At 41.6% G+C, this 260593-nt stretch overlaps 15 protein-coding genes and 1 long non-coding RNA gene across 33 annotated transcripts; 6 read left to right on the top strand and 10 right to left on the bottom strand.

The window, feature by feature from the left end:
• Positions 1-1596: 1596 nt before the first annotated feature.
• nbr1a (NBR1 autophagy cargo receptor a) lies at positions 1597-14905 on the bottom strand. 2 transcript variants are annotated; one of them, XM_079372046.1, is made up of 22 exons: positions 14675-14905; positions 14297-14359; positions 14176-14194; positions 13935-13957; positions 13202-13384; positions 11789-11866; positions 11482-11705; positions 11224-11343; positions 10648-10947; positions 10129-10288; positions 9483-9731; positions 8273-8401; positions 8102-8177; positions 7894-8004; positions 7394-7564; positions 7097-7264; positions 6745-6881; positions 6092-6546; positions 5720-5805; positions 4888-4978; positions 4529-4628; positions 1597-3343 (listed from the first exon to the last, which is right to left on the bottom strand). In XM_079372046.1, the coding sequence occupies exons 1-22, from the start codon at positions 14774-14776 to the stop codon at positions 3155-3157; spliced, it is 3234 nt and encodes a 1077-aa protein (XP_079228172.1). In that variant the 5' UTR covers positions 14777-14905; the 3' UTR covers positions 1597-3154. The 2 variants fall into 2 exon arrangements, with proteins under 2 accessions (XP_079228172.1, XP_079228173.1); XM_079372047.1 differs by lacking the exon at positions 4888-4978 and having other exon boundaries at positions 4529-4626.
• A 647-nt stretch (positions 14906-15552) lies between these two features.
• On the top strand, positions 15553-19695 carry psme3 (proteasome activator subunit 3). The gene is made up of 10 exons (XM_079334417.1): positions 15553-15724; positions 16650-16682; positions 16785-16847; positions 17339-17443; positions 17551-17596; positions 17861-17979; positions 18106-18242; positions 18334-18388; positions 19094-19180; positions 19285-19695. The coding sequence occupies exons 1-10, from the start codon at positions 15683-15685 to the stop codon at positions 19363-19365; spliced, it is 768 nt and encodes a 255-aa protein (XP_079190543.1). The 5' UTR covers positions 15553-15682; the 3' UTR covers positions 19366-19695.
• A 1979-nt stretch (positions 19696-21674) lies between these two features.
• g6pc1a.1 (glucose-6-phosphatase catalytic subunit 1a, tandem duplicate 1) lies at positions 21675-26774 on the bottom strand. 2 transcript variants are annotated; one of them, XM_079334402.1, is made up of 6 exons: positions 26713-26774; positions 24725-25254; positions 24518-24627; positions 23879-23984; positions 23653-23768; positions 21675-23421 (listed from the first exon to the last, which is right to left on the bottom strand). In XM_079334402.1, exons 2-6 carry the CDS (start codon positions 24940-24942, stop codon positions 22916-22918), a joined length of 1056 nt encoding a protein of 351 aa, XP_079190528.1. In that variant the 5' UTR covers positions 24943-25254; positions 26713-26774; the 3' UTR covers positions 21675-22915. The 2 variants fall into 2 exon arrangements, with proteins under 2 accessions (XP_079190528.1, XP_079190529.1); XM_079334403.1 differs by having other exon boundaries at positions 24725-24925; positions 26713-26769.
• g6pc1a.2 (glucose-6-phosphatase catalytic subunit 1a, tandem duplicate 2) lies at positions 25749-29436 on the top strand. The gene is made up of 5 exons (XM_079334401.1): positions 25749-26888; positions 27014-27123; positions 27810-27930; positions 28242-28357; positions 28462-29436. Exons 1-5 carry the CDS (start codon positions 26650-26652, stop codon positions 28962-28964), a joined length of 1089 nt encoding a protein of 362 aa, XP_079190527.1. The 5' UTR covers positions 25749-26649; the 3' UTR covers positions 28965-29436.
• LOC306817491 lies at positions 26796-27832 on the bottom strand. 2 transcript variants are annotated; one of them, XR_013778033.1, is made up of 3 exons: positions 27653-27832; positions 26982-27106; positions 26796-26864 (listed from the first exon to the last, which is right to left on the bottom strand). It is a non-coding gene; the product is annotated as an uncharacterized lncRNA (long non-coding RNA). The 2 variants fall into 2 exon arrangements; XR_013778034.1 differs by having other exon boundaries at positions 27666-27832.
• A 2119-nt stretch (positions 29437-31555) lies between the features above and the next one.
• On the bottom strand, positions 31556-149003 carry LOC306817478 (ankyrin-3-like). Of its 8 annotated transcripts, none has more exons than XM_079334387.1 (51): positions 148517-149000; positions 102269-102370; positions 101766-101864; positions 99934-100032; positions 98147-98245; positions 93820-94005; positions 92788-92811; positions 89118-89216; positions 88204-88302; positions 87837-87935; positions 87487-87684; positions 85989-86087; positions 85033-85131; positions 84355-84453; positions 84058-84255; positions 82562-82660; positions 82054-82152; positions 81216-81413; positions 80448-80546; positions 80228-80326; positions 80028-80126; positions 79504-79599; positions 78830-78902; positions 78369-78428; positions 76992-77027; positions 73314-73437; positions 68534-68636; positions 67541-67585; positions 66848-66954; positions 65815-65847; positions 64058-64282; positions 60686-60840; positions 60280-60491; positions 59950-60157; positions 59668-59764; positions 59341-59569; positions 58516-58641; positions 57557-57679; positions 56991-57017; positions 56367-56448; positions 48808-55119; positions 44270-44344; positions 43001-43132; positions 42655-42798; positions 36462-37167; positions 36172-36355; positions 35741-35824; positions 35081-35164; positions 34680-34922; positions 33976-34047; positions 31556-32985 (listed from the first exon to the last, which is right to left on the bottom strand). In XM_079334387.1, exons 1-50 carry the CDS (start codon positions 148580-148582, stop codon positions 34000-34002), a joined length of 12531 nt encoding a protein of 4176 aa, XP_079190513.1. In that variant the 5' UTR covers positions 148583-149000; the 3' UTR covers positions 31556-32985; positions 33976-33999. The 8 variants fall into 8 exon arrangements, with proteins under 8 accessions (XP_079190513.1, XP_079190512.1, XP_079190510.1 ...); XM_079334386.1 differs by lacking the exon at positions 148517-149000 and adding an exon at positions 124540-125723; XM_079334384.1 differs by lacking the exon at positions 76992-77027 and having other exon boundaries at positions 47278-55119; positions 148517-149003.
• Positions 149004-161445: 12442 nt separating this feature from the next.
• acsl5 (acyl-CoA synthetase long chain family member 5) lies at positions 161446-171768 on the bottom strand. Of its 5 annotated transcripts, none has more exons than XM_079372721.1 (23): positions 171751-171768; positions 171578-171628; positions 169817-169996; positions 168971-169139; positions 168083-168194; positions 167316-167380; positions 167124-167225; positions 166935-167034; positions 166328-166506; positions 166149-166181; positions 165992-166043; positions 165500-165573; positions 165340-165417; positions 165127-165261; positions 164899-165033; positions 164721-164816; positions 164321-164393; positions 164117-164205; positions 163560-163676; positions 162923-163066; positions 162564-162665; positions 162383-162454; positions 161446-161607 (listed from the first exon to the last, which is right to left on the bottom strand). In XM_079372721.1, the coding sequence occupies exons 4-23, from the start codon at positions 169124-169126 to the stop codon at positions 161470-161472; spliced, it is 2052 nt and encodes a 683-aa protein (XP_079228847.1). In that variant the 5' UTR covers positions 169127-169139; positions 169817-169996; positions 171578-171628; positions 171751-171768; the 3' UTR covers positions 161446-161469. The 5 variants fall into 5 exon arrangements, with proteins under 5 accessions (XP_079228847.1, XP_079228848.1, XP_079228846.1 ...); XM_079372722.1 differs by having other exon boundaries at positions 169817-169897; XM_079372720.1 differs by lacking the exon at positions 171751-171768 and having other exon boundaries at positions 171578-171670.
• A 1233-nt stretch (positions 171769-173001) lies between these two features.
• On the top strand, positions 173002-183054 carry gucy2g (guanylate cyclase 2g). Its single transcript, XM_079334031.1, has 22 exons — positions 173002-173237; positions 173411-173759; positions 173859-173983; positions 174997-175179; positions 175257-175401; positions 175615-175750; positions 175835-175938; positions 176107-176273; positions 176385-176525; positions 176830-176913; positions 177141-177245; positions 177591-177662; positions 178126-178291; positions 178639-178791; positions 179555-179732; positions 180092-180232; positions 180381-180573; positions 180905-181079; positions 181308-181406; positions 181790-181881; positions 181968-182075; positions 182188-183054. The coding sequence occupies exons 1-22, from the start codon at positions 173040-173042 to the stop codon at positions 182281-182283; spliced, it is 3210 nt and encodes a 1069-aa protein (XP_079190157.1). The 5' UTR covers positions 173002-173039; the 3' UTR covers positions 182284-183054.
• Positions 183055-183147: 93 nt separating this feature from the next.
• tectb (tectorin beta) lies at positions 183148-187393 on the bottom strand. The gene is made up of 11 exons (XM_079334030.1): positions 186890-187393; positions 186548-186623; positions 186150-186340; positions 185852-186003; positions 185671-185743; positions 185380-185483; positions 184870-184953; positions 184484-184646; positions 183734-183812; positions 183513-183545; positions 183148-183412 (listed from the first exon to the last, which is right to left on the bottom strand). Exons 2-11 carry the CDS (start codon positions 186612-186614, stop codon positions 183336-183338), a joined length of 1023 nt encoding a protein of 340 aa, XP_079190156.1. The 5' UTR covers positions 186615-186623; positions 186890-187393; the 3' UTR covers positions 183148-183335.
• Positions 187394-189641: 2248 nt separating this feature from the next.
• Positions 189642-217009, bottom strand: LOC306842447 (dickkopf-related protein 3-like). Of its 4 annotated transcripts, XM_079372727.1 has the most exons (5): positions 216908-217009; positions 190894-190991; positions 190470-190644; positions 190172-190373; positions 189642-189987 (listed from the first exon to the last, which is right to left on the bottom strand). In XM_079372727.1, the coding sequence occupies exons 1-5, from the start codon at positions 216912-216914 to the stop codon at positions 189927-189929; spliced, it is 543 nt and encodes a 180-aa protein (XP_079228853.1). In that variant the 5' UTR covers positions 216915-217009; the 3' UTR covers positions 189642-189926. The 4 variants fall into 4 exon arrangements, 3 of the variants coding, with proteins under 3 accessions (XP_079228853.1, XP_079228852.1, XP_079228851.1); XR_013781735.1 differs by lacking the exon at positions 190894-190991; XM_079372726.1 differs by lacking the exons at positions 190894-190991; positions 216908-217009 and adding an exon at positions 196558-196812.
• Positions 200990-216047, top strand: LOC306842494 (plexin domain-containing protein 1-like). The gene is made up of 13 exons (XM_079372800.1): positions 200990-201580; positions 208130-208284; positions 212096-212239; positions 212319-212388; positions 212550-212672; positions 212757-212875; positions 212964-213063; positions 213383-213481; positions 213575-213656; positions 213745-213805; positions 213885-214008; positions 215020-215180; positions 215283-216047. The coding sequence occupies exons 1-13, from the start codon at positions 201481-201483 to the stop codon at positions 215406-215408; spliced, it is 1464 nt and encodes a 487-aa protein (XP_079228926.1). The 5' UTR covers positions 200990-201480; the 3' UTR covers positions 215409-216047.
• Positions 217010-218036: 1027 nt separating the features above from the next.
• Positions 218037-226494, top strand: LOC306842193 (LIM zinc-binding domain-containing Nebulette-like). The gene is made up of 8 exons (XM_079372314.1): positions 218037-218365; positions 219153-219247; positions 219966-220050; positions 222051-222158; positions 223289-223396; positions 225103-225172; positions 225251-225342; positions 225820-226494. Exons 1-8 carry the CDS (start codon positions 218297-218299, stop codon positions 225991-225993), a joined length of 801 nt encoding a protein of 266 aa, XP_079228440.1. The 5' UTR covers positions 218037-218296; the 3' UTR covers positions 225994-226494.
• A 67-nt stretch (positions 226495-226561) lies between these two features.
• Positions 226562-234619, bottom strand: LOC306842145 (kelch domain-containing protein 1-like). Its single transcript, XM_079372246.1, has 13 exons — positions 234263-234619; positions 233300-233370; positions 232931-233048; positions 231885-231997; positions 231261-231351; positions 230937-231035; positions 230784-230858; positions 229960-230018; positions 229714-229826; positions 229151-229223; positions 228899-228983; positions 228032-228111; positions 226562-226978 (listed from the first exon to the last, which is right to left on the bottom strand). The coding sequence occupies exons 1-13, from the start codon at positions 234380-234382 to the stop codon at positions 226843-226845; spliced, it is 1233 nt and encodes a 410-aa protein (XP_079228372.1). The 5' UTR covers positions 234383-234619; the 3' UTR covers positions 226562-226842.
• A 4690-nt stretch (positions 234620-239309) lies between these two features.
• Positions 239310-251279, bottom strand: plekhm1 (pleckstrin homology domain containing, family M (with RUN domain) member 1). The gene is made up of 12 exons (XM_079334374.1): positions 251048-251279; positions 249317-249406; positions 247790-248031; positions 246980-247654; positions 245934-246387; positions 245277-245427; positions 243054-244025; positions 242687-242832; positions 242338-242531; positions 242198-242261; positions 241955-242112; positions 239310-241111 (listed from the first exon to the last, which is right to left on the bottom strand). The coding sequence occupies exons 2-12, from the start codon at positions 249368-249370 to the stop codon at positions 241003-241005; spliced, it is 3219 nt and encodes a 1072-aa protein (XP_079190500.1). The 5' UTR covers positions 249371-249406; positions 251048-251279; the 3' UTR covers positions 239310-241002.
• A 2266-nt stretch (positions 251280-253545) lies between these two features.
• Positions 253546-254699, top strand: LOC306842258 (interferon a3-like; the record flags this gene model as incomplete). Its single annotated transcript, XM_079372385.1, has 5 exons — positions 253546-253677; positions 253792-253884; positions 254061-254210; positions 254364-254444; positions 254601-254699. 5 exons carry the CDS (start codon positions 253546-253548, stop codon positions 254697-254699), a joined length of 555 nt encoding a protein of 184 aa, XP_079228511.1.
• Positions 254700-255054: 355 nt separating this feature from the next.
• Positions 255055-259548, bottom strand: cd79b (CD79b molecule, immunoglobulin-associated beta). The gene is made up of 5 exons (XM_079334470.1): positions 259313-259548; positions 257574-257858; positions 257356-257474; positions 256588-256641; positions 255055-255914 (listed from the first exon to the last, which is right to left on the bottom strand). Exons 1-5 carry the CDS (start codon positions 259365-259367, stop codon positions 255825-255827), a joined length of 603 nt encoding a protein of 200 aa, XP_079190596.1. The 5' UTR covers positions 259368-259548; the 3' UTR covers positions 255055-255824.
• Positions 259549-260593: the final 1045 nt, after the last annotated feature.

Here is a 260593-nt window from a genome sequence, read left to right as displayed (position 1 = left end):
ACTAAGTTTTATATGGACTAATTAAGCCTATGTTAATATAGGAACATACATCAGTACAATATTTCAAACTTAATTTTTCCATGATAATGAGTAAGCTGCTGTTGTTTTTTTCTGTCGATTTTTTTTTTTTTAGAAAACAATGTAATTTCTCGAGATCTCAAGAAAATGATGGGTCTAGTTTACATGTTGTTTTGTGTAACACAGAGAAGCATTTGGATGTCTATCTAATGAGCAAACTAATCTTCTCTTATTCTAATGTTAAATAGTATATTTTGATTACAGTTTTAATCTGAATAGTTGAGCACGAGTGAAATACTAAAGAATAAGGAGTATAAGTAAGGTACCCGAAAATGGAAACACTCAAATAAAATACAAGCCCCTCAAATTGTACAAAAGTTTGCTACTTGAGTAAATGTGCAGACTTTATTTCCACCAGAAATGGTCTGAACATACCCTCACATGGAAACCTTCAGTGTAATTTTAGACATCAAATATCTAATTAAAACAACTAATTATGTGCATGAATCATGTGAGAGCCTTATGACACAGTAAAAAATATTTAACAAATTAGGAACAAAGCAGAATTAGACTAAGATGTTAAAGTCATCAATTTGCAAAAAGCAGGAAGTTCAAATGATTAAATAAGAAATACATCTAAAGGATTATGTGACCAGAACAACACAATTGTAAAGTTAGTTTAATATAGAGACAATCAGATATAAAACTGGCTCTCTATGAATCAAAATTACATCTTTTAAACTGAAATGAACAGATTTAATGTTTCTGCAACTCAGGCCAAATGTTTCCGACCTTCCCGCCTTTTTGCTTACACAAGCTACCCGGCTGCTAGCAAGAGAAGGAAGAACAACAAGCTAACACCTTGCTAACATTGCTAAAGCTCACTAAATAAACACATTGAATAATGTAGTTGATGGTTTTGGCTTTGAACCATTTCTACAAGTTCCAACAACACTAAACTCATTTATTAACATACTGTATTCGATTTTATTTATACCAACTTAAAACAGGACCAGCTAGGTGTTTCCATTCCCTGCCTGTGTTAACATTAAGCTAACCAACTGTTCACAAAAGGAGGAGAAAAAAAACTAACACACTTTAAACATGACTAAAGCTCAATAAACACAATGAATCACAGATGGTTTTTTTAATCAAGCTAACACATTCCCCTTGTTCAGCTTTCGTGATTAGCTATGCCAGTTGGCTGTGGCACTAGCTTCACATTATAAAGAGATAAACACGACATCTTGAGAAACCATAAAAGGAAAACGACGTAAAATATGGATAATTGTCCGCTTAGGGTTTTCATTTGTTTGCTCTTCTTGAGATCAATTACACAGACAGAGTTGATATTAAACTTTTCGGACCTTCTCAAATGCATAAAACCAACATACATAATTCTGTTAAACCTGCAGCATTGTCAGAGTAACCTTTGCAGCTTCTGTACCTTTTGTTACATCTAGTTAACCTAGTACAGAAAGCATTGCAGGCCTTTATGAAGGATATACAATTGTGCAGCGTTGCATGACCTACATTCAGACGCTTCTCATTTACAGAGAGCAAAGAGACAAAAGGAGAGATGTGCAAATAGTTTATTGGCGGATTGACAGTTGAGAGGATTTAATGTATACACTGTGGCAGAAGAATAATTCGACAAGCATACAGTAGTAGATATATTCACAATTATTCTCTGGAGAAAGTTTTTTTTTGTTTGTTTTGCTTTTTTAAACACGAACAATCATCAACGTAAGAAAACATGGTTTGAAAAGTCGTCAACCCGGCGCACGCACGCTAAGAAAGAATAAATGAAAAGAACAGAGGTGTACATCTAAAATCCGCACACTCACACCACAAATGTCAAATCAGCACATGTACATGTCAGTAAACTAAGAATCATCTCTCCAAAAAGGCAATGTAATTAAATAAAAACATACTTGGTTCCACTATGAGATTAAAGGAATGTGTTTTCAGAGACATCTCAGCTTGGATTAGTGGTAAATGACTGTTGCTAGGTTTATTTTAACTTTTTTTTTTGGGTGGGGGGGTGCGGGTGGGGGGTGGCTGAATGAGGACAAAATGCAGGCAGGGGAGATAAATGATGATGCAAGGCGGACATTCCCGCCCCCCCCTGCTGTGACTGTGCTAAGACCACAAGAACACGACTCTTTTCTACAGCCTCTACCTGTCATGCAGGTGTCTCCTAAAAAGCGGTAGAAAACATCTGAGTCCGAACGGGCGAATGCGCTCGGACTGTTTTGAATACATTCCACATGTCAACGTCTAAAATAACAGTACTCTGATACAGAAAAAGATTGCATTGTTTAGGCAGATTTCACTACGATAATCAAGAAACGTCTTAGATATCTTTTTTTTCTTACTACTGCAATGCCGACCCTTAACACCAAGAACACCCATGAAAGCTTCAGTAGCATCATCTCGAACGAGAGCAGGCCTTTTCTCCGAAATATTTTTATGACATTCAAAAATACTACCTTTCACTGCTCTATTTGTGGAGAAGAATCTAGCCAAAGAAGCCCTTTCCAAAGACGTTTATTTTCAGCGCCGAGGAAGCAGCTACGACAGCCACACAAACACGAAGATGAAGAGCTGGAATACACACTTTTACGTCCTGTCCGAACTACAGCTCCTGCAGTGTTACATCGACACACAAGGCTCTATGGTCCAAGTAAACAAGGCATGGCAAAGGTTCACCGCTATTCAGTCATTTACAGGTGTATATGGTTCATTTCAACTGAATGTTGAAGCTAAAGTAAAGGCAAAGGCAGGAAAGCCATTCTTTCTAATTTTATGTTAAAGAAATGTATGCTAATTTTTTTATAGCAGATTTTTTGTGTGCGTAATTATTATTCATTTTGGTCCAAATAAATGATCCACCAATTTGGAAAAAACAATAAATCACACACAGAAAGGTTTTTCTTTGTCTTGACTTTACAGAATTCGATATAAAGCTAGACGCTGTAAAGGGTGAGCGATATGCAGGACATAATCTAAATATTCTTTTTTTACATCATATTTTCAAATAAATTCCTTCTTTTACATTTTTTTTTTTTTTAAATCCATAAACAAAAGTAGCTTCTCCCTGCGGTCCCCCCTCCCCTCCCTTCCCTCCCTCCCCTCAGTGCAGAGAGTTGACAGCTTTGTTCTGGCTGTCCTCGGCCATCTGCACCAGCTCGTTGACGGTGTGCAGCAGGCTGTAGCCGTGCTTCCTCAGCAGCCGCTGGTTGAGCCGCTGGTCTCCAAAGCCCATCTCCAGCAGCATCGCCATCATGGAAGGGTCCTGTCTGGTGGCTGGGTCGATGCCTCGCTACAGAGGAGGAAGAAAAACAACACGTAGGAGATAAATTGATGCTGTCAGGAGCTTTTAGCTAGACTGAAATTAATACTGATGCCTCTCTATGAGTTAGCAAAGTAAAACCAGACAGTCAGCCACAAGACTGATATGTAATGGATGATGTACAGTGAGCAGTTTCCTATCGCCTAATGGAAACCTGACACAGTGAACAGAGGCAGGCTAACTGGCTTCTGTTTAGCTGGAGGCTTCTGTGCAAACTGGAGAAGTAAGGCCGTATGAAATCCTGATGAGAATAAGAAATTAATCGAATCTAAAACTAATATTTGAAGGTGAAGAAGTTACATAATGTTGCTCCGATCCATCTATTTGAACTCTTGTCTCTGATGTTTTGTCTTTATTCTTTTAATGGGGGGTTACATGGTTGACGTATTTTGATTATATGCAGAAATAGCTGCGCTGAAGATCCACAAACTCAGTACTCAGTTTAACCCCGGCTGGATTCATTTGACAGCTGCGTGTGTTTTACAGGCGAGGGTATTAAGCCATGGAAACAGAACACGCTCCCACTTTATCACCTTATAAACTTGTTATGATGAAACGGTTACCTATTGAGACATCCAGCTGACGCAGCGACAAACTAGCACTCACTTGAACCCTAAGTCACTCTCCTGAGCGCTGTGTTGGTAACCACGGTAACTCCTAAGGGACAAATCTGACTGGATATGTTGTCCAAGAATTTGTATGATTTATTGGTTGCAGTTTGGAGAGGTGTAGCACAAAGGTTTATCAGTGTGTTTCGCTGGAAGCGGCTGCTTGTGTTTGTCTTGAAACGACATCATTGAGGCCAAGACAAAAACAGAAATAATAAGCTGAAAGATACTTTAAAGCTCTTTAGAGCGATGGAGGAATTGCAGAGTCAAATGAGTCAAAGTCCCTGCTGGCATTTCAACAGATACAGAAGATATTTGATGTTCTGTAAATGTAAAAATAACGAATGAAGTTCTGTTGATTTTCATTAGATGTTCTCCGTAAATGCCACAAAGTTTTGTTTTTTTCATCGTCTTTTTAAAGGGGAGAAACTGTTCGGGATGTTGACGAGTTCTTACAAATCAACTTTTACCTTTGACTGTGTGACATCAGTATAAACATGTTTGCAGTCCTAGATTTTGAGAAATAGAGGGTGTCTGTGTGACTTACCTGTATGGAACAGTTTGGTCCAGTGAAGAGGGCTTTATAAGCAGACGCTGCCACAGAAAGGGCCCCCTTGACGAATCCCTCTGTGATGCCTCCTTGGCCTCTTGCGTAAAAAGAAGGATGTGGTTACTTTGGGTCAGATCACAGAACTGCAGAGGACACTGTGTTCCACTTAAGGCTCGTTTGTACTCGTCGGAGATAATTACGAGAGGAGCGTCACAGGTTTTAGTATCCATACAGACAATTAAGTCAACTGATTAAAGCTATTCGAGGTGCCAATGTTGAAAACAGATCAATACTAAATGAATCAATAATGTCTTCACATAGTAAGCATGACAAGTTCTACTCTTTTGTTGTTGCACCTTGGCTGCAGAGCGTATCTGGGTCTGGGGTTATATGTCTCAAAGGCACTGGATGCTGAGCCTGCTGATCTCGACAGACCACCAGATGATACTGCAGAGCGAATAAAAGAAGGAAACACACACACACAGACACACACACACACACACACACACACACACAGAGACACACACACACACAATATTAAAGGAGGAACAGAGCATTTTTGCTGAAGCAATAAATCCTGAAAGCCTGAGCGTGTTCCCACAAAGGTCAAGATCTGTTTCCTCTATTTCAATGACAAAACTGCAAACTCCTGTCAACAAAGTGAGTGAGCAAGTCTGTTGTCTAACTCTATTAAATGACGCGGCTAGTTTATGTAAGTTCAGTTTGAGAACAGGCTGTTTCTGTGTCAGTAGCTTTAAATATGTAAATGAGCTGTGTCTGACCACGCCCCCTCTCTGGAAGGGCTCGGTGGCTCGGTGCTTTCGCACTCCATGTCTTATAACAGTGGAAAAGCAGACTCAGAGGGCAGAACAAACACCTAGCTGTGGGAGTGTCACCCACCTGGGGGAGGGGCTACTGCCCTTTGTGATGTCATAAAGGGAACATCTCCAAACGGCCTGTTTGAGCACCCATTTTCTAATAAAACAGAGCTGGACATGAAAGAACAGAGGTAGAGACGGGCAATTGAAAGGGGATGGATAATGATGCGTGTCAAGTGTGAGAGAAGCGAAGCTCGAGTTTCCTGGCTAACCTCGTGTTGCTTTATTAGTTTAGTGAATTAGTAAGATCCGGTTTTAAAAGTGTAAAACACCTATAACGGATGCTTAAAAAGGGAAAAATAAAAATCACCATTTAGGTGGACCCTCGGTTGGGTCGGTTCATATGGGTCACAGGCCGGAGGGCTGGGGTCCTCAGCCAGGTACAGTGCCTCAGACCTGAAACATACAGAAAAAAAAAAAATGAAAAAAAAAGAATGAAACCATAAATTGCGAAAACAAGATGATAAATGTTTTACGCTGTTAAGGAAGTTTCATTAAGCTTGATCAAAACACAACAAGGACTCAGGAGACTGATGACTGAGGCGGAAGTGGTTTGGATGGCGGTTTAAAGTCACATGACCATATAAGGCTATACTACATGCTACATAGTCTAAACTTATGTCTAATGGACTCACTCTCAGCTCTGCAACTCGTATGGAAAGAAAAGTTCTTCCTGTCTTACCTCGGTGAGTAGAGGGCGGGTGGGGGCAGCAGGGGGTCTGGCAGCACGGGTGGTGGTACGACTTCAGGGGTGAGCGTGGTGGCGTCGAGCGTTTGGGAGGCACACAGCATCTGGTTCACACTGCTGTGGATGGAAGGAGGGAGAATTGGAAGCCAGGTGTTCGCAGGTTCCTCATCTTCAGCCACCTCCATCTTCTCCTGCTTCTCTCTGAGCGGCGCAGCCTCGTTGGCGTCGGACTCTTCCTCTTTCTCCTCGTCCACGTCTGGATCCGCCGTGGTCACATCAGCATCATCATCATCAGCAGCAGCAGCAGCAGCCGTGGCGTCAGCAGTGTCTGGCTGCGACATGGCAGAGCTGTACATGGACTCACCCAGAGGCCGGCTGGTGTCGAAGCAGTCTGGGAGGACGATGATGTAATCGTCGCAAGAGGAGACCGAGGAGGTCTGGCTGCTGACCTGAGACACAGACGGAGAAGACGGTAAACAACTACAGGAACAACTCTCCACCTTAACTGATCAGAATGACACTTTTATGAAACTTTTTGAGGCTGCTGCAGCAATATAACATTTTGAATTCGAACACAGATGGATGAAAAGGAAACGAAGCTAAAGTCCCCTTTGTTACATGTTTTGGTTATTAGAATAAAACTTCACCTCCTCCCAGTCTTCTCCTTTGTTGCCGCCCTCCTCTCTCTCCTCTTCGGTGTCTCTCATGTCCTGCAGATCATCTAACACCATGACCTCCTCGTCCTCTCTGTCAGGAGGTGAGCCGATCGGTGCGTTTTCTTCCGCTGGTTTCAGGAACAGAAGCAAAAACACAAAATAAGTAAATGAGCAACTCAAACGTGCAAAGTTAGGCTGAATTTGTTGACGACCATCAAGTCACGACAGGGAAGTGAAAGCACTAAATGATGTGTGTTTTACAGACAGAAAGGAGAGGTTATAAAGACATTTTCAGAAAAATAGGAAAAGCTCGACTTGTCCGAGTCCTGGAAGGTGTCCTGACCTGGTCTCGTCTCCTCTTCCACGCTGATCAGGTTGAGTCCCGTGTTCGGAGGCAGAGCTGGACTCTCAAATCTGACAGCACAGATCTCCTCTTTTCCTTCTGGCGCTCTCTCTGCCTTCTCAACATCCACAGGCTTCTCAAAGGGAAAATTTGGACCACGAGAGACAACTGGAATTATAAGGAATAAATAAAAAACAAAGGACAGGGTCGTTTTTTAGAAAGCAATTTAAATACGAAGCGAACAAACAGCTCTTTAAGACTTTAAACTTTTATTAACTGGGTAGATTTTGAACTCACTGTTTGGTTTGAGGCTGCTGTGCTGGGATCTGCGCAGGGGTCTGTGATCGGGGGCTTCCTCTAAGGTGAGGGAGCGGATGACTGTCTCACAGAGGAACTGAGCTCCACTGATCTCCTCCTCCCGGTCCTCCTCCTGGGCCACAGGCTCCGGCTGCTGCCTCAGCTTCACTCCTGGTGAAAACACACACACACACACACACAAAGAGTTAGTATTAACATAAAGGCCTACATTACCCACAATTACTTGGGATGACTGACAGTTCTTAGTCAGGATTTCACCCTCACGAGATTCTCCACACAAATGAGTAACCATAGCAACATAACCCTAACACCTAGCCTTCGTCTTCTCTGGCTGCAAACTGCAAAAAAATAGTTAAATTGGAAAAAAGAAACATCTTGTATTAGCAGGAATCTCTAGTTGCTTCTCCTTCACTAACATCTTCCATACTACTGCTCCAAAATGATTCAGGAGGTTTTATTTCAGTGCACAATCATCTTACCGAAAAGTTTTCTGACCCCTGAGACCTCCGAGTCATCTTTGATCTGGGAGGCGACGGGCTTCTCGAACACTGGAGCATCATGGGGCAGCGGGGATATGCAGGGTGTCAAAGCTGCACGTCAGGATAGACAAACACCACCGAGGTTACACTCTTCAGATGTAAAGCAAAAAGAAGGAAGGAAGGAAGGAGCATATCCCGTCTTGCTTACCCACGGGGGTGTTGTTAGGAACCTTCTCCAACTCCTGCACGATATTTATATCCAGCAACTCAAACGACAGAAGATCCTACGAAAACAGAAGACACACGTGTGACTTCCTGCCGCCTTTCAACACTCAAACTGAAGCACGTTATTCTGCAGCTGATGGAGGAGTGTGTGCACCTGTGCAGTCAGCAGGTCGACCGATGGGAAGTACAAGTCCTCATGGCTCAGGTCAATAGCGAAGCCAGGACCAGGACTGTCCTGAGACTGGGCCTCCCTCCTCTTCTCTGCTGGCTTAACGTCCTCCTTCTGAAGCAAACACAGAGTCATCAAAGTGAGCACACAAAGCTAACTTTTGATATCAAAGTTACGAGCGTCACTTGTTGTTATTCCTCAATCTTAATCACAAACATCCCTGCTTACTTTTCTTTGATAACTAACCTGGCGCCCGGATGTTCACAGACTTATCCAGTCTAAACTCCACTGACTATTTGGAAGGGAAATGTGTTGAAGTTAAGGACTCGTATATTTCAGTTCAATAAATTCAAAATGTTAAGTTAAAGCATGACAAGTTAAAGCTGTGTGCTAAATATCCTGTCCAAACAAACAAAGTGAAATCTTATCTATGAAATGAACGTTAAAGTTTTGAAGGTAAAGCAGCATCAGTAGTGAAGACTCATTCGGATGTTCGTGTGGTTTGGCAACATTTGCTTTTGAAACCAGAGTTCATTTATTAATGACTTTAAATATGTTTACGTGTACTGTCCACTGGTTTTCCAAACTTGGCGTGCTGCTCCTTTAAGAGGTCATGAGACGATCCGCGGAGGAGAAAAGACGCTCCGACATAGAAATATCACTTTTTGTGAACTCTTACAAACTTGTGTATCTTTGACCCTCAAACATCAGGTCCACACCAGGGTGCTGTTTCCTGTTTACATTTTAAATGCCACATGTCACAGTAGGCCTTCTGTTTTATGTCATTCAGTTTCCTTTCACTTATGTGTGTGTGAAAATGTGTATTTTGTCTTAATGTTAATTGATAACAAGAAAATTAATGCCACGTTTGGAGTCAAAATCCTGGCTGGTAGAACAACAACAGGCTCACACTGTTGATTTTAATCTTAAAATTTAAAACAAGATATTGTCTTTCATCAACTCATCCTATGTTTATTTTTATTTTTTCAATCTTAATCTGTCGTCATTCAAGCTCAAACAATGTAGCAAATAAAAGCTGTTCATATTTCCCTCGAATAAAGTGGAAGAGTGAAAATCAAGATCATAAAAATGATCAAATCAAATGAGGACTTGAGTTCTGCATCCCAAATAAAACCATCAAACAGGTGTTAAGCAGATGTTTTCAGTGCGGGGATTCAGTAGATTTCAGACTTGCCGGTCGTTTGCTCTGATGAGCGAGTGTGCTGCGGCCGTCGCCGGGTTCGACCACGATGCTGCACCAGACACGCGGGCCGAACTGACACCCGCAGTGCGCCAGCCTCCAGTGGGAGGTGTACGTCCCCTCCATCACAGGAGCCACAAAGGCCACACTGACCACTCCCACCTGTCCGGGCAGCAACAGGGGGACCGGCACCTCCCTCCTCTCCTCTGACGCCAGGCCGAGGTTCCCCCACATGAACACTAGCTGGGTGCACGTACACACATACACAGAACACAAAATAGGAATACACATGCGAAAAGGCACAAAGACAAAAGCATGCAACCAGAAAAAAAAAAAAAAAACAACACACACACTCAAGTGAAGGAAAAAGGCTTTCACTCACTCACACACATTCGAACAAGGACGAAGACTCGAGAACTTAAAACGAGGACACAGATTCAAATGAATCAAATCATAAAAATCTCAGACAGAAGGGGCATTAGTGGTATTAGGCTGGATGAGAAATCTTAGCAGGTGTTAGAAAATCAGAAGTAGGGAATGAGCTGAGTGGGGGCTCAGAGTGGAAGTAAAGCAGGAGGAGGGGGTGGGGGGGGGGCAAAGAGAGAGTGGGGCCTGCCCTCTCGACGGGTGGGAGGGGTACCTTGGTCTCTGAGGTCCAGCTGATAGTGCCCGAGTTCCTCATCTTCCAGTATTTGATGAACTTGGTTCCAGGCTCCAGACGGGTGCCATCCGGCAGATTTTCATCCAGAAACAACGCGGCCATAGTTGGCACCAAGGACGTGTGCGAGACCCCAGGACCCCTAGTTTCAAGTGTACAGAGCATTGTTGAAAATAGCCCTGGTTTCTTAAAACACCCATCTCTTTTGTTCTCTACGAATCAAAAAAGCAGGACCCCCAGATTTTTTTTTTTTTTCAGCTCAAAAGCAACTTTTCTTAGAAAATCTATGAAGCAGCAGCAGCAGTTTTCACATTGAGGTAGTTCCAACATTTTCCACCACCCCAGAGCAGCCAGCGATACACTCATACATACTAGATTACAAAGATGGCATATTTTGATTTCTTTTCTTGAAAAAAAAAAAAAAAAAAAGATTTTATTGCATCCATGCTGGGTTTCGAGGTACCCAGCACTGGCGGACGCCCCTTCCGAGATGGCGCTTACTCTGGACTGGAGGCCTGGGGGTCAGGGACCGGGGCAGGGATGGGACCTTGGGCTGGGGCAGGACCTGAGGCTGTTTCTGAGGCAGCAGGGGGGGGCAGAGCCGGGACCTGGGTGGACGCGGAGGCCGTGTTTGTCAGGTTGGCTCTGCCTGAGGTAGAGGGCCCGCTCCACTGCAGCCCCCTCTTCTCCAGTCTCAGTTTCTTCTTGATTTCCTTCACTTCAGCTCTGAGCTGCCTCCTTTCAGCTTTGAGGCGCTGTCGTTCGGCCTTGCGCACTGTCCTGTCTCCTCGCCTTGGGAACCTGGTTTGAAATGTCATCAGGAACACCTATTTGTTGACTATCAAATGTTTATTTGCCAAGAACAAAACACACATCCACACAATTCATGAATGACAGTTAGGTAGCTGCTAAAACACTATTTAAGTCCTGCCTTGCATCTACTCTTATTTACGTTTTCCTCCATTAATACAGACGAAGAGACAACACAGAAGAAGCTCTAACACTGGAGTAAGTAAAAATGTCTTTTCGCTTCAAGAAGTGGGGAGTTTATCCTCAGCCTTGGGGGAGGGGGTTTACCTCAACTCTCCCGACATGCCATGCTCGGGGATGGAGAGAGGAGTCTTGGTTCTCACAAGGTTGTGGCTGGGGTCATGGCTATGTCTGCACATCTCACACAGGATGCAGGACGGGCACACACTGGCGGGAAAAAGAAAAAAAAAAAAAAAAGAGGAGAAAACGCAATGACAGCATGTCACAGACATTTCAAGAATGAAAAAAAAAAAAAAAAAAAAGTCAGCAGGGTTTTTTAGGCTCCAGTTCCGTTTCCATGCCTACCTGCACTTATAGGCCCCTTCAGAGGTGAGTTTGTGGCAGCTGCTGCAGTTTGGGGTGTAGCCAAGGGATCCATTGGAGGTGGAGGGGCCTGGTCTGGGCCCAATGGGACCTCCAATAGCACCGGCAGCCTCGAGGGGCCCGTCAGAGGCTTTGTGTGTGCAACACTGGCCAGAAAAGTCGTTGCACATCCTTTCCACCACCTCTTTCACGACTTCATCTTTAAACTGTGAACAAAAAAAGGGATTGTTTGTGTGAGAACAAGGGAACCTAAAATTGTGAGGACATCTTCGGTCTGTTGACATCGTACCTTCTCCATGTAAGAGCGGAACCACATGGGAGGAGGCTCGTCTTCTGGTTTGTTCCCCTTGTTGTCCTTCACCGTCACCTGCATCCAAAAGACATCACAACAACAGTCGTGCAGACGGTGTGAGATTGTTGCACGCTACTGATTTTATAATGAAGGTGTGTTTGTGCTCAGCCGAGCTGTGGGCCACTGGATCATTCTCTGATCATTTGTTTTCTATGTCGGATGAAGACAGATTTCATAAAGTGCTTCAGCTCGCTCGATTTCTGATTGATGCCTTCAAACGGCGCAGGACGACACTTTATGTAAGCTTCATCGCAGTCAGAGTCGGAGCTTGATGAGTGTTGAATGTGTTTTGTGTTCATATTTGGCCTGTCACTTTTTGACGTGTACTGCATGTACAGTGCATCTTATTCTCTTCTTTCATTGAGAAGAGCTCCTGTTTGTTATGTTTGTCAGTGTCTTGTACGCCCATGTGGGCCGGCCCCCCCTGGGGTGTAAGACACATTGAAAAAAATTATTTATTAAAATAAAGTGTATAATTCTATTTAGAACTGAAACTGAAGAAGTTGCTTTTATTCTCTACATTTTTATTTATTTATATATATTTTTTAGGGTTAGGGTTTTTGTGAGGAGTTCCCTGAGAACGAAACACCATAGCGACTTTTTTCATGTCTGCGTTTAGAGGAACTGCCATGGTTCCTTTAAAGGGGGTTCTAGGAACTAAAATATTTCTCAGTTCACGCGGTCCAGAAAAAAAAAAAAAAACGGTTCCAACTATTCCAAGAATTATGAAAAAGTTCCTGAGGTCCAAAAACACCTCTTGTCTCAGTCAGCTTTGTACATATTAATATTTGTACATAGAGAACTATGAGCGACAAATCTGATTCTCTAAAATGTTTTCCCGGGCACTGAATCAACAAGGACATTTGTAGTTATTATTTTTGGAGAAGGGACTCTGTTTAGGATTTATTTCTTCGTGTAATTTAGATTTGAGTACATCTATGTGGAATACCCTCGGCTGGTTCTGGGATCTTTCGATAGTTACAGAAAATAAATAGCCCACAGACAGATCTGCTAAGTGATTAGTCACCCTCTAAACAAATAAAGCGCTGAGTCATGCCCCTGACACTAACTTTAATATTGGATTTCCAGATGATTTAAATGATTTAAACACAAAGCGAACTTTTGTTCACCCTGCAGGCTTCAAGCTGCATAAACCCAGTTTGATATACGATGCATAAATATAGAAGTATTGTGATCTGACCCAGAGATAAATAACAGCTGCTCACATGTACACAGACAGTTTGAATCTGTGGGTTAATTTAAATGTATACGAGATAATGTGAATTCAGCACGTTTGACAAAGAGTGAGAAAAAGGAAGGTGGTGTTTGGGAGAGGAGGATTGTCCTTACAGCCTCTCGCTCTGGAGTGACCTGGGTGCCCTTGTCCACTGTTTTGACCCTGGATGGATACGGAGGAGCAGGTCGGAGGTCTCCTTTCAGCTCCTTCACCTCCGTCTTCAGAGGACCTCCACACGCCTGCCCCTTCATCTTGTACACGTTCATGTGCAACTGGTTCCCCTGCTTCTCTGCACTCTGTATACACGTACACACGTACACACGTACACACACACACACTCAGAAAACATGTCCTCTGTGGCGTTTTCATAACGGTGACTGTGTGAATGCTGCTACACTGGAACAGTCACATGTTTGTGTTGTCATTGTTTTTCAGTCCAGTCATGCGGGACAACGCCTCTGTTATAGCGCTCTCTGTTGTTAGCATGAACTAGCCCACACTTTTTTAACCAAGTCTCAATCTGTAACCTTGAATATAACCTTGACTAAAATGTGGTTAGAGAGGTTTGCAGATCTTTGTTGTGAACATTCATCTCCATTAAGCAGTAAATAATCAGATCTAAAACTGGCACTATTTTTCCCACTACAGCTCTCACATTTGATCACATATCTTAACAGGTTGTTTCTTAATTACTTAATTACTACATTTCTTGACTTCATTAAACTTCTTCTGCGATGTTTAGTCTCCCAACACCTGGATGAGTTCGCATCACCATGACTTTTCCAATATGCTATTGAAACAAAACCTCTCCTCCTTATTACTCAATAACAACAAATGCCTTGTTACCTTGATGGCTTCCTCATATTCATCTGAAATCAAACAGACAAACAAATAAAGAAATTAGTTAGTTATTTGCTCGTTCAGCATCATTTCTGAGTTTTGCTTTTAAGGGTTATAAAGCTTATTTCAATCCTGAACCAACACATTTGTCTTAGCGTCTATTTTATGTCAAATAAACCACAATAAATAAGTTATAATAAGTCTTGAGTACTGTAGTAACAATTTTAAAAAAACGTGATTTTCTCACCTTGACTGTTGATGCAAATCTGAAAAAGAGTAAAACAGATACAAATGAGTGAATTATCTGACACACACAGCCAATCAACACATCACCACAACCCTTTGTAAAGAATGTAAACAGCACTAACCTCTTCGTTTTCCTCATCAAAGTACTTGACCTGGAAGTGGTTGATCCCAAATGATGCTTTTATCTGAAATACGATTTAAATATTAAAACTGAATATTTTTATTAAATCCAGAGCTGTTTGTGTCCCATAATCACACGTAATGTATAAACATCAATAATCAACCTCTACAGTGCAACTGTGCAAAGACTTTAAAGCAAACACAGCCTATCCTTTTTTTTTTTACTTTTAATAATTAGTAATGAACATGTTATTAATTCTGCACATATTCTACCGGCTGTCCTTCAGGTTCTGATTGTTTACGTGCCTAGGCCATGTCTGGGCCTGCTTTCCACCAAACTGCGCCAGCATTTAGCCAAGCACGCATTGCTAACAGCTCACCCAAGCCTCCACGGATTCCCACTCCAATTTGTCCAAATCCTGCGCCAGGAATCTCTTCACATTCCCCCGAAAATTCACTTTAATGGTAACAGGCAGCCCCATGTCAGCCGTTCACGACCACACGACGGCTATCATTTGCGTTGACGCCGGCCTATTTGATCCCCCTGTTGCCCTCGACTGTCTTCTCTTGTTTACATCGTCAGCTGCGTCGAGGAAGAAAAAAAATATAATAATATGGTGACGTCCACGCGCATGCGCAGTCTCCAAAGGCATCCGCTTCCGTCCGTCCGTTTTTTTTATTTCAGACTCTTTTTTTTTTTAATTTTGCGAATTTACAGACAAGAAAAAATACATACCCATAGACATTCTTACATACAGACATAAAACAAAAAATAAAACAATACATAGCTACTTATAGACATTCTTACATACAGACATAAAACAAAAAATAAAACAATACATAGCTACTTATAGACATTCTTACATACAGACATAAAACAAAACAAAATATAACAATACAGCAAACAACAAGGGAACAACCAGAAACAAAAAAAAGGAAATTATTTCACAGATCAATTCCACTAAATGTCTCCATGATAGTTTATGTTTTGCCAGCCTTGTTATCTTTGATTGAGGCAGCATAACAGAGAATTTCTTTTCTAAAAAATGTTTGGATTATTTTAGGCCCATTTGTTTGTCATGAAGATAAAATTTCCCTCAAGCTCAAAATCCACTCACAAAAGAACACCAAAAAAAAAATCTTTTTCGATAATCTAGTCACCAAAATACCGAAATAAATTACAAAATGTGTTTTTTGTTTTTTCCCTGGAAACTAATCTTTCGTACGTGCGCGTGCCCTTGCACGTGTGCGCGTGCCCCGAGCCGTCGCGCTCCAATCAACGTCATCATCGCGCTCACAACAAGTGTGGCTGACAAGTGAAAAAGCCACACGCTTCACAAGTGAATTGAATGCTGTTGGCACAATCTTCGCCTATTTGATCCCGTAAGATGTCTTCACTCCTCAAGGTGGACAATGAAATCAAGACCAAGGTGCACTTTAACTTCTTCTCTTTTTTAACAAACCGCCGTTAACGGTTAATCGGCGTGTTGTTGTTGCCATTTGATAGCTAAGACAGTTAGCCACGTTTTTTATGTAGCATGATGTGATCAGGCTAATAGCGGCTAACCGGCTTGTTTCCCGCCTGCTACATTACACCTGTCGGACGTTTACACACTCAGGTAGTGTGTCATACTGATGCTGAAATGAAACTACCACAACAACGTGTGCTTCAGTATTAAACGTAGAAGATCACATGCACTGAAAAAAAAGGCCTGAGCTAACATGTTAGCACAGTCAAACCTGCGTCATATTACCCTATTTAAAGAATAACCTTTCAGCTGATCAAATGATCAATAGAGATCATTGATCTGGTGAAGGTGCATTTAATCAGCATGGGGCATCTTTGTGGAGTGAAGTAGCTGCTGATCTGAGGTGCATAGAAACTTTAAGTTCTTTTAAAAAGTGCTTTTCTCTCCTGCCTTTGGTTGCTAGTTTATCTCTGTTTTGTTTTATTTATTATTTTTAATGAGTTTGTCTGCTGTAAAATACATGAAGTGTATGTTTGAATGAAATGTGCAACACAGATAAAATTGAACTGAATTGAGACAACCTACTTGGCTTCAGCTTCTTTAACCTCATTCAAAGGGATGGTTTGCTTTTGTAAATTATTTATCTGTGTTTTGTTATTATTGCACAGTTTTAATTTGTTTACTTGTCGTCATATAGGGGGGCCTCCTAAATCTTGTTTCAGGTTTATTATATACAGAGGGTGGGGAGGGACAGACAGAGGTTGTTTATTGTAACTAATGTCTTGTGTCCTGCATGTCTTGTATACTGCTACTGGATGCTTTGACTTTCCCTCGGAATCAATCAAATCTATCTTAACGTTTGTCTTTTTTTTTTTTTTTTTTGCAGGTTGATGCTTTTAGGGAACGAATCACTTCAGAAGTAAGTATTGGATGTCACGTGTAGGGAAATGTTTTGTGATCAACACTTAAAGCTGTTTTTAAAAAGAATAATGAATAAGTCATTTTGTTTTTGTTTTTTCAGGCAGAGAACCTAGTTGCTAGTTTTTTCCCAAAGAAGTTACTGGAACTTGATCACTTCCTTAAGGTCAGTTGTGTGTGTGTGTGTGTGTGTGTGTGTGTGTGTGTGTGTGTGTGTGTGTGTGTGTGTGTGTGTGTGTGTACTACATTGCGTGCACAAGAAAATCAAAAGACGAGCGAGCTGACCCGATCCTCCACTTGGTGTCAATCATACACTTTTATTATTTATTTAGTAGTGTGGAGTTTTTGAAAAGGCTCAATCAATATCAATAGTTTGGAGATTTTCCATAGTTGATTTAAAGCCTTAAAATCTGTTATTGCGATGATCAATACTGAAGAAAAAAAAAGCTTCTTCAGATCTTCATCTTTTAATTAGAAGACGGAGACGACTGCTTCATGCCGGCCTTACACCAAACATTAATAGTGATTTGGAAGTCACAGACACATTTTTATAGTTTGATTAAAATCAGGAGAGTTTTGCTTGAATTCGTGTACGCTCCTATAGTGTCAGTGTTATCGTGTATGTTTTTAATTCACAGAGAATATTTATTTTGTCAGGATCCAATCATAAACATCTGTGACCTGAAGGAGATCCACTCTGACATCAACCTCACGGTGCCAGACCCCATCCTGCTCCCAAACCTGCATGACGGACTGGAAGCGGTGAGAGGGTTACATGAAATCCACAAGATTTGATTTAAAAAAAAAAAAAAAAAAAATACTACTGTGTGGAGAGGAGATGTGAGCGTCTGCTGTTTTATCTTTTACAGCAAAATGCAAAGAAGAGGAAGCTGGAGGACGGAGGGGAGGACATGGGTGAGTACAAAAATGTCAAGTAGGTCAACAAATCGTCGCCATTTTTTTTCAAAACGGCAAAAAAGGATCATTAAGAAAAATCCAGTGAAATATTTTTTTTTAATGCTTGTTGAACAAAAGTCAATAATAATGACGGAATAAAATGTGCATATAGTGCTGAGGACGTTTTACATGGAGGGACCAAACACTGATTAAACTACCTTCAGGTTTGAAGTGTCTGTAGACATTCCCTTTGTTTATTTTTCTTTCTTCCTGTGTTTCCAGTCACCGGCACCAAGGTCTTCGTCATGCCCGGTGGGATGATGAAGAGCAATGGGAATCTTGTGGATCTCATTGAAAAGGTCAAACCAGAGATCAGGACACTCATAGAGAAATGTAACACGGTAAGTCGTTGCTCTTCTCGTCATTATTGCGTTAAATAAGAATTTGGGGGGTGTCAGGCGTTACGTATTTTCACAAGAAGAATATTGTGTGAATGCTCAACTTCCCGCTCTCCTTCTAATCTGCAGGTCAAAATGTGGGTTCAGCTGCTCATCCCAAGGATAGAGGATGGCAACAACTTTGGAGTGTCCATCCAGGAGGAGACGGTAGCTGAGCTCAGAACAGTGGAAGGGGAGGCGGCATCCTACCTCGATCAGATTTCAAGGTTCCTAGACATCCTCGTCATAATTTACTTGGAGCTGCTTGTTTCTTTACTTGTCATTTACACGATTGGTTCTGCCTTTCTTTTCTTGTAGATACTACATCACAAGGGCAAAGCTGGTTTCTAAAATAGCTAAATATCCACACGTGGTAAGTGAATATAACGCAGCATTTCAAACTGTGTATTTTCACTGTGATGTTTGAAGTCTGAAAGTTTGGGTTTTGTGACATTAGAACTGGAAACCACAGTGACCTCTGGTGGCTTGAAAAGCGTACAGCAGTCGCTCCGTTGAAGCTGAAGTCTTTTAAACAAATGAACAGATAAAAAAATAAATAAAAATGTACTGTTAGTGCAAATTTTTGGTTCATTAAGAATTTTTTTCCCCGCTCAAACTGCTTCAGTGAAAATCCGCCCTGTGTTTCCTCACTTCAAAGCTGTTAATGTGAGTCAGCAACAGTAGGAAACGTCTGATTAGAAGCAGCTAATAACAGCTCTGATAACAGCAGAGGGGCCAGTGAAGGCTCGGTGAGCGTGACAACGATTTAAGGCGGATTTTACCACTGACAGTAAAAACGACTTTGGAGAGAATTTTAACACACAAATTGGCTTTTACTGAATTATATCAACCAATTAAACTTTATGTATGAAGCACCTTTTAGACAAATTCAGCTGCAGTTTAAAGAGTTTTACAAAGCAGTGCAAGAATGATGGGGTTACATTCAAAGAACAGTATTGTAATTTCGGACTGGAAATTGGCAAGAAAAAAAGGGACTTTGTTGATCGGTGTGATCGTATGGTGTGCTAATTTATTCAAGCAATAATGCAAATAAATGTAACATGTATTTTTCTCATAGGAGGACTATCGGCGTACAGTAACCGAGATTGATGAGAAGGAATACATCAGTCTGAAGATCATAGTTTCTGAGCTTCGAAATCAATACGTATGTCACGATCTCTGTTTGTCTTCACCTCCTCGTGTCGTTTATTTAAAGGAAATGCTCTCTCCTGTCTTCATTTGACACGGCTGTGTTTATCTACTGTGAAGGTCACGCTACACGACATGATCCTGAAGAACATCGAGAAGATCAAGAAGCCTCGAAGCAGTAATGCCGATGCGTTATACTGATGTTCAATCCAGCCATCTCAAGTCTCCACCTCCCATTTCCAGCCCTCGTTCCTCGTCGCCACGCCATGTCGAGCTACAGACGCCCGGCCCCGGTCCACTGGACTACATCGAGACATTCACACATTTCAGTACAATCAACCCGGCCCAGTACAGAAACATAGCTTCCATAAATGGACACGACGCACACGTTTTTCTTTTAATTGTAAAATATTTGTCTTGTTTTAAATCCTTTGAAGACATAAATATTCTCTCAGAAAGTGGAGAAATAGTTCACAGACAACATGAAGCGCTATGTATTTTTTAATTTTAATTAAACATTTTGTCCTCATATCTTTGTGTTACGGCCTCATTCATAGCTCTGAAGTGGTTTCTTTCATTACTCACTGAATAAAACTCTTGATTTATTTTTCTTTCAATTTTAGTTTTTAAATTTTATAGTGCTCGGATGTTTTGTTTTTTAGTTTTAGAAAAAAACATTGAAGTTAACAAAAACAGATTTGACACACACAATAACAATAAAAAAAAAAAGGAAGAGATTAATGCTGACGGTGTATCAGCCATCCCTACTTGTTTTGGGTTTACGGATTTTAAAGGATGTTATGATGTCCATTTTGACAGCATGGTGTACTGAGAAACAGCAACTCGAACCGTAGAAGAATTATGAAGCTTTGTTTCCTCTTGACCTGCAGGTGTCAGTATGGCCTGCACCCAACTATATACCTATACATCAGCACCTAGGCTGTAATGAGAGGAAATACACATGATGCTGTTTTGTTGCATCATGTGTATTAAGAATGTATTCTTTTATAATACGGATATGATATAAAGTTTATTTAGATAATCTCTTAAGAGCAGACTTCACAAAGTGCTTCACATTAAATGACAAAAATACATAAGAACAGAATCAATGCAACTGAACAAATGGTTCTTCAACAACGTCCACAGCTCTAAAGTTTCAGGAGCAACAACTTGAAAAGTCTCCACAGTTTCCTTCAGTTTCAAGTGTTGTGCAGTAGAGAGCTAAATGCTTTTTGAGCTTCTGACCCTTTTGAACCATTCTGGCTGTTTAGCTTTTCAGCCCAAACCATCTACTCTGCCATGCACGACTTCACAAATAGAAAATGCAGGAACTTCAGCAGTAGGGCTAAATCTACTTCTTTGAAAAAATTGGAAATACTGTTCTATTACTGCTATTCAGGCCCGCCTACAGAAATGGCCTGGGCCCCTGAAAGGCAGGGGAACGGGCACTCTGCAGAGGTCATTTAACATCAATAAATGCCTGTTGGAAGTCTGGATCTGACTGAATAACATTTTTTAAAAAAGGGAACAATGCATGAAATGTGTATTTTATTTGTTTGAGAAATTATTACAATGATTATGTAGGCTCATGCAGTAAGGCCCACAGAAAGCGTTCGCTCTTTTCCTCCCTTATGTACAGCCCTGCTGCTATCTGCTGAGGCTGGTGTTTTCACCGACCAAAACAATTCAACCTATGAGAAAAACAACCAATCTGAGCTGGCTCCTGCATTTAAGGTGAGTCATTTTTCAGTGGTTGCTCCCTCCGTCTGTCTTACACACCCATAATGCCAGGGCAGCTCATATAGACCAGCAGCAATATAGATATACGGTGTTATGGGATAAGCAGCGTAAAATGAGGTCCCCTGAGATAAGATACACGAAAAGGAGAGTTGCAACCATTATGTCATCCAAAGGGGGTTTCACGTTTTCTGTTTCACCTTTACCGTGTCAGTAAATGTTGACCAAGTTTTCATTTATAGAGTAATATGAAAATATGTCAAAGTACAGGAACTTCTTTTATTTAAATTTAATGAAACATAATCTTGTAAAAATAGCAATCAGGATCACACATCAATGCATAATTATTTTTCTTCTGTCAGTAGTTTCTGGTGATTGCACACAGCTACATTACATAAAAGGTATGTAAGACTATTTAATTGGCTGGGTTGCAGAGGTGTGTCTGTTCCTGCAATCCTGCTGATCTCAGTCCCACATACTGTACCTGGCCCTGTGATATTTCACTGAGCAATGTACTATGTATGGAGGTTAAAGGAGCACGCGTGTTGTCTGCAACACTTTCTGCCCCTTGACCCTCCGTGTCTCTTTTGAAATGCTTGTGACAATGGTGAAAGGTAGTGTCACTATGTCGGACTGCCGAGTGAAGGGAGCATGCTTGGGTTAATATTTAATGTGTGTTCCAACTGGGGAATTAATCAGTCTGAGACATTCTGAGAAACCCGATAGCGGGGTACGTCACTTTTAAAATAAAAACAAGTCCTTGGGGGACATAATTGGACAATGAAAATAGGTTTTATTTAAGTTGCTTACAATTGCTTTTAGTTGCAAACAACATTTTCATAAAAATCTATTCTTACATTTGTATACTAAAGGAAATTCTTAAGTCCAAATAAAGAAACCAGATTATTGCCAAAACCAATTTACAAGTTTTTCATATTGAGAATGATGCATGACAAGTCAAGCCACATTAGCTTAGTTAACACACTAGCATTAAATTCTGCTAAAATAGCTAGCCTGGCTCTGGGCTGAGCTAAACTCTTCACTAGCTAGCACCTCTAGAGCTCTCAAATAGGCATAAGCACTTCGTAACTCCACAAAAAATCTAAATCCACTATGGACAACTTTTGTCATTAGATTACCTGGTACACTATGGCGACTCTAGGGAGTCAGTAAACTACTGCTTGCCAAGATAGTGGCACCTAACCCAAGATTTTCACATTTATTCTTCAACAATTTCAACAGTTAAACTGTTGAAATTAATCTAGTTAATTCTTAAATGTATCAAATGTATCATTATCACAGTTTTACAATCAGTTTTAACTGATTGGTGGGTTCATATTTACATCATACAGAAAGAGGAGAGCACTTACTAACAGGAAAGTAAGCAAGTGTATTTTCCAAACTACAGTACATAAATCTTTAAGGCGCTAATATCTAGGTAAGTACAGTAACTTCAAACATTTTTCCAAAAGGCTAGACTCATCATGTTAGCTTGGAGGTCATTTTCCATTTGTGATCAGGGTGGGAAGCAAAAATGCTGTATGTTAATGCTGCTTTATAAAAAGTTTAAAAACTAGATTTTCTGTGAAATAAATGTTTCACTTCCAAATTATTGATTGAGACGGCCAGCTAGCATAATTTTACATTATACATAATCTAGCCGTGGCAGATAGCAATTATGTTAGCAAGCAAAAAGTATCATTAGCTAATTGGTTGAAGGCTAACTTCAGCTGTTGTTAATAAGTTGAAAAATGACATGTCTTTGTTATTATTATTGCCTTTTTTATGCATCCAATGTTTACATTTAGTTTGGAAGCAGTGGATTAAAAGCAATTTGCCATAGTTCCTACATTCGTATGATTTGAAAGCCAAGAATTCAGCAGGTAAACATCTTGGCGGCAAAAACTACCCTCCCTGAAAGTCGCGCAGAGGAAAATGGCCACTTTGTTAATATGGTGATCATACATGAAAAAACAATCCTACTTCTTCTCGACTTCAAAGCACAACTTAGACATCACAAGTTCTTATCTTCTCTCTTTCCCATGAAAATCCAGCAGAGCACCCAGGGAACCAATGTGGTTGGGATTAAAAGTGCCAATGCACTTTTACCAAAAGACAGGAAATAAAAAGTCACGAGATGTTCAGAAGAAAATGTCCATCCATCCAACAGCTGAAGCAGAATTAAGGAAACAGTAATGCATCCAATTGAGAAACTGTTGCTTGTTTTCTTCTTTGCCTCTATGTAGAGAGGCGAGTGGAGGCCCAGACCCAGGCCGAACAGCGTGCCCATGTTACGCAGGAGGCTGGCGAAGGGCGTGGTGTCTAGGTGGACCCATTTGGGCTGTATGCACCACTTCTGGGCTTTTTCCATGGTCCAAAGAAGGTCCACGCCCAGAGCTTTGAGTATGAGGTAGAAGCCAACAGCGAAGGATGTCAAGAAGAGGGTCGTACAGAAGTATCTATTCATGCTGGCGTTGTAGATGCATTTTTTATTGGAGACAACTTCGGCTACAAGAACACCTAGAACACAATCAGAGACAAGGGAACATCAAACAGTGGCAAACATCCCGTGGTGTCAAACGTCCTTCATCTGCATAGGTGAGTACCTGTTACATGAACCGAAATTAATTAAATCTTATACGACCAAATGCAAAGGCGTTCTCAAAAACCACATATGCCACGGCATATCTTTACAAAAACAAACTTTCATAATGAAAAAACATGTCAGTCTTGTTTTTTGTAATGACCAACCTGTAATGACACCTGCAATGACCTGGTGTGGGAAGTGGGCAGCCATGTAGATCCTTGACATGCAGACCACCACCAGAATAAGGCCCATTAGACTCCAAAGACCTACCTGCAAGAATCTTAACGATTGAATACAAAAATGAAGATTAGCAACGTTCTGGATAGCGCACACAAATTACATTACAAGATTATATTTGTCCAGGTTTTATTTTATTTGCCACAGACTCACTTGTATAGTAAAGGGGGGCATCGCTTCTCTGTTGCACTAGCGAGTGTTGCTGTTACCATCACATACCAGACCCCAGCTGCACCCATAGCATGACCTGAAGGACTTCCTGCAAGAAACAAACTTCGCCTTAATCCAAAGGTTAAAGGTCATTGTTGCCCTTTTCATCATTTATTTACAAATAGTCTCTGGGTAATTTTGCAAGCACAATGTAGATGTGGATAATAAATTAAAATACAATAAACTAAAATGATCAAAAGCTCAATATCTTAACATCTGTACTTACTGTAAGTGCCAAACTAGGTTCAATGTTTTCACATCATGTTGACGGAAAAGTAAGTCAATGAAATGCAATCATGAAAAGGACACATTGTATAACCCACATTTCTCTGCCCTGATTAAAAGATTATAAACACTACAAAAGGACAAAGGTGTATAAGTTTATCACCTACTTATCTAATTTTAGACAGTATTTATTCAGAGTAATATGCCTTGTGAACTTGGCAAACACTTTGCTTTTTTTTATCAGGCAATAATTCACTTAACTGTTCACCAGGCTGATAGTTCTTTGTGCCAGATAAGGAGTTTTGTAAAATCAAATATCAATCAATTCCAAAGGAAAAAGTCTCAATCTTCATGTACCTGGTCCTGTCTCGCATGTGATGGGAAACTGCAGCAGAGCAGGGGTTGGTGCCGCTCCATAAAAGCGGGTCTCGTGAACCCACCAGTAAGGTCTCTCTCCAAACAGGACCCTGGCATTGAGAGACCAAGAAACTCATTAAGCAACTGCTCTATATTTCTCTTTGCATGTTTTTAAACATACTTTGCTGAAACATTTGAATGTCTTACCATTTCAGGACCAAGTTGAGCCAGTCTCCAATCACCGCCACCCATATGAGCCTGAGCCCAGTGTTCCTGCGTAGGTGGAACCACATCGGGAAGAACCAGAAGAAGGCAGTGTGCAGATCTGCCACTGTGGAGGCCAGGCCAAACAAGCCTTCGTATTTGCTGTATTTGGTCTGCAGGTGAACCGCCACCTCGACCCCCCAGCTGTGGAGAAGATCCATGATATCACAGCCACTGCCTGAGGTTGATACACCAAAACTGGGATCTGGATTTGTTTTGTCCAGCTAAGTTGCTGTCGCTGTGTGATCCCCATTGGACTTTACTCAAGGCTGGAAAATGTGTTTACTTTTGGGACAGTGCAGACAGGTTCCTTAACCTTTACGCCCCTGTGGCCCCAGTCATTACAGTGATCAGCTGCCGCCCCTTTGACAGATTACTGACTTCTGGGAAATCCTCTTTTTCTCACAGTTTGTGCTCTGCATTGCATGAAGAGTGTAAAAAAGTGAGTCATTTGTTTGTTTCCACCTATGGAACTGAATGTGAGAAAATGATTGATTTGTTATGGCAAACATCCCTCGAAATTAGATCATCTTGAACTTCCCGGGAAGATCTGTTTGTCATAAAAGAATTAAGACAATCTTCCAATCTCCCTTTTTCACTTTTATCACTGATTATCTCCTCGGCTTTGACTCGAGCCAATCATTTAATCATTGATCTCCTTATGTAACCCCTGCCAGATCACCAAATCATCGAAAAAGCAATTACATAACTGGCAATTTTTTTTCTTTGTCCTATTCATGAATGAGAAACAAAGAGAAAAATGTCCTACAAGGAATTTTAGCATCAATCTGAGGAAGTAGGCTGTTTGTTTTAACAAGTCAATAATAATAATACTTAGATTCATTATCTTTCTTGTCTCATTATCTCATTCGTACAAAAGCTTTTAAACAAAAAAGGGTGCTTAGAGTTCTTCACAATTAGGAAAATAAAAATTCCAGGCAGGGCGAACATTTAAACAAGGTTACTGTACCGCACAAAATGATAAAACAGATAAAACCAAATGTAAAGTCGACAAAATAAATTGTATTACAGGATAATAAAAAAGAAAGCTTGTTTGATTAGAATAATTCAGAATGATATAAGACTATGTTTAATAAAATACACCTTATAATGATACTATTTATAATGTTTAAAAGGGTCAGTAAAATGTGTTAAAGTTAGTAAAATACAACATGACTACCTCGGGAAAGTCAAAGCTAACCATGTAGTTTTAGCTTCTTTTTAAAGTGTTTAACAATATCACTAAATATAGTGTGCCTTTTTGCCTGTACAGCACTTTGGTCAACCAAGGTTGCTATTGAAATACAGTTTGATTTGATGTGAATATTAGGCCATAAGTTAGGGGAAAAAAAAAAAAATTGATAATGAGCTTGACATTGGCTTGTTAGCTAACAACTAATGTTAGCATCAAACATGTGCTTAGCTAACATAACCTGTAGGTTGGAATTTAAATGTAAGTTTTTAAACCATATTCAACTATTAAATGAAATTGAATATTCTGTTACTGTCCAAATAAAAATGTTAAATCTGATTTCAGCAAACAGCTCCTGATACGATGCTCAACAAGCTGTTGCTTTGTGATCATTTAAATTAAAAAAACATGATGTGACTTCTTGTTTTCTGCTGCATCTGATTCTACTGAAAAAGTCACAAAATTATGTTTTGTTTTCCCGCTTTTTTTTTTTGTTTTTGTGACAAACTCTCTTGACTCTCGGTGTTTTATTACACATGTGCAAGGTCCAAAGATCAGCGAGAGCATGCGTTTGAGTAGTGGGTGCCTCTGGTATAAAAACAACCAGCTGTGTAACTGATAGCAACAGTCTTGTTATCTATCTCACACAACGCCACACTGACTTCTCCTATTTAACATGAACACTGTAAATTACATAATGGACGCCATGCAGGGCTTTGGGGTAAGCACCACCCATTACCTGCAGACTAACTATCAGGACGCCCAGGGTTTGTTCCTCTGGGTGTCCTGGGCGGCAGATCTCAGGAACACCTTCTTCATCTTCTTCCCGCTCTGGTTTCACCTGCGTTCCTCAGTGGCCATCAAACTCATCTGGGTGGCCGTGATCGGAGACTGGCTCAATTTGGTGTTCAAATGGTAAGTAAAAAAAAAAAGAAGAAGTTAAATTAGAGGCTTTTGAGAAAAATTGCAAGAATCAAAATATATCCAATATTTTTTTAAAGACTGTACCTGAGTGAAGTGTCCTGCTGTTTCCTCCACAGGATTCTGTTTGGGGAGAGGCCTTACTGGTGGGTCCATGAGACGGCTTATTATGCAGACTCTGATCGTCCTCACATTGAGCAGTACCCCATGACCTGCGAGACCGGGCCAGGTAAGAGAGACTTACAGTCCTGCATGGCCACAGATTCCCATAGCCTTTAAGTTTTATTTGATTTGAATCAAAAACATAAAACCAAAAAATGAGGTCCACTTCAAGATCTTTACTCTTGATTTCACAACAAAAATATGTTTTTAAATGATCCATCAATCAATTCAGAAGCCTTATATTGATGTTGTGCTTTGTGCCGAACTTTTACTTAATTTTGAAAACAATGCTAGAATTATCAAGTCTGTTGTAAATATTCAAACATTTTTTGTATTTTTGTTTCTGATTTTATGTATTTTATTTTATTTTTTCAACCAAACACGAAGCTAAATGTTTTTATGTCTACCTACTTTTCAGTAAACTCTCTTCTTTTTAAACAATCTGTTGCCAAACTGTGAATTCTTAAGGTTGCAATGCTGTGTAATTCATTCCCATTAATGCTTAGTGGTGCAATCTTTAATTAAACCACAGCAGAAATAAACATGTGTAACAGCATTAGAGGGGGAGGTCAATATAGAAACACCTTATACTGTACCTCAGTTTCGTACAATATTGTCTCTTTAAGTGTCACCTCAAACACGTGTGCTCCTCAGTCACCCGTTCATTCAGTCAATAACAATTGAAACACTACAGTCATTGTCCTGTTAGTGAATCAGCCGCTGATATCTCCCGCCTCTGTTTGTGCTGTGCAGGCAGCCCGTCTGGTCACGCTATGGGAGCCGCAGGAGTCTACTACACCCTGGTGACATCCATCCTCGCCATTATGACGAGCAAGAAGAAACATGGAGTCAAGAAGTCCAACGACAAGCACTGGTAAGTGAGAAAACTCCACAACCCCTCCTTATTGATGCACGACTGCTGTTTACATTTTCTCTCCATCCTGAGCTTATCATCGAGGACACACTATCTGTCCTGAGCTGTGGTTGATCATTGACTCCAGAGAAGTGTTGTGAGATTATACATGAGTTGTTTTGACGTCCAGGCATAACAGAATAACCGTGTTAATCCTTATATTGACTTATATTGTTCCGGGGCGTGACCTTCAAAGGCCGTGCTTATTCGAAACACTTTGTTGTTGTTTATTGAACGTGCAGCCTAAGTTGTGTAAATGTGTGTTTTGACAGGTATTTGAAGGCAGTTTTGTGGACCCTGTTTTGCGGAGTCCTTGTGTGCGTCTGTCTCTCGAGAGTTTTCATCGCTGCCCATTTCCCTCACCAGGTCATTGCTGGTGTTATCACAGGTAAAAATACTCAATTGAAAGACATAATAATTGTAGAAAAATCTGTGCTTTTGTGTCGTCAATCATATGACTCATATTCATGTCTGGATTTAAATGCGTTGTAGGTATCATTGTGGCTGAAGCATTCAACAGAACTCAGTGGATCTACAACGCCAGCATGAAGAAATATTTCTACACCACCCTCTTCTTGACCTCCTTCGCTGTCGGCTTCTACCTCCTGCTCAGAGCTCTTGGCGTGGATCTCCTGTGGACCCTGGAGAAAGCCCAGAAGTGGTGCGTGAAGCCAGAGTGGGTCCACCTGGACACCACGCCCTTCGCCAGTCTCCTTCGTAACATGGGCACGCTGTTCGGCCTGGGTCTGGGCCTGCACTCGCCTCTCTACACAGAGGCAAAGAAGAGCAACAGCAAGTTGGTGAAAGCAGGGTGTGTTCTCAGCTCTCTGTTCCTGCTGCACCTGTTTGACTCCTTCAAGCCTCCCACGCACACCGCAGCACTCTTCTACCTGCTGTCGTTCTGCAAGAGCGCCACCGTGCCGCTCGTCACTGTCAGTTTAATCCCGTACTGTGTGAACGGAGCTCTGAACATGCAGAGCAAAAAGGGAGTTTGAGCAATGAACACCGATGATTCAGACTCAAGAAATGGGAGTGCAGAGTTTCATGAATATGAAACAAATTGAGGGGGCTCATTGCATTCGAATGTCCAACTTTTACTCAGGAAGACCCCGAAGCGTCAATGGGACATCAACACTTGTGTTGTTTGTTTGGACACTGAACTCTGTGACTACTGTGAAAGCACAATCCACGATACCCTGGAGCACTTTTATAATCGAAACTTTAATTTAAAAAATAGGATAATAACACATTTCTGAAGGTCTAAACACGCGTCTACCAAATGACTCATTCCTTACATTTGTCATGCTAAACCTCATTTACAAGCTATGAACTGTCACACACATTTTTTTATATGTCGTTTCAACTGTAATAGTTATGTATTTTAAATATTGAGTTTTTCAGAACAATTTTTTTGAAACTGTTGTTTTGAATATTTTTAATAAAAAATGGTCAGAATGTATAAAAAAAGACCCTTTAGTTTCATATTTGAGTGCTTGTTTCATCACTGCCATAAAAATGAGTATTTAATCAAACAATTAAATGCTTCTACATTTCAAATTGTAGCTATTGTAAAAGAATAGTTGTGTATCATCTGCAGAGTGTGGATACTTTAGAAGTGGAGTGGAGCCTCCTGATGAAACAATAAACTCTAAACATTTCCCAACATGCCACTCCCACTTAGAATTAAACTCTTCATCATGAGGAGGCTTTTAGATGTCAACAGGAAATGCACTGTCGCAGGATGATTAGCTATGAGCCTCCCTACAAGCTACAACCTGAGGCCCTGTTTACACCTTTTTCAACGTTTGTTTGTTGGAAGTTGTTGGGTTTTTTTTGCACGATTGTGTGTTTTACATTTTTTGCTCGTGCTGGCCTGTTGAAGTGTTCATTTGTATAAAGAAACATCTGAGGTGAAGCATGCACACTAGTCATATGTCATATCATCCTATGAAAGAACTAAATCATTTAGATGTTTGACTTAAAACATGGTATCCACATATACAAATATTAGCGAGACATGTTTCTTTTTGTAACAGCTGGGCAACTGGAAAACAAAAAAACAAATTCTATTCAACTCAAACAATCCCCTTCTTAAAATCCAGAGATATCCTGAGGTTTATGTTAAGGCTGTTTTTGAAGAAGAAAACTTTTTGGAAAAGCCAGAGTAGGATATAACCACTCACTCACTCAACACCAAAAGCCCTGACCTTTAACCTGACATGCAGGGATGACGGAGATGCACACGTCATCGTCAGTCTTTGTATCAGTCAGCGCACATAAGGTCACCGGGGTCAGCTGAACATCCAATATTTGACTGTTTTTTTCCCCTGATTCACACTTGACATATGTAGTGAGTGCTGAGTTTTGAGAAACGTTTGTTAAACTGGGTAACATGTAATGAATGGAATTAGGTCTTGGATTAATTGACAAAGGATATTTGTGGTAGGTCTAGGTAAAGTTTTATCCACTTCAGATAGATAGATAGATAGATAAGAGGAGAGGAGGAGATATTGATTTATTTCTTGTCTTGTGAGGTGATTGACCAGATTTAGTAGCTACTGGACACTGTGCATGATCATATATACTGCTTAACTTTGTTGAAAGTTTGTCTGCATTGACTTGAATGATCTGAGACATTCTCAACACGCAGAGTTCAGACTTCTGCCGACAGGTTCAGTTATCTTCAGAAGGTCAACTCTAAACAGACACCTGAGGTCGTTTGTCCCATCAGCAGTTTGGTTTTTAAATGAAGGCTTTGTTACACTTTGACTTTGTACTGTTGGTCTTTGTGTCCCGTATCTCACTCACATCCATCATGATGTATCCATGGTAGTGAAGTGTCTCAGCTGCAAACCAAATGACCCCTCAGGGACAAGAAAGATTTTCCAAAATCCAAATATGGAATAAAATCCCACCGTGCATGATTCTGTAAACAAACCTGCTCAAAGAGACTTGAACGGTTCTTTTAAAGGGTGAACTCTAGTGCTGATCGATTTGATAGTTTTTTTTCCCCTCATAGTTCATTGGCGTGATGATATCTGTCAATATGCTCAACTATTAAAGTTGGGATATTATTCTAATAAGAATAAGAGTGATCACATCTGATGAACTATTTTACTCAGACCTGAAAATAATCGAAAAGGGCAAAATAACGTTCTGAATGTTTCGATTGTTGCCCAGCCTAAATATACTCACATCATATTAAGTGTCAACCTATGTCTGCCATGAACTTGCCCTCTTGTACAGCTCTGACTTAACCTGGCTGTAGTTTTGATAAACTTTCGCTCCTATACAGTGCTAAAGCTACAAAGAGAGCTCAGGCTGCACTTCGTCAGAGTACAAGCTGCTGCCCTCTGGTGGCAGATAAATGCAGGACCGACACAATTAAAAACTTTAGTCACTGGTACCATTGGTCTCAACAGCATCATGTAAATCCTCATTTAAATCCCCCATTCGTGTGTGTAGTTCAGTTTTTTTCTCATCACTGCTGCTTGTAAAGCAAAGTGTCCCGCTGTGAGGTGATTAGTCCCCCTGAACGACTTCACGTGTGGAAACGCCTCGAAGAAACGACACGGACTCGCACACGTTCAGTTTAAACAATTTATTTTTCTGCTTAAATAATTATTACTTGGATCATCCAGTGTAGGCTATGTTGGTTCGTCATACATGTTGGTACCAGATTTATCATCAACAATGGATGACTCGGGTGGTTTTGTATGAAAAAAGACAAACAGGAAAAAAAAAAAAAGAGATCTACACATGAAGAGAAAATGAACAGCGTGTGATCAATACTGTGATTTAGTGATTTAGTTTGTAAAAAGGAGCTAAAAACGAGATTCTCTGTTCTCATGTTATTACAGGCTTTTCAATTAAATAAAAGGAATCAAACCATCCAAATATAACAGTCCCCTTTTTAAAACCACAGCACAACTCAAAGCTTGGACTTCCAGTATGGATAATGACATTTTTCATTGATGCTGCACACACACACACACAAACGCGCGTGCACACACACACGGGGGGGATGCTAGCTGTTTTGAGATTAATCAAAGTCTGTCAGCGTTCGAGTGCCGTGAATTGTGGCGTGAGTATGATTTCATGTCAGTAAAAATCAAATAAAAACAGTTACATTAGACGGATGATTTGGTTATAACAAGTGCTCACACAGACAGAAGTACCATGAGCGCCTCCTCTTGTTGTATTACAGTGCTTTTGAATCAGGAGCAAAACAAACGAAGGCGCTAGAAATAAAGTGACGTCACATGCAGCAGATTATCTTTTCTCTGAAGACGCAGATCAGAGCGGAACAGTTGGCTTCGAAGAAACGTCCTCCGTTTTTCCAAATCGAGCAATTCCCCCCCCCCCCCCCCCCATCGGTTAACATACACCGTTTTTTGTTGTTGTTCCTTTTTCATTTTCATGTGGAAGAGCACGTCAGGCCACACACTCGAGGCTGCCTCGAACTGCATCGACCTCTCGATACAAACGCAGCAACGCCGTGAAGCTTCAACGCAAATCAGTGCATAAACAATCTGTGAAGCTACTGATTCTTTTTTTTTTTTTTTGATTTTATACAGTGTCATTTATATACAACAAAATCACCCATTTACTATCATATTTCATGTTTTAAAAAAAGAAACGCATGATACACCCCGATACTGAGTCCAGGAGGAAAAAATAGACCATATAAGGCGAGTGTCTGAGAGAGTGAATCACGTGTATTCCTGTGTTTCTGTTAATGCCATCTTTGGTCACAGACGCCTTTCGCTCGTCGAAGATAAAAGTCAAAGGTCACGTCCATGCGTGTCCTTCCACGTTGTTTCCAACAGTGTGTGAGTTTGAGTGACATGCTCATGCGAAATCAAAGAAAAGTAACTCTTGTTTTTGCGTCGTCTTGCTGAAAATCATGCGTTGTAAAGTGAAAGCTTCAGACACGATTTGGCCGAGATGACGAGGCTCCCAGCCCGTTTTTCCTCCCAGGATGTGTGTGTGGTGTCGCAAGTGGACGTCAGGGACCTGGAGGGGAAACGGTTAAAAAAAAAAAAGGATGAATATCCCAAATACTCACGATCATCGTCAATACATGTATCTGTTATTAAGAAGCTTAATGGGAACAGGAACAAATGAAGGTTTTGTAGTGTTTCAACCTCGTCTGAGGGAGCCTGAATTTTCTCCTGGAGGTAGGGTGACCACATTTTCATATCTTCAAATTAATTTGACCACAAACTGCTCATTTTAATATAGATTTGTATGTCAGCGTTTCCACCGTGTGCGACTGAAAATGAACACTTGCAGTAGATTGCAAAACTCATCATATTCATTTGCGTGTACTTTTGAAAGGAAGCTGTAACTCTCCTGGAGCTTTTAGGAAAACGCTGACTTCCCTTTCTGTATGAAAGATATCCTGCCTGTCGTTACACAGCAGGTCCTGTTAGCATGATAGCTAGCTAGCTAAGAAACCGCAACAACCCTGATTGGTTGACACACGCACAGACAAATCATTATCATGCAATCATGCATCAGTGATATTTCTGCTAATGGTTAAAACAGCAATGACATGGCTTGACGAACGTGTAGTGTTTTGGTTGGTTAAAACTACAACATATTTGTGTTTTATAGATATTTGTGGGGACTCTGGTCGCAGCTTGAAAGCAGGATGGTTCCAGGTAAAACGGGACTTATGGTCACCCTACTTTAAGAGTCAGATGAGAGGTTTCTTTCCTTTAAATATACTGCGAGAGCAAGCAGGAAATTAGCTTAGCAACACAGAAAGCTTTGAAACTTGTTCTGGCTAGCTTGTCTGTGTCCAGGCACAATTCCCCGAAAAACCACTTTTTTTTTTTTGTACAGATGATCAACCAGATCGGATAATGTTCATGAGCAGGGCCAATAAGTGCTTTATGGATTTCACAACTTTGGACTGAGCTTAGCTAGCAGTGCTCCATTGCCTCCACTCTTTATGCTAAGCTAACTGACAGCATTAGTCTGTGTTCTTTGCCGCCTTACCTGTTTTCGTTGAGCGCTCTGCTGTTATGACTGACTCTTCTTCCCTTGTTTCTTGTTGGCACCATCTCCAGGCTGGTAAAGCAGGAAGGCGCATCAACGAGAGAGACAACAGAAAAAGAGGAAGAGTTAAAAAAAAAAGTTGCAAATATTGAATAGGTTGTGTTAGTCAAGCTAAACTACTGAACGTGACCAGATCACAGGCGATGCGCTGAAAGAGAGACGGGATCAAGATTAAGAAAAAGGAGTAAAATTCTACTTCAAGTCATTTGCGGTCATAAATCACACGTGCATCACTAAAGCATGTTAGAGGGGAGAAAAAGAATCATTTCTATATTAGTCCAAACATTTAGTGTTAGTAAATTGATTGAAGCCCAATCAACGAGCCAGGACTGTGGAACAACTCGGGTTCAGAGGTGTAGTCCACCATTAGTGCTGACACAGCAGAACGGAGGAACACAGCACGGACAAAACACGAACTATAAATCACGTTAACAGACAGTCAGGTCGTCTTAATGATTCTACTACAACACACTACACAAACAGCAAACCAGGGTTTTATTTCACAGCAAACAACTCAGATCTACGTAGAGATCACAACACGACCCTAAGCCTTCAGTATATCTACATCTAGCATTACAGCTTCATGCATGTGTGAGTGAACCGGGAAAGCTCCGCAGACAACGTCAGGTGGTTGTTTCTTTAACCTCAGATTTCCCTTTCTGGGCCTCCTCTCCAGACTTGTCAGCCTTGTTGCCCTGTCTGGAGCGCTTCCCCCTCTTTTTGCCCTTTCCCCCTGTGGCTCCGCCTCCTCCTCCTCCTGTTGCTGCTGCAGGAGCAGCTCCACCTGCTCCTGAATCAACACCAGCTCCTTCTTCTGTGAGAGTGTCGCTCTCACTTTCCTTTCTTTCCTCCGAGTTGTAAACACGGCGCACCACCTTTCTGATCACCTGTGAGGGTTAGAAGCATGTCAAGGGGGGAGGAGGAGGTGGAAGAGGAAGAATTATGAAGACGAGGATGAGGAGGGTATGTAGGAATGAGTCTGTAGGTGTGTAACATGATGTAGCAAAAAGATGCAACACATAATGGAGGCGGACAGGAGAGTTACTTTTCTGGTGACCAGATTCCCGTCTTCATCTGTAAACTGCTCCTCGGTCACAGACTCTCCAGGAATGTTTTTAGCCTCCTCGCCCTGAGGTGAAGGTTTATAGGATGAGTGAAAAGTGGAAGGAGGGAGTACAGGTGATAGTAAGGTACAGACAAAGGTTGGGAAGAAGTTAACTTTAGACTGATATTGGTCTGCTTTTTTAAGAAGAAAAAAAAAAAAGAGACCCAATGGGTTTCCCTCTGTTCAGTTCATGAATAAAGATTTGCAAAGAAACACTGATGATCTAGATGGCCAATCAGGAAGCTATGTCAAACCAAGCATCTCGCTCAACAAGCTGAGAAACACTTCAAGCCGAAGCAACACTCGCTCCCTCAAACACACGGTAGCTACCACACAGCTACAGTGAAGCCTCAGAAAATGAAGTATTTTAAGTTCCACAATTTAAAAATAAGTATGACTCTACATGCTGCACACAAAGACACTCCTGTGTTAGAAACAGACGTTCATATCTTCATTTTTTTTAAAAAACACATGAAAGCTGTCAAACTGAGACTCTATTGAGCTGTATCTGTGACTTCTTCACACACGTGCACGGAGTCACAGAGCAGACGCAAACTTCACTCTGCCTCGAGCTGTTCACACACTGGGCCTCACACACACCTTGAGTATGACTCGTCGGCGGTACACCCTGGTGGTGACTGTGGTCTCCTCGTCCGAGTCGGACTCGCTGGCTCTAACACCCCCCTGACAAAAGCAGCCCAGCAGCAGGGGAACATTATTGAATCCCAGTGTGTCATGGTGTGTGCATGTGTATTTGAAATCAAGACTTTGAGGAGTCCTTGATATCGTTTAAGTTAATGCTGAAATTCAAGGGGAAAAACTTCAGGGTGAAAGTGTCCATTCCTTTGCTCCTATTGGGAAATGAGGACTCAAAAAACATGTATATATAAAGCCCTTGTTTAAAAATAATAGAATGGCCCATTTAAGTTGAAAATGCCGTCACGTTTTCTTCAGGACTTTTCAATTCTTCTGAGACTCAGGAGATGTAAAAATGTCAACTGGTAGGCTCTGTCCCAAGGAGTGATTCTCACCTGGACTTTGTGCTGGGACCTTTCTCCTCCCTCATCCTGTACTCTGCTTGGTCCGGCTGTGCTGCTGTCCTCCCGAGATCCTTTCCTCTTGGCTTCCTTTTCCTTGCCCGCTTCACTGTGCCCTCCATTCAGTCTCTCGGCCTGAGCTGGGGGCTGCTCCAATGAATCAGCCAGACTGTCGGGGCTGCGAAAGACATCAAGAGGATAAATCCAGAGCCTGTCACAAATGGGACTGAGAGAAAACCTTGACGCGTAAATCGTGCAACTGATTTAAAACTTGAACATCCTACCTTCCCTCCTCAGCGATGGGGCCTGCTGACTCGCCGATTGCGCCGGAAGTCTCACCTCTCCAGCCTGAAACTGAACACATGTCTTTCTCTGCTTGCCGTACTTGTTCAAGGATGGCATTCACCCTCTCCTCTGTCATCTCTTCATCCTCCAAGCCTCCCTCCAGCTTTATATCCTCCAGCAGACTCTGCAGCCTCTCCTGGGTCATCTCCTCTTCTTCCTCTTCCTGCCTTCCATTTTCATGACCAGTCGCAGCCTCGTCTTTTTGGATTTCTACCTGATGCTCCAAAACGACGCCATTCCCAGCCCTAATTTCCTTCTCTAAGACCTCGGCTTGCCTGTCTGTCCCATTTCCTGATCTCTCTACCGCCCTTCTGTCGTTATCAGGCCTCTCATAGGAAGCCAACCCGGACGTTTTTTCTGCAGGCATCAGCCGTTCTCCAGAGGTCAAGGTTGTATCTTCAGCCCCGACAATAGGAGGCGCTGTGGCACTTGATCCAGGGACTGGGGCGACTGTGACGGGCTCACTGCTGGAGGTACTGGTGGTCTGCGTGAGGGAGAGGTCACTAGGTCTAGTTAGCGTGTTCTTGCTAGGGGAGTCTGCACTAAAATCAGCCTCGCTAAAGAAGTCGTCTGAGCGCAGAGGGGTGGGGGGCTCGAAGTTCAGGTCTGAGGGTGTTTTCATCTCCAGATCTATATTGTGGTATCCTGGGGTTGAATGGCAGGAGTAGAGGATTAGAGGGTGAGGGGATTGAAGAGGGAGGGAGAGAAAAGGGGGGGGGGGGCAGGTGGGAGGGTTGGGGAGGAAGAGTGGTGGAGATGATGATATGAGAAACATTTGTAACACTTGAAGATAGCAGTTGTTCAAAAGTCACACAAGTGTCACCCAATTACACTTCAAATCTGCTTTAAGTGTATTTTGGCCACTTGGAGGCAGCAGAGCAAGCTGTAACACAATATTGACATATTTTCACCTTGTAAAGCTGGTATTGCAAGTGTTGTATTTATACATCAAGCATGAACTGGGCAACATTATCTCAAATTTGAAATTGTATTTCTTGTTGGCTTTAAACACGTTAGCCCAATATTCTGTCTTCCATTAGCTTGTTTCTGCTAACTTATATTCTTTTACGATTATCACCAACCAACCAGATCAGCTGTTGTGTCAGTATCATAGACTGTTTAAAACACGGACGAGTCTTAGTGACGTCACCACAAGCTTTCTGAAGCCCAAAGGTGATGATGGTAGACGCCATATTGGAAATGCTACCTCCACCTTACTTTAGTTCAAGCTAGAAATTGACAATTAGGTGGGGTTGAGTTGGGCTTGAAGCCTGATGGCAAACAGATACAACCCACCAATATGTCAGCAAGATTGGCTGACGTCCCTAATGATGTATAACTCTTAACCTTTATATAAATAAAACAGGTTATATAAACATGTATCCCCTGTATAGTGTGGGCCAATAAAATTATGAGTTACTCTCACTAAATATTTTTTTTTCCTAGGCTGTAAACCTGTTTATTTCATATTAACACTCCTGGTTTAAGACTTATTTAAATGTGTGAATTTATAAACCAACCAAGTTGTAAAACCCCCCTCTAGATTAAGATCATTTTGCTCTACTTTGGTAAACATAAAAAATACAATGTTCCTTTGTCAGCTTATTGTGTTTCTCTCAGAACTTGTTCTGTTGCCTTGAAGAGACCAAACCAATACTCCTCGAACACGTAGGAACTCTTTTGTGACTTCTGAAGCTGCACCACACATGACAATTTTTACAAAGAGATGGAAAAAGAATATAAAGACAGAATATAAGATGTAAGACAGATAAGTCACATATACCATATTGAGATCTTTTTTTTTTGATTCACACTACTTTCATCTGTTTCTCAGGAACATTTGTAGATCTTGGTTAAATTAGCATTTGCACGTCAAGCCAGCCGCTTGTGAAAGCACTTACAACAACTGAATTGCAACAGAAGCGAAATCAATAAGCGGGGCTTTTTAAGCTAAGCCTGAGTTCAGCTCATGTTCTCAATTATTGTGTCAGTTTAAGAGCATGAGCAGTATTTGAAGTAAAATTCAGATTGGTTAGTTAGGTGGATTTTAATAAAAGACATAGGCGAACAGCAGGCGTCTAAATGTAGACTTCAGGAACTGAACGATCCCGCCTGAAGTAAGACGGGACACCAGGAGGGAGGGGGGAAGGAGGAGGGGATGAGGGGAGTAAAGGCGGGGAGGGAGAGGGATGTTTAAGGGGAGAAGAAGAGCGACAGTGAGGTGCAGTAGACGGTGGGGAGTTTGCAGGCAAAGGAGAAGCTGCAAGGGAGAAAAGTGTAGAAGTCTGAGGAAGTAGAGGAGGGGGTGGAGAGGAGGCTTGTTTTAAAGAAGGAGAAGGCGGAAAAGCATGCATGGAACGGGATGACACAGGAGGAGACGGAGCCATGGAGAGAGAGTTGCAAAAAGAGGGAGGAGGAGGTGATTTCATCAGTGAAGGTGAGGCAGTGCGAGGAGGAGGTTGAAGAACAAGAGGAGAAATGGAGGAGGAGGGGGTGGATGAAGGCAGACAAAAGGGGGAGAGTGGAAGGTGATGGGAAATAACCGGAGGAGGAGAGAAGAACGTGAAGCAGCTCAAAGGGCTTCGTGGGGAGGAAGGATGAAGTGTGGAGTAAGTCAGAGCTATAAAGTGAGGGAGAACAGGAGCGACGGGTAGGACTGGAGGCGTAGAAGGGGGAGACAGGAATTTAAAGACAGAGGAGGAAGAGGGGGCGGCAGGAGGGGAGGGAAAAAAGGACAAGGGGATATGACTGTGATTTAAGGAAGGAGAGGAAGAGGAAACACAGGTAAAGGAGGGAGGAGTAGGGAAAACAGGCTGAGTCTTTTTAGGACACAGAGGGAACGTAGGTGACTTAAGAAGCTTTGGAGCTAAAACAGTTATCACAATTCACAAGAGACATAACACAAAACAGAACAAGTGTTGGACAAGACTCAGATGAAGAGACAAAAAGCAGAAACCGACAAATACAGACACAGTGAAGTGAACTTTTGATTGATGAAAGAAGGCGCAATGTTTCAGAAAGCTGCAGAAGCGAAGACGTTGCACACCAGAGTCATGGGATTGCTTATCTCGGGTCAATAAGCAAGAATAGATCTCTTAAGTCGCCAGCAGAAAGAAGAATAACCACTCATGTAAAGTCAAAGTAAATGGACTTAGTACATCTGGCTTCCTCTTGCATTAGGACATCTAAGGGGGTATAAGGTTTGTTAAGCTGCAAACTCATTTAATGGAGAAGCTAATAAGAGGAAGGATGAAAAGTGGGGATATGAGAGAGGCAGGACTTTAAGGATACTGCGGCCATCAGACAGCATCACCATAGGAAAACCTAACACTGTGAAATAAATGTTGGACTAGCCTCCAAATTGCATAAAGCATGCAAACAATTTGAATCTATTAAAAATGGCTTGATTAAGATAAAGATTTTCTTTAGCTTTCCTTAACTCTATAGAGCTCTTCTATCTATGTGTGCTTTGGATTCTGGGACGTCTGCATCAACAAAAAATCAAAATCTTATGTCAGACACCAGCCAACAGTGCTGTTCATGAGAGCGTGCTAATACTAGCATTCAAACGATGAAACTAAAAGCTAGCTTAGCCTCTGCTAGCAAAACACATTCCCATCTCTAAAACTGTCGGCTTACAGTGTTCCAAATATATAAGACTAAACTATAAGACTACAATTTCAGTTTTATTTAAAATCTCTTTTCTATAACTAGAAAAAGTTAACGCTGTGTTACAGTCCTGTTAAAAGAGTTATGTGGTTGGGGTTATGCTAACTCTAATAACCTGCAAGGAAGCTGTGCTGTGGGTGTAAAAGGAGAAACGAGAAATCTTCAACTCTTGTTCAAACCAGTCCAGGGCACTGTTATATTACTCTAGTCAGCCTGAGCTCAGCAGGAGGAGGCGGTGGCACAGGGAATTAAAACTGGATCGGTACTGGTTAGTTAGCAAAAGGTAGCAGCGGGTTGAAGTTGTTAGCTGGTTAGCTGTGCTTTGAGCTGGGTTTTTGGCTGTAGGAGGAGTTAGTCACTCAAAAGCAGGAAGAGGAAGAGGAGGCTGGCAGTCTGCTGGTCGGGAGAAGCGGGAGAAGCTGGGAGGCTCGGAGAACCCAGGAGATGGAGGTACAGAACAGCAAACAGCAGTGACACAGAAGCATTATTATACACTGCACACTTTGAAAAAAAGTGTTTCATTTTCAACCTGTCTGTGAGTGTATTATGGGATAGAGCACATCATTAAAGTCGCATGTGCTTTGTAAATGAACACTCGTGGCAGGCTGAAAAGGCTGCACCTGTTTGAATAGTGTCAAAAGTGTATTCAACATCAGAGCAGGCAGCGTCTGGCACAAAGCAAGAGCCATGCATTTTAGATTGTCATTTGTTTTATCAATTAAATGTTGAAGTTTCACTTCAAATCATCTTTGCAAAATCATCTTTGCTTCGCCGTTATCGAAAGCTACAGTCAAATTTATCTTTGTGTTAATATGACATTCAGACACCTTATTAGACAGATTAGCTGTGAGGCACATTTTACAAGTCTGTCAGGCTCACGCTAAGTAACTGTTCAAATCTTGAGAGGCATTGTCAACATTTAGCTGTAAGACAACGTATTTAGTTACTAATTTTACAGTTAAGGCAAAACAGCGAAGAGCTATTCCTCGCTTAACGCAACTGTTAGCTTGCAAACATGACAATTAGCCAGCTAACATGACTGCTAGCTTTGGAAGGTTTTTTTAGATATGTTTTGGGCCTTTATTGGATTGAGAGAGCACTATTTTATGTACATTTGTCTGTTTTAAGACACAAGATTGACACACATTTATAAAAATGTGTGATTCTTAAATATCAATTCTCTGAAAAGAATGAGAAAAACACTTTTCCTTATTTTTCAGTTTTGAATATAAATAGTAATTTTAAGGTTTCAGAAACACATAGCCCTTATTTTAAAAAAGTGTGACTACAATATATTATTTGAATGTCAAATTGACAGAAGGTATCACCACGTCCCTACTGTTAGCTTAAAATGGTTGCCCTTTATGTACATGTTGATAAAAGCCAGAAAAGACTTGAAAGCTAATGCTAGCTGCTAACTGTCGTCTTGCTGAAGCTAACTGTAGCTTCACTGTGGGGTTAATTATTCTTCATTAAAGAGAAGCTGTAAAATGATAATAATTTGTCAGATTCAGCACACTTATTCTTTTTATCCCAGTTATCCCAGTGCTGAACTCCTGAGTGTCAACACAGACTGGTATCTTCTTAACTGGTAACACTGTGTACAAAAACCGCAGAAAAAGGTGCAATCATCTCAAATTTCTAAAATGTGCCTCACTTGGTCCGTCAAAAAAACACAAAAAAAACCAACTTCAACTGCCACATTTAAAATCGATCAGGAGGAAAGACAGAAAGTTAGACAGAGAGGAAGATTTGCCATTCTGCTTAAAGCGAGCATGCTATCATTAAAAACTGGTACCATTATGTTTTTATGTATTTTTAACAGCATATGACACAAGTTAACAAAAAGAGGGGAGTCTTTTTTAACTTGTAGCATAAACATAACTATTGTCAAACCAAATCATGAACCAGTGCCTATAAACCCTCTGAAAATGTATAATGAATAATCTAATCAATAAGATGATTACTACATTAATCAGACGGGACACAGACACTGCTTCACTGAAGGCTTACATTCACTTCAGGATCATGCTTTTGAAACAGTCACATTTATTTTAAAGTGTCATGCACCCAAAGTGGTACAGATTTATCTGATGTCTTAATAAACTATTTTCAATAATCACCCCCAAACAAACTATCATATGCCGTTAAGGCTCCAGTGATCTGAATTAGTTTCTCAATTTTTGTAAACAGTCTGACTGGGGTGACTGCTTGAAATAGACGACTAATGCTATCACTACCTCATGGTCCATTAACTGTAATGAGCTCAATGAACGTGCTCGAGCAGTAAGTCACTTTGCGTTAAAATTTAATTAGCTTCCATTGTTTTGGTAAAGCCTGATTGGTTCTGTATTAGTTCACACAGTCGGGTCTGACTATCTGGCTGAGAAAGGAGGTGAAGAAGGGAGAGGGGATAGACTGAGAGATAGACTGAGAGTTCAGCTAGGGTGGGCTACACTTTACCATCGGACTGATCCGGGAATACTGCGTTATCATCGGCAAAGCAGCGTGTGCCTGAAATGTTACCGTAGTCAAATATGGGCCCTTCCAGCAAAGTCACAATATCCAACCGATTGATCTTAGTCAGCACCGCGGTTAGAGCGTCCGCTACAGAGGAGAGAGACAGAGAAGCTTTATTTTTTTACAGGAAAGCATCTAACATGTAAATTTGTATTTTCACAGGAATTAGTCATTTTCTTTCATAAAGTAGAGACTGAAATATTTGGCAATACCCCAAAGTGTCAGCCAAGAAGACCTGGGTTAAAAACAAGACAGCAATATCAGGATCTTTGTTTTACACGTTGCTTACTTGTGGCATTTTTACCATCCCTGTGCACCCATTTCTTTAGGAGCATGAAGCTCTGTGCTGTCAGGGAGTTGGGGTTCTCCACTCTGATGAAGTTGATCTCGTCCACAGAGAAATCCAGCTCCCTGGCCAGCTCTGCAACAGCAACGGAAAACATGCACAAAACACACTTTTTAGAAAGGTTTAACAAATAAGGAAATACTTCCTCATGTAGTCTGTAACATAAACAGAGGATGAACTCTCTGTGGCATGAGCTGCTGTAAGGTCTCTAAATGTCCCATTAAAAAGTTGTAGTTTAAGAGTTTGGCCATCACTCACTCCTTAGTCCTCATTGGCTACGTGATTTTTACAGCACCAAACGGTGCCAAAACCATAACATCGAATGAGATAGAGACATTCTGCTCGTATCGAGAAGCACACTGGTTTTAAAATGTACTTCCAGCAGAGAACATAATGTTCAGCAGATGCACCGGTTCACTGCAGCTCTGCAACAGGAACACACATTAAATATGGATGACATTACTTTTCTCTAATGAGCACTCACTACACGGGAAAGCTAGGCACACAAGTTCAACATTCACACTCATGCACACTTTGTATGTACACGACTGTTCAGCACTTACACACACTGGGTGACGCCCACTCACTCATACACATGCATGCAGGCAGGCTTGGGACTGTTGCTGCAGTGCAGGCGGTAGAGCTTGGACTGATCTGCAGAGGCCACACCCTTCTCTACTCGAGTGTGTCAGATAAATGAAATCAACTGCATGTCTCTTAAACCCCTCAGATTAAAAACAACACCACATTTAAGACCACAAATACCAAAAATACATCACTGTAGAAGCTTTTACATACACAAGTTGATAACATGTTTATAACTCCATGTTATCTTATCACATTTTACTTCTTATATCGTCTAATCACGAGGTGTGTATGTTTATATCTTAAGAATTTAACTGCAAAATAACAGTTTAATATGTTCTTGCTTTTATGTTGTGTCATAGTTAGGACGATGAATGAGACCATAAACAACACTGCAGCATCATAAGTCAAAACACATTATGCTATACGTCCACCAGGGGGCAACAAACACTGTACAACCAACAGTCTGAGCTGGGCTCAGTCCTGCTCCTTCTTCACGTGTGTTGAAATGTTGTAGTCAGTGTGAGGATGCTGAACTGAGCAGACTCCTTTTTCAAACATCCTTTCATGATTGTTTGTGAGTGTGTGTTTTATAGTGTAGGAAAAGTGACACGTGTGAAGACTCACCAGTCCAGCTGAGTCCGAGGTGGTCGGCTACTATTGCCATGCGGAGATCTGTTCTCTCACAGGGACTCTGAGGACCTGTGTGAGGGTGCAGGGTAGGGCAGGACAGAAATAGTCACAACATAATAATATGACAACAATATCCTAATGATGAAAAGAAAATGTTGGTCTCAATCAGACATCCTAGGGGATCAACGACGTATAACTAAAGAGACGGATTGGGATTGTGAACTGAAAGTTTGTCTGTTTTAGATGTTTAACTTTTAACTGTAGAGGTAATAAATATCTAGTTAAGTTGACTTTCTATCTCTTTTTTTTGGGGACATTTTTTATATTTTTTATATGAAATATGAACACAAAGACTAACTTTAGCTCACCGTCCCAGGTCTTACTTCTAGAAAAACAAAACATTATTTCTGGCCAAACTGTCCTCAAATAATTCAGTGTTTGCCTAAAAGACATAATCGAACATTTAGGGAACAAAGCTTTACTTCTTTCTTTCTTTTTTTTTTTTTGCTGAGAATTATGAGAGGGACCAATAGCTTGTAATCAAAATAAAGTTGGACTGTTAGCTTACATTAAGACGAGAAGAGCAGCTCGCCTCACTCAAAACAAAACGTCCCAATAACTTAAAAATTGATTCAACTATAGAAATGTGAAATCTGCAATTGTCTTTATTAACATTTCTTTATTTGAATTAGGACTGATTTTTAAATCCATCTTTATAAACAAATATTTCATGTTCCACATTCCTCCTTTTCGTACAGGTGGCTGCTGCTCTAATGATTTAACCATACACTACATTTTCTTCCCTCTTCATGTGGCCCTCATACTCCTGTGTGCATTTTTGTATACAAATAAGTTAATCATAAAAAAATCCTGAACATTTCATGAGTTTGATTTATTGTCACAACCCTACTGAATAAACTGTCTGACCAGCATCAGTTGTATTAATGTTTGGTTGGTGTTTTGTTTACTTGTAAGAGCTTTAAATACTCTCAGGGCTTTGGTCCTAAAACTTGAGATGAATGACAGATAGAGCATTGTGCTGTAATAGAGGAGATGTCCATAGTGGATTTAATAGTATAGCCTTCATACTCTGACTGATACACACAACTACATTAGAGGAAAATAATATTATTACGAAAAATTTTGCCTGCAAGTGTCTTTCATTCTAGCACTACTGAAGAACACGATTGAGCTTATTATACAAAGTCAGAGGTTTGAGGATCTGTGAGGCCAGAAAAAAGTTCAAACACAAATCACACTTACAAAAATTAAATGTTTGATGTAAGTAGTTTAGGTATTAGTACTCAGGTTCAGAGAGTTAGAGAGTTTTCTATCACATCACTATCCACAGACAAATCTACCATCAGGCAACATTTCCTCCCACTGATAAAAGCAATTCACAGCTTCAACTTGAAATCAAATCTAGCCCAGCTGCTTCTTGTTTTCCACCACTTAAAGAAGAAGACAACACTGAACCACTCCTTCGCAGCGGACATCCTGTGATTGTCAAGTTTAGCCAATGAATTGTTTTCACAGTGTCTTCAAAGATAAAAAACCACCAAATGATGTCTACAAACCAGGCAAGCAGACCAAAACAGTCATGTACCCCCCCACCAATCTATCCCCTACAAAAAAACATCAATAAAAAATCTACTGGTATGACTTCTACTGGTTCTAATTTTGTTGAGCATGAAGGAAGTGAGAGATGTGATGTTGTGTGGTGAGGTGCAAGGCTAGCCTAGCTTAATCTGGAGTGTCAAGTGAGAGTGCGAAGGTGTGTGGTAGTCTTTAGTACCCACAATAACAGAGATGCATACTTAGGCAAGAGATATACTTGCTTTTTAACTCTTCACTAGTAGGCACAACTGGCTGCATTATAAACACTTGTACACATACTTGGCTATGCACTACACATGTTACTGGATGCTATCTCTAGAGGGTACAAAGGAGTGCTCAGGCCATGTGCAATCACCCTCGATGTCCAGGATGCATAGGCTGTAGAACACATGACAAACTTTTGAAGGCCTTCAGTGGTGATGGATATGTTGGAAAGGCTGTCTCAATCTAACTTTCATTCAACCTAGTAAAAGGGAAGAGATAGACTCGTCCACCAATCAGATTAATCAGGGTTGTAAATCTATGAATGAATGACTCTTCGCTTAAATATACTCAAAAAGGGCTATTTACAAGACCATGAGCAGATCCATCCTCAACTTCTATGGGTGTATCAGTATCATCTGGACTAGTTTTCATTTCGTCTAGCAGGTTTCTATGTTGACCTCTAAACTGAAAGTTATCCATTGGTAGATATTTAAACAAGCATTTGCAGTTTGTTGCTGTGCAGTGGCAATGATATATTGTACAGACGTTGATAATTGTGGATTATTGTGGACTTGGTCTCTCAGTTAATCTTCCAACATTTCTACCACTGTTGTCTCTGGTGCTGTGTTGACCCTGTCTTGATCCCTTCTGCCTTTATACAACTCCAAACGTTCGATTCAAAAAGGGCAGGGCAGCCATCCTGTGCACATCAATGTATAGTTCAAAGCAAGTATATCAGAAGCCTAACTCTTAATTCAAATGTGCATTCTTGCAACCTACACTGGCAACTAAAGTTGTTGTTTCTGAGCCTTTTCAACGATGCAGGAAAGCACTTACCAGCAATGGGAAAATTACCCACTGGTAAAGCAGATTCACCAATGTTCCTATCCTTCACTAATTTCAAATATCAAACTACATGGAATAAGACTACTGAGGCAAACCGAAATGTCTTGTATGATCGAAGGACAGATTTAAGTAATTCAATACAAGTCTCTATGTCTTAGCCTTTCCTTATTTGTCTAAATCAAACAGCACAGGACACAGATAACAAGAATGAAAGGAGGAAGTAGAAGAAGAATTGACAGCTACACTTACAATGTCACGTCACAAATCACCCACAACGGCTACATGCATCTCATAGAGAAAGATAAAGTACAAGTTTTTAGAAAGAGTTTACAAACTAGTCTGGTTCTCCGTGACAGGAGCCGTGATTGGTTGATCAACCTGACTCCCTTCCTCCTCCTCCATCTGCTTTTTCTCTTTTCTTCCAAGTGTCCGCCTACTATTCCTCCTGCTCCGCCTCATCCTCTCACTGCTGGCCTGCTCAACCTCAGCTCTCACATCTCTAGCAGATGGTGTTGATGTGGTGGTGCTGGTGGAGGTGGAGGTAGAGGTGCGTGAAGGGCAAGAACTTCTAGATGCTCTAGATGGTTCTGACAAGGAAGTGTTCCCGGTAGTGCTGAGGCTGAAGCTCTCGTCTTCCTCAGTTGGCATTGGTGTTTTCCCCTCTAATTTTGTTTCAGCCTCCCTGGAAATGGTTTGGTCCAAAAGATTGGCTCCCTGACTATTGACAGACCTTGTTTTAAAGTTTTTTGAGACTACTGTACAGTGTTTTGGCCCAGTCTTATTTGTGCTACTCCTACCTGGGGTTTTCCTCAAACTGTACCTGGGTTCAGTACTTGATTTGCGTTGTGACAGTTGAGTATTACCCTTGGTAGTTTTAATGTGACTATTGTTAGCCAAAACCTTAGTTCTAACTTTTCTTTGCTCCTTCGGACAAGAGGAGAATTTAATGGCTTTTATTATTGGAATTCTTGATTTAGGAAATAAATTCTCAAACGGGTCTACTCTTTCCCTGACCTTGTGCCTTGCATGTTCTCTTAAGTGGAGTGTATTAAGCTTGCCTTGTGCTTGACTTTTAACTATTGGTTGACTTTGACTGCATAGTTTGCGGCCTGGTAGCCTCACTGGTAACCTGGACTTGCATATCTTTCCTTTGACCTCTTTGGCTCCTGTGTTTGTTATTGCTACATTAGAACAAGTCCTGCGTTCTTTGCTATTCTCCTCAAGCTGGCTAAAGGATGCTTCTATTCTGCTGACTTCCTGCAGAGTGGGTCCTGAAGAGGACAACAAGTTGTACACAATACTGCCACTCTGTTCTTCTTCTGAATGGAAATACTGAGATTTAGGATTATTGCTACTGGGGGGATTTGTATTATGCTGTGTGGTTGCAGCAGAATCTGTGCTTTGGTAATAATTGCTAGGATCTTCAGAAGTCCAATCTAAACAGTCCCTCGTTTTGGCTGTACCTGAAGGAACTCTGTTATTTAAGTAATAATCTGTGATACCTGATGCAAAATGAGAATAATCTGTATAGTGTGAGGTTACAGAATAAGAACTATCTACAGTTGTTCCTGAGGAAATATTATAATGACCAAAGGTGCTATTTGAAGGGTCAGAGGTTTTATCGGATGATAACTTGAACCCTGTTTTAAATGTGGTGAATGTAGGCTCAGTGTTGGAAGTGGAGTCTCTACATGTGGTGTAAATGTCTGATGCAGTTGATATTTCTAGCTGGACAGTAGTTGTCTGAATGGGGACTTGAGGGATTAAGGTGTCTGTGGGAGGATAAAAGTGATCACTGTGATGTACGGCGTCATCTACCTCGGAGTCCCTGACCCTGTACCTGCCCGCCGAGAAGAAATGCTCACCAATCTGAAAAAACTGGAGCCTCTCCTCAACCATGTCCCTCTTGCTCATGTCAATCGCACCACTGCGTGTCATCTCAAACATCTTCCCTTCATGGAAGGGGAATGGGTTTGGCTCGCTCGTCGGCGTGCTATCGTCCGTTGGTGTTCGGGCTGGGGTAGTGTCTGGTGTTGTTGCCTGAGACTGTTCGTCCACGGCCAGTCCATAAGGCTTAGGCTCACCATTGCTTTCCTTTGCCCCTCCCATGTCAACAACTTCTTCTTCTCCACCTTTACTGGACCAGGGGTCAAAGTCCAGTCCTTTAGTAGCCACAGTCTTAAAAGGAGAATTAAACTCCTCTTCTAATTTATAACTGAAATAAGTGTCTGAAAATCCCTCTTTATCTGAGGGTTTCTGTTCCTGACTTTTAACCCCATCCTTACTTACACCCTCAGGGGTCTCCCCATTTGAAGGGGTATCTTTTTTGAAAGTGTCTTTAGGACATTCCTCTGGGGTTTTCTCCTCTTCAATAACTTCCAGTTTGGTTGGAGGAAAAGAGCGGTCAGTTGACCTAAAAGTGTCTGTTGCCCAGACATCTCTCCGGCTGTCTGGAAGACCAAACAACCGTAAGTCTGCCTGCTCGCACAGGCCGTCATCCTCATCCTGTAGATCATAGCCATCTAGAGAGTCTATTTCTGTCGCATCTGTGTCATGGGAGAATTCAGCAGTTGTGGCTATTGAACAGTCCGTTATTGATTGGTCATTTCCATTTTGTTCATAGTCATAGTCCTCCGCTTTGCCATTTGAACCTTTAGAACCATTGGAACCGTTTGATCCATTGGATCCATTGTTACCATTGCTACCACCATGAGGTTCTTTGTTGTTTCCATTTTTGTCATGTTTTTTGGATTTAGATGCCTTTTCCTTCTCCTTCCTTTTCTCCTCCTCCTCCCCAGAAACTTTGGAAGTTATTTTCTTACAAGGAATTGGTTGGAACATTGACTCATCATCCTCGTCATTTGATAGACTGTCATCTTCTCCGGGGAGCACTGGGGTTGGGGGTTGGATACGGATAATTGGTTCAGTCAGCAGATACTTGTCATGTTCTTCCTGCAAGTTCACCTCCATCATTTCTGTCTCAGTCTCTGATGAGGCGCAGGAACCCTTTCTTTCTGGATCAGAAGTTTCTGAAGCAGAGTCCAATGGGGGAGGGGGCGGAAACTCAATATATGCAATACCTTTGTCTTTTGAGGCTTCTTGCTGCTCCTGTTGTAAAGTTTGATCATTCCTGATACTGTCTGTTGTTTCATTTTGGACAAAATTATTACTTAATTCCTGCTGGTTATCATTTTTTGTTTCTTTCTCATTAGCATTAGCCATGTCTGCTTTAGTGTCATGGATACTCGTTTTGCTTTCAGGTAGGGCCTCTTTAAAAGAGAAAGCAACTCTGCCTTGATCATCTTCCTCTGACTCTTCAGATACCTCCATTATTGGGCTGGGTTTGCCTGGCATAAATCCCAAAAAGCCATCAAGTGTCCTTGATGTGAGGTCATAGCTGACCTCCTCAGAGCTGGGTGTCTCTGGTGTAATGGGACTTTTCCCTGAACTATCTATGAAAGAGACCTGTTCTAGTGTGTCATCATCTGGACTAATGGGGCTGATTGCCAAGTTTGACTTCTGTTTGACCGTGTACAGTGCGCCTTTGGCCTCTCGCTCTGCCTGCCTTCCCACCTGGACACTAACATAGACAGGCAAAGTTTTGATGCCCTTGAAATTCTCCTTGGTGGTTATGGCAGCTGGAGGGGTCAGGACTTTCTCAAGTGTTTCTCTAGCGCTTGCAAGATTATTGGAGTTGGAGTCTTTGGGTGCATTATCCAGCATTTCAAAAGTCCGACTTTCATCTGTCTTAGCTGGACTAGTAACGGGACTTGTCTTGATTTTGTTCTTGGCTAATGTAGGTATCTGTGAGGGTTTAGTTATTGTCTGCTTCTTTGTTAAGTCGTTATCTAAAGTAGAGGACAATCTGACAGGAATTTGGGATTCTGTCTTTTTCCTGAGGTTTTTGTTTATCTGTTCTTCTGTGTCTGCTCTCGATGCCTCGGCTATTACTTCTCTTGAAGCAGAGTCCCCTTTTGTGGCTTGCTTATTCTTTTTCGCATCACTTTCATTTTCTGGTTGTCTAGTAATATCACTAACAACGGGTGTCTGGACTTTCTGACCTCTACTGCTTTCTTTGATTTCTTGAGCACCACAAGAACGGATATCTTTCTCTTTAGTCATCACTTTCTTAATTTCGGTTTCTCTTGTTTGTTTTTGTGAGGCCTCTGGGATGTTTTTGTTTGCCAACACATCTCCATTAGGTTTTGGCAATTTGTGTGAAGACACTGAAGTCTGTTTATTGCTGTCTGTGCTAGCACATATTTTCTTCTCAACATCCTTTTTTTTCTGGCTATCTTCTTCGGACGTTTCAGACACTTTAGATCCTTTTGCTCCTGCATATGACTGATAAACAGGTAGTTTACTCTCCTGTAATTTCTTTACTGAAGGCTTTGGCTGCACTGGGGGAGGAATTTTGGTTGGACTGGTCTGACTTTGTTTCTGGGCCTGAGCTTCAAACTTCATTCTCACAGCACTGACTTTGGATGTGGATTTTTCATGAGCAGGGGAAGAAGGTTCTGACTCACTAGTTTTAATTTGTTGTTTAATTTTGTCCTCACTTGTACGAGACACTGTGCTTTTCTGTGGACTGCTAGGTAAACTAGCGCTTTTCTTTTCTGTTGAAGTAGAACTGACAAAAATATTGCCAATTGATGGCTCCTTAAGTTTACTTTTGCTGAGTACCTCATCTCCTGCTTTAGGTTTCTGCTGTGTTTTCTCAGGGCTGCTGCAGGCTGAGTTAGGCCAAGATCTTGGTTCCTTTGACTCTCGTCTCACTGGCTTTTTCTCAGGGGACTGCAGCTCATCATTGAGCTTCTCTGTTTTGTCACGGAAAAACTGTGATACCTCACTCAGCTTTTCTTCAGCTTCCTTTACAGTTTGGTCCACCCTATCCTCATAAAGGAGCTTATCTCTGCTCCTGTCGTGTTTATCCTCTGTAAATCGCATCCAAACTGCATGTTTGGGGCTGCCCTGTTCTGTGGAATAATGGAGCACTGTCACCTTATCAAACTGAGATGGATCATCCCTGTGTGAGAATTTACCAGACTTAGGGGACCCATCTTTTGATGACAGAGAAACAAACTCTCTTTTGGGGATTCCTTGCTGCTCACTACCACGACTACCACTCTCCTCAGAAACTAAGTGACGGTTTCTATCTATCCCCGGTGCTGAATCCTCTGTGTCAGAGTGAGACAGCGATGACGCTTCAAGTTTTTCTGAGAGAAGCATTTTCTCAGCAAACCTATATGACTCGCCTCTGATTTCTGATAACTCATCATCACAATATTCGATGGAGTGCTGGCTCAAAAGTTTCAGGGTTTTATATGAATCATCTGCCATCAGCTGAGCTGAATTTGGGCGACTATCCTCTTCCTGGGACACCGGGGTGTTAACACGAGATGTTTCCAGGAAAGAGGGCAGGGATTCCTCCACAGTAAGCTCCTCTTCTTCCTGTTGGGCCTCATCATAATCTGTGATTTCCTTAAATCCATGGTCCCCTTTGTAGACATAAAGCTCAGGGTGTTTCTTGGTTTCTCTGAAAAAAACCTCAGTTGGCTCTGCTGTGCTGTGGCCCTTTTCAATATGAACCTCAATAATCCTTTCAACTTTGGGCTTAGATTTAATGTCTCTGTCTAGAAATCTAGGTGTCAGCTCATCACCTTTGACCGAGTCCTTGCTAGCTTTGTGTTCAAAAAGGCCTGCCAGTTCTTTAGAGGGATCCCTACCTGACTGGAAAGCTTTCATGATATCTCTAACTGACATACCTTCCTCTATCATTTCTGCACCATCAGTCAACTGGGGCTTGTGATAGACCATTCTAGTAGTAGTGGTAATATGGGTTTCCTCTTTAAGACACATACTTTTGTTCATCATGGAGTCGTCTTCAGGCATCATTGTCTGTAAGGCTTGGATGGAACTTGTTGAAGCTACATCTGGCTCTATTGATGGAAAAGCAGATGCAGCCTCTTCCATGAGCAAAGGCTCACAAAGATCATCAGGCTGCTCATAGCTTCTAATGTGGACTACTTCTGTTCTGCTTTCACTAACGGAGGGAGGGATGGGTGAATCAGTGAATAAAGGCTTAGGTCCTGTACTCTCTGCACTCTGAGGAGCAGAGGGAGTCTTTTCACTTCGAGTTTCAAACCCGCTGTCTGACAGTGGACTCTTATCCTGTTCATGAGACAGGTCTTCAGGTGATTCCAAAATAGTGTCTGGGCCCTGATAAGCCTCAGCCAGTTTACTTAAGTCCTTCTCTGAGGGAGACCTCAACATGCCCGAGACTGGTGGAGGCATTTTGAGTTTGTGTTCTTGAATCGACATGGAGGGTTTTAGAACACGTTTCTGTTTCTCCTCACCTTCCCCTTCCCCTTTCCTTTTTGCTTCCTCCTCGTACCTACATTTCAATTCTGTCATTTTGGAAAGAGAGCTCGCGCCAATGTCATTTGTTAAGAAATCTACAACTTTGGCCAACTCTAAGTCTTTGCTTGACTGATGTTTGAGAAGAAGTTTGCTTTCATCCAAAGAAGAGAAATAGTCTGAAATGGCACTTCTTTGTGCCTCCTCAATCTCATCTCTGGAAAATTCCTCCCACTCATCCTCTGAAGCTCTCTCTTTACCTGAAATTGCCTTACCATCACTCATGATATCTTTTTGTAATATTTCACTAACTTTCACTAAATCTTCTTTCACTTTCTCCACTAGACTAAACGGCTCCTCGTCTTCTAACTTTGTCTCTTTGGGAGTGCCAATATTTGATGTTTGTACAGTTTTAGCTGCTGTCTGTGGGTCTGTCTGAAGGATAGCTGTCATTCTGATCAGATCTTCTTTCATGTCTGCAACATCTTTTAAAATCTCCTGGTTAGAGGTTGCAGTTGTGTGGATGATGGGTGGCGTGATAAATGGTGGGGATTTCATTTGGGAATTTATTTTTGATGCTGTGACACAAGAGGCTAAAGAGGAAGAGGGCGAGGAAGAGGGACGGGCACGATCAGGCAGTGCCATTTTGAGAGACCCTGGCCCTGGTTTTTGAGGCGTGTCTGGAATTATGTTAACTAGTGAATAAACAGGTACAGTCACTGTATTCGACACAACTGCTGGGCTGGACGAAACAGGAGCAGATCTCAGAGAACCATAGCCAGAGCTTGCTGTTGTAGACTTTCGCGAGGAGGACAGTGATTTAAGAGTACCATATCCTGACACAGAATATGAGTCGAAAGCTTCATTTATAGCTGCACTGACACTGGAAGTTGCTGCCTGTGTTGTGGCCTGTATCCTCTCTTGGAGGCTGCTGCTTCTCTCTGAAAGATGGCGAGAAGAAGGGGACGATGGCGTGGAGGAGGATGCATATTTAACAGGCGAGAGCGATCCATTCATCATGGACACTTCTGAGGAAGCAATGGTTGTCTGCCCGCTGGAGGAGAGAGATGAGAGTGTTGACCTCCCACCTCTGGATGAGAGTGTTGAATCCACAGAGGTTTTCAAAGAGGACAAACTGGAGATGCTTTTAACCGGAGAAAGTTTTGGTACTCCTGCATCTGATCCAACTGTGGACCCCAGGGCAGTTTTAAATGGCAGATTAGAATTGTACATGTCGTAAGGTTTCTTTGGAGATGTTTGAGCAGTAAATGGAACTGAAGATCTCTCTGGTACAGATCCATTTGGTATTGAGTGAAGTGGGGAAGTCCTTGATGTGTAGGCTGAAGCAAGGCTTTTGATTGATGCTGGATCTGTGGCAGGTTTAGAAGGGCTTCCAGAGGACACAAGATTGGCAGACCCCTGGACAGGATACTGACCCATTTGGACAACAGTTTTAATAGGTGAAGGCATAGTCCTGTAAGACCTTATGGGAGATGAGGAAACTACGTCACTAACTGATTTAACTGGAGTTGACAAAAGAGGTGGTTGTGGTGGAGCTCCAAGGGTTGCTTTAATAGTTGAGCGGCATGCAGGTGAAGGGGAGGAGAGGGGCCAAGTAGTTTTCAATGGAGAAGCAGCTGGTGAGCCTGTCGGTGAATCGGTAGAGGCGAGGGAACCCCCCACTCCGACTGGCCTTGTTTGACCAGGGACGGTAATAGGAGCAGTCGACCATGGTGGGAAAGGTCTGGTTGGAAAGACAGGTTTGTGAGGGTAACCAGCAGGCAGTGTTCTTGCTGTTGTGCTTCGCTCAACTGCTGTTTCTACAGATGGAATTGTAAAACCAATGGGAAAGAAGGAATGGGGAAAATAATAGAAAGGATGCAGAGTAGTAAAGATAAACATAAAATAATGTGGAAAAAAGAAATGAAGAAAATGTGTTGAAAGAGGAAAAGATCAGAGGAGGAAGAGTTGGTCAGTGACGCAGTCCTGGTATCAAGGAGGGAAAAACAGCAGTTTTATGAAGTGCTGAGATAACAAATGCGAGTACTGATTTAGGATGGATTTATGAAAAAAATCAGTTGTGTTTCTGTGCGATTCAGGATTTGGAGAAGACTCAAACAACAGCAGCAGCAACAACTTAATGAATAAACTCAATGAAGCACATAAAACAGCCAAGTAAAATTCCAAAGACAATGGCGTTGACTTACAATTGACAACAGAAAAATGGCAGGACAAATGTACCAGGATTGACATAGAAACAACTTCTCTCTTTGGACTTCAGTTGTTCTGAAATCAGGGTATAGATTCGGGCTCTAATTTCAATCCGCTTATTAGAGTGCCTTTTATCTGTTTGTCAAAAAATTACATATTGACAGACTCCCCAAAGACAATTTAGTAAGTATGATACCATAAAGCCAAGGGCTACGGAAGTTTCAATTTTCCTTACAAACAGAATATGACAAAATGTGTTTTCCAAGACCTACGTTTTGGCCCATTTTGTCATGCAAAAGCAATCAGAACTTGGTGACAAGCAGAGTATGAAAACAGTAAAGAAAAACCTAAAAGAAAGCCAAACTCAACATCTCCTAACATGCATTTTGTCCCTCAACAAGCCACTACATCACCTAAAACCAAAAAGAGTTTCAGACTTAGAGGGGACAAATGAAGTTCAACATTTGACTTTGACTTCTTTTCCCCAAATACTTTTGAAATGATAGCAGTAAGTCAAAGAAAAATGTTGATGGTGCTTCATTTTGAACCTTAAAAAACTCAGCAGTGGAAATCAACCAAACAAATCCAGGAGTACAACTCACAACGTGGGCAAGCACAGCACAGAAACTTAAAAACCACTCATTTACCCATGCAAAAATATGTACCATGTTGTCAACAGGCATGTGAACAGTGCATGTTATGTAGGATGAAAAATACGCATTTATTACATAGAGTAAGACACATCTATCTACATACTAATCACGCAGGTTTGTTACAGGTTGATTAATCTTGTTAATAGACTACCTTATCTTATTATTTTCATCAAAGGGTTTGTTAGTGAAAATGTCAAACTCACTCAGTGCAGGCTCGGCCAGATAGCTGTAGCGCTTACGTAAGGCTAGGGATGCAAAGGTATGACGTCGCTCTGGCTTTTCAGTCTGCAACAATAGCAAACAAAACATCAGTTTTACGTCAACCGACTTTGTGTAGTTCTGCCAAATGAGCAACATCTGGACCGTATAATTTTAAACCAAGCAAACCCATTGGTCTGCATTAGTTTCTGTTAACATAAAAAGTTGCCTCGCGCAACACAAATAATCCTTTTAAGAGTGTTTATTTCCCTTAGTTCTTTATTTGTTCAAGAACTAAGAGCATATCTTACAAATAGGGTTAACAAGGAAAGCTTTTTCAAATGAGCTTAGAGATAAGACTTAATCAGTTCTTAAGTAATGTCACTAAATTTTAAATCTTGCAAGTTTTATCACACTTTAAGGAACAGAATAGATAATGGCTTTAAAACAAATGGTTTGTCAGACCTAAAATATGTCTCATGCAAAATTGAGCAGCTGAAGGTCGCATTGAAAAAGTAAAGTTGAATTGCTCTGATAAAAGCGGGAAAAAATAATGCTATGATGAACAGAGCAGGGCCATTGTAGATCTAGCGCAGAGGAAAGCACATGGTGGGGAGGGTGTGGTTTACCTCATCCTCGGCATCTGACTCCATTTCCTGGTTCCCAAGATGCATTGCAGAAACAGGGGGGAGTAACATAATGGAAAGCAGGGGGAAAAGAAACATCAGGGTGTGAAAAAGGAGTGATTGAGACAGAAGCTCCAACGCAGAGGAGAAGCCACTTAAGCAAACTCAGCATACAAAAAAAAAGTACTAAACACCCCCCAAAAAAAAAGAAGCATAAAGCGGCAACACTCAGAAGCAAAAACAGCAAATGAAGACAAGCAACGTCACGCAAAAAAAGCCTTTGCACAAAAGCCCTCAGCCAAAAGCACGTTATTCAAATCAAAAGAGAGGTATAGGAACAAAACGAAACAGCCAATGAAGAGAATCCACTGTAAAGATAACCCGTATAAATATAAATATATATATATATACAGAGAGGCTTTAAACAGATAAAAGACACAGGGGTGGCGGTTTTGGCCAAAGTCTTTCTCTGTCTTTCATCTACCAGTGTTATTGGGGCTGAAAATATTCCAACCGTGAGAATGGGTATGGAGGTGACAACAAAAAATGATGAGTTTGGACAACCTTACCTTTTTCATTGCAGGAAGTGTGATGTTAAGGTTGCACACGGCAGTTTGCGGGAGGCTTTTTGCCATCCTACATTCCTTGAGGAACGTAAGACGACCGCAGGGCTCCTGGCTGGGATCTCTCACCTATAGATAGAACAGTGCTTCTTTATGTACCTCACTATTTTATTTTATTTTTTTTTTTATTCCACATTTGCATATGAAAGCGTGCACGTTTTGATAATGCTCCGTTTCAAATGTGCTCTCCTTGTGACATCACAGTGGAACTCCACCCCCAGCCTAGAGCAAAACTTTTGCGCAGATCCGCGCTAGCGAAGGAGTGACGTCTACTGGGAAAACTCAGGGGGCGGGGTCATTGCATTTAAAGAGACACACACCAAAACGGAGCGTTCTCAGAGAGCTGGTTTCTACAGGGTCACAAACCTCCTAGTTAGTTAGTTTCAGTTAGACCAGGGGAGACCTTTTGGATTTAACAGGCATCCCCCAAAGAGCAAGTATTTAAATTAATACCACGTTTATCGTATTTTCCCCGCACATATCTACTGAATCTTTTTTTTTTTCTGATCGATCACTGAGCTTTAACAGTATGATACAGACATGTTGACCTGCTGGCGTGATAGTGATGTTTGGTCCCATTTCATAATAACACATTTAAATGATGCAAGGTATCGATTATGGAGAACCTAAAGTCAGTAGGTCGATCAATAATGTGAGGTCATTTATCAGTCATGAAGAGAACTAGGTTAAAACGTGGGACCCAGTTCATTGTGTTTGAAGCTTATTAAGGAAGGAAGTAGGGCATTAAATGGGAGAAGGACTAACAGTGTCATATATTTAAACACTTTATTTGAGTTATTTTTGATGATGCTTTACTGCAGTGTTGTGGACTTTACAGTTCTACATTTAACCCTCATAGGGTTGTTTTTGTAAAGCAGCGATGATAATTTTGTAGTTTGTAGTACCTTGACACAGAAGGGTAAACGGTTCTCCTTGAAGGCGTAAAAGTTAAGAACTAACTGCTGACCAGCTTTGGTCAGAGGAGCCAGGTTTCCATAGCAGTCCAGATAGATGGGCCGACCCTCCAGAACCTGAGAGGGCACAAAGCAGAGGTGAGAACAACATCTGACGCATATTCATGAATTGGTCTGGATGCAGGACAGTGGATAGAGCAGGAAAATGACATGAGGGAAAGGAGTCAAAGGTCAGGCTGGACAACAGCCTACCTTCCATGGGGCACGATCCGAACGCCAGGCCATCTGCGCCCCCCTAAACCCAATCTCTATCAGTTTTCTGTTTAATTTCTTCAACTACTTTTTCGGGCCTTTTGTATTTATTGGATCGGCTGCAACAAGGACAACAGCGTCTGTACTTTGGGGCCTGCTACAGAACCTCTATGCCATCCATTGTGGCCCTTCTTCAACCATATTTACACGATAATTTAAAGGTTGCAGGAGTTTGGTCATGATACATCTACTTTCACCACTTACTGCTACTTTTGAAGTCTGTAACTGTAAATGTTGGATCTAAACTGAATATGCTTTTACTGTATACTATAAAATTCAGGCTTTACGTTTTGACAAAGTCCAGGTGTAAATACGGCCGAATGAACTGAAGATTCATGGTCATTTGATTTGTCCATGGGCAGAATTGTCCAGAAAATTGGTCTTGCTAAAGAGCGAACTTACCGCCCAACTAAATAAACACTTATATGCAGGATAACATGGGAACAAAGCTGAGCAACCTGACGGATGATATGCAGAGTGCCTTTGAGAAACGGATGATCGTACCTCAATGTCTTTGCTCCGGGCCACTTCCTCAAAGTTCTCCTGCTGCTCCAGAGTCTTATCCACCTTGTCATCGGTCATACAGAAACACCTCAGCCTGGACTCCACAGGGTCGTTCATCTTAGCAAACACCACAAACTTGGCCATGTACGGCACACAAATGAGCTCCCTGTACAGCTGCGTGGCCAAGCCCACCGTCTCTGGGATCTGGTGACAGTCAGCTAACCAGAACCTGCACGAGGGTCCAATCAAATCGTTAACATTTCACGCAGAGAGGTGAATTCACCGCACGCACAAACTGTCATAAGAGGAAGGAAACGCGCGTCTCACCTGGCGGAGACATTGGTGGTGAAGGAGACGCAGTCATTGACGAAGGTGAGAGGGGTCGTACCGGTGATGTCTTCCCACTGAGCCGGGGACGTGCCGCCTGTTGAACAGTCACAAAAGGAAACATCATACTTTCATTAGCTTGATGTTAAGATATTTAAATAATAATTGGTTTGATATATTGTGATTCATAATTTTACATCGACCAAAATTCAAACTCTGGAAGAATCCTGAAGACCCCCCCCCCCCATCCCGGTAAAGCTCCTTGTACACATTCACTCTCACCCGTAATGCTACAGAGAAGGCGGAGGCATGGGGTGCAGTCTCCTTTGTAGCCGTTGGTAAGCCCCTCCCCTGAGAGGGGCGGGATTGGGATTGTCATGGTGATGGGCTTGTGGAACTTTCTTCTTCTGGGCTCCACGGTAACGATGGGGCTGAAAGTTGCTCTGTTACCGAGGATCTTTTTCACTGTGTCGTCAGGTACCGGCTGAGCCTGTGGAGAAAAACAACAACAAGAGTCGGTAAGGCGTGTAGCTGCATGAACATTTTCTTTTATTGCTAATAGCATGTCAGCTTCTGCCACTATTCTTTATGAGAGAGTAGAATTACACCCACCTGTAGTCCCACTTTGATCTTCTTGGTTAAAGCTCCCTCTGGGAAGGAAGCCTGAACCAATGGGACGCTCCGACTGCACAGAGTCCCGCCCTCTGGTCCCATGTGATTTGTCTCCTGTCTGATTCTGGACACTACAGCAAAGTATTGCGGGAAGTCCTTGGTGATGATGCGGCAGATTCTCTTCTTCTCCAGCTCCTCAGGACTGTCGAGCTCTGCAGGGAGGGAAAAACATTCAATTAGTTTTAATTCAAACTACCATATGAACGTCAGTCGATTATGAGCAGCTTGTACACAACAGTCGTACATAAACACAACAATATACAAACAAAGAGAAAAGGGGAGGATACGTTTTTTTAAACTTCCCATATCTTGGAACGTAGTTTTGAAAAAAATGATAATGCTTGACCTTCATCCATCCCGCTGAGGAGCTGTTTGAGGTCGTCCGTCTTGTAGTCATACAGATGCTCCTTCCAGGTTTCTCCGTTCTCGCTGCGCAGCAGGATCAGCTCTCTCTCCTGGCCCCGCATCGAGCCAAAGTGTGGGATCTCCACAATCACAGGCCTGGTGAGGGAAGACGTTAGGGGGGGGAGAAATATGGGTCAACCTTTGATTCCTTTAAGACCAAAGAAACAATGACAAACTAACCAAAACAAAAGAATCCAAAATGTGTCTTTGTAGGAGAGGCGATGCTTAAAGTTTATTTATCGCTCTTCAGGTTTCAAAGAAAGCTGTTTATTATTTAGTGACATGAAAATAATCCAGGACAAAGAGATCTTTAAGCATAAGCAGGAGATTAACTCTAATACAGGACGCTTTAATTACTGTGGTTCATATGATCACTGGTCCCATAAACAAAGTGTACAGGTATAAATGATCGTATGATAATGATGATGATGATGACATTATGTTAGCGGTGGTCGTGCTGCAGCTCGATGGGACAATCAGAGTGCATGTGACAGCTCAACGTGACTTTGACACGGCAGGTGAAATGGAACGAGGAGAAAGCTGCACAGCCCTTTTTCAAACAAGGCGTGAGAGCAACAGAAGGATACATGGACCAGATTTTAAAGTCATAAACTCGCTCGGCCTCTCTAACTTAAGCGGGCGCTGAGTCCTCAACCAAGAAGAAAAAGATTCAAAGTATTCCAGAACAGCACACATATCTGACATATCCACTTATTACCAACAGAAAAGTGGATATTTAAGGTTTGGGTGTGCTGTCTTGAAAATCTTTTTACACTCAACATACCGAGACCAATCAAAATCAAGAACAGGTCGGAAATTCTGACGTCAACATTGTCAACTACAGAGGGAGCGGAGGAGAAATTAATCTTTTTATCTCACGCATGCAAATCTGCCAGGACACCACCTTCCCCTTGTCTTTACGGTTTTTTTCTTGCTTAAAGATCTTTGAATAAAAGAAAGTATTACGGACAGTAAGCAATTCATATCCACTGTCAAAGGAAGCGCAAGTGCTGCGAGACAACTGTTGTAACCATGGCAACAAGAGGCCCCTGTGAGAAGCAGTGAAATTGGGGTCACAGTGGACACAGGTCCTCAGTGGAGCTGTGACGTAATATTTATGTAATGCTCATCGCTTTGTGAAGGGATCGACATTCTTCGCCTCATTCTCGTGTCAAATTAAAAAACGTCGAGTCAAACGCCGTCTACAAATGGTTCTGTGCACAAACAGGCTGTGGGGATGACACAAAGGGCTGATCTCGAAAGGTGGAATAAAGTAAGAGGAGTCATGGGAAGCAGGATGATGCTCGGCTTGAGGAGGAAATAGGCTCATGCCCAACAAGCGCAGTCCGGTCCAAACAGCCAATCAAAACCTTCACTTTCAGTGACGCCTGGAGCCCACTGAAAGCTTCTGAGACAAGGGCGACAATGGTCTCTAAAAAGAAAGTAACTGCAATGAATCAAAGCAAGTTTGTGTAGTTTTAGGAAGAATTGTAAAACTCAACCATAGAAGGTCAACAATGTGTCTCTCCCTGCGATGCTGTGAGGCCAAATCTAACCCGCTTCCCTGACGTCCACCCGTCGTCTAACTGAAGTGAAGCTCAGATGTGTAAGAACTAGTTGCTGTTTTATCCTTACTTTGACTTCTTCCCAAAACTACCGTAGAACAGTAATGCTGTGTCCTAATAAATCAAAGTCAACAGAGATGGGGAAAAGAATCCATCAGCATGAATCAGCCTCGGTCATGTCGCTTCCTTTGGGAGCGGTGGGAGATACAGACGGGCAGGGAGCAGGAGGAGGTGAGGATGGGGGAGCTATGTTTGGTTTCCTACCCAACAAATCTAGTTCCTCTGGGTCCCAGCTGGAGCACTGGACTAACCAGGCTCTCGCCTTCATTAAGGGCTGGCAGCTTTCTGGGAAGGTGTAGTTTACTGTGTGCGCAAGATAATAAGACACACACACACACACGCCCACCCACATCCACACACACACAACACACAACACACACTTGCAAGGTCAGTTAAAGCACACACACCACTGACCGCCAAATCTTTAGTTCAAAGCCGTCATCTATGACATCACTTATTGCAGATACTGGAGGTGCAGCTTGGAATAAAAGAGCTGTGTATAAGAAGTGGATGTAGATGGGTCTGAATAACGAAGGCAGTGCTGCATTCTTTCCCGTCACCAGCAGAGGGCGCCTCCACTGATCGCAACAGAACTGTCAGATTTTACATCATCGTCAAAAAGCGCCTGCTGTACTTTATATCTGATTTATGACCTCAGAAACTTTTCCTCATGAGTTTCATTTGTAATTTACATTCAGCATAGCGCAGAGGTTAGTTTGTTAATTATGTAGTCAGTGTTATTATCTGAGAAACAAATGCTGCTCACACTCGCACAGTGAGAGCAGAGCCACGAGCCGAGTCCTCAACTTTAGCTTTTTTTTTTTTTTTTTTTTTTGAATTCTCACTTCACCTGTGCACTTCAAGCAGCACGACAACAGCTGACAGGTCTCTTTAATATTTCTTCCTCTTATCACGAAACATAAAGGCGAGAAACAGCGGAAAAAAAGTGTTATTCTTCAGCTAGCTTCTGTGTGTTGGTGATGGAGTGTGTTTGTTTGTAGCGAGACGTGTATATGAGACTATTCAAACACGCACAGATCGGACCGATAGAGAGTCAAAGGACACTTTCTCCACAGTTGTTAACACTCTGTCCAGATTCAACACGTACAGTGCGAGCACTGAAATCGGGTCGTAAATGATTCAGCTGTGTTCCACTTTTTTAGGATGTCACGATGGCTATTTCTGGACTGTTCTCAGAGGAGAAGCGAGCTTCTTCAGGATATGAACACTGGGCTCTTTATGCTTTAATATAATGTCGTCAAACTTTTGACCGCAGCAGCGATTTCATTCATGTTTTAAAAACCTCAAAAGATGAGTTCAGGTGTGTCACCGCTGAGCGGAGTCATCAAACCAGCTGTTGCTGGATAAGTTCATCATGTAATCAGGGCATTCACAGAGCTGGACGCTTTTTTAAGCAAACAACACTTTCACTGTTTTCATCTGTTAGACTCGTGCTGCCTTCGCTTTGCCAGGAGGAAACACGCTGAAACCTCGTCACTTAAAACAGCAGGTATTACACCTCCACATGTGCGTACACACATTCACACTTTTAAATACACAACGCAGAAGGCTGGAGGATGACGATGGCGAAAAGCAGAGGGGAGGAGATGTCAAGTAACTGAACACAAGTGCAGAAAGATAACGCCGTTGAGCTAACTCCGAGAACGCTGAAGAACATGAAGCCTCACCCGAGGAACTGAGCTCCCGCCGGACCGACCTCGACCAGTCTGCTCGCGAGGCCTTCTCCTTCCACCATGGGAGGAGGAGACGCCAGTTTGTGTTTCTTGACCAGCCTGCAGGTGATCCGGGTGGGCGCCGTGCACTTTCTCGGCGGGATGATGATGCGCATGCCGTTGTGGCGGCTTCCTCTCATAGAGCCGCCCCTGGCGTCGACCATGAAGCTGACCAGGAACCTGATGGAGGGCGAAAGAGGAAAAAGGAAAGGGAGGAGGAGTGAGGAGAGGAGAGACAGGAGATTAGGGAGAGGAAGACAGAGTAACACGTGGGGAGAAAAAGAGATAAGAGAGGGAGAGGAAGACAGAGTAACACGTGGGGAGAAAAAGAGATAAGAGAGAGAGAGGAAAGGTTACAGAAAAGGAAGGGAATAAAAAGGTCAAAATACGTCAGTGTGACAACAGGACTGATGAAGAGAGAAGAGCTTTAGTTGAGGTGAAGTCCGTTCCATGCTGTGATCTTTAAAACACACACAAAGTCAGTGTGAGTAAAGGAGAAGAAAGTTTAAGACAGAGGGGAAGAACTGAGATGTGAGGAGCGTTCTGTGTTGGACGTGCTCTTTTAAAGTGTGTGACTTCAACTACACACACACACACACACACGCACGCGTGCACACATAATAGGAACATAGCTGAATGAGCCAACAAGCCAACACAGGAGCCTCCAGTGTATCTAGTGTTTAACCCCTTGTTTGAAGGAAGGGTAGTTGTGTGTGTAACTACAGTTTGATCTTTTAAAACTCACACATACACGCAAATAATCCACGCCATGCACATGTGAAGGAGATGTCATGTTAGTGTGTATGAAACTGTGGCACGAATGATGTGAAAAGAAATGTAAGTTTGCATGAATTAATCCTTAAAGGAGGAATATGGGACATTTTATACAAACTGCAGAAATCCAGTTGATCCTGTGTAAATGTGTGTCTGAGTGTCTACAGTGAGGGAGAAGCTTGTTGTCAGAGCCGTGTTTACATGGACCGGACGGCCTCATGTATAAAAGTCAAAGACAAGATAAAAGAAGAAGAACAAACTGACTGCTTATTTGGATGTCATGGAAGTGTGTTTAGAAATTCTGCGTCAATTTGTGTTGAACATAAAGCTACGAGCTAACTAAAGTGTGCTAACACTAGCTTGCTAACACAACGATGCTAACCAGAGGCAAATGCAGCTCGAGCAAAAATCGCTGGAGGACAGACAGCAGTTTGTTTTGGTTTCATGCTGGTGCTCAAGGGCGCCATCTACTGGATCAAAAAGTCGCACGCTCTCCCTTTAAGATCTAAAAACCCCCAAAATAAATAAATGGTATCTTTGTTTGCAATCTCTGACTCTTTAACAGGATTCTAATAAACTGCCTCATCTTTTTAGTTACTGCTGTATTGTAAATGTAAAGAAGTGTTCGCTTCCTGTTGTATCTACAGTGCACGTCCATTTCATTTCAATCTCTGCAAAGTCACATTCAGATCAGTTAGAGAAAAAAAAGCAAAAAAAAAGCAAAGAAAAAAACAAAACAAACACGAAAGCAAAAAAAAAAAAAATCCAAACCACTTTCTGTCAGATCTTTAACAACACAGTTCATGTGTGAGGAGAGCAAACACAGATGTTACGAGTGATCAGAGGGGCGGGGGGGTGGGTGTGATGTCACCAGATACAGGAAGTAACACAAAGTTGTGGTGGTGATTAAGAGGTGGAAACCAATCACAGTCAATCACCTGCTGTCGTACTGCGGCAGCGGAGAGGAAAAACTGCAGGATGGACGACAAAGCAGCGCAGGAGCGACAGGTCAACAACAGAGGCTGGTGTATCGATTAGAAAAAAAACCACTGAACAGAAGATTTGACATTCTGAGAAATACGGTCGAGAAAGTTAGATGAGGAGGCTGGAGGGGGAGGGGCTTCTTGCCTTGAGTCGAAAGGGCGGTGGATGGAGAAGGAAAGCAGAGAGAGAGAGAGAGTAAGGAGCCACAGGCCAGACTTGAGCCCGGGCTGCTCGCTTAAAGGACTAAAGCCTTTGTACACAAGGCGGGACCTCGCCGCTAGGCCATCTACACCGCTGGAAAGCAGATTTTCATTAAGTGATATATCGGGTTCACTTAAGTGTCACAAGTCACAACTCCTTAGAGAGGAACCTTCAGTAGGAGGCTCAGAAACAATTCACTCTTTGGTCTCTTATTAACTGTTCTCTTTACTGGCTGTTGTAAACTATTTATTAAATACAGTCACAGCATCATGCGTATCTGTGTGGTCCTCAAAGGTCTCTGGAAAAGTGTAGAGTACGGACAGAAACATGAGAGTCCTACGACACTTTTAATCTTACGCTCTGCCGGACCAGAAAGTCAGGGGATTTCCCAAAATGTCAAAAGTTTGCTTTTCTAAGAGCTGCTTCATTTTCATAGGCGGATGAGTCACAGGTGGATTTTCTCTCCAAACGTTCTTTATTTATTGAAAACATCAGGAGAGTAACAGAAGGAAGTAAAAGGACATAGAGCTTTTTTTTTTTTTTTTTTTTTGATCGTTTGAAAAAGGATTTAAAAATCAGAGAGGGTGAAGAGACTCTGCTGCAAGACGAAGCTGCTTTCTAAAAACTGAAAAAAAAAAAGAAACCTCCCCCACTGTGATCAAAACGGCACGTTTTATAGCTTTACCCCTCAATCCTCCACCCAAGCTGCACAGGAGAGAAAAGTCCGCTGTGACATTTTCCTCCTGATCCTCGTCTTTATCCACTCATCCTTTCAGTCATGCTCACCCGGAGTGTATCGGTGAGGAGACCAGGTTGACATTATCCAGCGCGTCTGCAGTCCAGCTGTACCTCCTCAGAGAGTCGTTGTCGAGGTCCTTGGCCGCGGCCAGATGCTGCGAAGGACAGGATGAGGTCATTCAAAGGTGTGTGTGTGTGTGTGTGTGTGTGTGTTATCAGAAATGATTTGATTTCAAATGAAGGAGAGAAAGTAAAGAAACGAAATAACAAAAACACGTCGTTGTCATGTGTTGAATCCATGCATTCAAATTAGAAGATGGTTGATGGAGGTTCAGCAAATAATAATCGGGGGTCGTTGGTGGACGGTCTGCCAGTTTTTACAGTGGGGAGGAAGTAAAGGGAAGAAATAAAGTGTGGCTTCAGTTTATCAGCATCAAAGTGTAAATGATCCCTCTTGAGTTGTGAGTCTCAGGAATGATCATTTAAAGTTCTGTAAGGTGCGAAACTCTAAAAAAAGAGGCTGAAAACGTTGGACTTCCATCCCAGGAGTGTCGCCTGTTTTACAGTCTAAATGACCCGGCAGACGGTTAACCTCACAACAAAGGGAGAGAGAATGAAAAACACAACTGATGATGGCATGACTGAACGGGAAAACAAACACACGTACAGCACGTAGAAAGTGTGAATGGTGTGTTATTTCATGCGCCGGCGGAAAGATGACACAGTGACTTGAACGTCTACCTTGTTGTGTTTCTCTACAATGAAAGACCTTTCCTTACAGAACATCTGCAGCAGCGTGAAGGGAGACAAGCTGTTATTTAGGAGCCGTTACATCCACAGGTCGTATCATCATGAGACTTTGAAGTGCTCTCCAGATTACTGCTTCTCAAAGTGCTTCAAGTTTTTCCTGTCTTGTTTACACACGATATCGCGTGCACAGAGGAGCATGGAGAGCATCACAATCGATGTGCATGTTTTAATGTCTCTGTCCCAAACACTCGGGCAGAGACTGGGTAAAGGGCTTTTAGGAGAGAGAGAGAGAGAGAGAGAGAGAGAGAGAGAGAGAGAGAGAGAGAGAGAGAGAGAGAGAGCGAGCGAGCGAGCTTGTTTCTAGGTGTCCAGTGCCTGTACTGTTTATAATCCATCCATGGTCTAATAGCCTTCCTTAGACAGCTGAAGAGAAACAGGAAGTAGAGCAGGGATGAGGACATCAAATGGTCGTAGGCCAGGAGCTGAACCTGCGTCCCCTTCACCTACAAGCCCCTACTCTACCAACTAAACTAAATCCTTCTTAACTGAGCTGAAGATGTTTTGGTAGCAGACCTCGTGGTCGCATGTTAAATGATATATTCTACGACACCCTTTACCTTAATACCCTATGAAGCTTCAGGGCCATTTGACATCATCCAAGAAATGAGTGGAACATTAAAGTAATCCCTCTAACTACCAATCAAATGTACTCTGTCGGTGAATTGTAAGAGGATTGGTCGTGTTTATCAGCTCGGACTCAGGTGAGAGAGGATTGGTGGATAGTCCGGGTTTTGGCACCGCGGTGCGGCAGCCTGGCACATTTGGAGGCAGAACTATTGTGACGTTCATGACCTGAGGATCACTGAAAGGGCAAGAGCCATAGAGAGAGAGAGAGAGAGAGAGAGAGAGAGAGAGAGAGAGAGAGAGAGAGAGAGAGAGAGAGACATGCCTTTACACAGCCGTGCCAGCAGTCAGGATACGTACCATCTCTTTACTGGGCGCCAGAATCTCCTCGATCATCATGCTGTCCCGCGTGAAGGAGCTCCGGTTCAGTGTGTTGGACCTATCAGAACTGAAGGAACGCAGGCTTGGTGTGGTTGCCGCAGAAGTCACGGATTACCAAGACAACAGTCACAATGATGGAGAGGGGAAGTGAGGAGGAGGGAGGAGGGAGGAAGGTGGGGTTGTAAGGAGGGGGGGGGGGGGGGAGGGAATGAAAGTGAGCAGAAAAAAACAAACATAAACACATTAAATGCATGCAGCTTCCAGGAACCTGACTGAATGCCACCAGTTACAACACAACCACAAGGCGAGGACGATCGTTCTTCGGAGTGGTTTTTCCGAGAGCTAGAAACACTTAGGTTGTTGCGCAAAGGCCATTCATCTGTCTGAGGCAACAAAACACATGTGAGGAAACTCTATTGAAATCCAGATGCAAATACAGTTAAAGGGGACGGCTGCTTTTCCAAATAACTCTTGAGAAACAAACAAAGAACAATAGCTCTGAACTTTATTACTTCTTTTAATAATTTAGGTCTTCTTTCCTAACAACTGGGATGTTGTCAAAGTGTTAGCAAACACAAATTAAACGCCCCGAGAGCTCGAGGGAAGCAGAGCAGCCAGTGAGAGCTGAATAAATGTTTGCATGTGAAACAATGGATGCAGCACTTGGACAGGAGGGCTGGTGGCTGATCCATCAGAAGCTCTCATTTTGTCTTCATGCACATCTTTTGACAAAACATCCAAACGTGTACATTGTTCAAAAGATGCTTTAGTCTGCCTTCAGTGGTCTGCGATCGTGTTCAGAGAGAAACTTTAATGAGGCAAATAAAAGAGCATTCCTGAGCGATGAAATGTTTTCCCTGTAGCAGCTAAACCGCAGTTACAACAGCGCCGTTTGCTCCACATACTAAAGTGATGTGAATGAATGAGCCTGCGCTCAGACGACATGTTCTGTACTGTAGCGCAAAACAAAAACACAAAACAGTGTGATCCTTTTTTTCCCCCTCTGGGAGATCCCCCCAAAACCGACTGTGATTTTTTATCGAGGTGTGACCTATATGTCACGATACACAGGAAGATATCAAGTGAGTGCATTAAACTATATTTTCTGTTAGATTTTTTTTTTTTCATTTGTGCATTTTAAATCTTCCTTAACTGACTAAATTTGAACTATGGTCTCTTTTGGCTTCCAAATATGCAATCAGTGATATTTAAATGGGAAAAAGTCTTATGCTAACACTTGCTATGCTAACTTGCTATGCTATGCTGACTCTATGACGCTAAGAATTTATCTTGGAACTGTACATGACATTTGAATCATTACACTACAATACAGTTTTTAAAGGTCTATTTTGGGGCTTTTTGTTTAGAGATAGGACAGAGGATAGAGTCATTCAGGCAGGGAGTGAGAGTGGGAAATGTCATGCAGGAAAAGGAGCCACAAGCCGGATTTGAGCCCATGGCTGCCTTCTTGTGGGACTACAGCCTTTGTGCACTGACCATGATTCTACGGGTGCCCCTAAAGAACAAAAATGTGTGATCGTTTTGTTGTATAAATGTAAAATTTTTCCAAAACAATTACATGACTTATGTAATTAATTAAAGTATTTGTGCTGCTAAAATACTTCTGATGAGTCTGCATGTACATTTTTGAATCAAATGTACATTTGTTTCTTAGAACTAGTTTCTGACAACATACAGTGAGATTATTCTGCACTGTATTTTCTTGTGTGGAAACTTGAAGACACTAAACTGATGAAGGCAAACGATTTTGCCAGGAGAGAAATCAGTTCAGGTCCCTGGAAGCTCGATGAACTCCACACCGAAACCCAAAAAAAAAAAATGCAAAGCTTCACCTGTGCGGTGAACACCACAAAGACCCAGGCACGAATAATCAGTCAAAAAGAAAAACAGAACAGGCTATTCCCTTCAAGCAGCAGGACTCCAAAAGCAAGGAATCGGACACAGAAACAACACAAGGTGAACGACAACACAACATAGTGCCTGATGCTAACATTCAAAAGGGTTAAAAATCATAACACCCAGTCAAAATCATTAAGTTAGTCGTCAAACATACACAGCAAATATGTATTACATTGGACCACAAAGTCATGATATTGGTAGTGACTGGAGTCTAAAGGGGGTGAGGGGAGGGAAAGAGGGACAATGGGTGGGGCGGGGAAGAGGGATTGGGGAGGAAGTGTAGGGAGGACTCTTCATGCCTTTAGCCTTACCTGACTTTGGGACTAACATTAAGAACGGACATGAGGAGAGAATATAAAAGATTATAAACAAACAGAGGAGAGATGCAAACAGGAGAAAGCCAGAGCAGAGGTGCAGGTTGGTGCAATCTGACGGGCTGAAAGTTGAGCTAAAAGGTTGTGCGCTTATTTTCAAACCAATATCAGAGGGCTTTCATCTTTCCCCAAATAAAGAGTCAATTAATTTAATTTCAAAGATTTATTTCATAACTGGATTGGTTAACTCCAGCATAAAGTTTCAGAAATAGTAAAAGTCTGATGCGTCTTCTGCTAATGGTACTTAGCAAGTTAAGATAAGCTTGAAACTCTTAGTTAAATATTCATTTATTTCCTAAATTGTCAAAGAAGGCCTGCGAATGACAGAAATTGAAATCTTGGGGAAAATATTTGTTGTTAGCCAATTTCTTAGCAGATATAGTCTGATTAGTCTAATAGTAATTAAACAATCAGTGAGAATGTACTTCCTGTCCCCTTTTAGCTCTTTTTTGGTCGCCACCAACTCCTGATTTTAAACACCAAGCTTTTAAGTGTTCAAATGTTCTTAAGCTAGCTGCTAACTTTATTTTTCGTTAGCATAAAGAAAAAAATAACATTATTTATGAGGTCTTCTTTTTTTTGCAGACAACAGCTAACTGCTAAGGCTGAATGCATGTTCTCCTGACCCACTGATGAAACGTACAGTTTTAAGGACGAAGACGAACTACAACTCCCAAGGTGCAATCCAGTTACAAACTTCCAGTAACAGAGCCGAAATAATGTCTCTGCTAGATTAAAGAAATAATTTAATGCTAAATAGGGTTCTGCATTGATCCTAAATAACCCTCTCAGAAGGCAGAATAATTCCAAGGGACGCTAAGGCTCATGGGTATTGTAGTTTTTAGACTTATCAGCAATGCAAAGCTATAAATAGAAACATTTGACGTCAATGACACAAATATTTTTTTATCTCTGAATTCTCTAGATACTATATCCCTGTGGGTTTAATGTCGGGGAGCTTCGAGGGAAATACAACTTTTAAATTGTTATTATTTCAGAATACGTACACTTCTACAACTCTGTGGGTTAACCTTCTGCTGATTGTGATGTTTCAAAGAAAAACATACAGAATTTGAAATCCCTTAATCCAGTTAGGTTGAACAAGTTTTTAAATGATCACTGAGGGGGAATAAACAGAATACACTTACTAAAATGTTGATAAATCTATTTCTAAATCAACTGAACTGGAAGTGATTTTAACCCACACTGCAACAATTAGCTGAATCAATTCGATGCTTTGTTTGACCTCGACCACACACGCGCACACACACACACACACACACACACACACACACACACACACACACACACACCCTCTACTCAAACAGTGCATGCTGATGTAACCCAGGGCTCAAGGCCATTGACTCGGACATGTTTCTCATTTCCTGTGGCGCAGTGACCATGTATGTCACCCCTCAGACATCCAATAACCCCTCCCTTGTCGCAGAGTCTATATTTTTGTGCAAACGAGAAGTTCAACAGCCGCAGAAAGCAAACTATGATCTCCCCCTTGTGAGGGAGAAACTGTGAGTGCGTGGCTGCTCAGGAGTCTGAATAATATTCAGATAAACTCACTTCCATCTTGATAGTTTTCAGATAATATCAATGACATAGAAGCATAAAATTACAGCCTTAGCACAGATCGTTCTGATTAGGAGTTTCACAGATCATGAGATTTCACGAGGCGTCTTCTTGTGTCGACTACAGAAGTTTAACAGCATAAAATGTAACTCTGCCAGTATATTTGTCACCTGATGAAATAATTGTGACATTCTGAAGAAATGTAGGTTTTAAGAAGCTTTGATTTAACTTCACCACATCCCTCAAACAAAACCTGAAACAAAGGTGACCTTGTTAGAAAAATCCTCCACAAACCCTGATGATTCCCGTTTGAGAGAGAATTCTTCGTTGGTGAAAAGGTCTCCTTTCATTTTTCAACAAGAAACAAGAAGCTTAACTGTTTTTGCCGTAGCACGAGAAATCCCCAATATATGATAAATATACAATTTGCCAATTTATGCTAAATTTAACCATATTGCAAGTGTTTTAATTGGGGCTCGACAAATACAGGATTTTAGAGGCAAACATGGATAACGATGTTGGGGGAAAAGAAATCTGATGCTGATATGCCTGGCGTCATATCATATTATTTGCTTATGTGCTGAATTCTGTCAACAGGGATAATATCGGTCCATACCTTATTGAAATGATGCATTGGTGCATCCCTCATTTTCAGGAGATAAAATAAGCCACCAAATGCAGAGTAAGTGCTCGTCTCAGTTGGCTGTTTTTATGACACAATGTTTTCTTATAAAGTACTACGAAGGTAAACAACAAAGCTGAGCAGCCTGCAGAAATTCAAAGCTCCGTGCACTCAGTGGTAGGTGAGGAAAAGAAGACCCAGTGCATGAATTGAAATGCTACAATAAAAGTATTGATTTGTTTTGTGTTGTGGTGCGTCTTACCTCTGTGAACGAGCGCCAACGCTGAAGCCCATGTAGCCCTCCTGAGGGAGCGAGTCGTCCCCCAGCTCACGCAGGTCCTGGGGGGCCAGGTATTTGTCTGTGTCCCCCGTCATTGCATCATCACCTGGAGGTCAACGACACAGAGACAGAAGGGGGAATGTCACAGAAAGAACGAAAGCATGACTTATAGAAATATGCCCTGATATAGCTGCCCAAAACTTTGGACTGGAGAGGAAGCGTAGGAGGAAGTGAAGTAAGGAAAGCCCCAAAGTTGTCCCTGTCAGAAAAGATCCTGAAGCTGCAAGCATGACCATCAAAGTGTGCACCAGTTGCGTTATATAAACCACCTCCTGCTCACTTGTGCTTATTTTTCAGCTCAGGCTGCAATGTCAGCAACAAACAATTTAATATCCTGCACATAATTTGAGGCAACTTCGGCCTTCAGTTGAAAAATTAAATGTTTTAAAATGCAGATTTAAAATAAGTTTTAATATGAGTTTCTTTTTGTCCCTGTTGTTCATGCAGACTACAACACAGTAGCCCTTTTACACAGACAGATCAATGAAGCTTCAAGCCAGAGGCCTTTTTCCAGTTCAGCTTTGGTCCAACAAACACACACAAACAAAAGTGTTGCTGTCACTGAAGGCTTTTTGTCTCAGTCCCCTGAGGACACAAAAAAAAATGTTAACAAAGCTAGCAAACAACAAATAGTGGTGCCTTCAGTGCCTTTTGATGAAATGTTAGTTTTAGTAAACGTTAAAAAAAATAAAGTTTATGTCACGTAGTTCATCTGTCAGTAGAGTCATGCACAGACAGATGACTCTGGTAAGAGTGAATTTAAACACTTGTCACACAGCAACACAGAAAATAATCATTGCTTTTGAGGTTTTTTAAAATAAGTTGTTTACATTTTTTTTTTTTTTTTTTAAAGAGTAGAAACATACGTTACAAGGCCAGCAGGAAAACAGAGAGCAGCATGCTATTCCCCTCAGAGGTAGGACTACTGTAGATGTAAGCCTACTGATGAACCGCTGACCGCAGAGTTGAAAGAGAGAAAGTAGAGGAGGGGGGAGTTTTCAAAAAAAGAGGGGGGGGGGAGAGAGAGAGAGAGAGAAAGAGAGAGAGAGAGAGAGAGAGAGAGTAACAAGTGCGTGCAGGCGGAGATAGGAAAAGAGAAAGAAAAAGGAGGCATTCCAGCAACCACAAAGCACCGGAGAGAGACCCCCGCACCACTCCACCCCTCCTGTCCCCTTATCCCCTGCTGCTACAGCACCCCTCCCCCCGAAACTTTCTCCCCCTCTCTCTCTCTCACACACACACACACACACACACACTTATTCCCAAAACACACACCCCATCTGGCCACATTCCAGCCCATTCTGCGGGACTTCTTCTCATTTCAGCACGACTCACCTCCGGCTTTAAAGCACTTCATTCAGCCCCAGAGTCCCGACTTGCAGGATTTCAAACCGGACTAACTTTTTCCAACCTGTAACCTCTTTTCAACTCTCTCTCTCTCTCTCTCTCTCTCTCTCCACACACACTGTCTATCTCTCTTTCACAGCCCGACGCTCACACAAACAGATCAGCTTTCTCCCGCCTACCAAACCCTGCTCCAGGATTATCCAGAGTGTGTGTGTGTGTGTGTGTGTCAGAGTGTGTGAGAGAGAGAGAGAGAGAGAGAGAGAGAGAGAGCGCGTTTCTCAACAGACACCTAGAGATCCAGGACAGAAATAGTAAGTGGGTGTGTAACAGCGTCTTCATAGTGTGTTCAGTCAGAGGTGGAAGAAATAAAGCAGAAATCTTCATCATTGAACCAAAGAAGAGATTTCAGGTATCCATGATTCACCTGAGTTCAACTCTTTACTTTACCAACAATGTAGAAGTGCTAAAAACTGCAGTTCTTCGATTGGTCACTTGAGGCTGGTTTCATAAAACCCAGAAGTCACATACACACTTTAAAGCAGAAATAAAAATGCTTATCGTACGGTGGGTTACATTTCTCCTGAGGTCTGTCCTTTTTCTTCATTCCTCTACCTGTCAGTCCGCTTGTTTATCTCTCCATCTCCTAAATAGCGCAAATTCTTTGTCGTCAGAACACTCGCACGTTGTTTCATGCTCTTTGTCTTTCTCAGTTTTTCTTTTTTTGTTTTTTTAACACTCCTCCAGCTGCTTCCGTGTGTCTGCTCACATTCACACACTCGAACAGTAAAGAGAGAAAACAGCTCCGCTTCGATTTGACACGACGCTTTCCGTCTGCTCGTCTCTCTGTCGTTACCGGCAGCTGTGAGATCCTGATGTGCTCAGTCTCTGACAAACTCAACATTTACACCAAACAGATACGTCACCGCAACTTCTGACCCTTAACATGGCATTAGAATAACTAACCACACATCTTTGACAAGTGAACTCAACAGGTCCAAAACATCTCCAGCTGATGGGTTTTTTTGCGGTGACTGTGCAGCAGTTTGCATGCAAATGTTTGAGTACGGTAGTTTCTTGTTTTTGGGGTAATTAAAACTTAGAGCTCCAGTAATGAGGCCAGTTTATTGTGTTGTAACGTAGATACGATGGGTGAAGTGAGTCATTATCATCATTGGAGAGGCTGACGCTTAAAGCCACTGAGGCGCTGCAGCTGGGTTTAACAACTGGCGTGCTCGGATGAATGAAAGTCCAAGTCAAGCTTCACAGTAAATCCTGCCATTCATTTATTTCTGTTGATTTGGCTCAACATGTCCATATTTCAACATGAAAATAAAAACACTGGCCTGTAACCATTGCATTGCACCGCTTAGCGGTCAAAAACTGACTCACCCTGTGAGATGACATACACACATCCACCAAATATTATACCAACTATCTGCTGCTACAATCATTATTAGTCCAAAAATAAAACCGTCAGTACTGAATCATCGTGCAGTGGGTCTGTTTTTAAACGACCGCTGGTGTTATATTTAGAACTTGAAATGTCAAAGCTCCAGGCGGGAATGAAGAGCGATGAAATGCAAACATAAGACACATTATTGGAGCTTTGCCTAAAAAACAACACTGGAATGATTTACAGCGGCAGTGAATAATCGAGAGCCGAGCTGTGCATCATGTCGGACTTTGTGTGGTCACTGTGTCACTGCCTGATACATGTTTTAGTTTGATTCGGATTTAACATCCATGCTGACCAAATATTAGAGTTCACGTTGTAACACAGGAAAATAAACTCTTTGGAAAATGTGCTGCAGCTTCCGAACATCGGAGCAGGGTTTGTGTGTGTCCTGATTTAGAACATGGACTGTGTGTGTGTGTGTTATTGGAGATGTTAATCATTGCTGTTACTCAGCCGGTATTTGTGCTGGTATGTGTGTGTGCTGGTGTGTGTGTGTGTGTGTGTGTGTGTGTGTGATAGTGTACATGGAGTTTCGCTGATTTATTTTTAGATGAGGAATGAAAGACGGACGCTCTACGATAGATCTGCAGCAACAACGTCAACAACAACAAACGCAGCATGAAACATGCACACAAACATGCATAAAAAATGGTGATAATTCTCTCACACTGTGTGTCACACACACACACACACACACACACACACACACACAGAGTTTAGTTGCATCAGTTTAGCTGCACCACTTCAAACTGGTTATCAGAGTTAGTTACAGCGAGATCGTCGACTTTTGGACTTACAGGAATAGCTGATGCAGATATTTCCAACATCCATCTCTGTTTGAACAAAGCACAACCATTTTTTAACTCTTTGGAACATCCTCCATATTTCAGATATCATGCACACGCTAAGTGAGTGTCTTAAACTCATCTAAAAACCCATTTTTATTCTTTGGCTTTCAACCCAGCATGAGACTCTGTTCCTGTTTTTATTGTTTTAACCCTGTTATTCTTCTACTTATGTTTTATGCTCTTCCTGTATGTACAGCACTTTGTCCCAGCTATGGCTGTTTAAAGTGCTTTATAAATAAAGTTAAGTTGAGTCATGACGCCAGAAAGAGCCTGTAAGCCTTTATGAGAATTTATTTCTATACATCGTCCTTTTCTTCTTCTTTAAACTCTGAAATGCAAAGTTTCAGAATTTAAAAAAAAAAATGTAATTGCTGTTCAAATCTTAATTTTTTGTATCATCCTCTGCGGGGTATTTTTCTACATAAGTTGAAGCTTCATCACACGAGGAGACCAAAACAAGCCATCAAGCCATCGCTCCTTAATTCATGGGACAGACCTTTTACAGAGTCCATTCTCCTCTCTGTACAGATCTGTGCTTGCCTTATATAGAACAGATAATAGAAACAACTGACGCAGACCTGAGAGTGTCACGATATCTGTACATGTGAGTCTTTGAAGACTGCTGCAAGAGCTAAAAAAAAAACAAAAAAAAGAAGATTGTTCTTTAACATCAATGCAAACACCAGGGGGCAGTAATGAGCCGGCCGAAAATGAAACAATGAGTTGAGAAATCTCAGTGGATGATTTTATAGTTTTCGTCCTTCCCTGGTGTGCATCTCATTTTATCAGTTCAAGTTCAGCCAACACTAGAGACAATACACAAGGCAAACACACACACACACACACACACACACACACCAACAGCAGCTGACACCATGTTTGCTTTGCTCTGAATGTGTGAAACTACAATGGAAGCGCCACCGACACAAACCCCCGGGAACACAAAGGATCGTGTGTGCGTGTCGCTTCTCCTCAGCGTGAAAAGAAATCTTTTACCCCACTCCGCAACGCCATATGCAGACTGTTGGCATGGCAACCAGGAGGTGGACATATTTGCTGCATTTTGGTGCATGAGGATCTGCAAGAACGCAGCGTGAGAGAGGGGAAGAAGAGGGCAGCAGCGGAGGAAGAGCGAGACGACAGAATACATACAGGACGAGTGCGTCTGTGTGCTTTTATGCAATCTCATCATGTTATTTTTCTGTTCACAATCAAGTGATTACAGCAGAGTTAGTGTAAAATGCAGAGGTTTAGAAATATATAAAGAACAGAGGCCAAACAGAGTAAAAGGAGTGAAAAAAGGTAAAAAAAAACATTAAAAAATACCTTCTTCCACATCAGATATATAGTCGTCTGTGATCATTTCGGGGACATTGGCTTTACAGACTGTGTGATTGGGATGGAGGAGAAAGTTAGAGGGGGGAAAGAAACAAAAGAGTCATGGAAAAAAAAACATAATTCAAACATAAAAACAAGAAATTAAGGTGTGTTTTTGTTTTTCACTTTCAGCGGTTGGAATTTGACTTTTTTTGGGGGGGGGAAATTAATGATCAAATATCAGGATTTTAACTTTCACAACAGGTGATGAAACCAAATGAAATGAGTTAATGAAGGAAAAACAAAACTCTGCAGCAGCAGCAACAACTTGAAAGCAGATGATTTGGGGAGATGACTTCTTTTACCTTAAAAAAAGCCGTAACCTGAGATCTACCACTGATTCTGTCACTGAGGTGAGGATGCACGGTACGAGGAGAGCTGTGAGATAAAGCTGTTCAAAGAATCCTTACCTTCGTCGTCGGACATGTCTATACCCTCGGTCGAGGTCTCTGGAACGTTCATCTTGTGCTTCTCGGTCACAGTCTGCACAACAACAGACACAGTGTAAATGTGAAATCAACCAATCAACAGACTCCAGTCCTGTGCTCGGCACTTTTATGTCTCAATAAAGGTCAATTAATCCAGAACAGATTCAAAGCTTTTTTCTTCACATATTACCCTGAAGGAACAAGGAGGATGAAACCACAGAAGAAGAAAAGGAACGACCTGTACTGTCACTTTCATTTATTGATGATGAACTTCCAACACTGCCCCATTTATAACTTCCACTCGCATCAACAAGGGCATTGTTTTGATCAGCACGAAGCTTCTGTGAAAATGATTCTAACACTTCCTGCCGATGATTCTCTTTAAAAAACACGCCTGGAATAAGTGGGAATGTTTTACTTCCACTTTTCATATTAGGATCAACTAGAAATGGAAAAACTAGAAATGGTAAACTAAAACTCCTCTCTGCATCGGTCTATGAACATGATGGCGTTCTAACCTCTCTCTCCAGTATTGATCCTAGTTTGAGCATGTGAGAGCCAATGAGAGTCTTCGTTGAAAGGAGGTGCCTCCATGCTCATATGTTTAAAAGCGCTCACTGTCAGACACACACAAACACACACACACACACACGTACCTGAGTGGTGAGAGTTTCCTCTGTGACCACTTTGAGTGTGTCGACTACAGATATGTATCCGAGCCTGCGGGCGATCGACAAAGCGCTGTTCCCATTCTGGAAAAAAAAACAAAAAACAAACCAGGCAATGACAAAAGGTAAGAGGAAGCTTTGAGTCATGAAACAGAAGATTATTCTCTGTCAGGGTCGACACGTTTTTCACTTCATATTCAACGTGAGAAACAACTGCAGAGCAAAGGAGCTATAATCTGATTTGAAATGATGAAGTAAACTGAGGAGAATGATCCTGGGTGCACAAACACACAGAGCACTGTTACTGTTCAGAGGAAGAACAGGATAAAAGCTCAGTAAATGATGTGTTAATTACGTTCTTCTTCGAAACATCGTTACAGACACAAAAACAACAATAATCAGCAATCTGTCATCGTGGGTTTGTTTTGAGTTGTTGGTACAATATTGAAAAGCGAGCAGCAACCAATCTTGTGATTTTTGGAGCGTGAGGCCTTGCGAGTGTTTGTACTGACAGCTGTGAGCTCATTGGGCGACGCTCCGTGATGTAGCAGCAGGTTGATGATGTGTGTGTGTCCCTGCTGTGCGGCCTGATGGAGAGGCGTGTAACCGTTCTGCAGGGGACGGAAAAAAAAGAGAGAGAAAGGAGTCAGAGATGGGAAAAAAAAAAAAAATCGAATGAAGGAAAATCATACACACAGATTAGAAGTGCTACCTTCGTCTTGGCGTTGACCTTCGCCTGATTTTTCAGCAGGAAGTTGACCATCTTAACGTTGCCATAGTGACAGGCGACATGGAGAGGAGTGTATCCCAGCTGTGGATCAGAAAAAACAAGCGTGTTACGCACAGAGATGATACAAACAGCACGTTTGCTTGATCAATGACGTCAGAAACATTTCACCTAGATCTAAGACGTGACTCATGAGTTGTTTTACCTTGGTCTCAGGGTCGATTGTTGCTCCCTGGTTAACTAAGACCTCAGCGACGTTGACTTTATCCTCCTGTGCGGCCAAGTGAAGCGGAGTCAGACCAGACTGAGGATAAAGAGAGACAGAAGTATTTAGATACAGAGACAGAGGTAAATATGTAACTAAAGAGACAAACAGAAATGAGCTGTGCAAACGGACTTAAAGGTCACGTGAAAAATACGGGTCACCATGTTTTTCAAACACTAACCCTACCAACCCCCCAATCATGAGAAAAGTCCATCCTCTACTTCCTCTGCTTGCTCAATTTTTCAGAAAATGTGTGCTCAAACAGGCTGTTTGGAGATTTTCCCTTCATGACATCACAAAGGGCAGTAGCCCCTCCCCCAGGTGGGTGACACTCCCACAGCTCGTTGATTTTTCTGCTCTCTTGAGTCTGCCTTCTCACCGTAAACAATAGGACATGGAGCCTTTCAGAGAGGGGGCGTGGTCAGACACAGCTCATTTACATATTTAAAGCTACAGACACAGAAACAGCCTGTTCTGAGCAGGGCTGAAATAGAGGGGTTTATAGACATGATCAAATACAGGATCAGAGTGGATTTACTACAACACACTTCACACATGATTTGGGGAGCTCTGAGACTTTTTGGCTATGGTTGAAAAACAGGATCATATGTGACCTTTAAACTTTTAAAACACACAAACTATAAATGTGCTATGATACATCTGCCTGTACCTACAAGCAGTGGGGTTTTGTACACCCTGATGCTGTACCTTATTCCCCATGTTTATGGGAGCATCTCGAGCCAGCAGCAGCGTAGCGATATCCACGTTTCCTTCCTGAGCGGCAAGGTGCAGGGGAGTGATACCCTGGCGTGTAACTGTGTTTGTAGAGGCGCCGTACTCCAGCAGCGTGGTGGCGATATCCATCTGATTCTTCTTGGCTGCGATGTGGAGCGGTGTGTAACCGTTCTATGTATAACAACAAACAGAGACGCGTGTTTTAATGTGTGTGTGTGTGGGTTCCTGTTATTCTCACCACAGCACAATCTATAAGTGGAAACTCAAAGACAATATGTATAAATACAATCATACATTTGAGTGCACATTTTTATTTCAAACAACTTAGAGAATCATGTTTTTTTTCGGCCCAGTTATCTTTATGTCAACATTTTGCTGATGTTAGTATTTCCACCAATAGAGACAGACACATCGTATATATATTAAGTGTGATTGCCTGAAAACACAGTTTCCACATATTCACTATGCTATCAGTGAACGGAACTAATTAGGGGCCGGCTAATTTCAGCGTCAGCTCCTTCTGGATAAATGCTATCAGAGAGGAAGGGGGCAACAAGCCAGCCAATCACAACGCTTCATTCAGCTTGTTCAATATGTGGGTGACTGAAAGTAGGTCAGCCCGCTCTCACCCAGAAAGAGAGAGAGATAAAGAGATAGAAAGAGATAGAGTGCAGAGAAAGGGAGAGGGAGAGAGAGAGAGAGAGAGAGAGAGAGAGAGAGAGAGAGAGAGAGAGAGAGGAGGGGGGAGATTTGGTGGATTCATACATTCATTCAGAAACATTCGATACAACCCACGTCATCTGTCTCTTACCTTTGCAGCAGCATGCGGTGAGGCTCCCTGATTGAGCAAGAGCAGCGCCACCTTCTGGTTATCATAGTGAGCTGCCACATGCAGTGGAGTTAGTCCACTCTGAACACACACACACACACACACACACACACACACAAACAATGTCAGGTGTTGGTAAACCATCCAGGTGAGCGCAGCGCACACTGCCGTGCAACTCAGGGAAAAATTGCAGTTTAACCACAAGGTATCAAAGTGTGACATTTTGTGATGTATATTAAACCTCTGTGCAATGGTGTGATTACGAGCTGCTACTGCGAGGCATCTTGTACATTAGCTTCACGGTAAAACAGCGTTAAAATCGAGCAATGCATCACCCTCAAACTTCTGTGGAGACTGAACAACATCGTGACTAAGAAGAAGCAGCCAACACAACAAGCTGCAGAGCTCCATTTGCGGTGCTCACACACTTTACTCTCTGCATCTTCTAAGGGATATTTCTCCGACAGGTCCGAACTTAATCTGCGGTTACCTTCCCAGCAGCGTCTGGTGGAGCGTTTTTCTGCAGCAGCAGGTTGGCAACCTCCATTTTGCCGTATTTTGCCGCCACGTGCAACGGAGTGAAGCCCTTCTGTGGAGACACAGAACAACAAACAAACATGATTAAGAAAAGCCGTTTGCTTCTAAATCCTTCAGTTCACACATTTCTCTCAAGGTTTTAAACATTGCTGCTGAACAAAAGCTAATGTGTTCAACCTCTGATGATGGAGTCAGTTTCAGAGTGATGTCATAACATCAGAAACGGATTTATTGGCTGCTTCAACGATGACACACAACGAGGGTTCAAGGGTGTGGACAGAGGATTTGTGTCGTTTATGTTACATCAGATTCTTCAGCTATGAGGCAACACTGATCCGTAACTGCGGTTCAAAACCAGCTGTGTGTGTGTGTGTGTGTGTGTGTGTGTGTGTGTGTGTTAGTGTGTATATTGTATGTGTGTGTCTTTGTATGCATACAGAGGTGACTCATATATAAGTTGTTTTTTGGACCGCTTTGCCTTTTTTTTCCCCAATCTGAAGTGTCGGGAGGAGAGAGAGTGGGGGACGACATGCAGCAAAGGGTCAAGATCAGATTTGAACCCACGACCGCTGTGACGAGGACTACAACCTCTGTACATGACGCGCGCGCGACATTACTGCTAGCCTAACCTGAAACAGCCTATGGGGGGGGCGGGGGGGGGGGGGAAGCAATAATAAAAAAAAGGGTTTAATGTGTGATGAATCGACTTATTCAACCATTCTTCTTATTTCCATAAAAACCTAAACGACTGAGTCAGTTTAGAGTCAGTCTGACGTCTGTATCAGTCATGAGTGCTGAGCGGTCTTGTGGCTAAGCTAACATTTGCACATCTGCGGCGTGACGCACATTTTGTGTTCCTGACTGTTTTCAGACCTTAAGTGGCTCCTGGACTGAAGTACGTGAGTTACGTTTGACGGTCTGCCAGCTGGGAGAGCCGGGTCAGAATCCCTCCTCTGGAGTCTGAATAAACTGTTCCTGGCAAACGTTTCTCTGCGCTCGTTTCATAACATCCAATCAAAACTGTAATGATGCGTTTAATGGCCACAGTTTCAACACCGAGGAAAGTCCCTCAAGTGTGAATACAGACGCACACCGCGGAGATGTTTCCGGGTAGTGACTGGATATCAGGGAATGAAATAAAAGTACAGCTCCTATGTGTCGTCTCCTTTCATCCCTTAAAGGGTTAATATAGGTCACTGATGTTGAGACGTAAGCAAACCAAATTGATCTGATGTGAGTAAAGCGATCCCACTAAATCCAAATCCCCTGTTTGTTCCAACAAAATAATATTTGATTTTCATGATTTATTTTAAATGTAATAAATCCTTTTCTTTAGAATTTCACCTTCTGAAATGTTGAATGACAGATCAGCTTGCAAACATGAAAACCTTAAGCAGGTGTGTATGTTGTTGTCTGTATTATGTTGATGTCAAACACCCTCGTAGTTACCTTGGTAATGATGCCCAAACTGGCTCCTTGGTCGAGCAGAATAGCAGCCACGTCTCTGTGTCCCTCCCTGGCAGCCAGGTGTAGAGGTGTGTATCCAGAGCTGGTCGTGGCGTCCGGGAACGCTCCGTTTCCCAGCAGCTGGTGGACGATGTCTTGTTTACCCATACGGCTGGAGATGTGCAGCGGAGTCTGGTCGTCCTGTCGACGACAACCACACGAATATTTCAATAAAACCAAGACAACAGAGTGGTTTCGATCTGAAGGCGGGAAAAAAGCAACAATCGCACGTGGTCTCACCTTGGCTTTTGCATCCACTCGAGCTCCATTCTGGATCAGATACCGGACCACGTTTGACTGACCGGCTCTCGCTGCCATGTGGAGCGCTGTCTCTCCTCTCTGGAACACGCGCGCACACACACACACACACACACACACACACACACACACACACAGGAAACAGGGATTAAAGTTATTCTGAATGTTTTTCCTCGTAAAAAAAAACAACAAGGAACTTAAAGGAACTCTAACTTTCTGTCTCAAGTAGAGCGACGAAAAGGGAGAGAGAGAAAGAGAGAGAGAGAGACCCTCGCTCTCCAAACCCCGCTCACCACAATGACGTCCCATAATACTCAGTTTCTACGGTAACCTGGCCACAGACACAGCGTGGGCGACCAAATACTTGAGGTTAAAGAGTTTACTGTGCAGGAGTCGTCTCCCTCTTCCACCTCTCCGTTTGCTCCGTTCTTCTCTTTGTTTGAGTCAACAGAGGTGACTCACAAGACGAGTACTGATGGACAAGATGGACACTTCCTTACATTAACATGGGATTGACGGACGGGTGGATAGCCTGTGTTAGCGTGCGCTAGCTTGCGGGCAGTAGACGTCCTGCAGTGAGTGGCGCTGAATGCTGCGTTTACAAGCTGCACCGAACACAAACTAAGAAAAGGAAGAAGAGAAGGAGCTCCCTAAACTCACCACGTTGCTGGTGTTGGGTGAAGCGCCGTGGTGGATCAGCTGGTGGACGATGTTGTCGTGTCCCATAAAAGCTGCGACGTGGATCGGAGTCAGACCGGACTGCACACGGACAGAGAGCACAAGAAGAGGTGACTTAAATAAAAGAATAAAGCAGATAAACAAGAGGGTCCAGTCTTGACATTGTTGGTTCCATCCATTATCTTGACTGCTTTCATCATTCGGGGTCGAGGAGGGCTGGAGCCGATTCAAGTGGTCATTGGGCGAGAGGCGGGGCTACACCCTGAACTCTTCGCCAATCAATCGCAGAGCTGACATGTGGAGACAGACAACCACACACACTCACATGCACACCGACGGGCAGTTTAACAGTCAGGTCTTCCTGAGTGGACATGTGCAGCGCTCCTCGTCCTGTTTGTTTGTTTGTTTGTGATTTGAAGTGAGTAAAGCCAGACAGAGGAGGGGGAGCTGAACATTTGAGGAATCCCATAAACTAGACACGCGTTTGTATCTGAGAAGATTTCCCCAAATAATCAGACTGGACTTCTTTAGGATGTGGCTGTGATGAAAACTGAATGTTTATTTTTGTCTGATGTTTTGTTAAAATAAAGATTCCAGAGTATGACACCAACATAAGCTAATATGAGACATAACGGTGAACCTACACACTTGTGTATTAAAGTACCTTTTTTTTTTCTTTTCCCAAAATGGATAAACTATGAACTCTTCTAACTTTAGAGTAAAACTGTTTCAGTTTCAGGTCATCAACATGATGAGTTCAACCAGGACGAAGTTCACAGAGGACAGGAAGAGAGAGGGACAGGGCAGCTCTGATTGGCTGTGAAAATTGATCAAAGAAGAAGAACTGATGGCACTCGATATGAAATAATTCAACACACACACACACACACACACACACACACACACACACACATAAAGACACACACTCACACTCCTACCTCCGTGACAGCCTGTATAGACGCTCCGTGCTTCAGAAGCAGCTCCATCACCTTGACTCTGTTTTTCTTGCAGGCAATGTGCAGAGGAGTGAAACCATTCTACAAAAAAAAACACACAAATCAATAGACAAACATCAACATTTCTGAGGGTGAAAAATAGTCCAAACACTTTCTGTGTGTGTGTTTCTTTGTCGGTCTCGCAGCGCTCGCAGGACACAAAAAAACCCAAAACCTGGAAAGCCGTATGGAAAATACAGTGCAGCAGTACCGGGGGGGGGAAACTTCTTTTCTTTTTCTCCCCCTTTCTTCCTTTTTAACCCTTCAGCAAACCAGACGAGCATGTGTGGAAATAATTGACTCAACCAAAAGCTGTAAAAAAAAAAAAGAAAAAGAAAAAAAAAGTGTGCTGCACTGAAATAGATACTTTTCTTTACAACTGCTCGCTCGCCAACACGAACTCTCCTCCCTCTCTCTCTCTCTCTCTCTCTCTCTCTCTCTCTCTCTCTCTCTCCTCTCGCCTCACTTTGAGGTTTCTGGCTCCTATGACTTCATTTTCCTCTCCGTGTCCCTTTTTTCCTCGTCTTATATTCTCTCTCTATAAAGTCCCCAGAGCTCTCACCACACCCAGATGTCTCCTCTTACAGATTGTCTAACACCGAAAACAGCCAACGGGTTTATAAAATCTATGTCAGTCTGTTTGTCTCCTCCTTTTCTGTCCTTCACTCCTGTCTTCATCTCCTTCTTCCTTTAAGTCTCTTACCTTTGCTTCTCTGTTTACAGCAAAGAGAGGGTCAAAGAGTAGGAGTCAAGATGGAGGTAAGAAAGGAGGTAGAGAGGAAATGAAAGACTTGGAGGATGAAGTCATCGAGATCTGATTGCAGCTTTCCAAAACCACAATCTGTTTTTCTAAAACAGGTCCAGGTTTTAAGTTATCAAATCTTTCTAAGAAAAGCTGACATGCACCAGAGCAGGACTTTTTTTCCCCCAAACTTGTACTTCAAATCAGTGATTCTCAATCACAAGCAGCCGAGCCTTCGGAGCCAACACCAAATCCTTCTTGAAAAATGGCTGCCCAAATACATTTTTTAATATATTTTTAAAGATGTTTTTCGGGCCATTTTTGTCTCTATTAGATCGGACAGATGAAGAGACTGGCGATCCGGCGCTAAAACAACCCACATTTTGAATATTTTTTAAAACCAATCAGATTTGTTTCATCAACATTTTGATAAAGTTTGAAACTCAGATGGTTCAAAAAGTGTGACAGAATAAAGAACAGGACCAAAACTAACTATCTAATCCCTTTTTCCCCAAGCACAACCCTCTTTTAATCAACTAGCTGTGTTTGTATGTGACATTATGGGTCTTGGTGTAATGTGCTTGTTGTTCTTTTGTATGAAATGTATTGTTTTGTTTTATTGAACAAGGACGACAGATTTTAGCAGCACATCACTGTATTGTAAGTTGAAACTCCCCCACTCCCTCGTCTTATCCTCACCAGTGCCTTAGCGTTGGGGTTAGCCTTCTTGTCCACGATCACCTTCGCCACCTTGTAGTGTCCACAGTGTGCGGCCACGTGCAGCGCCGTCAGGTAGTCGTTGGTCACGTCGTCCACAGGCACCTCGTGGTGCAGCAGCAGCTGGACGCAGTTCAAGTGGTCGCCCTGCGTCGCCATGTGGAGCGGAGACAAACCGTTCTGGAGGAAACAAGAAGACAAAAAAGAAGAAGGTCAACAAGTCAAGCTGGACTTTCACTGAGCAAGACGTGAGAGTAATTTGACTTTTTCCTCAGTAAATGTTACACGGTAGGAAAAGGAGGGTGAGAAAGGATCACAGGTTGGAGGTGTACCTTTGTCTTGGACAGTATCGGAGCTCCTCTGTCCAGCAGCATCTCCACCACCTGCTCGTGACCGCTCCTCGCCCCGCAGTGCAGAGGAGTCAGACCGTCCTGAGGGGAAAAAGAGACGCTTTTTGACCTTCCAACCTTAATGATGAGACCCTGATTTTGACACCTTAACGTTTAATATATGGGAATGTTATGATCCTTTATTTGAAGTAAAATTGTCAAGGCTTACTTTAAAGAGGCATAACCACATCTGCTGCTTCGTATTAAGTATTTTTCTGTCTGTCTTTAGCAAGCCTTTAACTTGTCAAATAAATGTTTTTGTTTCTCTGAGTTGGTGTCACCTTCAACATCAAACTCTGTTCATCTTTACCTTGGTCCGAGCATCTATCTTGGCCCCTCTCTCCAGCAGCAGTCGCACCATGTTGCCGTTTCCACGTTTGGATGCTACGTGCAGCGGTGTGATGTCATTCTGAAGGAGAAAAAGAAGAAATATTTTGTTTTTCATCTCTACAGTCATTGGTTTTAAGAGGCTATTTTAGGGTGTTTGAAAACAACGATCTTCTGATACTAAACATATTCAGTGTCTCCATTTGACAGAGCGGGGAGAAAATTATAGAGGGAAAGTGGATCAACATCCCCCTCTAGAGGATGTAACCATCAGGCAACTTAAACAGAACCATTTACTCTCTCTTTGGGTTTTCTCTGCTCCTACTCCAGCAAACATACAGTGACAGTATGTCTTTTTATGAGTTTTTTTTTTTTTTTTTAAGGGCTCTGTTGTTTCCTAAAACTGCTGAAAACTAAATGAAAGTTCATGTTTGGAACTGTTCTCATAGGGGAACTTACTTACCCTCTCTGTTCAAAGAAGACGAGCAGACTACATTAACTGACTTCAAATCAACAATATCAAAATCATTCTCATCATTCTCATATGATCAAAATTAAATACTTTTCTGCTGCAGTAATCAAAACATGCACCAACAAAATCTTGACTCTGTATGAAACCTGTATGAAGCCCCACCCAGTTTTTCTAAACCCCTAAAAACCCAGCATCCAATCAGACAGTCAACAGGGTGTTAAACATAGCAGACAGAGAACATGTTTATGTTTCCTGCAGCAGAGTGACGTGCACAGCTGTGCATCGGACTCGGACGTGTGTCACTATAACATTCCTGTACACACGGACATGCACATGATCCAATACGAGGGTTTTGGAGCGAGAGGTTGCAGCAGCTCTCATTTCAAAAGGTCTCTGTGTGTGTGTGTGTGTGTGTGTGTTCCTACCCTTGCCTTGAAGTCCACAGCTGCCCCTCTGTTCAGCAGGAGTGTTGCTACGTTGATGTTTCCGTAGTGAGCTGCGATGTGAAGAGGAGTGAAGCCACTCTATAGTGAAAAGACAAAGAAAATAAAGAGAGTCCTTTAGAGACGAAGGGAAAGATGCTAAAATTGACGCGTAATGAGCTGTGAGCAAAGCATGATGGGACATAACAGAAGAACGGCAGTGAGCTAAAAGCAGGCTAACAGAGCGCAGCAGACTAGAGCTGAGCAGAACGTGCTTTAAAAAATTGAGAACATAAAATGAGTCGTGGATTTTCTGTTTCAAACAAACAGAAAAATATCTCTACTTTCCTAGGGTGACACTTTTGGGCAAGTTTTGTGCACTACAACCTGACACTGACCAGGTCAGTAAGGCAAGAATCCTAATAGAGTGCTACAGCATAAGTTGAAAAACCATTAAATCATTGAGCATATTTGCCCCTTCGGTTCCCTCGTCTCAAAGTCAATGGGGTTTTAGAACACGATTATGGTTATACCCCTGAAATAAGGACTCTGTGTGAGTAAAATTTAAAAGATGTTTATGTATTTTTGACAACCTAAAATTAGCCAGCAAGTAGGCAACCTCACATGTAATTTGTATGTGATTAGCACCTGTCATCAGGGTCACAAAAAACAGGCTAAATCAGGCTACAGAACTTGTGCTGATTTAAAACACCCACTAACCATAATCTGTATAGAACCATGATGTATATTTAGTGACATCCCCCATTGGTTACTTTTGATCAATCACTTGTCAGGCAAAGTGTTGGAGTTGACCTTAAATAATAGCGACAATGCTAAAACCCGTCAGTACAGTCAGCCACACTTGTAGTTATTCTAATTTATGATTAATTTAGCCTTGACCAACCGGAGAGATACAGAAAAATCTGGGATTTTAATGGGTGTCGCCAAAGCTCCCAGGAAATGTGCTGACTGTAAAAGCCAATTTTACATCGTAGCCAAACCTGGTATTGCAGAGTGACGTTACGCCATTGGGCCCAAAAATATTTTTTCGCATAAGCTTACATGGAGAAAGAGATGTTTATAAACCAGTGGATACATTTTCAGGTACGCCAACCTCAAAATACGAACACTTCAATGACCCTTTTTAAAAAGCATATCCGAAAAGTTGTAAAATGCAATTACAGTAAAATTCAGGGATATTGTGGAGAAATACTGAACGTAGAACAGAGTGCAGAGAGAGAGAGAGATTTTTCAAGTTGCTTTCGACGATTCAATTTGAATAAATTGATAGCTAGCAGAGCTGCAAGCTAACAGCATGACTAAGCATGTTTATGTTAGCTAATGGTTGCTTGTGCTTTATTTTCTGTTTTTTGTTTTCTAATGTACTTTTCAATGTGTGGTTTGTTGCAGTTTAAAAACAAAATATAGGAGTAGGCCTCCTATGCAATAACATAACAATAACAACTGTCCAATAACTTACACTTTTTAGCTAACTGCCTGGCCTTGAAGATCTGCAACTCATTGCAAGGACAGTATAACAAAGCTGAGCAATGTGCACCAATCAAAATTGCATTGGCACTCATCCATTAGGCTTTTGTTGAAGGAAGCAATGTGATGCTAACTTAAGGGCTGTGTTACAAAAATAACATCCTGCAGCACTCTATATAAGCAAACATATGTCAGACGATTTCAGTCCTGTCAAATGAAAACAATTCATGCTATGGTTGATTCTCTTATTCAAAAGCTCAGTGTGGGTTTAAAAACTAATTCTTTTCTTCTGTGATTGGCTTTCATCTGACAGGAAATAAACAGACAAACAACAGACATGCAAGTGACATGCATTTTAGCTTTTGAGACTTAAGATCCAGAGCTTCACATTTACCTGAGCTAAATAAACTGAAGAAGCTACATTTAGCACAGGGTTTCTGATAAAGTTTACACTATAGTTACATCAATATTATCGCTTCTACATTTCAGTCCACTTTACTTGTTCATTCCACTTGCAAAAAGGTCAACATGCTATTGATCATGCTTGAAAAATTCAATGTTGTATTAAAATCTGGTGAAAGTGCATTTCTGAGCACACTGACAGAAATCTGCATCACCTTCAAAATGTCAGCAAATAAATAAATCTATTGGCATGCTTAAGCTAGACTACGTCCATTATAATCACTTAACCCCTCCAGTTTCCCTCTGTGACAGCTGGATTATTACATACACAGGGACATTAAATTCATTCAATTAAGGCATTTATACATTTCCTGCTGATAACATTTAAAAAAAAGAAAGAATCTAACATCTGAGAATATCCACATCTCAAGCAATCACTGTACAATTTAAGGGGGGGAAAAAGTTTATAAATGTCAAAAATGTTATTCTTAACTCTAATTGGATGAAACTACAGTCATGAGGAAATGGATGTAAGAGCTGTAGGCTGGTAAATGCTGCAACAGCTATCAGAGATGCTACAGTATGCTTAAATATCATGAAGCCATTATCATCAAAACCAGTGAACTTTAAATTAACACCATTCATGAACTTGCAGCCAGTCTGTGATATAGACATGCTAGCATCATTCGCATCATATTTGAAATATGGTAAATATACACAATATTTACTTTGGCTTTTTTACTATTAGATATAACATTTCATTTCAGCTGAAAGAAACAACCTTTGTTCTCTGGTTATGTTAGCGGGTAAGGCATTTAGCAAGGCAGCAGGCTAACATAAGCCAGCAAGTAAGAAAAATATTCTTTAAAAAAAAAAAGTCTTTTTTAAACATTTGCAAACTGCAAGATAGACAATAAGCATGTCAATTTACAAAAGGAAACTGAGTAAATAATCTGACATCGCCACTCAACTCGAGTTTTTTGTCATGGGTGCTGTTCCTTGGTTGACCTTGTTTTTTTTGACGGTGGCACTGAAATGGATCTGAAGAGAGGCAATGCTTTTCCGAGCGCACAAACATCATTTTTTATCAGATTTTCCAACAAAACTATTCTAGGTCAAACCAAAAAAAGAAAGTGAAGGTGTAATACGTTACATTTCCTTCACTAGCAATGGATACATCTACATAAGACTTTTTAGTACCTTCAATATAACTTGGCCTTCGAAAGAAAACGATGCTCGCAGATCCAATTGGGGATATTTTTCATCAACTAACTGGCACAACTTATGTTCGCACCTTTGCATTTCATTTTATGGCTTTTATTGCTGACACTGGCGCATGACAGTAACACAGACTTGGACTCGACCATTTACAGTAAATGAGGACAAAAACCTACAGAGTGAGGGTTAATTAATCTACGAATGAAGCAGCAATACATGCCAAGCATTTTCTGGCCAAAGCACACAAGATTAAGGGCTTCTTGTGATGAAACATACATCTAAAATTAAAAACGGACAACAGCTCAAAAAACTATAATCACACGTTCAGCGGCTGAAATTCTTCTTTCATAGACTACATCTAGGTCAAAAAGCAGCAATATGCAGGTCAATGTGATGCAGGCTTTCAAACCAAGCACACAGGTGAGGTGCTGACAGCAGCAAAAGCATTCATGCCAGCATTTAGAGTTCATGCCAGCAGACAGAAAGCTTTGGCTGTGCGATCGTGACTGAAGAATGAAGAGGAGGAGGAGAGAGGAAGAGCAGAGGAAGACAAGACAAGATGTACCTCTGTTGTTCTATTCACCATCATCTAGAAAGGGAAAAGGAAAACAGGGCAGCGGTAGGGTAAGGACAGGAACAAATAGAGGGAGGAGGAGGAGGAGGGGAGAATGGGGTGGTTAGTGCACCACAACTACAACAGCAACACCAACACCATGGCTGCACGAAGCTGTAGGATGGGATCATGAAATAATGACAAGAACTACAACACATAAGTACAAACATCCAGATGATGGACTGACACCTCTCTCTTACTGTCTGTTGTTTGTTCCACACTGATTCCTTGTGTATCTACCCTTTTGTTTTCAGTAAATTAAAGACAAGAAATTCTATTCTTGCAATGAGGGACATATTTTGACACCTTAAATGCTTCAAAAGATTATCTGAAAATTAAACTGTGCTGTCATCATAGATATCTAACCCCTATAATCATACCCTACCCTATAAGTTATAGAATAAACTGTGAGCTATACATTTCTTATAATCTTCTGTTTTGGCTCTTCTGTCACAATTCTGAAATTGTATAAATGCAATGTGCACATTTTATCATATATTTTGATTGCATTTAAGCTGTGTCATGTTTTTGCTTTTCTCTACTTTTGTTATGAAACTTTTGGAAAGATGTCCATTTAGACGAAAACAGTTTCATCCGGACTGATGCTAATGCTAAATAGTCTGCTGTGTAAGCCCCATGGTTAGCATTTTTTAAGGTATGTTGACATTATATTGTTTGAAATAGGTGGACATTTTCTTTCTTTTATGCTAATTTTGACGCTTCTACCAAGTTAGCTAACCACAAAAAGCTTACAAGAGGGGAAACAGATTTCAAAGCTTTGGGCCACAAGTTACACAATTTAAGTACCAAGTGGTCTAAAGCTAAATATCATGAGGCTGATCTTTCTTTGTCTGATTATCATTCATTTCCTTTAATTCTCAATGTAATGGAAACAGACCTGTAGCACACAGGTAACTAGCAAACACCTGTTTTAATGAAGCAATCAGAGGTAACGCCCATATAAGGGTTGTTGGGAGACCATACCTTTGACTCCACGTCAGCATTATGGTCGCTTTGGAGGAGCAGCGCCGCGGCCTTGGTGTCATCTTTTCGTGCGGCGATGTGCAGCGCAGGCAGCCGGACTTTCCCCTTTGTGTCGTTTTCAAGCAGAAGAGAAACCACCTGGTCGTGACCCTGCTGCAACGCCACCGCCAGAGGAGTGAATCCATCCTGTCAACCAGAAGAAGCAGGGCGGTTAAAACCAGGAAGTGGTATAGTATCACGATGGATGCTAGTAGCTGCTAGGGTTTTTATCATGCGTGATAAATGCATGGTGCCCCTGAGTTCACCTGATGGTACACCTGCTCAGGTGAACTTCTGACTCACTAAAGATAAAAGATGTTTTCATAGAGTCTCTATTTTTGGGAGCGTCTTGTTCTTCAAAGCAGAGTGAAACCAAATCACACTCCTCTTTGAAGTGTCTGACTGCTGCAACAGCTCCCCTCTGTTTAAACTTACATCATACAAATCACACAGCAGAATGTTAAACACGACACACACACACACACACACACACACACACACACACACACTGAATGAGCAGCTCTGTGTCTCCTGAGGACAGTTAGAGTTCCTGTCTCCTCTGAAGGACTGTGATATGTCTTTGAACGCTCACAGAATGAAAAACCCTTTAATAATCAATATAACGCATCAATCTTAAAGAGAACCTGATTTACGCTGGTATCTTTTTCTAAAGGTTTGATTTTTATTAAAACCTGTTTATTAGATGAGGAACGCTCATCCAAAGAAAATATGACTGACATAGAAAACTTTATGACTGAATCTCAAATCTTTGCAATTTCCAGAAAGTGTCTCAGACTCTTCTCCAGGAATGATTCATGAGATTAGCGTAAAGTGTTGCATGTCTAAAAGGAGCTTAAGAAGTACGGGGCAGCCATATCAGCCATTTGGAAATTTAAGCATTTTAGCGTAATGCTATTAAGACGGTGAAGAGCGTGACCGAGTTCAGCATCTCGCTCGAGGACAAATAGAAAGCAAATTCAGCCGCTAATGGAAAATGATGGATAAAATAAAGGGGCTGAAACTAACTGCACAACACACACATTATTCTGGCAGTAATATCCATGAATCATCAGAGAGAAAAAGGAAAACAGGAAAACAACATAGAGCTAATGTGTGTGCTTACACAGGCGCGTGTGTTTACTCAGGAAACCGACCGTCTGGATATAAAAAAATAAAATAAAAAAATAATTCAGCATCAGTGCACAAACACATCAAAGCACAACCTCCCCTCAGAGATCCTGCAGAGCTCACACACAAAACAACACGCTCATATGCTAATAAACACACACACACTGACACACATTCAGGATCAGATCCTAGCGCAGCATCTCTGGAATATCCACACATATATTTCCACTCCCACAGGCAGACAAACACGTTCAAATGCATAAATTCTTGACTTGACTTTTTTTTTTAAGAAGTCATCCCAGAGTACTCCCCTCCTGCTTCATCTGCTTTATTATACATTCAGCAGTAAGACACAAAGTCAGTTTAATGTCCTCAAACACTTCGACGACACAACAACAGCAGCAAATAAAACACAAAAAAACACTTTTTTGTGTTTAGGCAATGACGCAGTATAATTTAACCTCACTGAAAAAAGGGGGCGAATATCTTAGTAAGAAATACACAGGCTGAAACAATACAAAGCCAAACACTCTGTATCTCTTACATGAGACAAGTGTTTCAGTTGTTAAGGGGCGACACACATGCCCAAGCTTTTAGATAAATTATAATTATATATATATTTATAAATGGTTTAATTCATGGAGACTGTAGTAAGAGTATTTTGCTCTATTAAAAGTCCAAAATGGACTTTAAAGGAGCAATATGTAACTCTGACCCCTGGTGTTTAAAATGGGTACTGAAGTCCAAATTCAACACATCAAAGAGAGCCATCTCCTCCTCCCCCTCCTCTTTAGAGTGGATGCTCATGCGGGTTGCTATGTGGTGGACGCTGAAGCTTCAGTGTTTAGCCAGCTCTGCATCGGTCTGTAAACCTTTCTGTGTACTAACCTCTCTCCATTTTTCAAACTAACACGCCATTTTCCAATGTCGATGATATTTTGAGCACGTTTCTGCTTGTGGAGCTGATTAGAAATATGCAAAGGCTTTTTAGGTCAGGTGGAAACACTTCTATCTGCCCGCTTCCATCGCTGCAACACCTGAATTCCTAACAAACTGAGGGGCGCCCAAAACTGCCATATGGGGGGGCACCTTAAACTGAATACCTTCTCTGCTCCAAACAAATTCAGACCATTCAGGACCAGAATCTAAAGTTAGAAGGAGGACATACTGGCTGCTGCATTGTGGTCAGAGAAGCCAGCATCAGTATATATCTTACAGATTGGTCCTTTAATACTATAAAATAATCATAGACGCTATTAAAAGAGATTAAATGCAGACAGAAGATTAAATAAAAGGAATTTTCTGACACACTCTGCCTCGTGCTAAAATGCCAAAATATGAATTATTTAACAACAGGGGTTGCTTCAAACATTGATATATATTTCCCTACATGAATAATTCACTCTGTCTCCAACGCTGGGGAGGAGGAGGGGGGGGAGATGTGGTGGGAAAAGTGGGGTACAGGGAGGAGACAAAAGGAAGCGGTGTAAAAGGAGAGAAGAAAGAGATGAAAAGGAGTGAGGTGGAAGGTGAAGGTCGTTTGTGAAGTGTTAAGGACAGAGCTTTTTTATTTTAACACGACACTGAGGAACAAAGCAAGATCAATGCAGCTTTAAATATTCAGCAAGTGCGCCATCGCTGGTAACTTATCCATTCCTTCCTTCACTGTGCGGTCGAGCTCCACAGTTGACGACTTTCCCCACCCGGTAAATCTGCTAAACATGAGACAACGGTGACGTAATGATACAGCCCAGCGCTACGTCGCAGTCTGTCTATGGATAATACAGGCAGGGATGTACACTCTGCTTCTTGCTCTGTCACTTTCCCTTCATCTCTTCTTCATCTGCTTTGTTCGTCACCATCCTCTTCGCCTCAGCTTAGATCTTAGGCACAGCGGGAGCTCCATACACACACACACACACACACACACACACACACACACACACACACAATCAGAGATGCATGCGACACACAATGCTAAACCCCCCGCTGGCTCTGCCTAACCATCTCGCCTCTGCTACCACCTCAGAAGAGGGTACAGAAGGGGGGATCACTTCACCACCCCCGCGCACACACACACACACGCACACACACACGCACGCACGCACGCACGCACGCACGCACGCACGCACACACACACGCACACACACACACACACATACACACACACACACACACACACGCACACACACATACAATACGCCTCTACGACATTCAGATTGAAGGTAAAACGTCACAGCTTGAAATGGCAGTCTGAAGAATGCGACTGTTAACAACTTAACTATTTAAAAACATTCTGCAAACCGTTCTCTTTATTTCCCCAAAAAGGTAATGTTTAAAAGAATTGCATCAACATCACATATTTGTACAAAAGAGTCAACTACTGGCTTTACGTAAATATGTCCTTGTGAACTAGAACAGACTTTTTAAAAACACATAAAGCTGCGGAAACATTTAACTCTGTCCCTTTCTTTAACTATTGTTTTAACTATTATTGCACCACATGTAACTCACAGGCGATTCTAACCAGAGATGAACTTTTCAGCGTCAAATAGGAACCTGGTTTAGAGGATGTATTTACAGCTGCTCTAACGCTACAGGCCCAAACATCACCACTATATTTTCTCTACATGAGCTCCAAGCCGGAGAGGTTTGGCCACAGTGCAGGTTGTGTTTGTCACACTTTAGTGGCTGTTGGCCGTCTGCCTGTACTACAGCAGATGATGGATCGCAGTGACACACTCACAGGGTCGCACTCGCTCACGCCACAGACGACAGGCTTCAGAAACGTCCCAGAGGGCAGTCAAGGTCACTATCAGTGAATAAATCATCACCTCTTCTTGTCGTTTTGACTTTCTCTCCCATTTAGTCAACAGATTCATCTTTTAAATCAACTTGTTTGATTGTTTATCGACCCCTAGCAGGATATCTATTTTCTTTCTTTTTTTCACGTGTGTCCTCTAATGAGCCAGTGGTAGCATCCAGCTATTAACCACATTCTTCTGCTCACAGCTCTGCATTGTAATTACAAAGCGTCTACAGGAGGGCTGGACGGGAGAGTAGCTATTAGAGGCTGTTAACTCGGTGAGTGTGTGCAAACAGGCGTAAAGCGTAAATGCAGTGTACATTTATTACAGCGTGTGTGTGTTTGGTGTTTTACCTCTGTGGCGATGCTCTGACTCGAACCGTGGTCCAACAAGAACTGAACAACGTCCATGTGGTTCTCCTGCGCCGCCATGTACAGAGGAGTGAAGCCATTCTGGAGAAGAAAACAAAATGAAACATGAAATCAACATCGTAATCAGCACTATTTTCACCGTTTAATTCAAGGAATTCATGTTCTCGAGAAAGAAATGTCTGTCAGCAACAAAGATTTCTCTAACTAATTAAGTTTTCATGCTATTATCTCGTTGATTTTATGGCTACTTGAAAAAAAAAGAAAAAAAAGTATGTCCAGTATGTGCTGGACGCTTTTTTGATCCTTTTATTGTCTACTTTTTTTATATTTAAAAGTCAGAATGTGTCTTTTATGTTTCCGAATCTACGCCTGATTTTAAAAAAACGACAAGTGCACAGTTCAGTCGAAGACAGTGTTCTTCCCAGGAGGAGCCAAAGTTATAAAAATGATGAACTTTGACTTTAAATAGACATGATAACAATGACAAATTAAAAGAAATATGAAGTGTGTCACTTCACTGGCCCTTTGCTTAAAATAGAAATTGTAATAAGTTGGGGGTGCCGTTAGCGTTCGATCCACTGTCCTTTCACTTCAATAAAGTCAGAAAAAAAGTTACACTTTTTGATATCTCTGCTTGTACAAGGTCATGACTGGCTGTGTTAAAAAAACAAAAAAAAAAATCATTCATTAGATCTGCATTACAGCAGAATTGTATTTACAGGAATTTGTGATAAAGACCCTTGATTTTTCTCACTCTTTGATTTGCTGAGTCTTGCAAAAACAAACACCAGGCCATCATGTTTTTAAACGTTTTCAAGTTAAAATCTGCATCGTCATCATTTATGGATGATGATTAGTTTAAATTCGAGAAAATGTCATGTGTGTTTGATCGGGTGTCCACTGTAAAGCTTTTTGACCTCTAAAGCTGCACATGGAAGGACTAGCAGTGAATACTGTCACCTCCATACATGCCTCACACCTGATAACACAAAGAGACAAGCTGGAGCTATGGGACTGAGCGTGTTAGTTTCCATGTGTGTGTTAGTGTGTGACACCAGAACAAAGCCAAGAAAAAAACTCAAGGATTGAAAAATCACTCCAGCATACAAAAAAAATGCTCCACCTTCCCTTTCTCTCTCCTCCTCTTTATATAATCTCGGGTGCACCAAAACCTTGTTCTCTCTTAGTTTCTCTCCGTTACACAACATTTAATTTAGACTTCACATTCAAAGAGCTGAAGAAGTGAAGGACACAATGAAAAATAAAACTAACTTTAAAGGATCAAAAGCATCAATCTGAGCAGCACAGAGTGTCCCACACTTTTCATGACTAAATGCTGCATTGCAGAATCAGTTTTGTGAGTGTTAAAGGAATATTTTAACGTTTCCTTTCATGTCAGTCATTACACCACTGGCCCGAGGTAACAGCTCATCAATACCACATTATTCTGATTTTCCTCTCAAAAAAGCCCCATCCGAGGCTTTGATGTTGACAATGTTATCATGGCTGTGGTGGTTACAGCAGTGTGATAGTGTGTGTGTGCACACTGACGTTTGAATGTGGGCCAGGAAACACTGCAAAGCCGCTGACACAGCACACACACACACCCCTCCCTAAAAAAAGGATACTGTGTGTCCACATTCATCTGCATGAACGCACAAACTCAAACACGGATTTCCAGCAACGATGATTTCACAGTTAGAGAGCTTTGTGTTTGCACGTGTGTTTTTTTGTGTGCACGTATGTGTGTGTGTGTGTTCCTGCTTTACCTGAGACTGTGAGTTGACGTTGGCTCCATGTGTGACCAGCTCTTTCACCACGTCTGTCTGCCCGGCAAGAGAAGCTATGTGGAGGGCTGTGTTTCCTTTCTGTTGAGGAGACAAAAAAAAGAAAAAGTGAAAACTCTGGGTGGGGCAGAACGCTGCAGGGCTGCCAGGGCAGGACTGCTCTCTAGTTCTGGGAGAAGAGAGCCTCGTTAAGAGGTTTGAGTGGCCTACAAAGAGGCTTGAAGCCGTCTTGAGAAATTCATGTTTTCATATCGGGGAACTTTAGTGTGTAATTCATTCAAAGCAGTTTAACGTGCTACACTGGGATTATTCCAACATACGTTTTCCTCTTGATTTGAAATCTTGCCCAGGTTTAGTTTGAGCATCCAGCATTGTAACAGTACTGGACATGTGAGTTTTAAAATGGGGGATCAGCAGAACTTTAAAGCCAAATAAGACAGCTTGTCATGTTGATGTTTTGACAAAATGTGAATGCACTATGGCAGAAAAGTGAGGTGGTGTTGGTATGAGTAGCATGTTCAAACTCTATGGAGGCACCTGTTGTCTGTGTGTCAGCTACTGCAGCTAAACAGCAGCTGTTACCATGTTGTCATTCCTGCTGCTGCATATTATACACGTCCCCCCTCCATTCCTGAAAGCGAGCTCATGCTGTAACTCCAAGCGCCAACCTCCGCTGTTTAAACCATGAAGCTAATGTGCACACTCTAGACTTTAACTCGTCCAGGAGATAGGACATTATATTAGCATTCATTAAGTAGCCTATCTGGGATATTCATGCCCAAAGCATCTCAAAGTACCTGTTCCTTTTAGCTTACTTTTTTTTTTTATATCCAAAAACTTCACTGCTAAGGAAGATATCTGTCTTACTTGTTGCCAAGTTCACCGATAATTGTAATCTGACATTAGCTTGACATTTTTAACACCTTTTTTTTTATCAGCCTTGAAAGACATTTCATCAGAGCCTGCTGCTGACATGGTGCACATTTTAGCAAACAAGCTCCCTCATCAAGAGATCATGATCCGACTGCAGGACACAAGGACATTCCTTCGAGTCCAAATCCTCTTTTTTGCAGAAATGCTTTTTGGTCTACTCCACTGCTAAATGCTATAAGCTAAAGCCCTGCCATTTATTGCGCTAGATACTGTAGCCACACCATTTCTTAATCTTTGAAGATACCAAAAGTCTTTTGTGATTTCAAAGAAGTATCAGGTCAGCACATTCTACTTTAGCTTCTTTGATGGGGTCAGATGTTAAGCTAATGCTTGCATGTCCAGCAGCAGATTTTTGTTAACATGATGATAGCAAATTACGTCACGTGGAGCCCGAAGCAACATTAGCATTTATTATGAGTCACCATAAAGACAACCCTAACCCTAACCCTCAATTCGACATGTCAACATGAAGTGCCCATTAAGACTGTGCCTAAATCAGCAGCGAAATGTTGCACGGTTAGCAAGCTATGTGCAACCACAATCTCCCTGAACATAATGACTTTTCCTCCTGATGTCGAATTAAATCACGACTGAGTGTCACGGTCTCATAATTTAGATGCAGTCGCTGTAGAGACACATTTATGTTAGTAACACTGTCATGCACACGATTAGAAAGGCTATCGCTTTTTACTAAATCACCTCAGCGAACACACAACCATTCATCTCCTCTCGTGCTGCTTAAGCAATGTGACTTTGGGAATGAGCTGACCAAGCAAACCACAGTGTGAGTGTGTGTGTGTGTGTGTGTGTGTGTGTGGATTCATGCATACATTGTGAGCCGTTCTGTGTATGTGTGTCTGTGAATCCTGGGTAATACACACCTTGGTAGCTGCATCCACATTGGCACCATGCTTGATGAGCTCAGCCACCACTTCTACGTGGCCTTCCTTCGAGGCCAGATGAAGCGCGTTGAGGCCATTCTGAAGAGGAGGGGGACATATTTTAAAATCCAGACAAGGAGAAAGAATAAACCCCAGATTGTATAAAACAGATCGACTTCATGTGGAAAGTTGGAGAGGTTAATTCTCTGATGAACATGAATGTCCGAACAGTAATGTGAAACAATCACAGAGCTGTTGAGACAGTTGAGTTTGGACAACAGTGTTGGACAAACTAATGTCCTTATAAAGCCTCAACACCAGCCTGGTGTCACACATTCAATGGTCTCAGGTCCAAAGAATTAAAAAAACAAGTTCAGCCTTTCACTGAGTTTCAGTCAGTTCTGCTGTCCGAGTTTCAGAAATATGAATAATCGCTTGTGAAAACTATTAACTGGGGGAAATATCATGGTATAACCTGTCGGGGAGGTGAACTGCTGTTTTACCTGATTGCAAATATTAATGTCGACTCCATTCTTCAGGTAGTCCAAAGCTTTCTCTAGGTTCCCGGCACGAGCTGAACGCAGGTAACAAGCGTTTACATCCGTCTGCAGGAGGACACAGAGACAAGAACAGGTTGGTTCCTCATCGTCAATTCACTTGAAATGATCTTGATACAATTCATGTAAATCAGGAAACATGCATCCACAATCACAAATGTTAGGACGAGCCAGATCCGATCAGAGAAAACACATAGAGCCGGCTGACATATCACTATAACTCGAGGCTATTCTTTATCTTTATACATTTAAAAAAAAGAAGAAGTAATATTGCAGTATTAATCAGAACTGATTGTGAGTCATAGAATCACCATGAATCCCTGCAATCTCAGATAAGATGAATAAATCCTTGCAGGCTGAAGAAGTAGGGTATATATTCTGTTCATAAAACACTTTGAATGAGAGCCAACAGAAGAGACGAGTTTAGGTTGGTGAAACAAAGTCAGATTAGTCTCTCTCTTCTTAAACAGACCAGCTTAGCTACACATCACATCTCCGTGCCAAGAATAAGCAGTCTGCCAAATCCAACCTACAACCGAGGGATTTACTTTATCTGCGTGATAAGAAGTCCGGCTCTGTACCAACATGTGTCCTTTACATAACAAGGACATATACGCACTAAACTACTATGTCAACATGCATCAGAACATGTAGAGGGAGAAGTTTGAATCGTTAGAAGTTTAGAAGATGAAGTAAAAATTAGAAATGTCCTGCAAACACAAAGTGTACTGTGACTGCAATGCAATTGATTAAAGCATGGTTTATTTCTCTGTCAGAGGCCATAGGTTATAATTTACACATACATCATGTATACGTCTTTATCACACCTTGTACTGTATATCTGTCTTGATGTCATGTTCAAGTGTCTAAGCAGGAGAATAATAATGGGAACTTAAAATACAGAGTGAATGCAATACTTAGAAATTAAATATCTATTTATCCGGATATTTAAGAAAGCATTTATCTTATTTTTTAGGTAACCAGGTTGCTCCCATTGAGATTAAGAACCTCTTTTTGTCTGCAGAAAAAACGCAAAGTTATAGACGGAGAAACACAGGGAGACTTACAAAACACTCACATGTGCATTAAAAGAGACAGATCATCGGTGAGTCACATCTGGAAGTCCGCAGTTCAAGCAGTCAAACTCAAAACATCAACATCCTGCAGAATCTGCTGCTTCCAAGTCTTTCAATTTTAGATTGAAAAACATTTAAAGGACTCCAGGTCATTGAGTTTGAAGTCTGTACCAGGCTGAGGATGCAGAACACCCAAAAGCCCTTTTCCCAGTTTTCTGTCCGAGTGTTTGTGACAGAGAACATAAAGAGGTCCAGTGAACGCAAATAGTTCACTCGAGACCTTGATAGAAACATATAGATAGTGTGGGAGCAGACCAATAATCATCTTATATATAAATGTTTACCAGTGTAAGAGCGGGTCGGCAGAGCAGGCCATCCGACCCGAGAGTACAACTCACAATGCTGAGTCAGCGCTTTACAGTTTGTTACAAACCTCAAGGACGCATGGTAGGCTGTATCGAGCGTATGGAGACACTGAGCAGAGGCGTGCATGAACAAAAGATCACAGAGTCTAAAACAGGTAAAACAAAAGTTTCAGCAACAAGAAGTTTTTTTTTAGCATTAAAAGATAAACACGACTTGTTTCTAAAATAAAAACCCAGTTTGAGCTTTTTTACCAGGCATGTTTTCCTTCTTTGTTCTGCTTTATATTTTTATTAGAAACACGTAGAAGAGGGTTTACTATGGAAGAGTTTTTATACCTTCAGTAAGATGACTGTATTGTTTGTAATTATGTGTACCTCAAAATGAAGTATAAGAAACACTTTTGAATGTCTTCTTTTCAGGCATCACACAAATAGTTTAAATAAATACAGTATGGCTGCCTGAATGCAGCCTGTGAGGCAAAACTTGAATTTCCCTCGGGATCAATAAAGTATCTATCTATCTATCTATCTATCTATCTATCTATCTATCTATCTATCTATCTATCTATCTATCTATCCATCTAAAACACAAATCTATGTTCAGTTCAGTTATCTTCATATTTTCACTTTCACACTCAGACTCAGAATAGCATCATTTATTTGTATCCTCTTGTCTCATCTCTGAAGTGAAGTAAGGGGACGTGAAAGTGTGAAGACAATGTTAAGGGTCCCTGCTAGCCTCCTCGTTAGTTTGCACGCCACATGAACTGAGGCTATGGTCATCCAAGTTCACAGCTCGGGTTCAATCAGTCCCGTGTCATTCCCTATATTCTCTCTCTCTCCCTGATTTCAGGAGCTATCCACTCTCCTGTCTTTACAAAAAAAGCTGAACAAGCCCAAAGAAAACAGATTCTCTCAGAAATAAATCCTGAAAAACAACAGAAGGAACAAAAAACATAATTTCAAAGTGAAGACTGGAGTAGAAAAGCTCTGTGAGAAACTACACCCATTAGCAGAAGATTATCACCTCCGGCCTCGATGTTGCATAAACACGTGTGCTTCCTGACAACAAGCCGGCGGCTGTCAGCATCCAAAATTATTGTTTATGAACTCTGTGGTGCATTTTTCCAAGAGGCAGCAAATCTGGGACAAACAAACGCACACTTTGCCAACACCTACTGCATGCACCAACCTGTGTGACTAACAGTTATTGTCAGGACAGCTGCTGCAACCAAAAACACAGACATTTACAGCAAACCGGTCACAACTGCGGACACGCGCCGTTACAGAGCTGAGCCGAGGGGAGCTAAACATGCTGCGTGTGCATGTCTGCGTATCTGTGTGTGAGGATTTCAGGGTGTGGCCGAGTGTGGCAGTGGCTGAATGAGTGCATGCAGGGTGGGCTGGGGGGGGGGACTTGTGTATAAAGAGAAACAAAGCGTGGATGAAGCAGAGTGAATGAGAGTGTGCAGAGGAGGCGAGTTGGTTGAAAAACGTAGGAAGGAAAAGCAGGCAGCGAGGCAGACAGACACAAAGAGTGCGTCTACAGTTTCATGATTGCAGTGCGGCGCTACAGTCCGCCACACCCGAGTGTTCGGCAGTACACAGGGGAAGAACTCTCCAATTACCCTCTGCTGCATGTGCCTATTAACCTACAATCTTTTCTAGACAGAATATACAAACAGAAAAAAAGGGAAGGACGGAGCTTGAAACAGAGGGACAGTATTTGTTTGCAGGTGGCGTGCTCATAGTTGTTGCATTTATAAATCCACTCTGACACCTTAATTCTGTATCTGATGTCGGAAGATGACATTAGCTTCACTTAGTATCAGTCAGTGGTGGAGAACAAAACTGCATCACTTGAGTCAGAGGTTAGTGTACACACATGTATAGACCATCTCAGTTAAAATACTCAAGTATTCAAAAACATTGTTTACAATGTTTGCTGCCCTACTTTCAACCATGGAGACACCCAACATACATACGGCAACACTATTTAGACCAATCAAACTCAGAACTATACGAACACAGTTTGTCTAATATTGAAACAGATTTTAGAAAAGAAAAGTCACACGAGGATTTCAAAACAAAAACAGCGAGTAAGGAGACTGTGTAGCAGTCTGGTATAATTTGTCAAGCACCTTAATAAAAAGTTTATACTCTGTGGTTTATTGTATTCTAACGTAATTAACAAAAGCCTCGCAAGGAATATATTTACACTTTAGTTTAAAAATGCTGGATAATAAAAAGACAATTCTAAGGGCATGTTTCTGTGTTTTTCAAACTTTGAGGGTCATGACTAAGAAGACGGTCTCATAAAAGTCAGTAATAACTCCAGTGGAGTCACTGTGCACTAACAGATCAGGTAACACTTTTCAACTTTACATACATATATGGAAATATGTGTCATTTCTTTGGTTTGAAAGTTACAGTCTGGCTCTAAATCTGCCTTAGAGACGTTCAAAGCGAGCGAGAACGTCTTCGCAAACTCATGCTGTGCAGCCAGACGGTGTACAAACATACAGGAGTCAATTTTAGATTCTGGTGGAGATCCAAAAGCTTTCTTTGACATCAAGAATGTCGGAAAAATGACGCAAAACACATCTCAAATATTTGTCTTTTGATAGAATAGTTGGTTCATGCCATTAAATACAAAGTTTTCATTGACATTAAAAACTATTCTGAAAGGCCACACGTCACTGCAAAAAGCACACACAGCATTTAAAGTCTCACCATTGCACTGAAGTTTGCACTACATAAAAGTGAATTAATTAAAGGAGCCATATGTTACTCTGACACCTAGAGTTTAAAATGGGTACTGCAGGTCCCCCAACCTCTTCAAATATGGCGTAACGTGACAAAGGAGAGAGTTGGTCCCGTGTGATAGACGGTGTTTTCTCGCTCGCTGCACCATGATCTCTGTTATTGTAGACTGATTGTCGGCTAAAGCTGATCGCTGAGTTCATTTCCCACTCGCTGAATGGATCTTATCTGAGTTCATCACACACACACACACATACGCACACACACAAACACACACAGAGTTTCTGGGGTCAGCATTCAGTCTGTGGGGGTTTCCTTCAAAACAAAAACTGCTTGTTAGATATAGTTTTATTACTACTATTAGTGCTCTTTGACTCACTATGATGAGGATAACTATACGTGAAGATTTGAACTACAGTTCCCATGAAGTGAGATGATTTTGAAGTCGTTATAAATGTAATGTTGGTATGGAGTCGGTGAGTTATGTTATGGGTGCTTTTATAAATCCTGTGTTTGTTTACATTCTGGGAAACTGGCGCCACATGCAGTGCATGCAGAGTTCACTTGTTTGCATTGTTCCTATGCATGGACAGACGAATATCACTGGACTACTTAAATCAAAAAAAAAAAAGTCAACTCTTGATGATCCTCAGGCTACTTCTGATTTATTGGCAACCATTTACAAAGCACACCACTAATGGACACTCTATATAAAACCCCTCCTGTTACCAATGCCAAAAAGAAGCCATAGCTCACATTTGAAACAATAGCTGATCTAAACGTTTTAAAGGAACATTATGTCTGGTCCTGCTAATTAAGTGGCTGCTTAATTATTAACTCCCATGACACACAATCCTCTTTACAACAATACACATCACAGAAAAGCATCACCCACACATGAGCATCACCAGACAAGTTCATAAGGAAGCAAAAGTATATATGTGTAGATTATATCTTTTGATTTATTCAGGAAGGTTTAGTGCTCCACTCTGACCTGTCACCCACTTGGGGGAGGGGTTACTGCCCTTTGTGCTGTCATGAAGGGAAAATCTCCAAACAGCCTGTTTGAACACACATTTTCTGAAACGTGGAGCAGACAGAAGATGGAGAGGATGGACTTTTCTCATGGGTGTGGGTTTGTGGACAGACTAGGGACTAGTTTAAAAATCATAGTGAGGTGTATTTTGCATAATATGTGACCTTAAAACAGTAATGAGCAAAGGTGCAACAATATGTAATTAGTTCATGTAAAGTATGTAAATCCAGCCCTCATTAAAAATGTGCAAATTCAGGTCAGCCTTCATTTGCTTACTGAGCGTAGTAACTGTGACTAATAAAAAATAAAAATAAAAAATTCAAAGGATGGTAGAACCCCTCGACAGGCACTTTTCTGTGGAGGGTTTTCATAAAGAAGGGTTTAAAGGCACAATGCCAAAGCTTTTGAGATAAAGTGGCTCCACCTTGGCTGCTCATAACTTATCAGAGAATGCACTTTAAAGCATCATGCTCTTATGGTTCTCTAAACACAGGGTGCTGAGGTCCAGATGAGGTCTGGTGGATTTCTCAGGTTTGTGATCTTACTAAAGGTGGACCTCGCATGGGTCCCTGCAGGAACACAGCTTTCTTTACACATGCGTTTATAACCATGAAGGACAGTTGGAAGGTAGACCTACAGGACGATATCGTTGTTGCCTTTGTTTTTAAAGACTTTGATATTAACTAATCAATTAAATAATTGATTTGTATTGTTTTTGTCATCGCTTCTGTGCTTGTACTTCGTGCTAACTTTGCTCCAATGCATGCAACTGACGTCCTGCAGTTTGTTTGTTCCCTGGTTGGGCCTTCACAGAGTTATTGAACATGCAGCGTTAAGTCATAGAGCTAACATAACTTTACAGATCAGCAGATACAATTCAATACATACATGAAAGGACTACTTATTTAGAATCAATAAAAATGTCTTCCTGTTCATCTGAGTGAGTGTTTATGCCTGCTATTCCTGCCATCAGTGTGTTCATCACTGTCCTCTCAGGTTGCTGCGACTCGAGTATACCGCCACAGTGGTTGTTGGTGTGAGACAGGAATGCAGTTGTCACTATGTTGTTTATCACACTGTTCCTGTGTCCAAATAAGAGCTGAGATATTCAAACGTTTGATTTATTATCAGAGAAAAAGGCAGAAAAATGTATTAACACCTTTGGGTCCGGCATTTGTTCAAAATTGACTTTAATTCCGGGCTTCTGACTTGGAATGGATTCACTTTATTTTATTGTTTCAGATTGGATTCAAGGCTTTCAGAAATAAGACACTTTGGTTTAAACTATGCACTTTATGCACACTTTTCTACAAACCAAATGTTAAACAAAGACATAAACAATCTAATGATTCATTGCTAATCTGAACTGACATCATAGTGTCCACATATTGGTTTCATACAGCCAACAGTTAGTGATATATGTAGGAATTTTTAAACACATTTTAAGGGATTTAGGCAGGAGCAGCAGCTCAAATTGAAGCGATTAATTCAATGTTTTTTATTTAGTTTGATTTGGTTACTTACTAGGTGCTATTTTGTTCCTGGTTATATGTGCTTGACTTAGCCTCCTAAATATGGGCAGATTTGCATTAGGTTTGGAGCACATGTTAGACTTTAGGCCAAACTTACATTAAATTGTAAATGTTTGTAACAAAAGGGCACAAAAAAGCCTATGAAGACTCAGGGATCGATTTGAATACGTTGTTCGGTTTGTTTAAAGCATGCACAGCTTTGTTCAGCTTTAAGTTAAGTGTCCCTTCACTGAAACTTGATATATCCAGGAGCGATATGCAGAGAAGGCTTCAGTCGCTCATACATTCCTGCATGGGAGCTGCTCCCTGCAACCAGCGCACATGCAGACACAATCTGTCACACCAACAGCTAGCTAGCTAGCATTGCATTAGCTAACTTGGGCTTCCTCTGTATGTGGCCTACCTGCTGCTGTATTTTCAGTACAGAAATATATATTTAGTGAGGCTAAAACACTACAGAACTTTAGATTAAAACCATCAAATTGTTTTTATTGCAGATGAGTAAACAACTCAAGCTAATATAAGCCAACATACATACAAAACTGCCATCAAAACTGCTGCAGTAAACCAGTCATGAGCTAGCATAAACTGTGTCTCACATTAACTAGCATTATTAGGAACACATAACTACAAGTCAAACACTTAAAAAAACATTACAGCCTTAAATGCTGTCGTTATATTTAGCATTATATACTGTGGTTAAATTTACAGCCTGCTGTAACCTGAGGTAACAACCACTCATTATCCTATTGCAGAGAGCCATTATTCGGCTAGTTGAAGCTGCATCCCAACAATGAACCACTTTTTCAGAACAGAAACCCCTAATTACTGAAAATCATACAGAACATTGAATCTATATCGTCAAAACATGATGTTTTATGATAGTATAAGTTGCACATTTCGAGCATTAGGTTCAAATGCTCCAACTTGATTTTATTTGCAGATTGAAAAAGTTGTGATATTCCTGCATCCACCCGATTTGAAACCTCTTTAATTACCTTTAAACTGCTGCAGTAAACCAGTCATGACCTATACCTAACATTGGGTCACATACCTTAAACAAGCTGTCATTTTCTTTTTAATCCAAGAGAAACACTTAATTTCTGAAGTGAAAGCACTAGAACATTACTATTTACATCCTCGAGACTTAGGTGTATCTGTACGTCGGCAAAAAGTTGTGATTTTGCTGCATTTGTCTGATCCTATACCTCCTTCATTACCATTAAACTGCTGCAGTAAGCCAGTCATGAGCTAGCTTTCACTGTGTATCACTTATCACAAGCTTTGAGACTTTGTCTTATCACAGGGACACATGAAGGGCTTTCTGTATTCTCTAAAGAGTCGTTTTAACTTAATGACAAAATTAGTTAGTCATAACAAAAACATATAACCTCAATCTCTCTTCTTTATGTTGATTTTTTGTTACAAAGTTCTCCCACTCGCACCTTAATTCACCTTTTTCCAAACAGACACAGAGCATGCGCCACTGTCCAAGGTCAGGTGTTTCCATTCACATCCCTGTGCTGCAACATGAATCTGTATCCACATATCAGCTGTTCATTTATGCCCAACAAAAAAACCCAATCAACAGGACTTTAGAAGTGCACAATCACAGCACAGCAGGTAGGAATGCCAACAGGCACACATACATACACTCACATTCACGCACACTGCAGCAGAGTGGTGCAGCAGAGTTGCCACTGCGACCCGTCCCATCAACGACCCCCCCACCCTCCTCCCCTCCACAGCATGTAACGTCCCATGTCTGGTTCCTTTAACCACAACAATGCTACAAATCCTACAGGCTATGAATCCTCAAAATCTTGTTAGCATAACATAACAATGTAGCCGTATAGGAGGAAGGTAAAGTGCATGTGGAAGTAAAGTAAACACACAGGAAAGACTTACTTCTACCAAATAGTCTGCTGCCTCCTCCACTGCCATGTTTCTCAGCCTGCAGCTCAAAGTGAGAAACCTGATCACTCAATTTACTGTAGCAGCTAGCCCTATAGCCTGGCAGCCAGGGAGAGAGGGATGGGGGCAAGAGAGGAGAGGGGGAGGGACGTCTGTGTGTGCATGGGAGAAGAGAGAGAGCGAGAGAGAGAGAGAGAGAGAGAGAGAGAGAGAGAGAGAGAGAGAGAGAGAGAGAGAGAGAGACAGAGAGACAGAGAGAGAGATAGGGGCATTATGTCACAGCTAAAAATACCTGGCTTGCAGTGAGAAAGTCCAGAGCATGGTGGAGGCAGGGAGGGGTGGTGGGGGGGGGGGACAGATGAGTTCCGGCGTTAATCTCAGACAAACTCTCACTGGTACAACTCGGGATCAGAGGACAATACACAGCTCTGAGTGTGTGTGCATGAAAGGCACTGCCGCTTGTTTCAAGCAGAACAAGTTCAATTTAACATGGAAAATAATTCATAAATTTACGTTTTCAACCTTGCAGACAAAGGTCGCTTATTACTTTCCTTTCCCATAAATCAATGTGCTTTTATGCGATGAAACTAGCCTTTTAAATAGAATATTTCCCTAATTTTAATGTGAATCAATAGAACAGAAGTCATAGAATCATAAATGACAAATAATTATAAATATATCAGGAATTGTAGCAGATTTCAATATTAAACAAATGTGTATAAAATATCTTTGAAACGCTTGAAGGAATCATCTTGGACCCTGAGGTATCTTTAAAGACATTAAAGTTATGCTGAGGTAAACCCTCTCTGACCTGCTCTATCTACCGTGTGTGGCTGCAGGAGCCGGGACTCGAACCCTCGACCGATTACCAACTGATCCACAATCGATTTAATGCTGACTCAGGGGTAATCAAATTGCAAACCCTATCACCTTCTTTTTTTAAAAGAACAAGTTCCAGTAATCCTATCAACATGTTGAACACTTGTTACCGGAGAGACTAAAAATAGGACAAGGTCAGATCTATTCAGCACCTGATAGCCCCGGATCCTGAGTCATGACTGCAACAGATTAAAAGGTCAATCCATGGAACGGACACTTTTTGGGGGGGAAGTCTCCTTGAACTCGAAGCTGAATCACAAAACTAATCAAGATGTGTGTTAGTCAGACAGGAAAGTAAATAGCACATAAGTCGTCACTTTGAATAGTTTTTATAATTGAAAACATTTGAAGTTTAGTTGTTGTCTTTTATTTTAACTTTTTTTGTTTCATTCTTGAAAGTGGTTGGCCACGGCGTCTACTTTGTGCATTCAAGCATATTGATATTAAAAGGTGGTTGAAATTGTCCTCTCATCTGGGGTTTCTCAAGTTTTTAAAATCAATTAAAATTTAAAATTCGTCCACCAGCTTTAACAATGTGAAACCATTTTTGATTATTCTCGATGAAATATGTCAGGTGGGGTAATTCACCTGCAAAGTCTGAGACAAGTCAGACTTTAAACCAGCTTAAGAGACAAAACCTTCGTATACTAAACCCATGATGTATACAGGACACTAATAATGATTGTGTTCCAGAGTTTCACAATAAAAATCAAAAGCATATAAGGCTCTAAATGTACCGATGGGACTGTAAACATATTTAATGATGTAAAAACGTGAGGTCAGCTAATTATCACTTTTAGAAACTCAGCTCTAAAAAAGCTCTGACACGGCTACTTTCTGCTGAATAAATTAATGATACGATTATTTAAATGTGTTGGGGATTCATTTGTTTCGTACACTGTCTTATGTCTCCACTCTGGAGACGGACGAGTGTGTCTCATCCGTCGCTGCAGGTGGAACAGAGGCTTTCAAACAATCCACAGCATCAGAGTTAACCATGACATGTTACACACACACACACACACACACACACACACACACTGGGTTAATGATCCGTCTTCTGTGTTTCATGACATCTGCGCAGGAGGGGTGGAGGAGGGAGACAGGAGTCAAGAGAAAGAGGGGGGGGGGGGTTGCCATGGCAACAGAAGCTCCTAAATTTCACAGCGATGCACCGGGTTCATTGCGTGTTTAATCCTTAATTTAAACACATGTGGATTAAAGCGTACAGCAGGACGAGTGATTTGCCAGGTATTTGTATCAGTGCCCCGTCACATGACATCCAGATGACACAGTGACCACGACCACAGAAAGGCTCCTGTCCAACAGGGGATTTAAACAACCACTCGGCTGCAGCCCACAAGTAATGTCAAAGGAATTTCAATAAAAAGTCTCTCCTCTAATATGATTTATGATCAATATGAAACATGTTACAGGTGAGGGATCTATGACGTATTTGTGTATCTTTAACAGTTTATAATATTCAAGTAATCAAGTAATGGACAAATATAATGTGAACTATCTCACTGTTAAGCTCAGGAGAGATTTCTTTTTAGTAAAAATACAGTTTTTATGCCAAATATTATCTCTGTTAATACAATAATTTTATCTCCTAAAGCAAATTCGTCTCTTGATTTAACATCTTTAAAAACATGCTGCAGAGACGGAAACTGATGTGGTTAAATAAGTACAAAAACTAACACACACACACACACACACACACACACACCTGTATACACACACAAAGCTCTCAGCTCGCCTGCTTCCTGCTCATTAATTTACAGGTCCACTATCAGGCCCTAGTGGTCAGTAAGCGGTACTACATCCACTGCAGTAAAACAGATATGAATCGTCAGATGACTCCTTACATGTAAACGATGACTGCCTCTCACTGATTGATTTTACAAAAATCAACAAAAGCAACCAGGACTCTTTTTAAAAGTCCTAAATCCATAATATTATTTGTTCTGTATTAGTAATTAGTACCTTTAAAACCTGTATCAAAACATCTATTTTTGACTGTTTATGTTATGAAATCAGCAGAGAATGGGCAGCTATAGGGATGCACAGGTTGTGTGTGTGTTTGACTGTATGTTTGTGAGTGCCTCCGCTTGGCTGTGGAGTGCTGCGATCTGATTGGCTGCTCGTCTACTGCAGTCTCAGGACTCTCACAGCACTCGATGGGAGGCTGAAAACACAGAGTATCTCTTCCTCCCTCTCCTCCTCCTCCTCCTCTCTGCTCTCGTTTTCATCTCCTTTGCAGTTCCAACGTAAGAGACTCCAGATCTGTGATCTCTTTATTGATACTTAAAAATGCTGAGTCATCGCTGGTTTTTTGGCTTATTTATAGTCTCTATCAAAGATGTCCAAACTCCAGACAATCATCAGGCACATGCTGTGTGCGTCAGGAAGCCTTTATTTTTCAACTACTTCTTCAGCCTCTGTCCCTCATTTGTCCTCATTTGATTGGCTGGCAGATGTGTGCCGCTGTCTCCTGATTGGATGAAAGAGATGACGTTGCTCTGCTGCTGCTGTATTACAAGCAGTGCTGATGTCAGGCTGCTCCTATATGTGTATGTATGTCTGAGTTTGTGTGTGTGTGTGTGTGTGTGTGTGTGTGTGTGTGTGTGTGTGTGTGTGTGTGTGTGTGTGTGTGTGTGTGTGTGTGATAAGGTGGACATGACCAGCCCAGAGGGGGGGGGGGGCCGAGATCAGACAGAAACACCTTAACGCAGACTGTCCGCTCAGATCTGGGAGCCAAACCGTCAATCTGACTTGACTTCTGCAAACTACAAACACAGTGAGGCCAAAAAAAAAAAAAAAACTGCGAAAATCTTCAGCTATACTGTACCAGTGTTAGGTTTAATGTCATGTGACAGAGACAGAGCTCATGAATAAATTAACATCTGTCCTGGCCCACAGAGCGATAAGAGAGCTGCAGAGTGTGCTGCACGGGATCGACAACAGCAGCCCTTCATGCATGCAGACCAGCGACTGTTTCAAAGACATTTACAACATCTGTAATCCACCATCGAAAATGTACAGACTTTCCTTTCACACCTGCACCTCACAGCAAAAAGAGGAAGAGGAAGAGTCTCCGGTTGTGGAGGCTGTTTCGGGGTTAGCATCACTGCAACATTTAAAAGGATGATTCTCCAGTATCCCACCCTCCTTCAGACTATTACCTCCTGAAACCCCAACATCTCACACACACACACTTTTTACTAGACGGCTGGCAGGAAAAGAGGCATTTAAGGTTGAGTTGAATGGATTCAGCTGCTTAGAGCCCATCCCGACGGCGTCTGGAGATTTGCCAGAGTGCAGAGAATTGAGCGAAGGGTTTATAAACACACACTGCTCCCTAAATGAAACGTCTTAAAAGTAGAGTTTGTGGATCTGGTGAGATTTAACACCACACAGCCGACAGTTCCTGAAACTTGCAGACGATCATCTGCAGATGTTTCAATGTGCACGCAGGAAGAAGTCGTGTAAAATAATCTGTGAGTGGATTATTAGACGAAGAGTTCGTTTAGTTTTTCTGCATCAGCCAACGACGATGACACGACAGATGAAACGGATAACGGGGAGCAGCAGCCTTCAGCTCTCCGGCTCAGTGAGTCAAAAGGCAATTAAGGAATTGCTCGGGAAATCAATCGAGCACTTTAGTTGGATGTACAACATCAGCAGCATCGTTATTTCCTCCCTCTGCTGACTCTCAGGCCTCATGACCATGACCAGTCACCTTCACTGGGCTGAGACTTCCACTTAGACGTCTGACAGTCTGGAGTTCTCTCTCTCACCTCATCTCAAATAGAGCACTTCTCTTTCTCTCATTACTACATCATTCACTTCACATGACTTTGTGTTTTCATCCCATTTAATAAAAACAATTTATCAGAATCTCCAGACAGTTTTTTTTTTTTGACGTCATAAAAGCTCCTCTTTTGAAGGAAGAATGTGCGACTTTTTGATCCAGTAGGTGTCGCCCTTGAGCACGAGTGTGAAGCCAAAACAAACTTCTTGTTTGTGCGTGTGCAAACAAAATGTTCTATTTCTTGACTTTGTAAAAATCCCAAAGGTGAAACTTTTGAAATGTCGTACTGTAGTGGATGCTTATTGATCCTAAAATTATGGAAAGCTAACCACAAGAACGTTCCTTAATTTTTTTGTTTTGAATGTAGAGAGTCTGCACTGAAGTACAGAAGCTTCTGTTATAAAGGCCTCTGCTCTGTTTGTTAAATCCCAGAAGAGCCTGAGGAGAAGTTGGATATATTTCTACACTACAAGTGAGGAGTGGATAACCTTTAAACATGTCTCCTGTTAATGCTGATTTCTTCCGGTTTGATAATGAAGACTGAGCTGTCTAAGAGGACGAAGAGCGAGTGTATTTCTGGCGTCTCATAAACCCGTGAGGGTTGAGAGAGAAGAGCTGACCTCAAATTAACATCACGATTAATTGAACATTTTTCCTTGATTATGATTATTGAACGATTCTTTTGTTTTTGTATTTTTGCCCTCATAGTTTCACTGACGTGGTCTCTACTGTAAATACTCTGAACTATTAAAGCTGGGATATTTTCCTCATGAAACAGTGAATATTGGATGAACTAGTTTGAGGTTATTTCGAACTGAAATCAAAATCAAAGCAAAGCTTGAAGTAAAAAAACGACACATTTTAGTTTTAAAGAAGAAACGAACGATACTTCTACCGCATGCTGAACCCTCGTCTGTCTGTCTGTCTGTCTGTCTGTCTGTCTGTCTGTCTGTCTGTCTGTCTGTCTGTCTGTCTGTCTGTCTGTCTGTCTGTCTGTGTCTCTGTCTGTCTGTCTGTGTCTCTGTCTGTCTGTCTGTCTGTCTGTCTGTCTGTCTGTCTGTCTGTCTGTCTGTCTGTCTCAGACAGGTCTCCTTCCTGGTGCTCACCTTCAAAATGTCTGCTGCACCCTGGGATTAAAACAGCGGAGAGGACTCCCTCTCTCTCTCTCTCACACAAACACACACACACACACACACACAAACACACACACGCACAGACCGATCTGCGTCGTGACTCGCTGCTGGACTCACGCCACTCATCAACACCTCACCCACTGAGGACATACGCGTAATCCTGCCCCCCGGTTTTTCTCTGGCTGCCAGTGTTTCCCTGATCGTAGCATTCACTTACAGTACGCATCATATGTGAGTCTTTCTTTTCTTTTGAATGCTGTAACCAACATAAGAGCACAACACACAGAGCAATGCTTGGTTATCTCTTCTTTTACAACAGAGGAAAAGTTACATGTCTGAACTTAAAGACTGATTGAGTCCGTGAAGACGAGATCTCTTAAAATCGAGTAGTTCATGGATCTTTTTTTCTCGGCTCCAGAGAGAAGCATCAAATCTGACATCTTTATGTTTTGCTTTTGTAGAAGGAAGCCCTGAAACTAATATTTTACAAACTAGGGTTTTAACAGCACTCCCTTATGTAACAACACTGGATTGCTTCACTATAATGAACCGCTTAACGACAATTTAAAATCTAAAACAAGCAACAAAAACTCAATTTCTAATAATGTCAGCTCACAAAAATCAGTGCTGCTTTATGTATGACGTCAGAACTGCCTGTAAAAGCCACATACACACAAAGAGGTGTCTTATTTCATTAATTGAATATATTGTGATTTTACCCTGTGAATAGCTAATCCAGCTGTAGAGAACAAAAACAAAAACATTGGTGCGCTGGAATGAAAGTGTGTGTGGGTGTGTGTGTGTGTGTGTGTGTGTGTGTGTGGATAAATGAATGGAGCGTCCCAGTTCTTAGTGTCGAGCCTCCAAATTAGAGGAGAGTGCAGAGCTGCAGGGAATCGGGGGGGGGGGGGGATGAAAGGGCTAACAGAAAAAACATCCCTCCCCGAACTCCTTCATCTCACAACACAATTTCTCCCTTTATCAGTCAGCTCTCCTGCAGCTCTCTCCACATATCTGCTCTCCAATTTTAATTTGATTTCTTCTTTCTCTCATGTATCTCAGCATGTTGGGGGTGTAAAGTGTTCCAGCTCCCTCTCTAACCCCATCCACCAATCAGGATGCTTGGCACACTGCACCAATCCTAAAGCGAGAGAAACCCTCAATGAGATGGTGTAAAACATGGTAACTTGTTAACTTCTTTCTTCCTCTCGATCTCCTCACCCCCCCAACTAACCCTCCCTAATCCTTTTTTTTTTCTTTTTTCCAGATTCTGTCTCTTCTCTCCCGCTCCAGCTGTCGTTTCTCCTCCGCTCTGTAATGGAGTCACTCTATTATTCAGAACACTCTCTCTCTCCAGTTAGGTTACTCGTTTCTGTCTCCTGAGCCGAGTGCTGTCAGAAGTCTGTGTTGGCATCTGGTGACTCCAGCTTAAAGATGCTCCACGTGTGCAAAGCTTACGCGTCTTGCAATTAGATTGAGAATCTATTTTCGATTTAAAACGATTGTGGATCCATGGATCCAAAGTTCATTGTTTCAATAAGTAAATGCTTCAGGATCTTCTCCAGTCATCTTGTGAGACATGGCTGAATTTCTTGCTGCTCCGCACTTGACATTCTACTGAGTGAGAGAGTTAGCGTTAGCATTTAGCAGGGAGTGACAAATTAGCCCAAAAAAACATATTTTTTTAAAAATTTATGAATCTATTTAAAATCTCAGAAGGTAAGAACCTTTTTTTTTTTTCAACCTCTAGATACGACACACTCCAAGATTCACTTTGCCACGATGCAATAAGATACCATATTTTATGCTAAAATACTCTACGAGAAGCTGTGGAAAAAGTACGATCGTGGTACGAGACCATGATTTGGGTTAGCTTAAGGGTGAAAAGTCAATCATATGTTATTTCCACGCTGTGTAAAATTACTGAAATGACTGCTAGGACAAAGGAGACACCAGAAAAAGATTTGGTGGCATTAAGCATGTGTACACACACACACAATTTTGCAATTGGATTTATCTTGATCTCATCTGTACGACCACGATGAGTCTGCAGGACTTCTGGATTTAATCTGTAAAACCTTCAAATTACTAAAAAGATAAACTTAGCTGAACATCTGTACAGATCCGCCCTGTGTTGTTTTTCTTTCCCTTCAGGGGACAAAGTGATTGATGAACGGAAGTCAGTGGAGAATGGATTGGATTAAATTAGAAGGAACATGTGGCGTGCGAAAGAGAGAGCAGAAAAGAAGCAATCAAGAGCAGTGAATATTGATTATTTCCGTTATCAATCAGGTTCTCAATCGTTCTCTGAAGGAGCCAATTTATTTTTTTGTTGTTTATAAAATGTGAGAAAACTGTTGAAAATCAATCTGCATAGTGAAGATTATTATTACGACCAAAGAGGATAAAAATGCAGAATGATTACAGGAGTTTTAAAGAGAAAACTGTTCTCAATGTTCATCTACAATTTAAAAATGCATTAAAGAATTCATGCTAACACCAACTCGTATTTAACAACATGTTCATACGATCAGCACGGTGTGTTGCATGAGCGTCGTCTTGCAATTAGGAGTCGTGTTGCACAAAATGTTATTTGAAAACAATTACAAGCATCACTGCTTTTCAATACCAGCGCAACGTCTAGAGATAAATGAACCTTTGAGATATGTGAGAGATTCAGAGACGTTTACATCGAATCTTCTGAACTCAAAGATCGTTTTGAATTCTTACACAAGAAAGGTCGAATTTTTCAAATAATTTACCGGTTTAAGTAAACCTTCAATTTTGGATTATTCCCTTAAAAAGACCCTATAATGTTTTTCATTTACTCTAATGCAACGTCCTTTTTACTACACAGCTGTAGTTGTGTTGATACAGAGAGAGCAATAAGAGTTGTAAGGATTAAATATTTATATATGTGCAGCAGCTCTGGAGGGAACAAAGAGAAATAGACTCACTGGCTAAAGAGCAGAAAGAATATGTAGGCGTCAAATATGAATCTTGGCTCAAATTGGTGTCGGGGGATTAATGTGGGACAATGACGGCTCACAGGGGACGTGTGTGTGTGCGCGAGTGTGTGTGTGTGTGTGTGTTTGAGTGTTGATGCTGCTTACTCCCCCCAGTCCCAGAAGCAGAAGTGTGGCAGAACAATACAGCCTCCTGCCAGCTGACAGAGATGCAGCGAGGGAGGGAGGAAGAAGAGGAGGGGGATAAAAGAGAGAGAGAGAGAGAGAGAGGGGAGAGAGAGAGGGGAGTTGAGGTGGTGTAGGGGGGTGGCAGAGCGGAGAATCAAGAGAGGAGGCCTCGCATCGAGTGTGTCCCAAAAATAAACCTCTGAAGAAGCAGCATTTCCATCCCCCCACCTCTCACTTCAAAATAAGAAAAAAATTTAAAAAACAGCAGCGACATCTCTCGACATGTTCTTTTGAGATGTGAGCCCCCTCCGCCCCGGTGAAAAGGTGTGCAGGCGCTAACAAGAAGGAACATTCGAGAGAAAGTCTTATTTTTGCATCAGCAGTCACCAAATCTGCATTTTTTGAGCTGCATCTCGTTCCACCGTTCCCAGAATCAGAATCATATTTTCTCCAATTTTTGCTCGATCCTCAAATGTTAGCGTTCTATTTTCTGTGCACTTTCTTCCTTGATGTTTAATGGCGAGCTGTCCACAATGTGTTAGCTCATGTTTGCAGGCTGCACGGTTGATGGTTCGCTTAATAGGGGTTTGTTGTATCAGTTTATTTGCTCATGCCATGTGTCGCCAACTCCTCTGTAAGGAAAGCAGCTATTGGCTGTCCTAAATGACGTCATCGCCTAATTTGCATAATTGGCAGTATGTATGCAGACTAATCGTAATGGACGCTGTAGAAGAGAAATAACGTTGTGGGAGAGACACAAAATGAGTAAAAAACTCTAAATATGTTTAGAACTACAAATGAACTCTTCTGCTGATTCTTGGTTTTTAGGTTTTTTGCCAGTGAAACAGTCGATCAGTCGCTAGACTTGTCACCAGTAGCTTTTGATAACACAAGTCACCAGGAGGATATGGAAAGTCGCCAGATTTAGCGAGAAAGTCGCCAAGTTGGCAACACTGCCCACGCCGGCCTAATGTATATTTGCTTTTTCAGACAAAGGGCAGAGGTGAGTGAGGTGAGACTGATTGCTTCAGAGTCTGGAGTCACACCTTCACTAAAAGCATGGGGGCTGAATTGATTGGAACAAGCAGAAGAGTGGAAGTGATGCCAGCAGTCTCCACTTAGAGACGTGTTTTCATATCACGTCTCCGCCTTCAGGCTTCTTTCACAATGAAACCGTCCCGCTGCCAATTTCAGCCCCTGCTGAAGGAAGTATTACTCTCTTGTTCTGCGCCGGACGGTCAGCTTTTTGCACCAATACCAATATTGTTGCTACACTTTTCATAATGACTGATGCTTCAATAAGAAAAGAGGAGGAGATACTTAAAAGTGCACCGTAGAACCACACATTTTAGTAGAGCAGTAAATCACAAAAACAGACGCTCCAGACTCGTCAGCAGTCTACGTATGAAGCCAGTTCAGCAGGCGGCAAACCAAAAAACAGACTGACACCGGACGACTAGCATAGCTGGTTCGTAAGTAATGCTGTTTGTTTGAAGCCTGCAGCTACAGTAATAGCTTTACTGGAAGCTGTGCTACATTGGTCCCTGTGGTGTTCATAATGCATGACTTCTGTTCTCAGCTTCCTGTAGCTAAGGCCCATAAACGCAATAGATTGTGCTTCAGGATTGGCGTCAACATGAACTGGTCTGAATGCATCACAAAATTCAGTTATAAGAAAATGTAGGCAAAGGACGTTTCCAGAAGTGATGTGCATCACTCTCTTAATCATTTAGCAGAAGTGTGAACGATAGAGTAACCAGAAGGGGAAATGAAAAAAGGTTAAAGTGCTCTTCATGATTCTGCTAAACTAAAGCAACTTTCGAGAGAATCAAGCTAGCTGTTTCCCCCGTTTGTCCTTGGCATGCTAAGCTAACTTAACCACGTCTAGGCTTAAACACGTCCAGGATCAATAATCTTGAGAAGGTACTTTTTTAAAATTCCCATAAGGGAGTAAAATGGACTGCAGGAAAGTTAAAAGGGAGAGACAGTGACACCTAGTGTAGCGTAGTATCTGTTATCTCTGCATTGTCTTGCAGGGAGACAGAAACAGCCATGGCAGGTAAAGAGATGGCACAAGAGAGACAGAGAGGCGGGGGGGGGGGGAGCTAATGAAAAGAAAAGAAAGGTAATTGAGGTGATGTGATCCGAGGAGGGAGAGGATATTTTTGCACCATGGTGCCAAGAATCAACCCGGGGGCAGACAGTGTTATGGATTTACCTCCATAGTGAGGACGAGGGTAGCCGATACCCTCCCTACACTGAGAAAGTGCTGATGTCACCTTACGTGCTTAATACCACAGCAACACGTTTCTCTCACCTGTTGCCTTAATAGAAACGCCATTACTAATAATCCAGGCTCGGGCTTCAGCTTGTGCTGTCAAGGTCAAAACGCCCTCCTCCTTTCCTGATCACATTCAAGCTCTCGTGACTCTTCAGTGACGGAGTTTTTTCCCTGAGTCTCCTCCTGCGTTCGATGAAAACTCGTCTTTGTGCAGTCGATCAAGCACACATCCAACCTGGCAGAGAACAATCCATTTTTTCTGATGCCTTCAAATGGATTACTGCTGTCAAAATGTGATTAACACTACTGTTGAACCTGTGGTGTCGGGATTGATTTCTAAACTTGTGTGTACCTGACATGGATGTTCTTACTTCCTTTTGGTAGCAAAGGCTGATGCATCACAATTGTTTTTAAAAAAAAGTATGTTTTTTTTTTTGTGTAATTACCTTTAATACTTGAAAAAATAAAGATAATGAGAAATTAATAAGTGAGATTATTGTTGCTTGAAATGAACATGACATCATAGGACATGAGTCATTTCCGAGCACTGTTTTGTCTTTATTTGCTGCACTTCAAAAAAGATACTTTCAGGATTTTTTTTTTTTTTTTTAAATCAGATTTCTTGATCTCCAAATGAAAAAAAAGACGTTTAAACGTGGAAAGAAAAGCGCATGACTCCCAAGTCATGAGCCATACCACCGCTAACAACTTGGTCATTTGTGTCTTTCATCCTCAGTTTGAGGAAGTTGTCTCATTATAAATATAACATCTTTGTTTTTAACCACAACTCAAGACTTGGTCCACCACCAGAAGTCACCTCTCTATATTCTGACCTTGATGCTAATGAGGTCACTCGCTATTGACTCTCTGTGACAGGTGGCTAACCCCGGACTAATGACGACCTCAGGCTATATTCAACATGGACACACACACACACACACACACACACACACACACACATGTACACACAAACCGAAATGTCAACATGTACACTGAGCCCCAACACAAATGATTTAGAGCACCGCACCAATCACAGCTAGACAAACAGACAGAAAACACACACACACACACACACACACACACACACACACACACACACACAGGTGGACAAAGTTATTCACACTGAAGCCTTTAGCTGAATTGTTTTGTCACAACAGCAAGTGTGATTATTGATTTTAAGTCAGAACTATTGATCAGATCATGAATGTCTGGTCCGTCCAGGTCCGTCCTTGTAAAGTGTCGCATGTACACACACACACACACACACACACACACACACACACCAGCGCACACACACACACACGCACCAATTCAACCCACACCTAACCGCAGGGTGTGACTGATGACGCTTTGGACTTTAGTGCAGATTCCTCCGCTGAATTCCTGCTCAACAAAATGTTCTCACCAAATCACACACACACACACACACACACACACACACACACACACACACACACACACACACACACACACACACACACACACACACACACACACACACACACACACACACACACACACACACACACACACACACACACACACACACACACACACACACACACACACACACACACACACACACACACACACACACACACACACACACACACACACACACACACACACAAATGGCGCAAACACAAGTGATGGCGCAAAGAAAAAAAAAGATTTCTTATACGAAATGTTTCATGTAAACAAAGCAGGGTGACTGAGGACAATTCCCAAACACACACACACACACAGAATTATACAAGCATCCTATCAAAGGGAGGTAAAAAGTTGCTATGACAAAACAAGCAACTTGAGAGTGTGTGTCTGTGGGTGTGTGCATGACATACTTTTGAAAAAAAAAGTATTTATAAGTCAAAAACAAGTCATCATTTCTACACACACACACACACACACACACACACACACACACACACACACATATTAATAGCAACACTGCTGCTTAAAATACCAAACTGTCCTCTATAAACAACCCTTGTTATCTTTCTTTTTCTTCCCTGTCCGAGCTCTCTTCTCATCCATCTTTCTGTCTTTTACCCCTCCTTCTCCCCTCCCTGATTATTCCCATCGGGACCACCCCTCTTATCACACTGAGTGTGTATGTGCATGTGTGTGAGTGTGAGTGTGAGGAGGCTGCATCATGACAAAAGAGAACCTCCACCAGACCGAAACGTCTCCAGCCTCTCTCTCTCTCTCCTGTCAGCTCTCAATCCTCCATCACTTCCCTTTGTCTCTTTCTCCCTGTTATTTCCCCCCCTGTCTTTTCCTCTTTCTCTACCTTTTTCTTCAATTCACGAGAACGCTTCCTCGCCGCCCTCTTCTTCTCCTTCTCATCCTCCACAGCGTTGAGATTCTCATCCGCCCTTTTCTTCAACTGCGAGGCGGCGTGCGCCATGCTGCTCCAGTCCAATTAATCCTCACAGGTGGGAAACGCGGAGCAGGAGGGATGCACGGAGGGACGGAGTCTCCTCTTGAACCTTTTTTAATTCTTCGCTCCTTAATTGTCTTTTTGTTCCTCCTCCCTTGGCTTTTGTCCGAGAAGGAGCCCTGACAGGTGTGAAAGAGGATTTTCTTCTCTTTTTTTTGTGTGTAACTCTTCCCCTCTGTCTTTTGTTCTTTATTTCCCTAGGCAGCTATCCAGACTTGGCAGATGGACAGATCCAGTTTGGGTAGAACGGAGGCAGGACATACTCCTCTGTTTCACCTCTTGAGGCTCCTCCACAGACTCCAATCAAAGTGCAAAACAAGTGCTAATCATACAAATAAAAAAAGAGCTACTCTAATGATCCACAGTCAGTTCAGATTGTCCTTCTGATTAAGAATAAGGTATAAAAAAAAACTGTTCAGTTACAAGAAGTAGAGCTTCAAGGTTGGAGGTCCAACTATGGGCTTAAGCTCCAGCCTCTAGCCCAGAAGAGAGCTCTGTTGTCTGGGTAAATAAACTGGTCCTGCTGCCTGCTGGACTGGTCCCCACAGCCGGATGACTGCACCTGAGCTGAGCCATTCCCAATGTTCAAACACACAGACACACACACGCACACACACACACGCTCAGTCACCGACGCCTTGCCGGGACATGTGAACAGGATGGAAATGACAGAGGAAAGGAGGTAGAGAAAGGAGGAGAAGGAGGGGGTGGAGGGAGGAGGGCGGAGGAAGGAGGGGGCAGAGAGAGAGGTAGAGAGAGCAGCTGGGACAGCAGAAAAAAAGAAGAGGGAGGAGGGATGGATGAATACCTCTGCTCAGTACCAGCTGCCTGAGATAAAGCGAGAAAAGGAGGATGATACTTCACACGGGGTGCATATAGCGCACACACACACACACACACACACACTCCTGTATAGCACAGTGTGCAGAGTGCAGTCATGATGCTCCTGTTATGAAACTTCTCTCGCTCAGCCTCTTCGCTGCCTCCGTCCACACTTTTCTTCCTTCGCTCCAAAAGACAAGAGCTGACGAAACAGACAAAATGTTGCATTCATCATAAATCACATTCATCGTAACTCAAACTAAACTGAAGCCTATATGCAGTTACACAGCACGATTAGTGACGACAGACTGACTTCTTTATGGCTCAGCTGGCAGTGAGTCGGTTGGCAACTCTCCGAACATAAGTCACGATCTCTTTCAGAGTAAAATATTTGGGTTCTTGAGTTAAATGTACCACGACTGTGATGCTTCTTTGTGTCCTCATCAAGCTAACCAACTAAGTACATCCTGGTCTCGCCGTCCACGCTCGTCCCCCTAAACCCCCTCTTCCAAGAATAATCAAATTCATCGACTTTCTAACAGTAATTTTTAATGAAATTCTCGTCCCTACAAAACAGTATAAATATCCAGATTTCAATTTAAAAGCACACGGTGCTCTAAACAGGTTTATATGTCAGATCACATGACCACATGTCATGTAAATGTACATGAGCTTGAATATTTCTCTTCTGGTTTTCTGACTCACTCAAAGCACTTTCACACTGCAGGTCACACCTTCACATTCACACACTGATGGAAGAGGCTGCTGTTAAGAGTCCATCAGAGGTAACTCATCCCCATTCATACTCACTTAAACATCACTGATGAAGCCGCGGGAGCAACTTGGAGTTCAGTGTCTTAGCGAGGACACGTCGGACGTGTGGCTGCAGGATGGATGGATGGATGGATGGATGGATGGATGGATGGATGGATGGATGGATGGATGGATGGATGGATGGATGGATGGATGGATGGATGGATGGATGGATGGATGGATGGATGGATGGATGGATGGATGGATGGATGGATGGATGGATGGATGGATGGATGGATGGATGGATGGATGGATGGATGGATGGATGGATGGATGGATGGATGGATGGATGGATGGATGGATGGATGGATGGATGGATGGATGGATGGATGGATGGATGGATGGATGGATGGATGGATGGATGGATGGATGGATGGATGGATGGATGGATGGATGGATGGATGGATGGATGGATGGATGGATGGATGGATGGATGGATGGATGGATGGATGGATGGATGGATGGATGGATGGATGGATGGATGGATGGATGGATGGATGGATGGATGGATGGATGGATGGATGGATGGATGGATGGATGGATGGATGGATGGATGGATGGATGGATGGATGGATGGATGGATGGATGGATGGATGGATGGATGGATGGATGGATGGATGGATGGATGGATGGATGGATGGATGGATGGATGGATGGATGGATGGATGGATGGATGGATGGATGGATGGATGGATGGATGGATGGATGGATGGATGGATGGATGGATGGATGGATGGATGGATGGATGGATGGATGGATGGATGGATGGATGGATGGATGGATGGATGGATGGATGGATGGATGGATGGATGGATGGATGGATGGATGGATGGATGGATGGATGGATGGATGGATGGATGGATGGATGGATGGATGGATGGATGGATGGATGGATGGATGGATGGATGGATGGATGGATGGATGGATGGATGGATGGATGGATGGATGGATGGATGGATGGATGGATGGATGGATGGATGGATGGATGGATGGATGGATGGATGGATGGATGGATGGATGGATGGATGGATGGATGGATGGATGGATGGATGGATGGATGGATGGATGGATGGATGGATGGATGGATGGATGGATGGATGGATGGATGGATGGATGGATGGATGGATGGATGGATGGATGGATGGATGGATGGATGGATGGATGGATGGATGGATGGATGGATGGATGGATGGATGGATGGATGGATGGATGGATGGATGGATGGATGGATGGATGGATAGATAGATAGATAGATAGATAGATAGATAGATAGATAGATAGATAGATAGATAGATAGATAGATAGATAGATAGATAGATAGATAGATAGATAGATAGATAGAGATATATATATATATATATATATATATATATATATATATATATATATATATATATATATATATATATATATATATATATATATATATATATATATATATAGGCATCCAGTAGCAGTATACAGACAGGCAGGACACAAGACACAAGACATTGGTTACAGTACAAAACATCGGTTACAATGCAATACACACCCGCTGTCCCCCCTCCCCTCTCGATACAATAATCCCCCAAACAAGATTTAGCAGCCCCTATGGAGGCCGGGGATCGAACCCCCACGCACAGTATGAGATGAATGAGTGAGGTATGAGTGGAAGTTATCCGGCCAAAGGAGAAGAAGACAGACATATAAAAGGAGAAGAAGACGGGCAGGATGGTGTGGGACAGCGGTGAAAAGACGTTACGGTACGAGGTGAAACTGACTCTTCATATTCTTCAGATAATCAGATGTTGTGATGAACATGATTGATAACTTATAACAGAATCACTATATTGTGATATCGTCGTAATCATGAGACACATATCACATATCATATCTAGAGTTACCTTGTGATTCTGACACCTGGTGTTTACTGTTTGTTGTAAAACTATAAATATTAAAAAAAAATAATAATAATTACTAAATCAATTATTAAGATCCTTATGTATTATTCCTTAACACATTGACATACTCAGATATGAGACAATCATACCTTCAGGAGTGTGTGTGTGTGTGTGTGGGGGGGGGGGGGGATTCCCTGTGGAATACTAATAATAATAATAATAATAAACTACTTCTGCCCTCAAATATAAAAAGCAATTATGAAAAAAAAGCTAAATTCTAATACGATGTTTTCTTTGTTGTTTTTAATGAGATGTACAGCCTGCAATAAGAGATCAATACAACTCTGCATGTTTTTATGTCTCACATGGGATTGTGCATGTAGGGGTGTGTGTGTGTGTGTGTGTGTGCTGGTATGAGCTCATGTCGGTAGACTGCAGCCTTTGAATATTAACACTGTGGGAGAGAGGAGATGTGCCCGTGGTCCATGAAGTGGACATGTGACAGAAGAGCAGGCTTTCTATTGGCTGTCTGGGATTCATGTTTGCCGTAATTGGCTACCTGGTAGAAGGTGGTCCCGCCCATCAGTGACAATAACAAAGAGGAGAAGGAGAGGATGTTTCAATCATACGACATGTATAGAATAATTAACAGCAAAAGATCCGTCCTGCCTCTTTCTTGAAGCGTCAGGTTTTCTGCAGCTCAGGGGAGATCGAATAAGCTCAGACGTCTTCTCTTTATGGTTCGCAGCACAGAGTGCCATCACTGAGAACGTGGTCACACGACACACCACTTTATGTTTTCACTGTGTTTGTGATGTAACCTTTCAGTTTAACAGCCGAGCTCCTCCGCAGCTTGTGCCCCAGATTTTCTCCCTCTGGATGTGAGCCAACCAGCGTACACACAGCGAGCAGACACTGGGATCTGACCAGAGTGGCGTTTAATGCAGCATCCAGTGTAAACACAGTGCAGCTAATTTAGTAAAGCACCTGTGTGTGTGTGTACATATACTGAACATACAATATGACTTGATTTTGTTCATATTCAGCAGCGTCTGTGGATATTTAACCTCACTGCATTTATGTTCCTGGTTTAAAATCATAAAATATAAATATTAAAAACCTGAATGAAGCCACCCATCTCCTCCTGAAGGGTTTGGAGTCTCTATGCTGGAAATCCTGACCTGATTCAGTCAACCTGACGACAAGCTGAGAGCTGGAACTGAGGCAGGTATTGTGCCTCTTGACGAACCATGACACTTCAACCGCCTGTCAATCAGGTCAGCTACGTACCTGCTATCAAAACGCACCATCAACACATTCAGCGCCTGCACAGTGTGAACCAGGCTGTAAACACGTTAACTCCTGCTGTGAAAACTGCCTGTTTTGAAAGGGTGTGTATGTGACACTCGACATGTTGTAGGTTTCTGCACTGAACTTTTTAACACCGGAGGTCACCGCTTGGTTAACATGTGAAGCCAGCTGTCACCCGACAGCTACCGCTAAGCCACCTGCACCCCGAGTATCAATATCTTTTGAGTTTGAGTACTGCATCAAAGTTTACAGCTCTGTGATCATGTGACTTTAGTGTGGATGCTTCCGACGTGCTCAAACACGACACGCATGTTATTTATTCGACATGTTATGAAGTTAAAGGGATACTTCACCCATTTGCATGAAGCTGTGTATCATTAGAAACATGGTAGTAGTGTTGAATGGTCGTCTATCCAGCCCTCATTTTGCCCTGAGACGAGAAAAATATGTTTTTCTTTGCCTGGAAGTTTTCTTCATGTGATGCAAAAAGCGTCATATTGCATCACATGAAGAAAACTTCCAGGCAAAGAAAAACACATTTTTCTCGTCTCAGGGCAAAATGAGGGCTGGATTCACGACCATTCAACACTACTACCATGTTTCTAATGATACACAGCTTCATGCAAATGGGTGAAGTATCCCTTTAAGGTGCTCTCAGTGTATTACACATAGTAGACCATACTTTAAACGAAATGCTCCCAAAAAAGAGTAGAGTGTACAAGCCCACTTAGTGTCTGCCTCGCTCCTGTTCTGCACTATAATAAGTCATCAGTCAGAGTGACTTAAGATAGGATTCATTGGATTAATCCTCCATTATCTGCGTCTGTAAGAGGAGCCTCTGAATGGGATGTCTGGCCCTTAAAGGCTTTCTGTCTGTGCTGAAGCTGGATTAACAGCAGGTGATTTCTCTGCACATGGATCAGAGATGTAACACTGACCTAACAGAAGATGATGATGTCTTAAGAGTTAAGAGTTTGGAATGATTTTCAGGCTTAAAATCTTACTTTGCAGCCTCCCTGGCTTTGCTTAAAAAAAAAAAAAAAAAAAGATTACAGTACGTGTTCTCTGAAAGAAACAGCAAACTCAGGCGTTCGATGTGGGTCAGCAACAAAAACACAACCGTCAGTTTTTACACATTCATCATCACAGCACAATTTTCTCCAACACTTCTGCTCCTGTTTTCTGTCTCCTTCTTTGTATCAGTCTTCTGTCTCTATAGCTGCTGATGTAGTCACTCCCTGCAGCAAACCACTCAGTGCACTCGAGCATGAAACTGCAGTTCATCAATCCATGTGTGAGTGTGTGTGTGTGTGTGTGTGTGTGTACAACAGCGGCCTCCACAGGGTGGAAACGGTATTGCACGATTAAAGGATTGACTACAGCATGTCCTCGAGGAGACTCCTTTCATACATGACAACAGAAAACTAGCTATGCACAGATTAAAGTAAAGAAACATCTTCATTTAATTTCATAAATGAAAATGTTAATTTTTGCTACGGCAGAATAATCTATCAATATGAAAGCACAGAAACACGAAGTGAAATTACAATCCAGCCAAACCTTCAACATGTCATGAATCATAATCACAGAAGGTGCTGAAGCGTTCATTTAGAGAGAAACAAGCTGATCAATACGTCAGGACAACAGCAAACACTCCTGATCACACACACACACACACACACACACACACACACTGTACACATAAACACACACACTGTACACACACACATGTACACAAACACACCTCACCATCTCATATGTCGACATTCAAGCCAATCTTTACAGAGGGAAAGCGAGTTAATGCATGTGACGTCAGTGTGTGTGTGTGTGTGTGTGTGTGTGTGTGTGTGTGTGTGTGTGTGTGTGTGTGTGTGTGTGTGTCAAATGGTTTGATGCATGCATGCATAAAGAGCATAACGTTTGGCTCCCTCCCATTTAAAATGAAGAGAAGAGGCTTTACAATGAAGCCGGACCAGAAAGAAAAATATATAAATATATATAAAAAAAAGTAAATTTGCTTAAAAAAAACAAACAAAAAAACCCAAATGAATAAATAACCATAAAATACTTTAAACAGTTCTGTTAAAATAAGTGCATTCACGTGTGTTCTGTGGTGTCTGGCTCCCTCTAGTGGCCATGTGGGACTTTCACATTCCCTGCTCTGTTTTTTATTACATGTTAAATCTTTCAGGTGTCCAGAGGCCATATGAATTATTAAGTTACACATGAAGCTAGGCTCAAAAACAATTTCATCCCTTCAAGTTACAGCCTTCATAAATCCTGAAGCCAATAAAGAGAGTTGATTTTTCCTGCAAGATAAAACGGACCGCTGTGAGGCCTTGTGATCCAAACAAGGAAGAGCTTTCTGTTGAGTGATCGAGCATCAGTTCAACACCGAGATAAAACCTTCTTTTGGTATGCTTGTTTTTTGATCCTGAAGTCTTTCCTAACATGTTTTACTTTTACATAATTGAGCATATTAAAGAATGAAATCTAAGTCAGTCTTGGCCTAATCTGTATTCTGTTCACAGGAAAAAAACAAAGAAGGAAAGAAAGAAGAATTGAGCTTTAAACCGTTATTGTTTCTGTCTTTCTGATTTTTACACTAAACATGTTTTTCAACAAATAAATGTGTTCGTCTTCTGAACTTCATCACTTGTTCGTGTAGCTTCTGTGAGACTTTGACTTGTAAATAAATATTTACAGTCTCAGGTGGTTTCTTTGAATTTATCTGTCAGAATAACTGCAGACAAAAACACCACCACACCACATCACATTTTGTGCATGACGCTCAGATATTCAACGATAATAATCAGAATAGATGTAGTTCCATTTCTGACCACTGAGAGGCAGCATTGCACGTAAAGAAAAGGCAGCATGCTGTTGGCTTTTATTCCAGATATGAACTGTATTTCATGATCGTTGTATTTGAATAAAAACGCCTTATTTCAGGAATCTTATCATCAATCTAAGATGAGATTTATTTACTGCTACCTCGTGCTTTAACTGGTTGAATTCTGTATCAATCCAGCTCAAATGTTTTGTTGTTGTTGTTGTTGTTGTTGTTGTGTGAATCCAGCAGTTCCTCGTTTCTGCTTCACAGTAAAACGATTTAAATTGCAGCGGATGTCAAATTGAATCAGACATGTGCTTCCTTAAGTGTTTCATTAGAATAAAAAAGCTCCAACCTGCATCAATAAATACTCCGCTCGCTCACTTTGTGTTTCTGTCAGCTCGGCTGAGATCCAGCTGGAAGACGACTGGCCGGAGTCAAACTCGTCGACCCTAAAAGACCTCGCTCTTAGTGTCCGACACACTACTTCTCTAGTAGTTAAAAATCTGTAATGATTAAAGTCTTCAATTCAAAACATCCTATTTTCTGTGGTAGCATTTCAGTGTTCCCACAATGGATATGACTCTAATGTGCCCTGCATTACATCCCACCACCACCACATCCTGAATCAATATCATACAACTTCAAATCAGATGCAATTAAACTCCTCGGCTTCATTATGGCTCGTACCTCCACTTAGAAACCTTACACACTGCCAGGAATGTGAACCACATCCAGCTGTCCTTTGGCGACTACATTACCCAGAAACCATAGAGCTGCGTGCAGTTGCACTGACAGAGAAAGACGTTTCTAGACTCTGATGCAGGACTCAACATTGTGTTTATCTCGGAGTCTCCGACATCAAGCGGTATTTGTTTCTTATCTGGTCAAACACCCGTTAACCTGCTGATCGTCGAGTCTTATCACCCAGAGCAGGACGCCTGGATGTCCTGTCCTTAATCATCAATGTCGTGTGTTGGTCCAGCCTGTGTCATGATCACAGGGGACAATCGTGCCCTGGAAATATTAACAGACCAAGTCAGAGCGACGTCACCCATCTGTTCCTGCAGGGGGCGCCGGAGGACTCAGCAGCAGCAGCCGCCATGCTGGAAATCCTGTCTCAGCCTAACCAAACAACAAACTCACTACAATTAAATGGATGTTGCAGATCTACAGTAATACCAATAAACCCAAGGTCAAATGTTTCTATTTGTAACCTTCATGCATCGTGTTTTTCTGTAATTAAGGAATAATTAATGAAACTAGTGTTGGTTTGTTCATGTTTTGAAAATTGAGATTGCTTCTTTAACCAGTTCATATCATTAGATACTGGGATTAGTCTCAAGTATCCAGTGAGGCTTCATAAAGAAACAAATAAACGATCTGGTACATGACACTGCAGCCCTGGAGGTTTCTCTCAGCTGTCTCGTCTCGGAAACTCTCCGATTGTTTCGACAGATCACGGCCTCGATCTCTCTTCTGTCTGTTTCACTCTCTATAACTCTTTATTACACTCTTTATTTCTTCCCGTGTCGCTCAGTCAACACTGACAAAGCACACACCAGGAATCCGACACTCTGTAAATGGACTTTCAACATTTCTATTCCAATCACACGTTTCACCTGTGCAACACAAACATCCACTTTTTCTCTTCTCAATAATGAAAGTAGTAAAATCCAAAATTAGAATTTCTAAATCAAGTTCAGAAATCCACTTTTTCAACGCAGGGTCAGATGATACAGCTAACTTTTGTTCTGGGTTTTCAAAGAAAAACGAAATATTATCAACCTGATCAAGAAACGTTTAAAGCTCATCAGAGCTCGTAATAGGAACTAATGCTACAAACTTTGTCCACAGGGGGGCGCCAAATGCAACACCAACTTTAAGGTACAAGCAGGCTTAGTTGCGACCAAGCAATCTGATTGGACAAGAGACGTCCCATGAGTGATATGGACGATGATGTAGAAACAAGCTTAAAAAAAATCTGTATCACTTGATGAAATGTAAATTTGTGATCCTTTTCTTCTGAGGGTTTGCCCCCTGGTGTTTATAGTCAGTAAAGTTAAGTTTCAAATGTTTGTTAACCTGCAGAAGCTTAAAAAAAAAAGAGAGAGAGTAGGGAACAGCTTGTAGACCGAGGTACAAGACGCACAATGGTTAACTGAGACCACCAAAGAGAGAGAGAGCAAGAGGGTCACTTAGAGAGAGAGAGAGAGAGAGAGAGAGAGAGAGAGAGAGAGAGAGAGAGAGAGAGAGAGAGAGAGAGAGAGAGAGAGAGAGAGAGAGAGGTCAATCATCTGTCTGTCTGCAGTGTTTACATCCACCTGTCTGTTTTGTCTGTTTGTCTGAGGTCAGCCTCAGTCTCCTGCTGGCTCTCTGCCAGCTGTCTCCACGGCAACCGGATGCACGAGCCACAAATAGCATGGCAAAGCGGAGTATCCCTACGCTGCGATGAGGCCAAATCAGACCACATCAGACCTCCTTCATATTTCATATTCCTCCACAGCAACAAATAGATCTTATTAAGGAACTTCACCTGCGTTTTATACAGTAATTCTGAATATTATGTATATTTATTTCCTGCATAGATTTAGCAGTATGGCCGTCCAGCGTCATGTAAACATAATGGAAGAATATTCATTAATTATCTCGAGAGTGTCCAGGAATGTAGAGTTATTGGATTAAAATGGTGCACATTTTAACTCTCATAACAAGCATACAAGTGTGGTGTAGTGGTGTTATTTTATTTTTAGCCTCGTTGCAAGACGTTAACACATTCAATAAATTGTTCAGAAGTCAAGGATGATCACTCGCGTAATGAGTTAAGCTAAAATAAAACGTCTTCACGGATTATCTCAAACGACTGGAAAACAAATACTTACACACCCATAATACTCATGTTGGTGTAGTGTGTGTGTGTGTGTGTTTGTATGTTTAAGCTGCACTATAGTCCATGTGGAATGATAAACCCTTCTGACATTATAAAGGTTAATTAGTCATGAACTTTCCGATAAAGATACTAATCATCCTAATCCATGTATAAACACACACACACACACACACACACACACACACACACACACACACACACACACACACACACACACACACACACACACACACACACACACACACACACACACACACACGCACAAAAACATAAAAAGTGTGTATTTTCCATACACACACAGACATACACACAAGTGAGCATATTCGAGCTCAACAGGATGCAGCCACTTCAGAACGGGTATCCTGACCTCGCTCTGCTGGGCATGCTCAGTAGATGCATGCAAATGACCCTGGAGATGACACCTTGGCATGCTGTCATGGCAACACATCAAGAAGCAGGCATGAAGTTGCTGGCAGGAGACGGAGAGGGGAGGAAAGTGGTAGAGGAGAGAGGAGCAGCAGTGAGGAAGGAGAGCGAATGAGAAATGAGAAGGTGAAAAGAAAACAGCAGTATCAGGGAGAAGAGAGAGAGAGAGAGAGAGAGAGAGAGAGAGAGAGAGAGAGAGAGAGAGAGAGAGAGAGAGAGAGAGAGAGAGAGAGAGAGAGAGAGAGAGAGAGAGAGAGAGAGAGAGAGAGAGAGAGAGAGAGAGAGAGAGAGAGAGAGAGAGAGAGAGAGAGGTGAGGAAGCAATGAAGGTGATCTTGGAAAGTAGGTTATTGGGTCTCCAGGTGTCAGCCATCTTTTTCTCTCCATAAGTAATCATGACAAACTGCTAACTTGAGCATGATGAAGCATGAGTGTATCAGTGACAGCCACATTGCAGAACATGTGGTTTTAGCTAAATTAATGGGAATTCTTATAGCAGGAATGAATGAATGGAATTAATGATGGCTGTGTTATTGAGAGGGTTTGGTGTTGGGGATCTGTTATTCTGGCAGTCATGGTTGTGTTGCGTGAGTTTAGCCTGTTTTTTTTTTTTTTTTTGCCACGAGGGCGATGCGCGACAAGTAGGAGGTCTGCCGCGGTGAGCACAGAACCCCATGGCGTGGGCCCACGTGGAGCCGCCACGGGTGCTGATCTTGGAGGTCAGTTATCATATAGATAGATACTTTATTGATCCCGAGGGAAATTCGATGACATCACACTTTCTGCTGTTGTTTTTCGCAGATTAATGCAAGAAAAAAACATTGCCATGTTTTAAATTTATGATAATTAGTATATGAGAAAATGATGCATAGGAAATCATAAAAAAATATAATATATAAGTCTTAGTGGCATGAACCACGAGTTTGAGCAAATATTCTAACACTGAAACTGACAATAATAAAATAAATGATCACTAAATCTGATTTATGTCAGCTCAGAAATGTGTGTGCACTTCCTCTCTTCTTATTGAACGTGTGTGCTTTTTATGTGCATTGTACATTGTGAATATTGGTGTGTGTTTGTGTCCGTGCAGGCTTGTTCATGTGTGTCGTTAGTAAGTGACAAAGAGGAGGGCATGTGTGTTTCTTTGATGATGCTCTGGGAGGTGTTCTGTTTGTTTTAAACGATGGCACACTCAAAAGCAGACCTGATGAGCTCGCTGGCTGCATCATCGCTGTATCAAGACATGATTCATGACGGCACTTTTTACTGTAAGCACACACAGTCTTCTTCACTGGTTGTACACACAAACACACAGACTCTGATGACGTGCGTCTCAGTGTGTGTGAGGAACAGTCTGGGTTTTTCCCAGCAGGCGACCTGCAGTACTCTCAATGTTCCCATTCAGAAACCCCCTCTGTCTTTCTGTCTTTACATTATCACTGCACTTCTTCTCTTTCTTTCTTTTTTAACTTCATATATGTTCGCGCCCTTCCATCAGCCTTTACTGCGGTTACAGAAACATCGGGGCGACGTGTGATGTGTCAGATATCAAACTGGTTCAAACCGAAATACATGAAGTGACTCATGGAGAGGATCACACTTTCAGCTGTCGTGATTCAAAGAGTGACGGCACTCATGGTACCACAATCACACTGACAATATGAAAAGCACTGATGGGTCGACAAAACTCCTGAAGGATTCACGTTTTTTCCCCACATCTTCAACTTCATAAAGGTAGAAGGTAAAGGATGACTTCCAAATCTTTACAGGCATTCACTCCACTCTCAACAACACGACAGTAGTCAACACAGACAACTGACTTAAAAACAGCTGAAAGTAGAAAAAAAAAAGTACGAGGCTGTTGACCTAGTCCTAGTGGTTAGTCTGTGCGCCACATGTACAGAGGCTGTTGTCCATTTCGAATTTCGTATCGCAATGGGGTCTTTGGGAAAAAAACAAAACGGGATTTTGCATCTGATTATTTGGATCATTGCTCTGTGGCAAATACACACATTTGTTGTGCTTTTGCGTTTTGGTTCAGAAACATAATCTTCAAAAATGAACAACGCTTTTATGATTTTTGAAGCGTTAATGCAATCCACAGAAGTAAAAAGGCAAGGCAAGCAAACTACACCATGATCGCATGACTTCAATGTCACCACCACTTCGCCTCAGGACGTCTCTGACCAGCTAACTAGTTCTGACGTGAACCTGTGTAGCTTAATAAATTGTTTAATAACCTATTTTTTTGTTTGCCTTACCCTAAAAATGAAACCTATAAGGAAAGGAAGTCACAACTTCAAATAGACACGATGATGATTAGTGTCCCAGGTATTGTGGACAGCCAGGATTCAAATCCAACCTGTGGCTCCTTTCACGCACATCATCTCCCGCTCTCTTTCGCCCTGATTTACGACTCTATTCAGTGTCCTGTCTCTGTTATGACGGCCCAAAAATAAATCTTGAAAAATGACTAAAAAGTACTGTACTGAAAGTACCGTAAATTCCGTACTATTGAGCGCACCTGGATATAAGCCGCACCGGCTAAAAATAAGTAAATAAATGTATTTGTACATATATAAGCCGCACTTGATTATAAGCCGCAGGTGTCCACGCTATAACAAGAGCTATTTACACAGACGTAGGCTACCGGTAACATCCGCAAATACTGTAGCGTCCGTACGGACGTTAAAGGACGACGAGAGCGTTCAAATAATAACTTTTAATAACCCGATCACTGTCGGCCGTGACCACGCCGTTTACAGCAGAGAGCTGTCATAACTTGCCGTAACAATCCAACTCTCTCCCCCAGCGTTCTCTCATACAGCCACTCAACACGTTCTCGCTGGTGCATTCACTGACTCTCCACATAATCGGAATTATGAACACATTATCAACTACTGACTTTACAACATGAACCGTTACAATACGAAGCCTAGCCGACGGTGTCTGTAACACGGCTGATGAAAAAGATGACCGTAATATATTTCACAAGAAAAAGTCCATCCATTCACTGCCTCAGAATGACTTCATTACTCACTTCCTCAGTCTCTGTTGTCGCTGTCAGTGTCATCTTAACGTGCAGCAGCTCTGTTAGCTTCTTTGACAGCCAGGTCGATCGCCTTTAACTTGAAAGCTACATCATATGCATTTCTCCATGTGTTTTCCATGATGAGGGTGCGTGCATGAAGCGCACAATGACTGATATTAAGATCCGACGTGACGAAGTCAAATGTTTTTGCGGCAGAAGCACATTGTCCCCCATAAAAAATCCATGCATTAGCCGCACCGGAGTAGAAGCCGCAGTGCTCGAAGTGTGAGAAAAAAGTAGCGGCTTATAGTCCGGAATTTACGGTAACAATTGTTATGGGGGGAATGGAAACTTAACAAATGTGCTTCGTTTTCTGAAAAAAAAATCCCCTCCCAGTTTGCTTCTAAAACATCAAGATGTAAGATTTACTGCCTATCTATCTCCGTCTGCAATTTGCTGTAATGGAAGTAAACAAGCTGCACTCAGCTTCTCAGTCATTTAAAATTTCATAGAAAGCAAGTAAGGCGGCAAAGAAAGAGGAGGGGAGGGGGGTACAGTGATGGTGCATGTGAACAAAGAAAGTAGGCCTATTAGACAAAAAGAGGTGACCACACAGTGTTAGATAAATGCCAAGTGAAAGAGTAAAGACGAGGACGAAGAGCAAGTCAATCAAGGGACTCATAAAGTGTAAGAAACACGGATTCAATAACAGTGACAAATATGAAAAGGGAGACAGAGATGGATGTTTCCCTCCAAAACATATTACATCACCTTCTGCACACTCCAGTTGCCATGGTTACGGAGTCAGATTAGCTTAATCATACAACGGTCTGACACTTTCACTGAGCTCTTTATCTGCGCCCTGTACCTGAACTCCTCGACAGACGTGAACAAACGCCTCATAACACGAACGTCATCGTTGCCCAACACTTTCTGTGAGACTAACTTTCTGTTTTCAGACAAATTAGCCGGGACAATGCTTCATGTTTTATTTTCACCCATAAACATAGGCTAATATATTCTTCAAGCAGACTACTTTGTGATTATATATATCATGTCTGTAATCAATAATGAGTGTTTTGAGCCAGTAAACAAGACTTAAAGCCTGAATCATTAGGTCACGTTAGCACCGTGATATGTTAAAAATATTTTCCTATTGTTGAAGATTTTGTATTTCCAAATTAAGATACAGTATGTTTAGACTGCTAAATGCTAACACCCCCCCCCCCCCCAAAAAAAAAAAAGTAAAAAAAAGTAACTTGACTAAAATCTTTCTGTAGCAAACGCAGGAGGTGAGAAGATGAGGCAAGCTGCTAGCTTAGCAAACATTAGCCAAACTAATTTCAAGCAGATTTCAATCAGTTTTTATTTGTAGCCTCAAATTCAGAACAAATGTTATCTGAAAAAAGTTTATAAAAAAGAGCAGATCGTACTCTTGGTAAATTATTTATTGTTCTCTATCACACATTCAACAGAAAGAATTGTCCTGTTTTAGATGTATTTCACTATATTGCCTTTAACCAGCGTTTGCACTTTTTCTTCTTCTCCTCTGTACTACAGCTGAGAAGAATTTACTATGAGTGGAGCTCCTGTGCTGTATATCCTGAACATTGATCTGTAGCTGACACTCTGCCAGCTTTTCTGCAAACCTCTGCTGCTTACTCAGTCCACTCTCACATTAGGCTAATTTACCAGCTAGCTTTACGGCATGTGCACATTTTACATTTTGCTACAGTCTGACACAAGGCATTACTGGAGAAAGCTTTATATCAGCAATATCCTTATCCACCACCAATGGGATTTATTAAACTTTTACACGCTAGACTAGCTTCCACAAATCAAATAAAAACAAATTGAAGCAGTTTTTCTTTTTAATAAACTGAAATAAGCCTGGGGAATAAGCTATAAAAATGACGACTAGCTCAATATGTTCATCACCGTGCAGAAACACACCAACACTGGAAAAAGTCTACGCTTTCCATGTTTGATGGCATAACTTAACCCCTGTTAGCTGATTGGAAATAAATCATATTTAGACAATTCTGTGCATTTATACCCCTGTAGTTTAACACATTGATGTATCAGTTTTATCTTCAACATTAAAAATATATTTCACATGTTTTTATCCTTTGCACTGCAGAGAGGAAAATACTTAGTGATCAATCTTAGTGATCCCCTTAAATACAGACAGGTCATTAGAAAAAGAGGAAATAAGGCAAACAACACTGATAACTGTAAAGTTCAACAGATTCAAGAGGTAACGAGCTAAAAGAAAAGAGGAACTAGTGGTAAAATGGTGAATGAGCTTGGGCTCTTTTCTAATCTGTTCACGACTCAAAACGCATGTCACACCTACTAATTCACACACTGATGGTAGAGGCTGCCATGTCAGGTGTTTCACATTTAAGTGGGGTTAAGTGTCTTGCCCAAGGACACATCTGATATCTCAGCTTGGGATAAAAACCCAGACCATTGTTGTGTTTGCAAGCTAATGTTAGCGCTTTTTAGTTAGCTCGTAGAGTCGCATTGCATGTACATTGACACGGAGTGACAATGATATAAAAACGTGTAAGTGACAGTCAAAAAAGCAGTGAGTATGTTATTCTTATTTCCTCTAGTCTCGATTAAAACAGAGGAGTCAGCGTTCCTGTTCATGTAAACCTGGTTTAAACACGGGACCTCACGCTTCTCACTCATTGTAGGCAGTCAGGACTCAGAGAGATATGCACAAGAGCATATAATCACACGTTCTTCCTTTAAGTGGCAAAAAGCCAAATTAAGTTTGACTGTTTGACTTCAAATGTTAAATGTGGATAAGTCTAATTAGTGCTTATACTTATTCAAGTCACCGTATGCATGTATGCAAATATATGTTTTTCATAACACTCAAATATCAGATATTGCTCTCAAAAATCTTGTTTTGATGGAGAAGTCACTGGTGTTTACCATGATTCACCACACAACGCTGGATGTTGATGAGATGTTAGTGTTGCTTTAATGATGTCAACACTGCTTAACATGGAGCCCAATTAAGCCTCATAAGATACGAATCATTTCAGACTGTTTATTGACCTTTGGTTCGTTTGCAGATGAGTCAACATGAATAGACCACCGGATCATGGATTATAAGATCCATGTCGCTACTGACGGATGTGGTACAGACACACTTTCTTACAGAGGATTAGGAGCTGATTAAAAACAGATCTTTAAGGTCTGCCGTCCTGATTTTCAGTGATCTGCTGAGCGAGGCAAACACACACACTCGATTCATCGAGTCCAGGCTGACACAGGGAACCATCCCTCTCACATCCTTTACATTCATCATCCAATGATGTCTCTATATGTGTGTGTGTGTGTGTGTGTAGGAGAGTTAGAGGCTGAATAGAGGGAGCCGTACGTTGAACAAACCATACTAACAGATTACAGCTTCATCCTGTTCCCGTGAAGTGTGAGAAATAGAGCCAAGCGCAGCACTCTGCTCCTCGGCTGCCTCAGCAAAAAACACAATATGTTGGCTCTAAAGGAGCGCACTGGCACGAGGAACCTTCACCCTAAAGAATATCAGCAGCATCATTATAATGTGTGCTGCTTATTTGGCTACAATATGTACCCTTATAATATATATACTGTATATGTAGGTGGGGGTGAAATATAGGCAGAAACTTCTGCAGAGTTCACAAATGCTGAGTCTGCAACTCCTTTGAAAATGTTGTACTTTTCTTTTTACTTATCAGATATGAGGTTACAGGGGGACAGTTATTAAGACCTTCTTGTTTTTGATGATCTGATTTTATGCGTGGGCTTTTCTTCTGCGATTCGGGGACGCTCGGTTGACTCAGCGGTCGGAACCACAGACTAAACTCTCATCATGTGAAGAGCTTGAATTCAGCTCTTGACCTTTGAGGAGTATTATTCCAGCTCTGACCTTTTCAGAGCAGGAGAGTCCTTCACTGTCACAATAATCATCTGAAAAGGAAGCAAAAAGGTAAGCGAATGTTTGGAGCCAATGGCCACTTCACTCTTGCGATAAGTCACGAAGTTTGAAAGCCACTTAAAGATACAGGAGTTGTTTTATTTCTTAAAGCTCTATTAGTATGATGTGTTATGGATGAATTTTCCCAACATGTCCTGTCTCTCTTCAGCTGTCTTATCTAATAAAAAAGGCAACTGTGATGAGGCTTTTCTCCAATAAATGTTACGCCACTTAAATTGAAAATAAGAAATTTAAAAAAAAACCCATCAGTCTCTTAGTTTCAGATGAAACAGCAGCATTACTGATTGCTACATTAGGAAACATTTACAAACTTCTTTGGTTGTTGCGCTGCCCCCTGTTGGTGCTTTCTCGAGAGGGAGATTCATCTGGTGGGTGTGACTTGAGGACAACATAGCTGAGTTTCTCAGAACGCCAGCAGAATTTCAGAATGAACGTCTCATCAGTTAATGTTTCCCTCGGCAGCCAACACTTCCTGCTCTCAGAGTACGGCCTGTGGCACACCATCCGTACTACAACCTGGCCAAACTCTCTCAGAGCTATCTGTAACTGTGACTGAAGTGTGCTCGGGTTTCTCTGGCAGTGTCCTTCTCTGCAGGAATGATGGAGTGTATCAGAGGGCAGCCAGATCCACGCTCGCTAAACGCTGTGCAGAGGGCATTCCAGCTGGGATTACACCCGGGTGTAGAGTAACCTGTCTGACTCCACCCAGCTCCACATCTCTGGAAGAGGAGAAAGCTCAGGCCAAGGTGGAAACACTCTCACGCTGTCTGGGACCAACATAGTTCACGACAAAACTTATGAACTTCTGGATTTGGATTTGTCCGATTTTGTTTCTGTACACATTTTAAGACTTCTACTTTTACATGTAAACACGCCATCCTCAACAAAGTCATGAGGCAACAAAAGTACATTTCCTTGCTTAGAAATAAAGACATAAGCCCTCCCCATGTAATGCTTCGAAATGCCAAAGTACAATTCCATCCAACTGCTTCTTTTCTTACTCTGCACTTAGTCTAAATCAGATTGGCCGAGTGCTGAAGCTTCCACTTCATGCTTATTGAAAGCATCGACAGTATTGACATTAGAGAGGGTGTGGGTTGGAAATGACTGAACGTGGGCAGGCATGTTACATAAGCAAATCGTCCACTTCTCTCGGCAAAAACAGCACAAAAACACTGATACATCATGCATATATGTGCGGCTCACCTCCCTCGAACAGATGGGATGTTTTTATTCAAGTGGAGCTGTAATTATTGGGAGAATGAGAGCGGCTTCTGTTAGCTTTTAAAAGAGAAAAAAAAAACACAAAATCTTTCAAAAACATCACAAATTGAGGCTGTATTGAATGTCTGTGATAATTATTTAGAAAAAAATGGTTCTCTACAGCTTCTAAAATCAAGTTTTTAGTGGTTTGAGGACAAAAAAAAGTGACACATTTGATGATTTCATTTTGCATTTGAGTGTCATCTACCCCGCCACACTCTGCTGAGGTATTTCTCGGTGGAAGTATTTGCCTCAAAGGATTCTCTGTCCTCATCTTCCTTCTCCTTCCTCGGTTACCAGACTCGACCAGGCGGGCTTTGAGTTACAGTGTGAGGACGTAAAAGGAATACCAGGCAGTGTATATGTGTGTATAGCAGAACACACGCATCGGGAGCAGGGCGTGGCTGATCATATCAATTTGTTTTTGTCCTCCGGGTTGAGCCAGTTCACAAGTTTCAGTTCATGCTACGATTTCCCGATTAAAGCTGTATTCAACATTTAGCTGTATTTAATTTATCTCTTTTACTGATGACTAACTTCCACCACTCGGAGCTGCTTCTCTGTTCCACTCCCAGCGGGCATTTGGTTGTCATAGTAACGTCTATTAACACACCTGCTAAGCTCTCAGGTCTCACTCCTGTGTCTCTGATATTCACAGAGGACCTCCGGCATGTAATTACAGATACGGGAGACACACAGGGACAAAAATATATGAAGCGTGATGTGTCACGGTGTTATATATTTAGTTTTCCACTCAGTCAAACATTTTCACTGTTTTTAATGACGGTTTGAACTTATCATGAAAGAGTCAGAATGCTCTGAAGTCTAGTCCATTAAGTCGTGAAAGCTCCTGTGAGAAGTTTTTAGCTGGTTATGAAACCAATCAAAATATATACTCTGTTGTTTTACAAACGCAAACAAGACTACTGACAAAAACATTTATTTATTCTCTATATTGTTATTTTTATTGCCTGACTCCTGAGACACTAAGCAAAGGATGTTTTACCTTTTGGCAAAGGTTGGCATTTACCTGAAGCCTCGTCCAACAACGGACGTCGAGGCGTCGCTGAAATAAGTGGCTCTAGGAAAAAGGAAGAGAAGTGCTTTGTGCACCAAAAATGACACTGCTTAAAAATCCCTCAAAAAGGAGCTCTTCATAGAACAAATGGAGATTTAAGCGTTAATGAATCCCCTGTTCTTTGTGGATTTTTGTAAAGTAAAATTGATGCAAGGAATGAAAGATATTGCTTCCTGGCATTCCTGAAATATTGTGTTCACAAGAATCTGAAGGTCGGACATCCCAGAAAACACGATGTCCAATCCAGCGCGAGGAAGAAAGTATTGACAAAGTAATAAAGCTCTTCCGACTCATGGTTGATGAAATGGAATAATGTTATCAGGGTATTAAAGGTTAAGCTGCATTAGAAAAGGACAGGATAGACTCTCTCTCTAACACTGTACACTACCATTAACATGTGGTCGTCTTAACTGAACTGTAACACAATTTCTCCCATAAATATCCTGACCACTCACATTATTCTCACCTTGAACACACCCACATGATCCAAGCATTCAATTGTCTGTTTTTGTAATGTGATGTTTCTTCGCTGGTTACTCACACTCACACACACACAAACTGTGATTTGTCATTCTCTTATTGTTTTTCCTGTTGTTTCACCACCACGCATTGTGTCCCATAGCAACAGGTTGGGGAGAGTGGTGGAGAGGAAAAAAACACGTTCCTCTCCTTCATTTTCAGATGACTTTCAGCTTTCCTGATCTCTCGTTTTATCTCACCTTTAATAGCCTTCCTCTAGTTTCCTCCTCTTCACTCTCTGCCCACCATTCTCTTCATCTGCCTCCTTGCTTTCTCCTTTAAATAGAGCCATCAAGCTCCTTTTCATCTCTTTTTTTAACCCTACACTTCCTTCTTTTATATCTGCTTCTGCTGCCTTTCTCCAGTCTATACTCCCCCCTTTATATTCTCGACCGTCTCGTCCTCGCAAGCTCTTAGCAACACATCAGTCGTCCCTCATCAGTGTCTTGAGGTTGTCACTTCAGCTCCTCCTTTCCCCCCTCTTTGTCTCCCTTCCTCACCTCCGATCTCCCTTCATCCTCACTCTCTCTACCCTTTCCTTTTGTTTTTCTCAATCTCTCCCTCCCCACCCCTTATGGCTCCTCCTCTAATTTTCTGGTCCTTTCTCTCGGGCTCCAGATCCCTTTCCATCTCTCCCCCAGTTCCAAGCTCCAAACACAAAAAGAATCATCAATCTCTGCACATGTCCCTTTCAAAGGACGTACTGTAAATATATTATTTAAAATATGTACTTAATCATACACACTGTATATTATCCACTGGAAGCAGAAGCACCTGTTACACTAAATAAATAGAGAAGACCACAGGGTTCGTATGTCTTAGTTTGTGTGCGCACAGGGAGGCCATTAAGAACAGCTGACTAAACATAAGGCTGTATCCTATAGAATAAAGGTGCTCAGCCAGCAGCTTTTCTCAAAGCAATAAAGGGTTTCTAAAGAAATACACACACAGCAATGCACAGAAACACACAACAGCATCTTTTCAGACGTTTGCCCCCCTTGATAGGCCCATGCACCCGAACTCATCTCACCGAGAATCAAAGTGAAGAGCTAAATGCTTGCATCCAATAATAAGAAGCCAAAATATTCATTTTCTTTTCTTAATGAAAACTCATATGAACCAAATTTTGTTTAGGTTTTGACGCCGGATTACATCCGAATTTTTAACATTCAAATGGTGCGTTTAAATCTACCACTTACAGAAGTCGTCAAAGTAAATAGAATTGAACTCGTACAAACAGTTAATTTTGGTAGCCAACGTTTGTCAAGCTTGTTAGCTTTGTTTCAACACCCAGCCTACACCGGCCTACAGATTTAAAAAAAGAGGAAGCAATTGCATCTTGACCTCTTATTAGCATGCTATAATGAGGCTAACTAGATGGCTGCTAGTGAGTAGCTCCCTAGCAACTAGCCTAGCTTATTGTCACGATCTGACATTGGTTTTAGACTACTTATAATCGCAAAATATTAACTCTTAATAATTGTTTTGTGTTTAGCTTATAGTCTAATACAATGTAACACCCCTTAATGTTTAAATAAAACAGGCAAAGTATTTAGCCGATATCTATTAGATGGTAAAAGGCGTGTTTCAATGTTGAACCAGGTACTGTGCTAGCATTAGCATTAAAGTACTGTATGTCATAAAAATCCCCAACCTGACTAATATCTATGATCCTACACATCTTCTCCTAAAATAAAGTCCACCAAATAGCCATCAGCTTTTCCAGATTCTCTTTCTGGTGTGGTAATGTGTTTTGGTGGCACAAACAAAATCCGAAACACACACATACACACACACACACACACACACAAAACTCCACCCACTCAGCCAGACAGCCAGCTTGTGTAGAGCCAATAAATCCAAAAGCACAGTATAACCCCCTTTTAATTACCGAACAAGCTTTTTCTGCATTATCATCATAACAATGACAAATTACTGCCATACTGGCTCGCCCATGATGTCACCACAGCTGGGAATTCAAAGGGACATTTTCTGTTTTGTTGTTTCCATGAATTCAAGGTGGGGGTGTTTTCAGAGCGATGCAGATTTATGTAGATTCATGATTTGTTGGTTAATTCACACCACCATTAAATCCATCTCCATCACTTCTCTTTAATATCGGGTTGTCTCTTTCACCTCCTGTACTTCTCTTCCTCCCCTCCCTCACCTTTCCTCCTCCGAGACTGTTCTCGCTCCATCATCTTCTACCTTTTACCTCATCCATTTCCTAAAAGCCTGCTTAATATCTTGATGCCTCCCTTTCCCATCCTTTTTATTCCCGGTCTGACACACGATCTCTCTCTTTTGTTTCTCTCACTCTCACTGGGCACATGAACAAGTTAACAGGTGCTTCATACCTGCAGTCACACGTCATGTAAAAAAAAAAAAAGCAGGGAAAAAAAAAAAAAGGAATTGAATTTGACTCCAATGACAACAAAAGGTTTGGTACATTTAAAACATAAAAATAGAAATCATGTCATCAACACAACGAGGGAAAAAAAAAACGTGAATGTAATCCAGAAAAAAATCCAATAATATCCTACAGATGAGCTTCAGAGCATTAAACATACAAAGTGACGATTTTAGCAAAGAAACACAATATTTAGAGGGGGAAAAAATACCCTTACTAACCATTAGCATCCCTGCTATGTCATGATAATGCTCTGTCATCAAATCACTATTAACAATAGCCAACAGCCACCATAACAAAGAGCTGCTCTCTCCATCAACAACATCCACAAATGTGCAACTTTAAATGCCTAGATATCTTTAAATCTGCCAATTGTCACCCTTTCATTTTAAAAACGACACAGTTCTTAAAGATTTTCTGTAAGTTTTGAGTTAAATAGAGAATTGTTTTTCTCTTTCCATGTCCGAGAAACAGAGATTGACTTTGTGTTTGAAGGAAAGCAGACGCTCCATGTTGTTTACAAATCAGAAAGTCAGATTAAATCATCCTTTTTACCTTCTTTCCTTTCTTCTTGCGATGAGCAGACTTCCCAGTAGCCTTGTCTTTAACCTCCTCGCTCATTTCAGCAGGTGTCACACAGTGTGTGTCTGTGTGTCTGTGTGTGTCTGTGTGTGTGTGTGTGTGTGTGTCCCAAACAGCTGTGTAACAGTCCAAAAAATAAAAGGTTGTTTTCTTGTTTTAATCCAGCATGGATGAGCGGAGAGGAGTGGAGTGACGGCCACTCTCAACGTGCATAGCGACCAAAAACTCGCTCAGCTGCTCACACCCACTTTCACACACACTCTCTCACACACACACACACACACACACAGAGACACACACGATCAGACACACTCTGTCTGCTCTGAGTGGAGCCAACAAGGCTGCCCGGCTGCAACGATGGAGAGACGCACATTCTCGCTCTTTCTCGCTGTCTCTGTGTGTTTCTCCTTCACACACACTCACACACAGACACACACACACACGCTCGCGCACTTCACTTATACCTGTCCATGGCTTTGGTTGCCGCCCACACACTCTACAAGTGAGAGCAGAGCAGCAACAAGCTACCGGGGCTCGCATATTAATAGCAATCAATACCGCCTCATCTTCAGTTGTTTGTTTGCATTTGTTTGTGTGCCTGCTCCTGTGTAGGGAAACAGTAGATGGTGTCTATCTTTCACTTGTTAAACCTGAAGTATGAAGCTTTAATGAAGGCAGATGTAGTGCTGTTGCAGAATCACAATCTCAAAAAGGGCTAACGTACAAAGTTGTTGCAGATAGAAACATTAAACTTGTAAAATCCAACCAGTGGTCACATATTGTCCTCCTTTTCAACAAGTTTAAATAAGTCTCAGAGCTCCTCAAAACATGTGAATTTTCTTGTTGTAAATCCACTCTGATCCTGTATTTGATCATGTCTATAAACCCCTCTATTTCAGCCCTGCTCAGAACAGGCTGTTTCTGTGTCTGTAGCTTTAAATATGTAAATGAGCAGTATCTGACCACGCCCCCTCTTTAGAAGGGCTTGGGCGGCTCGGGCTTTCTCGCTCCTGTTGTTTACGGTGAGAAGGCAGAACAAACACCCAGCTTTGGGAGTGTCACCCACCTGGGGGAGGGGCTACTGCCCTTTGTGATGTCATGAAGGGAAATTCTCAAAACGGCCTGTTTGAGCACACATTTTCTGAAAAGTGGAGCATGCAGAAGACAGAGAGGATGGACTTTTCTCATCTTTGGGGGGGGTTTGTAGACAGACTAGAGACACATGTTAGTGATCGAAAAACAGTGTATTTTGCATATGTTAACTTTAAAGGAGACTGGATCATACTTTAAGACAAATCAATCAATCAATCTACTACTTTCACGTAGAAGTTGCTAAAAATGATGTTCATTGCAGAAAAAGTAATATGATCATTTGAATTTTCCCAATGAATCCGTCTATTCCATTTTATTTTTGTGTGCAGTTAGCTTTACTTGACTTTCTCTTTCTGAGAAAGCTCAGATTGACTGCCTTTAATTTGATCAGTCGGAGTAACATGAGAGGAGGGAGGTGAAAAACAGAAACAGTAATTGGCTCAGCAGGATAAAAAAAAAACGCCTCTACAATCACTTCTCCCTCTGCCTCGTCCTTATCAATAATGAACAAAGAGAGGAAACCCCTGGTGGCAGATCACCGCGGATTATTGCTCTTTGTGTGTCTGTGTGTGTCTGTGTGTGTGACTTTTATGAGTGGATTATACCAGTGTGAGCCAGTTTGCCCAGTACAATTATAGCTGTATCATCCATTGATGTGCACAGGGACCAGGGCCTTTCATTATTGTTGATCTCTATAAAAAGGGCATGCGCACTCAATGCAAAGCCAAGTGCACACACACACACACACACACACACACAAACACACACGTTTTGTCTGACTGTCTGTCAGACAGTCTTTCTTCTGCTGTCTGTCTCTCTTGCACACATGCAAGGTTTATATGCAAATCCTCTCAAATGAAACAAGACAACGACAAAGAAAGCATCTATCAGACCTCTGTGTTGTCGAGTCAGTGTTTCTATTGTCTGGGTCTTTATTAGAGTCACTGTTGAAGAGAAGGAGAAGCTTTCTCTTTTAATACTTCATGTTTGAACAGAAGAATCTAGTCTGACACCTGGTGGTCACTACTCACTATTACAACAACAACCACTTTTATTCTTCTCTCCTGAATATCACCAAAGACAAAATTAAATCAGATCAAATTTGAGGCTACATTGTACTAAATTAGTACAATATGCTCGCTGCACCAACAAGAATCAGCACAGCCACATACACAGAAAAATTAACAAAGAGGAATATATGTAATATATGGTTTTTTTTTGTGTGTTTACTCTATTGGTGGGACCCAAAAGTGGAGCTGTTTGTGTGCCCGAAAAAAATATTGTGTCGCTATGTATATATTGTGATTCTTCTTTGTATCGCATGAGGTCCAAACTGCACGAATCCTTCATTAAATAAAACACTTGCTTAAATAATTTGAGAATAATTAGCTCACATAATTTCCACTTCTGATCCTGTCACTATTTAGTGCATGTCATTCCCTCCTTTCTCTTCCAACATGTCATTCTTCAGCTGCCCTGTCCAAATCAAGTCAAGTGAATGTTTTCATTCTAGTGATTATTTGGCAATGACAATGTCCTCCTGCAGTGAGAGGTGTGAGCGTTAAAATGATCTTATTCCTCCTTTAAAACCTCCCTCTACTTCAGTGTTCACTCCATGGTGTAAAGGTTTCCTCCTGTGTCCTAATTTAACAGATCTCAATATGGTCATTACTTTGTAAAAACAAGTGAATATAAACACAAAGTCAACAGTAGATTTTATGGATAAAAGAGGAAACAGAGGCTTTAAATATTTATTTCCTCTATTATTGTTGAAATTACTCACGTGTATCATGAACACACTCTTCTTTTTAGCATCCACTTCTCTCTCTCTCTCTCTCTCTCTCTCTCTCTCTCTCTCGCCCTGTCTCTCTGATATGTCTCCTCTTCTCTCGGCAACAATTCAATTCGACAGCTTCACACACACACACGCACACACAAGCGCACAGCCGCACAAAAACACAATTATGTTCTTCCAAAACGGTTTCATCCCTGCACCCAGAGGTAACGTGATACTTTCAGCTCTGATCTTCTCTTTCAGTCAGCCATTAAAAGGCCCTGCTCCATTCGCTCTCTAACTGGGCAGTCAGATCTTCATAACCGGAAAGGATAATAAGCAAAGAGAGCCGGTGGTTACAGGAGACGTGAGGCCTGTGGGTCACTAATGGGGACAAAACATACAGCTCAGCAGAGCAGTCGGATACAGGCAACGAGAAAGTCCCCGTTCACACATGTAACAGAATGAGAGACAGACTGACGTGTTTGGTCAAAGTTACAGGAGACAGACGGGAGGATCAGAGAGGAGAGGGAAAAGACTAAAAGCCCCCGCGTGTCTTTATTTAGCTTCATGTTTATACTGTCAGGTGAGTGTGTTACATTCCTCACAGCAGCGACGACTTTCATGTGAATCACACAATAAAGTGTGAACCTGACCCCGACGGCGTTTTTTTCAGACATAACTGGTTTATGTGTAAGCTAGCAGACTGTGAATAGGTCAGCGGGCGCCTTTAACTGTGAAAGCAAATGAAATGAAGAGTCCGAAAAAAAAACTCGGAAATTAGTGAGCTTCTCCCGTCTGTGTTTACCTTTTAAATCATCATGATTAAACTGCTCTGTGTGAAAGTCTCAGATGTGATGTGTTTTTAACTTCTGGAGGCGTTGAGTTGAATCCAAAATCTTTATATTTATATTGTCGGCTGTTTAAACTTACTGTCTTGTGTCTTTGTCCAATTGCAACCACTGAGCTTGTGTCTGACGTTTCTGATCAACATGAAACGTTTCAACGTCACTGGTAGTTTAAAGGAAATCTGACATTTCATAAATCCAGAGGCCATGGTTACATCTGAGACTTAAAGTGATCATGACAGCTACATTTCTTTAACAGTTTTAGTTTTACTGTATCGACACTTTTTTTAAAAAAAATCAGAGCTGGATTTCCGTCTGTCTGACACTCGTCGTCGAGCTGTCTCCGTGTTTCGGGGAGTTCTGGATGTTTGCGTGTGAGCTTTCAAACACGTCAGTTTCTGTTTCGCACTGAAGCTTTTGATTCGTGTGCTGCGACTGTTTCTGAGTACAAGTGTAACTCTGTGGCGAGGCAGTGACATGGATGCTGATGTGAGCTAATGAGTGGTTGGCTGAGAGATATGGGAGGAAGGAGACTTGACTTGTTCTCGCTCTTTTCTGGAAATCACCCTTCTGTGATTTTCTTTGTATCCGCTCATTGCTGCGTTTTGTTTTCTTTGATTGGATTGATGAGTAACGCTCTTTCTCTGCCACATGCGGGAACTGATCCCGAACTTAAACCCGAGAGCACAGGTGGGAACTTGTTGCACACAGTTTGTGGGTTTTTTTTTACACAGATTACGAAATCCATGGCAATAAAAAATAATTTATTAACTTAGTAATTTATCTTCTATCAGACCTGTCAGTCTTCTCACACTCCAAGTCTGTGTTGCCTGTTAAATGTTTGTCCTTTTAGGCTACAGAAAGTCTTCTCTTCTCTCTGTTGTTTCTCCTTCAGTTGTACCCTTGTGACAACACTCTGTTATTATACGCCTCGATACGGCTTCCCTGAGTGGGCGGGGCTATAGCTTTCCCCCCGCCAGGTGGTGGCAGGGCGAACCGCTGGAGAGGTGAGGAGCTCACTGGAAAAGACACGTGAGCCTCTGACCAAAAGAAGCACCGTCCCGTTTACCGAGGTAAACAAAAGAGCTGAGAACAACAAATCCAGAGGGAGTCTGACTTCACTCTCTTTTCACGAAGTCGTTACTCCACACAATCCGGGAGAAACTAGAAATGAATTGAAGTCATTTGTTTTTTAGGAAGTGGGCGTTTTCCTTCTCATCACAGTAATGACGTGGAAAAGTAGCCAATGAGTGGTGGTCTAGACAAGTCTTGAATAAAAACCTGGAGTCCGCTCAGTCCGAGACCGAGACCGGACCAAGAAAAGGACTTTTCATTCTGAGACGAGGCCTTCAACAAGTTTTCTAAGAGACCAATCTCGACTTCTACAGCAAAGTTAATAAGCGACAAATCCTTCACTTTTCCAAACAAGGTGATTTTCTTCGTCTTCATGTCCTGTTTTTTTATTTTTTTTATCTCTGCATTATCTCCAGTTTTATCTCTGGTTTCCTGCCATCGAGGAATGTTAATCCAACATGATAACATCAGTGAAAAGAAGTGATTCATTCTTTTCCTTTCACTCAGTTTTCTCCTCTACCTTTATCTTCTATCTGTTTTGCTTTTCCTTGAATTCTCCCTTCATACTTCATTTCATTTGTTCCTGCCTTCACTTCACCTCCTCTACTCTGCAGCCAACTTTGAAATATGAACAAAGGGAATATTTTCCCACTTAAGTTTGTACAATTCAGGCTTAATTATCCCCAAAAATAAAGCACAGAAAGTTTTTCAAACGTCTGCATCGACCTGTATCTCCTGTAAACTCTCGGTGATCCGCTCTGCATAGTAATGATCTTCGTCTGTGACGACCTGCCAGCAGGAAAACGGGTCTGAATCCACACACGTCGGGCCAAGGCAGAGCCGTGGCAATCGATGAATCGTCATGGAAACGGCCATAATGCGGCATCGTGTCGCCATGACAACCGAAAAAAACTGCCGCACCAATCAGGGCTTTGTGGGACGATGTTTGGCATGAAACGCATCATGTATAAAACGATGGAGCTGCTAGTTTCTCTGTGTCCGTTCGTCACACACACACACACACACACACACACACACACACACACACACACACACACACACACACACACACACACACACACACACACACACACACACACACACACTTATAACACTGTAGACGACAGTGTTATAAACTTCAGGGCTGAAATTACTATTTCTTTATTGTCAAAAAATGTTTTGGGGATTAAAAAGAAAAATGCTGTGTTTGAAACTCATACAAACTTTATTATTATTTTTTTTTTTCAAATAATAGATTTGATCAAATTGCACAGAAGCTTAAAATAATCTACAGATCTTTGGCTTGATTTTCATCCAAAGCTGCCGAGAGCGAGCGTGAGGTTCGCTGCCAAAGTATTTGTGCTATTCAGACAGTGTGCAGGAGAAAGCTTTTGGGCGATTCCAAACAATTAAACGCCTAAAATTGAATTCTACTTTTGTTGCATTACTATGAAAACAGGTATCGATACTGATCGATTTGTACTTGTTTTGAATTGTTTAAATTCTGTAATCCAGAGGGGTCTCTTACAAAGATGTCAAAGCAACAAGTGTGCATAAAAAACAAACATGATCCCTTTTAAGAGGCGGATGACCAGCCAGCTGAAACTTCACCGAAGCAATACAGTTAGACATTAGTTTGCCTTCAATCTACAGATCAACACATTGTTGCAAAAAAAGGGTAAATGTGCAAAAATGGAAAAAAAAAAAAAAAACATCTTCAGGGGTTTTTTTTCAAAGTTTTCCAAACGTGTGAAAGCTTTAACAGTTGTTTTGTTTCAAACTGACCAATCAGAGGGGTCTGATTGGACGGTGGCCCTGACAAACAAAGTTAGGCGTCAAAAGAAAAAGGTCACCTAACACTCATAAAGAGAGAGAGGCTCATTTACACAGAAGAGAAACACACACACACACACACACACACACACACACACACACACACACACACACACACACACACACACACACACACACACACACACACACACACACACACACACACACACACACACACACACACACACACACACACACACACACACTTTGTCCCTTTGACAAAGAGCAGACACACAGCACCAGCCACAGAGCTGATTTACAATCCGTCTTTGTCTCAGCACCAGCGCTCTCAAACAAAGCTAATGGCAGCTAAAAAGGACGCGGCTCCTCGCCTAAAAAGGTCTCATCGCCAACAAGAGACGGACAGTTTGATCCTGACTCTCTCTCTCTCTCCTCCTGCACCCACTTCAGTTTGTACACACGTCTCATCTCTCCTCCAATCTTCATCCACAGAGATAAATACACGACCAGCTGGATGTATCACAAGTTTATTCAGCAGCTCCGGGAGCCTGAAGGGTCTTTGTGATTTCACGATGCAGAAGAGGGCGTCGGTTACAAAGATGTTTATTCAGCCATTTTCACATCAGTTTTTCTCATATTTGTGTAATAACATCCCTCAAGCCTCAACCTGAAGAGAGTCAGACATCAGATATTTCAAACCAATAAGATCACCCTCACCCAAAAAAAAAACAAGGTGTTTTGAAACAAGGTACATCTGACTCAAACAACAATAAATAACATGTGTTCATTGCTTTCGGAGGTCGTGCCGAGTATTTAGGTGTAAAATAAAATGTGAACCTCCAAAATGTGATTTGGCCCTAGAAAGCGTTTCTTATGGGCCGCCTTGTTACCGACATAACAGCACGCAAATGGTATTAGGAACCCATTCACAGGAAGGTCAGAACCCGATGATACACGCTGACTCCTTCATTCAGATATACAGCGAGTGAATAAAACAGCCTTCTGTTGTGTCACGCAGACGGGTGTCAGTCTGTGCCATGACCCCACATGTCGTCTCTCTCTGCTCTATTCTCACACACTGATACTCGCTCTTATGTTATGTGCACATGTTGCAGCGTGTCACCTATAAACCCATGTCCTTCCTGGAGCTTTGCCTAAACTAACAGGCTCATGTTGTTCCACATATTATTGCCCTTTTGACCGTCGGTACCATAAATCCATAACAGAGTGAAGACACTCAGGAACACGTCCCTGTCATAATGCATCTTATTGTCTACGGGTTGGTTTATTTCCTGCATTAAAAAAACAATGAAAGAAAGGTGGAACCTGAGAGCGTGAAAACGTGCTCGCCGTGCAGCTTTTTTCAAACGGTTCTTGTTAATGTTTCGTGCCGTAGGTTTGCCTTTTGAAAAAGAACCGGGTTAATCATTCAAACTTTATCACCTCTTTTTATGAGCGCCGACACAGCAGGAGGAAAAAACAAAAAACATTCTTTGTGGTGGGGCGTGTTAGGATGATCCAATGATCATTAGTCAGTTTTTAATGGAGGGAGTTCTTTAATGGTGGCTTCTTGGATAAATGTCCCGTTTCTGTCTGAAAAAAATAAATCCTGTGGTCTGGAGAGTGTCAAGAATGTGATCACGCTCACAATTAAGTTTTTTTAAATTCTTATAAACACAACAACGTCAGGAAGTGCAACACAGTACATTGAGATTAATAGAAATGTATATTTGATAAACTCAAATTTGCTTATATGATCATTTTCTGCACGGAAATTAACTAGAAAAGCTTTTGATCATTTAACGAGTTTTTTTTTCTCTTTGACAATCAACTAAAGCTTCACTATCACTGATTCATATTGACATCAGGCTGCAGAAACCTCAGTAACAAAGCCTCTAACATTTCATACACTGACATCCTCGCCTCTGTCTGGGAGTCCTTCAATAGCTTCATTCACACATCACAGGCTCGCTCACTGTTTTCACCATTCACACTGTGTGTCCGTCTCAGACAGTCACCGGCCAGCACACGAATACAAACACAGCATACACGCTCGAGCTCTGATACGCTGACACACGCGTGTGACGACAAACACGCCAGCATGTATTCAACTTCTTAAACAGATGCTAATGCTATCGTTTTTGGGCTATTCGTGACTTTAGCTTGGGTTGGATTCAAACCCACGGCAGCCGTGTTGAGGACTGTAGCCTCGGTACACACGACATGCATTAGCTGCTAGGCTATACCTCTCCCCATCTAACGCTAAAGTGAACATAATTCTACTTACATCCATTGTTTCCTGCTTTATTTGTTGTCAGGATGAACACAACATGAATGTGTTACGTGTGTTACTCCTCTGTTTGCTAAATAATCTCCTTCTTCTCCTCAAACACAAACTGTGACTGTAAATGACCTCACTGGAGCTGAGGTCATGTTTGCTCTACAATAACCCGCTCTGACTGCAAACTCTGTGTGTGTGTGTGTGTGTGTGTGTGTGTGTGTGTGTGTGTGTGTGTGTGTGTGTGTGTGTGTGTGTGTGTGTGTGTGTGTGTGTGTGTGTGTGTGTGTGTGTGTGCAGCCTGCTGACTCAGCTGAACAAGGAGCAGCACCATGAAAACACTTGTGTAGCATAAATTTAAAGGATAGAGATGAAGCTGAATGGAGGAAAACTTTTTGTGTTTTTGCAACTAATCATCAAACAACAAACTTTACTTTGAGCATACATCAGTGCACGGACAGTTTTAGGCAATTCAATAAAGATGAACTGATACTGCTACATGTATCATTCATGCAAATACACACCGTTAGATATCGTTTGCTATGCTAGCAATGCTAGCGTTTGTGTTGTAATTGTACGAATGCAAAACTTGTATGATCATTTCTCAGAAAGTTTTTGCTCCTTTTTAACCCCGTCACACCGCCCATGTACACACACACACACACACACACACACACACACACACACACACACACACACACACACACACACACACACACACACACACACACACACACAGCTCTGCAGTGTTGTCTATAGGTGGAGTCTCACTCTCTGTTTGCTCTGCCACAATAAACTTCCTGCACGCTGTCCTAACTACAGGCTGTTATGACCGCAAGCACCAGAAACTGAGCCGCCTTCCATTTACTGCTCCGACCTGAGGTCAACCATTAATGGATGGACGGGAGAAACCGCTGGCTGATAAGGCGCACTAATGCAGCTTTCATTGGAGCAGCGGCATCTTGTCTGTCATGCACATAAACACATAAAGCTGAAATAAGAAAGCTGAAGGTTAACATCTCAAATGTGTGTTGATGTTTTTTAACTGGTGGACTTTGCATTTCCCAGTTTAATTTAAAAAAAGGGAGACCCTGTTTGAGCATTCATTGGACTGAAACTGGAGAAAACAGAAAGCTCTATAAGACTCATTCCACAACACCTTCAGATCTGAAACTGCTAACGATGAGTTTATGATCAACCAGTGTTGTCTGCTATCCTGCACATCTGATTTCTTTGTCTGAAACAATGCAGTCCGTCCGGTTCTTGTTTCCTCACTGCCAAAACCCCCGAACACCAGTGACAGCTTACACATTTAGATGAGCATAAATCAGTTGTTGTTTTTAGGCGTTGTCGATAAAGATCAAGCTTCAAAAGGTAAACCAAGAAAAGAAAAAAAAAAACAAGGCAGACTCATCATGGTTTATCAGAGTGTAAAAGATAAGGCAGGCAGACGTGTCTGATGTTTGATGTGCTGCTCACACTCCTTCTGAAAACTGAGCCGTTGTAAACCCTCCTCAACACTGGGTCAAGGACTCAGTCGGGGGATTTTCACACATCTTGGAGGTTGATGTTTTTAAGGATGACACCTTGAATGACCTCCTGATGCACTCAGCGCCCAGCAGAGATATGTCCCCCTCTAACTCCAACTGAATCCACTACTACAGGGATGTGAAGATTTAATCGAATAAAAATAGACAGCCTGGGTTCAAATCCGACCCGTGGCTCCTTTCCTGCACACTTTCAGTCTCTCCCATACTAAACATAAAAATGAAACAGAAACTCAAAGATGTCTAACTTCCATTAAATATGATAAAAAACAGTAAATATTCATCGTCTAGAACCTGCAGCTTCATGCATTTTATTTATGTCTTGTATTTGCTTGTTTGTTGTTTAACCAAGCTGCAAAACAAACATCCTCTTTCTGGACAGAAGAGCTGTTGAAGTGGAGATCTAAAGCTGGAGGCAATCTTACAACAAATATTTAGTGCAAACATTTTGTTTAACACTTTGCTTGTTTTTGTAAATATATGACTGAATACTTCCGTCAATGTCACGCTGCTGTCACAGTGAATCCATTTGAACTAACGTGTTGTAAATGGTCAATAGACGAGGTTGAAACAAGTCTGATCCATGCAGTGTCATTCCATCGTGGAGACATGAAACTAAATGATCGATGAATGAATGAATCTTAAACTCACTTCAACATTAAAATCTGCATTTATCTAAACTCAGACCTACATTTACTTCAGTGACAGTAACAGGAGGATCTTCATTTGGATTGAAATCCACTGCAAAGGTCAATCAGACTTTGAGACACTCCAACTCTGCATGAAGTTTGTTTTCATTTATCGACAAATTCGGACGAATCAAAGCAGCAGACTGAGACTTCAGCATCGTGACACGGAGCTGTCAAACTGTCTCTTCTCCACAGCAGGACGAGCACAAGTTCTCTTACCTGATCTTCGCGGTCACCTGTGGCGGAAGAAGCCATGTTGTTATTGGAGGAGTGTGCAGACATAGCAGCTGCACGCGCTCTCAGGTAACTTTGAATCACACGAGTTCAGCAGGAGAAATTCCTCCTCACCGACCGGGACGAGAAGGCGTTTAGGAAACGCATGTGAAAGGATTGCATTTAAAAAGTGTTGTCTGATGAAGGAGTTTTGCACTTCAGGTGGGTCTCAAGCAGCCCAGGACGGGAAGCGCAGAGAGGAGGTCGGTGTGTCCCGGTGGAAACTCCAGGATCCTGCTGATACAGCCCGGAGCGACACCACTGAGGAGAGACGCCACAAGGGGGCAGTATAACGAGGGCTGCTACAGGGGAGGGGGTAATAAGCCTAACATTGAAGCCAGATAGGGTGTCTGCTTCTCGGACTCTGTCAGATGATTCTGATGGAGAGCTGCCTGATAAGTCTCAATACCTCCAAGGTACTATGAGCAGGAGTGCATTCTGGGATGTTTTTTTGGGGGGGGTGGGCTCTTTAAGATAAGATGGTGCCAGACCAGTAAGAGCTTTATAAGTGAGAAGAAGTATTCCAATTTATTTAGCAAATTCTAACTGGAGCCAGAGTGCAGAAGATGAAAGTTTAACACATACCTGCAATGTTTGAATTGTAACACACGAGGGCGCTGTTGACAAAGAAACAGCAGGAAGCTTCTTACTTACGTTGAACTTTTATAATTAAAACCTGAATTACATGACTTACTTTCTTTGAGAAAGAAAAAGATTGGGCCACATACTTTCTCAAATGCCACAATATTCTCACCTGAACAAGACTTTTGGGCAAAAACGCGCCTATGAATTATATCTTTTTGTGGGCCTATCCGCGGCCGTGATACACCTAGGCCGTGATTTGCTTGCAATCTCTTTTTTCAAACTTGCCTTGAGAATCACGAGTGTGTGATAAGAGGAGGAGCACATTCACCACCATGGGCAAGATGTTTGGGTGGGTGTGTGGGTGCTTTTACACCTTTTTTTTTTTTTTTTTGAGCTGTGCACGATCACCGAGGAAGCTTTAAAATGGTGAAAATAAGGCAAAATTATTTCAAAAATAATACATCCAATCCGTTCCATTTGATGAATAGAAACAAAGGCATATTAAACCTTTGAAGAGATGCAATCTCAGCCTGTGTGGCCTCACATTTGAATACTTTCTCTGGTGACATGTCCTGCTTTTTAAAAGCTCTCTGATAGTCTTGGCACTATTTTAATGACCCTTTATTTCAGGGTCAAGCATTTCACATCCCCATAACCATGAAGTATTTCAGACTTTTTCTTTCAAAGCACCAAACTCTCCAACTGGGGTGAGAACATCCAGAAAAACAGAAACTGTAAAAAAAAAAAAAAAAAAAAAAAAAAAAGGATGATTCACTCAGGCTGCAGCCAAAGAGCCCGACCAGCTGAAACTGTACTTTCATATTTGTTCTGCAGGAGGACGAGTTTAACAGATGACTCAGGCCCCTCAAGTCTAAACACACATGAGCTGAAGTGCCTTTGAGGAGGTCTGCGAAGCTGTGAGAGACAAAGTGACTCAAAAAAGAAAGATTTAACCAGGTTCATGTTTTTGTTTTATTGGAGTTTAGCGTACATCGTGTCGATCTGTGGCTGGAACAGAGCTTTGAGCTCGGCTCTCTTGGCTTTGAGCGTTGGAGTTAACAGGCCGTTCTCAATGGTGAACTGCTCAGGGTGGAGGTACAAATCTTTCACCTGAGGAGGAAAGAAAGAACGAGGGTACAAAGTTAGTGTGCGCACCCCACGTACAGAGGCTAAAGTCCTGGAGAGCAAGCTGCCAGGGTTTGAATCTGATTATGTGGCTCCTTTCTCGCATGTCATCGCCCACTCGCTCGCTCTCTCTCTCTAACCCGACCCTCTCATTCTGTCCTAGCTCTAAAATAAAAAGAACCTGAAAATACATTGAAAAATTCAATGATTTGAGTTTAATTATCAAAGTCACTTCACCCAAACAAAACTTCAGTCAGCATACTGAGATAACAGAGCTCAAAGGGGAATTTAGGGATCATTAAAAGATAATAAAAAAAAAAAAATTGCATGGTGTTATTTACAGTATGTTACTCTAAAGACACGTCGTTGAGGAAACTTCTCGTTTTAGCCACGAGAGGGAGAACTGAGGCTGCTGAAGGTAAGGGTTGATCTCAGGTGTGTATGACCTCTAAAAGCATCAGATTACTAAATGATCAAGTGCTGAGTCATCGTCAGAATTGAAATTGACTCAGCACAAACACAATTACAGTCCAGAGGTTGTCTCATTTAGAAAGAACACAAATACATAAAGCCCATCATGTCAGCAAACTGTTTCTACATGAAGATAATACGGATGTGTTGGTGGAATTTCCCTTAAAAATCGTGTGGCTGTAATATTCAGAATCCGCCCAGCGTTGGCAGGAATATGGATTTCTTTCAGATTGTGTATCCTTCTTTGTGACGATCGGATCTGGACCTGCAAACACAGAGGAGTCGTTACCTGCTCGAAGGACTTGAGTCCCGCTTCTTTTCCCAGTTTGGTCATGTCTGAAAGAATGGCTTTCTTCACTCCCTACGAGTTAAAAGAAAAAGTTACAGCTGGAGGCATGAAATGAAAAAAAAAAAAATAATCAAATCGGATGATTGAATTTAACACGTGTGGAAGTTAAAGGATTAATTACTGTGTTTTTGCATAGATCCTCAATGGAGCCGTGACATCCCAGACTTTGGGCGAAACCAGGCAGGACTTCGGGGTCGGGGACCACGATGGCCACCAGGCAGGACTACAAACACAGGAGAAAGAATCTGGATTATTAGAGGGATTCAGAGGGCCGTGACATGGGGAAGCGTTTGTTGCCTTGCCCAAAAGCACCCCTGCAGCTTCGTTCCAGAGAACTGCTGAGGTGCCCTTGAACCCCCTTCAGCCTGATACACTTCCTGTGTACTGGACATCTCTTCGTTCATGCACATCCATAGATCCTCTTTGGGCATGTGAGAGTTTTTTTTTTACTGCCCAGAGTGTGAAGCTGCTGGTCATTACCTGCAGACTGTCTCCGTGCACAAACACCTGGGCCACAGGTCCACTGCGTACGTACACGTTCTCAACCTTCTCAGGAGCGATGTACTCGCCCTGAGCCAGCTTGAAGATGTTCTTCTTCCGGTCGATAATCTTCAGAACTCCACTCTGTTCAGGACACAAAATGCACAAAACAAATCATCAGAGTTTGACTTTGTTGGTCCAGTTACAAGACAAATTTTGGTTACCTGAACCTCCATATACACTTCTCTGTATGAGCCACTATAACGCCCACATTTCCATCCCAGGGCATTAAAAAAAAAAAGCATTTCTCAACTCAAAACTCAGCCCGGGTTAGTTCTGCTGCTGATCGAGTCTTTGCGTGAAGTTAACTAGTTAAAGTTTGATTTAATGCAACACAGATAAAGGAAACTAAAACGCCCAAAGAGCAGAAAATGTTTTCAGAAACATTATGTGGGAGGAATCTTTGAAATATTCCACTCAGTGGAGTATGAATAAATTAATCTACCAGACTCGATCCACAAACTCTTTTCATCTGGTGCAGAAGAGCTGCAGGTTGTTCACCCTCCACTCGTCTACATGTGCTGCAGTCAATATTAAACTGGCTCTTTTCCCCGTTGTCTGTGTTTGGGTTTCTTACTGGAAGCCATTTTCCGATGTCTCCTGTGTGCAGCCAGCCGTTCTCATCCAAAGCCTCTGCAGTCTTTGCCGGGTCTTTCAAGTAGCCCTTGAACACATTTCTGCCCTTAATGCAAACCTGGAAAACATCAGAGAGACATTTCAAGCAAACCTCGAAAGACTGAGCGCGTCTAAAACTGTTGGTCTCTGTCCACGTCAGGTACAATCCTTAGAGCTAAACAGTGAAAAACAAGGAACAACGTTTCTTCATTGTATCATAGGATTTGAAAAAACATGAAAGAAAGTCTTTACTCTTTATTTCTTTGAAACATTGAAGTGTATTTCTTTAATCAGATCGTCTTCCTTATACATTTACAAGGTGCCTGAGCAGAGGTTTCTTTAAAGCGTCTTCAGTACACTGAAAGTTGTCTTTGGATTTAGAGGTCATTGCAAACAGAAGCTTTCAAGCTTTTACATTTCAAACTGAGTTCTCACGGAGGGGAGAGTGTGCGTTCTCTCAGGCTCTTGGCCTCCCTCTGATTAACATGTTTGTTATCGTTATCGTCATCATCATCTTACCTCCCCCTCTCCGTTTGAAGCAAAGTAGTTCATTTCCTCCACATCCACCAACTTCACCACGTTGCAGGGCAGCGGAGCGCCGACGTGTCCTGCGGTAAAAGGTCGACTTGAACAGTTATCTTTCTTGATACTAAAAACTACAAACGTGCAAATCTTTTTTTGTTATCCGATCAGTCAGGAGGGGGATTAAAAGCCTCTTCATACCTGACGTGGCGTCTCCTGGCGTGGTGAAGGTGCAGCCAGCCGTGCACTCAGTCTGACCGTACGCCTCGAAGATCTGAGAGTACCAGAGGATCTCATTTCAACGTTAGTTATCAAAACAAGCTGGACAGCTCGACTTCTTATCACCTGTTTCAGACCATGAGTTCGACGTAAGCAGAACCATTTTCTACTTAAACTTATTTCCCCCCGAAGAAGAGCGATTGGTTTTGCAGCAAGGCATTAAACATTTTTCCCCCCCCCAATTCTAAGAAACCACTAAGAAGCTAAATTATCTTCAGGAAAATATCTCATATTTAGTGAACATCGTCTGGCTGTTTTAATTCCAGGGTGGCCTGAAGGTAAACTTGAAAGAAGTTTGAAAAGGAGGATCTATTTTCATTACCTGGCAGCCCAGAGCGGCCCTGAGGAAGTTGAGGACAGGCGGAGAGATGGGTGCCGCTCCCGTCACCATGACCCTCACTCGACCCCCAAAAGACTCCTACACACCAAACGATTGAGCAGGTTAACATTCAGAGGATTTTATTTTAGCGTCGTAATGTTTCGAACACCTGAAGCTGCACCTGAACTTTGTTGAAGATCAGTTTGTCCCACAGGCTGTTTTTCCTGATGATGCCGTCTTTCACCTCAGCGTACTTTCTGTCCACGGCGAAGTTCAGCAGCCACTTCTTGAAAGGTGATTTGGCTCCACTCTGAACCTAGCGATGTTTGAAAGGAGACACTCGGGGTTAATGTTGAAAGCAGGAACGAGAGGAAAGCGTGGGCAGAAACGTCCGACAACAATGTCTTACTCTGTCGTAGACGCGGTTGAGGAGTCGAGGCACGACGGGGAAAATGGTGGGCTGAAGAGTTTTCATGTCGTCTGGCAGCAGTCGGATGTCTCCCTGGAAGAATCCCACCCTGGCTCCGACACTGTACACCACCGTCTGAAAGAAACACAAGAAAAACACTTCAAGATATTTTCTTAAGGCTTTAAAACACGAGGGCTGAAAACTCGACCTCACCTGTACGACTCTCTCGAACATGTGAGCTAAAGGCAGGAATGAAATGCTGACATCGTCCGTGCTGGGGACGATTGACGACTGCGGGAAGCACAGAGGCCGCTGGTTAGCAGTAGTTTCATGAAATGCATTCAAATAAACACGTAATGATCCACATCTGTACCTCAAAGGCCTGAATGACACCTGCAGCATCGGAGACCACGTTCTCATGGGTCAACATGGCTCCTTTAGGGTTCCCTGAGGGAGAAATAGAAAAAACATAGTAAGCAAGTAAATTCTCTTTGAGATGATGTGACAGACAAGAATTGAATTTGATGCTCTTTTTAAAAGGCTCCTTTTTGCTCTACATCTCCTTTTTGCATGTTGCATTCAGGGATTTAGTGGTCCTGGTTGTCTGGCCTTAAAAATTGAGTGTTTTCAAATTAAGAAAAATTCCATAAATGCTCAGCAAACTGAGGTTTGTAGCTCGGACCGGTTCAAGGAAAGTAGTCCATCTCTTTCGACCAGCTTTAGCACATGCAATGCTAACTTCTATAGTTAGCATGCTTGATCACGGTTAACAAAAATTTGTCCGAAAGATTGATCAATCAAATCATTTTCAGGGATTTTATTTCATCGTGAAACCAAAACAAAAAAAGGCGGGCAGAAAGATCACCTGTAGTGCCACTAGTGAAGCAAATGATGCTGAGGTCTTCTGGCTTTGGCGGCTGTTTGAAGATAAAAAAATAAAAAAATAAATCAGCTCATCAGAACAGTGATGACTCTCTAAAAAAGATAAATAATCAAACAGTCTGCATGAGAAATAAACTTACAACTGGCTCATGAAGATGACTTTTCCCCAGAGCCTGAGGAACAAAACAAGAAGCATGTTTTCAATCATGTTTGTGCTTCTTGCAGAATCGTCTACAGGGACAGAACTAAAACAAACTGAACCAGGATAAACACAACCAGAGACTCCTCTGCTACCCATCATCTGTTCAGCATTAAATACCTCCACATCCTCCATGGACACGATGTCCACCCCACACTTCTTCCCCCTCTCGACCAGCTCGGAGCTGAAAGGGTCCATGATGACGATGGTTTTGAGGACAGGAGTCTGCTCCGTCTCTCGTGTCTGCAGCAGCGTCTCTGCTTTGCTCTGATTGTCGCAGAGAACCGTGGAGATCTCCGCTGAAAGAATTAAAAATGTACACCAATCGTTATGTGAAAGTACTCTTAAAGACTTTGAGAAGATATAGAGATCAGATCTAGAGTCTCTGAAGGAGAAGTCTGTAGAAACTGTATATTTACTGACCCTTTTTTTTTTTTTTTTACCATTTAATAGTTTTATTGAATTAAATGTAGGTGGCATTTTTCAAAAGGATGAAGTTGCAGCAAGAGTCAGAGCTAAAAGACTTAAAAGTCAACATGTGGGGTGAAATAAAAATGTTCCTGCCATAAATAATCATAATCCAATAAACAGAAATGTGAGAGGGTAAATTAGTGAGAAGAGATTAGCACAATCTCGACACGGATCCCTGCAGGGACTGGAGAGTTACCGGACTCCGTCTCAGCTTTGTAATTAGCAGCATTAAGAGTGCAGACGAAGCTCCAATTACCTTGGTTGATAATGAACACCAGAGCCTCAGGGCCCAGGGTGTCGTACAGGGGGACTGCTACCATGGAGTAGGTGTAACAGGCCAGTTCACCAATAATCCACTGGAATAAGACAACAATGACAGCATGTTGAAAAACAACAACAAGGCTCCAATCCCTCCTGTTATCCCTTTTGAAACGTCCACACTCACTTCAGGTCTGTTCTGAGCGAAGATGCCAATAAAAGTGTCCGCTATGGGCTGTAAACCTTTGTGAATCAGCCCTGACCCCAGGTGCTCGGCTCTGTCAGACACCTTCACACAGAGGAAGAGGGAAAGGTCAGCGGGAGTCATCAGTATTGGGGTTTTTTTCTCAAAATGTTATGGTGCTGCATGCTACGTTACCTGTTTGTATTTTAGCCACTGGTAAGGCCTTCCTGGCTTCCTGTAGCCCAAACACGGTCCGTTACCTACAAACAGGAAAATGAGGGCATTATTTAAGATTACCTCAGCAGCTGGAGAAGATCACTTCAAGTTTTACATACGGCATGCTTTCATTTTATTTGCGTTGAATAAAAACCTACAGCCAAGACAGCTAGCCGAGCATAGAAGTACAAATGAAGAGAAACTGCCAACATGACTCGTTTCTGTGTCTGTAGCTTTAAATATGTAAATGAGCTGTGTTTGACCACGCCCACTCCCTGGAAGGGTTTGGGTGTCTCTGGCTTTCTCGCTCCATGTCCTATTGTTTACGGTGAGAAGGCAGACTCAGAGGGCAGAACAAACACCCATTTGGGGGAGGGGCTACGGCCCTTTGTGATGTCATGAAGGGACAATCTCCAAACGGCCTGTTTGAGCACACATTTTCTGATAAATGGAGCAGGTAAAAGATGGAGAGGATGGACTTTCTCATCATTGCAGGGTTTTTTGTCAGACTAGGGACACATACTGTATTAGTGTTCAGGGCAGCACACATGAAAGTCTCTGAAATTGTTCAGGAGTGAATTTCTGAAAAGTCCTTGGATGACTTTGAACAACTCTGACTTTCAACTCTTACTCCGGTCACCAAAACAAAACGGCTCATTTGTCTTGAATGATTTGATGAAAACTGGACAAACACCAATAAGCAGGAAGGCACACCTTGTGGGAGCAACTTATGAAATGTTGATCACCTGAAACTTTAAGACCCCTCTGAAACACCTCATAGAGGGTCTTGGCTTCATCAAAGTAAAACGCTGTCAGGTTGTTGTTGTCGTCAAGCAGCGCCGTCTTCCTGGCTCCATCCTGAGGACACCAAACAGAATCACGTTAAGAATAAACAGCTCCCTGAAACTCCAGTGTTTCAAAGTCCCACAGTTTACAAAAAGGAGGTTTCTTTTCACAATTTTGTTTTTAAAAAAATTGTTTTGGGCCTTTTAGTTTTTATTAGGCAGCTGAATAGATAAAGAAAAAACTTTGGGAGGAGTGTAACATAAATGCTGGTCTTTCTGGCCCCCCTTATCCCTTTTATTAACCATAAAGTAGATGTAGGAGTAATATACATACATACTGTGCAATTTTCAAATCATTTATTGTGTCTGTTAGCTGACAGGCTACAGGGGAAAAAAGGAAATGCTGCACAGCTGTTTGATTTCAAAAGCCAGTGTATAATAATAAATACACTCCCCAAGAATAGTGCGGGACACGGGTGGCTTAAGAGTTTATATTTCTGGAGTCTTTGATTCAAACTGTAATCATCATAAATCTGAACGTTTTCTTTCATTTTGGACGATACAGTTCAGGTTTCTTTGAGAAGCTGCGAACAAAAACAAAACTCCAGGTTCTTTACAGCTCTCCAGAGAAACTGGTTTGATTTATGTAAAAAAAGAAAAAGAAAACATAAACACGTTTTTTTTTGTATTTCAGATACCACAAAAATCTCATTGATGATGTCATGACTTAAATTATCGAGCAGGAAGCGGGAGACCTCTAAACTCCTCCTTATTGTAGGTTACTGTTCATACACTCTGCTGAACCTGCACAAATACTCTTTCAGCTGAAAGATGATTTCCATCAGTTACCTTGATGCCCATAGTTTGGCAATTGAGGTCGATGGGGGTCCGGATGGGACTGGGTCGTGTGTTTAGGTAATACAGAGTGGCACCAAACACAGCGAACAGCGAGATGATGGCCGGGGTCGGGAGAGGAGAGAACAGCAGCGTGATGAGGGACTCCATGGTGCAAGGCCTGCTGGGAGACGGACAAATGTTGGCTTTGTAATCTGTTGTCCTATTGAGCAATTAAGAGCTCCCTGACACTTCACTGGATTTCTTCTCTGATGCAACTGGAGGTCAAAGTCAAGGTGTCTTGTGCAAGAGAGCTCGTTCTTATCACTCACGATGGAGTCCATCCCACGAAAGTCAGAATATGAACATATGGTTCAATCAAACAGCGATTGATCCTCAGTGAAACTACTCTGAAAAAAATGTGTCTATAAAATCAGAAATTATTAAAGATGTTTTCACTCTCAATTTTAAGTCTCGTCTATTTGTCTTTGCATTATGTTTCTGGAGTCACTGATATCATTTAATGAAACAAATCTTTTTTTTTCACATGCCATTTGTTTGAGCTCCTGTAGAGTTTCAGAGTCAAACATGTCATTCAGGAGTTGTTGCACATTTCTAAAGGGAACTATCGCCATGCAATAGTTAATCTTCATCTGTAGTCCCTCGACAGGTTGGTGACTCACAGGTATATATACATTTACATAAAACCACGACAAGCACAAAGCAAACAACATAGACCGTGCATCAGCTGACTGAGTTGCATATTTACGAGCAGAAAAAAAAAGGCTTTGTAAAGTTGTTCCAAACAAAACCAGGAGACCTTCAGAGTGAAGGAGCTTCACATGACGGTGTCTCTCCTACCTGCTGGTGTTATCTCTCAGGTGTTCTTCTCTGCTCCCAGCTGTCAGGAGGACGGGAGTGTGTGAGCTGTGTGTCCTCGTCCTCCGTGTTGCAGGAAGAAGAAAAAGAAGAACTCGTAAAACACAAATCAGCCGACAAGAGGTCAAGGGGACCTTTGCACCTTGGACACCATCGCTTCATCTGATAAAAAGAACAAGAGAAGATATGGAAACGTTTCATTGTCACTGGAATGATAATTTTGTAATATAAAAGCTCATTATCTTCAGCTTAATAAAAATTACCAAAAGTTAAAGGACTGATTGTGCATTATAAATCTCCACAAAGTCACTATTTAACATCTGCAGCTGTAAAGTTATAGGCATTTATTTAGCATGTAAAGATTAAACTACTTAATATAAAAGGTTGGATACACATTTTTTAACCATTTATCTGTTTGTAGAATAACATTAGTGTTTTTAGACCTGTGACAGGGCAGATGGAAAGAGTTATGGTAAATGGACTCAAGCTTTGTTTATCGCTTTTCTATGAAACTACTCAAAGCAGTTTTTCCACTGCAGGTCTCAGCTACACATTCACACACTGATGGTAGAGGCTGCTGTGTAAAGAGACATTCAGGAGTAATTAATACAATTCATACACATTCACACGCTGAAGACAAAGCAGCCAAAGCAATCTGACACGCAGCTGCAGGCGCTGGGGATCGAACCCCTGAGCGTCCAGAAGAGAGACGACCGACTCGACCGACTGAGCCTCAGCAGCCCCGAAGAAGGGAAGGAATTTTCACTTTCCTTAAAATAACGTTAAACCTTTCTTTTTTTTTTTGTCTTGATAGAGTAAGAGCGGAAACAGTTTGTCTGTAAGGAAACGGACAAACAATAACAATGACATCCTTTAAAATGCAGCCGAGTAAAAATATAAAGTTCATGTAAACACCCGAAAAAATTGCTCATCATTTTCACTTAGCTGTGGTAAATTTATATCTTTTTAGTCCTTATTTAAACGTGATGGTGTAATTTACGAGGCATTTAAAGAGGGAGGTTCAGATACATTTATGTTTTTATTAACGGAGAGTTCTGCCAGCATTTTTTGATTTTACTCCAGATTGATAAACTTCCTCGATAAGACGACGAGGAAGGTATGAAGAAGGCAGAGATGCTGCAGCTGATGAAAAGTTCAACACTTTTATCTCCCGTTTATCGTGTTCAAAGTCTTCACTGTTTCATACAGAAAGTGGACACCAGAGAGGCCTCTGGGAGAATATTCTGGCTGCAGGCAGAGACACCTTAAGTCTAAAAACTGGCCCCCAATCAGTTTAAAGTTACACTGAACTTAAATCAAGTAGAGTGAAAAACACTAGCAAATTCTAAAAAATCCATTGTTTACATGTTTGATTTTTAGGTCAGAGAGCAGCTATCAGCAGGTTGTGCAGATTGTTGACAACCTCTGTGATTCTGTTACTTCATGCTAACGTGAGCAGCAGATAAGATAGGAAGAAAAACAAGTTTTGAATGCTCATAATGTTAAAGAAAGTGGGAGGAAGATGCTGTGTGGCTGGCCAAAAGATAAAACACATACAGCATTAAAACAAGATAATTAAAAAAAAGAGGGAGAACTAAAGAATAAATCAGACTGTGTTTAATCTTTTCATGCATTCACTGAGCTACGTACAATGTCTCCTGCTTGTTCCTTGTGTGTGAGTGCTTTGGTTCAGGACTGTGATCTGCAGGTAAAGGCTCATTAGGAGAAGCTTTAAATGGTTACCTGGTGGGATTAGCAGAGGTAGTTTGGGGCCAGGCTGAGCATGGATCCCCCCTGAGAGAGAGAGAGAGAGAGAGAGAGAGAGAGAGAGAGAGAAACGAGAAAGAAAAAAAAAAAATCAGCTGAAGCCAGGAACACCACTAAAGCACAATCTGCCCACATGTGGTCATTAGCACCTTAAACTGCACACAGGTGTGACAGCTTCCCTGCAGCCAGCGAGGCTCAACCTGCCTCTCCAGCTCTCTGCAGCAGCAGATTCAGCGCCCAGGAGACCTGCACAGTTTACACTTTGATGGGTTTTTTTCCTCTCTATTGATTATGTGTTTATTTCTATTAATTAAATCAGACCTCATCCTGAAGATTAAACCACACTTTGCCCTTCTTTTTCTTCTTCTTCTTCTTCTTCATGTGTTTGCACACAGTGGAGGTGTGTAACCTACCTATTAGGACCGGATGAGATTCATCCTGAACTTTTACCCTGCATGAATTTATGATCAGAAGGTGATAACTCAGCAGACTGGATGTACCTTTGGAGTTCACAGATTGAACACAGCTTGATAAAATCTAATCAGGGACTTAACTTCACAAATCACACACACGCACACACACCTTGCTCAGATAAGAGTTTCATGTGTGACAATATTTTTGGACTGACAATTTGATTACTTTTGTTGGGAGTTTTTGGGTTAAATCCTAATATTTACACTCTTCAAACTGAATGAAGCGGGGTACACACAACAACATAAACAACCTCATTAACCCCTTCTGATCACAGTTGGCAAAGGTCCAACTATCTGATGGATCGAAAGATTATCTTGACAAGCTCTTTTTGGCTCAAAAACACACAAATGATTGCGTTATCGTAAAAAGATATTCAAGTTCAATTTTGAATAAAAACCACAGAATTTAAGCAAAATGTATGTAGGTATTTTATTAATATCCTTAAAACGTAAGTTTACAAATGAAAGCGACGACTCATGAGAACAAATCAGGTACTAAACATCGTGAGTTTATTGGAAGACCTTGATGCATTGAGACAGATCTAATTATCGTGGTAAGAGGATAATGCGCTTAGAAAAGACGTCCTTTGGAGTGCAGGCCAGCTGCTTCATTGAGAGGAAAAATCTCATTAAAGACACCTTGTACTGGTGACCTACTCATATAGAAGAGTGTTGAAAAAAACAACAAACATCCCCTTCGTACCTCCCACTCTCCTACATTTATTTATCCCTTCTCCACCCTCACGATTCATGGCGCATCATCAGGGTAGCTGGGTATTTAAACCCCTGTAACATGGATCAACTAATAAGATGAGAGTGATGTCAGCATGGGGCCCATACTGATGATCCTCTTCACACTTGTGTTCACGGCTGCCACTGTCAACAACAGCATCAACGGGTCTCAAAACCAGAAGCTGGTCATCGGTTTCCAGGCTCCCTGGAATGTGTCCTTTCCCTTCAGCGCCATGCGGCTCGGCTCGGCCATACAGATCGCAGTGGAGAAGGTGAACACCAATCCCTCCTTCCTTGGAAACTACAGTCTGGATTTCGTGTACACAGACACAGACTGTAATCCCAAAGCTTCCCTGGGAGGGTTCATCCGCCAGGTGTGGAAAGAAAACGTTTCCGCACTAATTGGTCCAGCGTGTCCTGAGGAAGCAGAGGTATGATTTGTGATGTGTATTAATAACAAAATGTACACTTGCTATTTGCTTTGAGTTCCACATGTGTCTTCAGCTGCTATGATGTTGTTTGAATTTATTAATTCAATTCAATTTCCTTTGGAATTTTTTTTCTCTTTTGGGAGAAAATGAACGAACTGGAACTTGCTTTCCAGGTCACTGGTCTCATTGCATCGACATGGAACATCCCCATGTTCAGCTTTGTGGGACAATCCTCCAAGATGGACAACACTGAGATCTACGATTCCTACATCAAAGTTGTGCCTCCCCTGAAAAGAAGCGCGGAGGTCCTCATGAAGACTTTGGAGTTCTTCGGCTGGAGTCACGTCGCAATGATCGGAGGTGGTTTGGAATCAAACACTTGGGACAAAGTGGACGCTTTGTGGAAAACGATTGAGACTCCACTTAGAGAAAGATTCAATTTGGTTGCTTCTGTAAAGTTTGATACCAGCAATCATGAGCTTGTTTATCTAAATGTTAAGTACATCTCAAAAGTCACCAGAGGTAAGGAAGAATGAGCCCTTTTTAGCTCCTTAGTACCATGTTTTTAAATGATGTCGCTGCTGTTTCTATACTTGTTAACTGTTTTATGTTGCGCTTCAGTCATTGTGGTGCTAACAAACAGGGAGGACTCTATGGCTCTGTTTCTGGAAGCTGAGCAACAGGGTCTGATGAACGGAGACTACGTTTTCTTTTTGGTGCAACATTTTGAGGTCAGTGGCCCTGTGGTGAGTAAAACAAGTTTAAAACACATTAACAGTCACAGACGTGGTGGAAACGTGGCGTTGCTCTTTACATTTGGGGAGAACCAATATTGTGTGGGTTGCGCTCAGGCAGCTGGCACAGAGCAGAAGGGTAACGCACACAAGCGTAAAGCGAAAACACACTATGACTTAAACAATACTCAGGAAGATTGCTACTTTTCAGATGTACAGTTTGTTTGAGCTGGTCCACTAGTCATTTAAAAGCCCTGATATGGCTAATGCTGCTGTTATAAACGCGCCGGATTGGCCCAAGCTGTTAGACATTTCCTTTCAAACTGTCTGTGCAGGTCTTTAAACTACAGCTCAGGAAAGCGTGACACTATTCGATATAATCTGCTTCAGATGTTGTTGCCCCAGTATGTGATTTTTTATCATTTTGGCATTCTGCAAGCAAAACTGTAGCTGTGTCAAACAAACATCCCATTTATAGAGAAATCCATTTGACATTCTTGCAATTAAGCCACTTGGCCCCCACCGTTGGCCATGCCAAACAACGAGCGGTAAAAACAACAGTACAATCCCACGTTGAATAGGCAAGGGGTAAAAAGAGGGATCGTTGAAAAGCCCATTGATGCGAGACAGAAACTGACAAAAGCAGGCTCCTCAGTTGTTGAATTTGTCAGCTGGAATGACAACTGTTGCTGGCAGATTTCAGGAAGCTAGGAATGCTAACGTTAGCTCTCTGAGCCGGTTGAAGACATCATTTCCAGCCAACTCGTTTTTTTCTCTTCACATTTTTAAGGATGTTGAATTTGTCCTCTGAAGTTTGATATTTTAGAAAGGTCTTGTCCCAGCACGCTCATGAGGAAAACTATGACAAACAAGTCTATAATCAGCTTGACTACATATGATGATCATTTTACATCGAAATTCAAATAATCAAACCAAAATGCATTTCAAGTCTTTAATCAAATTGTTCAAGTTATTCTCCTTCAATACTTCTTTACTGAGTCTTTTTTTATGTCTTTCCTGAGCAGGATAACTTGTGGAAATATTCCCTGAACAACCGGATCAACCAGGCTGCTATGAGAGCGTTTGACATGGTCTTCATTATTGGACAGAAATCCTACGAAGGCTACGAGTATTACGACTTCTTCGAGCGAGTTTATGAAAAACTAAAAGGGCACCCATTTCGAAGCAATCTGACTTCTCATAAAGAGGTGAACATCTAAATCCCCCCCAGCAGAAATGTATCATTGTGGTTTTTAAAAACTCAACGGTTTCTCTTTATTTTCAGGTTAGCCCTTACTCGGCCTACGTGCACGATGCAGTGCTTCTTTATGCGATGGGACTAAAGGAAGTCCTCAAAGATGGCAACGACCCTTATGATGGACGGCATCTGCTACAGAGATTAAAAAATAAAAACGACATTCGATTTTATGGTTGGTTTAAATAAATATATCATTGTGAAATGTAAGATTGATTAGAAATTAATGGGTGAGAATTATCTTGGATGTTTTGGTTTGTATTGTATGAAGTGAACTGACTCTTTAATAGTCCACAACTCAATTCAATTATGGATTGATTAAAACAAACATTATACCAAGCACACATATCTGTTAACAGCTAGATGCAGTTTTGTTTCATCATTGCAGGTGCCTCTGGACTAGTCCACTTTGACGAGGAGGGGGAGAGGAATTTGGACTATTCCATTTACGACCTTCAGCATTTAGGAGATTCCACTAAGTTTGTGCCAATTCTCCATTTTGACAGTCACACTAAAACTGTCCGGTGAGAAACACTTTTACACAGTCAGAAAATCTGGCTTGAACTTAATATGCTTTTTATAGGTAACACAAACAAATGTCATTTCAGGCCGACGTCCATGTTTAGTTCGATGGTCTGGCCGAAGGGAAGACCTCCGTCTGATTATCCAGAATGTGGTTTCAACAATGAACTCTGTGAATGGGTCATTAATGGTATAAATAAACACTTGTAACCCTATACAACAGCTTTTAACACCAACTATCTGTTTTTACATTTTCAGCAGACCTTTTGCACTCATAAATCATTTTTTTTGTATCTTTTTAACCCCCAGCTAAATCAGGCTTACCTGTCTCATAACTTTTGGTCTTATCTGGTTACAGATATTGCTCTGCTGGCTCTGCTTGTAACCTTCCCTGTCATTGGCGTGCTGGCAGTTTTATGCATTGGCGTCCTAATTCTGCAGAAGTTACGACTGCAGACGAGGCTCGATGACTCCTGCTGGTGGTTGATCAACTATAGCGACATCACAATCATCAGAGAGCACTCAGTATGAGCACCAAAAACATCTCTTGTCCTGTTTGTAAAAGATAAAAGTGCATCTGTATATGAGCCTGGTATGTGTTCAAACTCTTGATCAGTTTGTATTTTCCTCCTTCAGGGAAGTCATTGTTTATCTGTCGTCACCACAGCAAGTCAAAGTGTAAGCAGCGGCTCCCAGTCCACTTTCTCCAACAGCAGCTTTGGCCTGAGGGATAACACTGGCAAAGAACATGTCTTCACCACCATCGGACTTTACCAGGTACACGTATTGAGTTTACACTTTGAGACCTCGGCTAAACAGCAACTACTCATAAAAGAAATTCATAGTTAAAGACGTTTTGTCAACTTTGTTGTCAGCAACGCCCAAGTGGAATTGAACTAGAAGCAATCTCAGATTTGCAAAATGGCTCAATTGTGCCCCTTAAAATCTTCTTGCAGAAAGCCAAGCAGTTTATTTCAGCAAGCTGTTTTAAGCATCAACTGTTTTGACCAACAAGCCAATTATAAAAATCGTAGAAATCACAGGAAGTCCGGTCATGTCTCATCACATCATTTTCTTATAGGGAAATCAAGTTGCCATCAAGTACATCAAGAACCCCGTTACCATTAATGTTCACAAACCTTCAATCATCAAAGATTTTAATTTGGTAAAGTTTCTCTTGCTTTTTCTTGTCCAAATCAACTTTTAGACTCCTTGTTTGTGTAGTTCCTCAATGTGTTTGTAATGAATCTAAAGACTTACACATGCAACCCATTTTTTATTTCAGACATCGAGGTGAAACATTTAAATAGTTTAAAGTATGCTATCTTAAAGTCTAAATGTTGGCAAAGTCAGTAAGATTGTGTACCTAACTGTCTTAAACTTTTAAGACAGATGAAAGAGATGAAACATGAGAACTTGGTGCAGTTCTTCGGTGCGTGCGTCGAACTGCCCAATGTCTGTTTAGTCACCCAGTACTGCAGGAAAGGCAGCCTGAAGGTCAGTTACACGAGCACACTTTATAATCTTCATCATCATAGTAGAACTGACAATTTAACACTTGTTTAGTTCATCTTTATTTACCCAAAAGAAGTGTTTGAAAGACTTATAATTTGGGCTAGCTCTTTTTAAACATACCTTACGAATACAATACATTTTGTAGTTTTTATTGTGGTTTTGTTCACCTAACAGAAATATATGGTCATTTAAAGAGAATACTTGCCTTGGCTGTGTATAACATAATTGAATTGTTTAAATTTTCAATATGTACTGTATGTTTCATGTACTACGAGATAATGACGTTTAAATGGTGTGTACTCTTTAATGTTCAATTTTTCGGTTCAGGATGTCATGAAGGCTTCGGATGTTGATCTGGATGGGATGTTTAAGCTCTCCTTTGCTTATGACATCGTCAATGTGAGTCAATTCATTCTACAAATGTTCAATGTAGGGCCAAAGCCAAGACTTTAGAACAAATTAGGCTTTTAGAAAGTTAACATTATTTTAAAGTTTAAAATTATAATTTTTTTCCATACTTAATTGATCAATCTTTATTTTTATAGCCACAATTAAAATGATCAAGACACATAAAAAAAGGAGCAGGTATGGACCTTACTCCTTGTTTTATTATTTTCAAAGACCCAATATTAATCCACAGTGAGATCAGCTCTGAGCAACAATTCTGATATCAACAAGTTGATATTTCAAACCCTCTTCATCAAAAAACATTCATCCTGAAGTGATTACGATTGGCCTAGAAAAGGGCCAACCACGCGTTGTTTAAATGTGAATACTGTATTGCCCTGGAATTTAAAAATATTGCAATAAAAACACTGATTGTTTTTTGTTGTTGTTTTTTACCCACATCTTTTCATTTTAGGGAATGGAGTTCATTCACAAGAGTAACCTGAAATGTCATGGGAACCTGAAGCTCAGTAATTGCCTTGTGGACAGTCGACTCCAGATAAAACTCTCTGGCTTTGGACTGTGGGAGTTCACATATGGAACCAGAGCCATCATGTCACTGGAAAACCCCAAATATGAAGGTCAGTGGGAGTTTAAAAGTGACATCTTAAACATGTTAGCAACTATTTTAAATGCCATAGGGTGGTCATGAATGGGTTATGAAAAAAATGACACATGATCAGCAGCCATCTTGGTTGTTTATCAAAACGCCTCAATGGTGCTTCTCTGTACAGTCAACAACAAATATGTGTCCTGTTTTGTATTAAAGTTTTAGACTGGCCCAACGACCATCTGGTCAGTTGGAAATCTAAGTGAATGAGACCTGACCCATCTGCCAGTTCAGATTTGTGAGCTACAGGATACAAGTATACGATTTTAGTGGATTTCAACCAAACCAATCCTTGGTTTCTATTTGTTTGTGTCGCAGAGATGTACTGGACAGCCCCTGAACTTCTGAGAAAAGCTGGTGTCCCCAACAATGGAACACCTAAAGGTGATATCTACAGCTTTGCCATTATCATGTGGGAGCTCATGTACAACAAGATTTTCCCTTATGAAGACAGAGACCTGGAGCCAAAGGGTGAGCATCATCAAAACAAGGACATTCAATTAATATGCCTCGGATTAATGTCTTTTTTTTTTAGACACAATGAAGCAAATTAAAGAATAGAAACCTGTCACAAGTTTTTAAAATTCAGTTCAGTTTCTCAGTTACATATTTTAAACCACACCAAAGCAACACTCCCTCAATAGTGAATTAAATTAAAGATATCAAGTTACATGACCTGTGTTCAGTAAATTATGGATTTTGCATTGGTGTTTGCATCTTCATTTCTGCCACACTGGACCCCAGTGAAAGAACTGCCACAGAGAATCTCAGTCCCAATCAGAGATTACAACAGGTTTCTCAACTTCAAGAGCAAATTCTGCAGTGTTACCATCTGATAAGAGCCCATCAGTCAACATGGCCGAAAGCATTTCCAATCAGAATCTTTAAATTCCATCACTACAGTGATTGTTTCTTCTTGCTTTATGATTTTACCGTGGGACAGATCCTTCTAGTCTGCTGTGGAACGATCTTCCTGGCCGTCTGAGATCCCCAAAGACAGTGGACTTCTTCAAAAAAGACTTAAAAAATTTTAAAAGAGGAGAAAGAAAAAAAACCCAAAACAAACCCTGTCCCTACAATCACTGCTTTTAGATCTTGTTTTATGCTCAGGTTTTCAACTCTGTCTGATTTTCATTGTCTGAATTGTGTGTTTTTATGGTACTGTAGCACTTTCAGATTTTCTTTTAAAATGGAAGGCGTGTTATAAATAAGATGTATTGTTATTATGATCCAGAAATCATCATGAAGTTGCGGACTCCTTACCAAGAGGAACCTCTACGACCACTGTTGTCTGAGCAGCAATGTGACGAGAACATCAACTCAATGCTGAGAGCCTGCTGGAATGAAAACCCCGACCATCGACCTCCGTTTATGTCTATAAGGAGACAGCTGAGGGGTATCAGCCCTGAAAGGTCAGGCCTCTGACGATCTCATTTACTAACAACACTAGGCTCTTTCTTGTTCTTTTTATCTCATTTAGGTTTACAGAAACATTATTTTATTAAAAAAAATTGAATTACATGAATATGCAAATAGGAATTGTTTGTTGTCATGAAGAAGAGAATATTTATTGAACACCTTCGCCTGGGCTGCAAAATCCTCCAAGCCAAAATACATTTTTTAATTGTTCCATGGCAAAAGCATTAAGTTGTTCCCTAATTAAACACAAATCTCTATCAGCGTTTTTGACCCATCCAACAAGCTAACAACTAAACCTGACTGAAAACCTAACTTCCTCGATGGTAAGCTATCATGATTTTCTGTACTGTAGTCATGCAAATATACTGGATAATATGGTGGATAAGTTGGAGAAATATGCAAATCACTTGGAGGAGGTGGTCGAGGAGAGGACCAATCAGCTGACTGCAGAGAAGGCCCGCGCAGACAAGCTTCTATCCAGCATGTTGCCAAGGTACCAAATGAAACGGCATCAAATTTATCCATATTCAATTTTCTCAATTGGCAATTTATTCAAATCTAATGACCCTGACACAATCAGTTAAATGGGCTTCCATGACCTCATCCGTCCCCTTCAATCAGATATGTTGCTTTCTTTATAGTTACATCGCAGATCTGCTGATGGCAGGGAAATCAGTGGAGCCGCAAAGCTACGAGATGGTGACCATCTTTTTCTCCGACATTGTGGGCTTCACCTCCATGTGCTCCGTCAGCTCGGCCATGGAGGTTGTCACGTTCCTCAATGACCTTTACAGCCTATTTGACGACATCATCAAGATGTACGACGTCTACAAAGTGAGTTGCACACGAAACTAGGCAATCTTTTCGTCTTCTTCTTCTTTTTCCCAAAAGTAAGATAAGAAGATGTTTACCGCTCTTATATCTTTGCTATAAATATCAGGCTAGCAGCTGGTGTTGCACAAAAACTGAAAGATTATAGTCAGTCTTTAAAATCTGTAAAGGAATATTATAGGGTAGGATACAACACTACAAGTCTTTGTGCTATAGCTGAACTATGCACATACATTTTTGTATAATTGAACTACCGTTTTTTTGTATGAAATTGCTTCCCATTCTATGTTAACAATTTTCATAGCAGCTTGTCATTCTGTCATCTTTTTACAAGGTGGAAACAATTGGTGATGCCTATATGGTTGCCAGTGGTCTGCCCATCAGCAATGGCAACCAGCACGCTTTGGAGATATCCACGATGGCGCTGCATTTTCTGAGGGCCATCAAAGTCTTTAGAATTCACCACATGCCTTCAGAGGTTCTTGCAATCCGCGTTGGGATCCACTCAGGTAGGACAGAAGGACCGCTGACCGAACTCAGTGTTGTCAGGATTAAACTGTGTTTTGTGTGGTTGCTGACTTTTTCATTGGGAAGGGACAGAGAATGAGTTCAGATTGGTAACAATTAGCATTCTGACTTAATGGGTTTCTAAAAAGATGTTACACCTAGTGCCTGAAATTATTGACTTCTGAGAAGTTTGGTACTTTACAGTAAGCATCTGTTTTGGATTTCTGTAGGTCCAGTGGTTGCTGGAGTGGTGGGCACCACTATGCCTCGCTACTGTCTCTTCGGTGACACTGTGAACACAGCCTCTCGAATGGAAAGTAACAGCTTACGTGAGTGACGCCTCAAGCGTAGTGCAAGCTCAAAAGAACAAATGTATTTGAGAGGGATGTCATTTTTCCTTATAGGACGTCTAACAGCTACTGTGTAGCCAACTGGCGCCATGTCTGTGGTTATAGTCTAGCTTTAATGCTATACACGTCACGATTATGTAGATGGTAAATATTTCAAACACCTGCATGCTAGCATGCCGACTTAACCGTTCAGCTCAAAGCATTGCTGTGCATGCATCAGATTAATCAAGCTGCCAACTCGCCTCTTAATTATTAATTAATTAATATTAATCAAATGTATGATTACATTTCTGATTTGGGACAAAACTAATAAAACGTGAAACCTGTAATGTCTGGTACACCTCTCTATATATTTTACACAGCCCTGAAGATACACATCTCTCAGAGCACGGCTGACATTCTGGTGCAGGCGGGATCATTTGAACTGGAGGAAAGAGGGGAGATCGAAATGAAGGTGATACAAGTTTGCATGAAGTGCAAAAAGTATGAACAATGCATGGATGGACGTGTGTTTGACGAGTGTGTTTTTGTCTATTACAGGGTAAAGGGAGTCATAAGACCTACTGGCTGTGTAACAAACAAGGATTCAATCCTCTTCTCCCCGTTCCCAACTCTCCAGCAGCCGACAGCCTCAAACAACAAACTGAGGTAGTAAAAACAGAACAGAGAGGCTAGTTTACTATCTCTTAGCACTGTTAGTATATCAAGCATTTTATGTGACGCTGCCTAATCTGATCTGTTTGTGATTTCCCTGCTCCAGAAACTCGGATTGGCCAGAGCTACAGAGAAAAAGGCCAAGAAAACCCTCCCCAAAGGTCACATGACAGATAGTATGATGACTACAGTGAACATCTAAAGGAAGAGAGGATAATCTGGTGAGACATATATTTAATAAAAAAGAGTTGCACAGGTGTCACATCATGCAAATGGACTTTCTCTCCTGCATCTGTGAACAGAGACTGAAGAAAAGGTTGGAACGAGCTCGGAGTCTCAAACAGTGACATGAACTGACATTAAAACATGAGATGTTTGTTTGTTTGCTAACTGAGGTGAATGATTATCAACGTATGATTACAGACTGATGCAATAACACAGCTTATTTTTTCTCATGTTCATATAAGATATTAATGTCCTTCAAACTTTTCAGCAGTTTTTACAGGACAAATGAGCATGTTTACAGCCTGGTATAAAAAAACCCAAAATACATCTATTTAGTTGTAGTCATCACTGGAACTGTTTGAAAACGATAAGTGTTATCCAGTTAGGCGCTTTCCTGACATGATTGACAGCTGGGCGCGATGTAACAGTTCATCAAGAGGCTTTAAAACCCGCCTCCGCTCCAGCTCTCAGCCTGTCGTTATGAATGAAAGTTAGATTGAGACGGATTTCCAGCATGGCGGCTTCTGCCAATGAAAAACAATGATCCTCATTAGAAGTACACAATATATGACAGCATTTTTCTTATTTCACTTATTTTTTAATGTAGCTGCATTAGATAAACGGATAGTTCCAACATGGCTGAAGGAGTGCAGGCAGAACAGTCTCTTTATTTAACACACATAACATCTAACTGTGTCTCACCAGAACTGTATGCAATCAATAATAACAAATAAGATTTGATTGAAGTGTGTTGTTTTCATGTGAACAGTCTGTTTTTCACGTCTTTATTGAATACATTATTTATTTATATTAATAAAATGTTCCTGGTATCAAGAAGTGAAAAAAACTTTCCTTTTCCAGAAGATTTTTTATTGGGAACAAAACTGAAAGCAAATAAACAGAAAATCCAAAGCATCAATAGGTGTGTTAATGAACAGATTAAATGTGTCAGAAAATGAGATAATCATGTCAGTGTGAGGGAGGAGTCCACGCTTCCTGAGTCCTGGCTAACTCTCCCTCTGTAGGTTTTTATTGATTCTCTGATGCACTGACTAAATCACAGCAGGTGTTTATCAGGACCAGCAGCAGGAGGAAGAGCGAAGTGCCTGTGATGATGGAAAAAAGAAAAACATTATAGTTTACTCAATAAATGAGTGCCAGCATCAAAAATCAACAACAATCAAATCACACCTCCTGGCTGATTACCTTTTATCGCTCCACTGTTGGAGAATGTGTTACCTGTCAATCAATAAGATAAAAAACAGTCAGGATTCAAAACATTAACTTTTGCAGGAGAGCGTTACCAGCTTCTGTGACCAAACAGCGGTTTGTTTTGGTTTCATGCTTGTACGTAAGGGCGACATCTACTGGATCAAAAAGTCTCATAGTCTTCCTTTAAACTCCCAAAAATAAATGGTGTACTGTACCTTTAAGGGGAAACTCAGCAGTAAGGATCCCTCCACTTGGTTCTGCCTCAGATGACGGGCTTCTCACAGAGCACGGGCTCTACGAGGAAAATATAAAAGTTAAAGCGTAGGCACAATCTATATCCACAGCGACATTTTCTTTATACATAACTTTAGGAATAACTGCTTGCTACACTTTTGCACGAGTAGTCATGCGTTTTACAAACTCACCAGAGCTGATGTAAGCAAGCCTCCAACGCAAACTACATACTGCAAAGTGTCGCAGATTCAAAGGCAAGAAAACTTTGTGATGCTAAAGATAAAACTGAAACTCTGCGTTGAGAGAATAAGTGGTCCAAGGTGAAAACTAACACTGATAACTACTCAGCGCTACTGGAGAGAGCTAAACATATACAGGAGTTGAAGGATGGAGAGTGGTGACAGATTTGTTTTTGTAGGAGGCTTTTTTCAGTGCCCATAAATCATTGTCTTTAAAACTGTTTCTCTTTACTTACTTAGACAACATAAGGACTCTGCTTTTGTGCACTTACTCTCACAACCAGAAGAGGGCGACATACGTATGTACAGTACAGAAGGTTTAAATATGAGTAAAAAGCAGTAAACTATGATAATCGCCGTTGTGGTAAATGATAGTACAGAACCATAGCAGAGGTACCGAGGAACCCTCCACCATATTTAATTGTAATAATTGGATTTTAATCTGAGAAATAGATGAATATAATGCAATGAGAGAACATTGTTTGTACTCACAGGCAGACAGTTGAGTCTCTCTCCATCACACACCGTGACCTCACAGTGAAGCCAGACCGTAGAAACCTTCTCCAGCCGTTGGAAGCGGAAAGAGTTGAACTTGAACATGGAGCGGCTGTCTTTGGCGTTCTCAAATATAGTTACAGTGGTGTCAGAGGGGCAGCTGTTCGAAAAATAAAACCTGTTTCATCAGCAAGTACGCAGGTGGAACAATACCAACACACCGACAGGCGAACGAGCAACGAGTTTTTCCGACCGTGGTGTAAAGTCCAAACTCTCAAAACCCAAAGCCTGAGGAGGAGCTCTCTGACTTTGAACAACATTAAACTTAAGTTCAGTTGAAACGTCTGTAAGGGAGCTCAAGCCTGAAAGTTTTCACACTGTACCTGTTAATGATGAGACTCCATCTCTTCTTGTCTGTAGAGTAAGGAGTGGGAGTAGCCCAGCAGTTGTTTATTACAACTTTAAATCTGAGAAACACAAATAATCACAATGAAAAGATGAAAATTCAAAGGAGACAAGATAGCTTTTTAATTAACTATACACATATAACCATTATTTCTTTATTCTCTCGTCTTTAGATTTTTAAAGGAAGAGTCAGCAGAAATGTTCGTTGCTGCTTGTAATCACAGCATTCAAACTGGGCCTCTCCTCCTGGCCACACTCACAGCAGGACGTAGTGTGTACGTTCACTGCTTCACCGACACTGCAAGCTAACGCGAGCTAGCACACGCTAACAACCAGAGTTCGGCACCTGCCAGTGCAACAGAAAGCAGGACATCTCCACGCCCGTGAATGAAAGCCAACTAAAGATTCACCAATGTTTAGGTAGTGGATTGTTTAGGACCAAAACTTTTTCAATAACTGTGAGCTTGCCAGGAAAAGTCTTTACATACCTGTTACTTAGTCCTTTAGCCTCGATGCCCATGAAGACTTCAGAGCCGATCTCAGAGGTGTCGATCACGTAGGGAGCGTCCTTGGCATACAGGAACTTTGAATTCTACAAAATATGTACAAATGTTTGCATTTCTTTATCTGAGCAGGGATGACACTATTAAACAATAATTTAATTATTTCACTTATTCTGCACAGAACGTTTTGATTCTAAAATAAAAAGGCACGATTACATTAAAATGTGTTGCAACAGGCATCCACTGGTGAAACTGGGTGTTTGAGTGTCTTCTTACCGTGAACACACTCATAGACAACTGAGATCTAAAAGTGCCTAAACTCCCGTTGTTGACATAAACTGTAGCCACTCTGGAAAAAGCAGAGGGTTTAGTAAAAACGCTGCAAGTCTTTGGGTCAGAATGCACAGATTTTCCACTCTGTGACTGTGGACGCCTCGTGTCCCGGATGGATGCTTACCTTTGGCTGAAGACGGCGTTGTTCACCAGATAAGCTGCTCGGTAAATGCAGCTGAAGGTGTAATTCACCGGCTGGTTTCTGACCGTGAGCGAAGTATCATTGGACACTATGGAGTTATAGAAGATGTATTTGGGATCTTTGCCGGGCAAGTACTGTTGAGAAAAACAACGATTAAGCAGTGTAATAATAAATGAGAGGCACAGAATGGGGACTTCATTCATTGAGGTTGTTTTTAAGTCGGGATGTAGATAGATGAAAAAAACTACCTCTGGCATTTACTTCCTCCTTGTTTCCTCACCTCAGACTGAGTGCCGCAGTACGAGTGGTTTTTAGGAGTCAGGTCGGAGATGGTGAAGCGGAAGAAGCCCGGGCTGCGTACCCCGGAGTAACAGACTCCACCCAGAGACAGCTGATCAATCTCCCAGCCGTACGGACACTCGGGGACATTTGCGATGATGGCGTTGGGGAAACACGACACCATAACGTAGTCTGAAATGAAAAAAACAGAAAGTAAAATGTTTTTCCTTCTCTCCGAATAACAGGTCCAAGAAAAAAAGATGTTTTACTGAATGTTTTACAGGCTGTTAAGGTCCGTGGAAGAAACGTGATCATCGTTCATATTCATTCTGTTTTTTGCTATGTGAAACATTTTTGTGAAAGCTGTGTGATGAAAACATAGAACAGTGTTGACGTTACCTGCTTTTTGGGGCGAGCATGTCCATGCAACAGGCAGAAACAATAATATAGCACCAAGTGAAGTCATACTGAGAGGCTGCAGAGACAAATGTAAGAATTCAACCAAAACAGAAAACGCCTTTGCACATTCATTTCATAAGACAGGTGCGTAGGAGAGCAATGTGTCCATTCGAACTTTAAGGTAAACTCCTGCACATTGTCCAACATTACTAGACTGACCCGACGAAGGTCTCGTGTTGAAACGTGTTTGTCTACATGTCATACAGTGTTCAAGAGTTTAACATAAAGAATTCAACCTTCAAAGAAGAAAACATTCAAGGACAAAATGTCATGATGACTCACCTGTAAGGGAACAAACACCTTCCAATGGTCTGATGTCAAATGATCTTCATGGCTCTTCGACAGGTTACGAGCCCCTTGGTTCTACGACGGACGTCTTGACAACTTGCTGAGGTATTTTATACTGTCATAGGTGTAGCTTGTCGACTCCCCCCACCTTGATTCTCCTTACCCAAGTTTTCCCCCCTGGCAGGTTTGGTTTAAAAGCTCTATTGTGGAGCTGCTAACAAAAGCTCTCTGTGCTTCTTGGACATTGACTTTTAAATGATCCAGCATCTCACGGGATTAAAACACTCAAGGGTGCTTCAGTCACCTTTTCTAGCAATGCACATTCAGGAAAATTTGTCAGATTTATTCAGCGGACAGCGAACCATTTAGGGCTAATAGAAGGGTGCTTTCTGGCTTCATGTGTTAGCATCAACCACATAGCAGAAGTTGATTTAAGATGTGGGGAAAAATCTCTTATTTACTTTTTGAAGAAAGTCTTAAATATGTATCTCTAGTCATGCAGACTGTTGGAATAGCTTAGTGTTAAGACAGGTCACCCTGCCCGAAGAATCCTGCGACCTTACAGGAAGGATAATTAAGCAAACTGCAGTTCCTCCAGCAGCCACATGGGGTTCAAAAACGAGTCAAACTCTGTATACCGACATGTTTAAGTTCCCATCTTTAGAGCAGAAATACTAAACTACACTATACTTGGTCACTAGAGCTGATTTCTAGAGTTATGACATCAGTAACAGGGGGCCATCCTCCAGAAATAGTCACTTCCAGCTTCTAAAATAAGTTGGCAAACGCCACAACGGAAAGCTTGAGGGTTTTAAAAAAGATTTTCAGAAACTACTGGATGACAGCAGATCAGATTGGACAGGTCTACTACATTTAAAAGGCCAATGCTCCCAAGTTAATGAATGTGAATACCATTATGTGTAAGGCTTGTGTAATAACAATGTTCAATACGTGAAAAAGAAATGTATGAAGACAACATCTTAGGGTTTTATTTGTTTACAATCTTTCAATGTCATTACCTGCTCTTAAATTGTGGGCTGATAAGTTGATGTCAGGTATTTAGTTTACGACTGGAAAAATGAAGTCAAAGCCAAATCATGAGGACGGAAACGTTCTTTTATGGTCCTGTTGACTAAAGAGCGTTAGGGTAAGAAAACCCTTAAAGGACTCTAAATAGTGCAAACAGACATGTATAGATAGCTTAAAAATGTGATTGCAGCTCAGATTAGTCCAGCATACACTGGTAACTAGTGTTCTGGGAGTGGACATGAGAAGCCTGTGTTTTGCCTCATTCAGTAATATAAGGTTTCTCACGGTCTTGTGCTTTTAGACATGACTTTTGTCCCATCAGCCTCTCAGCTATGAGTGATAGTTCGGTTCTTAGTGGGCGTAAAAACATCATTAGTTTTTCATAAAATACTGCCAAGACTCTCTGGAGCTTTACTTTATTTCTATTTGGCTTGAAGCTTGTTATACTTTGTATTCTCTAAATTACATGATAATGAGCTGAAAAAGAAAGACAGGGCAAAAAACATGTCAGCATCAGCAAAGCTGGATGTGCTGCCGATGCAACACACAAGTCTGAAATGGTTGGTGTTTTAAACATGCGATCAAAAGCCTCGTAGACTAAGTGAAGAGAGCTGTAAAATGATACCAGAGAGGTTAGACACTAATGTCCTCCACAGAACAATTCAAGTCACCCATCAATTGAAGGGGCAAGCTGCAGACGATTAGCATCTGAATGGAGCTGCGGGGGAATTTGTAAGGGGCAGTCCAAGGAAGATACCGATCTAGGAACGAGTCAGGGGACAGCTAGCGTTACAGCATCTGGTGATGTTAACAATGAGGAGCCGCGAGATTCCAACTTGTTAGGTAATGACGGCCTGCGATCCAAGAAACATGCTCAGAATGGTACACCGCAAGCTTTAAACCGATACTAATTCAAGCTAATACTTTTGCTGATCTAAAGCAGTGGTTCTCAGCTTGGACAGCTTCAAGACCCACCACCAACTCCTTAAACTGCAACACACATTACTAAAAGTTTCCAACCGGTCACGTTTATTCAAATGAATAATAGTCCATTTTGGATCCTACAAAAAGAGAATGAAACACGTGACACAACAAAAGAGACTAAACGTGTTTTAAATGTTTGCAAAGCAGAAGGAAACTCTCGCACTTTTGGCCGGTGCTCTGAGAGAAGGATTGAAGACGTACAAACAGTTTCATGGGATGTGATTACATTTGGCAACAAACATGTTACGAAACATTTATGTGCTAAATTTGTCAGCGTGTACCCAATTCTATACTTTAGCCACGTAAAAAGACATTTTAACTTTATTTATCAACAATATAAAACTTTTAAACAATAAACAATCAGAAATGGCCAATAAAGCTGATTCTTTTAAAATAATAACTTGGCTAAAAATGTTTGAGATTATATATTTGTCTTTTTTCTTTCATGTGTAGTCATATGAAAGAAGGTTTTTCGTCGGCGTAAGGGGGGAACTCTTGTATAAACAAGTGTTAACTCTGTGTTATATTTTCATACACAGCCCAAACTTGGATTGTGAAAGGAGACAGAAAATGTCCAAACAAATCAGCTCATTTGTGTTTAAACTGTGTGAAATCATGAAACGCTTGAGCAACATTTCCCACGACATGTTCTCCACAAGAGAGCAGCAAAACGTTCTCTCTGTAACGTGTATCCATTATTCATCACTGATTAGGCATCATCTCGACAGAGTGGTTGTATTCAGAACATTTTTATTTTCATTCTGTCGTTTGAAGGCAGACAAACATACAAAGACATAAAAAGACTAAAAATGCACGATATGGAGATTCTGTACAGGACACAAAGAAATCATTGAGCTCACCTACACAGTAGTGCTTTTGTTTAAACAAAGTGAAGAAAAAAAACAGGGCACAAATAAAACTCTTCAAAGAAAATGTTATATAACATTTTTGGAAATACTTTTTTTATGTACAGTCATATAGAACATTTTTACAATAAATAACATGTTTGAGGCGGGCGTCACTGTTTGGGCACTTGGCAGCTCCAGTTTGGCTGTGCTGGCTGGTAAATAAAATCTCTCCTGAAAGACAAACACATGCGGTTAGCTCATGTAGACATGCCAATTATCATTAAAATAACGATTTCATAATAATAATAATAATAATAATAATAATGATGTTCTTGGAATCATGCATGGCTCTTAGGTAACAAATACAGTTCAGCAGTGTAAACAGCTTCACTCTTGAAAACATGGTCGTACTTACTCTCTGAGGTGTGGCGCACTGTTTCCACGACACAGCAGCCCTTCATCACAAGGACAAATCTGGTTGATGCTAAACGCCAGGCCGCCATCGGGAACGTAGCAGCTCTCACCGCGGAGCAGACGTCTTTTGCACACCTGTTCGCCATGGTGACGAGCGCAGCACATGGATGCGCCGCAATCTCTGTCCACTTTACATCTTGCACCTGGATGAACAAAACACTGCTTGTTTATATTCAAATACTTTTTTTTCTTGTCGTTGAAGGACTTTGTCATTTGACTACTTTGTTTTGACGTCTTACCCTCTTGCCCGTCGGGGATGCTGCGGTGACACTTTCCAAACATGCAGCTGAGTCCGCGGACACACTGAGCGTCCCTGCGACAGTAGTGGCCCTCCCCTCGCAGGGGAACGCAGAGACCAAAGTGTCGATCACAGGAGAAGCCCCGCCCACAGGCCCTGTCCTGATCGCATACAGCCTGGAAACAAAGGAGGGAAATTGTTAAAACCCCACAAATACTCATGTTACAATTGAATTTAAGTCAAGCACAAAACCAAATGTTCCATCATTAACAGCACACACTGCAAATGGTTCACTGGGTTCACATATTTTCTGAGCATGAAAGTAATATTCTTTTGCACAAACAGAGAGTTTATGTATTGAATGAAGGCGTTAACTATTAAAAAACGTATATACTATCCATGCCTAGAAGCCAATAGTGTCATACCGTGATTGGTTTGGTTGCAGAAACATTTTCTCGAAGTGCCTTTGCTCCTTCTTTGGGAGGGCTGTGTGGCATGTTGAGCATCCAGGCCCATATACGAGCTTCGGCCCAAGAGGAGCAGAGGAAGAGGCAGAGCATCCACAGATTCCACGACATTTCCACCAACCGCGAGAAAAGAAACAAAATCGACAAAAACAAGACGGAGCGACAGTGTTGAACGCAAAGAAAAGGTGACTCGAAAAAAAGAAGAAAAGGAGGAGCCACTCGTCTGTCACGCTGCGCTAAAAATGTTCAATTTAAAGGTCCCCGGAAGATGATGTACAGTGGTGTCAGGACAGCAGTGATCCATGCAGTGACAGTGGCTGCCTCTTCTCTCAGAGTGGCTTTTATAGGTCACAGTGGTTTTATCCCCCCCCCCCCCTCCAAACCTGGCTGTTTGTCCAAGCAACAGGGTAGGAGGAGACAATTAGTTGTTAATGGATTAACTAAATTGCTCGGGTAGCCCCCTGCAGATAGAATATAGTGGCAAAATGACCAGTCGTGGAGCAGGGAACAAGCAGGGAAAGAGGGGGAGATGTGGAGGGGCGGGGCGGGGATGGATGGACGTGACGGCTGACAACAGCTTCTCACAATAGAGCCGAGACAAGCGCCACCTCTGTGTGGTTATCTCTGCCAGACTAACAAACGAGGAGGACAAAGGCAGACAAATGCATGACATGTTTTTCCACTAAATGAGTGACACTTCTGGCCCCCCAAACACCGGGCAAACACCGACCTCGACTGCCCCGTTGGCCCCTACCCTATCCCACTTCAGACCCCATGCTGAGAGCAATTTGCAGAAGTGCACCCTGCAGACGACCCCATGATCTCATTAAATGTAATTACCATCAGCCATTAGTTCTCAAGGGGAGACGGGGGAGTGAGTGCAGCGAGAGAAAAAAAATGCTTGAGGAATACAATAAGATTCTTTTTGGATGTTTTTCTCACAATCTTTGGTAAAGCCTTAGCATCCAGCAGATGTATAAACCCCTGCAAGAGGATATGCAAACCTTTCAACTTCCTTAAGTTGAGTGAAAAAAAATTATTGGCACAGAAAAAAACAAAATTCTGTGGTTGTGAGTGAGATCTTTATCTCAACTTTCAAGATGATAGTAATGACATGTTTGAGCTTTATCCCGAAAGGAGTTTTTTTTTCCATGTTCCAGTTTTGCCAGAAATGTTTATTGGTGGTGATAATAAGTAGGCTGTATTCACCGGCACCCTTCTCAGTTTTGTTGTTAACAAAAAGTTATTCCAAGAAACATTTGGTACAAGTCGGCGTACTAATCTGTTCTGGCACATTTAAGAAAAAAAGAAGCTTTAGTTACAAGGCTGATCAGAAAACGATCACCAGTCAATCAGATTGTAACTTTCTCTGCCAATTATGTGCAGAGCCGAGAGCCTCACAGGAGCTGACACACTGAAGTGAACATGCCTGGTTTTATGGAGACAGGTTTCACCCTCCCTCCCAAGTTCAGTCACTGTTGGACTGTGACGAATCTGTGTGTATCGTTTCCACCCGGTCCTGCATGACTCTTTCTACCGCCAAAAAGTAAAACTGATACTCTGATATAAAAAGAAATACTCCCTAGTCTAGACATGGTATTGTGTCTATCTGTAAGACTTTCGAGCCATCAAACAAGAATGACTGATGAGACCTCCTCCACCAATAGTCTCTGTCATGGAGTCAACTCCAGACAAAACCAAATGAAGTATTTTAAGTAGGTAAGACAGTGGATGACATGGATAACGTCTTGTTATGGGCTGAAAAGAGAAACTGGGTATGTAGTCCAAACCTGAGATTTAGAGAAAGAGCTCTAGGCTCTATAAGTTTAATCATTTCTTTCATTCAGGTGGGCTCACTGGCCTTCATAGACCTGGTGCCATGCTAAATGGTCCTTAGGTTTATCACACTGGAGTAGCACCGAGTCCAATGATATCTAAGGGAAAGACTCGACAATTTAAAAGCAACTATATTTTCAGTGATGATAACTTTCTTGTTAATTCAACGGGAATACTTTTACCAACCATTAGTGTTCAGATTTTTATGTCAACATGTCGTGTTTTCACTCCGACTTAGATTCCTGAATGATAATCATTTACATATTCTCCATGGCAGACAGCACAGATTGGCAACGCAGATATCTCAGGTAGTTAAGTCCTTATCAAAACAGGCTAACGCAGACTAATGACGTAATTGGCGGTCAATTAGTGGACACAATGGCAGAAGGTGGATCAATTAGCAACATGCAGATAAGTCTTGTGACATGATTATGCAACCACGTGAACACCATTTGAGGAAGTCAGGAATTCAGTCCGGAAAGGTAAGACGAGCTGCAAGAAGATGTGACTGAGTCAGACTCAGTCCGACTGTGTTTCAATGTTTGAAGACCTTCGGTGGTCAGACTGGGAGTCATTTAGTCTCTGTTTTTAAATGTATGAGCTAGAAAGTTTAAAACAGTCATTTGTAATTGAAAATATCATCCCTTCCCAATTAGGTGCTTTCCAGTTCTTGCAGCATGAAAATTACAACTACAGGCTCAACGTTGCTGCTCCAATCATGTATTCTTGTTCTGCGTTCATTCTTACTGCTAAGATAGCCCACCTCTTATTTACCCAAATCCAACAACAGATAACTGTCTCCAAACACTCCTTAACGTGCTCCCCCGGTGTTAATGACTCTGCTAATGACGCTCGTAATGAATGCGCTCACTGTCACAATCAACATTGCTGAGGGTCTTGTAATTAGGGACTAACAAAAACAACGGGCAGGGTGACGTTTGGCCATTGTAATGGACCTTGACCCCCTGGAGGGAGCTCTGAATGAATGGTGGAGGACACGAGGAGTCCGCCTTCCAACCGCCAGAAAAACACGGTCAGCCCGGGGATGGCTGGACGAGCCAAAGAGTCCAACAAGGTGATTGTGTATTCAGAGTATTGGAGTATAATGAGGTACACTCAGGACTCAATATGGCATCTTAGTTTTAGAGCCTGTTATGTTTGGGAAACGGAGCACAGCTGAATATTTAGGAGAGTAGTTATGATGAATTATTTGCTCTTGTGTTGCTTGCAGGAACATTTTACTGAGAGAAATGAACAGATGTCGAACATGGGAAAAAAAAAGCTTGTTTTTTTTTCAAGTTTGTCTGGCAAACTTCTGGTTGAGCCCATGTTAGAAGGCAACAGGAGGGGTGGGTGACGACATTTTCATTCGGGGGACCGGCCCAAAACCATAAACTGTTAACTGCACAATCAGTGTGGTCTCAGTGCACTTAATGAAACTGCTTCATTATGTTTTCTTTCGGCCTGTTCTTCTCTGCTCTACGGTGGTGTTTCGAAAAGGCCTGAAGTCTAAAGTTGCCTAAAGTGTCCTTTACATTTTCAGGAGTGCATTTGTAAAAAAAAAAAATTCTTCACTATGAAGCCAAGCTGGCAGCTCTATGGAAGTGTAATTGACATATTGAGGTTAAAGTCCTAATTGACTTCCAGCTGTTTAGGAAAAAATTATGAAAATGGCAACCATTAAGATGAACAAATATAATGTTAACATGCTGTTTTATCATTTTAATCATGTACTAGTTCACCACTCAAAGTACAGCTGTGGCTGAGTGCAGTGTTTTAAGTTTTGCAAATATTTTAAAATCATCATTTTTGAAATGGGAATATGAACTCCACCGCCTCCTTTCATGCCAATCCCTCCATTAGTTATCCAAACAGTTTGGACTAAAGTGATTTTGAAAATGTCAAAAAACACAAGAATCAAAATCTTTCACCACAAGAACTGATTTACACAAGGCGTTTTAGATTGGCAATTATTTGAACCAGTTCGCTTGCCTGCTTTCATCGCTAACACATCTGTTGGTTAGCCTTGAAAACCGGTCTGATATCTGGCAAAGCGAGCGGTGTCTATAACAGCTGTGTTGGAGTGCCTTGAACCTCTTCGCTTCTCTGGACAAACGCAGATCAATTCAGGAACAGGATCTAAATGTAGGAGGACATACTGGCTGCTGCATTGTTTTTAGAGAAGCCCACACTCCAACAAAGCATGTCTCCTCTATGTTTGATGAAACAGTAAGGTCCTTTTATGATTTAATGAGGTGGATGTATTACAAATAGTGTCTTTAAACAGCTGGCCCCGTGTATATCCCGGTGTAAGCACGCCATGTTCTGACAGTTACTTCAAGCTTCAGTTCTGAACTGAAGTCACTTTTAAAAATGAGGTGCTAGAACTGCCTCAGAGCCATTTCTTAAGAGTAAGTGGGCAGGCCTCATGTTTTATATCACTGCTTGTTAAAAGAAATGAGCTGTGGAAAAATAAACAAAGAAAACATTAGGTGAATAATATACTCTTAAAATCTGCCTGATTTCAATACTTTTTTTTTTTTTTTTACTTTTCCCTGGTCAACAAGCGTAGAAGAGATTTTCGTATTTTTTTGAAAATACTTGAAAGTCAAGTTTTACTTTCAATTTCACAATAAGAGTGTAATTTTGGTCAAATTTTAGTTTTGTTTTTAATCCATGTTTGGTTGAAAGGGGGTAATGGGAAAATCATATTTATCTTGGATCTCTTAATGACACGTGTACCTAAAGACTAGTAAAGTAAAATTGATTATTATTTATGGTACAGTATAAAAAAATGTGTCCGGTGTTAAAGGCAGGGTAGGTAATTTATGAAAACCAGCATTCATGTAAAAGTAGCATTCCTGCAGTGCTCCGTCTGCACATCCCCTCCCCTCTGTGCTTCCTCAAAAAGCCACGCCCGTCATTTACATACAAGCGCTACAAATGACAGAATTTATTTGTTCCTTTTTGCAGAGGAGCTGCTTTTTTTTTTAGGAGCTAAAGACAATTCCAACTAAAACCTAAAGAATTGTATCTGGAGAAAATCACCAACCCGGCCTTTAAAGTAACACAAAACATTTATACACTATGTTTATTTTTAGGCAGATGGCTGTTCAGTAAGTCTGGTTCTGCTTAAGGTTCTGCATGACCCAAATACATTTTCCTTGCCACTGCTGGGCCAAGTGTTTGCTCATGGTGGACAGTTGAATTGAGTGATTAATAGATGTAATATTTGTTTATTTGTTAGGATTACCATTAGCTGTACCCTATAAAGCTCAGCTACTCTTCCTGCTACATTGAAAACATGATAATACCCCTTTAATCCACACAAACTGTCCCATACAGATGGCTGTTGGATATAAAGTGTTTGTTGATTGTCAAGTTGTTAGTAAAATTGTCTGCTTTGGTGATCCGAAGGTTTTCTACTCTAAAATAATGGTGATAAATCAGTTCCCTTGCTTCATTTTACTGCAGAAAAAGTGGAAAATTAAAGGGGTGATTTACAACAAAGGTCATAAAATTGTTAACTTTCGGATAAAACATTTACACTGTGTATCCGGCCCAAACATTCACCGAGAAACAATTACACATAATGGCCTGTCCCATTCCAATAACAGTGAAAGCCCCTGTCTCACTGAAAGCCAACTCCACATCTGTCCTAAATGATTATGAGACTCAGTGGCAGAAATCATTTAAGGACATCTTGACGAGAACTTGTGTGCTTAAAATAATAAAGACAAAATGAGCTCATAGCTTTGGGTTGATGGACCAAACAAACACACTTACCTCATCATTACATTTGACCTCAAATAAACCACACTTGTCGTTACATGTCTGAACGCCGTATGTGCTGAGAATTACATTATCATCTCTATAAGCTGTTTTCAATTGGGAAGACGACATGAGAGTGTGACTCCTTCCCTAATGGGAAACAGCCTTGTGCCGTGTTTGTGCCAGATTGAAAGAAAAGGGGGGAGACAGCAGAAGAGGGCAGGAGGATGATGTAGAGCAAGGGTCACTTATGGTCAACAGACACTCAGCCGCCTTTTCCCATCGATCAGATTCAAGTGACAAGAAAACAACTTGTCGGGGGAACTAGCTTACTTTAAGTTCTTGTGGATGCTTGTTACGTGGCATTCAATTGAATTGGACTTATTTTGTTCAGTGATGAATCAGCATTAATGACTTAGCGAGTCAGCTTTTCGTTGTTTGTTTTTCTTCTGGGAAATGTTTTAACATAGAAACCAAACACCATTTTTTGACTTAAAGGAGCAATGTGCACGATGTCTACAGAGCTTGATCTTAAAATTACCTTACTACATCATCAGACAAAACAAAACATGTCCTCATTCTCAGTTTACATTCTAGTCCTGAATGAACTGTATTTTTTTTGGACCAGAGACGGTAGGCAGTTTTAAGGCCCAACTTGCCATTTTGGACGCTCCTCAGTTTACCAGATAAAACACAGAACAGGTGTTTCAGCAAACTGGTTCAGATTTAACTGATTCTCCCCGACAAAAACAACACTTTTCTAATAAACTCCACGAGCAGAAACGTGGTAAAGCTAGCATAAATATTCGACCCTCTATCGTTAGCTTGAGGTCAATTTTCCAGGTAATATCCTGCTGCCTTCTCTAATCAGCTGACTCGGACTTCCTGCGGAAAAAAATACTCGGGATCTGACAAGAGAAGCTCCGAGTGAAGTCTGAGTGAAAAATGTGGCCGTTTGCTTCAACACATGCAGCGCCTTCTGCAAATATCAGGAGTTTTCTGTAAGTGTGAAAGCCCTCTAAATAAGGTGACATCAAGTTAAATCATGATGTGTTTAGTGTTGGGTCAATAAAACGATTATTGAGTGAAGGTCAGGTCAATTTAAGTATTTAAACACATTTTCTGGAGTTTTGTGCATGTGTGAAAACTAATATAAATTAAAATGGCGACAAAATCTATAAATATGCACTTTAGATATTAATCCTACTCATCTTTGAACTCCACATAATGGATCCCCCCCAAAGGATGAGCTCAAGCTGTCTGGATTATCCCCTTACACATGGAACCAAAATCTGCTACAGATGTTCAATTGTTCTGAGTTCTGGAAACTGTAAAGGCCAGAGAATAATGATTCACATGTTTTTTTATAGGATCTAACAATTCAGTAAACGTGTGTTGGTTACTGCATGTTTCTCTACCTCTTGTAAGACAGCAACATGTCATGGAACATAATTGTCTGATTGTACTCGACTGTGGATCGGCTTCATGTCACTGAACACCTTCAAGATCGACACGACTCGATTTGTTTGACGATCTTCATGACATTAATTTGAACCCAACAATTTATGGAGGACTGAATGTGCCAACGGCGCATGTTAAAGCACATCTGCTTCTACAGACTCTTGATGCAGCATAAACAGAACTGCATGTGCTGCGTCTGTTTCGGATGATATCGGAGCCTTGAAGTTGGACCAGGTGAACAGAAAAGTCAAACCTTCTCTGTTTCTCATTGACTTCAGTGTTGGATTTCATTGAAACGATAAAAGCTTCTCACTCTATTCAAGATAGATCTACAATTTGATATTGTGCTTAATAGCCTACTCCACTAAAACCCAAACAACCCTGTTAGCTCACAATGATGTTTATCTCTCAGTTCATTGAATCGTCTTTGAACGTCCCAACATAATAAACGGAGCGCCAACTTTCACAAACCTTTTCGATCACTCTGCAAACTGAAGTCTGAGTCTGGAGGAGAGACAGGTGGGTAAAGGTGAAGGCTCAGTACATGGTGCTTGTAAACTAAGATGCTGGAGAACAGTCGGTACGTTCATGGGGAGCTGCGACACAGAGCCAACATGGAGAAGCATTCTGGATGACCAGTCTGTGTTTGATTATGTCCAACTAAAGCCAGCAGATTAAGAGCCTATCAAATGACAAACTGATCACTAGTGATACGACGTACTGATCATATTAAGTCTCCACCTTTTACCATCAGACCAGTTATTTGCAGTATATTGGATTGTAATCATCATGCTGTTGTAGTAAATGTTGTTGAATTAAGATGGCCTATCATTCGGCAGAATCTCAACAAACCAGCCCTTAAACTACTGCTGTTAACGTCTTCTCAGACATTGAATGTAGGTAGTTGTGTCAGTATCCATCCATGCATCCTAATTTATGATAAACAACCAGCCACGCTCACATTCAAACATAAGGGCAGATTAGAGTCACCTAGAGAATATCTAGAACCCACCCAGGCATGAGTAGAACATGCAAACTGCACACATCGAACCAGGAACCTGTTTGCTGTGAAGCAACAGCACTAACCAATGCACCAGTGTGCAGCGCTTGTATTAGTATGTGACTTCAAAAACCAATGTTTTAAAGGGGTCACATAATAAAAAAATCCACTTTGACAGTGTTTTTGAGTGAAGATTTGAGTGTCTATCAAAACACAAAATATGAAATAAACACACGTTTCATTTAAACTAAATGGGAAAAGGTGGATAATGTGTCCTCTTTAAGTTGAAGCAGCACATTTAGTCTTTAAGCATTTACAGTTACCTAGCATCCTGTCCTGTTTGACTTTATTTTGGCCTGTTTTTTCAACACTGATTTTGGCGTCTACCATTTTATCTTGTGTGTAATTTGGCCCGGAATTACATTCAGTAAGAAGCAAATATTTTCTCAGCATCGGCTCTGTCGATTCATATTTGATTCATCTTTAACAGCTGTGTGAGAATTCGCCAAGGCTTGTTTCTTCTCTGCAATGCACCATGGGATGTCTTTCTGTCTGACCTGTCCGCATAATGGATTAACTCTTTGGAGAGAATATCAAGTGATCTCTAAAATACATTTCAGCAGTTGCTCGGTTTGAATACAAAACGCCCACTGATGTTTCATCACACCATCTCACTGGGAGATAAACAATCACGAGCTGAACGGCAGCAAACTGTAAATACTGAAGGGTGAGGTTGTTTTCAGTCTTATTCTTAACAAATTATGTAAAGAGACCAAATACAACAATGAAGGTATCCTACAGACAGCCATGTTTACACAAAGCCTGATGTATCCTGCTCCTCTGTGCAAACAAATGATTAAAAGACATAATGAGTCTGTGCTGCACTGGGTGACATGTTTATTCTCGGCCACACACACATGCTGCCGGAAATAACAATCAGAGAACCACATGTGAATAAATCCACGTTTGAAAATTATAATTCCAGCTCTTTGAGGAATGTTGGCTGAACAATGGTTATCAGCTGGAAAAATTAGGAGAAGGGAAACACATTGTTGGTTTGGGTTTCAACAGGAAGACATGATGACAATCCAAATGAACACAAGCCCAATGTAATCAGACTTCATGGAAGATATAATAAGCATTTGTTTACCTCCAGTTCACGCAACAGGTGTCTGAAGACAACAAATACCTCCTCCTGATCCACAGCCCTGCTCAGAACAGGCTGTTTCTGTGTCTGTAGCTTTAAATGCAAATGAGCTGTGTCTGACCACGCCCCCCTCTCTGGAACAGCTTGGATGTGGGATTTCTTACTCTCTTGCTATTGTTTATGGTGAGAAGGCAGACTCAGAGGGTTAAACAAACACCTTACTGTGGGAGTGTCACCCACTTGGGGGAGGGGCTACTGCCCTTTGTGATGTCATGAAGGGAGAAACTCCAAACGGCCTGTCTGAGCACTTATTTTCTGAAAAGTGGAGCAGGCAGAAAACGGAGAGGATGGAGTTATCTCATGACTGGGGGTGTTTGTCGTCGGACTGAGGACAAATATTTGTGTTAAAAAAACATGGTAAAATGTATTTTGCATAATGTTACCTTTAAGTCAGTTTTCCAATTCTGTCAAAAATGGGAAATAGAACCGTTAAAAGAAAATTCATACTTGTGTTAACTCCAATGTATTGAACTGAAAAAAAGTTAATCAGTGATTAGAAAGATGGGATTTTTATATTTCACTAAAATTACATCTCAAGACAACCTGAACCTCAAATGACACAAATAAAACAGGCACTAAAATAGTTATTTTTCTGCATCTACATATTTACATTACAGCTTCCAAAACACGCAAAAGAAAAAAAAAAGTTAACAGGGCACTGAGAAAATATTCAAAATCTGATCTACTGTTGTACAAAATCACTTTTTTTTTTTTGGTTCAACATGCTTTCACATGCTCCTCCCAACTCCAACACCCCCTTTTTAAGAAGAGAAGTGGAGGAGAAATGTAGAAATACAAAATATTTGCTCTCTGTGGAAGTCTTGCAGAAATGTAGAGCTCTGTTTGAGAGCAAAACAGAGAGGCGAGAGAAGACAGACGGACAAACACAGGGGAGAGTGAAGAGTGCAAAATAATAAGGTTGGCATTAAAGGTAGAGCAAAACGAACACAGCTCCTCATTCTGCAACACTTCACTGCACTGTCAACTCTTCTGCTTTAATGGATCCGTCTCACCAGAAGTAACTCCGAAGGGATAAACACGGACGTTAATCAAAGAGGAGACGTACTGTGAGGACGGAGAAAAGCTGTAAACCTTGGCTGAGGTGAGGAAGACGCAGTTGTGTGGGAGAGTTGCAGAGGCGAAGAAGGAGCAGCAGCAAAAAGGCAGAGGAGTGGAGGAGTGAGGCGACCTGTTCTTCCAGCTTCAAAAAAAAGAAAAAGAAAAAGAAAAGAGAGTCAAAAAGGGAACGGAAGAGGAGAGGAGCTGGTGAATGCCGGAGAAGAGTCGGCTGGTCATGGGGCTGTGTGCTGTTCTCCTCATCTGTCTCTCCCAGGCTGAGCTGGGGAGCATCTGGGCTCATGAGAATGGAGGTAAGTTGACATTCATTATTGCCAACAGCAATTTCACACAGGTATCTACATGCTCTCTTACAGGAAAGAAAGTCTGACTACATTTTTACGTGATATAAGTTGTCAAAGCTTATCATTAACGTTTGAAGAGTTTCCAAAAACCTGATTCAGGAAACAAGAACTCTGACCTGATTCCTTCCCTTCATCTTTGCCAAAGGGGAAAAAAAGGTTTTTGTTCACTTTTTTTTTTTGTGGCTTTCGCACTTGTGTGTCTATTTATGCATGTGCAAAGTTAACAGGTCCCTTGACATTTTCTTTCTGACTGTTACAAGAAGCTCTTAAATACTATGTGTGAGGGTCTGGGTTTTATAAGGTGCCATTCCAAAACCTCTATATTTCCGCTGCAAAAAAGCCAAGTGTCTGGAGTTCATTTGCCTGAAAAAACAACCATAAGATCATAAATCCTGCATCTTAGCAGGAAAATGTTTGAGGCTACCCAGAGATGTCAGTTATGTCCGTGAATTTCATTCCTGCGAGTATAAAAAGTCCAAGAGAGCATCAGCAGCCTAGAATACTTGGAAGTATTTGGAAAGTTTTTTTTAGTTAATTTCTCTCATCTAAAGCCCAAATCTATGCACTCTGTTCATCACCTGTAAACAGATACAGTTTGCATGCTGCATCCTCCTCTGGCTTCCTGTGTGTCTATACATCAGCGCATGTATGTATTTTCGTTCTCCTCAGAGATGCATTATTTTTAGCCAGCCCCCGTTCTTGTGCTGACGCTCCTCCTCCCGACAATCAGTGGTGCTCCAGTTTCTCTGGCCTCTCCTGTGGTCCCAGTTCCTCTGATCAGGGGCCTGGCACTGCAGAGGACAGCCCAGTACAGAGCGCGCGGACCAGAGAGATGACTCGAGTCCCTTACAGACTGCAGTTCTGCAGCAGTGCCGTAACTGAGCTCCATCGTCGTTTGTACTTACACATTGCATCTGTAATGGCGTCCGCTCACAGTCATGGCAGCAGAGAGAGGAGCAGGAAACATGAATACTCAAAGTTTTGATGGCTTTTTGGTAACAAAAATGTACGGTCCGCCATGTGGCGCATGCCCCTCTGAAATGTACTCGCCAAACGGAAAATCTACCCGCATTTGGCGCTTGTTCATTTCAGACCCTGCACACACACTTATGGTGCTTTCCCACCGTGACGGCTCCAGTGACACATTGCCAGCTGGCTCCTCCCATCACACCTCTGTCACCATGGGAACGACTTTTCCCCATCACTTCATCTCTACGGTGAAACATAGCGAGGTGTAACAGGGACGTAAACACTCCACCCTCTAGTTGCAAAGTCTGTTAGCGCCATTAGTCGAAAAAAAAAAAAAATGTCCATGCTCACTTTTAGGACTAAAAAAAAGGCACATACAACCAAACTCAGTTCAGTCAGTCTGTTTCCACAGCCTGAACACCACGAAGTAGATCGCGTCTTTGCTAAAAAAAGGTTTCGCTGGGAGCTCTATGACAACCTGAGCTCTCAATCACTTCAGTCGAACGGCATTTCTCTGTAGCCTCCGCTCGGCCCGCCACCGACTGACAAACCGTGCCAGATCTGGTGTTAGTACTCCAGCACAGTTGCATAACAGTGGTTTCAGGACTTTTCTGCTGAGTCAATCCTGTAAAAACTGCCTGCCGTTTATCATCGGCACAATTAAGTCTCAGATTCCACCAAACAGGATAACTTAGCAGTTTTACAAGAAATGCGTCTGCGTCATGTACAGCAGGATATCAGACATGAAATGACCCCGAAAGACAAAACTGACAGACGTGTTTCAGAGTCGTCAAGCCTTTGTCAGGGTTCGAATGGACCTGAAGATGCAATGTTACAAGGCTGATGCAGCTGCTGATAGGATGGCATCAGTAAAAAGACAGTTCTGGTCTGGATGTGACAGGCTGCACTGATGTATAGTCTCGGTGGGCGAGTGATGATGGCAGACAAATGACCGAAAAGGACTAAAACTGCCACCACAAAAATACTTTGTCTTCGTCTCAGTTGGCATCAAAACAATATGGAGCCAAAGGGAACATAAAAAGTCAAGGTCTTGCATCCTGCAGCTTTAATACGATCTCCAATGTTATGCTAAAAGATGACAACAGACCCAGAGCCTCATCATGTCAACTCAGCTTTCAATGTCAAAGCTTAAAAAGCTCAAATCACTGGAACTGACATAACTGATTTCAACCTGGATTGATGTTTAATGTGTTTTATTTATGTGTCAGCAGCTTTTCTCTTCGACTGTAAAATAATCCCCTTCTTTTGAAACTATAAATACTTCAGCACTAAAACAACAGAGCGTAAACTACAACAGACCAAAACCATCTGCAAACTCTAACGTCATGTCAGCTTCACTTTGAATCGAGTCCGTTCCAAAATTTAACAGAAAACAATTCTCTGACAGCAAATCAAACGTTCGCTCGACTCGTCTTTTCATCCATATTTATTCAAACGCCACATTTTTTCTTGATTTTCATGTCTTTATCGGTCCAGCTGCCAGTGTTTGGGATTGCATGTTATGGTTACTGCTGTTTTGTCTCAGTCTCAGGTGCCAAATGGCTTTTCTCCCACGCCATAAGCTGCAGGCTTGTTCAACATCCGTTGCCCTTTTAAAAATCCAACTGCAACGAAAAACCACCGTGCTAAGGAGCGATGACACACGCCGACATGTACAGCAGTGACCACGCATCGTGATTAATGTTCCGCTGAGGATTCTTCTACCAGAAGGCTGCAGGTGTTTTTGCTAATCCTTGTCCTGACACTAACCTTCTGCATCATCTCCACAAAACGACACGGCTCGAGGCTCAAGTTGTGTCATGAGATTCAATCATCCGTCTCTCTCCCCGTACACATCGGTTCACTGTCTTCAGCGTCTCCTGCTGTCTCTGGAGCAAAGATGTTGGCCTCCTGTTCTTTGTGCTGGACCAGTAAATAGTTCTCTTTTCCTTTCCAGGACCAAGTACATGCCTTTGTGCCCTCCACATATCCTGGATCTCAAACAAAGTGTTGTGCATCAACCACAGAAGGAGTTCACGGGAAATTTATTTGTCATCCCTGGTTTTTATCCAGCCGAACAGACTGTAAGACCATTTAGCGTTTGTCTCAGTTGAGGCATGTGGCTACTTTTTTTTTTTTTTTTTAACTCTCTCTCGTCTGTCCTCTTCTTCAAATGGAAAAAATGTGATCTTTAAAGTGGCTGTCGTCAAAATCAACGATCATGGCAGCAAATAGTTCGAATTTTGACAAAGGTTTATACAATCGAGTCATGAAAGGATGCAAAAGAGCTACTGTAGGTTTCTGGAATAAAAAAAAATAAATTAAAAAAAAAGGACAAAGAGAGCAAGAGATCATGAGAGTGGGAAAAAGCTGCGTGGGAGACGGTAACAGGATGAACAAAGACAATCTGTAAACCCGTAGCTCGGTGTGTGTATGGCTCACAGTGCTTGTGTCCTAGTTCAATCTCACTCCCAACACCCACTTGATTTGTAAGGCGGCTGCTGCTGCAATGCAGACGCATGTGAAAAAGCTGATACAATAGGCCACTAACGCGATGATGCCACGTTCTCTCAACAGCTGGTGTATATCCGTTCATCAAACAAAGCAAGTCTGTTCAGAGTCAATACACTTGGCGTTTGAGATGTTCTGGACCAAACAGCGACACTGAAACCCAACAACATCCGAGCAGCTAAGTGACTGTCAGAGTCATTTGCATGCATTTCCGTCTACTAAAGAAGCCATTATTGTTTATATTTACATTTAAACCCAACAGCAAGTGTCGTCCATCTGTCAGATAGGTCACTGGATTCTGGGCCCTGTTTCATATTCACCAGGATGTTTTTCTGCTCCACTTTGCGCTCTCCACAGGTTCCTCGTCCACATGTGTCTGCCAGACCTGATGCTACTGAGGTCATCGTGCAAAGTCCTTCCCACTCTTGAACTCTTTTTAGCCTTTCATTGCGTTGGAAGTTCATCCAGGCCCACATGCGGACGGTTAGTTAAAGAAGTGTTCCAGGAAAGAGGACAAGCACTCAGGGAAGTTCGTCAAAGCTGAATTTGAAGTCGTACAAATCTAAAAAGGGGGGGGGGGGGTGTATGCGTAGTCGTGTGCATGTTTTGGACTTCCTCCACGTCCCTGAAGCTCTTCCTCACCTTCACCCCCTGCTCTCTGACGCCTCCTCAGCTGTTTAGCGAGGATCATACGTGCTGCCAATCTGACCCAATTAGGAGCCTCGAGTTATGAAGCTGAGGAAATAGCTTCCACTGCACCGTAATCAGACAGGATTCCTTATTAGAGCCGTCTCCCCTGTGTGTGTGACAACCTCTCAGCGTTTCCTTCCCTTGTCCCCATTCTGTGTCTTAAGTCTCCTCTTTATCATTGCCTCTATTTGATGCTATTTTACATCAACAATAACAACAATAGATAATAATATTCAGTACATGGGATACAAAAGCATCCCCTACAGGTATCTCTTCAACCGAGCCTCGAAATAAACGCTTTTTGATTTTAATTTTAAAACTTAAAACGGTAAAGTAACCAGTCCCCGTTTAACACCTGACACATTCGATGGCGTTCTAAGACGAATATGGCGACTTTAAAATAGCAGTATGGAGGGGAATGTGTCCTGGGCCAACCCAACCGGACCCCATAGTTCATCGATGGTCTCTGATTTAAGTGAGAAAAAAAACAACAAAAAGGGAGGTAGAAAAACTGTTGGCCTGGGCGCTTCTAGGGTCTGCTGGGGCCGTCAGCAAACATTCATTGGGGGCCCCTCCAACCAGCGTCCATTGTTATTTTCACAGCAATAATGCATGCAACACTTCGCAGGGCATCGAGAGTGAGTGCTGTCACATGGCGCCCAATCAGGGAGGTTTCCAACTGTCATTGCAAAATTTGTACATTTTGAGGCAAATCTGGGGTTTAAAGTTGATCAGCAAACGGGAGGCCCCCTACTGGCCTGGGGCCCCAAGCAGTTGCCTGCCTTGCCTGTTACACACACACACACACACACACACACAGGGACACTAATATAGCTCTGTTGTGGATACAATGTGCTAGTACAAAGGGGTGATGACAATACGTTCCAGCAATATTCAGATGTAAATGTGCCAGAGAGAAGAAAACAGCATGTTTTACTAAACACACTTAAAAAGTATGCTGACACCGAAACTTCACACCCAAGTGTTGTTGTTTAACATCCAGAAAACAAACACCATTAAATCAGTTGAGACGGCAGCCTCCCTCCTCTCTTCTGCTTTCAGGCTTCCCAGCTGGTTTGGGAGCCTGGCTGCAGAGATTTGCCCTCATTCAGCCACATGAGAATTGGAGAGGTTTGATCACTGGTTTGTGTTGATCAGGTCTCTCTCACAGTCATCTTTCGAGTTCATCCCAAAGGTGTGCGATGGGTTCGAAGGTCAGGGTTGTGCGCAGGCCAGAGTTGGAAACTGTTTTTAATGGGCCTCGCTCTATTCACCAAGCCGTGACATTTTAAATCGAGAGAAAAAACCCTTTATAAACTGATGCTGCACACATGGGAGCAAACTGTTATTTAATTTATCACTGAACGATAAAGCATTACAGTTTTAATGGTAACAAACAGACCCATCCAAACTTAGAAAAACATCTCTCTCACGATAAATCTAGACAGCACATTAGGTTTAATCCGCTGCATGTCGCTCAGGAGGAAAACACCAGAGAGCATTTAGCCTGACGAAGGATCAGCACATTCTGCTGAGCGTGCAACTCTTTGAACCATGGATCTGCACAACAGTGACTCATGGATCAGTTCGGAAATGATGGATGAGAAAAAGAGAAGTTAACGTGAAGTAACATTTACATCTATCTTTGAGCTGTTGCGCAAATTACTTAAAAAACAAAAACATTTGGACAATAACAAGAACTGAAACCAACGGAGGACATTCAGTCCTATGTTGTTTGTGATAATCGCTCTTAAAGTGGGAACTTAATTTGGTCTTGACGTCTTGAATCGGGGTTGGGGTAATCACATCAATGGGAGCCATCAGGTGGGAATCCAACTTCCTTGACGTTTCATTGACAGGCCAACGACCTCTCCAGAGTGCTCAACGGCAACACCTGGCGTCCACGGTGCAAGAGATGTAAAGATTAAAAGATGTTTCTGCTCCAAGACTTGCAGAACACAGATTGATTTAATTTTCTTTGGACACGTCTGCAATTGATCCCCAATACGCCGACTAATAAAGAACAGATGTGACCACATGGCTTTAAAAGCAAAACAAAAATCACATTGCATTTAAAGACGATAATTTAAGAGTTCTTTTCACACGTTTCGAAAACAAGGGCAGAATCCAATTATCCAGGTCATCGGCTTGTCTCAAGTGGAGATTTAATATTGGGTTCTTTATTTGCTGAACTGTCACTTTAATGATCATGAAGAACAGATTGAGAATCACCACAGCCCGAATAAAAATACATCTTCAAACTACAACAGTCCTTGGATTCAAACATGTTGACTCTGCTCAGTTACCACAATGCCTTTCTTTTCCTAGATGCGCTGAGTCAAACTAATCTGTGGACGGACGGGTCCTCGACTGGATTTCACAGAACCAGGAGGGACCAAAAGACCCCACAGAGAGAGGACCAGAAGTCCACCGATGGACGAGGACTCGACATCAGCATGTCTGACAACGTGACCCAAATTGTGGTGAGAAATAAACACAATCGAAATGTAAACACCGAGTCGACGTTGACTGTGTAAAATAACAGAACTGATGATGTGAGACGAGGCTCGACGGAGGCCGGTTCTCCTTTTTTAGCCAGCAGCAGCAGTGGAGGCTTCATGTGCAAATGGCAACTCAAGCTGTTTTCAAAAAATGTATCCGTGAACATCTGTCGAGCAGGAAAGAGTATGAAGCTGCTTCACATCGGATGGTAGCGTACCAGTTGTGTGATGTAAACATCATCCTGCTTGAATTTTCCTCAACATTTCCGGTCGCATTCACAAACTGGCTCACCCAACGTCGTGCAGAAATGTAAGGAGGGTAAGCCTGGCAGGACAGAGTCTGAGTAAAAGATGGTATGGAACATTTGCTTTCACAGTATGGTTTCTGTTTCGATGTTTTTTTTATTTGTGCTCTTCACTTCTACAAGAGCAAAGTCCTCGAGGATGTGTTTGGTTCATGGCTCACATATCAAACACTCTCCAGTAAACACAAACAAACACAGATGTTTGTTTGCTGTGCCACGACTGTCTGTCGCCGAATGGAAATGTTTGGAGTTGTTTGGACCGACTGGACGTGTTCGTTTGGTGTTTGTCCATGTTTGATTGGGTTCGGTCATTTTGCCATGCTTTTCAAATGGACAATTACTGTACAGCAGGCGTGTAGTTTGATTTCCCAACACAACGCGACGCAAAGCAGACACAGTAGTAGCGGTAAACTCAATGGCCAGCACTGTCTTGTTTTCATCTTATCAGTGCGGTCGAATGTTCATATACAGCCTTTCGAACCCCCGTGCTCCTAATGAGGAAGCCATTAAAAAACCAGACCGGTTTCTGTCTTTCTGCTAGATAAAGATAAAAGTCTTGTGTTTTCTTTTAAATAGTCAGTTGACAGTTATTTATGTGGTAAAAAGGAGATCATCCAATCAACAACATGGGAGTTCTGCCACTGTGAGGCGATGAGGAGGAAATCAAGCAGAAGAAATAAGAAGAAAAGCAAACACTATAGACGAAAGACACGTAGCGGGAATGCCTTCCCAAAAGTGCACGACATCAAAGTTTGATGTTATTTCACTTTATCCCTTTGTCGTCTGAGAACCCAAGACGGACCAACATTTTTCCGTGGCTTCACACATTTTCACCTTCAATTGCGTTAAATTAAAACAAGATTGGCCCTCAGAAAGGTGGCCAGGGAAAATCAAAACGGATCTAGATTTTCCTCCAATACTTCTGGTCAGGCCTCGCGTGTCAGAAGACGATTTGAAACGCGATAATAAAACGAGCGTCTTGAAATGAAAATTGTCTTTACTCTCCATTTTAAGATGATTTTTCACCAGTTTGAGCCGCTCAGTTTTGGGGTTCGGTTTCGTTTGGATTTGCTTGATCTGTGGGCAGTTAGACATGACGACATGAGCGCTGCCAACATTAGTTACTATGTTCCCAGTTGGAGGAAAATGGTTGATTGTGTTGGCTTTGGGCTGAACATTGTGTTTATGTTACAAGTTTGGCTGGAGTCTAAAGCGTTTCAAATGCACTGAAGAGATAACATACATAGCTTGAAGTTATCTCTGGTCCGACCCACTGGACCCAGATCGGGGTGGATCCACAAAAAAAGGAAAGTGCGGGCCATTTTAGTTTGAAGTTTATTTAAAAGGTAAAAGACTGGAACAATGTTATTCCACTGGCTGATGTCTACCCAGCTATCAAAATGTTTGTCAAATGCTGATTCTAAAAGCTTTGGCCTGAATCTGGCTGTTACATCAGGGGCAGGTCAATCGAGAAAACAGTCTCAACACTGTGCCGAGCCATAGAGGCTGTGAGTGGAGCTTTTTCGTTGTGAGATTCCCGTCAGGTGGACTGGTCCTGAGATATTTTTCCATGAAATGACGCTTACATCCTTGTGTGTGTGTGTGTGTGTGTGTGTGTGTGTGTTTAAGTGTATATGATGAGGATTAATTTGTGGTTTATGTCCCCAGACTCCTCTTACACTTGAATCCGCCTCAGTAAAAATTCAACCCAGATAAACCGTGTTGTGCTTTTATTTCACCTTTCCCTCGGCTCAGATTGAAAACAGACGTCGGACTCGTCCTGCCAACATGCAGTGTTTGTTTAAGCGTGGTTGTGCGTGGACATTGTGCGCGTGTGTGCTTGTGAATGACTCACTTGGACTGCTGCTGTTGACTTTTTTTTTTTTTTTTTTTAAGGAGGCAGGTCTGATCCCAATTTCCAAGACTTTTCTCCAATGGGAATCCTTTCAATAAAGCAGTCAGCTGTGAGGGGGGGGGGGGGGGGGGGGGGGGGGGAAGTGCATGAATACTCCCCTCTCCTCACCTAGAAACCCCCTGCACACGCACACCCTCCCTCTAGAAAACACCGGCTGCTGTCAGGCAGTTTGAGATGGGAGGAAAAAAAGTGGGTCACTTGCTGTATATGGAGCAGCCAGAGAGGCAGTGAGAGCGCTGCATTTAACTGCTCCACTTTCAGAGCCCACACTAAACCCCAGAACCATCGCTCTCTGTCACCTTGAACTGTGGCGTGCATTAATAACGCCATCAAGGATGGAGATCTGTATGAAGAAACAAGCTGTTGCTTTGCGTGTTGCGTGTAAACAGCTCCCCCAAGTGGAACAGCTGGGACGGAAATAGAGGAGATGAGTCACAGATGTGTGACGGCGTCTTTCCATTGGTTTAGAGCCCATTTTGAGATTATCCAAATATTATAATCTGATCATCGAAAAGTGCAAGTTCCTTTCACCACATTGAGACTTCTTCCTGTTGATCTTTGTGGGGTGCTGCTGACCCCGAGTTTGGAACCACTCTACGAGTTTGACATCAACTCCAATCTCCTCGTTACAGCAGCTGATTGTGTTGTGGGGAAAAGTGGGGGAAAGAGGCCTCTACAGTGTGGATACTTTGGGAGATCCTGTGAAAAATCAAACAGGTCTCTCCTTGAATGACACGGTTATGAAGTGGTTGTTGGGGCAACATTATTTTCCTGGTATAATTATTGATTGTCATTGGGCCAATGGTGAGGTGGTCGGAGCGCGCGGCGCCCATTTCAACGAGCTGTTTAATCGAACCAGCAGTCAAAGCAGAATCATGTTTCACTCATGTGGCAAAGAAAAGTCGTTTCAAGTTCAGGAAGTTGGAAGCAAGAAATGTTTCGAGCTTTGCTTTAAAAATTGGTCATCAATCGATCCCTTTGATTGTTCATCATTTTCTGATGAACTGCTTCCTGTTTCATTTGAATTCTCGACTGCAACAAGGTTTATTTTACGTGCAACATAAACGACACCATCAAAAGCACGTACAAGTGTCATCATGATGGAAAGACAAGTGAAGCCAGAAGACTGACTCAGCAAACCTCAAAACTCTTGGCTGTCATTGTCTCAATATGATTTTCATATTTTTATGTCTGCACATAAAACACACAGTAACACTCAACAACAGAGTGTTACTTTGGGAATTAAAGCATTATGTTGTTGCTTTTTTCAATCCCCTTTTAAGTTTCTTTTTTATCCCACTCACTGACGCTAAACTTTATGCACAACTAAGTCTGTGACAAGAGAGTCAAGATCTCCATATACTACGATACGAGCTTATGTGGTTTCATTTCTAGTAAACAACCACCATCTTTAACTCAATTACACATTTCTAATGGTTTTTCCTCCCATCGTTCATCTCGCCAGAAACTCCGAATTGAATGAATGAATTGTGAGGACATTTTTTTAATAATCAAAGTGAATGGATTTCATGCTGTTTGTGAAGACTCCCTGACTCTGTTTTTTCTCTCTCAGGAGGACTCCACCAAGTACTACACATGGCAGGGTTTTGGACCAACAAACAGACGGACCAAAGAGCTGTGGGTGAATCAAAATGCTCTGCACCAGAGCCAAGTCCAGATTCACGGCATCCTGTCCAACGCACACCAGCGAGCGGCGGTGAGATGAGCACAAACAAACTCACAAGTCGTTCTAATTCAACACGCCGCCGTTCCTGATCGTTGGTGTTTTTCCACAGAGGGTGGCGCTTTCTTTTGATTTCCCGTTCTACGGACACAACTTGAGGCAAGTCATCGTGGCGACCGGTGGTGAGTTTCGATTTGATGTCATCTCTTAAGATTTAGAGACACCAGCTTGAAGTTCTTAGTCCTTTACACGTGAAGGTATTCTGTGTCAAGGACTTTGTGCGCACTTGTGCTCATCGTGCAGCATGCATTGTGCAAATCCACACCTGTGTGTCTCCACCCAGGTTTCATGTACATGGGAGACATCACTCATCGAATGCTAACGGCCACACAATACATCGCTCCCCTCATGGCCAACTTTGATCCCGGTTACTCAAAAAACTCGACAGTGAGGTACTCGGACAACGGTGAGTAAGAGCTCCTCAGGGAACACGTCTGGGAGCTCCTGGTTTCCTCTGACCTTCCCGTGTCTGTCTCCCCGCTCTGCTCAGGTAATCTATTTGTGGTTCAGTGGGACAACGTGAGGTTGCATGACCAAGCTGACGAAGGGCCGTTCATCTTCCAGGCGGTCCTCCACAGAAATGGAACCATTGTTTTCAACTACAAAGAAGTAAGTAAAAGGATGGCGACCGTCTCCTGCTTCGTGTGAACCGTCTGCACCGTCCTGAGACCGCCATGTCAAAACTCATGTTTTCTAGATCCCCATGTCAGTGGACAACATTGATGTGAAAGGGCACCCAGTGAAAGTCGGACTGTCTGAAGCCTTTATGCTACCAAATCAACTCTCAAAGCCGACAGGTCAGTTCTTAAAACGTTCTTTTTTGTGACGCAGATTTAACACTGCAATTGTGCTTTCCTCTCTTAATCCTGTTTTCTGTAACAAGGTATTCACATTGTCTATTTTTTAATGTTGATTTTTGATGGGTGTACTTTCTTTGAGAAAATAAATCAGAAGTCGTCTTCAATTTGATCACACATTGGAATGCTTTTTTCGCGATGGTTCTTCATTTTCAAAGCTAGCAGTGCGTCATATCGTACGCAACAAGTAGCCTTTAAACCAGACGAAGCAGCAACACGAGCAGGAGGAGACCCTGCTTATACTTTCTATTCTGTCTAGAAAAGGGGGAACAATTTACCATCTATGAGTATCATCGCGTTGAGATCAACTTCACGAAGATTGTAAGCGGCTCTGCGTTCGTGCTCACGCCTCTTCCCAGTAAGTATCCGCCGCCCACCGACCTTTGAACCCCAGCCAACCTTTTCTACTCCAATCTAAAACTCCAGCACCCTCTCGGTCTGCTTCCTATAGCTTGTATTCAACACAAATCCTGCGACCTCTGCTTATCTTCCAACCTGACAACTGGCTGCGGCTGGTGCAACACTATCCAACGGTAAATTTAACATTTTGGCAGATTTATCTTGGGATGAAACCGCAGAGAACTTGGCTTTTGACATCTTTTCTTTCACGCTGACTTTCAGATGCTCTGACGGGATGGATCGACACAAACAAGAGTGGATACAATACAACTGTTCAGTCGAGGTGAGAAACGTTCCCCATTCATACAACGGGGGGAAATCAGAACGTCTTTGTTGAGTGCTTGCTGTTCAAATTCACTCAGGCGAAAGGCACATGCGAGGACTACAACCCAGTACAACCTGAGGGATCGACTGGCACCTTTAACCACTCCTCTCCAGGTCCAACTCCGACTTCAGCAGTGCTCAGAGATCATCCTGTCACCCGAGGTAAATCTCTCCGACATCAGGGATACAGTTAAAAAGAAAACACTTCTAACCGTCCGAGGTGTCGAACTTTGTGCAAGACGTCCCGTACTGTTGATCAGTGTCCCTGGTGTTCACTCAGGCAGGCCAATGACCATGATCAAGACAGAGACAGAAGCAACATTCAACCGTTGATGTATAAATAGGAAGTCTAGAGATGGCTAAATATTTACAGAAGAAAATGTAAAAGGTTTATAGAAGTTATATTTTAAAAGTCACCAGACACTGTGCGTTTCTTTGTCTGACTTCCTGTCCGGGTCGTCGTGTTCTGTCCAGCTTGACACATCGACCTGTTGTTTACTCCGTCGAAAATAGACGTAGACGGCGTTCACCATGAAAACACAATCATTAATTAACAAGAGTGGCAGCTAACTACGGCTACCATTCATTCATTTCTGCTGTGTGGGAATTGGTCACAATGTGTTTTTTTAAATGGTGCGAATTCAAAGTCAAAGGAAAGTCTGAGCAAGCAAAGACTAAACAATAAAGCGTGTTCTATACTACCTGATTCTATCCTACTCTACTCTGCTCGATTCTATTTTGTTCTTTTTCCTTGAGGAATTGTTATCAACACTTCAGACGTACTAAATGAAAGCATTGCAGATCATTCGTCTACAGAAAGTATTTTGAGTTGTAATGAACGAGATCCTTTTATCCATGTTGGTTTGATGAGAGCTGTTTTTAGATTTAATGAGTCGACTGGCCGCACTCATGAAGTGTTGTTCGTCAGAGTTTTATATGCACACAGATAATGCAACACAGATCTTTTCTTTTCTGTTGTTTTTTTTTTTCGCTGTTTAAAGTGAATTTTGGATGTTTTCATGAGCATGTCATTAAGTTTTTAGCATTATAATTAATCTTATGACACACGGATCGGAATGAAAAACAACACCTCATGCAGACCATAAAAACCACCACACTTTTTATTCTCCATGCTTTAACATTTAAAACCTTCTCTGTTTTCTGTCCTTTCAGATGTAGACACGAGCCCTCCCAAACCCAAAGGGATCCCAGAGAACACAGCCATCATAGCGGGTGTCGTGGCTGCACTCGTCCTGCTCGTGGCTCTGACCTTACTGGCTGTCTATTACATCAACACACACCCCACAGTGGCTCCACCTTTCTACCTCATGCAGGTGAGTCGAAAAAAGAAAAAAAAAAACATCAGAAGTTAGAGAAAGTCCATGTGTCTTCTTTCACTGCTTGGCCATTTACAACTTCTTTCTGTCGTTTTTCAGCGACGCACCAATAACTACTGGCCGTCGATGAAGTTTCGTAACCAGGGCTGTCACTCCAATTACGCTGAAGTCGAGCTGGGTGGTCATGAAAAGGAAGGGTTCATCGAAGCGGAGCAGGGATGCTAAGGGTGCTGGACTTGCAGGACTCAGAAAGAGAAATGGAGGACACCATCTTAAGGACAGCGAGAGAGCCAATATGGACAATCAGGACGACCATCAACGAAGAGTTCCCCTTGACGGCTGGAACGTTTTTTTGTTTTTTTTACTTTAACTGCTCTTGAAGCTCTTGCCTGTTTTTCCTCTGAGTCTTTTGCTCTTTACAAACACACAGAGGATGTGTCGTGTTATTCAAGGGTTGGAGGGTCTGAGTGACAGAAAGTTGAATGTACAGAAAAAAACTGTACAATACCCATCAATATGAGGGGGATGTCAGGGAATGAATCAAACAAGCCTTCATACTGCAAACCAATGTAAAACTCTACTTAACTACGTGTTTTTTTTGTGTGTGTCAGGAAACCTTCATGTGACCAGTGGTTCATGAAACGTTATCTCTCTCTCTCTCTCTCTCTCTCTCTCTCTCTCTCTCTCTCTCTCGACTTCACTATTTACAGATATTTAGCAATATAACTAATAGTGATTAAAATAATCATCCTGAACATCTCTGGAATAATATTATTTGACTGAGATTTATTGGTGGCGTCTTTTTTTTTTTTTTTTTTTTAATCTTTCTGTTTAAATGTGTCTTAATAAAAGCTGGTGAGTGTTGATGACGCGCTGATGCTTGGTGACTGATAATCTATGCCGATATTAGGAATTGGTCAACTTTATCTAAGGAGGATGTGCGGTCAGATAAGTGGTATAAGGTAACATGCTTTTATTCTAAAGCTGCAGCTAAAACCTATTTTGATTTCTTTGCAAATTAGTTCTAAATTAAAAAACATTTAACCATGTAGGAATGTCACATAAAATAATCTACGTAGTTTGTATGCAGAGTGCAGTTAAAACTGCTGCATATGATTCAATTGGCAACGAAAAACTGTCCCTATTTGATCAAATGCCAATAAAAAAGGCAAAAACAATGCTTAAATGTGCTGCTTTCTCACAGATAATCCAAAGTCTGAATGTCTACCATACAACATACTCGACTAATCAAAAGTATTTAGTAGGGTGCACATCTTTTAGAAAGAATCTTTAATAGAATCTCTTTTGTGAATGTGGCTTTTCAGGCACCTTTGCATGATAGGTGATACAAAGCACTGCCACAAGATGGCGACAAACTAACACAATAAAGGAAACAACCCCATTACCGTTTAGCACTCATTTTCACCAAGGTAGAGACCTCAACAAGGCCGACTTATCACAAGACGCCCACAAGCAAAAACATGCATACTTTCCTAGCAAAGATAAATTATCTGAAAGCATGTTGACTGATTGAAATGAATGATTTTAAAGTCCTTATACAGTTAATATCTCTAATTATTACCTCTTAAATTCAGAGTTTTAAGATGATGGATACATGTTAACTCGGCCTGATTTTGAACTATAACTTTGTGCAATGATAGCAGCCCATAAAAAAAAAGTAAAATCACCTTTGCAAATGATAAATCAACAAGTATGTCACTTACAGTTCATTCACCGGACGCCTGAAGTGGAAAGTTTACTGGACCACTGACAAAACGTCGAAATAAACGTTAAATGAAGGTTGCAGGTAAAGTGGAATATACCATTCACAATACGGGGGAGGTAAACGGAATAATCCAAGTTAGACTTGCAATTAAAATATGTTTTCAAAACGAGATGTTTATCTCTTGATATTGTTAATAAAAGAACGCGAGAGTAAGTTTTTAGTAAAATAACGCGAGAGTAAGTCGAAGATAAATATTTATATACATATTTGCGACGTCTGGTGTTTAGACATTGAGATGTGTATGACATTCAACGTGGCGTTTGCTACTGTTAAAATACAAATAACGGATATATTACTATTTGCTGTTGTGTTTTTGTTTTTTTTTTTGGTCCACTGTTATAGGTATCTATAAGTAGAAGTTGTTGGGGGAAAAAAAAGAGGGGGCACCCGGATTTGAACCGGGGACCTCTTGATCTGCAGTCAAATGCTCTACCACTGAGCTATACCCCCGATGATAACCGTTGTGTGGAGTTGGTTATATTTAATGATTACAGTGTCAGTGGTGCACTACCTGTTTGTACTTTCATATTATCATTATTATTATCATCCTATATTTCGAATCTTTGGCACGATTTACTCAAATTGTATGTTAGCAACGGGGTTAGCATGTAGCGTTTGTGCACATTTGTAAGCGGTGGCTTGTTCACATGTAGTTTTTAAATTCACAGACAGATGGCGCCAAATACTAACTAGGCTACTTATTGATATCAAGGAGTCGCTGAAGACCATCAACTTGTTCACTCTTAAGTTTGTTTCCAACAGAAATCATTTGAGTTTATCCACAAAATGTCTATAGGGCAATTGAATTAGTTGTTGAGCATCATAACATAACGATTTTCTATTCTATCATTTTCAGTTTAGGTTGCTAAGTAACGGATTCCATTCCTCTACCGATTCATTCGATGGTACCTTAAAGTACTCTACAAAAAGACGTGTTAATCTAACTACGTTGTTGCGTTAATCTATCAGGTGCTATTTTAAGCTTTTAATTACAACAAAACGACATTCAGAATGTTTTTAGCAAGAATGTGGATCATTTATGTGGAGACTTTGCGTTTTATTTCTCTTTTTTCGACGCCGGTCTTTTAACTTTTCAGTGACAACCAACGAGTAAAAAGGAAAATTCCTTGTATTCAAGTGTTCATGAAGGCACCGTGAGGGCTCCGCGCTTCATGCTTGCAGACTCCTCCCGTCTTGAGAAACAGTCCTATATTAATTGATGTGTCTGCAAACGACGAGGAGGCTGACTGTATTTTTGAAGCTTGAACTCTACTTTTGAGCACTTTTAACTGGATCTCTTAGTGGTTTTGTCTGTTCTTTTGCCACCATGAATCCACCCTGTGGAAGATGCAATAAACCGGTTTACCCCACGGAGAAAATTAATTGTCTTGATAAGGTAAGGTGATTAAAGTCTACCTCAGTAACTATAGATACATGCAACTTTAATAGTTTGCATTTCTATTATGTTCATAGAAATGTGTTATTTACTGTACAACTGTAATTGTATTTTTCTGAGTAGCCTATCACTGTAGGTCCATTGATTAAAATTAACGCAGCAGACAATTTAATTAATAATAATAATTAATTTTAAAGTCCAAAGATGAATAAGGACACAGATAGATATTCTGTGGGATGTTTACTCAGTCTGTTTCAATGATTTGTTTCATTTCAAATGTAACTAAAACTAATGTACTTTAGTGCACTTCATGTATGTTCTTTGTGATGCTGTACCTCTATTTGAAATAATCTGGCTGAAGGTATCTTTAATTGTGCAATACCATATCACTATGCACACAAATACACACGCACAGGCACAAACTCAAAAACTTTGAGGGAGCATGAGAAGATAAACCACATCCGGTTAATAAACATTGGCCACAAGCCTCTAAATGTAAAAAAAAAAAAAAAGGTTGTACTCTATTAAAGTGGCTGTAGGCAGAGAAAGATAACCCCAACAGTTAAGACAACATCGAAAGTTAATTCCAATAATTGAAGGTAACAAATTGGCCTGAAGGTAAATAACCTGCTTCATTCACTGGAGCTGTATTATTCACTCTGTAGTGTGCAAATGCAAATGTGCAAACTTGACTTGACATCTTTCAACATTCAACAAGTATCTAAGGAATTATTCCACACTTTCAATCTCTTGACTTCTTTGCTCTCGTCTCTTGTCTTTCCTCCAGTATTGGCACAAAGGTTGTTTCAGCTGCGAGGTCTGCAAGATGGCGCTGAGCATGACGACCTATAAAGGTTTTGAGAAGAAACCTTACTGCAGTATGTGAGTGTTCGCAGCACACCGATCATCTACTCAAACATTATTTTTCTTCTATTTCTCCACAAGTTTTCAATGTCATCATAAAGAACGTATGACTCTGCTTTAATATGTATTCCTCGTGTTGCTTCGACAAACTGAATCCTAACCTCACAGTTCAGTAATTCACGGCGAGGCGGTTCCTAGTTCGAACCCCCGTCGGACAGGAACCTCTCTGAGTGGGTTCTCTCCGGGTTCTTCCTCTCACAGTCTAAAGACATGCCTGTTAGGTGAATTGGTGACTCCGAACGTGAGTGTGACTGGTTGTCGCCGTCTCTGGACGTCAGCCCTGTGATTGGTTGGCAAACAGTCCAGAGTGTATCCCATGACAAGCTGGGATTGGCTGTAGCCCGCCGCGATCCCGAAAGCGCCAAACATAAAGGACGGATAGGGCAGCTGAAGATAGACGGGAAACGTTTGGAGGAGCGAGTGTGGGATGACGTGCAGCAACGCGTCGATGTCGGACACAAACCTACGGCCTCTGCGTCTATGTCATCTGTTCAAATGTAGAATCATGATCTTGATGAAGGATACGTTTCCTGATTTGAAGCAGAATAATTCACCCGTGTTTTTATGTCAGCGAGAATAAGATCAGCGTGGCATTAAAAGATACAAACCAGGCTTTCAGTTAAATTTAGCCCCAGTTTGTTGGGTACGTTTTATCTGTTATTCTCCTTTCTTTCAGGCATTATCCCAAAACCTCCTTCACCATAGTGACTGACACCCCTGAGAACCTGCGTCTCAAGCAACAGAGCATGCTCAACAGCCAGGTCAGACACCCAGAAAATCAATTCCTCTGTCACTCAACTCTGCCTGCTGTGTCCCTGTTTTCTGTCCCCAGCAGAGATAACTCCTCCTAATCTCTTTGCGTCATGATGACTCAGCGTGTCTTCTCCTCTATCTGTCTCCTTAACTCAGCAGGAGAAGAGGACACATCCTTGTCTCCACATTGGATTCTTTGATTGACTTAAATGAGCGACGCTTTGAGAACCGTCCCGCTTGGCGTCGATGTACAAACTTAGTGAATGTATATTGAAGAAAGAAAATGAGATGTAAAAGCAGCACTTCATGTGATCTTTTAAAAAGCTCATTTGTTCTCCGAAGTGATCACAAGGCGGGCGGTCGTGTTCAGAACCTCTCCTCCTTTTCTTTCTCTCGTGTGGCAGCGGCTCATCTCATCCTCTTCTGCTGAACGCCGCTGTCCTTAACCTCTAATCCAATCACACCTTCCAAGCCAGCGAGATTAATCTGATGAGAAGAACAAAGTGAACCAAGTCACGGAGAATAAAGAGACTCCTTCTAAGTTTCATTTCTACTCTGTGATTGCCTAAAACATGTAGAGTTGGTGCTTCTCTGTAAAGGTGAACGAGGTTCCTGCCTGATCAGAAACATTTATTGAAACTCAAATAATTCATTTGCATTTAAAGTGAAAAAAATATTTAGCCAATTGAAGACAGAGTAGGGAGAGTCATCCCTTCGCCATCCGAGGAAAACAATTGTAACATACTTTGTGAAAATTTTCAATCAGTCGTTTCGTGTGAATCCGCTGGAAAATTAAACACAAAATGGCGTGACAACGACGATCATGGTGAAATCAGGTCTGAGAAAAACACATCTGATGTGCATTTTGGTTTTGTACTTAGTCTTATCTGTTTGCATTAAGGAGGCGGGGCTTATGAGCTATACCAAAGTCGGTCTAAATCTTTTGGCTTCACTCCAAGGCGGCTGATTCTACGTCCATGTTAATACACAGTCTATGGGAAAAGTGGCCCTTATACCATACTAAATGTTTTCACTTCAATTCATCCATGCTAAAATATTTGTTATTCTCTAAATGCTTTTATTTCCATTCACATTTTTTTGCAAATGCTGCGCTTCCCAGCTACTTTCACTGAAGCCCCAAAATCCAACAGATGCATCAGATCAGCGAAAGAATTGAGACACAATCGACGAGCAGTGAGCTCAGCTAAATGTTCTTTTTTTAATCGGGTCTCGCTGTCTCTCTAGATGCACTTAGATGACAAGCCACACACGCTAAATATAAGCAAACTGTTTCATGTGAACAACAGAAGTGAAACATGTCTACGTGTACATCTTAGCTCGCTCACTAAAGCTCAAAGCTGAATCTGAAAGTAGCAACTGACCTAACCTCACGACCCTCCATCGAACTGATAAACCATCATTTACCTTGACTTTGCTCTTATGCTACATGATGTTAAGATAACACCAGTCAGATTCTCTCTCTCTCTCTCTCTCTCTCTCTCTCTCTCTCTCTCTCTCTCTCTCTCTCTCTCTCTCTCTCTCTCTCTCGCCTCTCATTCAACTGACCCGGTTCATTGTTTATAACCATAAAAGTCCTGACAGGCGAGCTCTCTCACTGAGGCAGCATATTCCTCATAGCAAGAACATGACTCACTTCTGTGTGTGTGTGTGTGTGTGTGTGTGTGTGTGTGCAAAGTGTTTGAGGACCTCAGATTCTCTTTCATGTAAATATATCTAGCTTTGTTTATTGTCACAAGTATTTCCCCCATGGCCAAAACATCCACGCAAATTTGACAAATTGCCATTTAAAGCGCTGCGTGTGTGTGTGTGTGTGTTTATGTACATTATTACAGGACATGTGTGTGTTTAGCCTCATACTGTCAGACGTCATAATCCAGCTGTTCCTGCCTCGAAGAATACAACCCTCTTTGGGCTGAGGATAAAACCTCAGGAGGGGGCGGGGCTTATCTTTACATGCTGAGTTTATTTCAACCTGACACATTTTCAGGCGCTCTATAAGGAGGACTTTGAAAAGAACAAGGGGAAAGGTTTCAGCGTGGTGGCCGACACGCCGGAGATGCAGAGAGTGAAGAAGACGCAAGACCAGATCAGTCACGTATGTCCGGCTCGATCTGTGAACTGCGGATCCCCCCCCCCAAAAAAAATAATAATCCAATAACACTAAATCTCACCTTGTTCTTCGTTTCGTCTCTGCAGTCATAAAAACACATCAGCTGTTTCATTTTAGCAACTTCAGAGGTGTTTTAGATCAAACCTCCATCTGTGTATACGTCTGCATGCCTGCATGTATTCTTGCTTGTTAAATCATGTGTATATGGTTTTGATCCATGCTGCATTCAGGTTCTGTGGAATTTATCATTGCTAACGGATTCAAGTCAAACATCAAAACACATAAAAGAAAATACGATTCAAATTACTAAAAGGATGATCTATGTGAATGTCTTACATTTTAATCTCTACTTTTCTGTCACTTATAGTTGTATTTTTTTAGGACTTTAAATTATTTATAACAACCAGACAGAAGAATGAGTCTTATTTGAATTTTCATAGAGCCAATTTGTTTCCTGAAGTAATAGTTGTGACTTTTCCTTCTTTTTTCCCTTTTTCTTTTTGACTGTTTTCTCGAAACGTTTCTCTTAAAGCAAGATTCAGCCGATCCCAATATACTGTGAATGCAGTTTATAACTCAGAGATAAAACTGCATGATTTCAACAAGTGTTTCATTTTCATGTTTAAATCTAAAACTTCTCTTCAATGTTTTAAAATGTTTATCGTTTCAATATATATCGCTGTTCTTCTGAGAGTTGATTCGATGAAACACAATCTTTTATCTGGATGATACATGTCAAACTACGGCGAACATTTCATTAGCTTGGCTTAGCATAAAGACTGGAAACCAATAGAAACAGCTAGTCTGTTTAAAGATACAGTAACACCATTTGCCCAGCAGATGAAGCGTAAAAGTTTACAAACCTTAGTGTTTGAATAGCTTATTCTTTGATTATTTTGTAGTTTGGCGCAGTTACTTCCTGCTGAGCTTAAGAGCAGAGTAGACAGATTTAAAATTTCTTTGAACAAAGCATCAACTTCCTCTTGTTTCCATCCTTAATGCTAAGCTAACTAGCTGTTGGTTGTAGCGTTACATTTAGCAGGGTCTATCTTCTCCACTTTGTTTTACCTCTTCACATTGATTGGCACATGATTTTTTTTTTTTGTTCATTTCAGGCGCTCTATAAGGAGGACTTTGAAAAGAACAAGGGGAAAGGTTTCAGCGTCGTGATCGACACTCCGGAGATGCAGAGACTGAAGAAGACGCAAGACCAGATCAGCAACGTAAGTGGAATATTTCACAAAAACGACCCCGGCAGATTAGGGTAAGAGTACGACATTTTTCAAAATAAATGTTTCTCCCTCTCCTCCCATTAACCCACTACTCCTGAGGTTGACTTACATGACATATTTATTAAACTGATCAACCGGTCGTTATCAGACTCAGTCAAATACAAGTCACACGAGCAAACACAAAATGTATGGAGGCCCAGAAGGGACTTTATTAGTCTGTATTTTATTTATTAGAAAAAAGGTTACTGACTCTACCTTTAAAAGTCGTGGGAATCATTTGGCCGTACCATACAAAATGTCGTCTTTTAAATGTTTATGTGTTCTTTTTTTATTGTTTCAGTACGGCCACACAGGTGACAGTATTATTTGTATATTTGAATGATTCAGTTCGTGAAGCAGAGACTGGAGCAGAGAGAACAAACAGCATGTTGAGAGTTTCAGATCCTGCAGAGACATACGGAAACATTTCAGACATTTCTCTCCGTCCACTGAGGAGCAGCTGCCCTATATGGTCAAAGTCTCTCAGCTGTGGTCACACACACACACACACACACACACACACACACACACACACACACACACACACACACACACACACACACACACTGAGACACACACACACTGAGACACACACACACTGAGACACATACACAGAAACTTTCCCTTTTTTCTCCTGAGAGCTGGGGTTAGAGAGAGGAATGATGGGTGATAAGCTGCATGTCAAAAGATCAAAACTTTTCTTTCCCTTTTTTTTACCACTGGTTCCTTTACTTTTTTAGTTTCACTCCTTTGAATCCTTTATTTCCTTAACTTGTTCTCTCTTTTCTTTCCTCCTTCCTCTCTCCTTCTTTCATTTCCTTTACGCTCAATTCTTTCATTCTTTCAACTCATTACTTCTTCTTTCCACTTTTGTTCCAGACATCTGCAATCACAGCACTTAATAAAATTGACCCATGTAAAGCAATGGACTTATCTGAAACTGAACCTGTGAATAAGAGTGTCCCATGGTGGACGAAATATATCGATCTTTTCATTTTCTGTCTTCCTTCCTTTTGCTATTTTTGCCCCTCTAATGTCTCTACTTCTCTCTCTCCCTCTTTATATTTCTCTTATTCTTCCCATCCCTCCTTTTTCATTCTTTTATCTCACTCACTGTCCGGCAGTTTTCCCGTCATGTCCCCCGTCTGTTCGCTCGTCCTGAGGTCTGTTGAGGACATCGGGGCGGGGGGGTTTGAGGGCTGGAAGTCTTTTCTTAATTTATCACTAAGTTTTCTCTTCCCCCATGCCTGAAATCTGAAACTCAATGTGAACTTTTTAAACAGAAATTGAAGAAAAGACGATTTCTGAACGTACAGATTTGACACCACGAGAACATTTTTAACAAATCCAAATTAAATAATTAGATCGATGCACACTTGGAACGTCATTGGTGCAGTCAATCTCTGTTGACTCTTTGAAATCTTTCTGCAGGGAGAAAAAATCAAATGCAACAAATCTGAGAAAGTGAACTCAAAGCAGACACGATCTTGATGTTTTTTTAATCTTCTTTAACTGCTGTTTTGGCAGCATTGATAACTCCCCCGATCATCTCTCAGCACCTCCTTAAATGGCGAGCCGTCCCGAGCAGTCGAGTGTTTTTGTGCGAGTCTTGCTGTGATTTTAAAGTGCTTGTTTGTTTTTGTGTCTGTGTGTTACAGATAAAGTACCATGAAGAGTTTGAGAAGAGCAGGATTCGAAGTGACGCGCCGCCTCCTGAAAACAGACAAGGTCAGAGACGTAAACCTTTTTTTATATCAATATTTAAAGGTTTATATGTCATTGACTGTAAGTGTGTGTGTGTCTCAGACTTTGAAGGCCAGCAGCCCAACCAGGAGAGATGCAGTCAGCCAGTCGGACAAGTGTGTCCTGCTGCTGCTGTAGCCCCACCTGCTGGAGGGGTAAGGCTGTCACATGAACATACAACACAAGATGATCAGTGGTGTTTGCAGGCCTGAATATTTCACTGTGTCCGTGCATGATTCTCGCTTTATGCCGCTTATGTTCATTATAAAAAAAACAGCTTTTTCCTGCTGTTATCTTCACGCGGGCGTGACATGCTGGCTGCAGAACGTGATACAGAATAAGAAAATAATCATGTTTAAGTGTTGAATTTGTTGACTTTGGAGCTTTAAAAGTGCCTGTAATGTGAGTGTTCCTATTGTTGAATGTATGCGTGTGTAGTTTGCCAACTGAGGCTGTAGTTGCTGCATCATCAGCCCGTTGTATGCTGGACGCGTGTTTATCTCACCGAGAAGGAAAATAAATACAAATCAGTCACATTGGAGTCTGTAAACTATGATTTGTTTGAAAGTCGGTGCATCTGACGCTCTGTTATTCCTCCTCTCTGTGTATTCATGTTTGATTACACTCCACAGAAGCGTTTCCAGGCCGTCTACAGCTACACAGCGGCAGACAAAGATGAAGTTTCCCTGCAGGAAGGCGATCTGATCTCTGACGTGGAGCAGATAGATGAGGGATGGATGTTTGGAATCAACCAACGCACGGGACAGCGAGGCCTGCTGCCCGCCAACTACGTCAGACCCGTGTGAAACAAAAACCTCCATCACATGCTGCCCTGTGAATCTGCTGTCAGAGACACCCATCAGGCTTCTTTTTACTAAATGTTTTACATTACATACGACTGGCTCGGCTCAGCATTTTTAAATTTAGGTAAATAAATAGCATTTAAATGCAGTTTCACTTTCAGGACAAAGAGGTGAAAAAGTGCTGCAACTGAAACTCACAAAAGAGAGAAAAACAAAAGGTTATATATTCACAAAACGGAAAGGAAGTTTGATAAATCAAGCTACTGTTTCCTGCTTTGCTTCACACATGAATAGTTAGCTTTCTTGGGTAACATTTACCCATTTATGTAAATTTCTTACAGCCGCTCTGACAGACACACCTATGCTTTCAAGTCTGGAAATGATTTTGTTTTATGCAGTTGAACCAAGGAATTCATGCTCCGACATTTTCTAAAACCCATAACACTTGTATGATACATTAAACTAAATCATGTCAGCCCATTTAAATAAAAGTGGAATATTTAACTTTGTGTTGTGTTTTATTTAAAGATCAAGACAATGCTTTCTTATTTTAGGAAGTGATAAGACCAGGTTTACGTACAAAACATCGATAACTTTATTAAAGAACAGATTGCACATGATCAAATAACTTTAAATGTAAAATGTTCCCTAATATAAACTAGTTAAAAATAAGGCAAAAAATACAATTTTATTTACAGATAATTTTTGTTAAGTTAAAATAATTCAACATTAGCACCTTTTTTCTTTTCTTGAACCGTTAAACACAAAAACAGATTCCCAACACAAAGAATGAAAAGAGTTCAGTGATATTTGAGCGGCTCAGAAGAATCTAAAAGGAAAGAGGCGTCTCTTTCAGGCTGTAAGAACCGGAGGGCTCGCCGAGAAGAACGCCACCCGCTTCTCCACTTTGCTGCGCAGCTTCGACGGCAGCCAGTTCAGCTGCTTCTTAAACCGCTCCGGATTTTTCCCCATGAAGTCTTCACACAATCTAAAAACAGGACAAAAACACAACAAAAAGGTTTTTTTTGTTATTTTTTTAGGTGACTAAACTCAAGTGTACATCCCTATAAAACAATCAACGTGGCCTCATCTGTCAAATGCAGAGTACTTTGATTTGATCCCAGCTTGTGGTTGCAATTTCCATTCTCGTTTATTGTCTGGATAAAACTGAAGTTTAAGAGCTAATATTTTGAGTGCAACAGTTCGGCCATGTGGGAAATGTCATAGGCAATCTATAAAATGGGAAAGACACCCTAATGTATCAGCGGGTTGCTTGCTAGCTTGTTAGATATTTTTCCCTTCCAACCTCCCCTGTAGTTCCTTCTTTAAGTGTTAGCAAGCAAGCTAGCTAGCTAGCTAGCTAGTTCATGAACCAGATAGCTAATAAATCACCACATTGTGCTGCTACAAGTTTGTGATTCAGAGAGGGGACAGTGCAGAGTCATTTTCTATGTAACCTAGGTTTATACCACTGCCCTCCCATGTTAGTAAAAGTCCCGAGTGTAGGCTACATGTAAGCAGGAGAGAACGCGAGCTCAGATTACGCCCCATAGAAACCAAAGATAACCTTGGAACTTTTTTTCCACCAGCCTTCTTTACATTTACATGAAATATTAAAGAACATGAACTTTGTTGAAGACCTGTGTCGTTAGCAACATCGGCATTTGGAAAACTGTGTAAAGCGTGTTAACACGACAGTTAATGTCCTCTGTTGGATGTGAACTGGCACACGGGTCCACACCACAGTGCGAGTATAAATAACTCCATGTGTCTGAAGGGTCTCTGTGGACCTTGTTAAAACTGGTTAATCATGTGTGAATGGTGACAACGTGCAAACATGACCTTGAATAATCCCAATGTACACAATGCACAGTGAAAACAACAAACGCACGTGACTGACCACGTACAGAACAGAGAGTGCAAAAGCCACACTCTCCAGGCAATTCTGAAGCAGACTAAATCATTTATTTAGGAGTCAGCATTTGAAGGTGTCGTCTGGCCCACAGATGTCATCAGAAATAAAATAGAGGGTTCAACACACCTGGAAAGGGAGTATGGTTGAGTCTGAAAGACGATCACGTCTCTGCAGTGATTTTGGGATGGTGACCTCAGAACGGCGACCTGAGGAAAGGATTGAAAATTATACATGGCATCATTTTCTGTTTTTTCAAATGTTTAACATTTATCAAGTCTTAATGTGCATCTGAAAAAAGGCTAGAAACATTCAACACTGAAAATGTTCATTGTACCTTTGGGAAAAAGGCAGCACAGTCCTGACAATAATCAACTTTGGTTAACTCCTGATTTTAACCATGTCAAGTCTATGTATCTGGATCTGTTTTTATTTCACCAGTACTTTTCTTTATGGTCAATATTTGTAAACATTCCCATCATCCCTCGCTGTACTCCGGGTTTCCTGCTTTGACTGATTAAACACGGAACCAGGCTAACACAAAGTAAACACCACAGCTGCTAAACATCAGCAGGTTCGGATTTCCTGCACGCATGAACATGCTGAACACATATACAGTGTATACAGTGCTATATGTGTTGGCTTCACATGTTGATTCATTGCCACATACTGCATGAGCACTTTATACTCGGAGTCCTTAAACCACTTAAGCTTTCTTTATGTAACACCTAACGCAACTGCTTAGCTATAATTAGTTCACTGGACTAATGCCATAGGTTAAAACAGTAACAGAATGAAGCAGGGATTTAAAAGGTATTATGCTGCAATGTTTTGCCGACGTCCGCACAATCCAAAGCAAAAGATTAGGCTGCACAATATTTAACTCACTAAGAGTTTGTTGTGGATCTTAAAATAAAGCTTTGAACAAACAACACTAATCGTTAAGAGTACACATCAGGAAAAACAACAGATAGATCAAAGTTTTCCATCACATACCGAGTCTACAAGGATGCACATGTTGCTGCTTCCCCCGAACAAAACCACATCATTGTCTCTCCCCACGCATGCTGTGTGACAAACCCTGAGGGAGAAGGAATTTGGGAGAGCAGAAAAGGTATTGCAAACTGATTTTATTCAGATTTTTAAAGCTCGACATAAACAAGAAAAGAAAGAAGGAAAAATTAATGGTGTGAATTTATTATTGTCGTCATTAAAAAAAGGCACATAAATAGACTTTACATATTCTACCTGGGCTTGTCCTTGTGTGGGTGGAACAACTTGGTCCACTCTCTCTTCTGCGTGTTAAACTGCCAAGCGTCATCTAGTAAAAAGAAGGTAAACAATCAAATGCAAGTTAAAGCAAAAGGTCAGTTAGTTGAGAAAAATAAAGCACAATTTTTCCCCCATAGTGCCTCTAACACAAGGAAGATTACGTTAAATATGCAGCGATAATATATCACAAAGTTAATGTCTTCCCTTAAAGTTGTAACTTTTGAAAACAGACAAAGAAACCACAACAGGCCCCAAAAAAACACAACCAAGAACCCCACATTCTCTACACAGATTTAAAACCACCTGGATCAGTGACGCTATGTGACCACACTCAGTGCTACAACTGTGCAATTTAAAATGACCATAAAAGACACAAAAAAATACCAACCTAAAAAATTCTAAACAAACATTAGACCAAACACAAAAAGTGTAGTTATATCAGTTTTCTGTCTTTTGTTGGATATCTTGACATCACATGCAGCAACAGAAGACGACGACGTGCAGACACTATACATCAATGTTTTGTGGATGAGACTTACTAAGAGTGTGTCCGTCCGTGCCAAGACCGCCGTATATGAAGAGCGTGTGATCCGAAACGGGCGTCATGGTGTGCATAAGGCGACCCATCGGTAAACAGGATGGGGGGAGGTCACTGGTCAAGGGTAAGACAAACAGAGCAGAACTCGACCTCAATCTATATAGACATGTTACGCACGGGGAAAAAAATGCAGGACGCAGATAAGTGCAGTACTTGACAATATACAAGAGAATGAAGGAAGCTTTACAATTGAGTCCAGGTCCAGGTCTCCAGGTCCAAGCTGAACATGTCCAACTCCAACTTCTCCTGCAAAACATGCGTCATATATTCATTTACTTGAGGAGAAGTCTGAAGACAGTGTTATAGCTGAAGTTAATGGCAATGCTCGTGCTTAAATGGGCCTTTAAAAAACAAAACAACATGATGTACACAAAAACAAAAACTCTGCAATAAGACAGATGCTATAATAACCATTAATTTAAATACCACGAGTAAGCCCAAATGTTTATGTCATCAGCCACACGACATGGCCAACAGTTTGCAGACGAGCAAACATTCAACTCGTGAGAGTGTCTTTATAAAAGCCTGGGCATTAATCTGCTGCTGCTGCTTTAACCTTCACTGTTCTGGTTTCAGGCTTTCCACCAGGTATTTGAAGTTGCATTGTTTTTCTACCATTCAGCCAAAAGAGCAATTTACAGTGCTGGGTGGTAAAACCGGGTTTACAGTCTAAGTTTGTGTTCATCCCAAAGGCGTCGCTCCGGGGTCGAGTTTCAGGCTCTGCGCAGGTCAATTCAAGTAAAACTCAGTTGACACCATATTGCTGTAGCGACCCGGCTTTGTGCATGAGGGCACTTTGACATCACAACAGGAAAGGGATGTTGAAACAGGAAAACCCTTCCCCAAACTGTTACCACCAAGTTAGAAACAAACTACCGTTTAAAATATCTCATCGAGATTTATCTTCATGAGAACCGAGAGGACGAAATGTGAAACGTAGCACGAGGGGAGAAGGGACTGCTGCATATGTTTGACCAACCAGAGCGAATATAAGAGATCAAGTCATCTCACCACACCGCCAGAGATGTAACCCTTGTTCCCCAATATGGCACTGGCATGGCAGCCTCTGGGGACAGGAACAGGACCCTGCACATCACAAGCACAAACTCCAGTTTTGTTACCACGTTCTCTCCTTGTTAAGACAATTAAACCTGTTCTTCTTACCTTTGTCTCTGGCGTGCTCCATGTTGCAGTGTGTGCGTCAAAAACGTTGACTTCATTGTTCCAGCCCCAACACCTGAACAACGTGTTTCCAATTGTTGTCTAGCAATAACAAATGGAGGCGTGGCGTTAGCGTGACAACAAAGTAGAACTTCACCGACAGACAGCGTACATAAAAGTGCATCAAGTGTTTAAACGCGTCACGATTCATTAGATGATAAATCAGGACATTTCTTTCAAAGTTTGAAATATGTATTTTTTTTTTTACATGTATGAGGAATAGAGGATGTTTTGCAGAGGATGTTTTTATTAAATATAATTAATTACCCAGGACATCTCCTCCACGATGAAGTTGGTCGATGATGTGTTTTGTACCTCCCCGATAGTCTTACATCCATATCCTCCAAAGTAGATTAATCTGCAACACAGGGCAGCAGTTGCAGGTTAATATGGCTTCTCCTTGCAGTCAGTGCTTTTTAAAAAAAAAAAAAAAAAAATGATTTTCCATCATCTAAACATCGGGTTTATTGTAAACATACTTCTTCATATGCTACTGTATGTGGATGATGTGAATTATGTTATGTTGTTTGAAGCTCACTATGACCCTCGTTTGAGGCTATTACTGCTCGGGTGGTCCAGGATTACGAGTTGGGAAGTCGTGCTTCTGACTTCAGTGTGTTCAGGTGATTTCACTTAGGAAAGTTGTAACAAAAGCAAAACAAGATCTGTGGAGTGTCTTTGTTCCAAGTTAAATTTGACCTGAGAACTTATGGTGGCTACGCACAGGGTAACCTGCTGGATGTGTTGTTTTTGGTCTCTATAGATCTGATTATTCGCAGCACTATCAGACACTCTAAAACACAGCTCAATGCTTCAGACACAGTTAAAGATGCTCCTCTTCCTGTAAAGCTGAGCTGTTCTTTGTCGTGATTCCACTCCTGCAGGGCTGACCTGTCTCTGTGCACCCAGCAGGAGTGTTTGTTTCTGGGCGAGGGCGTCGCTCCCGAGGTGTCGGTCAGTTTCCTCCACGTGAATTGCTGCTCTGTGAGGTCAAGCGTGTACATCTACAAAAGCAGAGAGGAAAACTCATCAGACGAGTCATGGTGCAACTATTTATCATCCAGTGAGACCGAGAACAAATTCCTTCATTGTTCGGTGAGGATCTAAATAATTACAGGCGTGTGTGAAACATGCAGGTAAAGAAGCCGCACTGGAGGCTGACGTGTCATTACGTTACAGGATCACACTGACATTACACCGTCTCATCTTTAAAGTCATTACCTTCGACCTGATGCCAACGCTTCCACTCCCCGTTTGAGAAAGCTATCACACTGAGGATCAGTGCGAGGATCCTGATCGTCAACAGAGTCTGGTATGAACGTCGCAAAACCTCATTTTTGTGGAGAACAACTTCTGCTAACGTGCTCGAGTTCAACAGGTCAAATATTTGTTGACTGTCGAGGTTTTAGTAAGTGGATGCTTGATAAAAGGTGTACACTAGTTTTTATACTAATTTTGAAGGACCAGGATTTTTCCTGATGGACTTTGAACCTTTATAGGAACTCGGCAAGTTTCTAATCAATACCAAATACCTACAAATTAAGTTCAGGGTATTATTGTAAGCCCACAAAGGAGTCCCTGCTCGGTGAGAAGAACAGGACCTGTGGCTGTCGCTTTGTTTCTCGTCATTATTTGTTGTACAATCAGCTGATAAGTTTTGATGCGTCTGCGTATGAGTTTCCGTATCTTTGCAGGTCTTCAGCCTTGAGATTCAAACAAACTTTGAGCCTTTTACTGTACTTCCTGGTAGTGAAAGTTTTGGTTTGTTTGCTTTGATTGAATAGGAGCGTTGTGAAGTTTAACGTCCCTTTAAGGAATGCATCATGTTAATGTTCAAGAAAAACAGAGGTTCAGCGACACGTTGACGTGTAGTGATAGCACATCAGACTCTGGGCTGAACCCCCCCCCCCCCGGTCTTCAGGTCCGCTGTGTCTCACCTGGTTTGTGTATCCGTTAGGGTCACATCCTCCGAAGATGTAGAGTTTGCCTTTATTATGAGAGCCGCAGAAGTCCGATAAGTCTGGAGGTTTGTCTCCGGTGATCTCCCTCCGCTCCCTGTCGCACAAAAACACAAAAAGAGCCTGAAGACACAAATGTTTAACACGCACGTCAAAGTAAAGTCAACCAAAGTGAGGGTTTGGTTTCTCAAACAGAGACTGTTAACATGTGACTGGAAAACAAGAGTTTGTTTTTTTTTTGCTTTGGTTGACCTATTTATTATTTTAAAAACAAAACTTTTCAGACAACGATGTCAGGCTGACACTGTTCACATCTGCAGATAAAAACAGCCTTCTGTTCTTCCTCACCACAAGCCGCTGTTTAAATGACAGAGCCACATCTCATCGCTCGGCAGCATGACGTCCTCTCCTGCTACCACCTGCGAGGGGAACAAAACAAGACGTTGCTTATCTGCTGCAAAAAGCCAACAAGTGTGTGGAGACAGAGACTTGAGATTCAAGACTATAAATCTTCTCACCACAAACATTCAAATGTGTTTTGGATGCATCGTTTATATATGTTCAGGTTTTTTCTTCTTATCTAGGACATTCTGTATCTGAATGTTTGCCAACATGATACAGTCTGACAAACGCAGTCTTGTTCAAGCATGAATATGAAGTGTCAGGTTCTTATCACTTCAGATCATATACACTTTGCTCAGCTGATGTGTTGTTTTTTAAAGAACATCGGCGTGTTTACCAAAGGCAGACATGTTAAACTCATACAAGATAATGCAACTCCGAGTTCAGCTTGTTTTTCTTTTTAAATGTGAGGGGAAAGTTCAGATAGCTTAAATTTCACTGCAAGGTGGTTTTTTCCTCGACATGCCCTCTGGGTGTTTCTTTCTTCATTCCACCTGTGAATACCTCAGTGCATTTTTCTTTAAAGCATTTTTTCCTCCAGGAATAAAAGAACTGACTAATAGTTTTAACTTACAAAAGCATAAATACTGATTTAACTGCATTTAACTTTAATGTTTTGAGGTGTTTCTGCCCATCACAGTTTTAATCAATTATGTTGGAAAAACATTTAAAAAAAACATGTGCAAGACGATGATTAAACACCACAAAAACAGAACAAACACCTCCCAGAAAGTTTCACATTTTAAAGTCACACATGTTTTGCATCATAGAAGTGGAGAAGGTGCCACACCTTGAAAAGCATCTTCATCAAGTTCTTTGTATAGCCTACATTAAATCTGCTGGACAGACGATGAAGATGAACAGGCTTACCTGCACAGGTACGTATGAACACCCCAACATGTTTCTTACCTGGTATCCTCCCCACACATGCATCGTGTTGTCGTATATAAAGGCCGTGTGGCTGCTCCTGGCCAGCCGGCTCACCGGCTCGCTTCTCTCGGTGCTTTCTGCAGCAGCTGCAGCATCCATCCCCGCTGACTCTTCTCCGCCCGGATAAAAACAAACTAAAAAGGTGACAGAGAGGTGAGAGGTGTGTGTGTCACGGGGAGCTGCAGAGACAGACTGGATTGAAGGCTTTGCTGAGCGTGTTTTACAGGCTCTGTCCTCACTCCACCTGCTCCTCCCCTCAGCCTGCTCAGCCTTGTTATGCAAGTTCAACCTCACGTATACGTCAGCTCATGTAACACCTTTACGCCTGCTGCACACCTCACTGCAACTTACAGGCCTACACTAAATAGACCCTTTTTTTTGTATTTATTATTTTTCATCTGGAGAATCTTTTATTACAAATTATATCAGAAAGATACATGTTAAAAACAACTTAATGTAGAGAGAAAAAGGACACTTTAAATCATCAAACACAGGTGTAACTAAGCAACTAATGAGCCACTTCCGGGTTTTTCCGACGAGGAAACAATCAGGATGTAATTAGCTGCACATTTGTTTTTCCGGCTGTGAAGGAAATGATTTGGTTTTGTACGATACATGGCATTTCACTTTTCACTTAAAATAGCCGACATCTCTGCACTGTGCTGATTATATACTTCTAAAGTGTGTTTTTGCGTGGACTCTAAATTTTATTTGTATTTTGTGGAGTTTATTTTTGCGTTTTTAAAGGCAAAAACAAACTCTGAATGAGATGAAGACTGCTCAGTAAGAAGTCGTTAAAGAGAAACACCCAAGTTGATGAGCGAAAAAGACTTTCAGATTATTTTTTTTCTTCTGAAGGGATCCAAACGTTTCATATCAGGCAGTTTATTAATAAGAAGGCCAAACAAACCACTAGAGGGCGCCAGCAGAAAACCTACTTGAGCACCATGACATGCCATCAAGTTTTCAATATAACCTAACTCTTCCTAATTTGATATCCTGATTGTTTTGTTTTTCTTGATGCATTTAAATGTATAAAAGTGTAAATCCGGATTTAGTCGTTTGAAAGCAAATGGATAAAAATACTAAAGTGTTTCATAATTTGTTATTTTCCTTTAAAGAAAACATTAATCAACTCTTTCGTTGGATTTCTTTCCCAAGGTGTTTTTTGAACCTTTTTTTATAATGGTTTTTATATTATTGTGATTAGATATATGTACAGTATGTTAAACATGTTAGTGTATAATGAGTATAATTTATCATCTGCAACAATTCTCTTTATGAAACAGGATTTTTAAAAAAGTAACAACCACATTTGAACTTGATGAGTAAAAGTACATTTTATTGCCAAGACAATTCAACATTTTTTTTTCTCCATGCAAAAATAAAAAATAAACATTTATCAAAATATTCCAATGTGATAAATTCTTTAAAAAAGACTTCATACACTTGTGAAGATAAATATGTTGATAAAAAGCTGAATAAATAAATAGATAGACATTATGTAAAGTAATAAGTTAACAATGAATAAACACAAAACTTAAAATAACATAAATAAGCAATGAATAAATATAATAGGAATAAATAAATCTGACAGATAAGATCATTTAGTTGGAGGTGAGCAGAGATGAAATCAGAAGGTCGACTCTCAACAGGTGAGTTTTGATTTTCTTCCTGATCAGCTCCCAGGCTTCAGCACTGTGACCCTAAAACACAAGACCATCATCATCAATATACACCACAGAGAGAGAGAGAGAGAGAGAGAGAGAGAGAGAGAGAGAGAGAGAGAGAGAGAGAGAGAGAGAGAGAGAGAGAGAGAGAGAGAGAGAGAGAGAGAGAGACAGACAGACAGACAGACAGACAGACAGACAGACAGACAGACAGACAGACAGACAGACAGACAGACAGATTTACCATTTGCTCGAGGGCATGTGACAGTCTCTTGAAACTCATGTGCAGCTTCTTGCTGTGCTTCTTGTGGCCGTGGCTCCGGATCTAAAGTCATAAAGGAATTGTTAGTTTAAAAACACACTCCTCATATTTCCCCCTTCATGTATTAAGATCAATCTTACAGAGGGAACGTGGACCTGTTGACGCGGCCTATTTGTCAGAGATTGAGTGTTAAAGTTATTTGATGTACTCACGCAGGAGTGAAGGCCGTCAGCCTGCCTGCTCACAACGCCCAGAAAGTTGTCCGCAGTGTTCTCCTCCCATGATGCAGAGCTGTGATTCTTACTGAGCAGAGTCTTCATCTCATTCAGAACCTGGACTGTGAAACTGAGTTTATCCTCAGCCTGCAACAAGAACAACAAACATCAGGAGATACAGAGATAAGAAGAAGACATCTGTGCCTCTTTATTGGCAGCTGCTGCTTCAAACTTTGAACATCAGAATAAAAATATCAGTAGAAAAAAAACAGCACTCATCTTGATATATTTGAAATGTAAAGTTGACATGAGTATGTGACTTACAGCTGCTTCGGCCGCCTGGCTGTACAGCTCATGAGGGAAGCTCACAGCGTGCCTGACTTCAGCATCCTCAGTGCTGTTAGTGGAGTTATGAGCCTGAAACACACACACATAAACACACACACATTACACCATGAATCAAACACTCAGTAAAGAATAAACTCATCCAGTGAAGATCTCTCTAAACAGCGTCCTGTGAAGGTCACTCACCATGGTATTCAGTAGATCCAAAGAGTTTTTACTGAACTGTCTGAATTTATGATCCATCCATTTGCAGCTCAGCGGGGAGCCTGCACTGAACACACCGAGAAACACACACACACACAAAATCCTGCTGAGCATTTTCAAAGCGTCTCAAAGTTTTCTTTAGTCTCTGTTTGAATCAGATTGGGATATCTGCTGTTGTTCTGTCAGAGCATACCTGCACAGCTTCATTTATAGTGGAGATGAATTGAAGCAGATTTCGTTTTCCATATCACCTGCGGTCAAACGAAGTGCTGCTTTCAACCTTCTACATCTACAGGTGTATGGTCACATTTCGGATTTGTGTGTGTTCATGACACAATTTTCCCACAATTAAAGAATAAAGCAATAAACACCGAGCAGATGCACCCATGCAGCTCCGATATGGGCTCCGTTAGGCAGGTTAAAAAACTCGTTTATATAACACGTTAAATGCATGTTAAAGGTGATGACTCAAAACAGGATAAATCAAATGAATAAAACACAAACAGATTAATATTCTTTCTTTTTAAATATTTGTTTTACTGTTATCGGAGATAACAAGGCATCGACTATAATTAATATTTTCGTGTTTTAATGATTCATTGAGAAGAAACATGGGCTTAAAAATTATATTATTATTATAATTATGATTTAAAAAACTCTATTTCTTGGTAGAAACTTTCATACAGCTGGATTAAATCAAAGTGTTTTAATAAAAAAAGGGAATAAACACGACAATATATCCATTTCGGCGAATTTAAAAAAAAACATACACTATGAATACAGTAAATTAAATGCATTTTTTGCATAAAAAAGCCTGGGTTTAAAAATATATTTAGTCTATCCTATATATAATATATTTAGTGTAATTCAACTTTTATAATCAAAAATAGCTTCACGTGCAGATTTCAGGTGTCAGTCTGCACGCGCACCAACAAGAAGATGAATGTGATTTAAATACATGCGTTATTAAATAATAATGAATAAATATTTTAGCCTATTTATGTGTACAAAGATTCATAACAATTTGTTTTAGAAGCACGATGGCGTACGGTGTCCAGCAGGGTCCATAAAAGGGGAAGTTTCCGCAGAAAGAGAAAATGAAAGCGCGTCCTGCTCTGCGGCCTGCGCTCCTCTGACGCTCATTTCATTCACAAGAAACTGCGGCTCTGACACGCGCTGAGACATTTCACGTTGTTTTAATGTGAACTTGGAGGATTAGACGTGAGAACCAGGCGGCCTATGGTCAAAGGGGATTCTCCTTTAACATTTAATTCACAAAACAGAAAATCACATTGTGTTACCTGCAGGCCTAAAACTCACACAGTGAGAATGATTATTGTGTTTGAGATAAGATAAACCTTTTATTGATTTTCCTCACAGGTGTGTTTCAGGAGTTGCATCAGCACGAGGCCCAGAGAAAAATACTTATTGGATAAATTAGACTAAAGAAAATCACACATTTAAAAGTATGCAGTTTTTCACAGATCAATGAAGTTTGACGTTGAAATGAGTTTTGAGGTAAAGTTCAAGTCCATGATCCTTTATCAGCATAAATGGTTACAAAAGTTATTGCCAAAGAAAGATTATTAAAACAGTAAACAGTAATTTACCATCAAAGATTTAACAATTCTATTCTCTCTAAGCAGTACATGTAGGCATGGCCGCCCATCAGGGGGGCAAAAGGGCGGGAAAGCTTTCTGAGGCCCAGGTTATGTAAAACATGCTTTATGCCATCCTAACAATTTGTTTAACTTAAATACTGAGCTTCACTTATTACCACAAAAATTAAACACATTTTATTCTTTGTTGTGTCTTCTTAAAATGGTATAAATCCTACTTTTAGTGAGATTAAAGTTTATGGCGAGGCCAACGCTTGAAGGTCAGTAATGTCGGGCTGGGTGTGAACTCTACCAATGACCTGCAGAAAGTCAGGACGCTAGAAAGAAAGGTGGCTTTTGAGCCAACTTGTCAGCAACACGTTTTTCAGTATACGCTCCGACAGCTGAGAGCAGAGGAGGCCAATGTTAGCCAAGAGGCTAACGACTCCAGGCTAGGCTAACTACTGAACCAAGAGGCTGTGATGGACTCATTTAATGACTTTTTTGGGGTTTAGCCATTTCTGCGAGCGGCCCTGTGTAGTAAAAGGAGAAAAGTAGCCGAGTAAAATAAGATAACTTGAGTAAATAATATCATTCATTTTAACTTTCTTACTGTTACTGTGTTAGTGTACTGTTTCAGTTGTACTGTTTATAGATAGCTGGTTTGTTTTAAACACGCTAACTGTAAAAATGACCCATAATTTATCTGTGAATAAAACAGGACTCAGGAGATAACACACAGATATTTATTTCCATTTATACATCTCACATATTGACACTTGAAAGTGACTTAATCTGCAAACATCAAGATGAACTTGATCGTAAACCACTCTTTATTTCTCTTTAAGTCCTGCACATGACGTAAATCTATTTGTATCGTGATTGTGTGTTTGATGCTACAACTCAGCGGTGAGTGGAGCACAGATGAATAAGGAAAATGTCAGTGAATTCATCTTTATGTTGAGCGGTTATTTCACGTGCTCGTGGTGTGAAATATCCGTTTAACAGTCGTGGATAAAAGTGCAAAAATGCAAAAATGTTTTTCAGGTTCAATGTCTGATAAAATTCTCAGACATCAACATTTGGAAACATTTCGTCCGCATGTTCATGTTTTTTCTTGTCAGTATATATTACAGCTTTGTTTTAATCTGGATTCTGATTGGTCAATAAAACTCACCTCTGTTGCTTTTTAAAGTGGAGATTTAGCAATTATTTTCAATTCAATAATTTATATATAATTATTCATTTTTTAATTAAATAGCTGTGATAATGTACAGTGAGCAGGTCGTTTATTACAATAACAGCTTTTTCACTGGACATCAGCAGTGCTCAACTCATCTGATCCCAGGTCCCGCCTTCAACATTTTCCGACCAATCAGATTTATTTTATGAAAAAATGGGGCGTACAGTCGGTTAAAAAAACATAAAACTGAAGCAATGAACTGAATAAAAATAAACTTGTTTAAATTGGCTTCATAGCCTTTTGACACAAAGGTTCGTTTTCCAGGCACACATTTAAGACCCTCTGAAAGTAGCTCCCTGATCCACCTCAGGGTCCCGACCCACCAGTTGAGAAACCACTGCTGTGCATAATCCTAATCTTGGCTCGCCACGTCTGAATGAACAACTGAAAACATTCCTCGAGAACGCCTCCAAACGCGTCTGACAGTTTTTTTTAGTTAATAAAGAAAAAACATCCCAAAAAAGTTTTCTAAGCAACTTCTGTTAACAAAGTAAAAATCAGTATTTAATGCTATTGTGTAACTCCCTCTTATGGTTATGGCAAAGTATATATGTATTAAAAAAACACTCCATGTCACCTGGAATCAAAGTCGCACAAAGTGAAACATCACGTAAAGCTTATAGAAGGCACGATCTCAATGTTTTTACGAGAACATTCCCCGTGCTGCTTCCTCCCATGTTTTGCACTTTGTCCTGTGTTACGCTTCGTTATTTGTGCGGCGTGTGCTGCTGAGAGTTTCTGGTAAACATGACTCTTGTGACATTTGACACAATCAGACAATTTTTTTTTTTAAAAAAAAGAAACGAAAGCATGATGAAACTAAATGTGCCGGTTAAGATTCTTGGCAGGAACTGTTGCTGTCGTCCAGTCCTTTTGTGTGATGCAGCAGCTGAATGAGAAATCAGAGAGGTATTAGAGTCACTGTTCAGTAACAGCTGGCTACATTAAATCAGCATCCCGAGGCTTAGTGTGCCTCTGAATTAGTGCAAGAGACTCGAGCTGCTGTCTGGCTCCTGCACGTTCCTCTCCAGTTAGCAGGCGGATCACTCATAATTGCACTTGAGGTTACTTCATGTAAAAGCTAGTTTTAGTCTCTTCTCTCTCCACGAGCAGCTTTCTGACATGATGAAAAAAGAGAGAGAGAGAGAGAGAGAGAGAGAGGGAGAGCAGGGAGTGCTGTGCTCAGTCCTGCAGATCTCTCTCCAGGTATTTCTTCATCCGCTGACAGCGAGGACACGAGTCGTCGGGAGCCTTGCACGCCCGGTGAAACACAGCTTTACAGTCCTTACACCTGAGTCACAAACGAGAAGAAGGCACCGACGTTAACGATGCAATTCTCCTACATCGAAAGTCAAAGCTAAATAGTTCAGCTCTTCTTTGACTTAATGACACGAAACAATAAGGCGAAGGTAAACTCAGAACACGAGCGGTCGTCCTAAAACAGTTTTCATAAAGGCCGTCTGAAATTTAGCACGTTGATAAAAGTCACATTTAGTTTAAAAAAACTAAAAACTGTCAACACGCCAAACGTGACCCTTCAAAACAGCCGCATGCAAACCAAAGGAAATGTGTTTGTAAAAATGTTTGTTATGACACAGTGACTTCACTCTGAAAACTAAAGAAATAAAGACAAGTGTGCATTCACATTTTACTTTATCTCACGTGTTATTGAGCTCTTCTGAAGGTCTGACAGAGAAATCTAAACATCTCTGAAACAAACACAACTCAAAATAAACCTTTAAAAATAAAAGAACGAATCTGTATGCAATCAACATTTGACTCGTTCTACTGAAAACAATGCAGAACTGAAATATACTCCACACACACGTTCGCTCTTAGTGTCTGCGGATTCTTTTTGTCTTTACTGTAAAATTAGCCGAGACATACAGGAAATAGTGTGACCAAAAAGGCATGCTGGGAAAAAAATGACAAAGACGAAGAAGTGGAAGAAAGAAGCAGCTTCCCCCACAACGACATCAACAGAATGAACAGATCTGATTTCGACCAATCACAGGCTGTTAAACACACTGAGACAGGTGTGAGCCCGGTCTGTTCGTTACTTGAAACAATGGAATGAAACGAAATTTGGAGGATGAAGGAACGGCGTGAGGAAAGAACGAGAGAAAAACCGGACCTGGTGGTGATGTCAAACTGAAAGGGGAAGATGATGTCATCGGCGTGGCACGTCTGACAGATGAAGCCTCGCTGGGTGCACAGGTCGCAGTGGAACACGTGGTTGGAGGCGTGCTGCAGCAGTGTGAGCAGGTGGTTTGCATATTGGTCCTCAGCTATCTAGAAAACACAAACGCACACGTGTTCAGGTGACTCAGAGCGTCTGGAGAGAAATCAAATAAATCCACGAACGCAGGTGTCAAACCTCTCGCAAGTCCAGGACGCTGTACAGGTGGCTCGACTCCAACATGTAAGCCCGCTGCTTCATCCTGCAAGAGGAAGACATTCGTTCATGTTGGAGGGGAATATTATTCATGATGAAATCAGGTGCACGAGCATACACACCTGGCTTGGAGTTTCTTGCAGGCTCCGCTGCGGCAGGTTAACAGGTAGTCTCCCAGCAGACGCAGCCTCCGTCGCAGGCTGTGGGCCTGAGCCAAGGAGTCGGCGTGAAGCATCAGGTCAGGGTTCAGCTGCTCCAGGTTCAGCAGAGGCTCGTGCTCCACCTGAGCCAGCAGCCGCAGCGCCTTCTTCGACACCTGGACCAACACACACACACACACACACACACACACACGCAGCTTCAGAGGACGCTGAAGGACGGGACGATGAGCCGATCTTAAAACTACTATGATCTGATGACCGCGCTATAATTCAGCTCCTGTCGAGGCGTCGGTCTCTGTGCTACGCCTACCTCTCTCTGTGTGAGGTCCCAGTTGTGCACCATGCGTGAAGGGATGATGGAGGTGTCTCCATGGTGACAGGAGTCACAGTAGTACTGGCCTGAGAACTCGCACAGCCTCGCTCTGCCTCGACACGGGCCAATCTGCCTGGGACATCCTGTGCAGAGAGAGACAGTCAATAAAGCTCTGAGAGCTCAAAAAAAAAAAAAAAAAAAAAAATTCACTTCAAAACAGACCTGAAGATGATTTAAAGCTTCAAAAGACTACATATCCCACATGTCTGTTTTATTCACAGAGAGAGAGGAGTGTATTCTGAGTAACTTGAAATTAGTGGATGGGTCCAAACTATTGAATATTGACTGAAGTTTGACAGCTCACCTGCACACCTGAAGCCCTGAGCGTCCAGCCCCTTCTCTGATGGCACAGTATAAAGATGGACCAGAAACGCTCCGTCTTCTTTCAGTCTGTGCTGAACCAGTCTGTGCAGGTTTCCGTTCACCTCCGGTTGCACTACAGACGGTTCCCCGGGGGCTCCGTCCTCGCCGCTTTCTAAGTACGAGTCCAGAGCTCCGCGGATCAAAACTCTCCAGGAGCGAGCCTCCTCCGGACTCTCTGCTCGGACTTTGAGCGTCTCCTTGACGGTAAGGAGTTTGAAAAAGGCCGGCCCTCCCATGGAGACGTCCGGCACCACGTCCCGGATCTCCTCGATTGAGTGCGTCAGCCGCAGACGCTTCCTCCCCTCCCGTACCTGAAAGCCTCTCAAAGCCTCCAAGGACAGGGAGAAGACCAGAGGTTCCCACGTTCGAGCGTCAGGATCCGTGGAGAAGTACAGAACAGCTTCTTTGATGGCGTCTGTTTCCAAATCCGTAGTCCGAGTCCAGTCGAATTCCTGCCGAGGAGGAGGAGCCTCCTGCACCCCGTTTGACCTGACGTCAGAGGACGATAAACCTCGCTCAGGGCTGGACAGGGCGGAGGACGATGAGGACACGTCCACGCCGTTCTCCGGCTGCAGCACCTCCCACGTCTCGTCGCCACGAGCCGCCGGCCGACATTTGTTGACAGCCTCCACTATCCGGTCCACCCAGTCCTCCGCCTCGTCTCGGTTCGCCGCCCGGAGGTACAGACGCTTCCCCGGGAAGGCCAGCTCAAAGCGGCCCTCGGGCGCCGTGATGCGAGCGTCCTCGCATCGAAGCAGGGAGCAGTTGTCGTAACACGCGCGCTCCTCCACGTTGAGGTACATGCGGAACTCGAACGGCGACAGCTCGCAGTAGTAGTCTCGCCAAATCCCCACAGCGCCTCGACGCTCGAGGTGACCGAGCTTCAGCAAGCCACGAAACGGGTTAGGGAGCCCTGAGCGAGAGAGAGAGAGAGAGAGAGAGAGACACACACACAGAACCAGTTACCATGAATTTGAAGTTTCATTCAAATGAATTCCCAATGTTTTTTGAAGTTAAACCTTTGAAAACTGTTTTTTTTCATGACAGTTCAGTGAATTTAAATGTTAAATGGAAACAACTGATTTGTTCTCTGAGAAATGGCAAAGAAAGGAAAATATGGAAGAACTGATGTCTTGTCCATCTAATCTGTTTTGATAAACTCTGCTTCCTTCCAACATGGAAAACTCCGATCTTAATGGAGCTCCAGAGAGATCAGGGATCACGATCGCTCGCCCCCTTTACTTCTCTCCCAGAGGCTCCATCCTGCTCACTGCTGCACCAACGGCGAGCACATGGGCCGTGCAGATCAGAGCACTTCAGCGGTCCGTGCTGTGTGAATACTGGTCAGGTGAAGAACAGTCGGTCCATCCTCGGTACCAGAGTACAGTATGTGTGTCTTCTGACTAATCAAATCTAGCAGACTTTGAAGTCTTGTAGTTTTAATCTCATAGTAGATGTAGTGTATTTTGTTTCACTGTACAGCACTTTGGTCAGCTGTGTTTTAAAGTGCCTCACAAAGACAGTTGGATTATATTAACAGCTGCTGTAAATGTTCATTACATAAACAAGTGTTTGTAAAAGCCTGTGATCGTACTGTGTTTCCCCTCAGGTAGTTTTCAGTCAGCTATCTGTTGACCTGCTGGACTGAGATAATACAGCGGTCCTTCCCGCTCGTTCACAGCTTCACGTTTCAGGTATTTCCACGTTTATGCCGCAGCGTCACGACACTTTCTAATTCCTCCTGCTGACGTCTCGTAGGACGGAGAAATCTTTATGACTCGGCAGTAAAGAATGATGCAACAACCACTGGGTGCACTGGAGGAATGCTGGAAATCACTTGCTGTGATGTCACGGTGTGGGCGGGGGCGGGGCTGAAAGATTTCAATTCCAAAATTTCCAGTCTTGCAGGAAATGTCAGTCCTTTATGAACGGCAATATTGACTCTAATTAACCAGTCGATCAAAAATCTGCTTGTAAAATGACACATTTCAAATTTTGTTTGTTTATCCATCCAAGACATTCAATTTATGATAACATGTAACATGATATTTGGGTGGGTCGTACAGCTTCAAGTTTTCAATTAAAGGGATTGATTCACAGGGATTCGAGAATGGTGCCGCTCTGACACGCTGGACTTTTCGTTCCCCTCAGTGAGAGTGAATACCTATCTGTCTGCGATGGACGACGCTGGGAGCTGACTGAGAGACCTGCAGCTCAGCCGGAGGAGCAGCAGGCGGCGGCGCCTCCTCGTCCTCCGACTCCTCGTCCAGGTGGGGCTTGTAGATGTCGTCCTCAGAGATCCAGGAGCGGGAATGCTGCAGAGGAAAGCAGAAGTTTCTTTTTCAACTTTAAATCACCAGTAAAGAGAGACAAATATGACAGGTGTGATCTTCATATCGTTCCTTTACAAAGCACACAAACATCAAGTTTTAAACAGTCTAAAATATGACTACTATCACTTTGAAATGGTCTGCTGGCTTTACCAGATCTTCATCCAAAAAAAAAAAAAAAAAAAAGTTGTAATCTCAAGGGACTTCCACGTAAAGAAAAAATGTGATGAGTCATTCTTGACTAAAGTATGGTGGCCATGAAGGTCAAAACAAAGCACACCCTTACATTTCAGTAGAGAAGTGAAGTCGTGTGACTGCGGTAAAAACCTAATCTGGTCAGATTCCCGTTCCTGATATGATCCTGTTTTCTTGATTATTGCTTTTGCATTTTAACTTTCTGAGCCACCGTACAAAGGTCAGGTAAGTTTATTTACACAGCACCTTTCAGACACAGGTAATTCAAAGTGCTATTTGTCTGTCGATGTACTTACTGATAAAGAGTCGGAGGATAACTTCCTGCTCACGATGCTGGTGGACCGGCGTGCGACCTGGTGAACTAAAGGCTCAGAGCTCTTCTTCTCTGCTGCTGCTTCTTCTTTCCCTTCCTGAACTCTGGTCACGTTGACTTCCTCCGCCGGCTCGCTGTGCGTCGAGAGCACGTCCGTGTCCGAGTTGATCTCAGAGGACGTACAAACGCACGCTTCAAAGGAAGAGTTGCCGTCGTTGTCGTCGGATGACGGCAGTTCGAGGGACGCTCGCGGCTGCTCAGAATCCGAGCTTCGGTTTTGGTCTGTGGGCGGTGTAGGAGGAGCGGCGGCCTCGCTGTCGGAGCCGCTGAAAATGGCCGTCTCAGAGAACGGGTCCGGACCCGGGCTGGAGACAAACGAGTCTTCACGCATGGAGTCCTGACTGCATTGGCCACTCTCCCGAAACTCAGTCAGAGAGCTGCAGAGAGAAGGATTAAAAAAGTCATTTTTTTCTCCTTTCTAGAATAAGACAGCTGAAGAGAGACAGGAAGTGTTGGGACGAGAGAGTGAGGGGATGACAGGCAAGAAAAGGCTTCCAACCCATGGCCTGCATGTCGGGCATGTGACATAACCTCGAGGCCGAGTTCCTCAAACACTGAACAATCCCTTCAGCCTAATCAACACGTACAGTCTGAAGCAGAACTTAGAAGACAAAAATGCTGCCTCGTTTGTGTGCAATGAACTAGTGTCAGAATTATTTTGACAAACGACGAGACCTTCTGTAACATATTGAAAATCAGTCGGCCGTATTCTTTGAATGTGAAAACCAAAAGATATCAGATTGCTGTTTGAGTTACGCCGTCACACGTCTCCGTGACAGCAGACTTAGAATGGTGTTCAGTGTATTTCAGCGTTTACTGAAGGAAAAGAGGCGCTCATATGATTTTCACCTGTTGCTGTGAATGCGAGCTCAGCAGGGGGCCGACTTCCCCTCACTCTCTCACCTCCGTGTGTTTGACATAAAGAGTGATGAGGCCTTTTACCGACCTTCTAGAAAGCGCTACACTCACTCTTTCTGCGTCCTCTTCGCGCTGCTTTGGTTGACACTCGTGGGCATTTCCAGGTCGGATGATGAGCACTGCTCTCCTGAGGGGCTGCGGGGGTCCTGCCCCTGCAGGAGGCTGTCGGAGCTCAAACTGGAGGAGAGCTGAGAGGAGCCTGTGGTGTCCAGGCTCAAAGTAGACGAGTTTAACGCCGTCCTTCCACCTTGTAATCCATCTGACCCTCTGCCTGACAGCAGCCCCGGACCTCTCTGCACATCCAGAGCGTCTGAAGAGCCCGACGACTGAGACACAGTATCCCATGATTCTTTATACACGGACTTAGAGGTGGGGAGGTCGCCGCCGTTAATAGAAAGGTCAAGAGAATCTGCCTGGGACAAGGGACAGAGTCCAGCCAGACCCAGAGGCGTGTTGGTCCATTCGTTCAGCACGGCTGACTTGTAAGAAAGGCTGAATGTGAGCGAGGCTAAACCCTGCAGGTAGCTGAGGAGAACCTCTCGCTCCTCCGCGTTCAGGAGCAAGGCACTGGGCTGGTAGTGGGCCCGCAGCTTGGAGTCCTCCCGGAACAGAGAGGAGAGGTAGCACTCCAGCAGGCCGTCGTTCAGGGCGAGTCGCAGCCACGCCCGACAGCGACCCACGTCGGTGCTCACGAAGCTGAGCTTCTCCAGCTCCGTGATCACATCCCTGCAGGTGAAATAGAAAGAGTTAGGAGGACGCTTTTTTTCTTTAAGAGACAAAGACTTTCATCACTGATTCACTAATTAATGCTGAAATCAGTGACTGAATAAATGAACGAATGCTTAAGAAAGGTTTCTTCACCGGTGGGTAACCGTCTTGAGGAGGCTCCAGAAGAACGGCTGAGGGAGCGGCCCTCTGTCTCCTTTCTTGCTCCGGCCGCCGGCCTCCAGGCGGATGTACTTGCTCTTGATACCGTGGATGAAGACGGCCTCGAGGGCGCAGCAGAGGAGGTTAGCGTCCCCATCGTCGCTGGTGACCACGGTGTCTGACGTCACGTATCTCTTTTGCAGGGCCTTGAGAGACTGTGCCAACTTCTCTTTGATCTAACAGCGACAACGAGTCAGAGAGGGAAACACAAATATCATCAGCTTCCCCGTTTTTCTTTGTTTAAAGTTCTCTCTGTAAAAGGCGTGGGCGCATCACTTTTATTTGCAGTAAAGCGCGTCGGGCGCACGTTTTCTGCATTCCAATCTGCAGCCTGAGGAGGACTGTGTCGTGTAGAGTGAGGTCAGCGGCCATGTTGGTATGAAACACAGTCTTCAGATTACCTACGGTCACATGAAACTGTCAGCTGACATCTAAAGACAGAGAACATAAACCTTTAGCGAGCCGGCCTTCGTTATGCAACAGGTCCGCTCGTTCTCCACTCTGAGCACTGAAGCACTCTTCTGTTTGCGTGCTGAACTTCATTTAAACAGAACAGCTAAAAAAAAAAAAGAGGACCTGTTCCTTGTCTGACACTGACTCACAAACCCTTCCCTTCGTCGTTAAAAATGATCCGTCTGTTTATCTATTCATTCTGTATCCCGTCGTGTGTCTTTGAATGCATCACCACTCACATCAGGGGAGGAAAATGATGCGATGGATTGATCATTCATGACTTTGTGGTATCAGGACCAAAACGTTTCCTTGTGTATGGAGGATGAACGAGAACCTTCACTAGAACATTATCAACACCTACGCTATGAATGTGATCAGACGCAGTTAACCAACCAATGCGGAGGAAAACTACAGCATGCTGCGTGAGTCAGGAGAGATATTGTTTTCATTTATTGCCCCGTCTGTCTTTGTAAAAATGACCTTTGACTCTGCAGGTATGCTGGAGGGCTCAGCACATTTATCTGTATAATCATTTCACACGTACAGTAGCTTTTGTTTTATATCCTTTTATATCTGCACCTTCTGTTCTAAATACTACTTACATTATGCAAATACTTGCTGCTGTTTATTTATTTTTTTTTATACTGCACTACAACAAGCCGATGCAAGTTTGAATGACAACAAAGAAAGTCTAAGTCAAAGCAACTCTTTGATTTATTTGGAAACCTGGAGGAGAATGATAAGGGTACTTTCCATTTTGTAATTCAATAAAAAGGTTTTGTCAAAGCATCTATTATACGTTTGAAGCTTTGGCGTCGTCATCTTGAACATGGCTGAGTGCAGTTGCAACACATTTACAACATATCCTACTTAACGGTCACAAGCTGACTGTCACCGGAGGTAACAAGGTCAAACTCCTTAAGCAGAGGTGTCACATGACAGCGACACAGAAAAGGGACGAGCTACAGTATCATGAAGAGAGAGAGAGAGAGAGGCTTGTTGTCTTACCTGTTTGACATCTTTCGCCTCGGCTGGCATTTCTGGCATCTGTGTGGCTAGCATGGCACCTCCGGGGAAGGCTTACTCCCACATGGCACGCTAAAAGGAAATATAATTTCAAAATGCTAAAGCAACTCTCAGAAACACTTTAGCATGTCTGACCACATTCACTGTCCTTTGCTTTCCTGTTTAAATGACTTCTGACTACAGTTTGTGAAAGCCTGTGAGCCCTGACATGTGATCAAAAGGAAACACTTTTCCCCCCCTTTCCTGTCTTCTTCAAATCAGCATATTCACCATTGAGCTGTCATTACATTCTCCATCACAAGACAGTACTGTGTGACAAATCTGCAATTTCATGGTTCCACTGAGTAACCAATATGCAGCGGAGTCATGTGAGGAGCCGAATAAAAAAAGAGTGTCTGCAGGGAAGTAGCTTCAGCGTTCAACTTCCCCAATCACAAGAACTACAGGCGCAAAATCAGAACTCAAAGGGCATGCTAATCAAATCATCGCCTGACGAGGAGGAGATGAATACTTTGGATGCCAAGTTCCTGATTGGAAAAAAAATAGATTTACTTATCAACAGTATAGCTAGAACTATGTCCCTTGTAGAATGACCCTTGACCCTAATAGTTTTAAATTGAAAGATTTAAAGAGTTATTATCACCCCTGAAGACACATCTCCCCTCACATGTGCAACTAAAAACACTATGGTTTACCTGCAAACTGCGAAAACACAACTTTTAATTCACGAGTCAATTAAAAGCTATTGCGGCAGTAAATGAGCCGCCGTTTGCAACATGGTCTTATGCTGCATTCATGTGCTGCTCGGGTGCTCGTTTATCCGAGATGTGATTTCAGATCAGAAAGTATTGCAAAAGCGCAAAAAAGAAATTTGAATGTCAAACATTTATAAACGTGTTTTACTGAGATTAAACGCTAAGTATATCACACTGTTGTTGTTGTTTTTTTTACAGATAACTTTCTGATCATGTGTGTTAATATTAAAAGAAATCATTTTCAGATGTGCCAGTAAAGACCACTTATTCACTATTCACGTTGTAAAGCAAATGACCAGTTAGATTAAATCAAAATGAATAACTCATTCGTGTATCTTGTTGTTTTGAAGCCTACAGCGACAACAAAAACAGCACACATTAACACCTGAAACATCTGTTGCTCCAAACCTGCTCTATAAATGTAATCACTACTACTAGTCCATATCAATGCCAATCAAGTCTCTTTCTACAGATGTTGACAACAAAAGCCTCTATACGTGATGATTTGATTTGATCATTATTTCTAAAGGCCAATCTGTTGAGAAAAACAAAACAAATGTGAGAAAATCACTCAAGCTACTCAGAGAACCGAGGTTATGTAAACAACCTAAAGTTTTACAATCCAAATCAAATTAAATACTAATGAGGTTAAACATTGAACCAAAATGCGTGTATATGATATTTAAAACTGGCTAATTATGTTTAATTAAATGTAAAGGATTATTTGTTGACAACTTTGTCACTGCTGAGATAAACTGCAGTGTTAGCCCCTTATTTTGGGGCTTTAAAACTCGACATAAAGATCCAGACATCGCTATTTAACACAAAGTTAACCAAACAGAAACTATGTAAAGCGTTGTCAACACATGACACACACGTTAAAGTATTTAAACATGATCTTGACAGTGACGGTTCACGAGCTGAATTAGCTTCACCGCTAGCCACTTAGCTTCCTTACCGAAAAGAGGATGACTATCTTTCCGTTAAGATCCCGCCCTCAAAACACGAGCGTTCTCCGTGTATTACAGTAAACATGGCAACTGTACGTTTAGATGAAGTGAATCGGTGCAGTCGCTTTTCCATTTCGCTCGTAAATACATCACAAAACGTACCAAAAAACTAAGTGTTTTATTTCTCGACAGGAGAGACGTTTAATCAGTGTACCCAGCTGAGAACAGATGCATCATGGGAAATTGACCGAGGAGTGCTGCTTTCAAGGAATTCAAGAAAAAACGGAATTACCACCATCGCCTTTAGAGAAACATACAAAACAGAAATTAAACGACATTAAATAGTCCATAAATGCTGTTATGTTTTTCATATGTAGGCCTGCTGATATTGTGGCTGTTTTTTTTATTAGGCATAGCCAATATAAGCCTGTATCACTGAATTCAACAATAATCTCCCCCCCCCCTCCCAAAAAAACTAAACAAAAAAAAACTCAGTTGATGTGTGATCTGTTTGATTTACTTGGGAAATACCTGAGGGTTTTAACTGAAGTTATAAATTAAACATTACGCTTTACACCGCGTTTGTAGAACAGACTTTCCGGTATTAAAGCGAAACTTGAAGCTGCAGTTAAGGTTGTCTTTGCAGTTTACGAGTGAAACTGAAATGTCACACAGCTTTCAAGGCGTGCTCATGTTGATGTTCCCTTCTGCTGACACGTGAGAACTTGATGTTCCCGGTCCCGTTTTGAAGTTTCTGATGAACTAGCAACACACTTGAAGTTTGAATAACACACTCCACTTTATGTAAACATCACACTGACTCCAACCTGTCAGTTTTACACTTTAATAGTTGAAATAGCTCATCTTACCTTGCTCGTTTGTGGTGTTTAATGAGCGACACGCATAGAAAAAAACAGCCTGTAAATTAATATTCCAACTCAAAAAGTCACATAAAGCTTTACGACTATTAGATATTTATACAGCGAATGAATAGTGCAAAAATAGAACTTATTAGGCTAAACATGTGATTATCATATATTAAACGCCTTAAAAATGATCCCACCTGTTAACCTGCTGTCATTAAAACATTAAAGGTGTTACTTGAAAAAAGTGCCTCGATTTTTTCGTGACTTGATCATTTCTTTCATCTTGCCTATAAAGTGAGATAACATGCGTGCAAGTGTGTAATGAAACAATAAACTAAAAAGCTTGATGTCTCTCCATTTCCCCTTAAAATGTATCTCAAGTATTCGTTTGTTATTAATTGATTATTTACGACGTTATTATTGCATCAGTTCGTGTGCCTTTGCTCCACCATGATTTCTCCTCCCAGGATCAATAAAAGCTTATCTTGTCTAACGACCTGAAAGCATATTTCAAATTAACCTACCAGAAATTCCTGGAAATGCCACTGAAGTTTCAAATCATGTGAATACAATAACACATTTGTATTGTCATCATGCACATAATTACATGGAAAATGAAATGTTACAATACAAGCCTACAATTTATTGTGAGAGAGACACTTTGACTTCCCCCTCAAATAAAGCGCATCTGTCTTTGTCCTCTTTACAACTTGTCCGACTGCAGCGGCTATTCCTCAGAAACGTCATGACGTCACGATCTTCACGTTGTGAAAAAGTCACTCTCACGTAAAGCAGGCCGCAATCTAGTTCCACTTTATCTAGTTCCGTTATTTCTGCAGTACTATATATCAAATATGTTTAACCAATGGGTTATTAAACCAAATAATAAAGACGACAAATTATAAAACATGCCTTTCTTTTTTAATCAAAATTTAAAGGTTTGTTTGCCTGCACACATAGAGCAAATCATTTGAAAACATGTTAAAAGAAACTCTCCAGAAATATGTAATGAACAAAAACACATTGCAATAATCAATATTCAAAAAGATTAAACTGGACATGACCCAGAGACAGATTTGAGTTCTGATATTTTTTTTTTTTTTACCAAAACGTTTGTTTTGATCATGAACTGTAAGTTGGGTTTATTTCGATGTCCTAATTATTTAAATTATGTAAATGTTAGGGTATTGTATGATTTTTTCGTGTATAGCCTTAAACCTCCCAAACGTCTGACGCTTTTCGGATTCAATGTGTTTCCGATATTATTAAAGGGATGAATATTTCAGGAGGATGTTATTTATATCAAAATTGTATTTTTAATCGTCTTACAATTCGCAACATATAGCCTTTATCTATTTTCCCATACAGGAATCTGTTTCATTGATAATTTATTGAGCGTGTTTATGCTTTTGTCGTGGGAAAAATGTTTCGTCAGGAGACGAAAATGTGTGACCATACACCTGTAGATGAGGTTGAAACCCGCACTTCGTTTAATTGCCGCAGGTGATATGAAAAACGAAATCTGCTTCGATTCATCTCCACTATAAATGAAGCTGTGCAGGTATGCTCTGACAGAACAACAGCAGATATCCCAATCTGATTCAAACAGAGACTGAAGAAAACTTTGAGACGCTTTGAAAATGCTCAGCAGGATTTTGTGTGTGTGTGTGTTTCTCGGTGTGTTCAGTGCAGGCTCCCCGCTGAGCTGCAAATGGATGGATCATAAATTCAGACAGTTCAGTAAAAACTCTTTGGATCTACTGAATACCATGGTGAGTGACCTTCACAGGACGCTGTTTAGAGAGATCTTCACTGGATGAGTTTATTCTTTACTGAGTGTTTGATTCATGGTGTAATGTGTGTGTGTTTATGTGTGTGTGTTTCAGGCTCATAACTCCACTAACAGCACTGAGGATGCTGAAGTCAGGCACGCTGTGAGCTTCCCTCATGAGCTGTACAGCCAGGCGGCCGAAGCAGCTGTAAGTCACATACTAATGTCAACTTTACATTTCAAATATATCAAGATGAGTACTGTTTTTTTCTACTGATATTTTTATTCTGATGTTCAAAGTTTGAAGCAGCAGCTGCCAATAAAGAGGCACAGATGTCTTCTTCTTATCTCTGTATCTCCTGATGTTTCTTGTTCTTGTTGCAGGCTGAGGATAAACTCAGTTTCACAGTCCAGGTTCTGAATGAGATGAAGACTCTGCTCAGTAAGAATCACAGCTCTGCATCATGGGAGGAGAACACTGCGGACAACTTTCTGGGCGTTGTGAGCAGGCAGGCTGACGGCCTTCACTCCTGCGTGAGTACATCAAATAACTTTAACACTCAATCTCTGACAAATAGGCCGCGTCAACAGGCCCACGTTCCCTCTGTAATCAAGATTGATCTTAATACATGAAGGGGGAAATATGAGGAGTGTGTTTTTAAACTAACAATTCCTTTATGACTTTAGATCCGGAGCCACGGCCACAAGAAGCACAGCAAGAAGCTGCACATGAGTTTCAAGAGACTGTCACATGCCCTCGAGCAAATGGTAAATCTGTCTGTCTGTCTGTCTGTCTGTCTGTCTGTCTGTCTGTCTGTCTGTCTGTCTGTCTGTCTGTCTGTCTGTCTCTCTCTCTCTCTCTCTCTCTCTCTCTCTCTCTCTCTCTCTGTGGTGTATATTGATGATGATGGTCTTGTGTTTTAGGGTCACAGTGCTGAAGCCTGGGAGCTGATCAGGAAGAAAATCAAAACTCACCTGTTGAGAGTCGACCTTCTGATTTCATCTCTGCTCACCTCCAACTAAATGATCTTATCTGTCAGATTAATTTATTGATTTATTTATTCATGTATTTCTATCTATCTTATTTATTTCTATTTATGTATTGGCTTATTTGTTTAGTTCTATGATATTATGATACAGACAATATTTTTATGAATCAGTGATATCTACTGAAATGAAGGATTTATTACTGTTGCGCACCGACTCCAGACTAACAATTTGTTTTGGATGTATTTATTTATTTATTTATTTATTCTTCTCTTGAATAAATGAGCATGTTGTTTATCAACTTCATTATTATTTATATTTTTTTAGACTTGTTGTAAACAGTAAAACTCAATAAAAAACACGTTTCAGAGCTAAAAGATGTTTCCATTGTTTTTATTGTTCTTACATTACAAAAGGCATCAAGCTGCAACTAAAAGTTATTTTCATTGTATGTTTACAGTCATTTTTTTCCCTACAATGCATTAACATGTTGTGGGCATACATAATATAGTAAAGTTCATTAAAATGTTCATCAAAACTTCTCAGAGCCAGAACCGACTTCATCAAATTGCATGTTATTCCTTACAAAAATCAAAAACCATAAACTCTTCAAATGACAAATAAAACAGCAAATTCTTTATTTATAAAAAGGCTGGAAGCAGCTCATATTGATAGGCAAAAAAAGATTGAATCCATTAATTGTCGGTCAAAGAAATGTTGTCATTTGATGGCTAAATCTTCTAATGTTTGCAAGCTTACAAGCTATTTGCAAACAACAACAGCACATTTGGCCTTGCTCAGGTTATGATGCATATTTCTTCAATCAGTGAAAGTCAAGTAAGAAAGTTTCTTTTAGCACCAACATTACAGCTGTAAAGTCAACTGTTGAGTCTTATTGTGAAAGGTATTTACACTTCCTTGAAGTTTAAATCAAAAGTTAATCCAGACTAACTTAAATATTGCGTAAAATCCTCATAGCATGCTGTAAAGTAAGCATAAAACAAGCACACTGTTGCAAATGACCAAAAAAGTTTTTAAAAATGCTTTTACAGGCAACAAATAACAACCTGACTCGAGCTGCTCAGGACTCTTGTTTTCTGACTTTTACACTGAAGAACCTGTAAAAAGCAAGTTGTCGTGAGGTTGCAGGTTGGTTTAGTCTCACTCCCACGGAGCCTCGGCTCCATCAACCTGGGCGTACACAGACAGTTCCTCATACAGGCCCCCTCCACATGTCTCGATCGCCAAACCCTGAGAGATCGAGACGACTCAGTTTCACTCAGACACATTCAAGTTTGGTTTTTTGTCAGTGAACGTGTGCATGTGCAAATTTACAGTCTGGTTTGAACGCCTCGGCGTTTTGCCTTTCCGCTTTAAATAGCAGAGTCAGTGATTCAGACATAACTCAGAGATAAGGATAAGCAGCTGCTGGATCTCACACTCGAGTGATTGACATTTACTGTAAATACATTCTTTATCTATGTAGATACACATTTCTCCCCAAACTTAAACAAAATGTATCATAGACTTTAAAAATGAAAATAGGTTGAACATGCAAACCCACCTTTTGGCTTCAACCTACCATCCTTTTTAAAATGTCAAGTTAACAGTATTTTGTATTCAGACATTTTCTCTCTTTATCTATTATAGTCTGTAGATTTGTACATGCAGTGCACAAATATTTCGCCAGGGGAGAGAAAGCCTGCCCTGCAGGATGGTACGTCACCTTTTTTTCATACATGAATAAAGACTTGAGTGCTGCCTGTCAGAAGAAGGTACGGTTGTTGTTTTTGGGTTAGTGAAGCTAGCTGATTGTGTTTGCATGTATTTAATATGAATGTGTATTCAAGAGAGCCAACAGTAAATGGCCACCTGACGTTGTCTTTGATAGACCTAACTGTGAAATAGAAAAATCACCACAAACCTCATAGATGTGATCTGTTTCAGGCTCCTCGTATATGCTGTCACTCTGTTCCAACTAAAACAGAGAAAGCAGAATTTAAAAAGATAAAATGCAGCAGTGCTAGCACACTTCAAGAACGTTTACGACCAAAACTGACTTTCAGAACCTTAAAGGGATACTTCACCCATTTACATTAGAAACACGGTAGTAGTGTTGAATGGTCGTGAATCCAGCCCTCATTTTGCCCTGAGACGAGAAAAATGTGTTTTTCTTTACTTGAAAGTTTTCTTCATGTGATGCAAAAAGCGTCATATTACATCACATGAAGAAAACTTCCAGGCAAAGAAAAACATATTTTTCTCGTCTCAGGGCAAAATGAGGGCTGGACTCACGACCATTTCTAATGATACACAGCTTCATGTAAATGGGTGAAGTATCCCTTTAAACATTCACCCTAACTGGGTAAGGTTTTATTTTTAGCTGGAGCAGTTTACCATGAAATCAATGCCAAAAGTACTTAGAAACCCTTAAAAGTTATATCACCAGAATTATCTCCCCTGTGGTAAATATGCTAGCTCACTAGTGTTAGCAGAGATGTGCATTCAATAGGCCTACAGGTGATACGTGAGGCTCTAGTATCATTTCAGCTTCTATTCTCAGGATTTTATTTCAAGAGTGCAATTATTGATTTAAAAAAAAGGCCTCTGTGTGTCCATTTATGATATATCTCGGCCAAACACATGTCTGTCTGTCTGTCATGACGTTGTGTCTCGTCAACTTTCTCCTCACCAGGTCTCGTTTGCGTAGCAGCAGAGCAGCAATACACACAGCCAGCAGGAGGCCCTGGAAGATCATGAGACCGTCTTTCATCCTGGTCCTCCACAGAGCTCCTGATGGTGAAATGTTTCCTACGAGAGCAAGTCAAGTAAGTTAGTGTTTTTGTTTTTGTTAAAAAATGAAGAAAGCTTATCAAATAACAGAATATAACATATGATCCAGCCACTTACTGGCAACTTTAACCCCAGTTCCTCGTCCCATTGTACCGTTTGCTTTACAGTAGTACACTCCGCTGTCCTCTGTGCGCAGATTTGCCATTTGGAGAGTATTCCTTGAGATAATGATATTCTTCCTTTGTCCTGGCAGTAACTCTTGGCGTGCATTGTAATGGGCAGCCCAGTACCACTGGAAGGTGTCTGCCAGTTCATTCGTACAGGAAATAAACACAGCGTCGCCCGTTTTCACACCATAATACCGGGGCTTCTGGGTGATCTGCAGTGCACGGTTTTTGGCCACTGAGCAGAAAAGATAAGGTTGCATGAATGACATGGTGACACGTTCAGCAATTACAGCGTTCACGACTTGAAGTAGAAATGCTGGTAAGGAAAGTTGAGGTTATACATCGTGCTATTACAGCTGTCAAACTAAGAAATTTGTCCCTGTCTTTTTGATCGGGGTCATTCCTGTGTTCTCGGTCAACCCTTGATGTCCTTATAGTTTCTCTCTGTTCATAAAATAGTCAACTCTCTGTTTGAACACCATCCTGCTGCATAGGCTACACAGCATTTAAGTATCAAAGAACAGCAATTAATAATTTATTTCATTTTTATTTATTTATTAAATTCTAAGTAATCCTAAAGTGCAGAAAATGTTCTTGTTAATGGAATAATTAGATTTGCTGCCTGAACGATAACATTTTAACACTTATGATCTTGTTTTTTTTATCACCACCAGGTTTATGCACTTGGCTTTACGGGAAAAAATGCAAAGAATTAAGTAAAAAGGCTGACGCATGTGCTGCGTGGGTGTTGGAAAAGGTTTTAGATATTGTTGAAAAGAATGAGTCACTCTGGTGCTCTTCAGTGTGGGGATTTCTTAGTCTTTGAATTTTTTATCCCCCTTATTTAATTAATTTAAACTTGCTCATAGCTGTTTTTTTTTTCTTTTTTGCTATTGATGCTGTTTATATTCCCTGTTTTTTTTTATTGTTTTTTGGAGCTGCTGTAACACCCAAATTTCCCCCATTGGGGGATCAATAAAGATCATCCTTATCCTCCTTCACTTGGAGGGGTGAGCATAAAAAGCCTTTTATTCATTAGGGCTGCACATTCATAAAAACACGGCAACATGTTTCAACCATACATGGTCAATCATAGATTTAATGCATTCATTTATGGCTGCTGCAATCATCAATCAAAGTATTGAATTATTTAGTTTTCAACTCGTTTGGTGATCTGATGAAACGGATCTGGAAACAAATATCTGACAGACAATCAGCACATCTGGTGACAGTGTTACAGGCGAAGGAAGGGACGAAACAGTCGATCAATTAATGGAGAAGATAGACTACGAGTCTTAAGTGGAGACACCTGACTGTCAGTTGACATCATGGGATAACTGGGTCAAGTCTTACTGTGCAGACAGTTTATTAAAATAAACATCAGTGATGTATATTTAAGCATCATAAAAACACTTCAGTCTTTGTCTCAGAGGAAAACTTCCTCTTTCCCCCAGATGGCCAGGAAGTTAAGGTTGAGTCAAAAATAACATGCAAAACACTCATAAGCAGCATAGCTGTTGTTTAACAGACATCATGTTTACAATGACTACTTTAAAGATTGATAACGGCATTAAGCTGCTTGTAGAAAGTTGAATGAATGATAGTACTGAGCTGGACTTTCTGCATCATTTTCATGTTTCAGTCTCAAATTAAAAAAGATCATCGCACAAGAGTTTGTATTGTATTTACCTGAGTCACTGCTCAGAGTAAGCCCGCAGTATCCAGCCAGCAACAGCCAGAACATGACGGCGTGCAGAGAGGTCAAGCCCACAAGTGCTGAAGTCCAAACGGGAGAGTAAATCTTTCTCTGCAGTCATCGAGTTGTTGTGAACAAAGGGAAGAAGAGTCTGTACCGTTGGGTCTTCGGTCTGTCACACATGCTTTACTCTCAGGCAAATGAGGGGGCGAGGACAAGCATCACTGTGAACAGCCCATTGGTTTAACTCTAGAAAACATCATGATCAGTTTCAATAACAAGTTCCGTATTTAGAGAAAAACACATGAACATCAAACATTTCTGTGATACCAAACTTCTCAGTATTGTTTGCATGTATCACTACTCCTGTCAATGCAGTTTCTGTATCAATATCATAATAATATGTTTATATATTTGTAATTTCCTTTTCATATCTCTCTAGAACAGCTTAAGGTCCCGTGTCCACCTAGAGTGTTTTTGGCTGTTCACTCAGGAGCGATTGCTTGGAGCGTTTCTTTTCTGTCCTGTCTTTTTGACAACAGCCACTGTATGACCGACACTGCTATGTTATACACTTATATTTATAGCGTTTACTTATATTTATAGCATCCCAATAATCCATCCAGCCATATATACATCTGTAAATTTTGTAATCACTGTACATATTCAGCACGAACTGAATATACTTTAAGATCACATGAGATCCACTTTCTGCTTATTTGCACTTCTGGTGAGATGCCAAACCTCATTTCGTTACACTATCCTTGTATATGTGTAATGACAATAAAGTTGAATCTCATCTTACATTTTTTTTAAATTATTATTATTTATTTGAGATCGTTCTTTTACCCGATCAGACACAGAGCAAAGAGGATTCTGAAAAGTTGAACATGTATCAACTTGAGCGCTCGGAGTAAAGGTGCAGATCCCAGTGTCTTTTTCTTTTTTTGTGCGGCTGCTCTGAGCGCTAAAGTGAGGTAAGAAACCCAAGGAGGGCTTATAATGGAGCCTCACCAAAGTTGTGAACCTGATGCCAAGAAACACAAAAAAAAGTGAAGAAAAATAAACAGTCAAAAGATTAGAAACAGGGGAGTAACTAAAAGTGTGTGAAGTCAAACTGCAGATGCCTCGAATCTAATTTATAATCAACTTCTGTCTGTTAAATGTCTTTTGAAGCCACATGGGGCTGATGAGCTAGGTGTAGGTGTAGTTGGTCATTCCAGATTGAAACACCTGTTTTTGTATGTACAAGAATACTGAAGAAGTCACCTCAG

The sequence above is a fragment of the Symphodus melops genome, assembly GCF_947650265.1.
Source record: "Symphodus melops genome assembly, chromosome: 21".
In the NCBI taxonomy this organism is placed as follows: domain Eukaryota; kingdom Metazoa; phylum Chordata; class Actinopteri; order Labriformes; family Labridae; genus Symphodus; species Symphodus melops.
The sequence above is the reverse complement of the archived record's forward strand: the minus strand, read 5'-3'. Positions and strand labels throughout refer to the sequence as shown.

What these genes read in the sequence shown, in the direction of transcription:
- LOC306817478 (XM_079334384.1), bottom strand. Translation starts at nt 148,582, where the DNA reads ATGAGCGAGGAGGTTAAAGACAAGGCTACTGGGAAGTCTGCTCATCGC. An exon ending in CAATCGACCCTGAGACCAAG is followed by an intron (nt 80,327 to 80,447) that starts GTAAAACAACTC and finishes TCTGATCCACAG; the next exon opens with CTGGGATACACTCCTCTCCA. An exon ending in TCTGGCCGAGCCTGCACTGA is followed by an intron (nt 55,120 to 56,366) that starts GTGAGTTTGACA and finishes TTCCATCTGTAG; the next exon opens with AAACAGCAGTTGAGCGAAGC.
- nbr1a (XM_079372046.1), bottom strand. Translation starts at nt 14,776, where the DNA reads ATGGGGCTGCCTGTTACCATTAAAGTGAATTTTCGGGGGAATGTGAAG. An exon ending in GCTGGACCTCAGAGACCAAG is followed by an intron (nt 9,732 to 10,128) that starts GTACCCCTCCCA and finishes ACGTGCACCCAG; the next exon opens with CTAGTGTTCATGTGGGGGAA. An exon ending in AAGGAGAAGACTGGGAGGAG is followed by an intron (nt 6,547 to 6,744) that starts GTGAAGTTTTAT and finishes TCTGTGTCTCAG; the next exon opens with GTCAGCAGCCAGACCTCCTC.
- cd79b (XM_079334470.1), bottom strand. Translation starts at nt 259,367, where the DNA reads ATGTTCTGGCTGTTGCTGGCTGGATACTGCGGGCTTACTCTGAGCAGT. An exon ending in TACTCTGAGCAGTGACTCAG is followed by an intron (nt 257,859 to 259,312) that starts GTAAATACAATA and finishes TTTTCTGCTCAG; the next exon opens with TGGCCAAAAACCGTGCACTG. An exon ending in AACTGGGGTTAAAGTTGCCA is followed by an intron (nt 257,475 to 257,573) that starts GTAAGTGGCTGG and finishes TTGCTCTCGTAG; the next exon opens with GAAACATTTCACCATCAGGA.
- LOC306842494 (XM_079372800.1), top strand. Translation starts at nt 201,481, where the DNA reads ATGCCGGAGAAGAGTCGGCTGGTCATGGGGCTGTGTGCTGTTCTCCTC. An exon ending in TCAACTCTCAAAGCCGACAG is followed by an intron (nt 213,064 to 213,382) that starts GTCAGTTCTTAA and finishes TATTCTGTCTAG; the next exon opens with AAAAGGGGGAACAATTTACC. An exon ending in CACCTTTCTACCTCATGCAG is followed by an intron (nt 215,181 to 215,282) that starts GTGAGTCGAAAA and finishes GTCGTTTTTCAG; the next exon opens with CGACGCACCAATAACTACTG.
- psme3 (XM_079334417.1), top strand. Translation starts at nt 15,683, where the DNA reads ATGTCTTCACTCCTCAAGGTGGACAATGAAATCAAGACCAAG. An exon ending in TACCTCGATCAGATTTCAAG is followed by an intron (nt 18,243 to 18,333) that starts GTTCCTAGACAT and finishes CTTTTCTTGTAG; the next exon opens with ATACTACATCACAAGGGCAA. An exon ending in TAGCTAAATATCCACACGTG is followed by an intron (nt 18,389 to 19,093) that starts GTAAGTGAATAT and finishes TTTTTCTCATAG; the next exon opens with GAGGACTATCGGCGTACAGT.
- tectb (XM_079334030.1), bottom strand. Translation starts at nt 186,614, where the DNA reads ATGACTTCACTTGGTGCTATATTATTGTTTCTGCCTGTTGCATGGACA. An exon ending in ACTGCGGCACTCAGTCTGAG is followed by an intron (nt 186,004 to 186,149) that starts GTGAGGAAACAA and finishes TTTTCTCAACAG; the next exon opens with TACTTGCCCGGCAAAGATCC. An exon ending in TGTCTATGAGTGTGTTCACG is followed by an intron (nt 185,484 to 185,670) that starts GTAAGAAGACAC and finishes CATATTTTGTAG; the next exon opens with AATTCAAAGTTCCTGTATGC.
- gucy2g (XM_079334031.1), top strand. Translation starts at nt 173,040, where the DNA reads ATGCGGCTCGGCTCGGCCATACAGATCGCAGTGGAGAAGGTGAACACC. An exon ending in TTGCTTATGACATCGTCAAT is followed by an intron (nt 177,663 to 178,125) that starts GTGAGTCAATTC and finishes TTTTCATTTTAG; the next exon opens with GGAATGGAGTTCATTCACAA. An exon ending in AATGGAAAGTAACAGCTTAC is followed by an intron (nt 181,407 to 181,789) that starts GTGAGTGACGCC and finishes TATTTTACACAG; the next exon opens with CCCTGAAGATACACATCTCT.
- LOC306842193 (XM_079372314.1), top strand. Translation starts at nt 218,297, where the DNA reads ATGAATCCACCCTGTGGAAGATGCAATAAACCGGTTTACCCCACGGAG. An exon ending in GCCTCCTGAAAACAGACAAG is followed by an intron (nt 225,173 to 225,250) that starts GTCAGAGACGTA and finishes TGTGTGTCTCAG; the next exon opens with ACTTTGAAGGCCAGCAGCCC. An exon ending in TAGCCCCACCTGCTGGAGGG is followed by an intron (nt 225,343 to 225,819) that starts GTAAGGCTGTCA and finishes TACACTCCACAG; the next exon opens with AAGCGTTTCCAGGCCGTCTA.
- LOC306842447 (XM_079372725.1), bottom strand. Translation starts at nt 191,046, where the DNA reads ATGTCGTGGAATCTGTGGATGCTCTGCCTCTTCCTCTGCTCCTCTTGG. An exon ending in CTGCAACCAAACCAATCACG is followed by an intron (nt 190,645 to 190,893) that starts GTATGACACTAT and finishes CTTTGTTTCCAG; the next exon opens with GCTGTATGCGATCAGGACAG. An exon ending in CATCCCCGACGGGCAAGAGG is followed by an intron (nt 190,374 to 190,469) that starts GTAAGACGTCAA and finishes TTGTTCATCCAG; the next exon opens with GTGCAAGATGTAAAGTGGAC.
- LOC306842145 (XM_079372246.1), bottom strand. Translation starts at nt 234,382, where the DNA reads ATGGATGCTGCAGCTGCTGCAGAAAGCACCGAGAGAAGCGAGCCGGTG. An exon ending in TCGTGGAGGAGATGTCCTGG is followed by an intron (nt 231,036 to 231,260) that starts GTAATTAATTAT and finishes TGTTATTGCTAG; the next exon opens with ACAACAATTGGAAACACGTT. An exon ending in GGAGCACGCCAGAGACAAAG is followed by an intron (nt 230,859 to 230,936) that starts GTAAGAAGAACA and finishes TGTGATGTGCAG; the next exon opens with GGTCCTGTTCCTGTCCCCAG.
- plekhm1 (XM_079334374.1), bottom strand. Translation starts at nt 249,370, where the DNA reads ATGCTAGCCACACAGATGCCAGAAATGCCAGCCGAGGCGAAAGATGTC. An exon ending in CTCAAGACGGTTACCCACCG is followed by an intron (nt 247,655 to 247,789) that starts GTGAAGAAACCT and finishes TTTCACCTGCAG; the next exon opens with GGATGTGATCACGGAGCTGG. An exon ending in TATCCTCCGACTCTTTATCA is followed by an intron (nt 245,428 to 245,933) that starts GTAAGTACATCG and finishes TTTCCTCTGCAG; the next exon opens with CATTCCCGCTCCTGGATCTC.
- g6pc1a.2 (XM_079334401.1), top strand. Translation starts at nt 26,650, where the DNA reads ATGAACACTGTAAATTACATAATGGACGCCATGCAGGGCTTTGGGGTA. An exon ending in AAGTCCAACGACAAGCACTG is followed by an intron (nt 27,931 to 28,241) that starts GTAAGTGAGAAA and finishes GTGTTTTGACAG; the next exon opens with GTATTTGAAGGCAGTTTTGT. An exon ending in CATTGCTGGTGTTATCACAG is followed by an intron (nt 28,358 to 28,461) that starts GTAAAAATACTC and finishes AATGCGTTGTAG; the next exon opens with GTATCATTGTGGCTGAAGCA.
- acsl5 (XM_079372721.1), bottom strand. Translation starts at nt 169,126, where the DNA reads ATGGAGTCCCTCATCACGCTGCTGTTCTCTCCTCTCCCGACCCCGGCC. An exon ending in GCCAAACTATGGGCATCAAG is followed by an intron (nt 168,195 to 168,970) that starts GTAACTGATGGA and finishes TGGTGTCCTCAG; the next exon opens with GATGGAGCCAGGAAGACGGC. An exon ending in CTTCACTAGTGGCACTACAG is followed by an intron (nt 165,574 to 165,991) that starts GTGATCTTTCTG and finishes TTTCTCCCTCAG; the next exon opens with GGAACCCTAAAGGAGCCATG.
- g6pc1a.1 (XM_079334402.1), bottom strand. Translation starts at nt 24,942, where the DNA reads ATGGATCTTCTCCACAGCTGGGGGGTCGAGGTGGCGGTTCACCTGCAG. An exon ending in CTCAACTTGGTCCTGAAATG is followed by an intron (nt 24,628 to 24,724) that starts GTAAGACATTCA and finishes TCTCAATGCCAG; the next exon opens with GGTCCTGTTTGGAGAGAGAC. An exon ending in CATTGCAGGTGTCATTACAG is followed by an intron (nt 23,422 to 23,652) that starts GTTGGTCATTAC and finishes ATTGTGTTCTAG; the next exon opens with GTGTTCTTGTAGCCGAAGTT.